A 272,970-nucleotide genomic window follows, 5' to 3' on the forward strand; every position below is an offset into this window, starting at 1 on the left:
TTCATATATAACGCCTATGTTGGGTAAGGATAAAACAGCTGAAGAAAGAAGGATTGCCATCTGTATTTTCGATGATCTTGCAGAACAATGTCAAGAGGCAGCTCTTAAATATTATGATACCTATCTACCATTTTTACTGGATGCTTGCAATGATGAGAGCCCTGATGTTCGACACGCTGCTGTTTATGGAATTGGAGTTTGTGCAGAGTTTGGCAGATCTGTGTTTAAACCTCTTGTGGGAGAGGCTCTTTCCAGGCTAAATTTTGTTATAAGGCAGCCTAATGCACTCCATTCTGATAATGTGATGGCATATGATAATGCCGTCTCAGCTCTGGCGAAAATTTGCCAATTCCATCGTGACAGTATAGATGCAGCTCAGGTTGTTCCTGCTTGGTTAAGCTGCTTGCCAATTAAAGGTGATCTGATTGAAGCTAAAGTTGTACACGACCAGCTTTGCTCAATGGTCGAAAGGTCTGATATGGAGCTTTTGGGTCCTAACAATCAATATCTTCCAAAGATTGTTGCTGTTTTTGCTGAGGTTATATGTGCAGGCAAAGATCTGGCTACTGAACAAACTGTGAGCTGCATGATTAATCTCCTGAGGCAGCTTCAGCAGACATTGCCACCTTCAGCCCTTGCATCGACCTGGTCTTCCTTGCAGCCCCAGCAGCAGCTTGCATTGCAATCCATCCTGTCATCCTAAGGATCTTGTCTTGAAACTGTCTGGTTGGTTTGTCTATTTTCTGTTCTTTGCCCATTCTTTATATATGCATCTCTTCCTTGCGTGGTCCTGCAATGTGGTTGTTGAGGCATGAAAGCTGTGCGAGGTGTAGATGTGGTTCCGGTGTAGAATGTGTATATTACATGCGATAAAAGCCTATTCGCTATCTCTGCCGCATCTGAGAGAAGAATTATTTTTATTTTTATTTAAAAGTGGCAGGTTTGGGTTTGAGATTCTTGGTCGTGGGGATGGAGAAAAACTTTTGAAGTTATGGAGGCCATTCTTGTAGCAGTTTTGGGGCTTGGGATTTTTTCTTTTTCCTTCGTTTTTGTGAAAGTGAGAAACATTTTGAGTCATGAACTTGCATATGTTTGCTTCCTATATCTTGCCCTCTGTTGTTTCATAGAGGATATCAAATGAGATGGTGTTCGGAGAAGTGAGGGCATTTCCTTATCTATCAAGTTGCTGCCCAAAAAGAGTTAATTTTCCAATTCCACTGTAGACAAACTTGCATTCGATGTTTGAAACTTTGTTGTTTAATGTAAGTAGCATTTATTCTTAGTGAATAGAGCTTAATAAAGCAACTTTACTTAAATATGTTGTATAATGCATTAAAGTGTGTTAGAAGAAATGTAGGATGGTTCTGATTTTGAAATCATATCCAGTGTTATGCAGCTTGGTATGCTCACGTTCCTGGGTTGAAAGTTCCAACTCCATACTCATCAGAAGACGCTCGGGGCCTTTTAAAAGCTGCTATTAGAGATCCTGATCCTGTAGTTTTTCTTTAAAACAAGTTGCTGTAAGTAGCTTTTCGAACGTGGAACTATTTTTGTCATGTGAAACTTGTAAGTATTTATCTGATTAGCATTGATTTTGGGATGCTCCAGATATGGAGTCTTTCCCTGTTTTAGCGAAAGTTATTGATTCCAGTTTTGCCTTCCAATAGGAAAAGCTAAGGTATGATTTTTTGGAGTGCATCATACGTTATCTGCAAATTTAATCATCTCATGCCCTCCATTAACAGATATAATGAGAAGGAAAAGATGTGACCATTACAGTATTCTCAAAGATGGGTGCGTGTCCTCTTTCTTTTAAGTTGTGGTGCCAATGACCAGTATGTGATCAATAGGTTTATTCACAAGTTGCTTATGTATGTTGCACTCTTTTTGGAATTTGGTTGGTGCTTATCCTCGTTGAACTATAATAAGCTTTAGCCAGGGCAAAACCAGGTTCTTTAGTAAGGGTTGCAAGCCGAGCCTGACACTTAAGAGCAAAGGCCTAACCCAAGCTTGGCATGGGCATAGCACAAGCTGGCCAAAGCCGAAGACTGAAAGCATTTTTTCTTTAGATCCAGGAGCTAGGTGATGAAGTCTTAATGGAGAATCGGAGTTAGAATGTGCTTGGTGTCACCATGTCAGAGTAAGGCTGTAGTGGTTATTCTTAGAGTTGTGTTCCGGCGAACCTGCTAGCAATTCTGGATGGTTTTGGGTCTGAACTTGCTCTGTTTGATCATCGTTCTCTGCTCGTATTATACTTACAACCGGTGATCTGTTGTATTTTGAAATTTGTTTATTTAGAAATGTGAATGTAGGATACATTGTGTGATTTGATTGCTATTTGTAATATGAATGCATCATTTTCTTTTCGGATTGAATTTCATGTACTATTCCTAGCAGCACTAATTGTATTAGCTTAGATGAGTTGATCAATCATAGTAGGTTCTTGCAATAGTAATGGACACTGCTGTTATAATTTTAAAGTAGCTACGGATATTAGTCGTAGCATTTCTTCTGAAAACCATAGCTATAAGTGCATTTGCTACAGAAAATATGGCTACGAATTATATCCGTAGCTGTTGCTATTTATTGCTACGGATTATATCCGTACTATATTTCTGACCTTTAGCGACAATGCCAATTGCTAATTCATGCTACGGACTATAACCATAGCAATATGTATTTAGCTACGGTTTTTATCCGTAGCTTTGCCCCTTTTTTCTGGTAGTTAGTTCACCACGAGTATCATCCTGCGATCAAGTCGACTATGAGTTCCACCAGTTGCTAGTGGCAAATCGTCGACAAGAACACAGAGCTGCCGTAGGGCCTCCGTTATGCGATTCGTCATGCGATCGATGGCAGTTTGCGTCCCTTGCATGACTTGCCGATTCTCTCGTTGTGTCGCTTCAAAAGCTGCCGCCGTTAAATGATAATTCCCTCTGATACTAAACTAATGCAGGGAAGGACGTGATGTCGAGCACTGTCTTCCTCAGGGGCATAATTGTTCTGAATCCACGGAACTTCTTTGGACTCATAGAGAAACCTTGAATCCACGAGGAGAAGAAAATAGAAATAATTCTAAGAAATTTGAAATAATTTTATTGATGATGAAAAACGAGATTACACCTCTTTAAATAGGGATACAAAGCCATGGAAGAAGTTTTGAAATTAAACTACAACTAAAACTCTTAGAATTCACGACTTTCTATAAATAGTAAACTTATTATTTATAGATGGTTATGATTCCCACTAGTGCACATGGTTTTCAGCTAAAAATAGTAAGTGTCATATTTGGCTTCACCACGTTGTTCTCCTAATTATTCTAAGAACTTTTCATGTTGGACACAACTCCTAAAGCCCAATAAATGAAGAGTTATACTCAAATTAAAACTCATTATAAATAGTAAAAAAGAAATTAAAATAGGGATTCGACCGTCAATCTGATGGTATTTCGGATATTCGGCATGGGCAACCCGGCTTAGTAGGTTGGGTGGCTAAAGTAACTTGCCTTACCCCAATATCGTATATGGTATGTCCGATAGCTCATTCTGGTTTGCGAGATACGTCCGTTTTAAGTTCTGATGGTCCGGATTACTTCTGTCGTCGACCGGGCCTTTTATGATCCATCTTGGTCGTGAAACTGTCCACGACCCGCTGTACATCAGTGTCACAAGAGTTCTACTTAACTTAGATATTAACAAAAAAACATCCTGTGTACAACTGAAAAAGAGAGAGAGAGAGAGAGAGAGAGAGAGAGAGAGAGAGAGATTAGATTTTGGAGAGTTCAGATCCTACAAGTTTATTGTCCTTCTTTTATTTTTATTTTTTTGTACATTTAATGTAATTTGAGTTGATATATGCAATGAATGATGTGAATCGAATACACGTTTATTGCATTGATCTGTAGGTAAATATGATGTAAAGATGATGAAAGTCTAAAATTTCATGCGAAGTTTCTTGTCGCAGAGATTGATTAATGTACATCTGGTCGAATCGGATTAGTTCTTTACAAATTATACGATACCTAAGGCCAAAGTTTACAAGGACCCTAACTTCTATATCAATCTAACCATCGGATGAGAATTGTTTAATAAGGAAAGCCTAGATTTTTGCACAAGTATTGGTATCACTCGGTGTAGAAGGTTGAGATGGGTCATCGGTGTGTGTGGTTAGATCCACACCATTCATCCAATGTGTAGAGGTAAAATATACAAACACCTAAAGAATCTAGATAATCCAATCATCCGGTGGTCCACCCCGATTATCATTTGCTATTTAATTTCAGAATCTTAAAAAGAAAACAAAACTAAAATTTGATAATTAAATTTAATGAACATGTTATTTTAATTATTTGGTCATTTAGGGTTTGGCCGCCTAGGATGATAATCAAAGGTGGGTCACATCGAGTAATATAACTAAATGAATAACAATGTTGTAGATATAATTGATACAATTTCTGAATTCAAACCAACTTGATTACCTTGTGGATTCTAAATTATTAAACTTAGATGAATAATATAATATGTCTCATGATTCGTTAGAATTAAAATAAATTGTTTCTGATGGTTTGATTGATTGATGTACTAATTGGAGTGTGTTGTTATATTGTTGTTGATTTAACTACTATGAATGTATGCTACGGTAAATCACATGCTAATTCGTGCCAAATTTCATAAATTATGATTATTGTACGTTAAATTCACATATAAATATTCTGATCAAGACAAGTAACTATGATAGTTATGGGAGCCCTCTTTAGAAGAAATGTTGATCCTGGTAGAGTGTTATTAGATGCGGGCCATGCCCAAGTATACCGAACAGTGGAAACCTACCCAACGAGTGGATATTTGGTTGACGATCTTCAATCCAAGTAGATGGACGATAATTCTATCTGATGTATTCATACATCATTTACATTCATATAATTATGCATACTTTGTTTTTATTATATCTTAATTTTAATAAGCATTAACCATGCTGAGTTTTCTCACTAAGCCTAACCAACTTATATTTTTATTGATAGAAAAACCATACAGATGAGCAATTAACTGATGACTTGGCACATGAACAAGAAGTTGTGGCTGAACTGAAGAACGACCCACATAAAATGTAGCCGTATCTATCAGAAGTGGAACTGACCACATTTAGACCGCTCGAAATTATTTAATTAGAATTTTACTTGTTAGGATGATATGATTTATATATAATAAATAATGGTATTAGTTGTAGGATTTTAAGTGTTTGATTGGTTTTATTTAATTGAATTATTCTTGGTATATGGCAAGCATTCATTGGTAAGTTGTATTGATTGATGAAGGATGTCTAATTTATGGTAATTGAATGTTAATTGATGTTAAGAATGGACGAATGTTGATGCTTAAATCATTTTGTGTAAATAATTGTGAAAGGACCTAGTTAGAATGTAAAATGAATATTACTCTTTCCTCTGATTAATCGTATAATGGAATGAATTAAGTACATTTTGTGTACAAGTTACGAACTAAAACTCAGGCCTGAGAGTGCACACTTTGTACTTAAATTTTAGGATGTGACAATTCAACCTGTCAAATAATATTTTGACCTGTCTAAATTGGCAGAAATAAGCCAGCAAGAAATCTAGAGTAGTATTTTAACCCATCGAACAATATTTTGACCCATCTAAACTGACAAAAATAAGCCAGCAAGCAATCTGGAATAGTATTTCAACTTGTCGAATAGTATTTCGACTTGTCTAAACTAGTAGAAATCAGCCAGCAAGCAATCTGAATTTTTTGGCGGAATTTTGACTCGCCAACCCCAAAGGTCGACCGGCCAAACTATGTTGAATCTTTGTCAATTTCTCCCTGGACTTCTTCCAGTCCATATGCATTAGAAACATGCTTGATTCTCATTGTACATCACAATAATTATACTTATAATCAGCTAGAGATAATTACCACAGTTTGTTCACCGCTTAGTGGGAGCCAAGCTTCAAGGAAAGGCGGTTGCAGGTGCGGATAGGGTGATTGTCTGTTCCAAAGCCGACCAAGGTTGAGCAGTGGCGAGACAGTCCATGGCGGGCAAATCTTTTCCCTTCTGTTTGAAGACCTGGCGAGGGGCATCAAATCCAAGTTCAATCCAAATTGCTAATCAGTGATGGGCCTCAAAAGAAAAGCTCTAACAAACCACTCTTGTAAATCGAATCTGGACCGTTGGCTATTTCTTCACCGTCCACATTTTCCACCGCTGAGCAGGCTGGTTTGATTTTTTGCCTCAGGCACATCAATGTCAAGGCATGCTTGATGAACAGTGAGAACTTGTACAAACAAAGATATTACATAAAAAGTCATTATTAATCATCTTAAACTTTACAGACCGTCTCATTAAAATCTAGATTCTCAACATTTCACTAGCATAAAGAGTTTAAATACCATCTAATCTGATGCACTAACGAGGATCTAATTCAGTAATTGACACCTCATTTACAGACCATGGCGATGCCATACCCGGAGATTGATTCACCTCACGTGTCTGTGTATGGGACTCTGTCATAGACATGTCTGGAGCCATTCTACTCGCAATAAAAAATGCTGGTTGTGAAGGTGCTGAGAGAGACATAGAGAAACTGTTGAGCATGAGCACAATTGATGACATGGTGGGCCTATCAATCACATCTTCTTGAACACATAGCAATGCAATGTGGATGCATCGCATCACTTCGCTGCTTGAGAAAGATTCACTTATAGTTGGATCAATCAGCTCTAAAACTGTGCTATCTTTCCAGTGCTTCCATACCTACAAAAAGTGCACCATTACAGAAAAAATGCTTTAGAATGGAAGTATTGATGTGATGGATTCATAACATGAGGAATGCTGTCCTACTCATTTGCAGGATTCATCCAAATTCTAATCTCCCCAAAGTGCAAGATCCAAGCCATTCATCAGGTGGGGCCACTGTGAACCTATGGTTAGAAAATTAATAACCAACGGTATATATTCAGTGAGCACACATGGGTCCTGATTTTTGGACGAGCATGTTCATGGTAGACCCTCACAATGGGTGGAACTCACCTTGCACATGTGTACCATGTCGACAAGTGTGCAGGGAACGAAACCCTGGCTTCTCATTCGAGAGTAGCCACAACATTCTCTCAACCATTTTACAAATTTCAATTCAAATTTTTGAGAAAAAATCACCAAGACATTCTACTTACGTAGCTGGGAAGATCCTCGGAGCGGTCTGACTGGTAGAAATCACGGTTCTTCTGACCGGTCACGATCTCCAGAAGTAAAACACCGAAGCTGAATACATCTGATTTAACAGAGAATTGTCCGTGCATGGCATATTCTGGGGCCATGTATCCACTTCAAAGGATAATCACAATATCACCAGATGTTTGACACATTAGTAGAGAATATTTGATTTTAAACTAACTAGATTTTAGTTATTAGATAGAGAGAAATTGGAAAACATTTACAATATCAGGAATGCTTATCTGGATGTCCCAACTGTCTGTGGGACATAGCCAAAAATCAGGCTGATCAGATGATCCGAATTGCTCAATCATTTAAAAAAAAAAAACCATTCCATTCATGTTTGCTTCTGCAATGTGTGCCTCTATGAATAAAAGGAGCAATGGGTTTAAGGTTCGAAGACTTACTATGTCCCTGCAATTCGATTTGTATTGCCCTGAGTTTGGTCCACTCCAACAATCCTAGCCATACCAAAATCTGCGATTTTTGGATTCATCTCCACATCTAATAAAACATTGCTAGCTTTGAGATCCCGATGTATAATCCTAAGTCGAGAATCTTCATGAAGATAAAGAAGGCCTCGAGCCACTCCTCCGATGATTTTATAGCGCCTTTGCCAATCCAGATTTGCTTTTTTATTTGGATCTATATATACAGCCATCCAACAGATGGAGATGAGTTCATCAAATAATTCAAGAGTTTAAAAAAAATCACTTCATATAGTTCAATTGTAAGAAAATTCTGACATAGGATGAGAGTGATAATTTCACAAAAGCATGGATAAACAGACTGGGAAAGGGTCCAAACCAAACAGAAACTTGTCGAGGCTGGCATTGGGCACATATTCATAGATGAGAAGCTTCTCTTCTCCTTCGATGCAGCAACCTAAGAGCCTAACAAGATTCCTGTGTTGAAGTTTAGCAATTAGCGCAACCTCATTCTTGAATTCTTCCAAACCTTGTCCAGAGTGGCGAGAGAGCCTCTTCACAGCTATTTCTTGTCCATCTGAAAGCCTACCCTGCAATGATAATGCACAGGCACATTTATATTTGGGCCATATCCCAAATGAAGACCATTTATCTTTGGGTTAGGGACCCTTGCTTGCCCCAGCGAAGCCCAATTTCAACTTTCCAATCAGTGTGACATTTGAAGTGGCCATCTACATAGTGATCCAAAATTTATGCAGCTTGGATTGATTTACAATGGATGCCAAGTTGATGGGTATAAACTACAAACAAAATGATGGTTTTTTTGATACCTTATAAACAGCACCAAATCCACCTTCTCCAAGCTTATTGTATTCAGAGAAGTTATCAGTTGCAGCTCTTATTGTACCCAAACCAAAATGCAGTGACTCCTCGTTTCCTTCAACACCATGACCTACACAAACAATTCCAATTTCAATAATTTGTGTGGGTTTGCTACAATTGAAGCTAGGCAGTCTTAACTGCAAAAATTAGAAAAAATGAAATGTTTGAACTAGTGCAAAGGATAACCCATGGCAATTTACCGATCAATGGTTTCTTCTTTTTCCTCCTAAGGAAACAAGCAGCTATGATGGAGATGAGAACAATTGCAACAACTATAGGAATGACAATGATGACAGTAGTTCGAGATGAGCTTCCCTTTTTTCCTGCAAAAACAAGAAATACAGTAGTTTTAAGGCTGGAAAGCAGGCCACATGGGTTCTGAGCCAATATAACTGGGCTCAGGCTTCTAATATGTAGGTCCATTGAGTGGGCACAGGTCAGATATTTTGGTCAGGGCTACATCACCCCATCCAACATGAAGTGACATTAAATTAACAATGAATTAGGTTAATTTACTAAAGCCACACACGTGTAAAAAATAACATTTTAAAAGAACTATTGGGATCCTCTATTTTCGTGCATTGTGATTGGGCCACATCAGCAGACGTCATTAGCGATGACGTGGACCATCAGAGGATCCGAACTCAGCCTCTAATGGCAATACATCACACATGAATAGTGCTCCTCACGGCCCTTTATGAGGATCGGATGCCTAGTCACAAGGAAAAACCTCATCCTCTCGACCTAACCAAGGGAGTAGATTAGGTGAGATCCAGACTCACCCAAGATGGTGCAGCCCTTACTGTGAGCCCAACTTGATGTATGTATACTGTATCCACTCAATCCATTCGCTTTTTCCGATCATTTAGGGGCATTATTCTAAAAATTAGGCAGATCCAATTATTAGGTGTACCATACAATAGGAAACAGTAGTGATTGACCATTAATGGGCCACGAAAGTTTTGGATCAAGTTGATATTTGTTTTCCCACTTCATCTAGGCTTATGTAACATTATCAACAGATTGGATGGCAAATAAACACTACTTAAACATTAAGATGCGCCCTAAAAAAATTTTAATGCTAGGGTAGTATGATCTACCTATCATTGGATCTGCTTCAATTTTGGAACAATAACCTAAATGATCTAAAAAAACAGATTGATAACATGGATCATACATACATCAAGGTGGGCCATGGTAAGGGTCGCACCTAATCGGCTCCCCTAAAATGAGCTCGAAAAATGGATGGATGGGTGAATTCCTCACCAACGTATCAGTGAGCCCCACTCAGCGTGCTTGCGACAGGAACTTCCTAAAAAAAAGCTTTCACAGGAAATCCGCGTCCCCCTTTGGCATGAAGTTCCCCAGTAAGGATGTTGTGTGGGCCTACTTATATGTTTGTGAGATATTCACCCTGTCCATCCAATTTTTGATCTCATTTCAGGACATGAAATCAAAAATGAGGTGGATCCAAAATCAAGTATACAAGAGGGGAAATTGGAAAAAAAATTCATGCGTTGAAACATTTCTGGGCTCCACCTTGAGTTTATTTGCCATCCAAACCCTTTATAAGGTCAATCCCATTGGGATGAAGTGAAAAAACAAAACAAAGAAAATAGCTTGATATAATACCTTTTATGGTCATAAGATTGTTTCAATGGTTCTCACTGAATTCCTACTGTTTCCTCTTGTGTGGCCCACTTGAGTTTTGCATCCACCTCGTTTTCGATCTCATGTCCTAAAATGAGCACGAAAAATGGATGGATGGGGGTGGATTTCTAACAAACATCTCAGTGGGCCTCACCCAGCATTCTTGCGCATGCAGCAAAAGGCTCTCCGAAATCCGCGTACCCCCTAATATCTACGTTCCATTTTTTATTTTTTATTTTTTTAGAAAGAAACAAAAATGAAGATGTTACTGTGATAAGGGATTAAGTGTTAACCGGCTAAAAGCTTAGTGGGTGTTACCCTCATCATGTGGGGCCCACCTCGTTGGCCTTGATATATATCCACTCTGCCCATCTGTTTTTCAATACCATTTTAGAAATCCAACCAGAAGAATAAGCAGTTAAAAATCTCCGGTAGACCACACCACCGGAAAAGTTGGAAAATAACTATAAAAGCTTTTTGTAGGCCACAAAAGTTTTTGATATGATATTTTTAATTTCCCTCCAACCAGCTCTGGTTGACCATATCAATGGGTTGGATGGGAAATAAATATTAGGTATCTTCTTACGGTGGGCCTTGAGAAGTTTTTAGTGGTGGGTGTTGTATAACCACTGTCTCTAGTGGTGTGGTCCACCTGAGATTTGGATTTTTCTTAGCTTTTGGTATCATATCCTAAAATGGTCTGCAAAAATGGATGGACGGCGTGGATATAAAACACATCATCCAACTGGGCTCCACGGGAAGGGAAACACCACTAAGGTGTTACCCGAGTAACACTTAACCCACTCCTGTTACTGTCCTTAGAAAAATTTAAAAAGCTAGCTCGTGTTTTTGCAAACTCAGTTCAACATCAAACATAGCAATATTGCACGGTCCATTTTAAAAACACGGAACAAACAGCCTGCACGCAAGCCATCGATCCATTAGGTAAGTCTAGTCTTAAATATGTTCGGACCCAGCAATAAGATCAAACCAACCATCTTTGCCTTTTGTTTCTGTCCTCGATCAACCAAAAAGACGAACAAAAATAAAGAAAAGAACATCTGAAAACTTACCCGCGGTAGTTGTGTTGGTTAATGGAGGAGCCGGTGCTGTGCCCAAGTCCTGGTAGAACTTGTACGTCTCATACCTCAAATTGCAACTCGACCCAATAACTCTCCCACCTTGTTTTCCATTACAGCACGTAGGAATCCGACCCACAGCATCTTCTAAACACGCACCGCAGTCTCTCCTCGTCAGATCGTTTGTGCACTGCATAAGCCCATATATCGATAGGAATTCGGTGAAATTCGTTTCATTCGTCGCATACATACGCGGGCTAGAAGCTGCCCTCGAAACAAGACCATTCATCATCTGGTCCACGATCTGATTAAAGCGATCTGGGTCCGATTGATTTTGTATATTCCACATGTAATATATTGGGGAATTCGAAGAAGATGATAAGATTCGTTCGGTGGAGTAGCGCAAGAGACATTCATCATACCAAGTAATTGCTGTCCTGTTAGGGCACTTTTCGAGGAGTTCTTGGGTTGCGGTGTTGAGGCAATCACGGCATGTGGTGGGTGGGGTGTCGCCTCTGCATTGTGCAAGGCCGTAGATTCGGTTTGCGTTTTCGCCAATCGTGTTGTTGGAGAAGCCGGTGAGTGAAGCATTGGAGGAAAGAGAAGAGAGGAGGAGATTGAGGTTAGTTCCAAACGTGCTATTAGCGGTGTAATTAGCTGCGCTTGGACAGGAGGTGAAGAGAAGATCTGCAGTGGTAGTTGGGAGGTGGAAGATGAAGAGTAGGAGGGATGAAAGGAGGAGAAATTCAAAAGGTTTTGAGAGGAGAGAAGGCATCATTTGGTTGTTGTAAAATCTAGCTGATTAATGGGGAAGATCACATTCTTTTCAAGGACGAAGATGGTTACTTTAATGGCCTGTTTGGATTAGCAACAAATGGGTTATGTTCTGGTAATCTGTAACCATTTGAAAGTATTCATTGACTCAGCTACCGTACGCGTGGCAATCATACGTGAAAAATGGGATTTTGACTTTATTGGCCTCGATGTATGGTCAAATTCCCTTAAGGGATTCAACCTTTCAAATATTTGGAGCGTGGCTTTCTAACAAGCTTTCAAAAAATTTTCAGACCAAAATGCCCCTGTCCTTGGCCCAGTAGTTGCATGGTTTAGAGTGCAGAAGAAGTTACATGTTATTTCAATCTCGAAAAAGTAACATGGAGGAAAACCTTTTTTAGCGTGAGCAAGTCCCGACTCGTGGGGCCCACATTGATATATGTGTATAATCCATGCCGCCTATCCTTTTTGGCGTGTCATTTTAGGGCTAGGTCTCAAATATTAGCCTGATCTAGAGCTCATGTGAGCCACATAATAGAAAATAATGGTGACAATGACACCCACTATTGAAACTTTTCATGCTTATTGTGATGTTTGTTAGAAGTGGACACTGCCTAAGTCATTACTTTTTGGGCCCACAGTGAGCTGGCCGACAAAGTGGACAGAACGGATTACCTCATCATGAGCTTCGACTCCTATTATTTAAAAATAAGCAAGTTATTAATTACATCAACCTGACAACCATGACCCTTACCACATTACAACCACGACCCAATGTTATATTGGTATGGGTCGTGGTTGTCATGTGGTAAGGGTCGATTTGTTATGCTATATGAGTCGGAGTCATCATGTTATATGGGTTGTGGTTGTCATGTTATATGGGTCGTGGTTGTCATGGGCGTGGGTAAGGTCTAACTTTTAGGGCCCACATTAATGTATGTGTATGATCCATGCCGTCCATCCTTTTTGTCGTGTCATTTTAGGGCTAGGGCGCAAATATCAGCTTAATCCAGTGCTTGTGTGAGCCACATAATAGAAAATAATGGTGATAATGACACTCGATGTTGACACTTTCTAGGCCCACTGTGATGTTGTTAAAAGTGGACATTGCCCATGTCAAGACTTTTTGGCTCGACGGTGAGTTGGCTGACAAGGTGGACGGAACGAATCACCCCATTGTGGGCCTCGACTCCCATTATTTAAAAATAAATAAGTTATTAATTGCATCAACCTACAACCATGACCCTCATGTTATATAGGGTCGTGGTTGTCATGTGACGTGCGGATTTCATAAGGGTTGAGGTTGTCATGTTACAAGGGTCCTGTCGTAATTTAGGTGTAGAATCTAATCCGTTCATTGGATTTAGAATTTAATTTAATGTCATGGGCCAAAAAATGAGTTACATCCAAAAATTTTATGGCCTCCAAAAGGTTTTCAATGATAGGTTTTCAATTTCACTGCTTTCTTTGGTGTGGTCCACATGAGCCTTTGAGATGCCTCATTTTTGGGCTCATTCATTAAAATGATATTTCAAAATGAATGGACGGCATGGATAAAATATATACATCACAGTGGGCCTAATAAGACCGTCCATCTCTACATAGGTCCCTTTACCCTACCCACGTACTGACTTACCATTGAAAACCTTTTAAAGGCCATAAAATTTTTGGATATAACTCATTTTTTTTTGCCCATGACGTTAAATTAAATTCTAAATCCAATGAATGGATCTAATTCGACACATAAATCACGACAGAACCTTATAACATGACACTATCGACTCTTATGAACTCCATAAGTCGCATGACAACTACGACCCATATAACATAATAACCACAACCCACATAACATGACAACCACAACCCATATAACATGACAACCTCGACCCATGATAACCACAACCCATATAACATGACAACCACAACCCTTACCACATTACAACCACGACCCCATATAACATGGTAAGGGTTGTGGTTATAATGTGGTAAAGGTCGTGGAGGGTTGTGGTTGTAGGTTGATGTAATTAATAACTTATTTATTTTAAAATAATAGGAGTCGGGGCCTACAAGGGGGTTATCCGTTCCGTTCACCTTGTTAGTCAGCTCGTCGTGGGGCTAAAACGTCTTGACTTGAGCATGTCCACTTCTAACAAACATTACAGTGGGCTTAAAAAGTTTTAATAGCAGGTGTCATTGTCACCATTATTATCTATTATGTGGCCCACACAAGCACTGGATTAGGCTGATATTTGGGCCTTAGCCCTAAAATGACACAACAAAAAAGATGGGCAGCATGGATTATACACGTACAACGATGTGAGCCCCATGAGTTAGGCCTTGCCCACGACCAAAAAAGGTTTTCGTATACATCACTTTGTCGGCATTAAATACAAAAATTGTACAACTACTGAACCAAGGACAAAGGCATTTTGGTCCAAAAAAATTTTGAAAGCTTGTTAGAAGGCCACCCTCGGAATATTTGAACGGTTGAATCCCTTTAGGGAATTTGACCATACATCGAGGCCAGTATGGTCAAAATCCCGTGAAAAATCAAACTAGCCTGGCCATCTTAACTAGGGCTGAAAGTCGGGGGGTTTGGGTCGGGTTGGTGCTCAACCTTAGCCCAACCCAAGGTTCTTATACCTCAATCCTAGCCCAACTCAACCCAATCTCAAGTTGGGAATTCTCAACCCAAGCCCAACTCAAGCAGGCTTAGTCGAGTTGGTCGGGTAGATATATGCTAATATTTTCATTATTACATTAGTCTATTGTATTTTCAATACACGTCTTATTTTTTCTACCTATAATTTTATTAATTATATATGTAGTTATTTATCATAAAGAAGTTCATTTTTTTTTTAAACAAACAAGCTAAAATATAGGACAACTACTCCTTTAAAAGCCGTATTGTGTATCAAGCAATCAATTTGGGAAAGAGAAATCCAGCATATCTTATTAGCTTGAGTCATCGGAAATGATGTGAACCAATGAAACTCGACAGCATTGGAATTTCTTGTGCCTTCAACACAAACGATCCGCACTCAATTATAATTAATTTATAGCGAACTTATACATTGATCGGGTTCGAGTTGGGTCGGGCAACCCAAGACCTCAACCCGAGCCCAACCCAAGTTTTATCGGGTTGGTGTTTGTATGGCCCAAGCCCGAGACCAAACCAGATACATCCTGCCCAAGCCCAACCCAATGTCGAGTCGGTCAAGTTGAACCCGCCCATCTTTCAACCCTAATCTTAACCATATTAGTGCACCAAGACCAAGGTATGGCTATTCCAAGAAAATAACTTCTTTCTTAATTCTTATTTTTTAAAGAATTAATGCGTGATACCTTTTAGTTATTTCTTAGATCAAGATGCACGTGCTTGCTTTTTCTCATGGGAGAAGCTTTCAAGTTCAACTTATGGTGGTGCATGAAGTGTCCATAATGTGACAATTGATTTTGATTTGAAGATAGATTCAATCCATTCATTGTCTTCATGACTCACTATTTCAATTCAAATATATCAACTTCAACTTGGTATACAAATTTTAGTCCAAACAAATTATAACGGTGGTCATTCATTCTCAATTATTTTCTTATGATGTGGTTCACCTAATTTATAAATGTGACTCATTCTATATTCAATGGATTTTTTTGAAATGCTAACTCTTGTAGATGGCGTATATCCGGTACACACTCGATGGTGGGCCTCATAGACAATGCCTTTATCATGTCTACTGTAAGGTATGTGTCGAATCCACTTCTTCCATTGAATTTAAAATTTAATTTAAAGTCATGAGCTAAAGAATGAGTCACATATGCAGATCAAGTGAACCACACCACAAGAAAATCATTAGAAGTGAATATTCATTGTTACCAGTTGTTATTGTGTATCACAAAGAGCTTGTCTCAGAATGAAATTGTTTATGCGCGCTGAAATAATAGGATACCAAGAAAATAAACTGATTGAATCTTCCTTTAAATGAGCTTAATTATCATGTGATATTACATCATGCATTGAAATTTGGGGCTACAAATTTGCCTGGGTATGGGAAAAAAAAGAAGCTAAAAACAGTTTGGTATTAAAAAAGTACAAAGATTCCGAGAGGTCAAAAAAACAGAAAAGAAAATCATTCTCTTAAACAACCCTACGTAGGCCATTTGCTAAAAAAAAAATAAAAAAATCTTTATCTACCTAACCAATTTGGACTTTACCTTCCGTGCGTGCGTACACTTTGAAAAATCTTCATCCATCTGACAATGGCTTTCCCCATCTTACTCCCGCTGCAGTGATGTCAACGTAACCCTTTTCCAATGGAGCATGTATAAGTGTGAGGCCGTACCTTGCTAGTAAAGGATAGGAGACCCAAAGGACCCATATGGGTTTTATCTAGAGCATTGATCACTTTTGTCGTATCATTTTAAGGTACAATGCCGAAAATGAGACATATCTTAAGGCCCATGTGGACCATAAAATGGGAATTAAACACCTAACGTTGAAAACTTTTTGGGGACCACAAGTTTTGGATTAACAGTTTAAAATATTTCTTCACCATTTATTGTTTATATATATATATGTGTGTGTGTGTGTGTGTGTGGAAATGGTTCTATGCGGTGAGCTCATGGAAACTTCCCAAGATGTCAAGCTGCGTGGGCCCCATCATGATGTGTGTCAAACATCAACACCTTGCATTTGATGGGTCCCCTTTAAATTATTGAATATCCCAAAAATCAGCCATATACGGAACTCAGGTAGGCCATATCATCTAAAATTATGGGAATACATGCCTAAAACATATAAAAGCACTTAATGGGGCCCACCGAAAATTTGGATGCATCTGAAACTTGGTCTCATGCCTCATCTAAGTGGGACACACATAATGGATGGGCTGCGTTTATGAACCACATCTCGTTGGGCCCAACAAATGATTACGAATGTTTTAATGGGAGAGTAACCCTACAAAAGTCGTTGATTGAATTGATTTTTAATCCAAGTCCAAGTGGTGCCAAATGGGTTTATTTTCACGCTGACTGAAAGACTTCATGGGCGCCCGCCTGTGTGCGTAATATATATGGCTACCGGACGGACAGGGATTGCGTCCTACTCCCGCCCCTCTCCAGTTGGGAACGGGCAGGAGCTTTTAGTGGCCACCGTGATGTATACGTCTTATCAACACTGTGCATCCATCTTTTTGTATCATTTTAGGGTTAAGTTAAAAAATAAGGCATATCTAAAGCTCAACTGGACCACACCACAAGAAGCAGCAGTGATAATGATTATCACCATTGAAACTTTTCTAGGGCCCACCATGATATTTATTTGCCATCCAACATATTCATAAAGTTACATATATCTGGATGAAGAGAAAAAAAAAATATCAGATTCATCGAAAACTTCCATGGCCCCCAAAAAGTTTTCAATGGTAAGTATGTAATCCCCATTGGGTAGTGCACTTGAGACTTCGATCTGCCTCATTTTTGGGCTTATACCTAAAATGATATGAAAAATTGGATGAACGGTATGGATAAGACGCATACACTACGGTGGCCACTCAAAGCTCCTGCCCGTTTCCAGCTGGAGACATGCGGGGTAGGACGCCGTGTCCCTATCGGACACGGATTGGGTGCCACCACCTACGTCAATGGTGGTGGGAATCTATAAGGCCCACTGTGATGCATGTGTTTTATCCATCCCGTCAATATATATTTTTCCATCTCATTTTAAGCTATGAGCTAACAATTAAAGCATATCCAAAGCTTAAGTAGACCACACTATATGAAACAGTGGAAATAATAACGCGTCCAAGCCTGAATCCTTACTAGGGCCCTTGTAATGTTTATTTCCCATCCAACCATATCATAAGTTCATACAGAGTGGGATGGAGGAAACACAAAAACCTTGTGGGCCAAATATTAAGTGTTTAATCCTACTATTTCCTCTTTCATGGTCCACTTGAGTTATTGATATTCTTCCATTTTTTACCAAATTCCTGAAATGAGCCGGCAACCCGAATGGAAATGGACGGCATTTTAAAACATACACATTACGGTGGGCTTCATACAGTGCTGCCACCACGGACGTTGGTAATGGCAAAGTCACTGCAATTCATGTCCCATGGCTACCGAATCCCACATGCATCCTCGTACACTGCAGTGCATGATGATGGGTCCAATTAGATGGCAACAAGTAAGATTCTCCTGCCTGTAGCAATGAGAATCCGAATTCATGGGGAAGTGGATTAGCTGGTATACCATTAGCGCTGGGCACCTAGACGAGTGGGATGGAGTTAGGATTGACCTGACTTGATCCGGTTTTGAAATATGCCCAACTCGTATTTGACCCGACTTGGTACCGAGTCCAGCATATTTGACCCGATCTGAGTCCAGTATGCCCTGGACTGATCCGGACCGAGTTTGAACTAGTTAAAAGTACCGAGTCAAGTCAAGTTGGCATTGAGTTGGAAGCAGCGGCATATAGGGTTAGATATACTTAAAAATTAGGGTTTTATATATATATATATATATATATATATATATATATATATATATATATATATATATATATATATATATATATATATATGGGAAAAGGTACTATACGGTCGACCGTATTATACCTTCCGTAAGGTCGAGTGCTGGCGGCACATTATTGGTCAGATGGTAAAAGTTTTAAACAACGTGGAGATTTTATAGGAAACCGAAGAAACACGGCGTATATTTTATAGGAAATCTGGAGAAACAAAATTGGTGCTATGTGGACCCTACCATGATGTATATTTTCTATCCATGCCATCCATCCATTTTGAAATATAATTTAAGGGATTTAAAAAAAATAAGTTATATCTGAATCCCAGATGGACCACACCATGGGAAAACAATTGTTATTGAATTTCTACCGTTACCAATTCCTAGGGCGCACTGTAACGGAAGTGTAGGGAAAAATAAGTTGTTATTGAATTTTTACCATCCAACCTGAAGTGAAAACACAAATATGAGCTTGATCCCAAACTTCTCTAGCTCGTAAGAAGTTTTTAATGGTGGAAGTTCAATCCCCACCTTGTGGTCCACTTAAGCCTTGGACCTGCCTAATTTTTTGGTTCATATATTAAAATGATCTGAGAAAATCGTTGAACGGCGTGGATATAAAACACTTACATCATGTTGGGCCCCACAGAGCCCTGCCCGGACGGATTATCGTCCGGGAGGTGGTAGGTCGCAATCCGCATTACGCTCCTCCAGCTCCGAGTTGTACGAACGGTTTAAAGGAGATCAAAGTTACATGGCCCACACTGATGTATTTATTATATCTATACGGTTCATCTATATTTAGAGATCATTTTAGAGCATTATTAAAAAAATGAATCATATCCAAAGATCATCTGGACCACACCACAAATAGCCGCGGAGAATGATTTTCACTATTGAAAAATTTGTAGGGCCTACCATAACGTTTATTTTCTATCCAATCTGTTCATAAGGTCAAAAGGACCTGGATGAAGAGGGGAAAAAAATAATCATACTAATCCAAAACTTCTGTGACCCAAAAAGGGTTTCAATGGTATACGTTCAATCTCACGCTGGTTTTTGCAGTGTGGTCCAATTGATAGTTAGATCTGTCTTATTTTTCGTCCAAAGCCTTAAAACGATCGAGCTCACCAAATGGATGGACGGTTTGGATATATATAACACATACCTCATGATTAGATCAAAAAAAAAACTTGCTAACGTCAATACAGGGTGAGGTACACCAGCCAATCTGCTTCCCCTTTTAATCTGGAAGTAGATGTACGCACAGTTGAGTAGTGAGTCAGCTACTTAAGCTACGTCACCAAGTTCTGTGAGCCCCACTGTGACGTATGTGTTGTATCCACACCGTCCATCTATTTTGAAATATTATTTTAGGGCATTAGTCAAAGAATGAGGCAGATAAAAATCTGTAGTTGACCCACCATGGAAAACAGTGGGGAGAGTGATTCCCACCATTGAAACTATCCCAAGGCCCACAATAATGTTTATTTGAAATCCAACCTGTTGAAAAGTTAAAAAAGACATGAAATAAGAGAAAACACAAATATCAGTTTAATCTAAAACTTTCATGGCCTTTAGAAGTTTTCAATGGTAGGCCTCACTATCCCCATTGTTTTCTATGTTGGGTCCACTGGAGCTGTGGATTTAACTCATTCTTTGCATGTTGCCCTAAAATAATCTTGGCAGGTGGATGGAAGGTGTGGATATAAAACATACATCATGGTGGGGCCCACGGAACTTGGTGACGTCACTTCAATAACGTTTCTAGCTATTTTACTATCTGATCTTGCCGTGTTTCTTTAGTTTCCTATAAAATCTCCATATTGTTTAAAACTTTTACCATCTGACTAATAATGTGCCACCAGCACTCGATCTTACAGAAGGTATAATACGGTCGACCGTATAGTACTTTTTTCCTACACACACACACACACACACACACACACACACCAAATTCGAGTCGGTTACGAATCGAGTCGGGTTGAGTTATAGTTGGATAAATCAGACTCGACTCAGATTTGAGTTCGGATTGGGCGAAGCCTACTTAGTTCAAACCGAGTCACCCATTCAGTTCGAATCTAGTCAGGTCTGAACGAGTTGGACGAGTCGAGTTAGTCAAGTTGAGTAGCCGTGTGTCCAACTCTATATACCATACTTGAACTGGTTGGTGTATGTACCTTGGGCATGCCGAAGAACCATTAAAGCTTTATGGGCTCCATCATAATGTATTTATTATATCTATATGGTTCATCCTTTTGGCAAGATCATTTTAGGACATGATGAGGAAAATGAGTCATATCTAAAGCTTAATGGACCGCATCACTAATATATAGCAGTGGGACAATGATTCCATTAAAATATTTCTAGGGCACACCATAATGTTTTTTCTCCATCCAATATGTTCATAATCTCACACAAACATGGATGAAGAGAAAAAATAAATATCAGATTGATCCAAAACTTCTGTGACCCCAAGAAGGTTTCAATGGTAGACATTCAATCTCCCACTATTTTCTACATTGTGGTCCACTTGATCGTTGGATCTGTCTTATTTTTGGGCTCAACCCTTAGATCGATCTTGCAAAATGGGCGTTCGGCTTGGATATAATACGTACCTGATGGTGGGGCGAACAGAACTTGGTGACGTCAACACATCAGCCAGGTTGGTGGTGTTCAGTAGACCAGCCATTCCGCTTCCGATTCGTGGTTACCGCATGCGTGTGCAGTTGGCAAACCTCTCGACCGATAATAGCTGGCGAGCTTTGCTAACCACTCACACACGTCAACATGCGCCTCTACTTGCAGACAAAATAAGGAAGTCTACTCGCAATATGTACAGGACATCCAAACCGTGTATCAGGTTGGGTCCACGAGTGTAAACCATGTAATCTTTTTCATGAATGTGTGGCCTACCTCATATTTAAATATCTTGTTCTATTAGCCCTGTGATCTGCATAGTCGGTCCCATCTGATACGTGACGCAGATGCTCGATGCATGCATGAGTTTGTGACGTGCGTCTGCAATTGCATCAAGAAAATACATAGCCGCCGGGTGTAGTAGTCAATGTAATGGCATTTCAGTCACGAAAGACATTAGGTCTTGGTCTAGACACGTGTCAAAAATCATTGTTTAAAATAAATAAGAGAGACCCACGCGTAGAAAATTGGAAATCAACGTGTGAGATAATCAGTCCGTTCATCTGACGGCCCTAGCTGTGAATCAATTAATTCTACTCTTACAATTAAGCCGACCCTCTCATTAGTTAGGCCACGCTACACGTTAAATACGAACCGTTGGTTATCTTTTTCTAACCGTATGTTTTTGTTTTCTGTATGGCCAACCAGATGAGTGGACTAGCCACATCTTTTAACGGAGGATATTCCACATAGGGCAAGTACGATGACCTGCCCGGATCTGAAATACGTGTGTCGAAAGTGTGTGCAGTCATGGCCGCGAATAGCATTCTGTTTATACAGAAATAAATGAGGGCCAGGTCATATGAATGGACCAACCTGTCGTGGGCCCATCTTTGGAGGGAGCGGATTAGGTGCGGCCCCGGCCTCACCATGACGGTGCAGCCCTTACCGTGGGCCCACCTTGATTTATGTAATGTGTTTCCATGCAGTCTGTCCATTTTGCCGGATAATTGTAGGGCATAAGGAGAAAAAAATAAAATGAGAGAAGAAGCAGAAGAGGAAATCCAGATCTCAGGTGGACCATATTATAAGAAATAAATGGTGGTGATTGAAGACCCTACCACTAAAAGCTTCCTAAGGCCTACAGTAATTTTTACTCGCCACCCTAACCGATTGATAAGGTCCCATAAACGGGGATCAACGAAAATAACAAATATCATCTTAATCCAAAACTTATGGTTAATCACCATTGTCTCTTATTGTATGGCCCATCTGCGACATATATCAGCTTCGTTTTTGGGTTCACGCCCTTAAAAAATGTACAAGTTACGGACGATGTGGATATAGAATGAGAATTTGACCATATTAGCCTCGATGTATGGTCAAATTCTCTAAAGAGATTTGCTCGTCTAAATATTCCGAAGGTGGCCTTCTGACAAGCTTTGAAAAATCTTTTGGACCAAAATGCCCTTATCCTTGGTTTAGTAATTGTATGGTTTTTGAGTGAATAAGAAGTTACATCATATTTAATGCCGAGAGAGTGATGTGGACGGAAACCTTTTTTGAGCGTGGGCAAGGCAACTTGTGGGGCCCACATTGATATATGTGTATAATCTATGCCACCCATCCTTTTTGCCGTGTCATTTTAGGGCTAGGGCCCAAATATCACCCTGATCCAGTGCTCGTGTGGGCCATATAATAGAAAATAATGGTACCCATTGTTGAAACTTTCTAGGCTCACTGTGATATTTGTTAGAAGTGGACACTGCCCAAGTCAGGACTTTTTGGCCCTACGGCAAGCTGGCCGACAAGGTGGACAGAACGGATCACCCTACTGTGGGTCATGACTCATATTATTTAAAAATAATCAAGTTATTGATTACATCAACCTGACAATCACGACCTTTACTACATTACAACCACAACCCTTACCACATTACAACTATGACCCTTACCATGTTATATGGGGTCGTGGATGTCCTGTTATATGGGTCGTAGTTGTTATGGTTTATGGTTCGTAGTCGTCATGTTATATGGATCCCAGTTGTTATGTTATATGGGTCGCAGTTGTCCTATTATATGGGTTTCAATTGTACGGATCACAGTTATCCTGTTACATGGGTCGCAGTTATCCTATTATATGGGTCGTGGTTATCATGTTATATTGGTCATGGTTATCATGTTATATAGGTCGTGGTTGTAATGTGACGTGTGAAGTTCATAAGGGTCGAGGTTGCCATGTGATGTGGACCCCAACTTGATGTATATGTTTAATCCACGTCGTCCACCACCTTCCCCATATTATTTTAGGTTATGAGCCAAAAAATGAGACAGATCCGAGTCTCGAGTGGACAGCACCGAGGGAAATAAAATTCCAATGTTGGAACTTTCTAAGGCTTATTGTTGTGTGTATATATAATGGAACTACCCAACATTGCACTCCTTTGGTCCATAAAGAGCTGGCCAACATAATAAACGGAAAGAATTATCTACTCGTGGACCCCACATAGCAGAAAATAAAAACACATACAAGAAGAAAGAAAAAGAAAAAGAAAAGAAAGTGTCATGTTATGTGGGTCGCAATTGTTATGTTAGATGGGTCATAGTTGTCCTGTTATATGTGTCACAGTTGTCTTGTTATATGGGTCGCAGTTGTCATGTTATATGGGTCACAATTATATGGGTCGCAGTTTTCATGTTATATGGGTCGCAGTTGTCCTGTTATATGGGTCGCAGTGTCATGTTATATGGGTCGCAATTGTCCAGTTATATGGTTCGCAGTTATATGGGTCGCGGTTGTCCTGTAATATGGGTTGCAATTGTCATATTATATGGATAGCAGTTATCTTGTTCTACAGGTCGTAGTTGTAAGGCCCGTATCTTAGTTCGTACCGTTCTATAGACTCCCGCGATCCTTCTTGTCGAATTCCGACAACCTGCGACCTGTAATCTGCATTTGCGCGTGGCCCTAAGTCGCATCCCATAGATCTGAGTCAGCTTGACTCGAAACTTGTACCATCGCAACCGCACCATCACTGTGGTTCGAACGCCACGTCTTGCGTACTGATGCGATACCTAAGCCAGGAGTTGTGGGCTCGCATATATTTCGAAGAAACGCCGCGCGTTGCGAATTCTGAGAGAATCTCTACAACCCATCACATCAATCAATCAAGTACTAGTCAAGTACACAACTCATGCCTCTTCCATCCTTTTCTTACCAACAAAGACAAACAACCCATAAACCATGCCACCTCACCCTCCATAAGTCAACCCTTATGTCATCTCTCCTTACACCACCATACCTCTCATCCCATCTCTCTCTCTTTACATCTCTCATCTTTCACTCATTCTCTACTATTTTTCCTAACAACTAAGAAAGAAAAAGACTAAGGAGAGAAGAGCTAAGTGTGGCCCACTTCCTAGCCCAAGATCTCCCATCCTAACCCTTTAATCCTCATCATCTTTCATCAAAGAGAGAGCCAAGGAGTTTGGTATTTCATCGAACCAAGAAGATCGAACGGTGGGTGTTTTTATAGGCTTAGATTTATATTTTGATGATGGGCTAAGTGGGGACTACCAATTGATGGTATGGATCTCACTTTAGACCTATGTGTGGCCGATGGCCCACCATGATTCACATGATCATTCCGTGATGGAGCCATTCTCCATGAACCCCATCATGATGTTTATTTTCCTAGCATGAAAAGATCATCTAGACCTTGCATTTTGGTGGAGATGGGATCTCCACCGTTGATTTTGATTGGTGGGCCTACATGTAATGGGACCCACTTGATGTATGTTATAATGCATGGAAGGGAGGGCCCATAGTGCCGGGATCCCTCCATCACACGCGTCTCTCTCTCTCTCTCTCTCTCTCTCTCTCTCTCTCTCTCTCTCTCTCTTTATTTTATGATTGATGGCCCACTTGATGAGTGTATGAGTTTCGTTCGCGCCGTCCATTTAAGCTGGCCAACCTGCTGTCCATATGCGTGGGTCCACCATGCTGCCCATTTTCGAGTAGGGCTGGATGAAGGAAAACCATAAATATTAGCTTATTTCGAAGCTTCTTGGGGGCCCACCATGAGGTGGCCAACTGATGGACGGATAGGATCACCCGGTGGACCCCACATGTATGTATATCATGGGTGGGCCACACCACGTGGACCCACATGATATATGCATTTCATCCCTACTGTCCATCCATCAACGGACGCCGCTGGACTGATGTCCAATAGTTGTGGGACTTAATGTATTTGTTTTATATTCCCACCGTCCATTTGTGGATGGTGGAATCCCACCTAGTGCGTGCTGTCTGTACGTGGGCACCCCATGAAGCATGTGCTTTAATCCACACCGTCCATCCCTGGGATAGTGGGACCCACTCTGCACGTGTGGGGTCACCACCGTCCAGGAACGTTAACCCCACCATGATGCATGTGTTATATCCCACCATCCATCATCTGGATAATGGAACAGTTACCCCACCAGCTATATAGCTATTGTATTAGTCAGTAAGTTTTGTGGGGCCCATGTGATGTATATGTGCATCCAAATCGTCCATATGCTTGGACGTTAGCAAGTTCTGATGGTCCGATCATGTAGGACTCACCTCGATGTATATGTTGTTACATCCAAACCGTCTATCAGGTGGACCACACTACCAAAAATCAGTGGAGAATTGAACGTCCACCATTAAAACCGTTGGGGTCACAGAAGCTTTGAATCAATATGAAAGTTGTTTTTCCTCTAAATTCAGGTCTTTGTGACCGTATGAACAGATTGGATGGAAAATGAATGTGATGGTGGGCCCTGTGAAGTTTTAACTGTGAAAATCATTATCTCCATTGTTATTTGTGGTATGGTCTAGATGATCTTCCGATGTGATTCATTTTTGGGTAATGCTCTAAAAAGATCCCTAAATAGATGAATGGTGCAGATGGTGCGGCCCATTGATGCGGCCCACTTGATGTATATGAGGCCCATTGGTGCGGCCCATGTGATGTGGCCCACTTGATGTATATGAGGCCCATTAGTGTGGCCCATGTGATGTGGCCCACTTGATGTATATGAGGCCCATTGGTGCAGCCCATTAATGCGGCCCACTTGATGTATATGAGGCCCATTGGTGTGGCCCATTGATGTGGCCTACTTGATGTATATATGGCCTATTGATGCGGCCCACTTGATGTATATGAGACCCATTGGTGAGGCCCATGTGATGTGGCCCACTTGATGTATATGAGGCCCATTATGATGTATTTGAGGCCCATGGGTTGAGGCCCAATGTGATGTATATAAGGACCATGAGTGAGGCCCAATGAGACGTATGTGAGGCCTTTGTGTGGGGCCGAATGTGATGTATGTGAGGTCTATTGCGATGTATAATTCCACCATGATGTATGTAATGATGTTTATGGCGGGTCATGCCTTAGGAGTATTGATGGTTTAACGTCTACATTGTAAGAGCAATGATGGTTAAATGTCTGCATTGTAACTCTCCCTAGGGCCCATTGTTAGGCCCATACTTGTTGTGTGTAGGCCGTCTAGGCCCATTTTCATTATGAAGATAGTTCATCACCATATAACATGCTTAGTATAACTCCATGATTCATGCCCATACGCATCATATGTATGCTTGATCTGAGTAGTGACTGATCATAGCATATGCCATTGGACAGATTGTTTATGGGACTAACTAATAGGATTTGCCCACATGAGCGCACGATACGCGCAACATTGTTGCATGACTGGACAGTGTGATTCATGCATCTTGCATTGGTGTGACATGATCACTATACGCCCTAGCGACATCAGGGTCGTGGCCTCCACAGGCACATCGTGGATAGCCAGATTGGATACTGAAAATATTGTCTCTAGCACTATGGGCACATAGGATATCCTTGGGTGAAAGTCCCAGAACTTTTTTGGTACCAGGAGATGCTCCAACTTCTAGACCGAGTGGATACATGAGCGCATGAGTGTCAAATACCAGTAGGTCATATCTCCCACTTTGTCGTGGTCGGTTGGAAGAGGGTATGGCTTTATCCGCCCGAGTGAGGGGGCTGTAAGCTAGGCTGAGTTTGACTGGCTTGCAAATGGGTCCACTATCGACGAGCCGGGTAGGTATTAGCAGACTACTGGTCAGGTAGATAGTGTGGTCTCTTCCACTGCAGTTAGGGAGGCGACAGTCAGTGCGGAGTGTACTAGACCCCAGTGATATCCCAAAGGGGAACTGTACTGATATATGTATTTGATGAGGACTGGCATGCTTACATTGCATTTTACATATGACATTTGGCTACGTAGGCCTCGCATCGCATGGCCTTGGTATGGTCGATAGCATTCATGTCTTGCATCACATAGCCTTGGTACGACTGATAGTATTCATGGACTTACCAGTATATTTCCGCATTACTTTGATATTACATACTTCGCACTTGCCTTGCGCACACACTTACACCACTCTCTAAGCTTTTCATAAGTTTATGCATGACCATTGTGTGCAGGTGATGTTGGATCGCAACAGCACAGAGGCAGGAGTGTGTAGTGTTCGCTCCCCAAGTATAGGGTTGTGACATAGTAATAAATTAACTCAGTGAGACCGAGGTCGAATATCAAGGGATTGGAACTTGTACATGATCTGAAATTAAATAGAACTAGAACTAGACTAAGATGAAATCTAAACCGAATGAAATTGAGGGAATAATGGTGAAATAATTATCTAAAACTTAGAGAAATCATAAGTGGGAAACTAGGGATTCAGATGATCCACTTGTAGAAATCAAGGAGATCTTATGCCTGCTTGAAGAACTCAACTGGACTTAGAGTCTTATCTTCATTCAGTAGAAGAGTGTAACCATGGAAATCAAGACTGAACTTCCTTTGATATAGTTTTCAAGAGATGAAATATATATGAGTTAGAATGGATTCCATCACCAAACCATACCCATGAGGCAAAGTAAACAACAGAATTAAACAAATTACCAATCAATCAACAATGTATGAAGGTTAGGAAGGGTACCGTCATCCAACCATGCCCAGGAGACAATGGTGAACAGCAGGGCTTCTTGACGCCATAAACATAAAAAGGAAAGGAATATGCTCAAAGCTATCGTAGACCCATTGTAATTTTAGTCACAACAAACCATTAAAAACTAAAAACATTAAATTAATTAAACTAAAATTAATATCAGTTCAGTCTAAACAAAAGACATAAGCAAAAAGTCTCCCATTACGCTACAACTTCACCTCTTAGCCCTAGCTAAGAGGTTTAGCCTGACCTAAACATGATTAGGCTAAAAAAAAAACATAAAACAAAAGGAAGGAAAAAACTCTATTAAGAAAGCTGCTCCACGTTCCCAGCAACTGATTGGCCCCTGGCTCTCTCTCTTCTCTCCTTTTATAAGGACTTGGGAGTTGGTTGGAGAGAGTCGGTTGGAGGTGTGCGTAGCTCTCCTTGCGTAAGTTAGTTTACGCAGTCAAGAAGCCGGCACACCCAACTCCCTATTTTCCTTGCCAATCAGCGAAATAACTGCCACTTCTTGATCACATTTTTCATCCCTACAATAAGGACAGTGCCGATTCTTCTTAAACATCAAAACAGAGGCCCACAGCAGGATTTCCAGACGCGCACTCCATGCGTAAAACAGGTTGCGGTGAGTGCTGTGGGGCCCATGATCAATCCTATGAAGCAAATCCACTCCGTCCATTGTCTTTAAAATGAAATTTAAGCTAGATATGGCAAGTTTTGGAATGTTATGGACGCGGCCAAAGGTAGTAATCACGCCGCAATCGGTGCAGGGCTGTCCGTTTGTGACCGTTGAAACCAGCACGTATGCGTGCATGAGTATACAAGATCAACATTTTTTGACCATATCGCGCCTCTATGCATGATTGATGGCTCAGATTGATCATTTTGTCCACGATGATGACCCACTGAGATCATCCGCAGCCTCTGTTTCGCAGACAGAAACAGAGGACGCAATGCTATTTGAGTTGGTGGTGTCTATGGGGCCCACTTACAGCTACTTCACGTCTCATCAGAGTCGTTAATTGGCTCTGTGATGTTGATTTAGTATTCCATTCACAATTTGAAGAGGATCTGAGCTTTTAGTGGGCCACGGAGTTTACAAACGTACAGAGAAAGATCTGAACTGTGCACTCCTTTTCTTATCCCTGGATCCATGGAAAGGATCAGAATGTGGTCTAGTTCTCCTTCTGAGTATGTTGGATGGCTCAGATCATTCATCCGGATGATGAAGGAGGGCCACACATCCTCCCAACGGACGACAGCGTAAAGGACAGAAGAAGGAAATTTCCTTCGTTCTTTTTCTGTCGGTCAGAGACAGTCAAACCGTCTCTGCGTTTGCCGTGCACGGCTAGTGCACTTGTGCTCTATGCACTTGCAGCTGCCAGTGAGGCCTATTGTGATATACGTGAGAAATCTGTGCCGTCCATCCATTTTTTCACCTCATTTAAGGCGTTGAGTCCAAAATTGAAGCGAATCCAAAAATCAGGTGGGCCCCACTTAAAGATTTAAGGGGCTGATCTATCCTTTGGGCCACTTATACAGGGATCCAACGGTTTAAATTTGACATGTATGGTTCATTTATAGTCCTCGGGCTATGTATGAAGTTTCAAGCTGAACAGATCGTGAAAACCCTCTGAGCTTTCATTCTGGCCGACTTTCAGGCCACTTGAGCTTCAGTTTCTCGATTTTCTCGAATTTCTGGCATGCAAATCTGTTGATCTTGGTCTCCTGGGGTCCGTCCCATGTTTGGTGAATTCTGAACATTAAATCTCAGCTTTTAATACCCTGTTTCGGTCTAAGCTCGCAAATGTACCTTGCATCACAAACATGATTAAATCAGACCGTTAAACAGTACCATGTTCGTAAATCTATGCAATAATTAGGTCTGATATGCAATATTTGACCCTCAGCATGTAGCTGAGCTTTTGGAGTTCCAATATCTATATTTGTATTTCCCTTTCTGCATTGTACTAAAAATTTCTAATATAGTGGATACGTGATGATGTTGTTTTGTGACTTGGTTATGCTCCATTACAAAAATAAAATAAAATAAAAATCATATTGAAAGTCCTTCTTATACGATCCCAAGATCGGAATCTGGCATATGGGTGCCAGGAGCCGAGAATGGGGCACTATGGAGGCTGTCAGCGTTAGATTCGACAATTAGAAATTTTGTGAGCCTGGTTTTCGAGTTTGGGGTGTAACAGTAGTTGTCTTATGATATGGGTCGTAGTTCTATGGGTCACAGTTGTCCTGTTATATGGGTCATAGCTGTCATGTTATATAAGTTGTAGTTGTCATGGGTCATAATTGTCCTGTTATATGGGTTGTAGTTGTCTATTATATGAGACGTAGTTGTCATGTTATATATTCACTTCCTTTACTACCAAATGAAAGACTAACCATTGATACCATACCCAAAGGCCCACAATGGGTTGATCTGTTCTGTTCACCTTTTCGGCCAGCTTGTCGTGGGCCCAAAAAGTTCTGACTTGGGCAATGTTCACTTCTAACATACATCACAATGAGCTTGGAAAGTTTTAGCAGTCAGTGCCACTGTCACCATTATTTTCTATTACATGGCCTTCACAAGCTTTGGATCAGGTTGATATTTGGGTCGTAGCCCTAAAATGACACAACAAAAAGGATGGGCAGCATGGATTATACACATACATCAATGTGGGCCTCACGAGTTGGGCCTTGACCACGCCAAAAAAAGGTTTCCGTCCATATCACTTTCTCAACATTAAATACAATGTAACTTCTTATTCACTCAAAAACTGTACAATTAATGAACCAAGGACTAGGGTATTTTGGTCCAAAAGATTTTCCAAAGCTTGTCAGAAGGCTACTTTCAGAATATTTGAAAGGTTAAATCTCTTTAGGGAATTTGGCCGTACATAGAGGCCAGTATGGTCAAATTCCCATATAGAATACATGCATGAAGGTTGACCCCACGGTAAAGACCGCATAGTCTTGGGTGAGATTATTTTAAATCATAAGCTAAAAAATGAGATATATTCAAATATTAAGTGGACCACAACAAAGAATGCAGTGGGGACAATGACTCCCACGATTGAAACCCTCATAGGGCTCACCATGATGTTTATTTATGATCTAAACATGTTTAAGGTGACACATGTATATGCGCCTCTAAGAAATTTCAATGTTAGATGTTCAACCACCACTACTTTCAGTGGTATGGTCCACTGCTTTTCACAGATCGCCCACATTCTTGATCTCCTTTCGCAACTAAGTCTTTTATCTGAGAATCCTTATAACTTGACTTCTTACTCATATCGTTGGAAACAAGCATCACAATGATTTTTCAAGCTTCATTATATTCTTCTAATATAGCAGAGTAGTGATGAGATAGTCATATTACGAAAGAAGCGATATTAGGAGTAGCACAACTTTGTCTTCTTCCTTAACCATCTCTCTGAGCTTTACCAACTCGCTACATAACTTTGTAAATATGGTCATGTGCTCTAGGAGATTTGATCTTCCTTTTTTTTTTTAACACACACACACTCGCCACCACACAGTCACACCATGGTGGATTTCACCACCTATGGGTACTCAAACCCTCAACTACGTGTTGAAACTCGTAAGAGTCTACCATCAGAGTAAGAGAAAGGACCCTGATCTTCCTTTAATTTCAATACAAAAAAGTTGTTTATTTACAAACAACTTATTTGTGAGGGACTTCGACATGTACATGTCTTTTGCCTTCATCCACATCTTAATGGGAGATTCTTTGTCTAGGACATTATACATAACCTTATCCCACAGACACAAATGGATGATGCTTATAGCTTTCTCCCTCAGATCGCTCTAGTCATCATCTAACATCTTCTCCGATTTTGTTTCCAACAACGCCTTGTTCGACCCTTGTGAAATTAAAATGTCATTGACCTTCCGCTGCTATAAACTGAAATTGTTCTTCCCATCAAGCTTCTGTATATTGAATTTTAATAATGACATCTTCGCTCAAACCCAAACTAACCTTAGGTGTTAGAAATTCATATTTAACACCACCATCAATCCTTGTACTTTGAGGAAGTACGATAAACGAAAATAGAACAATATAATAATGTAGGATAACCAGACCAAAGCAAATAATTCACAACACAAGATATTTTACATGAAAAAAATCCTCATGGGAAAACACCACAACACAAAGCGACAGAGATTCATTATAATCAAAATCTTAGAGTTGTAGATACTCACATTTTTTTTTATTACCAGTGTACCCGTTCTCTCTTTTCGATGTGCGCCTTTAGGAAACTCTTAGATCCCTTGAGAAATTCTTTTTAAACCCTTTACAAGTGTAAAAAAAACCCTCTCCCTTGACAAACCCTAGCCCCTTGAGAGAAAACATTCGTATTCCCTTAAGCCCTAATGAAAAATTGAGCTTAAATACATTATTTCATGCAAAATTGCATAATCCGATGGTCGCAATATCACAACGAGTCACAGTCAACCATGAGAATTCACGGTCGACCGTGCCTTGCAACATACAAGGCATCTGTAAAACAAATGGGTCCATTCCAAATTGGTCAAGATGTGGAAAGAGAAGGTACAAATAACTCAAAATCAATACAAAGAGAGAGTTAAGAGATAAATAATATTTACATCTCTAAGTTATTTGAACTACCTTAATCTGTACACTTTTACATGTTGATGTAGAGCAGGTCACAGACACATTCATAGAAAAGATGGACCAGAGAAGGCCCAATCGGAGGCATAAATGCTCCAAACAGTTAGGACCTTAAATCAGTTAGATCTCACAAACCGGAATTATTTATTTATTTATTTTTTTGACATATTACATATGATTTTGGGATAGGAGAACCTACTTAAGTCGACCAACCCTGTTATGCCAGGTTACCCACGCCAGATTTACGAGATTCCATTAGATTGATAATCAGTAGTCCTGTTTAATTTCATTTTTATTATAAATATTAAGTTTTAATTTGAGTATAACTTTTAATCCTTTAAGATATAGAAGTTGTGCCCAACATGAAAATGTCTTAGAAAAATTAGGAGAATAATGTGGTAAGGCCAAACTAGACATTTACTATTTTTGGCCAAAAACCATGAAATCTATTAGGAATAGAGGTCATCTATAAATAGTAAGTTTACTATTTATAGTAAGTCACGTTTTTAGGGTGTTTGAGTTGGAGTCTAACTTTAAAACCCCATCCTAGGTTTGAGTTCCTTATTTAAAGATTTGTAATTTCTTTCTTTCTTTCTTTTTAATCATCAATCAAGTTATTTCAATTTTATTAGAAAATATTTTCACATTTATCCCTTGTGGATTCGAGGAAGCTCTATGAGGAATCTAAAGAGCTGCCTGGATTCAAAGTAGATATCCCCTGAGGAAGATGGTAATCAACCTCAACACGTCCCTCCCTGCGTTAAGTGGTATCAGAGCGAGTACTCCCCATGAGCCAATGGGGCACTGAAGGTGAGGCGGGAGAAGAAGGCCTTGGATTTGATGAGGATAAACAAGTCGCTGAAGGAGTTGGTGACAAAGAATTGTTGGCAGGGGATCATGGAGAATCCTTGGTTATGATGCGGTTATTATACAATCCAAAGAGGTGCACCCACAACGGCATAATATATTCCGTACGCAGTGTACCGTCAACGGGAAAGTTTGTGATGTAATCATAGATAATTCTAGTAGTGAAAACATCGTCTCAAAGGTGATGTGGACAAGTTACGACTACTTACGACAAAGCATCAATCTCCTTGCTCGATTAGTTAGATAAAAAAAAAGGTGAACGAGGCTGAGGTAACTGAACAATGCATTGTCTCATTTTCAATTGGTATGATTTATAAAAATTAAGTACTTTGTGATGTGGTCGACATGCAAGCATATCATATGTTGCTCAGTCGACCATAGCAATCAGACCGTGATACGACCAACCGTGGATGAGACAGTATTTACGTTTTCGTCAAGGATGGTTGAAAGATGATCGTTGCCCCTATGACACCAGAGAACCACCGATAAAATTATAAAGTGGAGGAGAGCTCCTTCCTGACCATTTGAAATTTCATAGAAGAATTCAAGGAAACCTACGAGATATATGTCGTCGTTGTAAATGGCTAGGAATAAGAGCCCTTAGACATTCCTTCAAGTTTAATATTGTTGTTGAATAAATTCAAATAAATCTAGCTAGCCTGAAGAGTTACCCGATGGATTGTCCCCCATACAGGATATCCAATATCACATAAACCTCGTCCTCAGGGCTAGCTTACTGAATCGCCTTCACTATTGGAAGAGTCTGAAAGAATGTGAGATACTTCAGGAGAAGGTGGAAGAATTGATCCATAAGGGTATTTTGAGAGAGAGCATGAGCCCATGGACCATGTCAGCTTATTAACACTGAAGAAAGATAGGACACAGTGCATGTGTGTCGACAGTCGGGCAATTAACAAGATTGCCATTAAATATCTGTTCTCAATATCATGGTTGGACGACATGCTTGATATACTAGAAAGTGTCAAAATGTTCTCTAAACTAGATTTGACGAGTGGATACCATCAAATTCGTATATGACTTGATGATGAGTAGAAAATAACATTTAAGACTAAAGAAGGGTTGTATGAGTGGCTAGTCATGCTCTTTGGTCTATCGAACACACCGAACATGTTTTTTTACGTCTGATGAATCAAGTGTTGAAGTCGTTCTTTTGTCGGTTGGTGGTAGTATATTTTGATGATATCCTGATATATAACATGGGTGAGACAGAGCACATTAAACATCTCAGGCAGGTGCTATAGGTCCTGACAGTTAACAAATTATTCCTCAATTTGAAAACGTGTAATTTTTTCATTGAATAACTTATTATTCTTATGATTTCTTGTGACGTCCACAGGCATTCATGTGAATGGTAAAAATGTGTGAGCCATCAAAGAATGTCCAATTAATACACTCTCTCAATTAAATGCATTCTTTTATGTTAGGCCATGGGACCAAAATTCAGCTACAACGAAAATTGAGGCGGGTCACAGCAAAACTAACAATTGGGAGATGATGTCCAAACTATAAAACTTTCCCAATGTTTTTGGGGCCCACCATGTTGTTTGTTTGCCATCTTAATCCATTCATCAGATGCGACCTAATAGGATGAAGGAACACGCCAAAGATCAGGCCACTCAAAATCCCAAGTTGTTCACACCACATGAATTTACAGTTCCTAGGGTGATTTTACAGTGCTAACCTACGTTTTGTCGCACCCAAATTGTAAATCAGCCTGATTTTTTGTATCTAATGTGAGCACGAGGATTAGAAAGCGATGGACGATCTGATGGATAATTTATATGGGACCCACATAATCCCGATACCGTGGTGGTACCGGAAGCGGATTGGCCGGTGTACCTCACACCTGCTATATAGCTGCTGTATTGACGTCAGCCAGTTTTGTGGGTCTGATCATAAGGTATGTGTTATATCCAAACCGTCCATCTATTTGGTGAGCTAGTCTTAAGGCTTGGGATGAAAAATAAGACAGGTTTAACTATCAAGTGGACCACACTGCAAAAAGTAGTGGGGGATTGAACTTCTACCATTGAAACCCTTTTTGGGGTCACAGAAGTTTTGGATCAATAAGAAATATGTTTTTCCTCTTTATTCAGGTCTTTGTGATCTTATGAACAGATTGGATGGAAAAGAAACGTTATGGTGGGCCATATGAATCGTTTAACGGTGAAAATCATTATCTCCTCTGCTATTTGTGGTGTGGTCCAGATGATCTTTGGATATGATTTATTTATTGGGTAATGCCCTAAAATGATCTCTTAAAATAGATGAATGATGAAGATATAATAAATACATCACTGTGGAGCCCACGTAACTTTGATCTCTTTTGAACCGTACGTACAACACGGAGCCCGAAGAGCGTAGTGCTCGTCTTCGCACGACACGTACCTACAACAGCAATATAACTGGTGTGTGGTACACCAGCCAATCCGCTTCCGGTGGTACCAGTATCACATGGGCGCAACCCATTTTATAGGAGAAATTTACGACTGTCGATCCCACCTTTTATCCATTAGATATTCTTGAAGCAATACAAACTTAACATATGCACTTGGACCTCCTCGTACGGCCACCAAATTCCAGGACGAAAATACCCCTCCTTTTCACAGAAACGGACTGGGTACTCCGTTTGCCACCCGCTAATGGCAGATCGTCGGTGGTCTGTGGGCCCCACCCTAATGTATGCTTTTCATCCATGCCGTCCATATATTTTTCCGGATCATTTTATGGTATGAGAAAAAAAATGAGGTATATCCAAATCTTAAGTGTACCACATTACAGGAAACAGTGTTGAATGAGCATCAACCATTAGAAATCCTCCCCCGTCTAAGTTGGGGCCCACTGTGATGTTTGTGAGAAATCCTCCCCATATAAGTTCATTCATAGGGTCACAAAGACCTGGATGAAGAGGAAAAACAAATTTCATAATGATCCAAAACTTTTGTGACCCCTAAAAGGGTTTCAATGGTAGACGATCAATTCCCCATTGCCTTTTACAGTGTGGTCCACTTGATAGCTAGATCTGTCTTATTTTTCACCTCAAGCCTTAATACGAGTTCGCCAAATAGATGGATGGTTTGGATATAACACATACCTCATAATGGGACCCACAAAAATTGATGGGGATTACAATAGAAAAAGAAAAGAAAAGAAAAGAAAAAATGAAAACAAAACCAGCGAGTTGGGGTCGACCGGGTCAGAGAACAAAAAAAAAAAAAAAGAATGCAGCCAGCGAGTTGGGGTCGTCAGAGCTTGGCCTATCGCTATGGATTATAACCGTAGCCATAACTGTAGTGCTTTGCACTTTTTTCTCTTTTTTATTTTTATTTTTTAATTTTTTAATTTTTTACATGGAGAACATTTTCCCCCTTACATTTTTCTATAATACATAATTATGTAAATATGTATATATAAGTATATAAAAATATTTTTCTATCTTTTAATTCATTTCTTTATCTATTTATTTAACAAGCATATCTCCTAAACTAGAATGATTTACTTAACTTACCATATATGATTTTGGGGTAGGAGATGCTAATTTAGCTAACTAACCTAGTTATTTTCTAAGATTCCATCGGGTCCATGGTCGAAAATCTTATTTCATTCAGTTCGTGGTCAATTTCAATCACTTCGCGGTCGGGTTGGTTCGGGTTGAAAGTCGGGTGGGTTGGTTCGGGTTGGTGCTCAACCCTAACCCAACCCAAGTTTCCTATACCTAAACCTTGACCCAACCCAACCCAATCTTGGGTTGGGAATTCTCAACCCAAGCCCAACCCAAGAGGGCTCGACGGGTTGATTGGGTTGGTCGGGTGTATACGTGCTAATATTTTCGTTATTACATTAGTTTATTATATTTCAATATAGGACTTTTTTTTTGTATCTATGATTTTATTAATTATATACGTGATTATTCATCATAAAGAACTTCATTTTTTTCTTTTAAAAACCAAGCTAAAATATGGGACTACTCCTTTAAAAAGTCATGTAGCATAGCACGCAATCTATTTTGGAGAGAGAAATCCAGCATATCTTGTTAGCGTGAGTCATTGAAAATGACGTGGACAAATGAGACCCGACATCACTAGTGTACCTTCTACATAAACAATCCACACTCAATTATAATTTATAAGTAACTAATATATTGATCGGGTTCGAGTTGGGTTGGGCAACCTGAGACCTCAACCCAAGCCCAGCCTAAGTTTTTTCGGGTTGGTGTTTGTATAGCCCAAGCTTGAGATCGGACCCGATATATCCTGCCCGAGCCCAACCCAATGTCGGGTCGGTCACAGGTCGGTCGGGTTGAACCTGCCCAACTTTCAGCCGTACATGAAATTGAGCGAAGGAAATTAGAAAATTAGCGGGGCAAACTAGAAAATCAGTGGGGCAAATTAGGAAATCAGCGGGGCAAACTAAAAAATTAGCGGGGTAAACTAGAAAATCAACGAAGGAAACTAGAAAATCAGCGGGGCAAACTAGGAAATCAGCGGGGGAAACTAGAAAATCAGCGGGACAAACATGAATTTGAGTGGGGCAAACTAGAAAATCAGCGGGGCAAACTAAGAAATTAGCGAGGCAAACTAGAAAATCAGCTAGGCAAACTAGGAAATCGGCGGGGCAAACATGAAATTCAGCGGGGCAAACTGGACAATCAGTGGGGAAAACTTAACAGATAATTTTATGGCTTGAGCCGATAAATTTAAACGTATCCACTGTTCAAATGGACCACACTCATTTTCATGTTTGCCCCGTTCATTTTCATGTTTGCCCCGCTCTTTTTCATGCTTGCCCCGCTCTTTTTCATATTTGCCCCGCTTATTTTCATGCTTACCCTGCTCATTTTCATGTTTGTCCCGTTTATTTTCATGTTTGCCCCGCACTTTTTCATGTTTGCCCCGCACTTTTTCATGATTGTTCCGCTCTTTTTCATGTTTGCCCTGCTCATAATTCAGTTTGTCCCGCTTATTTTCCAAGATTCCATCGGGTCGATGGTCGAAAATCCATTTCATTCAGTTTGTGGTCAATTTCAATCACTTCGCGGTTAAACTGGAAATTTGGCGGGGCAAACATGAAATTGGCTTGCTTTTGCGGGAAAACCTGTTTTGAAAGTTGCATCCAAACAGGCCTCAAGTTGAAACCTTCGTGGTTAAATACTCAGTTTTCATCACAGTGAATTCCCTGTTCGTTGAGAATTTCCTGATTAAATCTTCAATACTTTCCTTATCTAGATGGTCATGATTTTTTGCATTGTTGATTAATTCCAGATAGATTGAATGGTAGGGATATTCCAATTTTTGTCCTTTATGATGAGATCAGAAACAGTCGTGGGATAACTTCTCAGTCTAATTGATAGATGAATATTTTCATCAATTTTCATTTGAACACGTATCTTAGTAATGCTCAATGCAGTTGCTTTATCAGTCTACATTACTCTATCAAGTTCCTTTCTGGTATTTAAAACCAATCTACCAGTTTAGCTCAACTCGAGACTTAATGAGGTGAGTCGACTCAGATAGTATCTAGTGTTCTATCAAGTTTTTGAACACCGGCATGAAGACGAGCTGATATAGTTGCATGTTGTGGAAGTATTCTAAGATGCCGGATGTTTCAAGATATGCCATGCAGGCTGCTAAGAGACCAACACTGAAGTCATGGATTCAATCCCGTCTTCTTTTGAGAATGAGAAAAACCAAATCGGTGTGTGTTTGAAATCAGTGTTTTTCATCAGGTAAGCCCCACCATATATGGTCTTGTGACCCAAAAATCAGGCCAGTATGATCCTCATGTAGGCTAGACATCTACTCGAAATGGACGATCCAGTGGTCCAAATTTGACATATGTGTGGTCCACCTGAGGACTGGTCTGGGCTGATCATTGGGCCATGAGATATGCATTGGGGCTTGTCTGATTAATGACGGTCTGGATTTCTTGCACGTGTTCCCCATTGTCATATTGCATGTGCTGAGTCCCAAGAAAATAGTAACTCCAACCCGATGGAATCTTGGAAAATAACTAGTTTGGTTGGCTCATTTGTTTTTTCAGATTTCGACCATTGCCCCACTTATTTTTTTAGATTTGTCTCATTTTTTGTCTTATATCATAATGAGAATAGTCAATTTATTTTTTTATATTTGTCTCATTTTTTGTCTTATATCATAATGGGGCAAACATGAAAATCAGCGGGGCAAACTAGAAAATCAGCGGGAGAAACATGAAAATCAGCGGGGCAAACTAGAATATCAGTGGGGGATACTAGAAAATCAGCGGGGCAAACTAGAATATCAGCGGGGGATACTAGAAAATCAGCGGGGTAAACTAGAAAATCAGCGGGGCAAGCATGAAAATCAACGGGGCAAACTAGAAAATCAGCGGGGGAAACATGAAAATCAGCGGGGCAAACTACAAAATCAGTGGGGGATTCTAGAAAATCAGTGGGGGAAATTGGAAAATCAGCGGGGCAAACTAGAAAATCAGCGGGGTAAACTAGAATATCAGCGGGTGATACTAGAAAATCAGCGGGGGATACTAGAAAATCAGCGGGGCAAACTATAAAATCAGCGGGGGAAACTGAAAAATCATCGAGGCAAATTAAAAAATAGCAAGGCAAACAGTGATTTTAATGGGGACATGTAACTAGGTATGAATCATACATATTTAGAGAATGTCATTGAAAATTCTTAATGTGTTATTTTCTTTCCAACTAAAGGGCCGCAATCATTGGCAGATGAGATGACAAATAGTGATTTTGATGGGGATATATGCTGGGTGTCAAGAAATCGAGGGGTTCGTTTGTGAGATGGCTACCACTATACTCGGTTTGAATTGTAAAAGTATAAATATAAAACAGTGGGACAAACTAGAAAATCAGCAGGCCAATCTTAAGCATTGAGTTCCATGTACATTGAATTTGATCGACGAGCATAGCGAGGCAAATAGAAAATATAGTGGGACAAAGTATAAAGTTCATTTCATCATCCACAAAAATTACAAAGTATGTTATACATCATAAATTACAATTCCGATGAATATGCAAACAATTTTCAAAGTATGCTATCCACCAAAATTACAAAGTATGTTATACATCAAACTAGAAAAACAGCGGGGCAAACTAGAGAAACAACGGGGCAAACTGAATTATGAGTGGGGCAAATTAGAAAAACAGCGGGACAAACTAGAAAAATAGCGGGCAAACTGAAATATGAGCGGGGTTTGTTAGGAATGCTATTGTAACAGCTTGTGCAAGTGCAAAGGTGGTGGATTTGAATAAGGAGTCTTTGGGATTTTGTGTTGAGAAGGTGAAATAAGCAATAGAGATGGTGACAGATGAGTATGTGAAATTAGTAGTGGATTGGTTAGAGGTTTATAGAGGGGTCCCTTCTATTTTAGATGAGAATTTTTATGTGTCAGCTTGGTGGAAGCTGCCCTTCCATGAGTTAGATTTTGGATATGGGAGGCCCACCTATGGTGGCCCAGTTGTGAGTGGAATGAATGAGTTTGTGTTGTTGCTCTCTGATGGTATTGGGGTGAGGAGAGGTGGAGGTGACAATGTATGGATGGCCTTAGAACAAGAGAAGATGGAGAAATTCATGATGCATGTGTTCACGATGTAGTCATTTCCTTATATATTAGATGTTGGTATACACGTGAAATAGGTAGTGTCCTTTTCATGTGTATGAGTTGTACTGTAGTGAAAAGAGTACAAACTATAGTGTTTGACTATCCACTTTGTTGGTGTCATTGTATAATGGTTTGATTATAGTGGTCCACATCTTTGTACAGAATGCATAGTTTTTAATTTTCACAACTGGGAGACATTTTTGGGTGATGTAGAACAATTCATTGGTCGGTTGACTTCCATTGAGGATGTATCAAGGAACAAAGCGATATATATTGACTATAAAAGAATAAAATTATAGGAGATAGAGATTACCCGATTCGAACTAGTCTTGAATCACCTAAGCTATAAGCTTGAAACCCTACGAACGAATTAGAAAGTTCTTGATACCTCATATTCTTGATTACACCCATATATATATGCATGACATCTAGGTGAATCACAATCGAAATAGGAAATAAATCCCGCACGATCGTTCGATGAAACATTCGATGACACTTCGATGGCATCGAACATCTTCGATGTTATCGAACTAACGAAAATGTTTTAGTGACTAAACATGTATTTTTCGAATTTTCTCGATGGGACTTTGATGTCATCGACGGTTCGTCGATGGCATTGAACCTCTTTTAATAGCTTTGAGCAGGACACCAAAAGTGTCCAGTAACAAATCGTGAGATTTCTGTATTTTAGTCAGTATTGCATTAAAAAAGAAAAGAAAATGGGCTTTATTGTTACACACTGTCAACATGATGATTCATATGTAGGTGTAACAATTATATATGACACAGGCAAATAGCAAAATTGTGTTTGTAAAAATGACGATTCATATGCTTGACCCACTCATTTTCATGTTTGCCCCGCTGATTTTCTAGTTTGCCCCTCTCATATTTCAGTTTGCCCCGCTGATTTTCTAGTTTGCCCCGCTCATTTTCATGCTTGCCCCACTCATTTTCATGTTTCCCCCGCTGATTTTCTAGTTTCCCCCGCTGATTTTCATGTTTCCCCCGCTGATTTTCTAGTTTGCCCCGCTCATATTTCAGTTTGCCCCGCTGTTTTTCTAGTTTGCCCCGCTCATATTTCAGTTTGCCCTACTATTTTTTTAGTTTGCCCCGCTCATATTTCAGTTTGCCCTGCTGTTTTTCTAGTTTGCCCCGCTCATACTTCAGTTTGCCCCGCTGTTTTTCTAGTTTGTCCCGCTGTTTTTCTAGTTTGCCCCGCTCATTTTCATGCTTGCCCCGTTAATTTTCATGGGTGATTTCGTCATGTATAAACCACATAGTTTCCTTGTTTGGATGAAACTTTTGTTTTGGAGTTTTTGGGGTCTGAATCTTTCTTTCTGCTCCCAATTGAAATAGGGTTTGAGAACATAAAAAATGACGCGTTCACAGCTTTTACTCATAATCTTCATATGGTTAACTCTACTTGATAATCTCATAATCACTTTCATGACAAACTACATAAATAATTGTGTTCTTTAATTTTCTTCATTGCTTTCACATTTTTAATTAACCGTATGATTGTGAGTTCATAATGGTTTCCTACCTATTCAAATAAACATAAAAATCAAAGCCAACAGTAAAACTTGGAGAGGAATGATATGATCGTTGACAAGATAATATGAATAGTACTCTCGGGTCTTGAGTTTATTCAACTGTGACGCATGGTTTAGTGATCCAGGCTAGTCGTCTAATGGGTCGCACCATGAACTAAATTTTTCCCAAAATTTTCCCTGTAAGTAAATCATTCTAGTTTAGGATTCTTACTCTTACTCAGGTGGTAGACTCTTATGAGTTTCAACACCCGGTCAAGCATTCGAGTATCCATAGAAATTCCACTAGTGCGAGTGCATGGGGGTGTGTGTGCATGTGTAAAAAAAAAAGAAAAAAAAAACTTTCTAGTTTAGGAAATATGCTTGTTAAATAAATAGACAAAGAAATGAATTAAAAGATAGAAAAATATTTTTATATACTTATATACACATATTTACATAATTATGTATTAGAGAAAAATGTAAGGGAGAAAAAGTTCTTCATGTAAAAAATAAAAAAAATAAAAAATAAATAAAAAAAGAGAAAAAGGTGCTTAGCATTACAGTTATGGCTACGGTTATAATCCGTAGCCATAGCCCAGCTCTGACCCGTTCAAACGGGTCCCAACCGAGTCGACCCCAACTCACTGGTTCCTTTTTTTGTTTTTTCTTTCTTCCCTGTTTTAATCCTACTGATTTTTGTGGGTCCCATTATGAGGTATGTGTTATATCCAAACCGTCCATCTATTTGGAGAACTCGTATTAATGCTTGAGATGAAAAATAAGACAAATCTAGCTATCAAGTGGACCACACTGTAAATGGCAGTGGGTAATTGAACGTCGACCATTGAAACCCATTTAGGGGTTACAGAAGTTTTGGATCATTATGAAATTTGTTTTTCCTCTTCATCCCGGTCTTTGTGACTATATGAATGAACTTAGACGGGAGGATTTCTCACAAACATCACAGTGGGCCCCACCTGAGTTCCCATCGCCCAGACCGTCCGTCAGCGCTCGTCTCTGCACGCCAGCCAGATGAAGGCAGGGGTATTTTCGTCCTCAAATTCGGTGGCCGTACGAGGAGGTCCAAGTGCGTATTCTAAGTTTGTATTGCTCCAAAAAAACCGCTGGATAAAAGGTGGGGTCCACAGTCGTAAATTTCTCATTTTATAGTTGGAAAATAACAGGGGAGGAGCGGTAGAACTGAACAAGGCATAGCCATCTTTCCGCAGTACATATGGTAAGGTGATGTATCAATCGGGTCCATCCATCTAATGGGACCTCTGATGGGTGGCCTATGTTTGAAAGATTATTTTTTGTAAACAATCCTATCCATCATTTTTCTTCCAAGTTCCCCTACTAAATAATTACCGTTAAGAGTTCTGTTTTTAACCATTGTTTTGAGTACCATCTATCAAATGGCTAGGATTACCTGATACGCTTATCCTGCGGTCACTAGATGGAAGGTCCCAAATAATAAATCACCCTTCCACCGTTATTTTTTTCATTTAGCTGATAAATCACCCATGGACGTTACCATCGAGTGAGTACTCTGCAATATTCCAGTGCTTCCGGCTCCACCATATGATATGTATCAAAACATCGTAAATGTCCCCACCAATCCAATTTGCACAAGCTGGGGGTCATGGTCCGTGATCCTGACCGTTTATATGATCGGACCAACCATATACAAGTGGGGCCATTTCCTTAGATATCACATGCAAGTGGGATCCATCTGCATTGCCCTTTCACACAATTTCTAGCAGCCCATCAATTCCAAATTGGTGATCAATGATGGGCCTCAAAGGAAAACTCTAACAAGCCAAACCCTGTAAATCGAATCTGTACTGTTGGCTGGTTTATTCAGTGTCCACATTAATCAGCGCTGAGTAGGCTGGTTTGAATTTTGACCCTTGGAACATCCATGCCTGGGCATGCCTGATAAACAGTGAGAGCTTGTACAAGCAAACATATTACATAAAAAGCTCTAATTAAACATTATAAACTTTAAATTCCAAGTCTCATTAGAATCTAGATTCTCAACACACAAACATACGCTTAAAAGAGTTTTTTTTTTTTTTTCATAACAGGCACTCATACTAGTGGATTTCACCACAATGGGTACTTGAACCCATACACTTTAGGAGTTTAAATACATTTTAATCCAATGCACTAACGAGGATCCAATTCGGTAATAGACACCTCATTTACGGACCATGGTAATACTATACCCGGAGAATGATTCACCTCATGTGTCTGAGCACGGGACGCTGTCATAGACATGTCCGGAGCCATTATACTCGCGATAAAAAATGCAGGCTGTGAAGGTTCTGGGAGAGTGACAGAGAAGCTGTTGAGCATGAGCACAATCGAAGACATGGTGGGCCTATCAATCACATTTTCTTGAACACATAGCAACGCAATGTGGACGCACCGTGTCACTTCACTGCTCGAGCAAGATATGCTTATAGTTGGATCAATCAGCTCTAAAACCGTACCGTCTCTCCAATGCTTCCATGCCCACAAAAATTGCACCATTGCGAAAAATCATGTTTTCAGAATGGAAGTATAGATGTGGTCGATTAATAACATGAGGAATGCTGTCGCTGCTCATTTGAAGGATCCATCCAAATTTTACTCTGCCAAGAGTGCAAGATCCAAGCCATTCATCAGATGGGGCTACTAAGAACCTAATGGCTAGAAAGTTAGTGACCAACAGCGTATATTCACACACGTGTGAGACCTACTTTTTGGACAAGAGCATGTTAATCGTCAATGCACCCAACAGATGGAACTCACTTCGCCCGTCTTTTCTTCAAAGTAATAGCACCGGTGGCACAATGACCCAGCTAATTAAGGCCAGGAGCGCATTGCCGATAGGAGCGACGAGACGACCGGTGCACACCCAGAGGCAGACCGGTCGGCCCATCCCAAAGTTCAACTATGAGCTTCTTAACCTCAGCAACTTAAATACATGCTATTGGGCCTGGAATTACCACCATTTGTGCCATGTCAACAAGTGCGATGGGAGTAAAACCCTCACTTCTCATTTGAGAGTAGCTGAGTAGCCACGACATTCTCTTAACGATTTTACTAATTTCATTTCAATTTGTTGAGGAAAATTCATCAACACAATAAATAAAATTTTAGGTGGTATGCTCCCACCATTATGTGGGGAAAAAAAAAAAAAATCATTAAAACATTCTACTTAGATTTCAAATTGTTGAGGAAAATTCATCAAGACATTCATTCTACTTACGTAGTTGAGAAGATACTCAGCACGGTCTGACTGGTAGAAATTACTGTTCTTCTCACCAGACACGATCTCCAGAAGCAAAACACCAAAGCTGAATACATCTGATTTAACGGAGAAATGACCGTGCAAGACATACTCTGGGGGCATGTATCCGCTTCAAGGGCCAGTATCACCAGATGTTTGATAGATTAATTAGTATAGAATATTTGATCTTAATCAAGCTGGATTTTAGTTATTAGATATATAGAGAGAAATCGAAAACATTTACAAGACCAAGAATGCTAATCCAGAGGTCCCAACCGTCTATGAGATATGACCAAAAATCAGGCTGATTGGTCAATCCCAACCACTCAATCATTTTTTTCACTCTTCTTTACCTCGTTTGGACGGTTGCTTCCAGCCAATATGTGGGCCACGTATATGAGAAATGGTTTTAAGGTTCAAAGACTTACTATGTTCCTGCAATTCGACTTGTGTTGCCCTGAGTTTGGTCCACTCCAAAAATCCTAGCCATACCAAAATCTGCAATTTTCGGATTCATCTCCTCATCTAATAAAACATTGCTAGCTTTGAGGTCTCGATGTATAATCCTAAGTCGAGAATCTTCATGAAGATAAAGAAGGCCTCGAGCTACCCCACCAATGATTTTGTAGCGCCTTTCCCAATTCAGATATGCCTTTTTATTTGCATCTATACAGTCAGCCAACAGATGCACATTAGTTCTTCAAATAATTTGCTGAACTAAATAAAAAGAAAATAATTTCATTTAGTTTATTGCGAGGAAAATTCTTATATAGGATGAGTGTTATAATTTCGCGAAAGCATGGATAAACAAATTATATGTGGAAAAAGGTCCAAACCAAACAGAAACTTGTCAAGACTGCCGTTGGGCACATATTCATAGATGAGAAGCTTCTCTTCTCCTTCAACACAGCAACCTAAGACCCTAACAAGATTCCTGTGTTGAAGTTTAGCAATTAATGCAACCTCGTTCTTGAATTCTTCTAAACCTTGTCCAGAGTAGCGAGAGAGCCTCTTCACGGCTATTTCCTGTCCATCTGAATGCCTACCCTGCAATGATAGCAGGACTGTCAAGATCATCACTGATCAATAGGTTTGCAGAATGCACAGGACCATTTATACTTAGGCCACATTCCAAATGAAACCCATCTATCTTTGGGTTAGGGACCCTTCGTTAGACCAGGCGAAACCCGATTTCAACCTACCAATCAGTGCAATATTTGAAGTGGGCCCCATCTACATAGTGGTCCAAAATTTAGACAGTTTGGATTGATTTACTATGCATATATGCCGGGGTTGATGGGTACAAAGTACAAACGAAATGATGGATTTCTGATACCTTATAAACAGCACCAAATCCACCTTCTCCAAGCTTATTGTCTTCAAAGAAGTTGTCAGTTGCAGCTCTTATTGTACCCAAATCAAATTTCAGCGACTCCTGATCATTTCCTTCAATCCCTTTATCTACATAAACAATGCCAATTTCAATCATTTGTGTGGGTTTGCTAGACTTCAGAGTAGGCAGTGTTAACTGCAAAATTTAAAACGAATGAAACTAGCAGTACTAGTGCAAAGGGTAACCCATGGTGATTTACCAATCACAGGTTTGCTCTTTTTCCTCCTCAGGAGACAAGCAACGATGGTGGAGATGAGCATGACTGCAACAACTATGGGAACAATGATGATGACGGTAGTTCGAGATGAGCTTCGCTTTCTTTCTGAAAACAAACAGAAATGCACTAGTTTTAGAAAGTTGCCACATGAGTTCCCAGCCAATATAACTGGGTTCAGGAATGCACAATTTATTTTAATAAAACATGAATCCATTGTTTATTTTAAAAATATAGAACAAATAGCTTGCACCCAAGCCATCCGCTAAGTCTAGCCTTAAATATGTTCTAACCTAGAAATAAGGCCATTTGACTCATCGTATTTGTATTGATAGAAATAGAGAAATTTCCCTAGGTATATTTCACTTTTAACTGAGCAGCCTCTCTAAACCTTCAACACTTTACTTTGCATTTCTAAACTTAAAAGGTTTTTTCTGACAAGAATATCGTTGCTATACCACAAATCTATGATAGACCATGAACTAGGTGAATTTGACTGAGTATTGGGTGAATTTCACTAAGTAGGATGTCTAGAGAGTCACAGTCAGCCGTGTAAGCCTAGTGCGGAACCAGAACGTGAAGTCCACGGTCAATGGTGAAGTAGGTGAATTTGACCGAGTACTAGGTGACTTTTCATCGGACAATTTCACTGTGCAAAAACATATTTGTTCTCATTTTAAGTGAATTTGACTGAGTACTAATTGAATTTGACTGAGTACTTGGTAAATTTCACTGAGTACTAGGTGATTTTTCACCGGTCGATTTCACTATGAAAAAACACATTCATTTTTCATTATTACCTCCCATGACCACCGTTCCAGTGAAACATGAGTTCAAGAAGAAGAAAAGGAGTGTGGTGAAGTGAAACATGATTTTAAAATAGAATCGTGAGAAATATTGTAAAAAACTTTATAGACAAAACCTGAAAGAAAGTTTATCAATGCGACCGGTTTGAAGCAATGAACAGAACCTTTAGAAAAATTGCAGATGTAAAATGATAATAAAATATAAATTTTTGAGTATAATTGAAAGAATGGAAATTCAATCCAAACAACATAGGTTTAGAAATGAAAAGTAAAGTCTTGGAGGTTTAGAAAGACTACTTAGTTAAAAGTGAAATTTACAAAGGAAAATTTCTCATAGAAATAGTTGGGGGCTGCAAAAACTTTCAGCTAGTTTTTTGTTCAGCAGTTCATTTGTTTTGCGACTATGGCCCAGCTGGTCAGTAAACCAACATGACTCTGGAGCCAGGGCACCAACACCTCTGTTGGAACACCATGGTTGCGTGCACACATACAATACATAGGCTGCCTTGTATATTTGCGTGGGCCTGGCAAAGCTCAATCCAAGGAATATCATGAAGAGGCCTAAATGAGTGAGGTTTGACATTCAACAGCCAAATCTTCCCATCATACAGGGAAGATCCTCCAATTATTTTGATTTTTAATTGTAGATCCTTCCCAATCAAGGAATGATGACTATCCTTCCCAATCAAGGAATGATGACTCGCCAAGTAAGATGATAATTATCTGAGTTGACTCGGGCTTTATTAAGCTTGTTCTGGTGCATTTTCTGTGGTGAAGAATCCACAGGCTTCCAACCAAAAAAGACTTCCGGTTTGGGTGGCCATCGATAAATTGTTTAACGATCATTACTGGTCATTTCTTAGATGATATTGGATATGGGCAGCAATCCAAAATTCAAGCCAAGCAGATGAACCTAACCTCCGAATATGTGTTTGTTGAATTTAGACTGCTTAAATTAAAATTTTCAATAATTAACATTGAACTGCTTAAATCAATGACGAAGATCATCTTTTCAATGTGGAAATTGGACTACAGCCTACGGCCATAACACCTAACTGATGGATGGTTTTTATCATTTTAAAATACGACTTGAATTCTGCTGGGATGATTGCATGTCCACTCAAAAAAGTTTCACATAAAAATCTAAAGGTGTGGTAGGGCTTAGCAGTGCTGCACCTCATCAAATTTCAATCCATACAGGTCCACCACCCAAGGATATGGACAGAACAATCGGGTTTTCTGTTTGTACAAGACCACAGCTCAATCATTAAGACCGTCGGTCTGATTCAATCCACAGTCACTGGACCATTTAAAAAATCTCCAAGATTAGAATATCATATCCACCAATCTTGGCCTTTTCTTTGTATTTCTCTTCTGAACCGTCTATTTACATACAATAATTTGAAAGGTTCAGATTTATTGTGGAGGTGATTTTTCGGTTATAGCCCCATCTACTGTGGAGACGAAAGGACCAATGGTCTTGTTCACTAAAACAAAATGGGCCCTAGTTGTACAAACCGAAAATCCGATGGGACAAGAATCATACAATTTCTACCCATCCAAAAAACACAACTATTCAATGAGCGGCTGTGATTAACCAGAAAGACGAACAAAAATCAAGAAAAGAACCAAAAAAAAATTACCTGCGGTAGTTGTGTTAGTTAATGGATTGGGCAAAGGAGGAGAAGGAGCCTGTGATTTAGCTAAGTTGTCGTAGAACTTGTAAGTCTCATACCTCAAATTGCAACTCGGCCCAATAACTCTCCCACCTTGTTTATCATAACAGCACGTCGGAATCTGAACGATTGCATCTTGTAAGCACAGATTGCAATCACTCCTTGACAGATCGTTCGTGCATTGCACAAGCCCATATATCGTTGGGAAGTTGGTGGAATTCGTTTCATTCGTAGCATACATCAGCTTGGATGGGCCAAAAGCCGCCCTGGAGGCAAGACCCTTCATCATCTGCTCCAAACTCAGTTTATAATCATCTGATGCATTTATCGCATTCCATTTGCAAAACATTGGTCTATTATCAGACGATGAAAAGATTTGTTGGTCGGAGTAGCGCAAGAGACAACTATCAAACCATGCAATTGCAGTCTTACTGAGGCAATTTTTGACAATTTCTTGGCTTGCGGTGGTGAGGCAATCACGGCATGCATCGGGTGTGGTGTCGCCTCCGCATTGTGCAAGGCCGTAGATGATGTTTGGGTTTTCGACAATCGTAAGGTTGGAGAAGCCAGTGAATGAAGTATTGAAGGATAGAGAAGAGAAAAGGAGATTGAGGTTAGTCTCATATGTGCTATTAGCAGCGTAGTTAGCTGTGTTTGGACAATCGGAGCCGATAGAAATTTGTGTGTATGGAGAGATTGGGAGGGGGAAGATGAAGAGTAGGAGGGATGAAAGGAGGAGAAATTCAAAGGGTTTTAAGAGGAGAGAAGGTATCATCTGGTTGTTGGAAATCTAGCGGAGAGTAATGGGAAGATCGCATGCTTCTGTACATTCTCTAATTGGTGAAAAAAAAATAAAAAATCATTTATCTTTCATTGTTGTTTGCAATTCAACTTTGGATGATGTAGTTTTGGTATCCAAGAGCGTTTTTTCCCTTGATTATTGTACTTTAATTATCTCTAACATAGTGGATTTGCACTAGACTATAGCTCTCATAATTTTTTCTTCACATCAGATGATTTTCCACCTAAAAAATTTGTCTCTCGCACTTTACATGTTAGATTATTTGTCTGCTTGTGTTAGAAGTAATTATCATTTATTAAATCTCATATATTGTTAATTTCATTGGTTTGCACACAAAAGGGACAAGTGTGTGGTTTCCCAACAAGTGCTACCAAATCTCCAGGTTGGTTCTAATTATTTCTTATGTAAATCATAGAAGGAAGCATAAGTTGAATGGAAACAACTAGATTATTTGGAAGGCCAAGATGAAAGATGTATTATATTACAAGGATTTGTATGCACCCATGGAACGTGACGGGGTCAAACCGAAAGATATGACTGATGAAAAGTGGTAGAAACTAGACTAGAAAGTCGTTTGGTTTATTCAACAATAGCTAGATGGTAGTGTTTTCCATCATGTATATATACAAACCTTGATACACTCACTTTGAAAGAAACTGAAAGAATTGTATGGAAAAAAAAAATTCCGGCAACAAAGCTTCTAAATTTGAGATATAAAGATGGAAACTCAATTGTGGAACATTTGAATGAAATTCAAAATATTGTGAACCAGGTTTTTTTTTTTTTTTTTGAAGGTGATGCTAGATGGTAAGTTTCATGCTTTATTCTGCTCCTGCTCTGCAGAGATAGCAATAGCTTGGAGGTTGTCCAGGATTTGGGGCTCTCTCCAAGCCTAGCCAATAGGCCATCCCTGTCAATAGTCAAATAAAGGAGGCCGATGGAGGGTTGGCTAAAATTGTATATAGACAAGTCCTCACGTGGAAACCCAGGCCCTTCCAGCAGTGGGAGAGTTTAAAGAGATGAACAAGGTGAGTTTATAGGGATGGGAAAAATGTTTTCTACTGCTGAAATTTTCTTAATGCCCACAGTGAGATTTATTTGTCATCCAACCTGTTTATAAAATCACATAGACTGGATGAAGGAAAAACACAAATATGAACTTGATCTAGAAATTTTGTGGCTCCCAAGAATTTTCCAACCATAGATGTTCAATTCACACTATTTCATGTGGTGTGGTCCACTTGAGCTTTGGATATGCTTCATTTTTAGGTTAAAGCCCTAAAATTATCTATTAAAATATATGGATGGGGAGGATAAAATAAATAAATCATGGTGGACCCAACAGAGTTTACTAGCATACTAAGTTATTTCATTATGCAATGTACATGATGGCTAGTGACCCTATCACTCGATGCTTTATGGGCTCTAATATGATGCATTTGTTTCATCCATACCGTCCATCCAATTTTGAATATCATTTTATGGTATGAGATAAAAAATGATTTAAATCCAAATATCAGATGGACCACATTGAAGGAAAAAGTGTTGATAAAACGGTTACCATTAAAAACTTCATAAGGTGATGATATTTGTTTCTTCAATGGTGTGTTCCCCTTTAGATTTTAATCGGCTTATGTGTTGATATAACACATTTAAATGGTCTAATGAAACAAATGGGCATGCAGATATACAACACGTTCAAGGTGCGCTTGACTAGTCGAGGGTCCCCTCGATAGGTCGAAGCCGTCCTTCAACTAGTCGAGGGTCCCCTCGACAGGTCGAAGTCGTCCTTCGACTAGTCGAGGGTTCGCAGATTCTGCGCGGATTGCGTAAATATAAGGAGGATTCTAAGAGGTGACAAAGTCGAGTTTCCTAAACTATAAATAGGGGTCCTTAGGGCCTTTCTAAATAATTCTAAGGCTTCCTAAAGGTATTCCAAGGGTTTCTAAAAGTGTTCTAGAGTTATCAAAGGGTGTAGCAAGGGTGAGATTCGAGGTTGTTCGAATCGGGTAAGTCCTTTCTTTGTAATTTCTATTTTCATAGTGAAGATATGTCGCTTTGTGCCGTGTTTTTTTTTCCAAAAGGGTTTTCCAAGTTAAATCTTTGTGTTCTCTGATGATTGCTTGGTGCTCTTGGATTGCTATCGTAGTTCTAGATCTGTGTGATTCTGTAGCAAAAATCCCAACAGAAACTGCAGAAACTCAACCTGCAATATGTTAATTGCTTTCTCCTTGGTTTATGGTGTCGGGACAAATAACAGGGCTGAACTCTGTACAATTCACGATGGGATGATGTTATGTGTCTCTCGTGGATTCATGCAGGTGATCTTAGAATCTGATTCTAAATTTGTGATGGATGCATTTAGGGGCATTTCTAGCCCCACGTGGAAGTGGAAATATTGGTTGGCCAAGATAGAGGGGCTCAGTAGAAGATGCAACTTTTCCATCTCCTTGATTCCTAGGGAGGGGAATGGACCGGCTGATGGGCTGGCTAGGGAAGGGCCGTCGACTCAGAGGAACATTCTAATCAAGGATGTAACTATTTTACCTCGCTTTATTAGAGGAATGCTCATGTTGGACAAGGTTGGTTTGGGCGCTATTAAAGAGGCTAACACATAAATAGGCTCGGGTCAAGGAGGTGCTTTTTTGTATATGGATATGATAGGCAGCCCTGGAGGTTTTTTCATTTGATCCTAGGGCTGCACGAAATATTGTAATGTTTCCTCTAATACATACATACATACATACATACATACATACATACATACATATATATATATATATAGGGAAAAGGTACTATGCGCTCGACCTCCTGATAAGCTCCCATGAGGCCGAGCTATGTGGCCCCATCGTGATGCGTGTCGACCATCAACACCGTGCATTTGATGGGTCCCCTTTAAATAATGGGATATCCCAAAAATCAGCCGTATACGGAACTCAGGGGGGCCATACCATCTAAATTCATGTGAAGACATGCCAAAAACATATAAAAGCACTTGGTAGGGCCCACCTGAGTTTTGAATGCTGTTGAAACTTGGTCTGAACCCTCATCCAAGTGGGACACACATAATGGATGGGTTGGATTTGCAAACCACATCTTGGTGGGCCCAAAAAATGATTATGAATGTTTTAATGGTGCACGGCCCCTCCCCACTTCTGTATGTGGTGTGGCCCACACAAGTCACGGATTGACTTGATTTTTGAGACCTAGGCCCACGATGGAATGGTACATCTGACTGATGGGGTAGATGTTCGAAACGCATCACGGTGGGGCCCACACAACTCGACCTCATGGGACGGTCCCATCAGCTCGAGCACTTAGTACCTTTTCCCATATATATATATATATACCCTTTTTTTTTAATGCACCATTGCGAAAATCATGTTTTAGAATGGAAGTATTAATGTGGTGGATTAATAACATGAGCGATGCTGTCAATACACATTTGAAGGATCCATCCAAATTCTACTCAACCAGAGTGCAAGATCCAAACCATTCATCAGGTAGGGCCACTGCAAACATGGGATCTGATTTTTGGACAAAAGCATGTTCATGGTCGACCCACCTAATGGATGGAACTCACCTCAAACATGTGTACCATGTCGACCAGTGCGCCGTAAATAAAACCTTCGCTTCTCATTTGAGATCAGCCACAACATTCGCTCAATGATTTATTAATTTCATTTCAAATATTTGTTGAGAAAAATTCATCAAGAGATTCTACTGACATAGCTAATAAGATCCTCGGCATGGTCTGACTGGTAGAAACTACTGCGCTTCTCACCAGTCATAATCTCCAGTAGTAAAACTCTGAAGCTGAATACATCTGATTTGATGGAGAATTGCCCGTAAATGGCATACTCTGGGCCATGTATCCACTTCAAGGGAAAGTCACCAACATCAACAGATGTTTGATAGATTAGTAGAGACTGTTTGATTTTACTAAAGCTAGATTTTAGTTATTAGATAGATAGGGAGAGATTGGAAAACATTTGTAAGACCAGAGATGCTTATGGGGACGTCCCAACCGTCTATGTGAATCGATACTCAGATATGACTTCGCACTAATATTATTGATACTCAGAATAATGATACCTTATAAATAGCACCAAATCCACCTTCTCCAAGCTTATTGTCTTCAGAGAAGTCGTCTGTTGCAGCTCTTATTGTACCCAAATCAAATAGCAGTGACTCCTCGTTTCTTTCAATCCTATGATCTACACAAACAATGCTCATTGAGATAGGCTCGCTTCTCCATGATATTGACTACCCTACATGGCAAGACCTAGTCCTCAGAGGCTCTCGAGCGATTCCATTGGCCCCCTAGATATGTAAGGGAGAAGGAACCTTTGAAGAGGAAAAAGCCTCAATGTTAGGGGGAGTGAGGGCACGGGAGAGCCGGTGCTGTTGAAGGGGGAGTGAGGGCGCGGGAGCTCGAGAGAGGGAGAGGGAGACGGCGAGGGTGCGGGAGCTCGAGTGAGGGAGAGGGAGATTGAGAGTGCTAACGGTGGGAACGGAGAGAGAGAGAGAGAGAGAGAGAGAGAGAGAGAGAGAGAGGAATGGGGAACGGAGAGAGAGTGAGAGGATAAGTGAATGGAGAGAGGGAGGGAGGAAGATGAGAAAATGGGTTAGGGAACGGAGTGAGAGAGAGAGAGCCAAATTTGGGCGCGGCTCTGTTTTGAGTGCGCGCCCATTTTTGGGCATAGGAACCCATAGACGGTCCTATCAGCGGCTCCTTGAGGCCTACCCTGATGTATTTACTTAATCCATTCCGTCCATTAATTGTACTAAAAAATTTTAGTTTATTATCCCAAAAACAAAGAGTATTGAAGGCCCAAGTGGACCACAACATAGGAAGCACATGTGATTTAATCTCCATGTTTCCTACCATGTGGTCCACTTTAGCCTTCGATCAAGCTGATTTTTGGTTTCATACCTATAATAATATTTCAAAATAGATGGACGGCTTAGATAGAACACATATATTTTTTTAGGCCCTATAGAACCCTTACACCACTGTTAATTATTAATGGTGTGGTACCTTTTTAGCTACCAATTAAATCCACAGTAAGTGTATCCTTTGCCCCTTTTTTGGTAGTTTCTGATCATCTTTATCTCAGGCTATCAGATCTTCCCCATCTTATTAGAGGCAACCTCATCTTGGACAAAGCTAGCATGGACCGGGTTAGACATGGCAAGATCAAAAAAGGAGTTGGGTAATTGCCCCTTCTAGTCCACCCAGCCCCTCTCAGGCCCCTTATCATCTATACCTGCTGCCGAGACTGCTTTCATTTAGTCTCCTTCTCCCTGCTGCGGCTCTTTTCCCTTTTTAATTTTGTTTTTATTTTGCTATATGATAGTCGGGCCGGTTGTGATTTCCTATCTTTCGTGGCCTCGTCCGAATGGATGTACATTGTCTCATCTATACAATATAAAAAGAGGTTTTTTTTTTTAGAAATAAAAAATAAAAAATCATTTGTGTAGGTTTGCCAGGCTTCAAGGTAGGGCAGTGTTAACCACAACTACAAAATTTAAAAAGGATGAAACTGTTTGCACTGATGCAAAGGGGAACCCACAGCGACTTACCGATCAATGGTTTCTTCTTTTTCCTCCTTTTTTTATTTTTTTATATAATAATGAAAACATTTAATGCTATCTTAATTTAAGATTCAACTGAGTAGTAGAGTCATCCCGACCTGGCTGGACATCGAGTCGAATCGAGTTTTCAGGCTTTCAAACTATGACATATATACATACTGTGTGATAAGATACATTCAACATCCAAATAAAAGATATGAACAAGGATTCATAGAAGTGAGAGGATAACTTGAAGAAATGCATGCACAGCTTAGAAAAGTCCATCAGCCTTCTCTTTCAACACTGATCTCTTGCAAAAATGGCCCAGTGGGCAGAGGCAAGCGTTCCGCAGGAGTGGACCAGCTCGACTTGTTCGACGTGTCACGTGGGCCATCCGTTGTTATTCCCATAGACCCTCTTGACATACAGTCGCTCAGGGAGTTGGTTAAGTCATTGAATTGCCACAAAGTTAAGTAGCTGGGCCGCGATGTGACACTGCTTACTTCGACGTCGCCTAATAGCATGGCCACCACACGCGACATGGGCGGGCGTAGCACTGGAGATGTTTGAGTGCACAAAAGAGCTACTCCAATCATTCTTAGGGCTTCTCCTTTGTCAAATTCGGACAGTGTCGGATCGATCAGTTCCAATGGACGGTTAGCTTCGTGTAGAGTCCAAGCCCATTCGAGGAGATATATCTTATCTTGATCCAAGCTTGTATCTGTATTTGGCCTTCCGCTAAGAATTTCAAGTGCGACCACCCCAAATCCAAACACGTCAGCCTTTTCTGTTAGATGCCCACGCAAGGCATACTCCGGTGCAAGATACCAAATTGTCCCTGCAACCCGTGTGCTGATGTGTGTCTTCTTATCATCATATAGTTTGGCCAAACCAAAATCTGAAATCTTGGGATTGAGATCAGCATCAAGCAAAATATTACTGGCCTTGACATCTCTATGTACGATTCGGAGCCTTGACTCTTCGTGGAGATAAGTGAGGCCTCGTGCGGTACCCAAGCATATTCTGTAGCGGGTGGGCCAATTTAGATGCAAGTTACTGTCTCCGAAGAGTGCATGATCAAGACTCCTGTTTTCAAGATACTCATAAACCAAAAGGCGCTTATCTCCCTCGACGCAGCATCCGTACAACTTCACAAGGTTCCGGTGCTGCACCGCTGATATTGTAACAATCTCTGCTACAAACTGACGCTTTCCATCATGAGATGCCACTGAGAGTTGCTTCGCAGCTACTATCCTTCCATCTGGAAGTGTGCCCTTATAAACAGCCCCAAATCCTCCCATTCCCAACTTATTTTCCAGACTGAAATCTCCGGTCGCAGTCCTCAGTTCGGAATAACTGAAAGTGTTTGGTTTGGTACCCATTTTTAGAAGCTCTTTATCTTCATCCATGTGCCTCCTCCTTAAGAAACAAGTAGCGATGGCAAAGATGAGCACGACTACAACAACTATAGGAACGACCATGATGATGGCAGTTCGAGATGAGCGTCGCTTTCTTCCTGGAAAAACAAGAAATACATTAGTTTTTAGGCTGGAAAGCAGGCCACATCGGTTCCCAGCCAATATAACTGGCCTCAGGCCTATAGTACAGCCCCATGAAGTTGGCACAGGTTAAATCTTTGGAGCTTTTGTTAAATAAGTTGGGCATGGCGCCGTTCCTTTCCTTACATCGGTTCCCACCATGTAGTTTTTCCCTTTGTTTTGCAGCCCTGCCCCCTGGGGTATGGCGCCGTCCCTTTCCTTCACGATAGGTTTCCCCATGTTCTTTTCATTATGGGCAACCCAAAAAATTGTAAATTTTGATCATTATATATGAAGATTGTCCTTTTTCTTGGAAAAAAAAAAAAAAAAGTTGGGCAGGGAGCACCATGACTGTTAATGTTCATTAAAAAAAAAAAAGGGTTAGTGCTGCTAATTAAAGCCTCACACATGTGCAAGGGATACCATCTACAAGCCATCACATTTGTCAGCACAAAAGAACATTTTAAAAGAAACGCACAGAAACGGAAAGAAAATAAAAATAGGTGTGTAACAAGCAGAAATCTTACAATATTGTTATCTTTGAAGTAATATTTACCGTCTAGCAATATTGAAATACCTTTGTAAGAGAGTTAATAGCAAATCCTCCTCCACGATTAACCTAAGCCTTCTCCACTAGTGAAATGTGTGTTTCGAACCCGTACAATCCAAGAAACACCCAATGTACACACATGGCACACTTTTCTTTTCTTTTTCTTTTTTTTAAATTCCTATCTTGCACTCGACAATGTACACACATGGCACACTTATTTTACCCAGACCAATCCAAAAATTAAATATGTTGAACTACACATGGCACACTTATTTAGCCAAACTAATCCAAATGCTAAATTTGTAAAAATACAAATTTTTTTATTTTTTTTTAAATAGCACTTTCTTTGGGGGGAGGGGAGGGGTTCTAATTTGAAGAGTAAGCAACAAGGGTTTTAAAGGAAAAAGAGAGCTTTAATAGGTTAAGTATGGCAATTCAGTAAACTCTATTTGCAAATTAAAGAAGATTGTCAAGTGCAAGATAGGAATTTAAATAACTGAAATAAAATTCATACCTGATTGAGACAACATTGTTATAACTCGATTGTCGTACTATTCCACACTTTACACCTCAAGAGAAGCACCGGGATGGGATGAGAGACTTCAACATATGTAGGCTTGGTGACCTAAGCTTGTTTATATAGTTATGGAGGATGAGGAGTTTGTAACCATCGAAACTCCCCCTTAGGCTCTACACAAATTTAAGATTCGTATTTCAACCGAAACACTATGCATGCAATACAGTCCTAGCACGTCACCCTATACATTCTAGATCAATCACAACTTCAGTGGGGGTCCACTAGTATGCCTAATCATGTTATCCAACCTTTACGGTAATCAAGACCATTGATCAATAAGGCACACCTTATAGAATTCTTACATTCTCCCACCTGAGCCACATTGATCAATGTTAAGGATTAATTTTTAAAAACATATTTTTGTATTAAATAAACACTTGAATGATCAACCAATGCAATTATTGGATAGTACGGGCAATGCTTTTACAATCCGGTCTATCAAGACCACTAGTATCAAATCACGATAGCTATCAAAATATTTAATCTAAGCAAAGTGAGATTAAATATGTCACACATACTGCTGGACTTAATGACATATATCAAGAACTAAAATGTCTGATATAAAGATTACACACGTAGTGTGATGATATGTGTCTATCATTAAGAGATCCACGAGCTTTCAGATATCTTTAATGAGACAAAATTGCTTACTTAAAATAAATTATGCATATATAAAGAGACTAGGAATTAACTTTATATCAGAATCATCAAAATTTTATAAATGAAATGCCTTCAATATCTATGAAAATAAAATATGCTCAACTCCCATTAATTGAATACATTTGTGGGGTTAATGACTCTCATATGTGTTATGTGATCTTGAAATGGCGTGATAGGGAACCCTTTAGTGAGAGTATCCATAATCATCTGCTTAGAGCAAATGAACTCCATAGAAATTAGACGATTCTGAACTCTTCCTTCACAATAAGATAATTGATGTCAATATGCTTCGACCTTGATGAATATTTGTTGTTGTTAAATAATGAAACCGTAGCTGAGTTATCACAAAAGATACTCAATGGTTTCAAGATATACTCCAATACTTGCAAATTTGAGAAGAATGGTATAACAATAATACCTTATATGATGCTTCATAACAAGCAATGAACTCAGCTTCCATGGTGGATGAAGTTGTTGTTGACTGTTTCACACTTTTCCAAGACAGCCCAACCAACCATCATGAAGATGTAGCATAAGGTAGACTTTTTTGTATCAACATAGCCAGCATAGTTTGCGTTTGAGTATTTAACTGACTCTAAATGATCATGCCTTCTGTATGTAAGTATGAAGTTTTTAATTCGTTCTTTGTAGGTAGCGCAACACCTTCTTTACAGTTATCCAATGCTGCATTCTTAGATTAGATAAATAGTTATCCAACATTCCAACTACAAAGGCAGTATCCAGTCGTGTGTAGACTTGAGCATACATGATGCTCCCTACTACTGATGAATACGAAAAATTCTTCATTCAATTCTTTTCCAAATCATTCTTAGGGCATTAGAACTGTCCGAATTTATCATCTTTTACAATGGGAGGTTGTCTAAGAGCATAGTTTTGCATCCTATTCTTTTTAAGTACCCTATCAATATAGGCCATCTGTGATAGGCCTACATGATTTGTCACGACCAATCTCAATGTCGATAACATAAGAGGTATCACCAAGATCCTTTATCTTAAAGCTTTGAGATAGGAATTTCTTAGTATTGCTCCATATCCTAATGTCACTTCTACCTAGCAAAATATTATCAACATACAAAACTAATATAAAGAACTTGCTCCCACTAATTTTGCCATATATATACACATTTGTGGTGTTTTTTACAAAATCGTATGAGGAAATCACTTTTTTTTTATGAAACCGTATGAGGAAATCACTTTATGAAACTTCAGTTACCACTATTGTGATGCTTGTTTCAACCCATATATGAATTTCTTTAGTTAAAATCATATGTTCTAAGCCATCAGATGCAAAACCTTCTAGTTGCAACATGTATACATTCCCACCTACATCTCCATTAAGAAACACAGTTTTTATGTCCATTTGATATAACTCTAAATCTATATGAGCCAGAAGAGACATTATGATCCTGAATGAGTCTTTTTTTATATACTGGTGAGAAAGTATATTTAAAATCAATACCTTCACATTGGGTAAAATCATTAGCAACGAGTCTGTTTTTATATTTTTCGACATTACGCTTGGGTAAAATCATTTGTCCCATTTAGTTTTAAATACTTATTTACAACTAATCGGCTTTATTCCTTAGGGTAACTTAACAAAATTTCAAACCTTATTATCCTTCATAGATTTCAACTCATCCTTTGTGGCATCCACAAGGGGTTAACACTTTGTTTGACTTGTGTAAAGGATTTAGAATCATTTTTCACTCCTACGTCAAACTCATGTTCCTATCGATATACGATATAATCATTTGGAATCACAAGCATCCTCTCTCCTTCGGATCTTCTTAATGGATCGCCATCTTTTAGTGTGACTTTGATTTCCTTCCTCAGTGAGTTGTATAGGAGGTTCATTATGGTGATTTGGAGTGATTAAAAGCTCAACTGAAGGATTTGTCCCCACGTGACCCAAAGTAACTGTGACGGGAGTTACAACCCGCACTTCCTCAAATATAAAATTTATAATATTCATGGCCACACTATTTTGAGTATCCTCAATGAATCTGGCATTCCTTTTTTTCTTTTAAACACTGAAGAGTGATTTCATTGATAAAAGGCTACAAAACAGATTTCAGGGATCCCAGGGAGAAAAAGGACATGGGGAAGCATATCATATCAAAAAATTGAAAAAACATGACCAAAGATCGACAACCGACTGGCTACGTACGTAATTGCTCTCCAATCGCCCCCAGCCCCAACTTGTCTAGGAACAAGAGACCACAGGTCCTGGGCGAGAGATCCGTTAAGTGCTCAAAGACGGAGGAGCACTGGACATCACTACCTTGCCTAGCCAAGTCGTCCGCTGGAGCATTTCCTTCCTTGAAGATATGAGGGAATTTGATCCGGCCTTTGCTCTTCAACCTGTTGATCCTATTTATCTAATAGCTCCATCTCCAACTCGGCTTGGATAGCCCATTGAGCACTTTCACAACATGCAGAGAATCTGATTCAAGAATGATCTGATTGAGGCCTCTAGATAGACAGAGATTCAGCCCGTCATACACCGCACGGAGCTCAGAGTAGGTGTTAGAACCGACAGCGTACCCTAAGGAGAAGGTGAACAGGAATTAGCGCCTGTCACCTCTACAAATACCGTCGCCTCTCGCTGCACCCGGGTTTGATCTGGAGGAGCCATCTACATTAACTTTAACCCAATTGTAGCAAGGCCTTACCCATTTCACCACCTCAACAAAACTAGCAGGAGACAGCCTGACAAAAGAGATCAGCGGACTACCCCTACCTCTAGTTGGCGGCCTCCCTTATTGATCATAAAACACATCGCGAGGCAGCCGCTGGAGAGTATTTTGAGGAGGGTCAGCGCTGATGGAGAGCCACCATTGAACACAGAGCATAACTGAACCTGTGATGGGGGGTTTACCTTTAAACTGGGCAGCATTCCTCACCTTCCATAGTTCCCATAGCAGGAAGGCTGGAGCGAGATTACAGATGTAATTTGAATTTCGCCACCCTTGCCCTGCTCCCCACCACTGCAACAACCTCACCTCAACAGAAGAAGCCGGGCAGATATTGATGCTGAATTGGACACCAAGGCATGTCCACGTCTAATTCGCTACTACACTATCCAGCAGAAGGTGAGGAAGAGACTCTGCAACAGGAACGTCGACTGTACTGGACCTATAGCATTTGCATTTTAAAGCAGGGTGAACACCACGGTGTTGGACCGCCACATCCACTGGTATTGTCGAATTTAAGGCCTTCCAAAGGAAAATCAAAATCCTGGGAGGCAATTTAACATGCCACACCCACTGCGCCCACCCTATATGATCGCGAGAAATTTTGCTCGTCGCCCAGGCTGATTTAACCAAAAAAGACCCCGACGGGGTAAAAGGCCATATCGACACATCCGGACCCTCTGAAGTACAAAATCACTGCTAAAACAAGTGATCAATAATATCTTGCGGAAGAAACTGGAACACCGCGAAGGGAGGCAAGGGGCCAGTCCCGTCCAGGAAGTGATTCACCTGGAGTGATGTAAGGGAGGCCGGGATCGGGGCGGAGATCAGACTCTGGAGAGGGCCAAGGCCCGTCCAATTCGTAGTCCACAAATTGCAGTCTCCTAGGCCAAGATTCCACTGAACGTTAGCTTCAAGAAATGGGAGCGTTGCATGGATCACCTTCCAAAAAGGTGAAGCCATAGAGGCAGATTGCCGGGAGGGGTTATTTACCAGATTCGCCGCGTACTTTGCGGCCATAAACGAACCCTAGAGGCTCTTCCTATCGCTGAACCAGAAGATCCAAGCCATCTTGATATGGAATGCCCTCAAAGTTTCTGATAATTTCCAAATACCCAATCCTCCCTTTGGCTTGGAAAGGGCCATAACATTCCAGCTGCGCCAATGAAGTTTCTTCTTACCGTTAGTCCAACCCCAAAAAAAATCAGCAAATTGTTTTTCTAGAGAGGATATAACATGCGTCGGGATGTGCATGGCTACCAGATTGTGGACCGGGATACTCCCCAGCACGTGCTTCAAAAGAACCAATCTACCAGCTTGAGATAAACATCTAGCTTGCCACCCGCTTATGCGGCCTTCTATCTTATGTAGGAGGGGTTGAAAAGATGACGTTTTAACTTTTCTATCTGCCATCAGAACCCCCAGGTACACTAACTGCGCAGATAACTCAGAGATACCTAGCAAATCTTCAATCATTCTCACTCTGGTAGTTGAAAGATTTCTGGGTGCGAAGAAGGAATTCTTTCTAAGATTGATGGTTTGGCCTGAATTAGACTGATATGCACCAAGGAAAGCCTTCACCTTCCAAAGAGACACTTTACCGCCATTTAGAAATAGCAGGGTGTCATCAGCATAAAGGAGATGTCTGATATGGGGACAGCCACGTGGCAGCTTGTACGGATGGCAAAGGCCTTGATCTACCAAGTTCAAGAGACCCCTACTGAGGACCTCCATGGCGATGATGAACAAACTGGGTGAGAGCGGATCACCTTGCCGAAGACCCCTAGAAAACTTGAAGAAACCGGTTAGAGAACCGTTAATGAGAACCGAGAACCAAACGTTTCCCCAGCAATCTTCAACCATCTGGATCCACTTAGAACTGAATCCGAAGTGAGTTAGAACTTGCTTGAGGAAAGCCCATTCCACTCTATCATACGCTTTCTCCATATCAAGCTTTAGAACAATGTTTTCGCCCCGAACTTTCTGTTAATGTCCCTAAAGAGCTCCTGAGCTAGCGTTATACTTTCGGAGATCGATCCGCCTTGGATGAAGGCTCCCTGCTCAGGCGAGATAATGGAAGGGAGCACCTTACTGAGCCTTGTCGTAATCACGCTTGCCATGATCTTATAGAAGCAATTAGATAAGCTTATCGGCCAGAAGTCAGAGAATCTAGCCGGGGAGCCTGATTTAGGGATGAGGCATATCAGAGATGCAGAAACCGCCCTTGAGAGCTTCCCACCTTGAAAGAGATACCTTGTTGCCTTGAGTAGGTCGGGCCCCACAACAAAATGTGAAAAACGCGCCAGAGAAACCGTCTGGCCTGGGGGCTCTGTCTATAGGAATAGCTTTGACCGCTGTCTAGACTTCCAACATGGAGGGAGGAGATAATAAATTGTTATTTATCTCCTGAGAAATCAAAGGGGGAATGTTATCCAAAAGTGGGGAACTGCTGTCACAAGCCCCTGACGAGAAGAGGTTAGAGGATAACAGCGTCCCTAATCTGTGTCTGCTATGTCAGTACCTGGCCAGATTCCAAAGTAATTTTGTGAATTTCAGCTCTTCTATGTCTCGCCGCAGTTACCGCGTGGAAAAAGGATGTGTTTCTGTCGCCCTCATTAAGCCAACTGACTCGAGATTTCTTCTTCCAGAAAATCTCTAGACAGTCCTCCAAGATGCATAAATTTTCCGCTGCCTCTGCATGTCTGGACTGCAGATTCGTGACACTAGCATCATCGTTAGCCACCAGCTGTTGTAGCTCAAAATCCAAAGCAGCTAGTGCTTCTTCTGCCTGCTTTACCTGAATAAAAATGTTTCCAAAGCTTTCTTTGTTCCAAACAATCAACGCTAGTTTAACTGATTTTAGTTTAACTAAAACATTGAGAATGGGGTGGCTAGAATCAACCTGGGCCCACGCGGCTTTGATCAGAGGCAAGGAGTCATCTTGAGTCCACATTCGCTGGAATTTAAATGACTTTGGGCCGCTATACGGCTATAGCGTGTTTTGTAGGAGCAAAGGAGCGTGGTCAAAGGAGATTCTAGGAAGATGGAGGACCTAGAAGCAGGGGAAGGAGGTAATCCATTGGGAGTTCAGCAATACTCTGTCCAAACGGGCCCATACTCTGGCCGCCCCAACCTGGCTATTGCTCCACGTGAAACGGCTACGCACGTAGCCTACGTCGACAAGACCTGCTGCATTTATCGCTGCCGAGAACTCTGCTGCACTTGCTCTATCCAGATCCCTACGACTGCGTCTTTCTGTGGCATTTACAACAGCATTGAAGTCGCCACAAATAGCCCACGGACCCTGAATGATCGAGGATGTAACTGCTAGCTCGTCCCCAACTCCCTTCTGACAGACCTAACACAACTGGCATAAACAAAGGACATGTGAATGTCCGCCTGATTGTTCTGCGTTGGAATCTTAACTGTTGTCATCTGGTTCATTGCATTCACCACTGAAACAGCCAATTGGTCTCTAAAAAAAACCCAGATCTTTCCACCTACATCATTATTGGAACACGAATAATGGAAGCCAAGAGAAAGGCCTACCCCTACTCGCCTTTCATCTCTGAGCATCGGCTCCAAAATTGCCACGATCCAAGGATTATGCTCTCTGATTAGTCTCCTACACAACCTTCTCGTTTGACAATTACCTATGCCACGGATGTTCCACACCAAGGTCTTATCCATCAGTTACACAACCTGAATTGACAGCCCTTCGCTTTAGCCTACGTAGTCTGGATTCCTAATCACCCCTAGAGTAGTGGATTCTCGGTCTTCTTAGGATAGTTGTCGCTGTTTTCTCATGAGGATGGCTAGAGATTGTCTGCCTGACTTTTCCTATCTCTGGAAGAGTATGGTTTTCCTTGTTAGGTCTGCTCTCTAGCATCTACTGATTGTTGTCATTTTCTTGAGTTGAATGGGGACGGACAACATTACTAGTCTGATCTTCCTGGCAATCTAGAAATGGAAGGTGCTTCTGTATAAGGGTTCTACAATTATGGGTTGGGCTAGATATGGATGTGAAGAATGGTGAGAGATCAACTTCTAAATTGGATCTGATGGGGTTTGGGGGCTGATGGTGCCGAAAGATAAGTTGCCGAGGGGGAGCCTCTTGCAACCATGACGGAGTTGTGTGTTGATCACTGTCTGGTACTCTGATGGAGCGAGTTTCTGCAGATCTTGCTCTGGTTCTTAGATGCTTATCTATAACCTTACCCTATCCATTACCCTCAGTTGTGGTTCTTTGAATTGAGCATTGATGAGCGTAACCTTCTGCGTCAGCAGAAAACAATTGTATTTGAATGTTACAACGCTCCAAAGACTGATGTGGCCTTGTTTAACGTTGAGATGGGCTCTGATCAATTGGCCTTGCCTGCGAGTCGAGATTCTCACCATTTGCTCTACATGTGGCCTGATCTGATTCCGGTTGTATATCTGGAGGCCTTGGTTGGATATTCTTTGCATCTACATTGCCTATTTTCGGTGAGAGGTACTTCTGGTTCATTACGTCATTTTCACAAACATCTACCAGGCATAGTTGGCTATTGATTTCCTACTGATGACCCAGTAATATTTTACCTCTTCCACTTTTCTGATTCCCGAATCTCCTTTCTACCCATTGTCTAGTACCTTCCTGATGTGGATCTGACCTGAGGATTTCGGGTCCTTCCTCATGTAAGTTCCCAATTTCTGTCTCTTCCAGGACGGCATGAATGGGATATATCTTATCCAAAACCTAAAGCTTCAGAATCTGTTGCAAGTTTGACCCTAGTCGGAGTAACACTTTGATGAGAGCAAACACCTGGAATACGCCGTAACTACTAATGGAGTCAATCCGTATTGTGGTCCCAAAGTAATTGGCTAAATCCAGTATCACCGATTCCATCTAGGTGTGAGCAGGAATCCCGTATATTCTGATCCATCTCCCTTCTCCTCCCATCACTTCCCCTGTTGACCACTTGGTCACTGAAGATAGACCCATTCGGCTATGCAGTTCAGAGTCCGCTAGAAAATCGACGAGTTCTTCCTTGGATTTTAGAGTAATCAGAAATTTCACCGGAGAGATTCTCGTTATGTCTATGGAGGATCTTACTAATCTGGAGTCTCTTATGCCTTCGAGTAGTTTCAAAATGGAAATGTGCGGCCCCTCTACTCTCCCTACCAGCCCAAGTTGCAGCTCTTGTAGCCATGTAGCCACTGCGTTATGGTCCACAATGGTTTTGTGTTCTGGTCATTCCTTTGTTCTGCCCGGAGGGAGATTGGCGTCCTTCGACAATGCCGCAACGTAGGTTTGATTTGAATGGTCGTTTATCAGCTGTCGATGTGGGGTTGTTTGCTGAGTTCTGGAGGGTTGATGAGATCTTGATTTCACCCATCTCATAGAGACGACTCTCCTATCTATGCGCCGGTCGTTTAGAACGTCCATGGTCGCTTTAGGGTCTTGTTTGTATCAAAATCTAACGAAAGCATATCCGCGAGGTTTTTGCAAACCTGGAAGAGTGGGAATGTAGACATCTAAAATCCGTCTCAAAAATCCCCTGAATATCAGCAGCCGAACAATCAAAGGGAATGTTCCCCACGAACAGACTAAACCCTAGATTTCGCGGATACAGGGTTGAAGGCTGTTCCTTGGAAGGGGAATGAGGGGTTTGCAACGCATCGGCTTGAGATTGAAAGCTTGTTGTGAAAGGGGGAAATGATCTACCCTCATCTTTGAGCGTAACTCTTGAGATCTGCCTCTCTCCGCTTGCCTGGATCTGCCCCGCATCGCGCACCCAACCTGATTTTGCTATCCTTGCTGCTGGCATTAACTTAATCCCATGAATCTGGCATTCCTAATCTCAATAATCCTGATGGAGTGGGAAGGATAGTAGAATCAATGACCTTTTAACATTTCTAGACATCTTATAAAGAAACAACTTATGGTTATGGGATTGAGCTTTATTTTATGGGGGTTATAAACTTTGGCCTCAGCAGGGCATCCCCAAACGTGGAGATATCGAGGGCTTGGTTTTCCCCATTTCACAACTTAAAAGGAGTTTTATTTAGAGTCTTCTTAGGGACCCTGTTAAGGACATGAACTGTATTTTGATCGCATCACCTCAGAGAGATTTTGAAAATATTGAATTGCATGCTATCCACCATGTCCATAAGAGTGCAATTACGCCTTTCAATCACACCATTCTTCTTTGGAGTCCCAGGCATGATGTATAGGGCGACAATGCTAAAATCTTGCAGGTATCTAACGAATGGTCTCGGATTGCAACTTGATCTGTTATATCTGTCATAGTATTCACCACCACGGTCAAACCCGATGAAGGTGCTCTTCCTATCGAGTTGATTTTTAACTTCATGAGCCTTATAGATTTTAAAAGCATCTAATACATCTAATTTTTAATTTATAAAATAAAGGTACCTAAAACAAGAGTAATCATCTATAAATGTAATAAAATATTTATACTCAGTCCAAGATGTTGTAGGGAATGGCACACAAATGTCGGTATGTATCACTTGTAAGAGTCCTACACACCTAGGTGCACATTTCTTTTTTATTCTGGTTTGTTTACCCTTATACAATCAACACGTGTTTTATAGTTGAAGAAGTATATAAAATGAAGAATTTCTTCCCGCACTATTCTTTCCAGTCTCTTATGAGAGATGTGGCCCAATTGCAATTTTCATATATAGTCAAGTCTTCACTTAAATCCTAGTTTATATGTAAAAGTAAATAAAAATAAAAATTATATATATAAAAAAATAAATAAAACTTAAATCCTACCCAACATATCTGTCCTTCTCTTACCTTTTCCATTCCTTACCTGTAATACCCCGAACTTTTCAATACGCAAGCATTGAAAGTTCTCGAGTGTTACTATGAAATTCAACGTAATATGTGCACATATACAATACCAATTTAGTTATCCTAACCTTACATCTATTAATTATCATGAATCTAACCATAGGGAATGATCTTCATTCATAGATGAAGCAATTTAACTGTTGATTTTGAGACAAGACCATCCATCATATAATATGACGTGTGCACCTTCTCTTAAATAAATTGGAAAATAACTACTTAACCATAATGATTTAGATGTAAGTCCTTTTGCAATAATTGTTTAGAAAGGTGCCTATAACATGTAGAACCATTAGATTTCACAAAACTCTTAAATAAACAATAATTACAAAAATGCCACTAACGTAGACCCCTAAATCTTAGATCACATGGTTCCCACTATTCGTTTAATGTGAAAATTTATACCATGCCTGTGTATTATAAATTAACCATACATGTCAATTTTCAATCCTTAAATCATTGTAAAAGTGACCCAATTGACAAATCAGCTTGTAACTGTTGATTTTGTTATCCATCGAGTGAAGAAACCTCGTGGGTAGTCGTTGTATGATATTTTCCTTCATATGAATGACTTGGATTGCCCATTATATAGACCAAGGGTGTAGTATAAAGACCTCACTTTGGTAGGCTTTTCCTTAGGCGTGAAGCTATCTTTCGAGGTTTATCAACTCCTTACGAATCTAGATCTTCAGATCTAGCCACTTCCTGCCGTCCATCAAAACTCAAACATGGACCACACCTTGGCCTCACATGACTAAAAGATCATACAAAATTTGGACCCCGATCTATGATCCTACACCATTGAACGCGGAAGCCAACTCCTTCCTTTTGACGCAAAAGACGAGATTTCAGATCTAGCTCATTTCCACCATTGATCAACCATCAAATTTTGTCCAAACGCTTTCCTCTCTTAACTACATATTTTCTCCAAATTTGGGCTATGATCATTAAGTGTGGACCGTTAATTTAGATCAAATCCATTTTGGCACCCATTGGGAGACTTTTCAAGATGAAACAATCTAGGACTTTGATATACTTCATATTTAGGCTATGGGTAAACACGTCATGCCGGTACCAATGGAGGGCATGGATCTCCTAAAAAGTCATCACAGTGGATCCCACTTGGCCACTGCAATCGAACCAGAAGCGAGTGGCTTCGCAAGTTGTAACAACACCTCGAATTAAGGAGTTTACAAACCGAAAACTTCCTGTTTCCACTCCCGCCCGAGAAACGCAAGTTCGAGGGGGACTTCTCCACCAAGAACGGTCAGTTTTGGGATCTTCTATCGAATCTAAGTCATCCAATCCTCCTTAAAGGAATTTTTGATCTTTCCTAACAAGGAGAGGAGATGAGAGAAATGAGAAAATCCATGTGTCTTTCCGTTTTTTCCAAAGCTAAGACGCACCTCATGGAGCTTTCTTTCGCAAAAACCATGGACTAAACCTATTGGACATTAGATTTTCAATGACCACAAGTCTTCGTGCATCCATCTGAACCATCCACAACTACCATCTTGAAGGAAGATGGGCCGAAATGAAACCTGCCATTAAAATAACGGTTGTCTTTCTTATTTGAGTGCTGACCGTCAATCGCTAAAGATACTCCATTCCAAGATCAATTCCATTCATCAGATGGCCCATCTGAATGTCCCCATTTCCCTAGAGTACTAAGCTAAACCGATCAACCAAGTACACCATGATTGAGTGGTGTTTCTCTTCACGCATGACGAGTGTGAGATACTTCTGCACGCTGCGTAATTAGAGTCGGAAACGCCCTCCAATACAGAAACCTTATCCAAAAATTATATAAATCCCTACCTTCGCAGACATTCTAGCAAGAGGAAAAATGTGAGAGGAAGAGAGGAAAGAAAGAAGGAAAGGAAAACGAAAAGAAAATGAAGAAAAGGAAAGGAAAGGAAAAGAGAAAGAAAAAGGAAGAGAAAGAGAAAGAGAAAGAGAGAAGGGTGTGTCGACCTTAAGGTGAGGGTTTTATCCTTTAGGTTTATATTAATTTAAGTTATTATATTTAACTTGCCTTTACATGGCTTCGTGTTATTTCTATCTTGCCTTTAACATGCCTTCGAATTACTTTGAATTCTTTCTGCAATTATATGTTTTACCATCAATTATTTGCCCTTTGAGATTATAGCATAATGTTGTTTACAAGTGGTCTTCATGAATTTATGTGAGGTGATGGATACAAGCCTTGCCCTTGCCTTTGTCAATTTATTGAGTTAGCTCTTGCCACTCTCCTCTCTGTTGTGTTAGTCATTACTACTCTCCTTATTATTGAGTTGGCCATTGCCACTCATCTATCTGTTGAGTTAGCCATTGCTACTTATATTTTATTGAGTTGACCAATGCCACCCTTCTCTTTATTATATTGACCTTGTGCTATTTATCTTTAATGCTTGGGAATGTGTCTTGATATTTCAGAACTCTCATAATTCAATCTATTTCTCTATAAGTGCAAGTGAAGTGTAAGATGTATCACAACTAGTGATTCAAATATTCTATCATGGACGTAATGCGCTCTGGGTAGAGACCCTATTGGTCATCACCTAATTTCATGGACGTAATGCGATGTGCGTAATTCGCAAATGCAGTGTCACATCACTTCCGGGATTGGATATCGCAAATAGTCACTCCGTGATCAAGTCGTGTCACGTAATTCACATATCTCATGTGTTGTGTACCATGAGGAATTCACATAAATCTACGGTAACGTTGGTCATGCCGACGAATATCCATAGTTATGGGATGCGGGTCGAGCCGGGATTTCTATCAATCGTATTCCACATTATGATGATCATTATGTATGATGAGCCCCATACACTTTATGTTGGGGGTCAAATATTACATATTAGACCCCAGTTATTACCTAAATTTATGAACATAATACTATTTAATGGCCCATTTTAATCGTGTTTGTGATGCAAGGTGTATTTAAGGGCCTGGACTGAAAAAGGGTACTAAAAGCTTGGTTTAACGCGTAGACGTCACCAAAGCAAGGGACAAACCCCAAGGAATCGAGATTGAAGAATTTACACGCTAGAGATCCGAGAAAATCAAGCCACTCACGTTAGGCCCGAAAATCGTCCAGAATGCAAGATCACAGGGTTCCCACCATCCGTTCGGCTCGAAACTTTATATATGGCCTAATGACCATAAATTAACCGTACATGTGAAATTTCAGTCATTGGATCCTTGTGGAAGCGGCCCAATGGACAGATCAACCCATATATCTCTGATTTGGGGCCCACCTGATATCTGGATACACTTCAATTTTGGTTTTAACCTCTTAAATGAGGTGGTAAAATGGATGGACGGAGCGGATTTCTCACGAACAACACGATGGACTACACATGTACATTGCGTGTACATAAGGTACACGTGCATGAGAGGTGCACCGAATAGAGAATCCGGTCAACAGAGGGTTGACCCAACCTTCTTCCTCAAGCACAATCGACCGTTTTTGGGTAGTGGGGCCCACCCATTATCCAAATGGATGATCTGGACCGTCCATACTATCCAGAGGGGGGCACAACCCTCGCCTAGCTTTCCTTTTGGGCCCATGCATACATACACACGTGGATCGTCGAAAAATGCAGGATGGATGGTGAATTGATTTTATAAAGTAGACTACACCAAAACTCGACTAAAACTACTTATTTTTAATTGAAATTTCTCCATGAATCTAATGAACGGGGTGTACCGTCCATACTCTCCAGAGGGGGGAGGCTAGCTTTCCTTTTGGGCCCATGCATACATACACACGTGGATCGTCGAAAAACGCAGGATGGACGGTGAATTGATTTTATACAGTGGACTGCACCAAAACTCAACTAAAACTACTCCTTTCTAACTGAAATTTCATCAGGAATCTAATGAACGGGGTGAATTTTCTAGAAAACATTAATCTGGGGCCCACCGAGCATCTCAGTGCAGGAAATTTCGCACCGTACGCACGTCTGGTTTTTTTGCACGTTGCGGGGTGTTGTGGGCCACCGTTTGTGGTTAGTTGGATGATCTGAACCGTCCAAAATCTTCAGAGGGGGTCTTTACCCCAACCATGGAGAAAAATCCGGTTCTTTGATGATCCTTTTGCCAAAAACAAGATCCCAACACAACTCGACTTGCGTTTTCATGGCTGCGCACGCTGCTGTGTGTAAGCAGCCACTCCACTGACCACCTTAGTCTATAAAAGGAGGAGAGAGAGGGTGGATAAGGGCATCAAATCATTCAGGCGGCCGTGGAGGCGAGGACATGAGGAGCAGAGAGAGAGAGAGTTGAGGAGTGGGCCGGTTTCACAGAGTTCTTCTTTCTTCTTCTTTAGTTTTTCTTCCTTTATTATTTTTAAGAGTTTTTAGTTTGATCATGCCTATGATGGGCTAAGCCTCTTAGCTAGGGCTAAGAGGTGAAGCTTGTAGTGTGATGGGATCGTGTCTATTGCTTTGATTCATGTTAAAACTGAACTTACTTTGATTTTGGTTTGATTATAAAAAATGCCTTTAGTTTTTAATGGTTTGTTGTGACTTAAATTATAATAGATCTACGATAGCTTTGAGTAGTTTCTTTTCTTTATTATGATTATGAATTTAGGAGGCCCTGTTGTTCGTCATCGCCCCTTGGACATGGTTGGATGATGGAATCCTTCCTAATATTCATACATCTCTTAGATAGGTTGTGGATTGGCTAAATTTTGTTGTTTGCTTCGTCTCATGGGCATGGTTTTGTGATGGAATCAATTCTAATTATTATATCTCTCATCTCTTGAAAACTAAATCAAAGGAAGTTCAGATTTGGATTTTAATGAATTATCTTCCAATTGGACGAAGATGGGACTCTAATTCCAGTTGCGTTCATGAATCAAGCATAGATTTTCTTGATCTCTACAAGTAGATACTTAGCACCCTAGTTTCCCACCTTTGAATTTTACACGTTTTAGTTTAACATTTCACCATTATTTTCCTAAACTTTCCTGATTTAGATTTCGTCTTCTTCTAGTTCTAGTTTTAGTTGTTTTCAGATGACGTACAAAGTTCAGTCCCTGTGGATTCGACCTCGGTCTTACCGAGATTATTACTACATCGCAACCCTACACTTGGGGTATGAACACTTTGCTAGGCATGCATCTCATGTAGGTTATTTGCACATTCTGATATCCTCGTAATAGTGGACTACGGGACATATTGGAACTCTTACATTGCTTTTATGAATCTCTTGAATTATTGTTAATCTTAAAGGATAACCATCACTATGAGTAGAGCATTAACCCTCTCCCAATTGTATAGATGATGCAGGTGATGTACAGATTAAAGACTTAGAGGGGCATCTCCCTATAGAAGACTATAATGAAAGAATCCAAAGACAATTTTACTATTTAGTTTTATACTTTCGATGATTCCCGCGGTTGATTCATGGATAATCCAGTTGCGTTTGCCTCTCCTCTGTAGAAGAGGATTCATGCGATGATTCCCACGGTTGATTTGTTGGTGCAGTGGACCCTGGGAGACGGTAAATGCAATTTCTAGCTCGATAACTGGACGGGTCTTGGCCCGCTCCACCATTTAGCCACCCCTCAAGTGCCCTCGTCGTTTCTTCAGGTGAAAGCTGAGCGGGTGTTGGGCATGGCTGGCCCGCTTCCGCCATCGGCAGCCTGGATCTACCTCCCTCAACAGGTAGTTGACTTCATCTTTCACCGTGGTTTCTGCCTCTCGGAAGGTGCGGATAACCCTATTTGGCCTCCCTCGGCCTCTGGAGAGTTCTTTATCTCTTCAGCTTGGGAAAAATGTAGATCTCCTCTCCCTTGTAAGACCTGGGCAAGAGGGGTTTGGCACGAAAAGCTGCTTCCAAGGATCTCCCTGTTCACATGGAGAGTTTTAATGATGGCGACAGAGGTGGATGAAGCAGTACAGTCCCATAATATTAGCTTGGCCTCTAGGTGTGTTTGTTGCAGAGCTATTGGGGGGTACGGCCATTCAACGAAGTCTAGCACTCACCTGTTTCTGAAAAGCCAATTAGCGGTGGCTGCTTGGACCTATTTCGGGAACCTTTTCGGCATCCACATTTTGGAGACTTCCTCAATTGAAACCAGGCTGGCCCAATGGTGGGGTGCCTCCGCTATTAGCTTGACAGTATCTATCTTGCATAAGGTGGGTCCAAGCGTCATTCTCTGGTGTATTTGGAAATGTAGGAATGCGGCGTTGTTTGACAGCAAAGTTATATCTACAACTGACGTTATTGTTAGAGCTAAATAGTGGCTCTCCATTGTGAACGGTGGGAGGTGGGAGAATGCAGTGTCGACCTTCCAAGGAGATAGGCCCAGTTTTTCTGATCGGCGCAGCGGCTTGGCCAATTCTCTGCTGCTGGTAGAGGGCGGTCCCCTCCTATGTGTTCCCAGAAGGTTGTGACATGGCTTAGACCTCCTCCTGGTTGGGTGAAAATTAACGTGGATGGATCGGTGCTTGGAAACCCGGGTAGCTCAGGTGGAGTGGGTATTTCCAGAGACGATAGGGGCATTTTTAGGTTTGCATTTGCCTTGGGCTATGACGAGGGGTCAAACGTAAGTGCAGAGTTGAGGGCCATTCACAAAGGTATGGAGATGTGTCTGGAAAGAGATTTTCATATGGTTATAGTGGAATCGGACTCCTAACTAGTGGTAAACTTCCTTAGTGGATCCTCTAGCCCTTGTTGGAAATGGGGGTACCAGATAAGGAGGATCAAGCGGTTGATGCGCGGAGGGCAGTTTCAGTTCCTTCATATTTTCAAAGAGGGCAATGGGGCGGCTGATGCGATGCCCGGTTAGGAAGTAGGGAGCAGGCATCCTTTATGTCGGCTACTTAGGCGGACCACCCGGCCTAGGTCAGAGGTCTACTTTTCCTTGACAAGGTGGGGCTAGGATCAGTTAGGGAAGTGGCTAGGGAGGATAGGAGATGAGTGGTTTAGGTGTTCCTTGTGCATATTTGGCTTTTTTCCTTTTTCTTCCTTTCTTTTGTGAGATGTGCATAATTAGGCTGTCGTGTGATGATCGGTCTCCCCTAGGTTCTTTTATTCCTAAGGGATCCCCGAATTGTATCGATTTCTGTTGATATATGGCAAGCCCGAAGGCAGTTTTTTTTTTTTTTAAATTTTTTTAACACTTCCACTGCGAACTCAATAAATGTAATAAGCTTCCATTAAGAGGGCATTTAATTATTCTTTTACTCTAATGAAATAATCAATACAGTTAATTTTATTCTTGTGAATGTTACCTTCATAAATGTATCTGAATGTGATCCAAATGAAAAAATAATAATGATAATAATAAGGTGCAAGTTCTAGAGCATCCAATTTATACATTATTAACACCTAGTTTTCTCGGGCATGAGTATAAACTCTAGCCGTGAAAATTCGGGATGTTACAGTTAGTATTAAAGAATGAGAATAAGATTAATTGGGCCTAAGGGAGTGGACCACCATAAGCTTTACATGATTAGGAACATATGATGAGTTAGATATATACACTGAGAATTCCCCATGAAACTAGGAAGATAAGGAATTAAAAACCCATATTTGGGTTCCCCATTGGAAATATTAAAGTAGATGAGAAACCATGAACCCAGGTAACCTCATATAAATCCTCAAAATTCTAGATAAGCTCGTTTTAAACTAAAAAGGCCATCTTTAAACAGAGTCACAAACAAGAATAACAAACTCCCTTCTGAGAATAAAGATTTTCTATTTTTTTTTTCCAAAAAGTTTGACTACTTCATCAAAATTGTGAACTGGTTGCAAATAGAAGGCATATCAGGAAATTTTGAAAAATTTTCAATAGATCACTTAGGTCCCCATCAACATTCCCATAAAATTTCATCTCCATTATCGTCTAGTCCGGTTAGGATACTCGACTTTCACCTAGGCGACCATAATTAGGTAAGCATAAGCAAGTTAATCCAATTACCAAATCTCGGGGTCGAGATTTTGTTTAAGGGGGTAGGCTGTAGCGTCCTAATTCATGTTGCCAATTATACACACCGAGACAAATACATATCTACCTTACGAGTAATACGTTGAAAACCTAAGCTTAACGAATCAGTGAGAATGATAAAAGTAATTTCAGTTAGTACATTTGATAATCAGAGTACGCAGTGAAAGCTTAATAGGCCACATAGAATTACCCCTACAAGAATAAAATATTTTGGGGTATTTCCCATAAGTTTAGAATAACCTAGGTTACGAACTGATGGAACCATACTTGTGCGAAATTTACGCGGTTTGACTCAAATTCTAAGTCTTATCTAATCTCAAATGCCCTCAATGCCTTGATCAAGTAAAAGATTAAGATTTTACAGGATTATGAATTGATACCGGTAAATCCTCTGTACTACGCAAACAAAGGATTTGTGTATCGAGCGCAAACTCACTACAACTATCTATTTGTATTACCTCGAACACATGATGTAGGGAATCCTTTGAGGCATGGAAATATCCTTGTATGATAGAAGTAATAAATTTTGGGTGCAAAATTATGTTTAAGGGGGGTAGATTGTAACATCCCGAACTTTTCAATTCCTGAGTTTTGAAAGTTCTCGAGTGTTACCATGAAATTCAACATAATCTGTGCACGTGTATTATACCAATTTAGTTATCCTAACTTTACATCTATTACCTAGCATGAATCTAACCATAGGGAATGATCTTCATCCATAAATCAAGCAATCTGACCATTGATTTTGAGACAAGACCATCCATCATGTGATTTGACGTGTGTACCTTCCCATAAATAAATTGAAAAATAACTCCTTAATTGTAATAATTTAAATGTAAGTCCTTTTGCAAGAATTGTTTAGAAAGGTACCTATAATTATGTAAAACCATTAGATTTCACAAAACTCTTAGATCAATAATAATTACAAAAATGCCACTAACCTAGACCCTTGAATCCTAGATCACATGGTCCCCACTATCTATTTAGTGTAAAACTTTATACCAAGCTTATGTATCATAAATTAACCATACATATCAAATTTTAGCCCTTAAATCATTATAAAAGTGGCCTAATTGATAAATCAATCTATAATCGTTAATTTTGTTGTTCATCGAGTGAAGAAACCTTGTGGGTAGTTATTGTAAGATATTTTCCTTCATATGAATGACTTGGATTGCCCATCACATAAACCAAGGGTTTAGTATGAAGACTCCACTTTGGTAGGCCTTTCCTTAAGCGCGAAGTTATCTTTCGAGGTTTATTAACTCCTTATGAATCTAGATATTCAGATCTATCCACTTCATGCCATCCATCAAAACTTAAACTTGGACCACACCTTAGCCTCACATGACTATGACATCATACAAAATCTATGATCCTACACCGTTGAACACGGAAGCCAACTCCTTCCTTTTGACACAAAAGGTGAGATTTCAGATCTAGATCTTTTCCACCATCGATCAATTATCAAATTTTGTCCAAACGCTTTCCTATCTTGACTACACGTTTCCTCTAAATTTGGGTCATGATCATTAAGTATGGACCGCTAATTTAGATCAAGTCCATTTTGACACCCGCTAGGAGACTTTTCAAGATAAAACAACCTAGGGCTCTGATATACTTCATATTTAGGTTTACGGGTCAACGCGTCATGCCGGTACCGATGGAGGGCACGGATCTTCTAAAAATTCTATCACAGTGGACCCCACTTGGCCACTGCAATCGAACCAGAAGCGAGTGGCTTCCGCTCGAGAAACTCCCTCCAATACGAGAACCTTATCTAGAAATTATATAAATCCCTACGACCTTCGCAGATGTTCTAACAAGAGGAAAAATGTGAGAGGAAGAGAGGAAAGAAAGTGGGAAAGGAAAAAAGAAAAGAAAAGAAAGGAAAGGAAAAGAGAAAGAAAAAGAAAAAGAAAAAGAGAAAGAGAAAGAAAGAAAGAAAGAAAAGAAAGAAAGAGAAAGTAAGAAAGGAAAAGGAAAGGGAAAGAGAGAGAGAGAGAGAGAAGGGTGTGTCGACCTTACGGTGAGGGTTTTATCCTTTAGGCTTACATTAATTTAAGTTATTATATTTACTTTACATTAATTTAAGTTATTATATTTACTTTACCTTTACATGTCTTCATGTTATTTCTTACCTTTAACATGCCTTCGAGTTACATTGAATTCTTCCTACAATTATATGTTTTACCATCAATTATTTGTCATTTGAGATTATGTGATCTTTATGAATTTATGTAAGGTGATGGATATAAGCCTTGCCCTTGCCTTTATCAATTATTGAGTTAGCCCTTGCTACTCTCCTCTTTATTGAGTTGGTCATTACCACTCTCCTTATTATTAAGTTGGCCATTGTCGCTCATCTATCTGTTAAATTAGCCATTGGTACTTATCTTTTATTGAGTTGACCAATGTCACTCTTCTCTTTATTATATTGACCTTATGTTATTTATCTTTAAGACTTATCTTGATATTCTAGAACTCCCATAATTTAATCCAGCTCTCTATAAGTGCAAGTGATGTGCAAGATGTATCACAATTAGTGATTCAAATATTCTATCCTGGACGTAATGCGCTCTGGGTAGAAACCCACTTGGTCGTCACATAATTCCATGGGCCTTTGGGTAGTGGTACACAAATCAATGTGTAATTCGTAAATGCAGTGTCACATCACTTCCGAGATTGGTTGTCGCAAATAGTCACTACATGATCAAGTTGTGTCACTTAATTCACCTAGCTCATGTATTATACGCCTTAAGGAGTTCACGTAAATCTACGGTAGCGTTGGCCATGCCGACGAATATCAGTAGTTATGGGATGTGGGTCGAGCCGGGATTTCTATAAATCGTATTTCACATTGTGATGATCACTACGTATGATGAGCCCCACACACTTTGCTGGCATACATCTTATGTTGGTTGTTTGCGAATTCTGATATCCTCGTAATAATGGACTACGGGACATATCAGAACTCTTACATTACTTTTATGAATCTCTTGAATTATTGTTAATCTTAAAGGATAATCATAACTATGAGTAGGGTATTGACCCTCTTCCAATCGTACAAATGATGTAGGTGACGTACAGATTAAAGATTAGGAGACCATCTCCCTATAGAAGACTATAATGAAAGAATCCGAAAACTGTTTTACTATTTAGTTTTATACTTCCGCTGCGAACTCGATAAAAGTAATAAGCTTCCATTGAGAGGGCATTTGATTATTCTTTTACTCCAATGAAATAATCAATATAGTTGATTTTATTCTTGTGAATGTTACCTTCATGAATGTATCTGGATATGATTTGAATGAAGAAAAAAATAAGGTGCGATTTCTAGAGCATCCGATTTATACATTATTAACACCCGGTTTTCTCAGGCACGAGTATAAAATCTGGCCGTGAAAATTCAGGATGTTATATTACCTAATCCATCGCGCACCTGAGCTTCTCTCTCTCTCACTCACTCTTTCTCTCTCTCTCAGAGCACCAACAACAAGGTACCTATATGGCTCTATCTAATATTATATATAATGTTAATTGAATATTTAATTTGGAAGTTGCGTCGGGTGCGAATTGGGTTAGTTAGGTCGGGTGGATGGGTTGGGTTGGTGGTTGCGTTGAGTTTGGTGTGGGTTGGGTCGAGCTGCTGAGTTGAGCTACATGCGGGTTGGGTCGAGTGTAGGTTAGGTGTTAGGTTGAGGTGGGAGCATGGTCGACTCAGATTTAAGGTAAACTCTCCTCGACTTGATCCACTAGCTTGCCTCAAGCTCGACTCAAAAGATTTCCAATGGTAAACTCGAGGCAGAGCTCGAGCTCGAAGAGAGCATGGACAAGTCAAGCCAAGCTTAGCCCTCGACTCACTCGACTCAATGTACAACCCTAGCTAGATGAGAGATAGGGCGAGAATTATAATAGCAAGGCTCTTCCTAAAGAGTCCTTGCTCTTCACTTCTATCACCACTATGTATTGATCCACACCACTCATCCACAAACAGTGACCATAAATGGTTCATTTGGAAAAATCTCACCAATCAAAGATCTCATTATCCATACCATGTGACCTAAAGACAGCGGTCCACAAAACATTTTCTAACTCAACTTTCACAAGAACGGTGGCGATCTCCAATCAAAGAGAATATTTACACGTTGACCGTGTACTGTTATAGATTTGTGTTGATGCAGTTTTCCAGCAGACCCTCTAAGGTTAACCTTCTTGCACTTGCACATGTGTGAAAGAGAAACAAGGGAGACCCTGGCTAGTGCAGGGGACTCTCCAATGCCTAAGTCAGGAACGAAGTCTTTTTTTTAGGGTAGAATCTCCAGAAAAGAAATTGAATGACCAATTCTAAGTCAAGCCTGGGTTCTTGAATATCCTATATATATATATATATATATATATATATATATATATATATATATATATATATATATATATATATATATATATATATATATATAAGAGAATCTCATCGTATGAGGACTCGTCCCGATATTTTAGAGATCCATCTGAATCTGAGATCTTTACGAGATTATCGGACCCTGACATTATCAGGATTTGATCTTATCTCAAAACCCTTCAACACTATAAGACCCAAATTCCTAGCCTGACTTTGGCATCGGAGGATCCCCTGCTCTAGCCAGAGTTTCCTTTGCCTTCTTCATATATAGGTACTTGAAGGTCGAAAGAGAGTGGACCAGATTTTTACATCAATAATTTTAATGAAATTACAAACGGCTATATCATTACTTGGGTAGGGTAGAAGAGCCGAACAGATTGGGCACGATTCTAGGTGGAGAACCTTGCTAGCAAACCTAATCGACCTAGGTGGTGGGCAGCAACCAGGCCCATTTCCTGTGGTGAAGAGTCCACAGGCGTGCATTACATCTTAAAGGACTTCCAGATTGGGTGGACATCGATGTAGAAATTGTTGAATGATCAGAACCGTCCATCATTTAGAAGCTGACTCTCCAAAATTCAGGCCAAGCAGATGAACCTGATCGCTGAATATATGTTTATTATATTTGAACTGCTGAAAATTAAATTTTAGTGGTTAATATTTAAATACATATATCAATAACGTAGATCATCTTTTCAATGCAGAAATTGGATTATGGCCCACCGAATATAAATCTTGAAAGATGGACGGTTTTAATTATTTTTAAAATAAGAATAGGTGGAATGCATGATTGCCTGTCCACTTTGAATGCGTGCACGCAGCGCACTCAAAATTTTTTCACGTGAAAATCTAAACGTGAGGTTGTGCTTTGCAGGGGGTGCGGATTAGGTACTAACCCCGCTTGTTCAGAGCTCGGTACAGGCGGAGGCTCCGAGGGCCGCTGAGGGGAAAAACGTGATGTATCAATTTTATCCGCACCGTCCATACATTTTTTCCATATCGTTTTAGAGTACTGAACCAAAATTGAAACAGATCCACTTCTTAAATGGACCATACTATGGGAAGAAGCGGTGCTAAGGATGCCCACCATTGAGTGATTTTTAGGGTCCACTGTGTTGTTTGTTTGCCATCTAACCTGTTGATATGGTCATATACACCTGGATGAAGTCAAAAAAACAAATATCATGTTGATCCAAAACTTCTGTAGTGCTCAAGAATTTTTCAACGGTAGTATTTCTAATTCCCACTTTGTGGTCCGTTTAAGCCTTTGATCTTTCCTATTTTTGTTCTAGTAATCTAAAATAATATGTAAAAATGGATGAACAGTGTGGATAAAATTAATACATCACGTTGGCCGCTCAGTGGCCCTCGGAGCCCACGCCCGTCCCGAGCTCGAAAAGCAGGGGTAGTACCTAAACAGCGCCCGCTTTGCAGTACCGCACGGTCCTCAGTTCCATCCATCACAGGTCCTCCTCCCTAGGTTACAAGTGAGACCAATAGCTTAATAATCAAGACCGCCGGTCTGATTCAATTCATGATCTCTGGATCATTCTAAAAAATCTCGCAGACTAGGAGACCACAGTCACCACTCTTTGCCTTTTCTCTGTGGGTCTCCTCTGAACCGTCTATTTACATACCATATATTGAAAGGTGAAGGCCATACTGTGAGGTGATTTTTTGTAGTAGTCCATCTACTGTAGGGACAAAAGCACCAATGGTCTTGATCACTTAAAAATGAGACTCATATATACAAACCTAAAATCCAAGGGGAAGGGGATCATATAATTTTACCCCATCTAAAAACCATACAATTCAAATGGCGGTTGTGATTAACCAGAAAGATGAACACAAATCAAGAGAAGAAGACCCGAAAACTTACCTGTGGTTGTTGTGTTTGGTGATGGAGGAACCGGAGCTGAAGTAGGAGTAGGAGGAGGAGTCGGTGCTGTGGCTAAGTCGTCATAGAACTTGTAAATCTCAAACCTCAAATTGCAACTCGGCCCAAGAACTCTCCCGCCTTGTCTTCGATTACAACATGTCGGAATTCGATCGAGTGCATTTTGTAAGCACGCATTGCAATCACTCATTGACAGATCTTTTGTGCATTGCGCAAGCCCATATATCGTTTGGGAGTTCGAGACATTCCTTGAACTTGTAGCATACCTGTCTGGGTCAGAAGCCCCCGTCGAAACAACACCATTCATCAGCGCTCCCAAAAGCAGATTAAACCGATCTGGGTTTGATATATTTTGCGTATTCATCATGTAAACCATTGGGCTGTTAGCAGACGATGACAAGATCGGTTCATTGGAGTAGCGCAAGAGACAATTATCATACCATGTAATTGCAGTCCTATTAGGGCAACTTTCGACGATTTCTTGCCTTGCAGTGTTGAGGCAATCACCGCATGATTGGGGTGTAGTGTCACCTCTGCATTGTGCAAGTGCATAGATTCGGTTTGGGTTTTCGCCGATGGTGAGGTTGGAGAAGCCGGTGAGTGAAGCATTGGAGGAAAGAGAAGAGAGGAGGCGATTGAGGTTAGTTCCAAACGTGCTATTAGGAGTGTAATTAACTGTGCTTGGACAATAGGTCCAGAGAGGATCTGCAGTGTTAGTTGGGAGAGGGAGGATGAAGAGTAGGAGGGATGAAAGGAGGAGAAATTCAAAGGGTTTTGAGAAGAGAGAAGGCATCATCTGGTTGTTGGAAAGTATAGCTGACTAATGGGAAGATCAGACGCTTTTTACGAAAGAGATGTTGGGCTGGTTAACAACGATTTGAAAAGGGAGACGGATTGCCTGTGCCTGGGTACAGGAAGTTCCTTTAGTCAGAAACTGTCCGAGCCCACAGAGATGCCCGTCACAAATCCACTCCCTCCATCGGTTTGCGAGACCACAATAGGACATGCACTTAAAAATCAGGTAGATCCAATACTCATGTGTGCCACACCTCGCGAAACCGTTGGGACGGAAATATCTACCTTGAGAAAAATTGCAAATAGTTAAAAAGTGAGACTAAATTGTAAAAATAAAAAGGTTAGGGGTGTATGCTGTAGAAGTATGTATGGGGTGCGGTTGTTCAGTTTTGTATGCCAAAACTTACATTCCTCTGGCTCAAAATACAAGGCTTATTGTATTTTGAATGCGGAATGACTATGTCCCTTTTGTAAAGTAGTTTAAACATCAGAAGGGTGCAAACATCACCTTAAAGTTAACGAGGTTGTAACATACCTAAAGCATATCTTTCTTTGCATTTTCTTTCTTTCCACTTCTCTTCTGTCATCATTAAATAATCATTACAATTTCAATATGTATCTATATAATTTTTGTTGCTTGTAAAATTGTTAAAGGATGATTTTTCTTTCCGAGAAAAATACGTGAAACATCCGCAAGAAGTAAAAGAGTGCTCATAAAGAAATATATCGTGCATGAATTAGAGCTTAGGGGCGGTTTTGATGAAAGTAAATGGAGGTACATGGGAGGATAAACATTTGAGGTCTTAGATAGGAGTAAATACATGTAAACAAAATGTAATGATAGTAAATAAGCATATAAATGAAATCTTCTTTTCTAGAGAGGATTTGAAAGTAAATCCGGCAGTACACAAGTAAACAAAAATGGCACACATGCCCACTATACATGGCATGTTGATGATACTATGAAACAATTCAATTATTATTTCTAAATGTTATCCAAGCAATAAAGTTTAAAGCTTCTACCTAAAAAATCAGGCAATTTCTCCATTCAAGTGGGGTATAATTAATTTGCAATGTAAATTGATGGTAAAATATCATTTCTAACCATTATTATTGTTATTAATATTTAGTATCAAGTGTTAATGCCTTAATTTTCATGCCAAAAGTCCTAAATATGGTACATGGAAAGATATCCAAGCATAAAAGATTCCATATGCGCCCGCATATGAGTATCTGGCTACCTGAACCGTGTATCAGGTTGGACCAACCAGTGTAAAATGGTTGGACGACTTTTCAACAAGCAGGTCATTCCAGCAGAGATGTTGGACAGCTAAGTTAATGCAACCGCATCTCAGTCATGATGACTCTGTCCGAAGTCATGGATTATAAGACTCGTGTAAACACGTCATTGGCCACAAAAAAGGAAGAGGGACCACACGTAGATAGGGGAAATGGACGCGTCTCCCTCGGCGGCTCGGCCTATTGCAATCCCGAATGGTGTTTTCGTGATGTGCGACATACGCAACCGTGTGGTGCTTTCGTGACATGCGTTAGTTTTGTGGGAGCGGATTAGGTGCGGCCCTTACAGTGGGTCCTACCTTAATGCATGTATTATATATCCACGCTGTCCATCCGTTTTTGCAGAGATCATTTTAGGGTATGAACCCTAAAATGAAGAGGGTCCAAATCTCAGGCACCATGGAAGGAATTGTGATTGACTGTTAACAACTTATAATTAGAGGTGGGCATCGCGTCGAGTCAGACCGAGTTAGGTCCAACTCCAGTTAACCCGATTTTGAAAAGCCCTGACTCGAACTCGATCCGACTTGGTATCGAGTCCAGCATGCCTGACTCAATCCGATCAGGGTATGGGTTGGGTTGATTCGATCCGAGTCTGACCCGATCAAAAATACTGAGTCGGATTGAGTTGGCACCTATTCGGATCAAGTCATTGAGCTAGCTATCCAGTTATACGATAAAATGATGAAATGATTTACCTCCCGAGTCACGGAGCTCCGTACAGGCCTATTTGTTTTTCAATTTCCGTCTTTTTGTTTTTCAATATCCCGCCAAAACCGCATCGCAGATGCGTTGTTATCAGGAGCGTGGATTGGCCAGTGTACCTCACACCAACTATATAAAGCTTCTGTATTGACGTCAGCAAGTTTTGTGGGCCCCATCATGAGGTATGTATTATATTTGAACCGTCCATCCACTTGGTGAGCTTGTCTTAAGGCGTGAGACTAAAAATAAGAAAGATATAAAGATCAAGTGGACCACGCTGAAAAAAGGCAACGAGATACTGAACGTCTACCATTGAAACTCTTTTGGGGATCACACAAGTTTTGGATCAATATAATATTTTTTCCCTGTTCATCTAGATATTTTTGACCTTATGAATAGATTGGATGAGAAATAAACATTATTGTAGGCCCTACTAATATTTTAACGGTGAAAATCACCATTCCAATACTATTTATGGTGTGGTCCATTTTAGCTTAGTATATAATTCATTTTTTGACTCATGTTCTAAAATGGTCTTGAAAATTAGATAAACAGTGTGGGTATAATAAATACATCATTTTGGGGACCATTTAACATTGTTCTCCTTTAGACCATTCGTACAACTCGAAGCTCGAGGAGATTTTTGCAAATCTTCCGTGCCCTTAAAAAAGAAATAAAAGATATGCTTTTATTGCCACTGTTTGATGTGGTGTGGTCTAGCTGAGAGCTGGATCTGACTCATTTTTTGGGTTCACCTCTAAAATTAGAGGAAAAAGCAAATGGACGGTAGGATCAAGAACATGCATCATAATGGGCCTCAAAAGTTTTAGTAGTAAAAAACCCATCTTTCCTCTGTTTAAATGCACAGTCAATAACAAATCACTGTCAAAGTGACTTCCGAGCGTAGATATGGAAGCCAATTGTGTCCTACCTTACCTGGATGTTAATCCAATGTGAAAAAGGTCATGTGGGGTCCACTATGATATAAAGATTTTATCCATGCTGTCCATCCATATTTATAGATAAATCTAGGATATTAACCCAAAAAACAAGGAGGAACCAAAGCTTAAGTGGACTACAAAGTGGGGATTAAACATCCACCGTTAAAAACTTCCTAGGAGCTGAAGAAGTTCCGGATCAAGCTGATATTTGTATTTTCACTTCATCCAGGTATGCATTACCTTATGAATAGGTTGGATGGTGAAAAAACATCACGGTAGCCCTTGGAAAGGTTTCAACAATGGATGTAATTCTCACTGCATCTTTGTTTGGTATGGACCAGTGTGGTCAACTGGAGATGTGGATCTATCTTATTTTTTAAATATATTATGTAAAATGATATGATAAAAGCGATGGACGATGTAGATAAAATACTTACATCACAGTGGGCCCCACATAGCCGTGTCGGACGTATTACCATCCGGGCGGAGGTAGGATGCAATCTACTTCGGTAAATGAGATAAAAATAGACCGACGTACCCATTACGCAACTAGCTTACATCTCCACCATTCATATGTGTGGTCTTTTAACATTTAAAAAAAAAAAAAAAAAACTAAAAATATATTAATCAGAAAGACACACCTGATGTGCCGCTAGGCACTACTTGCCCTTGCCTGATGGGAGAGGAGAGGAGAGGAGAGAGAGAGAGATGAGGAGGAGGAGGAAGGTCGAGGGTTCTTAACACCTGCCGACCGATGGGTGCCGGGAAGGGGTTGGTATTTTTCGAAACGAGGCGTGGGACAGGTGTGTGTGTGTATATATGGAAAAAGTACTATGCGTTTGACCTCACGATAAGCTCCCGTGAGGTCGAGCTGTGTGGGCCCCACCATGATGCGTGTCGACCATCAACACCGTGCATTTGATGGGTCCCCTCTAAATTATGGGATATCCCAAAAATCAACCGTATACGAAACTCAGGTGGGCCATACCATCTAAAATCATGTGAAGACATGCCAAAAACATATAAAAGCACTTGGTAGGGCCCACCTGAGTTTTGAATGCTATTGAAACTTGGTCTGAACCCTCATCCAAGTGGGACACACATAATGGATGGGTTGGATTTGCAAACCACATCTCGGTGGGCCCAAAAAATGATTATGAATGTTTTAATGGTGCACGCCCCCTCCCCACTTCTGTATGTGGTGTGGCCCACACAAGTCACGAATTGACTTGATTTTTGAGATCTAGGCCCACGATGGAATGGTGCATCTGACTGATGGGGTAGATGTTCGAAACCCATCACGGTGGGGCCCACATAACTCAACCTCATGGGCCGGTCTTGTGAGGTCGAGCGCATAATTCCTTTTCCCATATATATATATATATATATATATATGTGTGTGTGTAGAGATTGAGAAATCAAAAAATGGGCTTTTGGAGAATAGTTTTCTGCAGGGATCGATGGTGTGGGATATCAAAAGATGGGATTTTGGAAGGTAGGGAGGGAGGGAAGGGTAAAAAATTTAAAACGATATTTATACTACCCGCTCCGGGTCAGGTTTGGTTGGTTCGGGCCGGATCCTTTCGGTTCAGGTATTCGGGTCAGATCGGTTCGGATGAACCTCTATCTAGACCTGACCCGAAAAACGATCGGATCTGGATTTATATACTCGATCCTGCCCGATCTAAGCCGTCAGATCGGTTCGGAACGGGTCGGCTCGGGTCGGATCTACCGGATCGGGTTAGAAATGCCCACCTCTACTTATAATGGAAAACAAAACAATTGGATGGATCTGATGTTTATTTTCCCCATTCATCCATGTTTATATGATCTAATCAACAAGTTGGATGGAAAATAAACTTTACAGTGGGCCCTTAAGAAGGTTTTAATGGTGGGACATTCAATTAACCACTATTTCTTATAGCATGGTCCACGTGAGATTTGGATCGGGCTTCATTGTTTGGATCATGCCCTAGATCAATCTGAAAAATGCATGGACGGTGTGGATATTGAACACACACATCAAGGTGGCCCCACGGTAAGGTATGCACTGTCTTGGGTGAGGCCGGGTCGCACCTAATCCGATAACCTTTTTTACAGGGAATGTTATTCGCATTCACATGCGCACAAATTAACGCACATCACGGGAGGACCACACGGCTGCATATATCTCACATATGTAAGATATCCAGACGGTTCATCAGATATTTCCAACGGAAAATTTATCCTACGTTTATAATTCAATCGAACTGTTAATCGGTCGGCCCACATAATACGTTAAATACGGACCATTGGTTATCATTTTTCTTATGTTTTCACTATGTGTAGCCAACTAGATGAGTGGACCAGCCCATCTTTTAACATTCCACGTGTGGTAAGCATGATGAACTGTCCAGATCTTCGATACGTGTGTCAAAAGTTCGTGTAGATTCGTGGCCGCGAATGGCATTCTGCTCTGCTAGAAATAATTGAGTCATGCCGTGTTTGGCGGGTCACAGACAGGTTGAGTGGCGAGACTGCTACTGAAGTGACGTCACCAAGTTCTGTGGGCCCACCATGATGTATGTTTTGTATCCACTCCGTCCATCCATCTTGAGAGATCATTTTAGGTAATATCTAAAGAATGAGTCACATTCAAAGCTTCAGTGGACCCCACTGCAGAAAACAGTGTGGAGAGTGACACCACCGTTAAAAACTTCTAAAGCCCACAAAAGTTTTAGATCAAGCTGATATTTGTGTTTTCCCATCTTTAATGTCTTTGTTAACATTTTGAACAGGTTGGATTTCAAAAAAAAACATCATCGTGGGCCTTAGGAAGGTTTCAACGGTGCACGTCAATCTTTCCGCTGTTTTCTTTGGTGGGCTCCACTAAAGCTTTGGATCTGCCTAGTTCTCCGGTTATGCGTTAAAATAATATCTCCAGGTGAATGGACGTTGTGGATACAATACATACATCATAGTCGGGTCCACATAACTTGGTGGCGTCACTTCAGTAGCAAGTCTTGCTACTCAACATGTCAGTGTCTAATCCGCGTCCGGTCACATGAGTACGCCCATACCAAAAATTATATCAACTGCACGACCCCAATTTCAGTCAGTATCCATCCAATACCAATTGATCGGGTGTGGTTACAGCCGAGCTGCAGAATTTTTAAGAAGTCCTCTTTTTCTTTTTCTTTTTTTTCTTTTTTTTTTTCTTTTTTTTTTTTAAATTTTATTTTAGTTTAGTTCAATTATATTTATGATTAGATTTTTTTTCGTCAGTAATAAGAGGCGAAGCTTACAATTCTTTTTAATATTTAAATTTACTATGATTCAAGTTATTTAGTTTGAATGTTAAACAATTCATTAATATTGGTGTAAATAAAATTCAAGTTTTAGTTTACTTTGATTCATTATCGACTTAAGATTGATTGCTTATCTCTTTTACAATGAATTGATCTTAAAAATTAATTAATTTATCATAGACTACGGGCACGATAAATTCTTTGAATTCCCTACGATCAATACTTTTATGCTTAATGTGAGAATTGAATTAATCAAAGTTCAAATCTATTTTAGTGTAATGTCCTGTAAAATTTCAAGCGAGGACACTTTTATGTCCATGAGCGAGACCATTAGGAAGCTTTACTAACCTAACTAAATACCCTAATTAGGGTAAATTTGGTGAACTTAGGGTAATTTAAGCCTAGCATTATTTTTGCTAAGCGCGAATGAGTAGCACTGTAAACTTAGGTAGTCCCAATAGTAACCAGGACCTACGAGAAATTCTGAGGGATAACTTATCCCAAAAATTCCCCGATTAGCCGAATTAGGTCTAGACCGTGCGTTAGTGATCCACTAGAATTGAAATTATAGAACAATGTCCGTTTTGCCGAGCTTGATGTCCCTCACGGATATTGAGTCAAGATAGTGCCTAAGAATGCTCAACATAGGCCCGTAAGCCAGGTGCATGCAATGTGTGAATGCCTTGGGTGATAACTTGGAATTTATGTGAAATCAACGCCATTCATTTTTTTCATGAAGTTCTAGCTTCCGGACCGTTGGATGGTGACCAAATTTGCTGCACCAATCGAGATTATTACCCTGCTTGTATCTGTATAGTTAAGGACTCGATCGACGCTCAGTGATCATCAATCTTAGTTAGGGCCCTCGCAGTTGATTAGCACACCTGATCATCAGATGTTTGTGTTAAAATATAGATCACTTAGTAGGACACCTACTCCATGGCATAAATTGCCTCGTATACCTCCTATGGGGCCCTATTGGTGTGAAACCTCCCTTAGGGTTAGTATGATGAACAAATAGTTATTGGGGCCATTCATTCCTCCTACATAAATTTTGGTGCCTTAGCCTTGAAATTAAGAGGGAAAGAGGAGAAAGAAGAAAAGAAATGGGTGTGAGAGAAGGATAGATCAGAAGAGATTATTCTTTCCTCCTTCAATTATCGTCCGTGCCGCAATCGGAACCCTCATCGAGCCGAGCTTCAAGCCATTTGGGAAGGTCTGTTGAGATGTGCTGATTTGGGTTTTTCTAGGATCGAGGTGTAGAGTGACTCCAAATCAACTATTCAGATGTTGTCAGCCAACTCTAGTCCAGTGTGGTACCTGTGGTATTGGTGTGCGAGGGTGAGAGCTTTATGTGGCCACTTACACATTTCCTTTTTGCATACTCTTAGGAAGGCGAATGCGGTAGCCGACCATCTGGCTAAGAGAGGTAGTGCCTTGCAAGCCACCTCCACATTTTTAGCCGAGTCTGATCTCTCGGATATTGCTAGAAGCCTTCTCTTTTTGGATAAAGTTGGCTTAGGATACTTGAGAGGAATTTAGCTCATGCTCCCTATATGATAGGTGACAAATTGTCCTTTTTGTGATGCCCGCCCGAAGGCCCTATTAATTTCTCTTTTACGAAATACAATCATCTCTCCAAAAAAAAAAAAAAAACACCCTCATCGGAGCCTCCCAGTAATGATAAGGTGAGATCCAACTCTTACTCCCAAACCTTAGAGCAAGTAGAATGATTTCCCCAAAATCCTCATATGCCCTTTGTAATTGCTTAGGCCTCGGTGACTTCCCTTGAAACCCTAACCATAAAAGTGTTAAATTGGATGAATTGTCACAATGGTGCGAACCATTAATCATAGGTTGTCATTTATCAAATCTTGAGAGTTTCGATTAATAATTCTTAGTTGTGAACGAGTTGATACATGCTAACTTATGTACATTTCAATTTTAATCACATATAGTACTAATTTCGACTAATTGATGCTTACATATTTGATGAAATGCATGAATGAGTGAATTGCTAGATTTAGGGTTCATGCTATATTTCGTTGTTATTGCCTGACGGATAGTTAGTCTTTATCGATATTTAGAATTGCTTAAGAGTTTGGGTTACTTGGCAAATCGTCGAATACAGGGTTGGCCCGAGTTAGGGAGCACACCCTAGGCTTATTTTATTAACCATATATGACTATGACTAATTGAATCTAGGATACCCCATGCCCATTGAATGATTCCACTAATAACCATTAGTGATATGATCCACAAGACTCATGGACCGAACATGGTGGTATGGGACACCGTGTTTGTGATGTCGGCTTACGCTGGGGTGACGAGCCTTCCCATAATGACTGTGAGCAATGGTATTATTTACAATTTTTCTATCATATGTGTTTAATTGGGAGTAACGAACCCAAATGGATTAAGGGACACAAGCAAGGAACTGTTAGACGAATAGGACTTAATAAATACTCAACTAAACATACACATCCACCTCATTGCATTACCTTATGTTGTAGAGATTTGGCATTGTAATCATGTGATGAGTGAGTGTTGGCCTTCTCGAAATAGGCATCGACGTCGCTTGCGAGGGAGTGTTGGATTGTAAGAGGATGCATCATTTCATTATCCCATTTATGTATATTAACAAGAGTACTTAGAAAATGAGTGTTTATATTATTTTATCATTACATATATTGATTGGATTGATAATGTGTGTAACATAGAACTAATGGAACCACTGATTTGATCACTCACTCTTACTTTGAAACGGTATTTTAAAACACCAATCAGATGATGTTGTGGATGCAGGTGTTATCGAGGCTGACGCATTATAGGTGTACATGGACCCGAAGGAGTTCTTGTACTTTCAGTTGTCGGACAGACCAATTTAGCCGGCGTGCTGCTCTATTAGGAGTGTCGGATGTTTTGGTGTTAGATGGACTTTACATTAACACATTTTACTTACTTTTGGGACTATATATTGGGCCCTAGCTATGGACCCATACTTTGCATTAATGTGTATTATATATTTTTAATTGATTTAATTACTTCCGATGCATTTATCTTAGAGTATTACATTGTCTAGCTTAGTTCTATGCTAGTTCGGATATCAAGTTAAAATATATCGAAAGATCACATTTCTGCAGAGCATAAGTGACACCCGAAATATTGGGGATTGAGTATATGCTCGACCCCTGAAATTTGGCGCATTACAAGTTGGTACCAGAGCATGAGTTTAGAGTTAAATAGGAATATGAGCTGGAGACATACCATAATGAATACTTTGACACAGTTAGGAATTTAAAAAATCAGAAACTTAAACCTAGGATCCAATCGCCCGTGTGATATGTCGTGGAAATTGAAACCTAGAAACTAGTACCATAGGATCAGACCTGGAAACTTGTATACTGGAACGCTAACATAGCAGTGATAGAACTTGCATTGGTAAATGTAATCAAGTCTATAAGGTTGTAGGCCGTTCATAAGAGTATGAGGATCCACTTAGGTGGTACATTAAAGCGTTAGAAGGAAGGCATTGGCCTTAAGCCTTTGAAAAATATCGAAAAGGGAAGAAAATTTAGAGTATGGCGTAAAAAGAGGGGTGAGGATAGACCCTCAAAATCGAGAGTTGACCCCAAAAAGTGGATAGAGACCCAAGGTTGACCCTCAAATTGAGGGTCGACTGTCGCTAGCTGGACCAAAATAAGTCCAAAGTTTGAGGGTCGATCCTCAAAATCGAGGGTCGACCCCTGATTGTCCAAAGATCAAGGGTTGGCCCTCAAGTGCAGTTTATGTGTGCGTGTGGGGTATATAAAACATGAGTGGGGCTTCATTCACCCCACTTCCTTCACTTCTAAATACCTATCTCTCTGCCCTCCAACTAAAACCCTAGCCTCCCAAGCTGGTTAAACCTTCCAAAACTCCTCATTTCCACATCGATTCCTTCATTCCCTTTCGGAATCAAAGCTCCTGCGTTGGCAAAGATGGCTCTTCTCTCTTCTCTTTCATCATGGTTTTTAGTTCCTTTGATTTTCAAGCTAATGACGAAGAAAAGGAGCGCCAAAGCGGATGAGAGCCCACTCTGCGAACGTTGCACAAAGCAAAAGGAAGACATGGGTGCTTCCTCTTCCAATCCCACTACGGTTCAGTTCAAGAAAACTATGGGTCGCGATTGTGGCAGTCCATTGCTATCCACGCATTGCCGGTGGGTGAACAAGCCACCCCACCATGTGCCACGAACCAAGAAAAGTTTGTCCACCACCCCATTTGCTTTGAACGCCATATAGACGATGAATTAATTATCATTGACAACGCAACGCTTGACTAGCTATTGATAGTCAAATGGGACCCCATCGTAGTGCCCAAGGAGGAAGCAGATGAAGATTTGGTGTGCATATTCTATGCCACCATTAGGAATGCGAAACAAGAACCCTTGCGCTTCAACGCAGTGCGTGGTGGGCAGTTGTACCACTTTGATGTGAAATTCGTTTCAAAAGTTATGGGGGTACCACATGGGAATGTAATTGTGTCGAAGAAGGATACGAAGAGGGAAAGGCACAAGGACACTAGGATCACTTTCATATGTGGGAAGCGTAAGAGTTGGGAGTCCAAGACCTTCCTTAACGCTTCCAAGTGCTCCCAGTGTTTTGGATGTTGCATCTCATTTTCATGTATAATTTGTAGCCTTGGGCGAGAAACTACACCAAGGTAACACAATATATGTTAGAAGTGTTGTATTTGGTAGGCAAAGGAAAGCACGTTTGCCTCCCAACCATAGCACTTCGTCATATCATGACCTCCGCCACTACCTCTCGGAAGAAAGCCTTGCCATTCTCTTGGTCTACAAGATGGCCAGGCAATGTGGGTTTGCAAGCCCCGCCGATTCGAGACCGGTGCCAATGCATACCATTGATTCTACCACCCTTGCTTGGATGGGCCTCTCCGAGTAACAAGAGGAGGGAGACCACCCCAAGAAGAGGATGAAGAAGAAAAAAAAAGAGGAAGAGCATACTGAGGGCGAGAGCCGAGACGAAGAGTTTTGGGTGTCACTGGACATCGAGGCGCACTAGGATCGCATGCAGCTGGGGCTGACTGAGGTGAGGGCTGACCTAGCTAAGGTCAAGGCCAAGATGCCTGAGATGGAGGAGAAACAAAATGGCTAGAACAAGAAGATTTTTAGAATCCTAAAGAGGGTCATGTGTTGTGTGTAGGGTGAGGGAGCACCACCCCCTGATTCCACTACCCATTAGCTCCTAGCGATAGTCTAGGTCTGTATTAGTTAGGAGTGAAAGCTAGTTTCACCAAACATCCTTGTTTCTCTCATTGTTTTGTTTATATTAGTTGTTGTTGTTCCCTTTGCCATCTCATTTGAATTAGTATGGTGTATGGGAAACGATGTAATTGTTTAGTGTAGCTTATTAATGAAACTATTCCTAAATTCTTGTTTGCTTGCATACTTGCTTACTATGTATAAAATTGAAAACGTAACATGTTCAACGGAAATGTGTAACCCAATTCCATGTGTGACGCTTACCATGTAATTAAATATAGGTAATGTTGCCCAAAGGGCAATTGACATTTAGTTCGACTCCCGTATGGTGGGTTAGTCGACAAGGGTCTCCCCTCCTCTAGTGGTTAGCAGGGCACCAACTCGGGTATAGGATCCAAGATGATATATGAGTAGTCACAGCTCATGCAAGGGTTGCAACACTCGTCAACATCCGATTTGCATCAGGTTACCGGTGCTGCTCATGGGGCAGTACTGGATTTACCGTCGGCCTTTAACTAGCTAGAATCACGCGTCATCCTCTACCCCACCTACGCCTTAGGCGACCTCGACCTTGGATTTGATGAGGCAAATGTTTTTACTAATGCAATAATAGCAACAGCAGCACCGGGCAGCAATGAAGCAGCAATAACAATAGCAATAATAATAGACCATGACTACGCTCATGGGTGCTATTGCTCAAAATCTAAATGCCACCCCACCAGCACAGCCAATGATGGCTCCAGCGTCAACAATGACAGGTGGCTTATTTAAGCGATTTCAGAGGCTTAGATCACCCACCTTCGCAAGTAGCCACCGACCCAAGGACGTTGAATATTGGTTGAATCAGGTCTCTAAGATGATTAAACTACTCCATTGCTCCAAGGCTGAGCAATTCAAGCTCGTACATACGGGTTCGAGAAGGAGGCAGACCTGTGGTAGGATAACATACTAAGGGTCGTCCCGATCGAATTTGCTTAGACTTGGGGTGAGTTTGAAAGTCGTTTCTTCAAGAAGTATTACCCACTCACCTACAACAACGAGAAATGGAGCGAGTTTCTTCGCCTCCAACAACGGAGGATGTTGGTGGCAGAGTATGGGAACTACTTCACGGAGTTGTTGAGGTACGTTCCGAGAATCACGGTCGATGAGCCAACGAAGATGCGGCTTTCTCAAAGGGACTATGGGTGGGCATCCGCACGAAGATGTGATGTACTAACATCCACACCTACACCGACCTTGTGGATATGTCCTTGTGGTTTGAGCAAGACAAAGTGTAGGTTTCCTGGGCTCACATACAAATGGATTTGAGGCCTATATTTGAGGTGCAATCTTTGTAACTTCTTGGTACAAGGTCATGAGCAAACTCATCGCCGAGACTTATGGCTATTCCAGCCCCTCAGTGGAGGCCTGACTGCATCTGTACGTATTGTAAGAAGATAGGTCACACCACTCCATTTTGCTTCACCAAGATAAGGGACAATGACTATGTGTCACCTCAGCAGAACAACCGATGCCCCAACACGTTATTATGACCCCTCCCTTGCAAACAATGCGCCCTGCGCAACAATTTAGCCACTCCCTTATTTACCAAAACTGGCTGCTTCAATGGTCGGTGACCGTAGCACCAAATGTGTTCCCACCACGAATACTAGTTGCCTTAAAAATAATCAGTCTATGTGCCATATTAGTGGTAGATTATGGATCAATAGATAATATTATGAATGGTAGTTTCAACCATAGTTCAAAACCCCAAAAAATTTTTTAGACTGATGTTCAGCCAGGTGAATTGATTCAAAGCCGACCCAACATTACTTGTTATTTAGCTATTACAAAATTTAAAGATTATGAGTGTTAATAAATATTTCAAATAGTTAGATCTTGCATAAATTATATAGGTTGTAACTAAAATTATCAAAATCATTGATCCCTCACTGATTAATGTCCCTGCCTCTTCGGTTAAGGCCGGGTTGAATCCCTCTCCCATTATATTTGGATTTTAATTAAATCCCACCACTTAAATTGAGTAACTTAGCTCAAGTCATATACCGAGTTGAGTTGATTTAACCAAACCATAGTCAAGTCAACGAGTCTCTACAAGTCCAGGCCTATTCAAGCCTAGTACCAAGTTTACTAGAGACTCGGCTCGAAGTCTTGCCCAATCGAGTTGACTTGGCTGAGTTTCAAGTCGTTTCAACAAGTTTTAGAACTATGGTTTCAACAGCCCATAACCAACTTCAAGTGTAAAATGCATGTTTCACATGTGACTATGTGGCCTTAGAACAGGCTATTAGAGCCATGATAGGATGGTCCTCATGGTTATTACTATTATACCTTATTTTTGGCAATTTTGAGGGCAATTTTGAGAAAGCTAGTAGGAGAGTGGCATGTAGTATTGTATGAGAGATATGATGTGGATAAAAAGATTTTCAGAGATTTGGAGAGTTTTACACGGGCTTATAACTGACGTAAGTCTAATTTTACAAATCAATGTATGGTTGACAGAATGTTACGGTTGATATATAAGAAGCGCGGTCGAGTTGTTTGAAATATTAAAGGCGACCAAGGGCAATTAAAAGAAAACCTTGGCCAACGAAATTGAATCAAGTGGCCGAGAAGCGTTCAGAACAAGAATGGTTGCAAAAGAGAAACGTAATAAGAGAGTGGTATAGAGAGAAGGCTTTCTGACTACCATAGCCATTGTAGTAATAGAAGAAGGATATGGAAGAATAAGCTACAACAAAATTTTATAAATAGTAGAGGAATTCAACCAAATAATATGGACAACCAACCCAATCAAATCAAACAAATTTATCTATCAATTTATTTTATCTTAGTTTATCTTAAGAGTAGCAACAATCAAGTAGCGGTTATAATCCTTAATTATAATCTTTAGTTGTAATCCAAGTCTACGCTCATATATATGTTGGATTTATTCTTTATCCAATATCAAGCAGTTCTTTCAAGAAATACATTCTGCACTAGTTCGAGTGACTGATTGTAAGTTTTTCCTTTTGTTTGATTTTCATTGGTATTCTGAAAGTCATTTCTTGTGGAAGGTACAAAGTAACCCAATTTTGAAGAACCCCACCTTCTGATTATCGCCCAATTGTTATAAACTTCCGCAAGTGGTTAAGTAAGCGACCGATTTTCTCATAATCCAGTCATATTCATTCATATTGAGCATATCTACTTATTTTGGCGCTTGAGGTCAAAGTTGATCCGTTGGAATCAAGTCGCTGTATCAATTTTGGTACACCCGCGTAATTAAAAAAACAAACTGAGCAGCCAACAATAAAGTTAGATAGAATCTTACCCGATTCGATCCAAACCAAAGGCCATGATAAGGTCGGATCGAGTAGGCCCACTCAGATCTGACCGTACATCGGATCGAGTTTGGATCAGTGGCTAATCCGGACCGATCCGATTCGGGATCCAATCCGATTTAGACCAATCTGATCCAATCCGGTCAGGTCGTAATGAAGTTAAAATAGAGCCATTGGATGTTTGCGTCTTTAATCATTGAGAAATAAAGGGCTGAGGTTAAATCATTTCCCAAAAAAGGTTATGTGAGGGCACTGCCAGTGGGTGGCACATTGATGAGGCCTGCGTTGGGCACGTGTAGTCTTATGGGAGCGGATTATCTATTTCCCAAATAACACTTTAGTGGTGTTACCCTTACCATGTAGGGCCTACCTTGATATATTTTTTCTATATCCACATCATCCATTTCTTTTTCATCTCATTTTAGGATGTGTTACCAAATTTTTAGAGGATCCAAATCTCAGGTGGACCACAATACTAGAAACAATAATGAATGACCATTAAAAAGTTTTCGTGGGCCACCAAGATTTGGACCAATCTGATCTTTGGATTTCCTGTTCATCCAGGTCATATTGACACCATCAAGAGATTTGATGGAAAATAAACATCACTAGAACCTTACAATGGGGCCTTTGGAATTTTTTTATGTTAAGGCACTCAACAAAACTGTTTCCTGTGGTGTGGTCCACCTGAGATTTGGATCTACTTTTTTTTTGGTTCCGCATCCTTAAAATGGGCTGGTGAAACAGATGGACGACGTGGATATACAACACATCATCGAAGTGGGCCCCACGGTAAGGGTAACACATAATCCACTTCGTCTTCATATACAAGGAATCCGTATGGAGAACGCGTGCATAGGCGCGCATCCTGCTTTCGGAAAAGTCAATCCTTGAAACCTTGTTCGGAAGGGGTGGGCTGGAGTACCACGGAAGCGGGCATACTGAGTAAACTCTGTGCGCCCAACTGTCATTCATGAAATTTATCCACTCCGTCCGTCACTTTTAACTAATAATTTTCGGGCTTTATTTTAAAAATGGAGTGTATCCAATCCTCAAGTAGAGCACACCACGAAATAATGTGAATTGAACATCTATCCTTACAAAAATATAGGGGGCCAAAGAAGTTTTAAATCACGCTTATATTTGCTTTTTCCCTTCATCCATGAGTTTCTAATCTTATAAACAGTTAGTTTTTTTCTAAAGCTTGTTAGTACACCCCACCGTCAGTTGACACTTCACTGTTAGCCACCCCCACTATAAACAGGTTGGATGACAAATAAACATTGCTAGGGTGTTATAAAGTTTTCAATGGTGGAAATCAATATTTTTACTTTTTTCTCGTGGTATGGTTTATTTGAGCTTTGGATATGCATCAATTTTTGGTTCAACCCCTGAAATGATCTGAAAAAATGAACGGACGGTGTGGATAAACCTCATGCATTCACGGTGGTTCAACCCCTGAAATGATCTGGAAAAATGAACAGACGGTGTGGATAAACCACATGCATTCACGGTGGGCCCAACAGAGTTTACTCAGTACGATGAGAGCATATTGAGTAACTCAGTACGCAATCTGACATTTTCGTTTAGAGCACACCTGCCGTGCAGTTGGTGCAGATACGTGACGTGTGAAGACGAGTGGAAACACGCCTCGAGCTCCAAGCATATGGTCCACTTGAGCTTAGGATATGCTTCAATCTTGGGTTCATATATCAAAATGATCCAGACAAAATGGATGGAAGGCGTAATAAGACTCAAGCATCCATAGGATCCTTTCTCATGCCTCAGTGATAGATTCACAAGAGTTTCAACTGGAGGTCAAAAGTTCGAGTAAGCATTGTGGTTCCACCGTGTGGTGTGAGTGTCTAGGTTTATGCGGGTGTAAGTTTGTGTGTTAAAAAAAGACTCATGCATCTACAGTGGGCCCTACAAACTCATTAAGCAATCGGTTCCATTCAATACCAATAGATGATCCAATCCATTTCATGGATGATAGTGCAAAACCACATTGATCTGATGATCCGACCCATCCATTATTTGGCCTTATTTTCTATGGCCATTCCCATTCTAGTTCATTGATGGGATGGTTGTGATTGTGTTAAAAAGTAATTCTTTAGAATTATAAGCCGTCCACGATGGGCCCTAACAATTAGGTATTTAAATTATTTCTCCATTTAAAATAGATTCCATTAATGGTTTGGCCCATCTCACCAATATGCTTTGACTAGGGAACTAAAGCCACACATATGGAAATTGAAAGTATTAATATACAGTGCATATCCTTGGAATGAGTATCTTCTACTTGCTGCCTTACACAATCAATTCACATGATTATATGTAGCAAACATAAAAGATGAAAAACATTCATATACTTAGCTTTATTTGTTGGGAAATGTATTAAAATATTATTGGAATGGTCATGGTTGTGGCAATACTACCTCAAAGTTAAGGGCATTGTAACATGCCTTAAGCGTATCTTTAGGTGCGATTTCTTTCTACTTTTCTTTTACCATGGAGTCCATGTGAGTACATCATTTAAATAATCATTACAAATTAGATCTGTCTTCATTAGATAATTTTTTTAATCATCATCATTTGATAAACAATTCAATTTTGAAAAGATGCTTCTTTGTAATATTTACCTAAAACGCCTATTAGAGCTACACAGTGCTGATTAAGAATTCTATCATGCATGAATCAGGGCTAACTAACAGTTAACCAAGCAATAAATGTAACACCCATTTATTTTTTATTTTTTAAAAATAAAATATATATATTTTTTAATTTGAGTGGGGATTGAACGCCTACCCTAAAAAACTTCTTCGGAGCCATGGAAGTTTTCAATCAAGCTGATATATGTGTTTTCTCTTCTTACATGTCTGTATGAACTTCTGAACAGGTTGGATCTCAAATAAACATCATGGCCGCCCCTGGGAAGGTTTCAACAATGAGTGTTACGGTCTCCACTATTTTCTGTGGTGGGATCCACTTGAGCATTGGATCTGCATCATTCTTTGGCTCATGCCCTAAAATGATCTCTTCTAATGGATGAACGATGTGGATAAAACACGTACATCATGGTGGGGTCCACAGAATTTGGTGATCTTACTTCACAGCTAAATGGCTACTGAATCCGTCAGTAGCTAACCTGCGGTCGAGATCCTGGACTTTCCAACCAGAAGTAGATCGTACAAAAACAGCAATAATCCAAGTTATACAAGAGCCATGTGTGGCCAAAATCTCATATTTCAATGTCGGTTAATGGTGAGCGTTCAATCATCACTGTTTCTTATGGTGTAGGCTACCTGAGATCTGAATCCACCTCTTTTTTTGGCTCATGATTTAAAGCAATGACCCGAAATGAATGGACGGCTTGAATAAAACACATATATCATTGTGGGCCCACATACAACAGTCGAGCCAATAAGAGTCCAGCGACATGGTGGGCTCAATTCTATGTTGACGTCACCACCAACATGGTGACGTCACCTAACTCCTCCAGCCAATACCACCAACATGGTGGTGTGTTGACGTCACCAAATTCTGTGGGCTTAATTATGATGTATTTATTATATCCACACTGTGCATCCATTTGGCTATTAATGCCAGAGCATCAGTTCAAAAATAAGTCATATCCAGAGCTCATGTAGACGACACCACAAAAAGTGTAGAGAATGATTTCTACCGATCACACATTCCCAAGGCCTGCCATGATGTTTATTTTCCATCCAACCTTCATGAGATCACACAGATGTAGATGAAGTGAAAAGAAAAAAGAAAAAATCAGATTGATTCTAAACTTCTGCGAGCCCAAGAAGTTTTCAATGGTGGATGTTCAATCCCCACTGAATTCTGCAGTGTGGTCCACTTGACATATTTATGTGTCTAATTTTTGGGATCAAGCCCTAACACTTTCTCTCAAAATGTATGGACGGTTTCGATATAACATATACATCATGGTGGGCCCCACAGAACTTGGTAACGTCAACGCACCAACTGCAGTTTTTGCCTCAACAAGCTTCCTAACACGGTAACCGGCTATAATAAACGTCAGTTGCGTTTTTATCTTTTAACCAAAACTTTGATAGCAGGTATTCTTTGTTCTTTTTCTTTTTTTTTTTCAAAATCACAAAAATGTCCATTTCATTAGTAATGAGTGGTGGTGCTGTTTTTCCCTGTGGCATGGCCTACTTGAAATTTGGATTGGATTATTTTTATTCATTGAGGTCAACCTCAGAATACAAACATGATGGAGGGATTGGATTTCACGTAAGCACGAAGACGAGTACAATAAATGGCTTTGTAGGTTTCGCTTAACCTACGAGTGCGTGTAGTGGATCCGGCCTCCGGGAAGATTTAGCAGAAGTATACTGCGAACCGTTGTACAATCGCAAGGGTTCGTCACCAATGTAACGTATGATCAGTTTCACATTTGGATAAATCAGAACGTCCACTGAGCTGGTCCCGATATGGACAATATTTCCTTGAAAGATGTGTGAAAAATATAGAAATGTCACTTCTCTTTATTGTAATTAGGTTAGTTTACAGTTGGCTGGGATTTACCAATCAGTGTGCTTTCTTTTATTATGTATCGTGGCTAAAGAAACACACCAGATGGAAAGTCCGGATTTACCATCTGTACAATCTCACGGATCTAGGAGTGGCAACAAACCAACAATGGTTCGCCGCACAACAAAACTAACAGACTGTCACTTTTTTTTCTTCAATAGTTTCTTGTGGAAAAGTAAGTGCACGCTCTGGGTTCCATCATTAATTTAGACTTTAAGCGCAAGTGAGGAAAGGATGGGACCTAAATTCCACCGCCATCGTTATTGAATTCGTCAATTCCAAAGTGGTGTAGGAGTCCGGATGGTTATCAGGTCAACAGAGAATTCCTGATACCCTAATTCTCATTGGTCCACGTTACCACTCACTAAAAAAAGTTAAAAAATTAAAAACAACTTCGGACGCCAAACCATTAGGGTAACAGGAATTCTCTATTGACCTAATAACAGGGGATCCCGACTCGTGGTGTAGATACCGATTACCTGGAGTCGGTACAAAGAGAAGGTACAGATAACCTGGAGTCAATACAAAGAGAGAATCAAGAGAAACAACGTTTATAATATGCAAGTTATTTGAACTACCTTAATCGGTACACTTTTACATGTACAGCTGTGTACATCTCTACCCTCTAACATCCCAAGTTGGAGCAGTCACGTAAAGTCAAGTAGGCAACTGCTGACCAGCCGTATTAATTGATTGATAAAAATGAATTTAGAACCCACCAAACCTTGGAAGAAGTTTCATAATCAAACTCCACATCAAACTCCCTACATTCGTAAATTACTATAAATAGTAAATTTACTATTTATAGTAAGTGTCCTATGTGGCTTAACCACATTATTTTTCTAATTTTTCTAAGAATTTTTTATGTTGGACAGGACCTCCTAAAGCTCAAAGGATGAAGAGTTATAATCCTACTAAAACTTACTATAAATAGTCAAAGCAGAAATAAAATGGATTTTCTACCGTTGATATGATGGAATCTTGCAAATTCGATGTGGTGAACCTGGTATATCTGGGTTGGTTGACTAAAATAGTTTCTCCTACTCTAAAATCATGTATGATACGTTAAGTAACTCATTCTGGTTTGCAAGATACACCTATTGTAAGGTTTTGACGGTTTGGATCACATTCACCTCCGATCGGGCCTTCTCTGGTCCATCTAACATGAAAGTGTCCGCGACTTGCTCTACATCACCAAAGTGCACAACAGTTTAGGTGTGCAAGCACAATTATTTGAGTTTGTAGATATAACATGACATTTTTTTTCTTCAAAAAATGTGGGAGTATATCTCCCTTAACTTTGTTGAAAAGAAATTATTTAAATAAAAATTACTTATAAGTTAAAAATAATTCAGTTTATACTTTATTCAATTTTAAAAAAATTATTTAGTAAATTATGTAATAAATATATTTTAAATATTTTATTTTCAGTGAAATTTTCCTAATAATATTATGAGTAAAATGTCAATTTATCAGGGGGAGAAAGTTTCAGAAAAGAGATTTGTCACTACGCTTGCGAGATTACATTGATAACACGATATTACAGGAGGTAATATACATCATTGCTCAACCCAAGAACGCTCAAGATCTGTACAAGTGGCGCCCATGGTTAAGTCATCCAAAAATGTTAATATGATGGGTTTGATCATCATCTTTGATGTTTGCAGTTCATCGTTGATGATTAATCATTATCAGCATTGATCATCTCCATTTACGATCGTCCCATTCACTTACAGATCCATGATCAATATTCATTAACTAGTCATCAGTAGGGAAACTTACATACATGCAGGCATGCAATTTTATTATGAAAGGACATGTAGGATCGCACATTTCTTCTACTTTCTAGTTTCTTGGCGTGTGTTGAACATAGGTAATCTCTCTCCTATTTCTTTTTTGAGTCAACTTCCTAACATTGGACACATTCAAAGGGATATGGATATGGATAGCTTACCACAAATTTACATCTTGGGAAAGTTATTTGCTACTCTGGAGACGCATGACACGCTTTCTTTAGGTCACAATCTAAAATTCAGGTTGATGGAACAATCTTAGCCTCTAAATTGTCAACACTTGTTTATTTAACATCATTGCATATTTTTAACCGTCCAATAAATATCAAACATTCTAACAGATAAATCAGAGCTAGTAACGTTTTATTCATTGGATATTTATGCTACTTCTCATTAATTTCTAGCTGCCTGTATATATATTATCAGTTAAACTCTACGAGAGTATCACAACAACACCCATAGTTTGGATCCTATTTTAATGGGGCATTTTTTTTAATATAATTTAATCGTACATGATCGTATACAGCTGTTTGATGCAGAGTTTCTTTCCCCACCAACACGTCACAGATTCAGAATATCCCATCCATACCAACGGTGTGCCGCAAATGAGGATAATCACCTCTCAGAAAATTCAGGGAAATCCATTTCATTGGGTGGGCCACAACAGTACATTAAGTCATACTATAAGCCGTCTACTTATCTTGGCATCTCGTCCTACTCTATGACGATTGCCCTAATTTTTATACCAAGCGATTGTCATAGCATGGCCAACCCTTTTCTATGGATATGATATTTTACAAATTAACGTGCTATATTGGCAGATTGTACGTAACTTATGATACAGCCTAAGTTTCTTATTTTTTTATTTTCTTTAGTTTAAAACTTGAACAACTTAGATGGGGCTCGATGACTTAGTTCGGTAAAAATATATACATAAATAAACAAGGAGTTAAGTACTAAAAGTTTAAAAAGTTTATTGGCTAAAACAAATAAAAGAGCAACAACAAAGCGTTTGGCTCAAATTGGGACGTGCCAGAGCTGGATGCCGTTCAATTCAAGCGGAACGTCAATTATCCTGATCGAGCACTGAGCTAGACTAAGAGACTGAGTTCCATACATATCAACTGTCTATCTAGCTACCGATTGAGAGATTACGTGATATGCGAAAGGGGGGGGGGGGGGATCATCCTTCAGATGAGTTCTTTTTACCTAATCATCTAAAAGTCTTTCAATTAATCTCATGATAGTGATCAAAGTTCAACTACGAAACAACATGGAGAGAAGATAGGGCCGAACAAAAGATGAAAGTATTTTATTAATGATCTTACAATAATATTACACTGACAATCAGCTGGAGATAACTACAACAGTCCGTTCGCAGCTCAGAGGGACCTAAGCTTTGTGGCCAGCAGTCGCAGGTGTGAGAAAGGTGATTATCTGTTCCGAAGCTGACAAAGGTCTAGCCGTGGAGAGACAGTCTATGGTGGGAAGATCTTCGACCTTCTTATCGAAGACCCTGCAATAGGCGTAAAATCCAAGTTCAATCCAAATTTCTGATCAATGATGGGCCTCAAAGGAAAACTCTAAGAAGCAACACTTCTAAATCGAATCCGGCCTGTTGGCTAGTTTATTCACTATCAGCATTTTCCACTGATGAGGAGGCTGGCTCGATTTTTTGCCCCAGGTACATCCATGTCAAGGCATGCCTAATGAATTCAATGAAAACTTGCACAAACAAAGATATTACATAAAGTCCTTATTAACATCTTAAGCTTTCCAGACTACGGCTCGTTCAAATCTAGATTCTCAACAGTTCACTAACATACCCTAAAGAGTTTAAATAGCTTTTAATCCGATGCATTAACGAGGATCTAATTCAGTAATCGACACCTCATTTACAGACCATGGCGATGCAATACCCAGAGATTGATTCACCTCATCTGTCTGCCTATGGGACCCTGTCATAGACATGTCCAGAGCCGTTCTACTCATAATAAAAAATGCAGGCTGTGAAGGTGCTGAGAGAGTGATAGAGAAGCTGTTGAGCATCAGCAGAATTGACGACATGGTGGGCCTACTGATCACATCTTCTTGAACACATAGCAATGCAATGTGGATGCATCGCATCACTTCGCTGCTCGAGCAAGATTCGCTTATAGTTGGATCAATCAGATCTAGAACTGTGCCATCATTCCAATGCTTCCATGCCTACAAAAATTGCACCATTACCAAAAATAAAAAAACATGTTTTTAGAGTGGAAGTGTTGATGGGATGGATTAATAACATAAGGAATGCTGTCACTACTCATTTAAAGGTTCCATCCATTTTTATTTTTGAAAAAGTGGGATCACACCACCTGTAACTGTGTTGAAATGATAACCATGTGTATATGGGTGGGCTCCACAAAAATAGGGGCCTCACCTATCATATGAAACCTACAACCCACGGCTACAGACTATACAGAAAAAGGGCCAAGAACAGAGAGCATGTCCATCAGGTGGGGCCACTGTCCAAATTCTAACTCTCCCCAGAGTGCAAGATCCAAGCCATTCATCTGGTTAGGCCATTGTTAATCCAATGGTTAGAAAATTAATGACCAACAGTTTAGATTCGGTGTGCACACGTGGGACCTGATTTGTGGACAAGAGCATTTTCATGGTGGACCCACCCAACGGATGGAGCTCACATGTGTGACATTTCAACAAGTGTGCAGCGAATACAACCCGATCAGTCCAAATCCTTCTACCTTTTTTTTTTTGAGGGTATGATAGGCTGTCCTCATTCCCTTTTTGTAGTGAAGGGCAGCCCAAATTTGTAATGGTGTTGTACAGTTCCCTCAATCCAATATACTGATTTTGAAAAAAAAAAAAAAACCCCTCGCTTCTCATTTAAGAGTAGCCACATCATTCCTTGAACGATTTCATTTCAAATTGGTGAGAACAAGTCAATGACATTCTACTTACATAGCTGAGAAGATCTTTGGCGAGGGCTGACTGGTAGAAATTACTGTTCTTCTGGCCGGTCACGATCTCCAGAAGTAAAACACCGAAGCTGAATACATCCGACTTAAGGGAGAATTGCCCGTTCATGGCATACTCCGGGGCCATGTATCCACTTCAAGCCATAATCACCAATATCACCAGATGTTTGATAGATTAGTAAAGAAGGTTTGATTTTACTTGAGCTAAATTTACTTATTAAAGATAGAAACAGAGATTTGAAAACATTTACAAGGCCAGGATTGCTCATCCAGAGGGCCCAACCCAACCGTATATGGGACCTAACAAAAAATCAGGCTGATCACATGATCATCCCAACTGTTCAGTCAGTTTTTTACCCTTCCGTTCCTCATTTGGGCAGTTACTTCCGGCCAATATTTGATGTAGAGCAGGTCACGGACAATTTCATGGCCAAGATGGACCAGAAAAGGCCTGATCAGAAGCGGAAGTGATCCGGATTATCAGAACCTTAAAACAGGCATATCTCGCAAACTAGAATGAATTATTCCATGCACCATTTATGATTTTGGGGTAGGAGAAGCTACTTTAGCCAACCAACCCCACTATGTTGGGTTGCCCATGCCGAATTTCCGAGATTCCATCAGATCAACGGTTGAAAATTCATTTTATTTCCATTTTTACTATTTATAGTAAGTTTTAGTTTCATCATAACTTTTGATCCATTGAATTTTAGGAGTCCGCTTAGAAAAATCAGGGGAATAATGTGGTTAGGCTAAATAGGACACTTACTATTTTTAGCATAAAACCATGAAGTTTACTATTTTTAGTAAATCATGATTTTAGGGAGTTGGAGTTGTAGTTTAATTCTGAAACTTTGTCCTTAGTTTCATATATATATATATATATATATATCACTATTTAAGGGTTTGTAAATTCTTTTTTATTATCAATCAATTTGTTTCCGATTTTATTAGAATTTATTTCTATTTTCTCTCTCCTCATGGATTCGACAAATCTCTGTGAGGAGTCCAAAGAAGCTCTGTGGATTCAGAATAATTATCCCTTGAGGAAGATGGTGCTCCACATCATAACATCCATCCCTGCATCAATATTTGGGCCACATGTGACCCACCGAATGGAAATTCCATATCTTGTTTGCTTATCCAATGTGTACCTCTACAAAATGAGCAATGGTTTTAAGGTTCAAAGACTTACTATGTCCCTGCAATTCGATTTGTATTGCCCTGAGTTTGGTCCACTCCAACAATCCTAGCCATACCAAAATCTGCAATTTTTGGATTCATTGCTTCATCTAATAAAACATTGCTAGCTTTGATATCCCGATGTATAATCCTAAGTCGAGAATCTTCATGAAGATAAAGAAGGCCTCGAGCCACCCCTCCAATGATATTGTAGCGCCTTTGCCAATTCAGAATTGCCTTTTTATTTGGATCTGTACAGCCAGCCAACAGATGCACACGAGTTTATGAAATAATTCAGAGTAAATAACAAAAAATCACTTCATAGAGTTAAATTGTAAAGAAAATTCTTATATATATATATATATATATATATATATATATATATATATATATATATATATATATATATATATATATATATATATATAGGATGAGAGTAATAATTTTGCAGAAGCATGGATAAACAGACTATCTAGACAGATTTTGTTTTTTGATTTTGATTTTGATTTTGATTTTTGATTTTATTTTTGAAATTTTTTTTTTTTAATGGACGAATGGACTATATGTGTGGAAAAGGATCCAAACCAAACAAAAACTTGTCGAGGCTGGCGTTGGGCAGGAATTCATAAATCAGAAGCTTCTCTTCTCTTCCGGCACAGCAACCTAACAGCCTAACAAGATTCCTGTGTTGTAGTTTAGCAATTAATGCAACCTCGTTCTTGAATTCTTCCAAACCTTGTCCAGAGTTGCGAGAGAGCCTCTTCACAGCTATTTCTTGTCCATCTGAAAGCCAACCCTGCAATGATAGCATGATTGTTAAGATCAACACCGATCAACAGGGTTGCAGAATGTACAGGCCTTGTATATTAGCGCCACATTCCAAATTAAGACCATCTATCTTGTGGTTAGAGACCCTCGTTGACACAGGGATGAACTTGATGAGGTCGATCACTGTCTTCCTCAAGGATAACTACTCCGAATCCATGGAGCTTCTCTAGACTCCTCATAGAGACTTCTCGAATCCACGAGGAAAAAGCAACGAAAATTGAAAATAATTCTATAAAATTAGTAATTTGATTGATTAATGAAATAAACAAGTTCACAACCCTTTAAATAGTGATATTAAGCCATGAGAGAAGTTTTGGAATCAAACTACAACTAAAACTCCTAGAAATCGCGACTTACTATAAATAGTAAACTTACTATTTATAAACGGTCGTGATGTCTACTAGTGCGCAAGGTTTTCAGCCAAAAATAGTAAGTATCCTATTTGGCCGAACCAAGATGTTCTCCTAATTATTCTAAGCACTTTTCATGTTGGGCACAACTCCTAAAGCCCAATGGATGAAGACTTATACTGAAATTAAAAATTACTAAAAATAGTAAAAACGAAAATAAAACAAGATTTCGACCATTGATCTGATGGTATTTCGCAAATTCAGCATGGGCAACCCGACATAACAGGTTGAGTAGCTAAAGTAGCTCGTCCTACCCCCAAAATCATATATGGTACATCCGATAGCTATTCTGGTTTGCGAGATATGTCTGTTTTGAGTTATGACAATCCGGATCACTTCTGCTTACGATGGGGCCTCTTCTGATCCATCTTGGCCATGAAACTGTCCGCAACCTGCTCTACATCACTCGGCCCCAGCGTAGCCCAATATCAACATACCGATCAGTTCAACGTATTTGACATGTCCCCATCTACATAGTGGTCCATAATTTGGACAGTTTTGGGTTGATTTACAATGGATGCCAATTTGATGGGGGACAAAATATGATGTAGAGTGGGTCGTGGACACTTTCATGGCCAAGATGGACCAGAGAGGACCCGATTGGCGGTGGAAGTGATCTGGATCGTCAGAACTATAAAACATGCCTATCTCACAACCAAGAATGAGTTTTTCGATGTATCATATATGACACTTTAGCCAGCCAACCCTGCTATGATGGGTTGCCCATGCTGGATTTGCGAGATTACATCAGATCGATGGTCGACACTTACTATTTTTGGCCGAAAACCATCAAGTCTAGTAGGAATCATGACCATACAGAAATAGTAAGTTTACTATTTATAGTAAGTCACGTTTTTAGGGAGTTTGAGTTGGAGTTTGATTCTAAAACTCCCATCCTAGGTTTGGGATCATTATTTATGGGATTGTAATTTTGTTTTTATTCATCAATTTATGTTTGATTTATTTAGAATTTATTTCTATTTTTATCCCTCATGGCTTCAAGCAACCTCTTTGAGGAATTCAGAGAACTCCGTGGATTCCAGAGAAGTTATTCCCAAGGAAGACGGTGATCAACCTCATCACGTCCTTCCTTGCATCAAAATACAAACATAATGATTGGTTTCTGATACCTTATAAACAGAACCAAATCCACCTTCTCCAAGCTTATTGTCTGCAGAAAAGTTATCAGTTGCAGCTCTAATTGTACCCAAACCAAATTGCAGTGACTCCTCATTTCCTTCAATCCCGTCTTCTACACAAACAACGCCAATTTCAGTAATTTGTGTGGGTTTGCTATACTTCAAAGTAGACAGTGTTAACTTCAAAATTTAAAAAGAATTGAAACCATTTGCACTAGTGCAAAGGGCAATCCATGGTGATTTACCAATCGCTGGTTTCTTCTTTTTCCTCAGGAAACAAGCTACAATGACGGAGATGAGCACGACTGCAACAACTATAGGAAGGACAACGATGACAGTAGTTCGAGATGAGCTTTGCTTTTTTCCTGCAAAAACAAGAAATACAATAGTTTTAAGGATGGAAAGCAGGCCACATGGGTTCGCAGCCAATATTGTAACTGGGTTCATGCTTCTATTATAGGTCCAGTGAGTGTGCACACGTCAGATGTTCGGCGCTTTTGTTAAATAAATTCGGCAAGGCTACATCACCCCATAGAACATGAAGTGATGGTTAATGTTCGTTAAAAAAAATAAGTTAGGTCTGCTAAACCTCACACATGTTCAAGAAAGAAAACTTAAAAAACGCCCCAAAACAGAAAATTTTAAAAAGCTGCTTCATGGTTTTGGAAACTAACTCCAACATTAAACATATCAATGCACGGTTTATTTTAAAAACACAATAAACAGCTTGCACACAACCCACCCATTAGGTGAGTCTAGCCTTGAATATGTCCGGCCGACCAGTAGTTGTTTTGTGACTATGACGCTGCTGGTTAGCAAACCAACATGAATCTTGAAACCGCTCATGAGTCAGATGTTACTTACTTGAGTTGTCTCAGGCTCGATTAAGTTCATTCCGGCTCAACGCCACAAGTCAGCAATGAGTCACCTCATGAGTCAGCCGGACTAGACCGAGCCAGGACTTGAAACCATGTTCCCAATGGATCATTCCTAATCAACAGCTCTTGTTCATTAAGGGAGATCCCACCGTAACTATATTTCTGATAGCAAGGCTTATCCCATAGTTGGTGGGTGGGCAGCAGCCAGGCACATTTCCTTTGGAGGAGAGTCCACAGGCGTGCAGTAGATCCAAAAAGAATTCCAGTGTGGGTGGCCATCGATGCTGAAATTGTTGAATGATCTTAACCATCCATCTCTTAATTGCTACTACAAATGGCTGACTGTCCAGAATTAAAGCCAAGCATATATTTGGACTGCTGAAAAATAAAATCTTCAACAGTTAACATTGAACTACATAAATCAATGATGAAGATCATTTTTTCAATGCTAGAAATTGGATTGTGGCCTATTGACTATAAATCCTGAAGGATAGACCGTTTCAATCATTTTGAAACAAGAAATGGCATTCTGGAGGGATGATTGCTTGTGCACTCAGAATGTTTTCACGTAAAAAATTTAAGCGTGAGGTTGAGCCTTATCATCGAGACCGTCGGTCAGTTTCAATCCACGGTGAGTGGCCCATTTAAAAAATTCTCCCAGATTAGAAGATAACATCGTACAATCTTTGCGTTCTCTCTCTGTCTGTGATTAAACAAAAATCAAGAGAAGAAAATCCGAAAACTTACCCGTGATAGTTGTGTTAGTTAATGGAGGAGTCGGTGATATGGCTAACTCGTTATAGAACTTGTACGTCTCAAACCTCACATTGCAACTCGGCCCAACAGCTCTCCCGCCTTTTTTTCCATCACAGCACGTCGGAATCCGTGCCACAGCATTTTCTAAGCACGCACCGCAATCTCTCCATGACAGATCGCTTGTACATTGCATAAGCCCATATATCGTTTGGAAGTCGGTGAATTTCGTTTCATTCGTAGCATACATTGCCGGACCAGAAGCCGCCCTCGAAACAAGACCATCCATCATCTGGTCCACAATCTGATTAAACCGAACTTGGTCCGATGCATTTTCCGGATTCCGCATGTAGTTCATTGGGGAATTCGAAGAAGATGATGAGATTCTTTGGGTGGAGTAGCGCAAGAGACATTCATCATACCATATAATTGCTGTCCTGTTGGGGCATTTTTCACGGATTTCTTGGCTTGCGGTGTTGAGGCAAGCACGGCATGTGGTGGGTGTGGTGTCGCCTCTGCATTGTGCAAGGCCGTAGATTCGGTTTGAGTTTTCGCCAATGGCGCTGCTAGAGAAGCCGGTGAGTGAAACATTAGAAGAAAGAGAAGATAAGAGGCGATTGAGGTTAGCTCCAAATGTGCTATTAGCAGTGTAATCAGCTGTGTGTGAACATCGGGTCCAAAGAGGTTCTGCAGTGCTAGCAGGAAGGTGGAAGATGAAGAGCGAAAGGGATGAAAGGAAGAGAAATTCAAAGGATTTTGAGAGGGGAGAAGGCATCATCTGGTTGTTGTAAAATCTAGCTGAGTGATGGGGAATATCTCATTCTTTTTATAAGGAGGAAGATGGCTACTTTGAAGGCCTGTTTGATTTAGCAACGAAGGCGTAATGTGTACCACACACCAGCTATATAGCTGCTGTATTGACGTCAGCAAGTTCTGTAGGTCCCATCATGAGGTATGTGTTATATCCAAACCGTCCATACATTTGGAGATCTCGTCTTAAGGCTTGAACCGAAAAATAATACAGAACAAAACATCAAGTGGACCACACTGCAAAAAGAAGTGGTATATTGAACGTCTATCATTGAAACCCTTTTGGGGGTCACAGAAGTTTCGGATCGATATCAAAATATTTTTATCCTCTTCATCCAAGTATTTGTGACCTTATTAACAGATTGGATGGAAAATAAACATTATGGTGGGCTCTACGAATTTGTTAACGGTGGAAATCATTATCCTCGCTGCTATTTTTGGTGTGGTCCATTTGAGCGTTGGGTATGATTCAGTTTTCTTTTTATGCTTAAAATGATCTCGAAAAGTGGACGAACGGTGTGGATATAATAAATACATCATTGTGGGGCCCATGAAACTTTGATCTCGTTTGAACCGTTCGTACGACACGGAGCTCGAGGAGCGTCGGCGCTCGTCTTCGCGCGACACGTATCTACATCCGCTATATAGCTGGTGTGTGGTACACCAGCCAATCCGCTTCCGCGTCACGTGCTGTTATTCTGGAACGATTTGAAAAGTATTCATTGACTCATACACCGTACGCGTGGCAAGTATGTATCTTGGACGGAGAATCTTTGAATAATCAAACTGGTCGAACGATCTCAACCATCTGATTTCACCGAATGAATTTGGACTTTGACTGCCGGCGCATGCGTGGACTAAAGACGACCCAGAAACATAAAATATAAAAACAGAAATATCGACGAAGCCTTTCACCTTATTACTCCCGTAGCAATCACGACTCGTTACACTTTATCTTGACCTCTATCTCTCTGGGTCACCATTTCCTCGAAAATGAGAGTTTCATCTACCATTCAAATACATTCCCAGAAAAGAATCCTCAGGAATCCATCGTTAGATAATTTTTGCAATTTTTTAAAATACGTTGACGTAGTTTTTGTTGCTTGCAAATAGAAATGTTTTAATTCTTCTCTCTAAGAAATTAAATAATCCTACGTGAAAGGTGGGCTATAATTTCTATTGTAAATTGATAATTTAAAATTTTATTCGTAATCGTTTATTTATTTATTTGACATTAGGTGTAAAATGTCTTGATTTTCATCTGAAAAGTGTCACAACCTGAGATTCAGGTATTGAGCGTGCATCCCAGTCGTGAGATAAATATAATGTGTCTACATATAGGCATTAATTTGGTTTTATTAATATGAATTCTAAGTTCCAATCATCATCATTCACACACCATGTCACAACTAACTTCTATTCAAATCCAACATCAATAAAGCATTCAATGATTCACCCATTTGGGGTCATAATTGATGGGGATTTTCTTCTCAGGCTCGATCGGTCGAGGGTGGTGCTCGACCAATTGAGTGGCGCTCGACTCAAAATCCAGCGACCAACTGTCTTAAATCTTCCATGCTGCTCGACCGGTCGAGGACTCTGCTCGACCAGTCGAGGTTATGCAGATTTATGTCCGAATTTTGTGCGGAATACGAAAATTTGAGGCGGTTTTCACCAAGGTGCGGAAGGGAGTTGCTTAAACTATAAATAGGAGTTCTTAGGGCTTTTCTAGGTAATGCAAGAGGGTTTCCTAAAACTTTACAAGGGTTTGCTAAAGGGTTTAGGGCTAACAAAGGTGTGAGAGAGAGAGAGAAAGAAAGAGAGAGAGGAAGCTTGTGGAAGGGAGGTTATGCTCATATAGGTGATCTATTGTGCACTCGATATCTCAACACTTTTACGTCCTCGTAATTAGTTAGATCTCTCCATTTTTCTTTATTATCTTATCGTTTATTCACTCTTACGTGAGTGAAGAAGGTTTGATTCAAGTGGTGTGTGCTTGTGATCGGTTGTAACGTTTTACTTCATAGTAAATTGTTGATCTTGACAAGGTCCCGTGATTTTTATCTCTTTGAGAGTTTTTCATGTAAAAATCTCTTGTGTCGTGTGGTTTATCCTTTGATTTATTTCATTGCTTTATTATCATATAATTCTGGTGTTTTTGAGAGGCTAGATCCTAAGGTTTTGTGCAAGGCCCCCAACAAAATGGTATCAGAGCTAAGTTCATTGAACGGAGTGAGATTGGTTCTGGATTATGAAAGGTGGCTCATCAAGGATGATTAGTTTCAATGGTTCTAACTGGACCATATAAAAGGCTAAGATGGAGTACTTGCTTTATTATAAGGACTTGTATTCTCTAATTTAAGGCATATCAGCAAAGTCAAAGAATATGTTAGATGATGATTGGAAGAAATTAGACCAGAAGGCAGTGAGATTTATTAGACAATGGTTGGACGATTCTGTATTCCACCATCTGTCTACGAAGACATCAGCCGCTAACCTATAGTTAAAACTGCATGGGCTATATGAGAATAAGACAGCCAGCAATAAGATTTTTCTGATACGATGACTTGTGAATCTCAAGTTCAAAGATGGTGGTTGTATGGCTAAGCACATGAATGAGGTCAGCGATATTTTGAACTAACACTCTGCTATGAAGATGGTCTTGGATGATGAATTACAGGCTTTACTATTGCTTAACTCATTGCCTGATAGTTGGGAGACATTGGTGGTGTCTTTAAGTAATTTCACGCCAGATGGAAAGGTATCTATGAAACAGGTAACTAGATGTCTCTTCAATGAAGAGACAAGGAGGAAGTCTCAGGGGTCTACTCAGTAAGAGACTCTTGTGACACAAGAACGAAGGAAAGGAAAGAATAAAAAGGGTGGGAAGACCTTCGATAAATCAAGAGGCAAGTCGAGCACCAAGAATGATGTTGAATGCTGGAATTGTGGCAAGAAGGGCCACTATAAGCATGAAGGTCATAAGAATAAGAACGACAAGAAAAGAAAAGGAAAGGAGAAGGAAGATGAATCAGATTTTACTGCGATCGCTTTAGATGGCAACGTTGTAGTTATTTTTCTGTAGATCATGATATTTGTCTCACGGCTATGAGTCAGGACATCGATTGGGTGATAGACACGGGATCCTCGTTTTATGTGACTTCACGCAGGGACTTATTCACAAGCTATAAGTCAGGTGACTTTGGGATCGTGAATATGAGAAATTCTGGTGCATCAAAGATCGTAGGGGTTAGTGATAATTATGTGAAGACTGATGTGGGTTGCACATTAGTTCTCAGGGATGTGAGACACATTCTAGACCTTCGCCTCAACTTGATGTCGACAGAAAGGTTGGATGATGATGACTATGAAAGCCGATTTATTGGTGGGCACTGGAAGCTCATCAAAGGTTCATTGATCGCGGACAGAGGAAAGAAGTGTTGTACCATTTACAAAGCAAGTGTCAATGTGTGCAAGGGTAGATTGAACGCAACGGAAGATTCAGTTATTAACATGTGGCATAGGCGTCTAGGCCACATGAGTGAAAAAGAGCTTCAGGTACAAACGAGGAAGCGGATCCTTCCAGACGTGACAGGTATACCTCTCAAAACATGTATTGATTATTTATCAGGAAAATAGCATAGAGTTTCATTTGTTAAAACTGCTTCTCATGTTAATAAAGTGCATGCATTAGATTTGATTTATTCTGATGTTTGTGGTCCTATGAGGACAAAAACCTTGGGTGGAGCATTGTATTTTGTCACTTTTATAGATGATGCATGTAGGAGGGTTTGAGTTTATACTTTGAAATCCAAGGACGAGGTCTTTAGTGTGTTTAAATTGTTTCATGCTATGGTTGAGAGAGAGACAGTTAGATCATTGAAGTACATCCGCATTGACAATGGTAGTGAATACATCGATGACTTTCATGAGTATTGTAAGTCCTTAGGTATATGACATGAACAGACGGTTCTCAAGACCCCCCAACATAATGGTGTGGCTGAGCGAATGAATCGCACCATTGTAGAGAGAATCAAATACATGTTATCCCATGTGAAGTTGCCCAAGACGTTCCGGGGGGAAGCAATGCACACGGCAGTGTATTTGATAAACAGGTCTCCATCAGCCCCGTTGAATGGAGAAGTACCCGAGAAGGTGTGAACTAGACAGGATCCATCGTATAGTCATCTTAGGGTGTTTAGATGCAGGGCATCCATTCACGTACCAAAGGACGAGAGGTCCAAGCTCGATATGAAGATCATGCAATGTGTGTTCTTGTGGTACGGTGATGAAAAGTTCGGTTACAGATTGTGGAATCCGATCGAGAAGAAGCTCATCAGGAGCAGAGATGTGGTTTTCTTTGAAGATCAGTGTATAGAAGAAATTGGTAAGCCAAAGTAGAACCAGCCTACTTCAGGTGAGCTAGAGGACATGGATCTAGTTATTCCTCCCGTGGTGCCTGATGATGGGGGAGTACAGCAAGGTGCATAGAACGAGGGAGTTCCTACAGAAGATGGACTGGGGGAGCAGCCCCCACTTGATCCACCTGTTGAGCCACAGGTGAGGAGGTCATCTAAGGACAGACAGTCATCCAAGAGGTACTCGCCACACGAGTATATTATGCTCACTGATGTGGGAGAGCCAGAAGATTATTCTAAGGCCTTAGCCGACGAGCATAAGGGGGAGTGGTTGAAAGCTATGCAAGAGGAGATGAAATCCTTACATAAGAACCACACCTATGATATGGTGAAATTGCCTAAGGGCAAGAAAGCTCTGAGCAACGAGTGGGTGTTCAGAAAGAAGATTGAGCAGAAGAATTCACAGACGAGGTTCAAGGCGAGGCTTGTAGTGAAAGGGTTCGGTCAGTGGAAAAGTATAGACTTCGAGGAGATATTCTCACCAGTAGTTAAGATGACATCCATACGGGTGTTGCTTAGGTTGGCGACTAGCATGGATCTAGATATAGAGCAGTTAAATGTTAAAACTATCTTTATCCATGGTAATCTGGAATAAGATATCTACATGCACCAACCAAAGGGGTTCGAAGTCAAGGGCAAAGAGCATATGGTATGTAGGCTGAGGAAGAGCTTGTATGGGCTGAAACAAGTTCTATGGCAATGGTACAAGAAGTTCGACTCGTTCATGTTAAAGCATAGATATGACAGAACGGAGTCGGACCACTGTGTGTTCAACGTAAGTTCTCAGATGGTGATTTTTTAGTTCTGTTGTTATATGTTGATGACATGCTCATCATAGGAAAAGACATAAAGAGGATTGACAGGCTGAAACAAGAGTTGGGCAAGTCATCGCGATGAAAGACTTGGGCCCAGCTAAGCAGATCCTATGAATGAAGATAACCCGTGACAGAAACAGCAGGAAGCTTTGGCTATCACAAGAGCGGTATATTGAAAAAATCCTACAACAGTTCAATATAAATGCAGCGAAGCCGGTCAGTACTCTACTGGATGGTCACTTCAGATTGAGCGACAGGCAGCGTCCTAAGACGAAGGCAGAGGTGGATGAGATGAAGAAGATACCCTATGCGTCAGCAGTAGGAAGTTTGATGTATGTTATGGTGTGTACACGCGCGGATATAGCATATGTGGTTGGTGTTGTTAGCTGGTATCTTGTCAATCCTGGCGAAGAGCATTGGGCAGCGGTGAAGTGGATACTGCGGTACTAAGAGGCTCATCTAAGTCGAGCCTATGCTATGGTGACGGAAAACCTGTGTTAGAAGGCTACACAGATGTAGATATGGCAGGTGACATAGACTCCAGGAAGTCTACATCGGGGTTTATGTTCACGTTTGTAGGGGGAGCAGTCTCTTGGTAGAGCAAGCTATAAAAGGTCATAGTATTGTCGACGACAGAGGCCGAGTACATTACAGTCATGTAAAGAGATGCTTTGGATGAAGAGGTTTCTACAAGAACTTAGCCTGAAGTAGGAGCAGCATGTGGTCTATTGCTATAGTTAAAGTGCTATTCACTTGAGCAAGAATCCAAGTCAGCACTCCAAGTCGAAGCACATAGAGATTCGGTATCACTGGATTAGGGATACTTTGGAACAGAAGGTGTTATAGCTTGAGAGGGTCCACACAGATGATAGTGGATCAGACATGATGACCAAGGCTTTGCTCGAGGGTAAGTTTGAGGTTTGTAGAAACCGGGCTGGCTTGAAGAAGGTGGACTACTCATGAGTCAAAAAAGGAGAGATTTGATAGGAATTTTTCTCCTCATGCTCGACCGGTCGAGTGCCCTGCTCGACAGGTCGAGGGTGGCGCTCGACCAGTCGAGTGGGGCTCGACTCAAAGTCCAGCGACCAATTGTTTTTATTTGTCCGGGCTGCTCGACCAGTTGAGGAGTCTGCTCAACCGGTTGAGGCTCCGCTCTACCAGTCGAGGACTCTGCTTAACTAGTCAAGGTTACGCAGATTCTAGTCCGATTTTGTGCGTGATTCAGAAATTTGAGGTGGTTTTCACACCCATGCAAAAGGGAGTTTCCTAAACTATAAATAGGAGGTACCTGAGGCTTTCTAGGTAATGCAAGAGGGTTTTCTAAAGCTTTGCAAGGGTTTGCTAAAGGGTTTAGGGCTATCAAATGTGTGAGAGATAAAGAGAGAGAGAAAGCTTGTAGAGGGGAGTTTATGGTCGTAGAGGTGATGTACTGTGCAATCAACATCTCAGCGCTTCTACGTCCTCGTGATCGGTGAGATCTCTCTGTTTTTCTTTATTCTCTTATTGTTTATCCGCTTCTGTGTGAGTGAAAAAGGTTTGATCCAAGCGGTGTGTGCTTGTGATCGGTTGTAACATTCTACTTTATAGTGAATTGTTGATCTGGACGAGGTCCTGTGGTTTTTACCTCTTTGAGGGTTTTTCATGTAAAAATCTCTTGTTTCGTGTGGTTTATGCTTTGATTTATTTCATTTCTTTATTATCCCATAATTCTGATATTTTTAGGAGCTGAGATTCTAAGATTTTTGTGTAACGCCCCTAACACCTAGAATAAATGTTGATCCTGATAGAGTGTTACCAGATGCGGGCCATGCCCAAGGATACCGAAAAGTGAAAACCTACCCAATGAGTGGATGCTGGTTGACGATCTCCAACCCAACTAGATGGACGATCATCCTATCTAATGCATTCATACATCACTTACATTCATATAATTATGCATACTTTGTTTCTATTATATCTTAATTTCAATAAGTATTAACCATGCTGGGTTTTCTCACTAAACCTAACCAGCTTATATTTTTATTGATGGAAAAATCATACAGATGAGCAATTAACTGATGAGTTGGCACATGAACAAGAAGTTGTGGCTGAACTGAATAAATGTTGATCCTGGTAGAGAGTTACTAGATGCGGGCCATGCCCAAGCATACCGAAAAGAGGAAACCTACCCAACAAGTGGATGCTGGTTGACGATCTCCAACCTAAGTAAATGGACGATCATCCTATCTGATGCATTCATATATCATTTACATCCATATAATTATGTATACTCTGTTTCTATTATATCTTAATTTCAATAAGCATTAACCATGCTGGGTTTTCTCACTAAACCTGACTAGCTTATATTTTTATTGATGGAAAAATCATACAGATGAGCAATTAACTGATGAGTTGGCAATTGAACAAGAAGTTGTAGCTGAACTGAATAATGACCTACATAAAATGTAGCCGCATCTATCAGAAGAGGAACTGACCGCATTTAGACCGTTCATAATTATTTAATTAGAATTTTACTTGTTAGGATGGTATGATTCATATATAATGAATAATGATATTAGTTGTAGGATTTTAAGCATTTGATTGGTTTTATTTAATTGAATTATTTTAGGTCGGTAACAAGCATTCATTGGTTAGTTATATTGACTGATGAAGGATGCCTAATTTATGTTAATTGAATGTTAATAGATGTTGAGAATGGACGGATGTTGGTGCTTAAATCATTTTGTGTGAATGATTGTGAAAGGACCTAATTAAAATGTAAAATAAATATTACTCTTGCCTTTGATTAATCGTATAATAGAATGAATTAAGTACATTTTGTGTACAAGTTACGAACCGAAACTCAGGTCTGAGGGTGCACAATCTATACTCAAATTTCAGGGCGTGACAATTTCAACCTGTCAAACAATATTTTGACCTGTCTAAACTGACAGAAATAAGCCAGCGAGCAGTCTAGAGTAGTATTTTAACATGTCAAATAATATTTTAACCTGTCTAAACTGGCAGAAATAAGTCAACAAGCAAATTGGAATAGTATTTCGACTTGTTGAATAGTATTTTGACTTGTCTAAACTGGTAGAAATCAGCCGGCAAGCAATCTGAATTTTTTGGCGGAATTTTGACTTGCCAAACCCAGACGTCGACCGATCGGGCTATGTTGAATCTTTGTCAATTTCTCCTTGGACTTCTTCCGGTCCATGTGCATTAGAAACATGCTTGATTCTCATCCTACATCATAATTTCTCCTTGGGGCTAGCGTCTTTGTCTGCTCCTTCTGCAGGTTTTGCTGTTGTTAAGTGGATCAGGCCCTCCGAGGGCAGGCTAAAGCTCAACGTTGATGGCTCTGCTCTTTCCAACCCTGGGCCTACTGGAGGAGAGGGCATCTGTCGAGACAACCACGGGGACTTAAACTTTGCCTTCTCCAGGGGATATGGGAATGCTTCCAACAATTTAACTGATCTTCGGGCTGTTCATGATGGGAGCTGTGTGTGTTTTCCAGATTTGACAGAGCGCTAATCGAAACAGACCCAAATTGGGTGGTGGGCTGTTTATCTCTGGGCACTATACTGTAGCTTGGAAATGGAAATTATGGGTGAGCCAGATTTTGAGGTTATGTGGTAGGGGCATATTTCATATCTCTCTCATTCCTAGGGAAGGAAATGGGCCGGCTGACGGATTGGCTAGAGAGGGTAGTTCGTCGCAATTGGGCAAGGATTTTCCGAGTGCCCATCTCCTCCCCCGGGTGGTTACGGGGTGTTTTCTTTTGGACAATGCCGGGCTAGGTTCTATTAGGGATCTCAAAATCTTAAAATGTATAGCATATGATAGGTGTGGGGCCTCAATTGGTGTTCGCCCAGCCCGAAATCAGCCTAGGTTGAATCATTTCTTTATAAATGAAGCGGGAGGGCCTTCATTTTGCTGGGCGCTCTCTCTCTCTCTCTCTCTCTCTCTCTCTCTCTCTTGTTTAAAAAAAAAAAAAGCTAGAGATAATTACGACAGTTTGTTCACCGCTTAGTGGGAGCTAAGCTTCAAGGAAAGGCGGTTGCAGGTGCGGATAGAGTGATTGTCTGTTCCAAAGCCGACCAAGGTTGAGCAGTGGCGAGACAGTCTATGGCGGGCAAATCTTCGACCTTCTGTTTGAAGACCTGGTGAGGGGCATCAAATCCAAGTTCAATCCAAATTGCTAATCAGTGATGGGCCTCAAAGGAAAAGCTCTAACAAACCACACTTGTAAATCGAATCTGGACTGTTGGCTATTTCTTCACCGTCCACATTTTCCACCGCCGAGCAGGCTGGTTTGATTTTTTGCCTCAGGCACATCAATGTCGAGGCATGCTTGATGAACAGTGAGAACTTGTACAAACAAAGATATTACATAAAAAGTCATTATTAATCATCTTAAACTTTACAGACCGTCTCATTAAAATCTAGATTCTCAACATTTCACTAACATAAAGAGTTTAAATACCATTTAATCTGATGCACTAACGAGGATCTAATTCAGTAATTGACACCTCATTTACAGACCATGGCGATGCCATACCCGGAGATTGATTCACCTCACATGTCTGTGTATGGGACTCTGTCATAGACATGTCCGGAGCCATTCTACTCGCGATAAAAAATGCTGGTTGTGAAGGTGCTGAGAGAGACATAGAGAAACTGTTGAGCATGAACACAATTGATGACATGGTGGGCCTATTGATGACATCTTCTTGAACACATAGCAATGCAATGTGGATGCATCGCATCACTTCGCTGCTTGAGGAAGATTCACTTATAGTTGGATCAATCAGCTCTAAAACTGTGCTATCTTTCCAGTGCTTCCATACCTACAAAAAGTGCACCATTACAGAAAAAATGCTTTTAGAATGGAAGTGTTGATGTGATGGATTCATAACATGAGGAATGCTGTCCTACTCATTTGCAGGATCCATCCAAATTCCAATCTCCCCAAAGTGCACGATCCAACCCATTCATCAGGTGGGGCCACTGTTAACCTATGTTTAGAAAATTAATAACCAACGGTATATATTCAGTGAGCACACATGGGACCTGATTTTTGGACGAGCATGTTCATGGTAGACACTCACAATGGGTGGAACTCACCTTGCACATGTGTGCCATGTTGACAAGTGTGCAGGGAACGAAACCCTGGCTTCACATTCGAGAGTAGCCACAACATTCTCTCAACCATTTTACAAATTTCAATTCAAATTGTTGATAAAAAATTATCAAGACATTCTACTTACATAGCTGGGAAGATCCTCAGAGCGGTCTGACTGGTAGAAATCATGATCTCCAGAAGTAAAACACCGAAGCTGAATACATCTGATTTAACAGAGAATTGTCCGTGCATGGCATATTCTGGGGCCATGTATCCACTTCAAAGGATAATCACAATATCACCAGATGTTTCATACATTAGTAGAGAATATTTGATTTTAAACTAACTAGATTTTAGTTATTAGATAGAGAGAAACTGGAAAACATTTACAATATCAGGAATGCTTATCTGGAAGTCCCAACTGTCTGTGGGACATAGCCAAAAATCAGGCTGATCAGATGATCCCAATTGCTCAATCATTTTATTTTTAAAAGAAACCATTCCATTCATGTTTGCTTCTGCAATGTGTGCCTCTATGAATAAAAGGAGCAATGGTTTTAAGGTTCAAAGACTTACTATGTCCCTGTAATTCGATTTGTATTGCCCTGAGTTTGGTCCACTCCAACAATCCTAGCCATACCAAAATCTGCGATTTTTGGATTCATCTCCACATCTAATAAAACATTGCTAGCTTTGAGATCCCGATGTATAATCCTAAGTCGAGAATCTTCATGAAGATAAAGAAGGCCTCGAGCCACTCCTCCGATGATTTTATAGCGCCTTTGCCAATCCAGATTTGCTTTTTTATTTGGATCTATATATACAGCCATCCAACAGATGCAGATGAGTTCATCAAATAATTCAAGAGTTTTAAAAAAAATCACTTCATATAGTTCAATTGTAAAGAAAATTCTGATATAGGATAAGAGTGATAATTTCGCAAATGCATGGATAAACAGACTGTGGGAAAGGGTCCAAACCAAACAGAAACTTGTCGAGGCTGGCATTGGGCACATATTCATAGATGAGAAGCTTCTCTTCTCCTTCGATGCAGCAACCTAAGAGCTTAACAAGATTCCTGTGTTGAAGTTTAGCAATTAACACAACCTCATTCTTGAATTCTTCCAAACCTTGTCCAGAGTGGCGAGAGAGCCTCTTCACAGCTATTTCTTGTCCATCTGAAAGCCTACCCTGCAATGATAATGCGCAGGCACATTTATATTTGGGCCATATCCCAAATGAAGACCATTTATCTTTGGGTTAGGGACCCTTGCTTGCCCCGGCGAAGCCCAATTTCAACTTTCCAATCAGTGTGACATTTGAAGTGGCCATCTACATAGTGGTCCAAAATTTATGCAGTTTGGACTGATTTACAATGGATACCAAGTTGATGGGTATAAACTACAAACAAAATGATGGTTTTTTTGATACCTTATAAACAGCACCAAATCCACCTTCTCCAAGCTTATTGTATTCAGAGAAGTTATCAGTTGCAGCTCTTATTGTACCCAAACCAAAATGCAGTGACTCCTCCTTTCCTTCAACACCATGCATGACCTCCACAAACAATTCCAATTTCAATAATTTGTGTGGGTTTGCTACAATTGAAGCTAGGCAGTGTTAACTGCAAAATTTAGAAAGAATGAAACTGTTTGAACTAGTGCAAAGGATAACCCATGGCAATTTAACGATCAATGGTTTCTTCTTTTTCCTCCTTAGGAAACAAGCAGCTATGGTGGAGATGAGAACAATTGCAACAACTATAGGAATGACAATGATGACAGTAGTTCGAGATGAGCTTCCCTTTTTTCCTGCAAAAACAAGAAATACAGTAGTTTTAAGGCTGGAAAGCAGGCCACATGGGTTCTGAGCCATTATAACTGGGCTCAGGCTTCTAATATATAGGTCCATTGAGTGGGCACAGGTCAGATATTTTGGTCAGGGCTACATCACCCCATCCAACATGAAGTGACTATTAATGTTCGTTAAAAATGAATTAGGTTAATTTACTAAAGCCACACACGTGTAAAAAAGAACATTTCAAAAGAAGTATTGGGATCCTCTGTTTTCGTGCATTGTGATTGGGCCACATTTGCTGACGTCATTAGTGATGACGTGGACCATCAGAGGATCCGAACTCAGCCTCTAATGGCAATACATCACACATGAGTAGTGCTCCTCACAGCCCTTTATGAGGGTTGGATGCCTAGTCACAAGGAAAAACCTCATCCTCTCGACCTAACCAAGGGAGTGGATTAGGTGAGATCCAGACTCACCCAAGATGGTGCAGCCCTTACTGTGAGCCCAACTTGATGTATACATACTGTATCCACTCAATCCATCCGCTTTTTCAGATCATTTAAGGGCATTATTCTAAAAATTATGCAGATCCAATTATTAGGTGTACCATACAATAGGAAACAGTAGTGATTGACCATTAATGGGCCACGAAAGTTTTGGATCGAGTTGATATTTGTTTTCCCACTTCATCTAGGCTTATGTAACATTATCAACAGATTGGATGGCAAATAAACACTACTAAAACATTAAGATGCGCCCTAAAATTTTTTTAATAGTAGGGTAGTATGATCTACCTATCATTGGATCTACTTCATTTTTGGAACAATAACCTAAATGATCTAAAAAACGGATTGATAACATGGATCATACATAGATCAAGGTGGGCCCATGGTAAGGGTCGCACCTAATCAGCTCCCCTAAAATGAGCTTGAAAAATGGATGGCGGGGTGAATGATGTTTTATTTAAACCAACACGATTTAAATGATATTTAAACTCGCAAGTATACGAATCAGATGCAGATACGGTACGTATTACGAGATCGTTCCCACGAGGACTGGTCGTCACAATTCAAATCTACGATTCTCCTTAACTAATCCAACAAATAATGGAATGAATTACTAAGCACAATTTCAGAGGAAAAAAAAAAAAAACAATTAAGAACAGAGAAGAAAATTCAATCAGAGAGAAAGCACTAGGACTTTCGAATCCACCCCTAATTATCCTAACCCTTGTTTTGACTGTTGATTCACCTTGATCTAGATTGATACCACTTAAATAGAGAAAGCACAATCTGTGTCCTTAATCGGGCATACAAACTGTCTAATTCCTTTAAGCAATGCCATGAATGACATATCCCATGTCCTTTAGTCGGGCACATGGAATGTACATTCATTAAGGCACCCTGTTTCTTCCTCTATAGGAAACTTGTTCTTGATCAGACACAAGCACCTATAATAAGCATCCAAACAACATCCATATATATACTTTAATCAAATTCATAGATGGAGAAGTATAGAATTTAAACCCATAAAGCCCACTTAGAGAAAGAAACAAATTAATTGAAATTCAAAGTAAATCAATCAACACAAGAGCTGATCAAATTAAGGGCTTCATCTCAGCCCTAGCTGAGAGATTAGTGACCCATAAAATCCATAAAAAATATTAAATAAAATTCATAAAGAAAAAACAAACCAAACAATCTCTCTCTCTCTTCTTTCTTCTCTTTCTTCTCTTTCTTCTCTTCCTTGCTCCAGATCTCGAATCCCCTGGTTCTGAATGCCTCTCCCACGTCCAAAACTCCCCTTTTATAGCTGCTGGATGGCTGGGGTCGGTGGCAGAGTCGTAGAAGGACTCGAAGTGCAATTTTTCGCAGCCGTGATCGGTGGGCCCCACAGAGGCATTTTCTGGAAAATCTAACCCGTCCATTGGATTTAGGACGAAATTTCAGTCAAGAATAGGTAGTTTTGAAGGTCCATTAGTGCGGCCCAGAGAAGAAAATACAAAAAGATCAGTTTTGAACGTCCCGGGGCAGTCTACTTTTGGCCTCTGCACCGCACACATGTGTACGCATGGGCGAGGAATGTCAACATGGTTTTGAAGCTTTCGAAGCCTTCTACACGATGGACGGATCAGATCTTCCATCTGATCGAAGATGGTGGGCCACAACCGCCCGGAAGTCAGCTCTTCGCGGACGTGCGTAAGCCTTCGCACGTCCGGCGCTGTGATGCTCGGTGGGCCCCACATAAGCATTTTTGGGGAAATCCACCCCGTCCATTGGATAGAGGACGAGATTTCGTTCAAAGATGGATAGTTTTGAACGTCCATTGACACGGCCTAGAGAAGAAATCAGAACAAAATCAGTTTTGAACGTCACAAGATGGCCTGTTTGTGGCCTTTGTATCACGCACGTGTGCACGCATGAGCATAAACGGAAAACATGGTTTTGTAGATATTGAGCCCTTCTACACGATGAACGGTTTAGATTAACCGTACGTGCTACCGGTGGGGCCCACAGCGGTCCGTAAAAAACGGATTTCCGTCCGTTACGCGCGCTGAAACGGAAATCTCCGTTTTTGAAATAAGAAAGTCGGGTCAGCGCTGCTGACCGACTTTAGTCCGTTCGGTGCTCAAGCAGTGCACATGTGCACTGTGTACACACGCTATAGATATAGGTCCATTGTGATGATTTCAAGAAATCCGCACCGTCCATCCTTTTTCTCATATTATTTCCACCGTCAGGACCAAAATTGATGTATATCCAGATATCCAGCGGGCCCCACTTAATGAATTAAAGGGCTGATCTGGCCGTTAGACCACTTCCCGAGCTCTTCAATGGCTGAAATTTAATATGTACGGTTAATTTACGGCCCTCATCCCATGTATGAAGTTTCGAACTGATCGGATAGCGGGAACCATGTGATCTTGCATTCTGGACCCTTTTCGGGCCCCTTTGGCTTGCTTTCCTCAGATCTCAGGCGTGTAAAATCTTCATTATTGATTCCCTGGAGTCCATCCCGTGCTCTGGAGACTTTGGATCATGAAATCCATGCCTTTAACATCAATTTTCAATTAACGCTCCTGACTTCATTCTGTAACAAAAATACAATTAAAATACTCTATTAAGCATTTTCATATACGTAAAATCTGGTAATTACTGGGGTCTGATATGCAATATTTGACCCTGATCACAACCCCCAACCAGCATTTTGCTAGTCCCGAGCAAAGTATGCGAAAAATAATTTTAGAAATAAAAGATGATTCCTGTAACTCAAGTAACTTGTGAACAGACAGCTGAGATGTGAAAATTCTAAGATTCATGAATGGTAAGTAGAATTTTCTCCTGAAATCAAGCTCACAGTAAACTTCATAATCGAGTTCAACATATTAATCCATTAATTAGAACATTTCTGAACATCGAGCTCCATGAATGTAAAGTGTAATCTCGACTTACAAACATTAAGAGATCCAATTGTCAATCTCATGATATCATTGGTAATTCGTGACAACCAAGCTTGAAACCAACACTTATCTCACATATTTATTTTTAATTTTACCAACCTTTGATTTTCTTTATGAGCAGTAACGTAAATGAGAGGAATCAAATTCTTACCTATAGGGAGCAAACCTATGGCGAAAACTCGTCGCCTCATTTTTTATAAGTCAACTATGGAGAATCAAATCTATACCTATAGGGAGCAAACCTATGGCGAAGATTATGTGACTTAGCCTTTTAATTCTTCTTTTTACCAAGTTAATCATTCAGTTATCGAACCAAAACTTAATGTGCAAGCGAGATGTGATATGTAAAATCATGACTCAATCAATGTTCACAACGTCTAATCATGGATTAACAATTCAAAATTGACTGTGAAATCAAGCAGATGGCCGAATCTAAGAGTCATTAGTTACCAACATCAGGTATCTTATAATGTTAAAATCACAACTATCCTTCAAAGTCATTTTGAATTCAATAGAAATTTTGTAAAAATTTTAAAATTTTCACAAATTTTCCTCAGGACTAAGAAAATACTGATTAGGTACCCTAATCTCCCACCCCCAACCGAAAATCTACATTGTCCTCAATGTATTAGAAATAAACAAGTAATGCACATGAGACAACGAGAATAAAAGAGGAGTGATGAAAAGACAATACCTGGATGGAGAATCAAGAAGCTTTCTCAAAATTTGTGAAAATTTTCAACGTAAAAGCGAGTTAGCACAAGAGAGAAATCAACATAAGCAAAAATAACAAAAAAGAAAAACAAAAGAAGATCCTACTTATACCACTTTCGCAGGTGCTCTCGATTGCATTTAGCGCATGCAACAAGCCTTTAAACCCCTAGGTTACCCCTAGTGGACGAGTTGTAGTCTCGTGAGGGTTTGCAGTAATGTTACCCACAAACATTGAAGTAACTAACTCAGAAAAATGAAAATGAATGAAATAAAAAGCAATACAATAAAGCAAAAGGCTGGGTTGCCTCCCATGAGCGCTAAGTTTAACGTCTTCAGAAAAGAACGGACCATGAATGAAATAATCTTTATAACCAGGGTCCGCCAAAGAAATTACCTCAACACTTTCATTAACCGATCCCAGACAAGTGATGTGAGTTCCCATGAACTGTGCTATCTGAAATAAGGCAACTGACACTGTCGTCAAATAATTTAAGGACTTCTGCTCGAACGACTTCTTCTATGTTAGGATCACGCTTCCTTTGCATGTTATACGACATTTCCACAGCATGATCCATACATATCGTGGGGCATACTCCCTGTATTTCCACTATCTTCCGTTCAATTGCTGCCTTATATGCTCTAAGAACATTAAGCAGCCTGCTCGCCTTTGTCTTCTCAGAGTTGGAAGCTATGCTGTCAAGAAGAGTCTCAGAGGGATGGAGAGGTTCCACTTTCGCTCTCCATTTTTCAGTCTCCAATATAGGAGTAGAGTCGAACAATGCATTGACTTCATGGATGGGACTATCAATGTCAAAATCCATGCCTGATTGTGCTAAGCAGGTCTCAAGAGGATCTTCAAAAGATGTACGGAAGGAGTCCTGCACAAGGCTCTCGATCATGTCCACTTCAAATATGTCATCCAAATCTGAGGGTTGTTGTCCTGCATTAAAAACATTGAGTTTAATATTCATGTTACCAAAGGACAATTTCATAACTCCATTCCTGCAATTGATAATAGCATTAGATGTGGCCAAAAATGGACGACCCAAAATGACTGGAATCTAACTATGAAGATTCTGGACAGGCTGAGTATCTATAACTATGAAATCCACTGGAAAATAAAATTTATCAACCTGGATTAACACATCTTCAATAATACCCCAGGGCACCTTGACAGATCTATCGGCTAGTTGTAATGTTACCTTAGTCGGTTTCAACTCACCAAGTCCTAGCTGCTCATAAACCGAATAAGGTAACAAATTGACACTTGCCCCTAAATCTAGTAATGCCTTCCCGATCTTATGATCTCCTATGCCGCAAGAAATGGTGGGAGCTCCTGGATCCCTAAATTTAGGAGGGGTGTTATGTTGAATCATGGAGCTGAGCGCTCTGCAAGGAAGACTTTCTTATGAACATTCTGCTTACGCTTTTGAGTGCATAAATCTTTAAGAAACTTAGCATAAGCAAGGACTTGCTTGATAGCGTCAAGCAACGGGATGTTGACTTGCACTTTTTGAAACACATCCAAGATTTCATCAAAGTTATTTCTTTTCTTTATTGGTGCGACGTTGAGGAAAGGGTGCTTTGGGCACATAAGGCGGCACATTAGTGGCTCTTGGAGAGTCAGAGAGCTTTTGGACTTTGGATGCATTGGTATGGCTCTCTGCTTCATCTTGATCTTCTGTTTTAGAATTTGATTCATCCCCAGGCATCCCTATTCTGTTATCAATCTGCTTGCCTGACCTAAGGGTAGTGATCGATTTGGCTTGTTCATGATATTGCCCTTGGTTGGAATTAGAGCCAATCTCATACTGTCCCTTTGGATTAGCCTCAGGTTGGCTAGGGAACTTGCCCTTCTCTCTCTCACTCAATGTGGCAGCTAGTTGACCCATTTGTACTTCCAGCTTGGCAATGGATTGTGCATTTGTATGTAAGCTTTACTGGTTGGCCAATAAGGTTTGTTGGGTGTCTTTTTGGAATTGGAGAGAACTCTGCATGAAAAGATGGAGTGTATCCTCAAGAGATGGTTTCCTTGATTGTGTAGGCAGTTGTTGATATTGTGGAAACCGTTGAGGTTGTTGACTGCCAACTTGGAGGTGCGGTTGCATGGGAGGATTTCCAGATGGTCCTCCTTGTTGTGGTCCTTTTGCCCAAGAAAAATTTGGATGTCTAGCCCACCCCGGGTTGTATGTGTTCGAGTAAGGATCATTCCCAGTTTTTGAAAAGTGTTCATAGCATGAACTTGTTCAGAGAGAAGTTCTGGAATGCTGCACCTGATGGACAAGACTGCATAGGATGGGCAGGATCGAACATGTGGCATATGCCTCGACTTGAGTTGTTTGTGGTGGTCCATTATTTAATACCGAGCATCAACTTTCTTTGTCAAGTTATCAAGCTTGGCACTCAGCTCTGCGTGACTTCTATCTCATATATACCACCTCTCTTTTGTGGTTGGGGACTTTTGTCACCTCTATTTGAATAATCCCATTTCTGGGAATTTTCGCACAAGGTTTCAAAGAAGTTCCACGCCTCGACATCACTTTTGGTCATGAATGACCCTCCACTGGTGGCATCAACCATGCGACGGTTATGTGGTGTCAGACCGTCATAGAAGTATTGAACTTGTTGCCACTTCTCAAAACCATGGTGAGGACATTTAAGAAGCAAGTCCTTCCATCTTTCCCAACATTCATGAAAGTGCTCGCCCTCTTTTTGTGTGAAGTTAGTAATTTCTCTACGGAGGGCATTGGTTTTGTGAACGGGGAAGAAAATGTTAAAGAACTTCTTATACACATGGTCCAATGAATTTATAGATACAACTACTAGGGAATTCAACAAATCTTTCGCCTTATCCTTCAAGGAAAAAGGAAACAGGCGTAGGCGGATAGAAACGTCGGAGAAGTTTTGGAACTTAAAGGTGGAGCAAATGTTTAAGAATTCCTTCACATGATGATATGGGTCCTCCTTGTCCAATCCATAAAAGGATGGCAACAATTGTATGACTCCGGGTTTAAGTTAAAGTGTGTTGCCGTAGTGGTTGGCAACACTATGCATGAAGGCGCATTAAATTGGACAGAAGCTGAATAATCTTTGAGAGCTTTAACTTCAGTCTCATTTGCAATTTCAACAGGATTATTTCTCAATCGTTCACGAATTGTTCTTTCAATCTCAGGATCAAACGGTGCTAGTTCTAAATTCAGAGACCTACGTCCTAGCATAAACTATGTTATTGCAATGTAAGAAAGAAAATTAAACAAAGAAGCAACCTAAGAGAAATAAAACTAGACCTAGAAACTATGAGATTCTAAAACAAGTTAAAACTATGTAAATAAGAATGGGAAGAAAGAACCCGGGAAAGGAGATGATTGATGTCTGAAGAATAGAGAGCTCCTCCTTTTGAAGACAATGTTAGCAGCTTCCTTCCTTAATTCCTGTAAACAAAAAGAAAACAAAAATAAATTAAATTCACTAAAATAATGCTAGAAAAAAAATCCTAAGCAATGGTTAATTTCTAAAAAAGAAAGTTTGTAATCTTAGAAATAAAAGCTAAGTTAGTTTCTAAAAAGGGAAAATTTCTAAAAAAATAGGAAATTAGAAAATAAGAGAGAAACTTTCTAAAAAAAATAAAACCTAAAGACTCTTCTAATAATAAAACCTAAACTAGAAAATAGAAAGTTACTTGAAAGAAGAATCAGAATCTAGAATTAGAAAATAGGAAATTTCTAAAAATAAAAAAATAAAATAGCCTAGAAATAGAAACTTCCTAAAAAAATAAAAAATAAAACCTTAATTTTAAAAATAGATATTAGAAGAAAATAGAAAATTTGGAAAGAGATTACCAAATTAGTAGTTTATGTCAGGTCCCTACAAAACAGGAAATAGGTTAGTTTCAAAAAAAAAATTTAACCTAGAGTTAGTAAAAAAACCTAAGACTATGAATTATGATAAGAGAGAATCTTAAATCCAATTGGAACAAAACAGTCCCCGGCAACGGCGCCAAAAACTTGATGTTTTATTTAAACCAACACGATTTAAATGATATTTAAACTCGCAAGTATACGAATCAGATGCAGATACGGTACGTATTACGAGATCGTTCCCACGAGGACTGGTCGTCACAATTCAAATCTACGATTCTCCTTAACTAATCCAACAAATAATGGAATGAATTACTAAGCACAATTTCAGAGGAAAAAAAAAACAATTAAGAACAGGGAAGAAAATTCAATCAGAGAGAAAGCACTAGGACTTTCGAATCCACCCCTAATTATCCTAACCCTTGTTTTGACTGTTGATTCACCTTGATCTAGATTGATACCACTTAAATAGAGAAAGCACAATCTGTGTCCTTAATCGGGCATACAAACTGTCTAATTCCTTTAAGCAATGCCATGAATGACATATCCCATGTCCTTTAGTCGGGCACATGGAATGTACATTCATTAAGGCACCCTGTTTCTTCCTCTATAGGAAACTTGTTCTTGATCAGACACAAGCACCTATAATAAGCATCCAAACAACATCCATATATATACTTTAATCAAATTCATAGATGGAGAAGTATAGAATTTAAACCCATAAAGCCCACTTAGAGAAAGAAACAAATTAATTGAAATTCAAAGTAAATCAATCAACACAAGAGCTGATCAAATTAAGGGCTTCATCTCAGCCCTAGCTGAGAGATTAGTGACCCATAAAATCCATAAAAAATATTAAATAAAATTCATAAAGAAAAAACAAACCAAACAATCTCTCTCTCTCTTCTTTCTTCTCTTTCTTCTCTTTCTTCTCTTCCTTGCTCCAGATCTCGAATCCCCTGGTTCTGAATGCCTCTCCCACGTCCAAAACTCCCCTTTTATAGCTGCTGGATGGGATCGGTGGCAGAGTCGTAGAAGGACTCGAAGTGCAATTTTTCGCAGCCGTGATCGGTGGGCCCCACAGAGGCATTTTCTGGAAAATCTAACCCGTCCATTGGATTTAGGACGAAATTTCAGTCAAGAATAGGTAGTTTTGAAGGTCCATTAGTGCGGCCCAGAGAAGAAAATACAAAAAGATCAGTTTTGAACGTCCCGGGGCAGTCTACTTTTGGCCTCTGCACCGCACACATGTGTACGCATGGGCGAGGAATGTCAACATGGTTTTGAAGCTTTCGAAGCCTTCTACACGATGGACGGATCAGATCTTCCATCTGATCGAAGATGGTGGGCCACAACCGCCCGGAAGTCGGCTCTTCGCGGACGTGCGTAAGCCTTCGCACGTCCGTCGCTGTGCTGCTCGGTGGGCCCCACATAAGCATTTTTGGGGAAATCCACCCCGTCCATTGGATAGAGGACGAGATTTCGTTCAAAGATGGATAGTTTTGAACGTCCATTGACACGGCCTAGAGAAGAAATCAGAACAAAATCAGTTTTGAACGTCACAAGACGGCCTGTTTGTGGCCTTTGTATCACGCACGTGTGCACGCATGAGCATAAACGGAAAACATGGTTTTGTAGATATTGAGCCCTTCTACACGATGAACGGTTTAGATTAACCGTACGTGCTACGGTGGGGCCCACAGCGGTCCGTAAAAAACGGATTTCCGTCCGTTACGCGCGCTGAAACGGAAATCTCCGTTTTTGAAATAAGAAAGTCGGGTCAGCGCTGCTGACCGACTTTAGTCCGTTCGGTGCTCAAGCAGTGCACATGTGCACTGTGTACACACGCTATAGATATAGGTCCACTGTGATGATTTCAAGAAATCCGCACCGTCCATCCTTTTTCTCATATTATTTCCACCGTCAGGACCAAAATTGATGTATATCCAGATATCCAGCGGGCCCCACTTAATGAATTAAAGGGCTGATCTGGCCGTTAGACCACTTCCCGAGCTCTTCAATGGCTGAAATTTAATATGTACGGTTAATTTACGGCCCTCATCCCATGTATGAAGTTTCGAACTGATCGGATAGCGGGAACCATGTGATCTTGCATTCTGGACCCTTTTCGGGCCCCTTTGGCTTGCTTTCCTCAGATCTCAGGCGTGTAAAATCTTCATTATTGATTCCCTGGAGTCCATCCCGTGCTCTGGAGACTTTGGATCATGAAATCCATGCCTTTAACATCAATTTTCAATTAACGCTCCTGACTTCATTCTGTAACAAAAATACAATTAAAATACTCTATTAAGCATTTTCATATACGTAAAATCTGGTAATTACTGGGGTCTGATATGCAATATTTGACCCTGATCAGTGAATTCCTCACCAACGTATCAGTGACCCCCACCCAGCGTGCTTGCGACAGGAACTTCCTAAAAAAATGAGATCACTGTTTCCTCTTGTGTGGCCCACTTGAGTTTTGCATCCACCTCGTTTTCGATCTCATGTCCTAAAATGAGCACGAAGAATGGATGGATGGGGTGGATTTCTAACAAACATCTCAGTGGGCCTCACCCAGCATTCTTGCGCATGCAGCAACTTTGCGCAAAAGGCTCTCCGAAATCCGCGTACCCCCTAATATCTACGTTCCATTTTATTTATTTATTTATTTTTATTTTTTTAGAAAGAAACAAAAATGAAGATGTTACTGTGGTAGCGGATTAAGTGTTAACCGGCTAAAAGCTTAGTGGGTGTTACCCTCATCATGTGGGGCACACCTTGTTGAACTTGATATATATCCACTCTGCCCATCTGTTTTTCCAGACCATTTTAGAAGTCCATCCAGAAGACTAAGCAGTTAAAAATCTCCGGTAGACCACACCACTGGAAAAGTTGGAAAATAACCATAAAAGCTTTCCGTAGGCCACAAAAGTTTTTGATATGATATTTTTAATTTCCCTCCAACTAGCTCTGGTTGACCTTATCAATGGGTTGGATGGGAAATAAACATTAGGTATCTTCTTACGGTGGGCCTTGAGAAGTTTTTAGTTGTGGGCGTTAAATAACCACCGTTTGGCCTGGTGTGGTCCACCTGAGATTTGGATTTGATTATACTTTGGTATCATATCCTTAAATGGTCTGGAAAAATAAATGGACGGCGTGGATATACAAAACATCATCAAAGTGGGCTCCACGGTAAGGGTAACACCACTGCTGATTTACGGTCACGCCCAAAATTCAAGCACAAGAAGAAGCGTTTATGGCGATTTCTCAAACGGAAACCTTTTCGTCGCAAGAACACTGATCGGTGTTACATCTGTAACCAAAAAGGGCACTTTTCTAAGCAGTGTCCTAAGCGCCATCGCCCAAAATATGCCAAGATGATTGAAAAGGCATTTGCTCTTCTTTCTCATCAAGATGATGACCTTGAGTCTCTCTACTCTTTGTGTGATAATGGTGACCCCTCTACCGTTCTGATGATTCGTCACTCCTCTGATGATGCAGATCCTCTCTCTGGATCTAGTGACACCTCTTCTGATCAACATCAAAAACCTTTTGATTGAGCAATGTTGTGCCACCACCCATTCTGAATTTGTCAAAAAATATCCTTCTCTTCTTTGGATCAGACCAGAATTCTTTATGAACCTTCCATTCAAACAACAAGTTGAAGTCACTCCCACCAAAGCAAGTCACCCAGGAATGAACCCAGAATATTTGAAACTTGCCAATGAAGAACTTGCTAGCCTTCTGGCTGAAGGTCTGATTGAACCCACAGATTCACCGTGGGCTTGTGAAGCTTTTTACGTGAACAAGCATGCCGAGCAAGTTCGCGGAAAACTTCGCCTTGTCATAAACTATAATCAAAGTCTTTCTAAAAATGCTAAAAATTTTCAAAAACCTAAAAACAATTATGTTAACTATAAAACTCAAAACCAAAACCCCTTTAACTGAAAAAATAGTTGATTTGCTTAAGGAACTCTTAAAATCTAACTCAGTGGGTCATTCCTACAACAATTACAAATACAAGAAGACCAACTATACTCCAAAACTCAAAACAGTTATGAAATGGGTTCCTAAGGTTACTTGCTTGGTTGCCTACACTGCTTTCAAAGCTACAAGCCATTCAAAGTGGTACCTTGATAGTGGTTGCTCCAGGCATATGACAGGCGATAAAGCTTTATTCACCGATCTTAAAAATACGACTGATGGGTCAGTCACATTTGGTGATGGTAGAAACTGTAAGATTATTGGCCAAGGTACGGTTCAACTCTATAACCTTCCCTTATTTAAGAATGTTTTATATGTTGAAGGACTAAAACACAACCTGTTAAGCATATCTCAAATATGTGATAACAATCATAGCGTGAAATTTTCTAATAAAGGTTGTGAAATCTTAAACAAAAAGGGTTCTGTAATATTAACTGGTTGCAGGACTTCTGAAAACTGTTATATTGTAAGTGATGTTAACTCGTCTAATCAATTGTGTTACATGGTCCATACCGATGAGACTGAATTATGGCATAAACGTCTTTGACATGTACACTACTGTAATCTATATAGATTGAGTAAAAGAGAACTAATAAGAGGTCTACCTAAAATACAGAAAGTAGACAAAATATGTGGCGAATGCCAGATTGGCAAACAAACAAGGAGCCCTCACAAGAAGGTGAAATCCAATGCCACATCAAGACCACTCGAGCTTCTCCATATTGATCTTATAGGACCAACCAAGACGGAGAGTCGAGGTAGCAAAAAATACATTCTGGTGATCGTGGATGATTATACCAGATTCATATGGGTAGCCTTCTTAAGGGATAAATCAGAAACCCTAGATGAAGTAAAAAAGAGTGCTCAAGCGGATTCAAACTGAAAAAGGTTCTCAAGTCAGTAAAATCCGTGGTGATCATGGATCTGAATTTGAGAATAACAATTTTGAGAAATTCTGTAGCGATCAGGGAATATCACATGAATTCTCTGCTCCCAAAACACCACAACAAAATGGAATTATGGAAAAGAAAAATAGAGTGCTTCAAGAAATAGGAAATGTAATGTTGAATAGTATGAAGCTCCCTAGAAATCTTTGGGCTGAAGCCGTAAATACTCCATGCTATATTATTAACCAAGTTTATACAAGCAAATCTAATAATAAAACTGCTTATGAACTTTGGTTTGATAAGAAGCCTACTGTTAAATATTTTCGAGTTTTTAGCAGCAAGTACTATATTTTACGTGACCGTGAAAATCTAAGAAAGTTTGACACTAAAAGTGATGAAGGGATATTTTTAGGATATTCTTTAAACAGTCGTGCATATCGCATACAGAGCAAAAGGACTGATGTGATTTAAGAATCTATAAATGTGGTCATAGACAATCACTTGAATACACCTGCCCCAAGTTCAGATAATGATGAAGTTCTTTTAATTGACAAACTAGATACTTCATCAAATCAAACTAATACTGAACAGAGGACTGTTAAAGATCATCCAACTACTCAGATTCTTGGAAACCCTCTCACTGGTGTGCGCACTCGTAAACAACTAGAAGACATGTAATTACGTGTGCTTCACATCCCAGATTAAATCGGTAAATGTAAAAGAAGCTCTTTCTGACGAAAACTGGATAGTAGCTATGCAGGAAGAACTTAATCAGTTTGTTTGAAATGATGTTTGATATCTAGTTCCTAGACCTAAAGATAATCACATTATAGGAACTAAGTGGATTTTTAAAAATAAGTCTGATGAACTTGGTAATATTATTCGAAACAAGGCAAGACTGGTTGTACAAGGTACACTCAAATAGAAGGCATTGATTATGATGAAACCTTTGCCCCAGTTGCTTGTCTTGAATCAATCAAACTTTTTATATCTATTGCATATTTTAGAAAGTTTAAAATTTATCAAATGGATGTAAAGAGTGTCTTCTTAAATGGTGATTTACATGAAGAAGTATATGTTGAACAACCTGCAGGGTTTGAAGACCCTAAATTAACTGATCATATATACTGTCTTTAAAAAGCTCTATATGGTCTAAAACAAGCTCCCAGGGCATGGTACAAAAAATTGACTAAGTTTTTACTAAGTCATAATTTTAAAATGGGTAGTGTTGATAAGACGCTCTTTGTTAAGAAATATAACGATGATATCTTAATGGTTCAAATCTACGTTGATGATATTAATTATGGATCAACATGTACTAACATGGCTGTTGAGTTTGCAGATTTAATGAAATCTAAGTTCGAAATGAGCATGGTTGGGGAATTAAATTATTTCCTAGGGTTGCAAGTAAAACAATAACCTGATGGTATTTTTATTTTTCAAACCAAGTATGATTTGAACTTAATCAAAAAGTTCGGATTTGAGAATGGTAAGAATTTTAATAATCCAATGAGTATAACTTTAAGACTCTCAAAGGACTCTACGGGTAAGGACATGGATCCTAGACTGTATTGAAGTATGATTGGTAGTCTACTTTATTTAACTGCTAGTAGACCTGATATTGCTTTAAGTATTGGTATTTGCGCTCGATATCAGTCTAACCCTAAAGAGTCACATCTAACTGCGGTTAAGCGGATTATGATATATGTCGCAAGTATTGCTAAATTGGGTCTCTAGTATCCATATGATACTAGTGTTCAATTGGCTGGGTACTCTGATGCTGATTGGGGTGATAATATCGATGATAGGAAATCAACCAGTGGTGGTTGTTTTTATATTGAAAATTGTTTAGTTTCTTGGTTTAGTAAGAAATAAAGTTCTATATCACTCTCAATTGCTGAGGCTGAATACATCGCAGTAGGAAATGCATGTACTTAGCTTGTATTGATGAAACGTATGTTAAGCGATTATGGAATTGCACAGGAATCAATGATATTATATTGTGATAATTTCAGTGTGATAAATATTTTAAAAAATCCAATCCAACATTCACGTACCAAGTACATTGACATTAGGTATCATTATATTCATGAATTAGTGGAAGAAAAAATAATATCTTTGGAATACAATCCGACCGAAACTCAACTTGCTGACATTTTCACTAAACCGCTCGACAAAAGCAGGGTTTAATAAATTAAAATTTGATCTTGGTATGTGCATTCAAAATTGATTATTCATGCATGTATGTATATTTGATACTTTGTGTTTAAATTACAAAGTTTTATGAAAAATACATATTTTTTTCCTGTACATGACCAGTCATGGTTGTACTCGACCGGGACAGCTCAAGACTAGTCATGGAGCACATTGGGTCTTTTATAATTGGGGGAAAATTCTCATCTTCCTCATTTCCTATTCCCTTTTTAACGAGCCGACGCCCGACCAGTCGAAGCCACCAACCTAGATCTTCAAGGTTAGTGCGTTATTTGCGTTGTTCTTGTAGATTCTAGTCTATATTACTTCAATTTCACTCTTGGAGTAATCTATTTGATCTTTCATTGCAATTTTGGGGTTTTCTTTTTGAAAAATTTGATCTAGCAAAATCCCACTCTACATCCTTTGCATCTTCTTGTTTCCTTGAGTTTTTTGTTGCAAATGGACTCTAAAGGGAAAAAGAAAACAACAAGTGGTGCTTCCTCTTCAAGGTTAAATTTTACTCGTCGACATCTTCGGTCTCCCGAAGATGATCCCTCATATGTGTGGGATTTGCGTATGTGCAATGTCATTATCGAATGTCCAGTTGATCTTAATCATATTGCTCAGTTTGATATCTTACCTCTACTCCAAGCTGTAGGATGGGATAACATGTTACATTGGGGTGGGCCTGCATTCCAATCTATTGCACAAGCCATGTTTGCATGTCTTTCTGACTTTTCTTCTGAAAATTTATCTTTTAAGATTGATGCTAGAGAAGGGCCATTAGATGTAGATCATCATTTGATATCTGGCCTTATGGATATTCCTGTTAATGATGAGGGTATCCCTATTCATACTTTAATTGAAAAACCCTCTGAATCAGAGAAACGTATGCTAACTAGAGATCTATACAATATGACTGTGCAATGGACTCATAAAGGGAATGCGCTCCCCACAAGGTATTTGTTACCCAGATACAGGGTGCTCTATAGAATATTTATTTCAAATCTGTATCCACGTTCTGATAATAAAACTTAGTTAACTTCTTTTATGGCTCGGGTCTTGCATTCTGTCATTTTTGGTACTAAAGTTTGTCTTCCTTCCTTGATATGTCATTCAATTATTCATTTCGTTTCCATCCAGGTCATATTGATATTCCGTTTGTATATCTTATGACTGTATTAGCTAATCATATGCTAGTGGCCATACCTGTTGGAGAGGCTCCTATCCATCATCTCATTTTTAACAATTCTAATATAAATAAGATGAAATTGGAATTGGCTCCTGGCCAAGTGGATGTTGGTGAAAGTGGGGCTGAATCTGGGAATGAAGAAGATGCTGATGATCTTCCTCCTGATGACATTAACATGAATGACATTTTTTATGAGATAGAATCTGACTCTGGAATTGATCCTAATTATGAGCTATGCGTTTACGTGCTTTAGAAGAGAAGGTAGAAAATATGAATGTTGCCCACGATTTAAGGTTTAAATATATGCGCAAGTATCTCAAGCGTATAAACAAGGGCCTTCATCAACTTGATCCTTCTATTCCTGCTTCTTCTTCAGGATCTGATTAAGTGATTATATTGGTCTGTATTAACATTATTACTTTTTACTTTTGTTGGTGTGTGAACCTTAAGTAGCTGTCTTTTTGTTTGAACTAGCTTATGGTGTGTGGACTTTTTAACTTGCTTATATCTTGACTAGTTCATCCATTACTTACTCTCTTGCTAATTATCCTTTTGATTTCTTCCTTTGTCATATTGTGACAAAAGGGGGGAGAATTTATTGGGTGTTTTGTATATAGATTGATATTTGTGGTACTAGTAGCATAAGCATTTCTTTTGGATTTATATGTGCTACTCAGGGGGAGTAATATTTGTGCTTGTTGCATGATTCGTTAACCAAGCTGTAATATTTGTGCCTGTTAACAACTGGTGCATGATTCTTTAACCAGGCTGTAATATTTGTGCTTGTTAACAACTGGTGCATGATTCTTTAATCAGGCTGTAAATGGTTCTTTTATATATGAGTTGTGCTTCTCTTCTTTGAAGTGCTTGTTAACAACTGGTGCATGATTCTTTAATCAGGCTGTAAATGGTTCTTTTATATATGAGTTGTGCTTCTCTTCTTTGAAGTGTTTTTTGTCACAAATTTGACAAAAGGGGAGATTGTAAGTGCTATGGTATCATGCTCCTTTGGTTGTCAAATTTTGTGGTGCCAAAACCTTTATATGTGTCTTGTGTAGTTTGTTATTATATGGATGTTCAAAACACTGCATCAATGCTTCAAGTCAAGTACAGTGATCTACTTCAAGAAATGCAAGGTCATGTACTTCTGTAAGCTTCGATATTTAGAACTACGTCGATCAGAAGAGCACTTGTTCAAGTTTAAAGATGATGTTAAAAAATGAAGTACAATTTAAGAAGACAAATCCAAGCTTTAGAAGATCTCAAGATCAAGCTACATCAAGTAAAGATCTCAAGCTTCATAAGGTCAACCATCTTCTGATTGAAGGAAGTTTCAATGTTCATACTTCATGTCTCAGGTATGATGGACCTTAGATCAACCTTAGGGTAGGTCATTTTGAATACATAATTCAAATTGAATCACTGTATAAGTATTTGGTCTGTTCTAAGACTAGTCCTGGACTTTGCTCGACCAGTCCTAAAAAATTCAGGACAAGTCTCAAGTTTGTTACAATTGTTCAGAATTTTCTATTCATCTACGACCAGTCCTGGATTCTGTTCGACCGGTCGTGTGAACAGTGTCGAGTAGTCACTCGACCAGTCCTAGTTCTTCGACTCAAACTACCGCAACGAATTCTTGAGTCCTACGACTAGTCGTAGGTATTCTACGACCATTCGTAGACACCCTACGACCGGTCGTGCAACCGTCTATATCAATCCCGCTTGAAAATTCAAAAATTTGTTTCATCTACGACCAGTCGTGGAGTACTCAGGACCAGTCATAGACGTGATTTTTTAATCTATAAATAGACGACGAATTTCAGAGTTTTGCATTCACTTCAATTGAAATTAAAGTAAAATCAAGGCATCACTCTGAGATAAGTTTGTGTTCATTTTTAAGCTACATTATTCTTATTTAATATTCTCTTTTTTTAGCTTATTTAATTTAATTTTGTTTCTATATTCCAATCTAAATTAAAAAGAGGAATTGTTGTATTCATTCTTCTTGGAATCAAAATCAAATATAGCTAGCCCAACTAGTTTAATTTACAATCAATTAGAACTTAGAATCATATCAAAGTGAGTATTGGACATTGAACTTCACATTCGAACTTCTACTCCGATTGGTTCTTCTGGGCTACAACAAAAGGAGAAATCCAGGTATTTTACATTTATTGTAAATTCTATTATTTTGGTTTTGTTTGAGGTTAAGCCATAAAAATCTCATTGTATTGGTTATCTGAGGAGAGCCAGAAAACTCAGAAAGTGTGGGTTTTTGAATTGTGTAAGCCCATTCAAAAGACGCAATTATTAAGGTTTTAGTTGAACCCATAAAACCTATTTTGATAGTGAACGCTGATATCCTCTGTGTGAGGATATTAGAGTGGAGTAGTTGTGTGGCTGTTGTTTAACAGTTGGTGTACACACAGGCGAACCACTATAATTTCTTATGTCTTGTGGTTTGAATGTTCATTTAATTTTTTCCTATCTTTTATCATTCAAAAGTGTGAAATGTATATGTGGATGTGAATGTTGTAATATTTACATTTCAAGCACAGTGGGGAATGTTGTAATAATTTAGATTTAAATTCTTACATTTTATTTCAATTCATTGCTATTTATTCTTTCCTTTTCAACTTGAGTTCTTGATACAAAGAATGTTCTAGAAATAAGGTTGTCCTGCCATAAACCCTTAGTTTTTATGGTGTAAGGTTGTCCTTAGAACAACATTTGTATTAATCTCTCAATTCTTGATTATTGAGGTTGCTTTTCATTTTCAGCATTGTGAATTGATTTCTTTTAATTGGCTATCATATTCTTTTATTCCATTGTTAAAGTTTAAATTTAGCATAGTCCTATTCACCCCGCCTCTAGGACATATAGCTTGGCCTTTTTAGAATTTACCGTGAAATGCGTGGAAATGACCGTGAAGTGAAGGGAATTGACCGTGAAATACTTGGAAATGACCGTGAATCAACACGGAATCGCCGGGAATGACCATGAAATGCATGAAAATGACAGTGAAGTGAAGCGAATTGACCGTGAAATGCGTAAAATTGACCGTGAAATGAAGGGAATTGACCCTGAAATGCATGGAAATGACCGTGAATCAACACGGAATCGACAGGAATGATCGTGAAATGCATGGAAATGACGGTGAAGTTAAGTGAATTGACCGCGAAGTGTGTGGAAATGGCCATGAAGTGAAGTGAATTGACTGTGAAGTGCATTGAATTGACCGTGAATGAACACGGAATCGCTGGGAATGACCGTGAAAGGCATGGAAATGACGATGAAGTTTAGTGAATTGACCGCGAAGTGCGTGGAAATGGCCGTGAAGTGAAGTGAATTGACCGTGAAGTGCGTTGAATTGTTCGTGAATGAACACGGAATCACCAGGAATGACCGTGAAATGCATGGAAATGTCGGTGAAGTGAAGTGAATTGACAGTGAAGTGCGTGGAAATGGCCGTGAAGTGAACTGAATTGACCGTGAAGTGCGTCGAATTGACCGTGAATGAACACGGAATCGCCGAGAATGAACGTGAAATGTATGGAAATGACGATGAAGTTAAGTGAATTGACCGCGAAGTGCGTGGAAATGGCCGTGAAGTGAAGTGAAGTGAATTGACTGTGAAGTGCATCGAATTGACCGTGAATGAACACAGAATCGCCAGGAATGAATGTGAAATGCATGGAAATGATGGTGAAGTGAAGTGAATTGACCCCGAAGTGCATGGAAATGGCCGTAAAGTGAAGTGAATTGACCGTGAAGTGCCTTGAATTGACCGTGAATGAACACGGAATCGCCAGGAATGACCGTGAAATGCATGGAAATGACGGTGAAGTGAAGTGAATTGACCGTGAAATGAAGTGAATTGACCGTGAAGTGCGTCGAATTAACCGTGAATGAACACGGAATCGCCGGGAATGACCGTGAAATGCATGGAATGACAGTGAAGTGAAGTGAATTGACCGCGAAGTGCATGGAAATGACCGTGAAGTGAAGTGAATTGACCATGAAGTGCATCAAATTGATCGTGAATGAACACGGAATTGCCAGGAATGAATGTGAAATGCATGGAAATGACGGTGAAGTGAAGTGAATTGACCGCAAAGTGCATGGAAATGGCCATAAAGTGAAGTGAATTGACTATGAAGTGCATCAAATTGACCATGAATGAACACGGAATCACCGGGAATGACCGTGAAATGCATGAAAATGACCGTGAAGTGAAGCGAATTGACCGTGAAGTGCGTCGAAGTGACCGTGAATGATCACGGAATCGCCGAGAATGACCGTGAAATGTATGGAAATGACAATGAAGTGAAGTGAATTGATCGCGAAATGCATGGAAATGGTCGTGAAGTGAAGTGAATTGACCGTGAAGTGCATCGAATTGACAATGAATGAACAAGGAATCGCTGGGAATGAACGTGAAATGCATGGAAATGACAGTGAAGTGAAGTGAATTGACCGCGAAGTGCGTGGAAATGGCCGTGAAGTGAAGTGAATTGACCTTGAAGTGCGTCGAATTGACCGTGAATGAACACGGAATTGCCAGGAATGAACGTGAAATGCATGGAAATGACGGTGAAGTGAAGTGAATTGACCGTGAATGAACACGGAATCGCCGGGAATGACCGTGAAATGCATGGAAATGACAGTGAAGTGAAGCGTATTAACCGTGAAGTGCGTGGAAATGGCCGTGAAATGAAGGAAATTGAACGTGAAATGCATGGAAATGACCGTGAATCTAAACAGAATCGCCGGGAATGACCGTGAAATGCATGGAAATGATGGTGAAGTTAAGTGAATTGACCGCGAAGTGCATGGAAATGGCCATGAAGTGAAGTTAATTGACCGTGAAGTGCGTCGAATTAACTGTGAATGAACACGGAATTGCCGGGAATGACCGTGAAATGCTTCGAAATGACGGTGAAGTGAAGTGAATTGACTGTGAAGTGCGTGAAAATGGTCGTGAAGTGAAGTGAATTGACTGTGAAGTGCATCGAATTGACCGTGAATGAACACAGAATCGCCGAGAATGAACGTGAAATGCATGGAAATGACGATGAAGTGAAGTTAATTGACCGTGAAGTGCGTGGAAATGGCCGTGAAGTGAAGTGAATTGACCGTGAAGTGCGTCGAATTGACCATGAATGAATACGGAATCGCCGGGAATGACTGTGAAATGCTTGGAAATGACCATGAAGTGAAGCGAATTGACCGTGAAATGCATGGAAATGACCGTGAAATGAAGGAAATTGGCCATGAAATGCGTGGAAATGACTGTGAATCTAAACGGAATCGCCGGAAATGACCATGAAATGCATGGAAATGACCGTGAAGGGAAGAGAATTGACCGCGAAGTGAATAAAATGAATGAAATTGACCGCGAGGTGAATGAAATGGATTTTTGACCATCGACCCGATGGAATCTTGGAAAATTACTATGTTGGTTGGCTAAATTTGCTTCTCCTACCCCAAAATCATACATGGTACGTTAAGTAACTCATTCTAGTTTAGGAGATGTGCTTGTTAAATAAATAGACAAAGAAATGAATTAAGAGATAGAAAACTATTTTTATATACTTATATATACATATTTACATAATTATGTATTAGAGAAAAATGTAAGGGAGAAAAAATTCTCCCTGTAAATTAAAAAAAATAGAATCTGATAGACTGCCGCGACAGTATGTGTTTTTTTTTTCCTTTTACTGTATTGTTTTTGTGGGTCCCATCATGAGGTCTGTGTTATATCCAAACCATCCATCTATTTGGTGAGCTCGTATTAAGGCTTGAGATGAAAAATAAGATATATCTAACTATCAAGTGGACCACACTGTAAAAGGCAATGGGGAATTGAACGTCTACCATTGAAATCCTTTTAGGGTTTACAGAAGTTTTAGATCATTATGAAATTTGTTTTTCCTCTTCATCTAGGTCTTTGTGACCTTATGAATAGATTGGATGGAAAATAAATGTATGGTGGGCCCTACAAAATTTTTAACGGTGAAAATCAATTTCCCCGCTGCTCTTTGTGGTGTGGTCCAGCTGATCTTTGGGTATGATTTTTTTTTGGATAATGCTCCAAAATGATCTCGAAATATGGATGAACGTTGTGGATATAATAAATACATAACGGTGGGGCCCATGTAACTTTGATATCTTTTGAACCGTTCGTACAACTCGGAGTTCGAGGAGAGTCAGCGCTCGTCTTCAAGCACCAGGCGATCTGCCTCCGGAAGGGAAGCTGGGGCATTTTCGACCTAAGAATTGGGGCCGTATAGCTGGGGCTAATTCTTGCGAGGTAAAAAAGCAAGTGGGCTTAAAAAGGTTGGTGGGCCATATATGGGTCGTACAGTTGGAAATTTCTCTTAGAAAATTTTAAAAAGCTAGTTCATGTTTTTGCAAACTCAGTTCAACATCAAACATATCAATATTGCACAGTCCATTTTAAAAACACAGAACAAATAGCTTGCATGCAAGCCATCCATTAGGTGAGTCTAGTCTTAAATATGTTCTGACCCAGCAATAAGATCAAACCTACAATCTTTGCCTTTTGTCTCTGTCTTTGATTAACCAAAAAGACGAACAAAAATCAAGAAAAGAAGATCTGAAAACTTACCTGTGGTAGTTGTGTTAGTTAATAGAGGAGCCGATGCTGTGCCTAAGTCCTCATAGAACTTAGTACGTCTCATACCTCAAATTGCAACTCGGCCCAACAACTCTCCCACCTTGTTTTTCGTTACAGCATGTAGGAATCCGACCCACATCATCTTCTAAACATGCACCGCAATCTCTCCTCGGCAGATCGTTTGTGCACTGCATAAGCCCATATACCGATTGGAAGTCAGTGAAAATCATTTCATTCGTAGCATACATACGTGGGCCAGAAGATGCCCTCGAAACAAGACCATTCATCATCTGGTCCACAATCTAATTAAAGCGATCTAGGTCCGATTGATTTTGTGTATTCCACATGTAATATATCGGGGAATTCAAAGAAGATGATAAGATTCGTTCGGTGGAGTAGCGCAAGAGACATTCATCATACCAAGTAATTGTTGTCCTGTTAGGGCACTTTTGGAGGAGTTCTTGGCTTGCGGTGTTGAGGCAACCGCGACATGTGTTGGAAGTAGTGTCGCCTCTGCATTGTGGAAGGCCATAGATTCGATTTGGGTTTTTGCCAATCGTGATGTTGGAGAAGCCGATGAGTGAAGCATTGGAGGAAAGAGAAGAGAGGAGGAGATTGAGGTTAGTTCCAAACGTGCTATTAGCAGTGTTAGCTGCACTTGTGATGAGGATTTTCTCCTCATTGCTGGGTTCGATGAAATCGAACCAATTTCGATATCATTAATAATTGTTGAGATTTTTCACCGCTAGACGCTGGACAGTTTTGGTCCTATTTCGATATCATCGAAGGACTTTCGATGATATCAAAGGCTGTCATCGAGAGACCTTCGATGACATCAATAATTGTCGAAAATTTTCACCCCTGGTCACTAGACAGTTTGGTCTTGTTTCGATATCATCGAAGGACCTTAGATGATATCGAAAGTTGTCATCGAGAGACCTTCGATATCATTGAAGAGTTACGCAGATGCAATTGCGGAAACACAGATTCTACGGAAATTGTTTCTATTTTGATTATATCTCTTTTTATTCTTATATAAAGGGGTGTATGCAGGATTGGGGTGGATTCCAGGGTTTTCTAAGGTTTTCTAAAGGTTTTCTAGGAGGGTTTAGGGCTATCAAAGGTGAGAGAGAGAGAGAAAGAAAGAGAGAGATGAAGCTTATGGAAGGGATATTCTGCTCGTAGAGGTGATCTACTTCGAAGTCCACGTCTCAGCGCTTCTACGTCCTCGTGATCGGTGAGATCCCTCAGTTTTTCTTTTGTTCTTTTAATGTTTATCCACTCCTACGTAAGTGAAGAAGGTTTGATCCAAGTGGTGTGTGCTTGTGGTCGATTGTAACGTTTTGCTTTATAGTGGATTGTTGATCTGGACGAGGTCCTGTGGTTTTTACCTCTTTGAGGGTTTTCCACGTAAAATTCTCTGGTGTCGTGTGGTTTATGTTTTGATTTATTTCATTGCTTTATTATCCCATAATTCTGGTTTGTTTTGGGAGGCTAGATCCCAAGGTTTTGTGCAAGGCCCCCAACAAAGTGGTATCAAAGCTAAGTTCAATGAACGGGTAAGATCGGCTTTGAATTATGGAAGGTGACTTATCAAGGATGATCAGCCTCAATGGTTCTAACTGGACCATATGGAAGGCTAAGATGGAGGACTTGCTTTATTGCAAGGACCTATATTCTCCAATTTTAGGCATATTAATAAAATCCAAGGATATGTCTGATAATGATTGGAAGAAGATGGACCAGAAGGCGGTGGGGTTTATTAGACAATGGTTGGACGATTTTGTATTCCACCATATATCTACGGAGACCTCAGCCGCTAGCCTATGACTGAAATTGGAAGGGCTGTACGAGAGGAAGGTGACTTGTGAATCTCAAGTTCAAAGATGGTGGTTCTATGACCGAGCATATGAATGAGGTCAGCAATATAGTGAACCAGCTCTCCGCTATGAAGATGGACCTGGATGATGAATTGCAGGCTTTGTTATTGCTTAGTTCATTGTCTAACAATTAGGAGCATTGGTGGTATCTCTGAGTAACTTCGCACCAGACGGAAAGATATCCATGGAACAAGTTATTAGTTGTCTCTTCAATGAGGAGACAAGAAGGAAGTCTCAAGGGTCTACTCAGCAAGAGGCCCTTGTGACACAGGAACGAGGGAGAGAAAAGAATAGGAAGGGCGGGAAGGCCCGAGATAAATCAAGAGGAAAGTCGAGTAACAGAAAGGATGTTGATTGCTGGAATTGTGGCAAGAAAGGCCACTACAAGCATGAATGTCGTGGTAAGAAGAACGACAAGAAAGGAAAAGGAAAGGAGAAGGAAGATGAATCAAATTTCATTGCGGTCGCTTCAGATGGCGACGTTGTAGTTATTCTTTCAGCGGATCACGATATATGTCTTACGGTTACGAGTCAGGACACCGACTGGGTGATTGACTAGGGAGCCTCTTTTCATGCGACTCCACATAGGAACTTCTTCACAAGGTACAAGTCAGGTGACTTTGGGACCGTAGAGATGGAAAATTCTGGCGTATCGAAGATCGTAGAGGTCGATGATATTTGTGTAAAGACCGATATGGGCTGCACATTAGTTCTCAGGAATGCGAGACATATCCCAGACCTTCGCCTCAACTTGATGTCGACGGGAAGGTTGGATGATAATGGCTATGAAAGCCGGTTTGCTAGTGGGTGATTAAAGCTCATCAAAGGTTCATTGATCGCAACTAGAGGAAAGAAGTGTTGTACCCTTTACAAGGCAAGTGTCAGTGTGTGCAAGGGTGGGTTGAACGCAGCGGAAGATTCAGCTATTAACATGTGGCACAGGCGTCTAGGCTACATAAGTGAAAAAGGGCTTCAACTACTAGCGAAGAAGTGGCTCCTTCTAGATGTGACAGGTACACCTCTCAAAATCTATCTTGATTGTTTATCAGGGAAACAGCATAGAGTTTCATTCGTTAAAACTGTTTCTCATGTTAATAAAGTGCATGCATTATATTTGGTTTATTTTGATGTTTGTGGTCCTATGAGGACAAAAATCTTGGGTGGGGCATTGTATTTTATCACTTTTATAAATGATAGATTTAGGAGGGTTTGGGTTTATGCTTTAAAATCTAAGGACGAGGTCTTTGTTGTGTTTAAATTGTTTCATGCTATGGTCAAGAGAGAGATAGGTAGATCATTGAAGTGCATCCGCACTGATAATGGTAGTGAATACATTGATGACTTTCATAAGTACTGCAAGTCCCTGGGTATACGGCATGAACAGATGGTTCCCAAGACCCCCTAGCATAATGCTGTAGCTGAGCAAATGAATCGCACCATTGTTGAGAGAATCAGATGCATGTTATCCCATGCGAAATTGCCCAAGACATTTTGGGGAAAAGCAATGCAAACAGCAGTGTATCTAATAAACAGGTCTCCATCAGCCCCGTTAAATGGAGAAGTGCCTGAGAAGGTCTGGACTAGACAGGATCCATCGTACAATCATCTCAGGGTGTTTGGATGCAGGGCATCCGTCCACGTACCAAAGGACGAGAGGTCCAAGCTCGATATGAAGATCAGGCAGTGTGTATTCTTAAGGTACGGTGATGAAAAGTTCAATTACAGATTATGGGATCCGACCAAGAAGAAGCTCGTCAGGAGTAGAGATGTGGTTTTCTTTGAAGATCAGTGTATAAAAGACATTGGTAAGCCAGAGAAGAACCAGCCTAGTTCAGGTGAGCTAGAGGACATGGATCCAATTATTCTTCTCGTGGTGCCTGATGACGGGAGAGTACAACAAGGTGCAGAGGACGAGGGAGTTCCTTAAAAAGATGAACCAGGGGAGCAACCCCCACTTGATCCACCTATTGAACCATAAGTGAGGAGGTCATTTAGGGACAGACAGCCGTCCAAGAGGTACTTGCCGCATGAGTACATTATGTTCACTGGTGGGGGAGAGCCAGAAGAGTATTCTGAGGCTTTAGCCGATGACCATAAAAGGGAGTGGTTGAAAGCTATGCAAGAGGAGATGAAATCCTTGCATAAGAACCACACCTATGATATAGTAAAATTGCCTAAGGGTAAGAAAGCTTTGAGCAACAAGTGGGTATTTAGAAAGAAGGTTGAGTAGAAGAATTCCCAGACGAGGTTTAAGGCTAGACTTGTGGTGAAAGGATTTAGTCAGAGGAAAGGTATAGACTTCGAGGAGATATTCTCACCAGTGGTGAAGATGTCATCCATACGGGTGTTGCTTGGGTTGGCGGCTAGCATAGATCTGGAGATAGAGTAGTTAAATGTTAAAACTGTCTTCCTTCACGGTGACCTGAAAAAAAAGATCTACATGCACCAACCAGATGGGTTCGAAGTCAAGGGCAAAGAGCATATAGTGTGTAGGCTGAGGAAGAGCTTGTATGGGCTGAAACAAGCTCCACGACAATGGTAAAAGAAGTTCGACTCGTTTATGTTGAAGTATGGGTATGACAGAAGGGAGTCGGACCACTGTGTGTTCACGCGTAAGTTCTCAGATGGTGATTTCTTAGTTCTGATGTTATACGTTGATGACATGCTCATCATGAGAAAAGACATCAAGAAGATCGACAGACTGAAACAGGAGTTGGGTAAGTCGTTTGCGATGAAAGACTTGGGCCAGCTAAACAGATCCTAGGAATGGAGATAACCCGTGACAGAAGCAGCAGGAAGCTTTAGCTGTCACAAGAGCGGTATATTAAGAAAGTCCTAGAGCAGTTCAATATGAATGCAGTGAAACCGGTCAGTACTCCACTAAATAGTCACTTCAGATTGAGTGACAAGTAGTGTCCCAAGACGAATACAGAGGTGGAAGAGATACAAAAAATACCCTACGCGTTAGCTGTAGGAAGTTTGATGTATATGTTATGGTGTGTACACGCCTAGACATAGCATATGCAATTGGTGTTGTCAGTCAATATCTTACCAATCCTGGTAAAGAGCATTGGGTAGTGGTGAAATGGATACTGCGGTATCTAAGAGGCTCATTCAGGTTGAGCATATGCTATGGTGATGGAAAACCTATGTTAGAGGACTATACAGATGTAAATATGGTGGGTGACATAGAATCCAGGAAGTCTACATCGGGGTTCATGTTCACGTTTACAGGGGGAGCAGTCTCCTGGCAGAGCAAGCTACAGAAGGTCATAGCATTGTCGATGACAGAGGCCAAGTACATTGTGGTCACAGAGGCATGTAAAAGAGATGCTTTGGAGGAAGAGGTTCCTACAGGAACTTAGCCTGAAGTAGAAGCAGCACGTGGTCTATTGCGATAGCCAAAGTGCTACACACTTGAGCAAGAATCCAAGTCAGCACTCCAAGTTAAAGCACATAGAGATTCGGTATCACTGGTTCAGGGATACTTTGGAACAAAAAGTGTTACAGCTTGAGAAGATCCACACGGACGATAATGGGTCAGATATGATGACCAAGGCTTTGATCAAGGGCAAGTTTGAGGTTTGTAGAAACCAAGCTAGCTTGAAGAAGGTAAATTCCTCCTGAGTCAAAAATGGAGAGATTTGATGGGGATTTTCCCCTCATTGCTGGGTTCGATGAAATCGAACCAGTTTTGATATCATCGATAATTGTCAGAATTTTTCACCACTGGATGCTGGACAGTTTTGGTCTTGTTTTGATATCATCGAAGTACCTTTGATGATATCAAAGGCTGTCATCGAGAGACCTTCAATGATATCGATAATTGTCAAAATTTTTCACCCCTGGTCGCTGCATAGTTTGGTCCTGTTTCGATATCATCGAAGGACCTTAGATGATATCGAAGGCTGTTATTGAGAGACCTTCGATATCATCGAAGAGTTACGTAGATGTGATTGTGGAAACACAGATTCTACGAAAATTGTTTCCTATTTTGATTATACCTCTTTCTATTCTTATATAAAGGGGTGTATGCGAGATTGGGGTGGATTCCAGGGTTTTCTAAGGTTTTTTAAAGGTTTTTTAGGAGGGCTTAGGGCTATCAAAGGTGAGAGAGAGAGAAAGTGAGAGAGGAAGCTTGTGGAAGGGAGATTCTGCTCGTAGAGGTGATCTACTTCACAGTCCACGTCTCAGCGCTTCTACGTCCTTGTGATCGGTGAGATCCCTCTGTTTTTCTTTTGTTCTCTTATTGTTTATCCACTCCTGTGTGAGTGAAGAAGGTTTGATCCAAGCGGTATGTGCTTATGAACGGTTGTAACGTTCTACTTTATATTAGATTCTTGATCTGGACGAGGTCCCATGGTTTTTACCTCTTTGAGGGTTTTCCACGTAAAATTCTCTGGTGTCGTGTGATTTATGCTTTGATTTATTTCATTGCTTTATTATCCCATACTTCTGGTTTATTTTGGGAGGCTAGATCCTAAGGTTTTGTGCAAGGCGCCCAACAGCTTGGACAGGAGGTGAAGAGATGATCTGCAGTGGTAGTTGGGAGGTGGAAGATGAAGATCAGTAGGAGGGATGAAAGGCGGAGAAATTCAAAAGGTTTTGAGAGGAGAGAAGGCATCATTTGGTTGTTGTAAAATCTAGCTGATTAATGGGGAAGATTACATTCTTTTCAAGGACGAAGATGGTTACTTTAATGGCCTGTTTTGATTAGCAACAAAGGCATTATGTGCTGTTAATATGTAACCATTTGAAAAGTATTCATGGACTCAGCTACCGTACACATGGCAATCATCCATGAAAAATCGAACTAGTCAAAGGATCTCAACCATATTTATGGACCGAGATTTTTACCAAAATGGCTTCAGGGTATGGCCATTTCAAGAAAAATTACTTCTCCTTTTATTTCCTATTTTTCATAGATCAAGAATAGGGAAGTTGCCCCATGCTTGCTTCTCCTCATGGGAGAAGTTTTCAAGCCCACATGGACAATCCAATCTGTCCATCATGAAGATGAGCTCGAGTGGGTCAAACTTAAGTCACCCGTGTGCATCCGTGCACACGCACACTCCCGCTACAGTAGTCACAAGAAGGCCATTCTGCCGCGTTCAAAGCAGTACAGTAGATGTGATTCTTTGGGCCACACCAATTTCGAATCAAAAACTTGATTTTTCAGGCCATGATTCCATGAGGCAGCTAATGGACAGAGTGAATTTCTCCGTCGACATTGATCATGTGCCCCACCACTCATCAGCGTAAGAGGAATTGTGCAGATTGCGCGCGTTCGAGAAAACCAGGCTAGTCGGTGCGTTGCACATCGAAACCAGATGTCTGGAACTTGATCCCGACCGTCTAAGATCACAGAACGAGACTCCTGACCCCGTCCAAGATGTCAAATCGAGAAAGCAGGAAAATCCATTGGCCTAAATTTACGTCAAATGCAACAGGTTGCGCATTGTGCATGTTTGTGCTGCGTAAAACAAAGTTACGCAAATCCGATTTTTGTGCGCAATTTGGACTGCGTAAGGAGGGTCGGTGACCGACCTAGCTCTCTCCTTGCTGGTTATAAAAGGACAAGAAAAGGAGAAGAGAGGGAGCTACGTGAACGGAGCAGAGAGAGAAGTTTAAACAAAGAAGTGTAGATTTTCTATTTTCTTTTGATAAATAGTCCAATCATGTTGGGCTAAACCTCTTAGCTAGGGCTAAGAGGTGAAGCTTGTAGCGTGATGGGAGACTTTTTGCTTATGCCTTTTGTTTAGACTGAACTGATGTTGATTTTGGTTTAATTAAGAGAATGTTTTTAGTTTTTAATGGTCTGTTGTGATTAAAATTACAATGGGTCTGTGATAGCTTTGAGCATGTTCTTTTCCTTTTTATGATTATGACGTTAGGAAGCCCTGTTGTTCACCATCGTCTCCTAGACATGGTTGGATAACGGAACCCTTCCTAAACTTCATATCATGTTGATTGGTTGTTAATTAGTTTAATTCTATTCTTTACTTTGTCTCCTGGGCATGGTTTGGTAATGGAATCCATTCTAATTCTTATATCTTTTATCTCTTGAAAACTATATCAAAGGAAGCTCAGTTTTATTTTCATGGTTATACCCTTCAACTGGATGAAGATGGGACTCTAAGTCTAGTTGAATTCTTGAAGTAGGCACAAGATCTCCCTGATCTCTGTAAGTGGATCCTTTGAATCCCTAGTTTCCTAGCTCTGAATTCTTTAAGTTTTAGATTAATATTTCATCATTATTCCCTCAAATTCATTCGATTTAGATTTCATCTTAGTCTAGTTCTAGTTCTACTTAGTTTCAGATTACGTATAGGTTTTAGTCCCTTGGGATTCGACCTCAGTCTCATCGAGTTTATTACTACATCACAACCTTATACTTAGGGAGTGAACAACCAGCCAATCTGGTTCCGATTCATGGCTACCTCATGCATATGCAGTTGGCAAACTTCTCGACCGATAATAGCTGACGAGCTTTATTGGCCACTCACACACGTCAACATGCGCCTTCACTCACAGACAGAATAAGGAAGTCCACTCGCACTGCTGTACGAGGCCACATGTGCTAACGGGGTCATGTACAGGACATCCAAACCGTGCATCAGGTTGGGTCCACCAGTGTAAACCGTATATTCCTTTTTAGGCATGTGTTGCCTACCTCATATTTAAATATCTTATGCTATTAGGTAGCTCTATGATCTGCATAGTCTGTCCCATCTGATACGTGATGCAGGAACGCTGATTTCCTGCACAAGGAATCTGGGTGGGCCCGCTGTGATGCTTATGAGAAAGCCACTCCGTCCATCCGTTTTTTAGACCATTTTAAGACATGCAGCCAAAAATAAAGTGTATTCAAAACTCGAATGGGCCGCACGAGAGGAAGCAATGGGGATTTAGTGACCACCGTTGAAACGTTTATATCACCACAAAGGCTTTGTATCGGTGTAATTTTTGGTATTTTCACTTCATCCCAGTGAAAATGACCTTGTAAACGGTTTGGATGGAATATGAACATCAACATGGAGCCACTACAACAAAACAGAGCTTGGCCGACCGATGGGGTAACCCTTTGCCCACAGCCAGTTTTAACGGCCGCAGGCAAAGGGTCCTATAAATTCAAAAAAAAAAAGCCCTAACCTATTACGCCGTCTCTCTCTCTCTCTCTCTCTCTCTCTCTCTCTCTCTCTCTCTCCCCCTTCCCTCTCGTGAATCGGTGAACGTAGCAAGGAAGATCGCGTTCGCGATCGAGTGCGAGATGCAGGGATCACCGTTCACGCTCGAGTTGGGCGAGCCAAACTTCGCTGGGAAACCGAACCTTGAGTACGATCTCGTCTGTTAGCCGTCCAATCTCCACGCCCTGAAAAAGCCCCTCAGAAGCCTCGAAAATTTTGAAAACGGGATCCTCTTCACCATCCACCAGATCCTAGAGTCCTGGATCTTCACCGCGTGAGAGCTACTGCAGCGGATTGGGGATCGGGTGGAAGAAAAGGAATATGAGAAGGCTGCAAGCGATTATTGGTTGCTCGAGCAGATCTGGAACCTTCTAACAGAGATCGAAGATCTACACCTCTTGATGGACCCGGACGATTTCCTCCACCTCAAAAACCAGCTCTCGATCAAAGCGACGAATGAATCTGAAGCCTTCCGCTTCAGATCAATGGCTCTGATCGAACTGACACGGTCATCGAAGGATCTGAAGCAGAGAGTGCCGGATATCTTGGGCGTGGAGGTGGACCCGAAGGGTGGGCCCTGGATCCAAGAAGCAGCAATGGCACTTTTCCATAGGAAGGGCGATGTAGCAAAGATCCATCTGTCGCAGGCGTTCCAGGTGATTGAAGGGGCAGTGAAGAGGTTCTATTTCGCATATCGGCAATTGATTGGGGCAACGATTCTCATGTATGATGTAAGGCTTTTCCCTTCTTACTGTTGATTTCTGCAATTTAAAATATCTAATTAGGAATACGCATGGTCGAATGCCTAATTAGGGATTTGCATTGTCAAATCACTTTTTAAGGATTTGCATTGTCGAAACCTTTATTAGAGTTAGCATGCACTTTTTTTTCCCATTACCAATGCTTCTTTTGTATATGAGAATCATCTACAGCTTGTCTTGTGTTTATGGCCCCACCGTGGTGTGTATGGCATCCAACCTGTCTAGTAGAGACAGCCCACCATGAAAGTGGGGTGCATAAAAAGTCAGGCTGACCCAATCATCAGGTGGGCCACATCATAGAAAAATAATGGACAGCCACCCAAAGCCCTCCAAATGGATCAGCCTGATTATTGGTGCCTCCCAATTTCATGGTGGTACGGCCCTCCTGGACAAGGTTGGATGCCCATGAACACACAAATGGGCCCCAGAAGCAACTGGTTGTGAATGATTTTCATCAACAATAACTCTAGAGGAAACCTTTTGTACCTGTATTTTTGAGAAATGTTTACAATGAAACTAACAAATCCATGTGCTTGAAATTCTGTTAGATCCAATCTCAAGGCTAGCCTCGGAAGGTTTCAACGGTAGGAATTCCTTTTCTCATTGTTTCATCTCGTGTGGCCCACTTGAGTTTGGATCCTCCTCGTTTTTTGTCTCAAATCCTAAAATAAGCTCGAAATACGGATGGACGCATTAGATTTCTCATAAACATCACTGTCGACCCCAACTTGCATCCCAGCGCAGGAACTTCCTGCAAAGTCTTTCGCAGGAAATCCGCGTCCCATGATGCAGATGCCAGATACCTGCATTAGTTTGTCACGTGTCTGCCGCTAGATGTATACGCGAGGAAGCAACTCTCATCTATTAAATACGTAGCCGCCGTACGTAGTCTATGCAATTGCATCAGCCGTCGGATGTAATCAATGCAATTGCACCTCAGTCACCAAAGACCTTAGGTCATGGACTAGACTCGTCTCAAAACGCCATTGGTCAACTTAAAGAAGTGGGACCCACGCGTAAGAAATTGGAAATGAACGGATCGTCCTGCCCCGCCCGTATCCAGCTGGGAACGGGCAGGAGCTTTGAGTGGACACCGTAATGTACGGGTCTTATCCACACTGTCCATTCACTTTTTTTTTAAAAAATAAAAAATAAATAAAATCATTTTAGGACATAAGCCCATAAATTAGGCAGTTCTAAAGAATCGAGTGCACTGCACAATGGGAATTAAACTCTTATAGTAAAAATTACCGGAGGCACAGAAGTTTTGAATGGAGCTGATATTTGTGTTTTCTCTACAATCAGGTCCATGTAACTTTAGCTTTATAAATAAGTTGGATGGCAAATAAATATTACAGTGGACCTAGAAAAGTTTCAAAGGTGTCAGAATCATTATCACCGCTGCTTCCTATGGTGTGGTTCACTTGAGACTTGGATCTGTCTTGTTTTTTGGTTGATCCTCTAAAATGATAGTAAAAAATGGATGGACGGTGTGGATAAGACCCATGAATCATGGTGGCCACTCAAAGTTCCTGCCCGTTTCCCAGCTGGGTATTTTTGTTTTCCGTATGACCAACCAGATGAGCGGACTAGCCACATCTTTTAATGGAGGATATTCCACATGGGGCAAGCACGATGACCTGCCCGGATCTGAGATACGTGTGTCGAAAATGTGTGTAGAGTCACGGCCGCGGATAACATTTTGTTTGTACAGAAATAAATTAGGGCTAGGACATATGAATGGACCTGTCGCGGGCCCATCTTCAGAGGGAGCGGATTAGGTGCGCCCCAGCCTCAACCATGACGGTGCAGTCTTTACCATGAGGCCCACCTTGTTTTATGTAATTTCCATCCATGCTGTCTGTCTATTTTGCCGGATCATTTTACTGCATAAGCCACACACACACACACACACACACACACACATATATATATATATATATATATATATATATAGAAAGAGAGAGAGTACTTGGACATGCCTTAGAGTCTAAGTTGACTCTAAATGAACAAAAGAATGGCCATACACAATGAGGAGGCCGTGGCACTAGCAATCGTGCAAAAGGCAGAGGGCGTGGATATCATCCAAGCCATCAACAAAATCAACAAAAGTCTACCAGTTTCTGTGGAAGAGGAAATGGTAGAGGTCGGTTCATACGTGGTCATGGAAACACAAAAAACGTTCAGTGCCATAATTGCAAGAAATTTGACCATTATGCCTCTGAGTGTTGGAGCAAAGTGGATCAAGATGAATGATCCAACTATACTCAAGCATTGCACCATGAACAAGAAGACTCCACACTCCTCCTCGCACAAGAAAAGGCATGCGAACGAACAGATGTGTGGTATCTCGACACTGGTGCAAGCAACCACATGAGTGGTAACAAAGAACTGTTCGTGGAACTCACAGAAGGAATTCGTGGCGATGTGAGTTTTTGTGACTCATCAAAGGTACTCGTGATAGGTAAAAGAAAAGTTAAAATCTATCAGAAGAATGGTGAGCCAAATTACATCTCTAATGTTTATTACATACCAAACATGAAAAATAACATCCTCAGTATCGGCCAACTCCTTGAGAATGGGTATGTCATACACATGGAGAACTGTTCTCTCTCTATAAGATATGCTCACAGGAGACTTGTGACTCAAGTCCAAATGGCGAAGAATCGCATGTTTCTGCTCCATATTAACACAAAGGCTGAGAAGTGTTTCTATGGACTCATAAAGAATGATTCATAAAGATGGCATCTTCGCTTTGGGTATCTCCACTTCAGTGGCCTCAAACTCTTATCCTCATCAAGCATGGTGGCTTACCGGCTATTGAAGCTTCAGAACATGTGTATGAGACGTGCACACTCGGCAAGCAACAAAGGAACCCCTTTCCAAGTGGAGTGTCTAGAAGAGCAAAGGAACCACTTCAGTTAGTTCACACTGATATTTGTGGACCACTTGAAACACCCTCTCTTGGAGATAATAAATAATTTATTACCTTCATTGATGATTTCAGCAGAAAAATCTTCTGCTTTCACTATCTTTAAAATTTTCAAAGCTCGTGTTGAAGCTGAAAGTGGTCACAAAATTAAAGTACTCAGATCTGACAGAGGTGGAGAGTATAACTCAAATGTATTTCGAGAATTTTGCAGGGAACAAGGCATCAAGCAACAATACACTTCAGCCTACACGCCACAACAGAATGACATTGCGGAACAGAAGAACCGCACCATCCTTGACATGACGAGGACCATTCTAAAGGAGAAAGGCCTGCCAAAGAGCTTCTGGGCAGAGGCAGTTGCATGTACTGCTTACCTGCTCAATCAGTGTCCAACCAAGAACGTAAGAAACATGAAACCACAGGAGGCATGGAGTTACTACAAACCGAGCGTGGCGCACCTAAGGATCTTTGGGTGTGTCGCCTACGCTCAAGTTCCAATAGCAAGAAGAAGGAAGCTTGATGATCGGGGTGAAAAATGCATCTTCATCGCACTACAAGAAAGTAGGCCTTTAGCCTCAATTTTTTAGCCTCGATTGAAAAAATGGAGGCTAAATGTGTTTTTTAGTCTCAGTTGTTATGGAATTGAGGCTAAAAGTTCATTTTTCGCCTCAGTTGCTATGAAACTGAGGCTAAAAGTCTACTTTTTAGCCTCAGTTGTACAGTAACCGAAGCGAAAAGTCTACTTTTTAACCTCAATTGCATAGGAACCGAGGCGAAAGGTTTACTTTTTAGCCTCAGTTGCATAGGAACCGAGGCGAAAGGTCTACATTTTAGCCTTAGTTGCATAGGAACCGAGGCGAAAGGTCTACTTTTTAGCCTTAGTTGCATAGGAACCGAGGTGAAAGGTCTAATTGTTAGCCTCAGTTGCATAGGAACCGAGGTGAAAAGTTTACTTTTTAGCCTCAGTTGCATATGAACCGAGGTGAAAGGTCTAATTTGTAGCCTCAGTTGCATAGGAACCGAGGTGAAAAATCTACTTTTTGGCCTCAGTTGCATAGGAACCAAGGCGAAAGGTCTAATTTATAGCCTCATTTGCATAGGTACCGAGGTGAAAAATCTACTTTTTAGCCTCAGTTGCATAGGAACCGAGGCGAAATGTCTAATTTGTAGCCTCAGTTGCATAGGAACCGAGGTAAAAAATCTACTTTTTAGCCTCGCGAAAGGTCTAATTTGTTACCTCAGTTGCATAGGAACCGAGGTGAAAGGTCTAATTTATTACCTCAGTTGCATAGGAACCGAGGTAAAAAATCTACTCTTTAACCTCAGTTGCATAGGAACCGAGGCGAAAAGTCTACTTTTTAGCCTCAGTTGCATAGGAACCGAGGCAAAAGGTCTACTTTTTAACCTTAGTTCCATCGGAACTGAGGCGAAAGGTCTAATTTTTAGCCTCAGTTGCATAGGAACCAAGGTGAAAGGTCTACCTTTTAGCCTCAGTTGCATAGGAACCGAGGCGAAAGGTCTACTTTTTAACCTCAATTGCATAGGAACCGAGGCGAAAAGTCTATTTTTTAACCTCGGTTACACAGGAACCGAGGCGAAAAGTCTACCTTTTAGCCTCAGTTGCATAAGAACTGAGGCGAAAAGTCTACATTTTAGCCTCAGTTGCATAGTAGCCGAGGCCAAAAGTCTACATTTAAGAATATTAAAAAAAAATTAGGAATATTGAAAGAATTAATAATTTTTAAAATTTTTGACAATTGTGAAAAAATTGAGAATTTGGAAAAAATCGAGACAATTGGAAAAAAAATGAGAGTTTTGAAAAAGATTTGAATTTTGAATTTTTTAAGAACTAAGAATTTTTTAAAATTTTGAGAACTTTTTAAAAATTAAGAATTTTTTTTGAAAAATTAAGAATAAAAAAATGATAATTATGAAAAAGTATGATTTTTTTAAAAAAAAAATTGAGAATTTTAAAAAAATTAAGAATTTTAAAAATTTTTGAAATTTTTGAAAAAAAAAATAAGAATTTTGAACTTGAGAATCTTGAAAAAAATTGAAATTTTTTTTTAAAATTGAGAAATTTCAAATAATTGAAAATTTAAAAAAAAAATTTAAAAAAGATGAAATGAAATCGGACTTTTTAACCTCAGTTGCATAGGAACCAAGGCCAAACGTCTACTTTTAGCCTCGGTAGCATAGGAACCGAGGCCAAAAGTCTAAATCCGAAATATAAATTCGCAGGCGCGCCGCTTTTTCCCCCGACTTCTTTTCTCACTCACTGTGCGAATGAGTGAGAGAGATCTTCGTTCTCTTTCTAGGGTTTTCCCCTGGGATTTTCACACCTCGATCGTCCCTCCTTTTTTTTACATAGAGAACCCTAGCTCCGGCTCCTCTGCCTATACTGAGATTCTCCAACGCCGCCGCCTGGCGCAGTTTTCGCCGAAGCAGCTAAAGCAGAACCCTTCCATGGCAGCGGAATCCGTTGCTTCAACTGCAAGAGACCTCCCACCAGAGGTCTTTGGGACGAACACTCCGCCGGAAAAGCCTCAGGGTCGGGTTCTCCCAACCAGATGTTCAGCAGATGGCGATGCTGGAGCTCGGACCCTCTCGAGCATAATGCAGAAACTATCCAAGGGGGACGAACTTGAAAGTTCGCATGATCAGTATGAATTTTCATTTCTTTAGTCGGTGATAGGGTTTCTGCTTTGAGATGATTGTAGATTTAGCATTTCTGAAGGTTTGTGATTGTTTATGGGGGTTCATACATGCTATTGAATTCGAATTTGAGTGCGGATTACAGAAATAGGAATTCATTTTAAATCTAGATTGTTAATATTGTTAGTTTGTTCACGTCAATTTGATAGCACCGATTTGGGATACGTCTGTTCTCACTGAAAACATGGAGGGCAAAATCGACTGGCCTCTAGAACGGTCCAAGGCCTATTTCTTATTATAAAATAAATAGGCCAATATAGAGTGAGCTTTGTTCAGTCCAAATCAGATAGTTAGGTTTTTTTTTAATAACCGTTTTCTTAGAGATCCTCTGCTTGGAGTGAATTTGGAGAAAAATATGGCTTTAAAGCAGGATGCAGCGAAAGGTAGCATTTCAAATCCCATCTGTATATTTGGAGTGGATCCACGTCAAGCCTCATTTGTTTTAGAGAAGAAAAAACCCATGTTTCTTTCTAAGAAATGAAGAAATCTTCTTTGCAGGTGTAATGCTTGCACAGAATTCTATGTCCAAAAGGGCATTGGCTATCTAATTGATGAGGACTCAATTGAGGAATATGAAAAGGTGGCAAAGGAAAAGAGGAAGGAGAAATTGGAGCAACAGGAAGGAGTGGAGTTAAATTTTCTCAGCAAACTTGGTCATGTCCAAAAGATTGAGATTCTGAATGGCATTGCTGACATGAAGAATGAGCTCAGGTCCTTCATGCTATGGGTTCTATGTTCCGAATTTCCTGTTTTTATATGTGATTCTGTCTGTAATTCTGAATTCTTATTTTAAAGGGGCTACTATAGGGAAGGGCCAAAAATTTCATTTTCTTTCATCTGAAATTTCTTTTTTTATCGGTTTATGGTTTAGAGTGCATTTGGTTGCATCAAATGTCATGAAATTTCATGATTAGGTGCAATCAAATGCACAGCTAGTGAGAAAAGGGAAGTGCCATTTTTAGGTCTTCCATTTAATTAGTATTGAGAGTTTGCAGAGTTTTAGGTCTACTACTGATGATGCAATCATATTGGTGCATGTCATAATCTCAATGAAGGGCTTCTTCTGTGCCAGAAACAATGTTTATACCCATCCTGTATGTAGATGATTATGCTTGAAGGTGCAAAGGCAACAACAGAAATTGTAGATGCTCTGAGGACAGGAGCATCAGCAATGAAGTCTATCCAGATCTCTTTGTAAGTTAAATCCTCACCATCAAAATTTTCAACACCCATATCACAAGTAGTAACTGGCTATGGCATCTGATCTGAATTCTCTTTATTATTTGTTCTTATCACACCAAATTAACCAAAAGCAGGACCAATCTTCTTACCTCAATATCTCGAAATATTCATGTATGCACCGTAGTTTTGTTGTTGCGTATTGTTAAACATAGCTGGAGCAGTCTATAGCCAAAAGAGCCATATGAGCTTGCTTTCAACATTACTTTCTCAGAAAGTAGTGTTGTTAGAAGGCAGAGCATCTTCTTTTATTAGGTAACTCATGCATTTTGAGTCTTCCCTTTAATATACTGACAGCTCGTGTTGTGTGTGTGTTTTTTTTTTGTCACAGTTATAATTGTTACAAACAAACCCTCTTGTGTGCCTTCAAGTCTTGTATCCTCCATCTCATGTTTTAGAACTTTTTAAATTGATATCTTCTTAGCTTATAGATGTTAGTAAAATATTCTTGGCATGCATAACTATGGTAAACAGTGAAACAATGAAAGAGATGAAACCCAAGCACTTGAAGATCCTTCTGCCTATGTGCACTAAAAAAAAAATGTTCTCCAGTAGTGTGCTGGAACTGGAAATAGCATGAACCATGGTGCATCAATCAAATCATATAATAGTCACCTTTAAACCCAATTTGAATATTAAAGAAATAAGTTTTTTGAAGAATTGTCTATTGCAAGGATGAAATAACATGAAACTATGCAAATATGGGGTAAAATGATTTCTCTGCTCATGTAATTGTCTATGGGCTCAACTTGTAGCCTGATAGTTTTGTTATTCTGTCAAAACATTGTTATAAAACCTTTGAATTTCTTCTCTTAATACTTTAACTTGAATGTCGACTTAGGAAATATCCATGAGCATTTTGCAGCCTGTCTTTACCTCTTGCATGCTCCATGATTTTCCTTGTTCAACTTTCCTATTCATTTATAAAGGAATGCTTCAGTCTAAAATAGATGAGCTAGGACTCAAATCATTCACTTCTTCTTCTTATCCTACTTATTTTATCTTTGGATAGGTATCAAGACCCAGTATGCATGATGATTGTTTTCTTGAAGGAGCTATGGCCAGATGTAAAGGACTCAAATTTATTTCAGGTTTGCAGCATTCCCTCTAAAAATTTTCTGTGTATCAAGCATTCATTTAAATGATCATTATGTGCTCCATTGCATTTTGAATTTGAACTTCATTGCATTTTGATGTGCTTCATTACATTCAAGAAGTCCAGATACTAAGTGGTCTTCCCATTCGCTTTGTGCAATTTTCATGATAATGTTTTTGTAAAGTGATCATCAGTCAAGTTTACATCAAGTGTCAATTGATCTATCATCGTTGAACATACTTGTAAAAAACAGTCCTCTTGTAATGATGTTGGGTTTTCACAATAATGGTACAATGAAATGCCTCCAATATACAACATTGTTTAGTATTAGCGTTTGCTTATGTGGGCCTGCTTTACTTTTCATATAGAATATATTGCCATCTTGTCTTTAAAATTTCATCAGTATGCTTTTACTTATGCCTTTGCAAGGGACCAAATTGGCGCATGATTAGCTTTTTGATTCCATGTTCTTCACTGTCTTCGTCTTCTAGAAACAGATTCATTTCCAACAGCTGATAAGCTATTCCAAAATAAAATTTGGGTTGGAATAGTCGAAGGTCAGCGATAGTTCCTCATTAATTCTTAGCTTCCATTTGTAAATGATGTTATGATTCATGTTGATTAAAATTGTTAACAGGTCTTTCTGTCTATTTCATTGAGCCTCATCATCTAGCTAAATTCTTCTGGAGAGGACAGTTTAATGGAGAGAATGATGATTTCAAGCGTTTTTCATTCTTTAGTCGTGCAGCACTTGAATTGCTTCTTCGAGCTGGCAAGAAACCAGATATAATCCATCGCCATGACCGGCAGACAGCGTTTGTTGTATGCACTGGATGTGAGCCTCTGTTGGTTTCTATCTTAACGGTGCATTTTCAAGACATTTTTTCAGGCGGTTGAGATTGTTTAATCAGTTCTAATTTTGAACGGCGATCCACTAACAGATGCTTCCTCATAGACCTATTTTCGGTGATCCAGTGGGCCACCTTCCTTTTCCCACATGGGTTTTATCGGTGGATATTAACTAGTGAGGAATCAGCGAATCCTCAACTAGGGTTGATAATCTAGGCCGTTGATCCGATTGGCCCCTACTAGATCGAGGATTGCTTAGCACCATGTAGATTGAAGGAGTCCAATCTTTGCTCTTTGGAGGTAGACCCATCACAATCTGGTCCATCAATATTATTTCCACTCTTTAAGTTCTGAACATAAAGAACATCATTGTTGTTATTTGCTGCAAATTTATTTATTTATTTATTATATATTTGTGGATCTTTTTTTGACTGGATTAAGTGGGCCTAGGTTGTATTATTAGAGTGGTTCTTTCACCTGCAACATTATAAATAAAGTGGTGTAGAGGGATCTTTCTACACTTTTTCTTTTGCTTTAACACACTAGGTTCTAGCAGTTCATATGATGAAAAATAAGGATTGCTTGCAACTATTCTATACAAAAAAAAAGATTTTGAATTAAGTTCTTGTGTGCTTTATACATTTATATTTGTACGCATTACTGATTCACCTGCAATCGTTTTTTTCCCCAATGGTGAAAGTGGGAAGAAAAAACATTTTATGTGTTACCAACTCATTTGTTTTTACATGGAAAAAGAGTGCAAAGAATCTTGGTGGAGAGTCTCCTGATCGGGCAACGTTGTTCATAACGACCCATCGGAAGAAAGATGGGAGTGTTGTGAACGAGGAGTCGGCTCATGTTATTGTATGTAGAAATTTATCAATCATTGACATCTCAGTTCTTTGCCGAACTCACCTTGTTCCTACATTGTTCTCATTTTTGTTCTGTAGTGCATTATATATATATATATATATATATATATATATATATATATATATATATATATATATATATATATATATATATATATATATATATATATATATATTGGTTATGTAATCCATTTACTTTGATGGACATTTTTTGAGCTGAATGAATTTAGTTAGTCAAATATAATGAATTTATTGTATGTTTGTTGTGAAAACTCGATTTGTAGGTGTCAGGCCCTTGATACTTCAACACTTAAAATTGCATGTGGACTGGGTTGTTTTTTTGACTTTGGATGACACCTGTAATGTGTATGGCACAAGCATGGATATATCAGTTCAAAGTGCTTCATTAGAATGCCTGTTTTTGTGTTTCAACAAGAAGTATATTTATTCATTTTGAAATACTTATTCTGCATTTTTATCTACCTAATTTATGTTGATCTGTATGGCTGCATAGTTGGATAGTCTGCTGTGGTAGAGCCCTCTCTTTTACACATGCTGCTCTAGGCTTTGATGAATGTTTTTTGGAGTTTTTTTAACTATTGGGAGGGTTATTGTGGTGGTCTGAGCTGCCTTATCAATGTTTGTTTTGTTGCATTCTTGCAGGAAGAACACAGAGCTAGGGATCTATTTTATGCCCTTTGGGTTCCTGACCTTTTCATGAAAAGGGTGAACAGCAATGGGGAGTGGTCATTGTTTTGCCCAAATGAGGCTCCAGGTTTATCTGATTGTTGGGGTGAGGAATTTGAAGAACTGTACACTAGATATGAAAGAGAGGTAAGCTTGACTAGAGCTTGAAGTTTGAAATTTTTGGTACTTTTATTCAATGAAAATGTTACAAATTGTCTTTGTATTTTTTGGACTCAGGGCAAGGCAAAAAAAGTTGTTCAGGCACAGACCCTATGGTTTGAAATTCTGAAATCACAGATAGAAACTGGAACACCGTATATGCTTTTCAAGGTGTTTTACTAAGTGAACAAAAGATCCTCCATAATCATTTAAACCCCATGGTTGTGTGGTTTTGATGTTGATTTGTTTATTTAGGACACTTGCAATAGTTCACAAACTGTTGTGCCTACTATTGCTCCTGTAGTAGTTGGAGAGCGGAGGATATTTTTAGGTCCTGGAGCAGGTTGTGCCGGCCTTGCTGCATAGCTAGAACTAGGATATCACCAAGCAAGGGATGCCGTGCGTGCCAATAATGGTATAAAGGTTCTTTTGCATCTTCTCCATCCTAGGATATTTACACCTCCAGCTTCTCTCGACTGCCTACACGCTCTAGCATGCTGAGTCCTGATTGGTTTAGCCAGAGACAATACAATTGCACACATATTAACAAAGCTTCAGGTGATCGACCATTGTATCTTTTGATGATCTTAGTTAATGCAACTTACTCAGTCACGACTTAAAGTTTTTATGTATAGTTTTTCTAACAGTATGTTGCTGTTTTTGCATTGTTTACTTTGTGTAGTGTGACTTGCATCCTAATATGGGCCACGTATAATCAGAATCCTTCCTATCCTCAGTGCAAGCATCTGTTTCAGTTTCTCAGTGTTCATCGATCAGCAGATGGAAGTTATATGATGGCCCTGTTTGTAAATATCTTTCAATATTTACCAACTCCTAAACTCAATACTAATTACAAACCCCTGTTGATTGAGAAGGTGCTCCTATCAATTTTAGAGAAGTTCTTCTCCAAGTTTCTGAACTTGCCTGATGTAAATAGGAGGTTGAGGAAGATCATCTCCATCCTCTCAAGCGACCAGCCTGCTCTTATCATGAAGAAACCCCAAACTGAAACTAATACAAAATTGGATTAGTCCCATCTTGTAGGTAAGTGGTTGGTCAATCATTTGTTGTCTTGCTCAGGCCTTGACAAATGAATGGGCTAGGTTGCAGGGCCTGCTATGCATCCATACACATCCATCTGCATTTCCTTTCTTGTTTGAAAGTTTTATTTCATGTCTTGCAGCCAGCAGGCTAGAGCTACCTGTTGAGGTTGCAGGGGCCTGCTATGCACAATTCAAATGGAGAATGCTGGTAGAGGCAATGATGACGTTGGCCTGGAAGCAACAGAAGATGGACGGGCAGTGTTATCTCAGGGTCCACCAAGCACGACGGCACTGGTGATGACGGGCGCGACCATGACTTTGTATTTTTTTGTGGAACCTAATGTTGTGTAACAGTTTGATTAATTTAAAATAGTTAAACTTTAAATAGACAGTTGTTAACTGTTTTGTTGGTATTATGGCTTTCATGATTGATTGTTTCATGAGTGGATTGAATAAATATTTTTTAAAAAAAAAAACATTTTTAGCCTCAATTTGTAACTAAGGCTTGAATTTAGCCTCGGTTGTTGATAACCAAGGCTGAAATTCCCGTGGCTAAAGACTTTAGCCTCGGTTGTTGAGAACCGAGGTTAAAAATAGATTTAGCTTTGGTTGGAGGAAATTGAGGCTAAAATTTTGATTTAGCCTCATTTCGAGAAAATTGAAGCTAAAAAGGTTTTTGGCCTCACTTGAAGAACCGAGGCTATAAAAGTCATTTTAGCCTCGGTTACTAAAACTGAGGCTAAAGCCTTTAGCCACAGGGGTTTCAATCTTGGTTTGGATAACTGAGGCAAAACTGAGGCTAAAGGCTTTAGCCTCAGTTTTTAACCTTTTTAGCCACAGTTTTGAACCGAGGCTAAAACCCCCTTTTCTTGTAGTGTCGGCTACAGTGAAGGATCTAAAGCCAACAAGCTCTACAATCCACTAACCAATAAAGTAGTGGAGAGTAAAGATGTGGTCTTTAGTTAGGAAGAAGCTTGGAAATGGAACAATGAAAAATCGACCAAAGATATTCTAGTCGAAACAGAAGAACATGAAGAAAGGCATGACCGTCAAGTGCAAATGCCCGTAACACCTTCTTTGGCCGCATCATCAGTACACAGAAGTCCAGGAGTACATTTCATCACTCCTGAAAGTACTCCATCAAGTCAAAATTCGACCAGCTCGTCCTCACCCATGACATGTATAAAAATGAAAAGCTTAAGTGACATCTATGAGCAAACTGAAGTGGTCAATATTTTCTACCAGTATGCAGATCCTCTGACATTGTAGGAGGCCATAAAAGAAGAATGTTGAAGAATCGATATGAAAGAAGAAATTCATGCCGTTGAGAGAAATGACACATGGGAGCTGACTATGCTTCCTAATGGACAAAACTATTAGCGTCAAATGGGTGTACAAGATCAACAGAAATGTTGATGGTGAGATCGATCGCTACAAGGCAAGGCTCATAGAAAAGGGCTACAAACAGAAGTACGGGGGAGACTATGAAGAAGTTGTTACTCGCCTTGACACTGTGAGGATGATTATCTCCCTTGCAACCCATCACAGTTGGATAATCTACCAACTAGATATGAAATCTGCATTCCTGAATGGAATACAGGAAGAAGAGGTCTATGTTGACCAGCCTGAAAGCTTTGTTATGCAAGGGGAGGAACACAAGGTGTATCGATTGAAGAAAGCCCTCTATCGGTTGAAGCAAGCTCCACGTGCTTGGAATGCACGCATCGACAACTATCTTTAAGAGAACGGCTTCGCCCAATGTCCATATGAGCATGCAGTTTACATTAAGAAGAATGCTCATGGCAATATGCTTATAACATGCCTATATCTTGATGATTTGTTGTTTACAGGAAACAGCCGACCGATGTTTGATGAATTCAAGAAGGCCATGTTTAAGGAGTTCGAGATGACCGGCGGAGGTCTCATTTCCTTTTTTTTCTGGGCATTGAAGTGAAGCAACAACATGGTGGCATCTATATATCTCAGAAGAAGTATGCCAAGAAATTGCTTGAAAAGTTTAAGATGGCCGATTGCAATGTCGTAAACATGCTTGTAGCAACGGGCTTAAAACTGACAAAGGACGGAGAAGGAAGAAGCGTTGACTCGACTATGTTCAAGAGTCTGATTGGAAGCCTAAGGTACCTCACAATCATAAGGTTGGATATCGTCTATAGTGTTGGGCTTCTAAGTAGGTACATGGAAGCACCAAAAGAATCACACTGGCTAACTGCAAAAAGAATCCTCAGGTATGTCAAAGGAACAATGGAATTCGGTCTTTTCTATCCATACGATGATGAAGTAATACTGTATGAATACTCAGACAGTGATTGGGGAGGTGACCAAGATGAAAGAAAGAGCAGCACTGGCTATGTATTTTATCTTGGAACGACTGCTTTCACTTGAAATTCGAAAAAGCAGAGTGTGGTCGCCATCCACATGTGAAGCAGAGTACGTGGCAGCATCGTCCACTGTCTCTGAGGGAATTTGGTTGAGAAACCTGCTAAAGGAGCTGAAGCATCCGCAGGAAGGATCCACAGACATATATGTGGATAATAAGTTGGCAATCAAGCTAGCCAAAAATCCAGTGCAGCATGGAAGAAGCAAACACATTGATACCCGATACCATTTTCTGAGAGATCATGTGAAGCAGAAAATGATGAAATTAGAGTATTATCATACTACGGAACAGGTGGCGGATATTTTCACAAAGGCATTGCCTATAGATGCATTCAAACGACTAAGAACGATGCTCGGAATAAAGCCGATTTTGGTTTGAAGGGGAGTGTTAGAATTGCAAACCAAAACCCACCAATTAACTGTGACTGTTCATCTTCCAAAGCACAACAACGTTTCCCATGGAGATGCTTTTGGAAGATGAAAAGTTTGGATAGTTTTTAAGAATATTTAATGTTGGAAGCTCCTAGCGGGGGTAGTTTAGTCTTTTCACATTACATTCAAATTCCTATAAATGGGCATCTTGTGTATCCGATTGTAGTAAGAGAGAAAAACAATCAAGTCAGTAAGCTTGTAAGCAACAGTCAATTAAGTCAGTAAGCTTGTAAGCAACAATCAAATAGCAAAGTCTCTTCTCATTTTTTTACATGTCTAGTGAGTTCATATCCATGGCATAGATAAAGCCAAAGTGTAAGCCCCCCCCCCCCCCCTACCAACAGTTTTTTGTTCAGCGGTTCATTTGTTTTGCAACTATGGCCCAGCTGGTCGGTAAACCAACCTGACTCTTCAGCCAGGGCACCAACACCATGGTTGTGTGCACATACAATACATAGGCTGCCTTGTATACTTGCGTGGGCCTGGCAAAGCTCTATCCAAAGAATATAATGAAGAGGCCTAAATGAGTGAGGTTTGACATTCAACAGCCAAATCTTCCCATCATACAGGGAAGATCCTCCAATTATTTTGATTTTTAATTATAAATCCTTCCCAATCAAGGAATGATGACTCGCCAAGTAAGATGACAATTATTTGAGTTGACTCGGGCTTGATTAGGCACGTTCTGGTGCATTTTCTGTGGTGAAGAATCCACAGGCTTGCATCCAAAAAAGACTTCCAGTTTGGGTGGCCATCGATGCAGAAATTGTTTAATGATCATCACTGTTCATTTCTTACATGATATTGAACATGGGCAGCAATCCAAAATTCAAGCCAAGCAGGTAAGCTCGCCGAGTCGAGTCTAAGTCAAGCCTATTCCCAACCCGACCCAACCTAGTACCCAACCTGCACCCGACTCAACTAAGCAAACCGACCCAACCCACACCCGATTCAATCCAGCCACTCAACCCAACTACTGTGGGGACGAAAGGACCAATGGTCTTGTTGACTAAAACAAAATGGGCCCCAGTTCTACAAACCGAAAATCCGAGGGGACAAGGATCATACAATTACTCCCCATCTTAAAAAAAAAAAAAAAAAAACATAACTATTCAGTGAGCGGCTATGATTAACCAAAAAGACGGACAAAAATCAAGAAAAGAACCAAAAAAAATTACCTATGGTAGTTGTGTTAGTTAATGGAGTAAGCAAAGGAGGAGAAGAGCTGTAGGAGTAGGCAAAGGAGGAGAAGGAGCCTGTGATGTGGCTAAGTTGTCATAAAACTTGTATGTCTCATACCTCAAATTGTAACTTGGCCTAATAACTCTCCCACCTTGTTTATCATAACAGCATGTCGGAATCTGAACGATTGCATCTTGTAAGCACAGATTGCAATCACTCCTTAACAGATCGTTCGTGCATTGCACAAGCCCATATATCGTTGGGAAGTTGGTGGAATTCGTTTCATTCGTAGCATACATCAGCTTGGATGGGCCAAAAGCCGCCCTGGAGGCAAGACCCTTCATCATCTGCTCCAAACTCAGTTTATAATCATCTGATGCATTTATTGCATTCCATTTGCAAAACATTGGTCTATTATCAGACGATGAAAAGATTTGTTGGTTGGAGCAGTGCAAGAGACAACTATCAAACCATGCAATTGCAGTCTTACTAAGGCAATTTTTGACAATTTCTTGGCTTGCGGTGGTGAGGCAATCACGGCATGCATCGGGTGTGGTGTCGCCTCTGCATTGTGCAAGGCCGTACATGATGTTTGGGTTTTCGCCAATCGTAAGGTTGGAGAAGCCAATGAGTGAAGTATTGAAGGATAGAGAAGAGAAAAGGAGACTGAGGTTAGTCTCATATGTGCTAGTAGCAGCGTAGTTAGTTGTGTTTGGACAATCAGAGCCGATAGAAATTTGTGTTTATGGAGAGATTGGGAGGGGGAAGATGAAGAGTAGGAGGGATGAAAGGAGGAGAAATTCAAAGGGTTTTAAGAGGAGAGAAGGTATCATCTGGTTGTTGGAAAATCTAGTGGAGAGTAATGGGAAGATCGCATGCTTCTTACGGAGGAAGAAAGTTACTTAAGGAGAGTTGTTGGGCTAGACCACAGGTCATATTTCATTGACTAACGTGCCTACACGCGGAGCTGATTAGGTGTGGCATCGGCCACACACAAGACGATGCGGGCCTTACTGTGGGGCCCACCTTAATGTATGTATTTTAAATCCATGCCAACCATCCGGTTTGCCAGATCATTTTAGGGCACGAGCCCAAAATGAAGTAGATCCAAATTTCGTAAAACATATTTTATGAAATAGGTCAAAAAATTGAAGCCTATCCAAATCTCAAGTTGACCACCCTACAAGAATAGGTCAAAAAATTGGTGCAATTTGGCACAACAGATTTAAGGTTTTCAAAGGTAAAATGTTTCCAAAAATTATTTGTTGGAGAAAAAATTCTCAAATTTGAATGCATTAATGACAATTTGAATGCATTTAAAATGGAAGGAGAACCAGTTTGCTATTGTAGATGCTTGCTATACTCAGTTAGTATGTTACCATTGCACTCACTCACTTTGAGTGTTTCAAAGTTTTGTTATTTTCATAATTAAAGATAATGGTGAAGCATCCACTTTTTTTTTCTTTAGTTGTATTCAAGATATTGATATAGAGGATTTGTTTTTATTTATTTATTCGAGACCATATTTAATTTTTTGTAATAAATATTATATAATTTTTTTATTGTGAAGTACTATAAATTTTGTTTAATATTCAGTTTTAATTGTATTGCATCATTTTTTATGTTTCAAATATTAAAAAAATATAGGTTTTTCAATTGAATTATATATAATAATAAAATATTATTGGCCTAGTGCGACCTTTCAAATCTATACAAAGAATTCTACTGGCGCTTGTGTAGACTTCTATCGGCGCTTTTCCGTAAAAGAACTGTTTGAAAGAGTTTAGCGGCGCTTGAATAGGATTTTGGCGGCGTTTTTTGGTCTTTTAGCGGCGCTTCTGTCAGAAATACCAACCCACAAAAGCGTCGGTCAGTCAGAATGAGCGCCGCCGAAGGTTAAAACTTTTAGGTTGGCTAGCGCCGCGAAGATAAACGCCGGCGCTTAGAAGCGCCACTAAAAATTACTTTAAGGATCGTACCTGTCTGCGTACACGGGGAGCTGATCAGGTTTGACATCGGCCACACACAAGGTGGTGCGGGCCTTACTATGGGGCCCACCTTGATATATGTATTATAAATCCACGCCATCCATCTGGTTTGCTAGTTCATTTTAGGGCACTGGCCCAAAAGCATATCCAAATTTCGTAAAACATATTTTACGGTATGGGTAAAAAAATTGAAGCCTATCCAAATCTCAAGTTGACCACACTACAGGAAACGGTGGTCATTGATCATTAAAAACTTTTTTGTGGGCCACAAAGGTTTTGGATCAAGCTGATATTCTTCTTTTTCGTTCCTCTGGTCTGTGTGACCTATCAACAACAGATTAGATGGCAAATAAACATTGCAGTGGACATTATGAAGTTTTCAATGGTCGGCATTCAATGAGATGTGGCTCACTTGAGATTTTTGTCTGTTTCATTTTTTGTACAATGCTCTAAAATAATCTGAGAATAAAGATGGATGGGGCAGATATATACAAAGATCAAAGTGGGCCCACGGATCCCACTGGCATCACCGATCCTGGGTGCTGCTAAGACGCGGTATTGAAAAATATTGAAAAAGGCAGTGGAATATAATATTCCTAATAATCAGGAAGATTTTATAAATATTTTTTTATGTTATAAAATTACTGTAAAATGACGCGGCCAATTCAATTCCGGAAATATGAAATTGCCGTGCGCTGGAAGCAGACGACCTGCACTCATATCATTGACTCACCTGCATTCACGGGGAGCGGATTAGGTGCGGTATCAGCCGCACCAAAGACAGTGCGGCCCTTACTATGGGGCCCACCTTCATGTATGTATTCTAAATCCAGGCCATCCATCCGGTTTTCCAAATCATTTTAGGCAGGATCCGAAAATGAAGCGGATCCAAATTTCGGGTAGACATACTATAGGAATCGGTGGTGATTATTGATAAAAACTTCTTATGAGCCACAAAAGTTTTGAATCAAGCTGATATTTATTTTTTCCGTTCATCCAGGATTGTGCAACCTTATAAACAAGTTGGGTCAGAAATAAACGTTACTGAAACATTACGGTGGGCCCTAAGAACTTTTTAATTGTGGGGCGTTCAAATTTCAATCACCGATTTCTCCTTTAGTACTGTCCACCTAAGATTTGGATGGATGGGATGGAGTTAGAATATAAACATCAAGGTAAACCCCACTTAAGAACCGCACCCTGTTGGATGAGGTTGGGGCTGCACCCAACAACTCCCTTATACATGCGTGACACGTGTGTCTGATGGGATGCTGCACTTATGCCTGGTACTGGCCCGCGGAGCAGGTTTTTTTTTTTAAATTTATTTTTTATTATTATTACGTTTCACACGTGAAAGTCCGCAATGTCATTGACCATTGGAATATCATTTGAAGAGGAGAATTTCGTGGAACTTGCTAGCTACGTGTTGGGCCCACCTTAGTGTTTGTATGGAATCCAACCCATCCATCAGGGTTGACCACTTTGAAAATGGGCCGCCTCATACATCAGGCCAATCCAATCATCAGGTGTGCTATGAAGTGAATTTGGAGGATCTTTATCTACCGTTTAATTTGTTATGGAGAGGCCCACCTGATTATTGGGTCAGTCTGAATACTTTGGAGACAGTCTTCGACGGTTTAGATACCATACTGAAACCACAGCGAGCCGAAAAACAGTTGCACGAAATTCTCTTCTACAACCGTTGTAGATGAAATAGCCTCTGTTTTCTGTTCTCTTCCCCGAACTCTCTCCACGTATATGACGAGCTTATCTCATGTGATAAAGAATACACTTGTGGTACACGTGACAGGAGGTGATGAATAAGTTTGGACCGTCCATCCAGTGGTCCTTACTATGGATGGCAGCTGATTCAAATGAGGTACATTTAAATTTTACAAGTGGCATAATTTAAAGCAGCGGTAGAAAAACAGAAATGGTTAACAGTCAACCTATTCATCATTGCACCTCTTCCAGCTATACCTGATTCTCCCGCGTATGACGATTGTGCTTCATGAGAAGGCTCGTGTACGTGGAATTTGATGGTCCTCGAGTCCAATATAGAGCGTGTCCTTTCAGTGAACCCTAGGGGGCGTTTGGCGCACGGGTTCAAAGGGAATTAAGGTGGGAGTGGGTTTTAAGATCCATGGATCATTACAATATGTTCTGTCTGGGACGAACATCTGGTAAGGGTTTTGAAGCCGCTTCTTGGAATCTGCGGCTGGGCAAGGAATTACTACAATCCTGCTTTGAGTTTGGGTCCATTGATTTCTGCTATGTGGACCCCACCATGATGTATGTATTTTATCCACGCCATCCATCTATTTCAAAATATAATTTTAGGGCTTGATCCCAAAAATGAGGTAGATAAAAATTTTAGGTGGACCACACCGTGGGAAAACAGTAGTAATTCAATTCCACCATTAAAAACCTCCTAGGGCCAACTGTAATGGTTATTTGAAGGGAAAAAATATATATCAGCTTGTTCCAAAACTTTTGTAGCCCTTAAGAAGTTTTTAATGGTGGGCGTTCAATCAACACTATGCGGTCCACTTGAGATTTGGATCAAAATCATTTTTGGGTTCATACCATAAAATGATCCAGAAGAATGGGTGGACGGCATGGATGAAACGTATATATCATGGTGGGGCCCACTGCACCGATTGGCAGTGGTAGGGAAACAGATTCGTTTGGTTTGCTTCTTCCAAACATGAAGCCGGATGGCCTCCAAGCCATAAGATTACATGACAATCACATGCACCAGGGAAATACTCTGTTAAACTTTTAGCTACGAAAATGTTCGTCGCTAAAAAGATATAGAGGAAAATTTTCAAACTTTTAGCTACGAAAATTTACGTTGCTAAAAAATAAAGTTAAACTAACTTTTCGCTACGAAAATTTTCGTCGGTAAACATATTTTGCAAAATTTTTAGCTACGAAAATTTTCGTTGCTAAATAGTATTTGCATAACTTTTAGCTACGAAAATTTTCGTCACTAAAAATATTTTGCAAAACTTTTAGCTACGAAACTTTTCGTCGTTAAAAATATTTTTGGTTTTTAGCAATGAAAAGTTTTAATCGTCGCTAAATGGAAGCTTTTTAGTGACGAAAATTTTCGTCGCAAAAAGTGTTTTTAGCGACAAAAATTTTCGTCGTAAAAAAACTTTTGCAAAACTTTTAGGGACGAATATTTTCGTTGCTAAAAAATGAATGTTAAACTTTTAGCGATGAAAATTTTCATCGCTAAAAATATTTTGCAAAACTTTTAGCTATGAAAATTTTCTTCACTAAATAGTATTTGCATAACTTTTAGCTACGAAAATTTTCGTCACTAAAAATATTTTGCAAAACTTTTAGCTACGAAACGTTTCGTCGTTAAAAGTCTCTTTTTTTAAAAAAAAATATTCCAACACAAAATTTCTGGTATACACCTGTTACGATATATTTCATCATATACATCCTGATATATAACTGTTATATATTTCATCATATTCACATTCACATCCATCTAAACTCAAACTAGTAAATCCATCCAAACATAAACTACATTCATCCAAAAACAAACAATATTAGTCATCCAAACATACTACATTCATCCAAAATGAGGTAGATATAAATTTTAGTGGACCACACTATGGGAAAACAGTAGTGATTGAATTCCACCATTAAAAACCTCTCAAGACCAACTGTAATGGTTATTCGAACAGAAAAAATATATATCAGCTTGATCCAAAACTTTTGTGGCCCTTAAGAAGTTTTTAATGGTGGGCGTTCAATCAACACTATGCGGTCCACTTGAGATTTGGATCAAACTCATTTTTGGGTTCATACCATAAAATGATCCGGAAGAATAGGTGGACGGCATGGATGAAACGCATATATCATGGTGGGGCCCACAGCAACGACTAGTGGTGGTAGGGAAAACACATTCATTTGGTTGGTTCTTCCAAACATGAAGTGGGATGGCCTCCAAGCCATGAAATTACATGGCAATCCCTTGCACCATGTAATTATTATGTTTTGTTAATTCCATCCCACTTAAACCCATCTAATCTCAATTACCAAACACCCCTATGGTTCAATTATTCATACCATTATTACAACAACGCATGATATAGTTATGCAAACGTAGAGCTTTGCACGTGTTCTTAGTTGAGAGTGGACCTGTTTACCGTTCTTTTCTTGACTATCTGTAGTAGGCAAGCTCATCAAAGGGTTTTTTATTGTCCCATAAAGTAAGTCATATTGCATGGACCATCTTTGTTGGGCTCCCTACTTATGTGGAGGTGGGACCCACATGTATGTGCTTAATTAATCTTTTTTTAAATTTAATTTAATTTAATTTAATTATTATACCACATTAACAACTACGTAAGGGGACACAAGTTTTGGATCAAGTTAATATTTGTTTTTTTTCAATGGTGTGGTCCACCGGAGCTTTTGATTGGCTTATGTGTTGATATAACACATTCAAATGTCCTAATGAAACAAATGGGCACACGGATATACAACACGTTCATGAAGGTGCACTTCGTCCAACACATGTTGACCTGTCCTACATTGCAATTCGTTTGAACGCACGTGGAACTCCTCCACCAAATTCAGAATGGGTAGATATTCACTTGAAAAGACTACATTAGAGTACGAAGACTCTAAACACACTCAATCCCCACTCTGACCCATATTGACCCCCTACGACCAACACCGACCAACTCCAACCTTCAATACAACCCTTTCAAACACAACTCCTTCACCGAATTACAAATAGATGTATATCCACTTGAAAAGATGTTATGATTGGTTACGAAGACTTAACACGCTCCAACCCCACTCTGACCTACACTAACCCAGATTGACTTGACCTGAACTGTAGCCCCATGGAATGCACATCAAACTCCTTCATCAGATTTAGAATGGATCGACATCCATTTGAAAATACATTACATTAGGGTACATAGACTTCGGACCCACTCAAACCCCACACTGTCCCACATTAACCCACTATGACCCATCTGACTGCATTGTAGTCCCTTTGAATGTACATCAAATTGCTTCACTGAACTACAAATGAGTGTTTATCTACTTAAAAAGATATTGGGTTAGGTTATGAAACTCCAAACACACTTGAACCCCACTCTGATCCACACCGACCTGCATCAACCCCCTCATTCTAACAATGACCAACTCCAACTTGCATTGTAGGCCCCTTTGAATGCACATCGAATGACTTTATGGAATTACGAATGGATGCATATTCACTTGAAACAATGTTAGGTTATGAAGATTTTGGACACACTCGAACCCTTCTTTGACTCACACTAACCCCTCTGACTAATACTGACTAACTTCGACCTGCACTGCAACCCTTCGAACAAATAAGGAACTCTCTCACTGAACTATAAATTAGTGTGTATCCAATTGAATTTTTTTTTACATTAGGGTATAAAGATTCCAAATACACTTGAACCCCACTTCGACCCACATTGATTCCCTCTAATTAACATTGACTAACTCTAACCTGCACTACAAACCCTTCAAACATATGTCGAATTCCTTCATCGAATTATGAATGGGTGTGTATCCACTTGAAAAGATGATACATTAGGTTATGGACACTCCAGACACACTCAAACCCCACTCCAACCCACACCAACCCATGCTTACCTCCATTGACCTGACCGCACGTCAAACTCCTTCACTGAGTTGAAAATGAGTTGATATCCACTTGAGAAGATGTTACATCAGGGTACGATGACTCCGGATCCACTCAGACCCCACACTGACCCACTACGATCACTTTGACCTGCACTATGCCCATTCAAATGCATATCTAACACCTTCACCAAATAATGAATGGGTTTGTATCTACTTGAAAAGATGTTACATTACATTATGGTGACTTTAGATACACTCAAACCCCACACTGGCCTCCTCAAACCAATATCAACCAACTCTGACCCTCAATGTAGCTCCTAATGCACAACAAACTCCTCCACCTAACAATGAATGGGTGCATATGCACTTGAAAAGATGTTACGTTAGTTTGTGAAAACATGGATACACTCAAACCCCACTCCAACCAGCACCAACCCCCTCAGACCAATTCAACCAACACCAACCTGCATAGTACCTTTTAATGCATGTCGAACTCCTTCTCTGAGCTATGAATTGATGTATATTCACTTCAAAAGATGTTATATTAGGTTATGAAGACTTTGAACACACTCGAACCCCACATCGACATACATCGACCGAGCAACTCTGACCTGCACTGCAGCCTCTTCGAATGTACATCAACTCCTTCATCAAACTACGAATGTGTGTGTATCCATTTCAAAAGATGTTACACTAGGTTAGAAGTCTCCTGACACACTCGAACCCCAATCCAGCCCATTCCAACCTACACTGACCCATATTCATTGACATTGACCCGCCCTACATTACAACCTCGTCGAATGCACATTGAATTCCTTCACTGGATTGAGAATGGATCGATATCCACTTAAAGAGCTGATACAACAATGTACGATGAGTATAAACCCACTTAGACCCTACATCAACCCATTAGGGAGCAGTAGAAAAGTTGTGTTCAGGCTCCGCGTGGTATATGATGGGCTATTCCACTGCCTCTCCATGGGATTTTCCAATGTGATAATAGAATTTGACTCTCAGCTAGTAGTGAAAGTCATGAACGGGAGCGCCCTCCGAGGTTGTAAATGAAGATATTGGATCACCAAGATAAACAGACTCCGGTCAACTGGCCAAGTAGAATTCCGGCACATCTTCAGGGAAAGTAACACTCCAACAGACTTTTTGGCGCGCTTGGGGAGTAATTGCCAATCCCACTTTTTTTGTCCCAGGTGCACTGATCCCCCCTCTCTTCTCAAAAGGATGCTTTTTCTAGACAAGGTAGGGCTGGGGGCGATTAGGGAGCAGTAGAAAAGTCGTGTTCAGGCTCCCGATTTAAATTTTTTTTTTTTTTGTGCTTTTTGCTGCATTTTGTTTTCTCCCTTTCCTTGAGCTTCTCTCCCCAAGTCCCTTTTTTTCCTGGGGAAGTCCAAATGTAAATTAGTCTCACATTTTGAATAGAAAAGCTAGTTTATTTTTTAAAATAAATAATAATAAATAAAAATAAAAATAAAAACCTATTATAACCGCTGTGACCTACAATGTAGCTCATTTGAAGTCATGTCAAAATCCTTCGCGGAATTGTGAATGGGTAAGTATCCACTTTTAAAAGATGTTATGTTAGTTAAGGAGACTTCGGATACACTCCAACCCACACTAACCCCCTCAAACCAACTCTATCCTACACCACAGCTCCTTTAAATGCATATCGATCTCCTTAATGAAATTATGAGAGGGTGTATATCCATTTGAAAAGATGTTATATATATTAGGTTACAAAGATTCCAGATACACAAGAACCCTACTCTGACCCACACCAATCCCCTCTGACTAATATTGACTAACTCTAACTTGCACTGTAACTCCTTTAAACAAACATCAAACTTCTCCACTAAACTATGAATGTGTGTATCTATTTGAAAAGAAGTTATGTTAAGTTTTTTTTAAAATTTTTTTTAAAGGATATATATATATATATATATATTAAAGGAAACATTTGTTGGGATTTGTTATACGGAATCACACAGATATGGATCTAAGATAGCAATCCAATAGCACCAAGCAAACACAAGAGAACATAAAGATTTAACATGGAAAACCCTTTCAGGAAAAAACCACAGCAAAAAGCGATAGAAATCTACTATGAAAGCATAAATTACAAAGAGAAAAGATTACCCGATTCGAATAACCTCAAATCTTACCCTTGATACACCCCTTTGAAACCCTAAAACCTCTTATAAAAACCCTTTGAATACCTTTAGAAAGCCTTAGCCTCTTTTAAAATGGCCCTAAGAACTCCTATTTATATATTAGGAAATCTTACTTTCGCACCGACTTGGAATAGTTTGGAAACTGCCCCAAATTTACGCAGTCCGTGCACAAATTGCATAACCTTCGGCTAGCCTAAGTAGAGCTTGGGTTAGCCGACCGACACTTCGATTAGCCGAACTTGACCTTAGGCTGGCCGAACTTCCCGCAAATTTCAAAAGAATATGCTGTTGGATTTTCAACCAAACTATCTTGGGCTGATCGAATTTCCTTGATGACATTGAGCATGTTTGACAGATTTAAGATATCTATCAACAACAATCTCTACCATATCTTCAATCTCTAAACAAGTAGTTTCTTTTCCTCTTCTCTTATCTCTGCCCTGCATCATAGCTCCATCAACGCTTCTTATGCACATTCTATCTTCCTTTTACGCCATTGTCAAGCCCAGAGAAGTTGCACAGAACTTAAACTTTTCTGAAGGAACGATCTTAGTAAGCATGTCTGTTGGATCTGAATCCACATGCCCAACCACTTATGCTCTTGTCTTCTCAAAAAGTAAGACATAGTCCTTCGTACCTCGAATGTATCGAAGTAACCATCTCATCGCATCCCAATGTTGCTAGCTGGGGTATCTGCTCACAACACCGATTACTTGTGAAATAACTGGTCTAATACAGACTATTACATACACTACCAACCGTATTCGAATAAGGCTTATGAGATATATCCTGCTTTTCTTTATCTGTTTTGAGACATGTCCTGAGGAAAACTTGAGGAGAGACGTGTTGGGAACGCTCACCGGCTTTGCCTGGTTCATCACATACTTGATCAATACCTACCGAAGGTATTCTACCTGAGATAACCAAAGCCTACTCCTCTTCCACTCTCAATGCTGAGAGCCATCTTTGCAGCCCCCTGATCCTCCATCTTGAATGTCTCACTTAACCGAGTCTGTAGTACGTTGGTTTCAGACATGTCATGATTGATGATCTTCATGTCATCAACATATAATTCCTGACTTACCATGAAGGAATCAAATTTTATACCACTACCTAGGCGACAGGTTGTACCACGACCTCTTGCAAACTCTTTTCTTAGCTTGTCCCTTTAAAACTTCGAACCGCTCCGGTTGCTTCATGTAGATCTGCTCTTTCAATTTTCCATACAAGTATAGACTCCACATCCATCCTTCCAACTTGAGATCGCATTGGCCAACCGGCGCCAATCACGGATCTAATAAACACCTGTTATATTGTCGGCGTGAATATCTCCGAGAAGTCTATCCCTTCTCTCTAAGCATAATCCTTCGCTACCAACCCCACTCTGTATTTATGTTGTATCCTCCTAAAGATTCACCTACATCCAACCGCTATGTGGCGCACTGGAAGCTTCACTAGCTCCCATGTGTCGCCGGTACAACGAGTCCATCATATTATCCATAGTCACCTTCCACTTCTTAGCACCATGCTCACTTGGAGCCATCTGGAATAGAAGATGGATCCCCCTCATCTGCAACGAGGACATATGCGATATTAGAGTCATTCATGTACCTCGTCGATATCCTGCGATCATGCCGTGTAATTCTTCTCACAAGTGGCTGCTCCACCTGCTCTGTATTCTTGTCTGTGCGTCTCAGCCTTCATGCACTGCCCACTCATGTGGCCATGCCCGGCATGCCACACATGTACAGTGGTAGAATACGCAACAACCACTGCAGTTCCACCTTTTGAAGTGCTCCCGATCAACCTATAAACATTATTGAGTCGTTGCGCTTTCATGATCACCCGTGCCCCCATAGATACTTTAATAGCACCATCAATACATGTGTTCTTGCAGCCCATTACTCAAGTACACCAAGAGAAATCAGATTCTTCTTCAAATCAGGAATGTGCCTCACATCAGTCAGGGTATACACTGTCCCATTAAATATCTTGATGCGCACCGTACTAATAGCCATAACATTACAGGCAATCCCATTGCCCATAAATAGTTGTCCACATCATGCTCTCTATAGTTGGTGAACCAATTTTGATGAGGAGTCATGTGAAAATATACACTTGTGCCTAGAATCCATTCGTCCTTACGATCATCATATGGGCCTCTGATCGTCGACACAAGCAAGACATTACCATCACATCCACTCGATCCATCTAACGTGGCAGCATTGGCCTCCCTGTATGAAGCCTCAGATTCTTCTCTCTTCGATTTAGGATTTCACAATCATTCTTCATGTGTCCTTCCATCCCATAATTTCAGCACTTTAACTTTCCTTTGCATTTACCCTTGGATTTGGTTTTATAACTTGAAGATCATGTACCTTGTTCAAAATTTTTGCCCCTCGTAAACAGTACATCAGAAGATGTCCTCATGTCGACGTTTAGCTTTCTTATGGCCTTCCCTTGAAAGGCTAAGATAACGGTGTCGATACTCAGGATTTTATTCATTGTGCATATTGTGTCCTTGAATGACTCATACGACGCCGGAAGGGAATTCAGCAACATACATGCTCGTTCCTCATCTTTCATCACTTCCTCTATATCCAGCAATTTACAAACCAATTTATTAAAGTTATTGTTGTGAGCCTCTAGATCTCCACTCTCTGTCATCTTGAAGTTATACCACTGACGCTTCAAGTGTAAGCGATTCTCAGAGGATTTTTTTACATAGACGTCCTCTAACTTCGCCCACAACTTAACCGCAGTTTTCTCCCGCATGACATTGTAGAGAACCTCATCCGTGAGACAAACAGATCAATGATAAAGTCTTCTTATCAAGAGTATTCCAATCATCATCAGTCATAGTAGACTTTCACTCATCAAGAGCACCATCTTCGCCTTACTTGATTAAGGAACCGATCATCTTGATCTTTCATAACTCAAAATTATTTTTTCCTAAGTACTTCTCAATATCATACTAAGTGCTTACAATTATTGTTTATCCCTCAGATTCAGATCTGTGCCCCAACGATTGCTCTGATACCACTTGTTGGGATTTGTGTTGCGGAATCACACAGATCTAGATCTAGGATAGCAATCAAATGGCACCAAGCAATCACAAGAGAACACAAAGATTTAACGTGGAAAACCCTGCAGGAAAAAACCACGACACAAAGCAACAGAATTCCACTATGAAATCATAAATTTCAAAGAGAGAAGACTTACCCGATTCGAAACAACCTCAATTCTCACCCTTGCTGCACCCTTTGAAACCCTATAACCCCTTATAAAAACCTTTTAAATACCTTTACAAAGCCTTAGCCTCTTTTAGAATAGCCATAGAAACTCCTATTTATATATTAGGAAACCCTACTTTCGCAATGACTTGGAATAGTTCGAAAACTGCCTTAAATTTATGTAGTCCGTGCACAAACTACGTAACCTTCGGCTGTCCTAAGCAGAGCTTGGGCTAGCCAACTGACACTTCGGCTAGCCAAACTTGACCTTAGGCTGACCGAACTTCCCGCAAATTCCAAAAGAATATGGTGCTGGATTTTTAGCCGAGCTATCTTGGGCTAGCCGAATTTCCTTGATGACATTAAGCCTATTTGACAGATCTAAGACATTTATCAACAATAATATTATAATATTTTAGGCAGCCCCAGGATTAAATAATAAAACTCCAGGGCTGCCTATCAAATCTATATACAAAAACAACACACCTCCCCGTGACCCGAGCCTTTTTATACGCTAGCCTCTCTAATCGTGCCCAAAGCAACCTTATCCAACACGAGCATACCTCTAATACAGCGAGGTAAATCAATTACATCCCTGATTAGAACGTTCCTTTGAGTCGTCACCCCTTCCCTAGCTAGCCCGTCAGCTGGCCCGTTTCCAAATGGGAGATGCGCCAAAAGGCGAGGAGGTACCTGGAGTCTTGGGGCGTAATGGCCCATACTTGGATGTGACGTAATCAGCCCAGATACTACTTCCTATTCTGAAGCTGGCCGATCAGACCATCTTAAGCTGAAGAGCACGCATGACGTCTTTCAGCTTCCTTATGCCAAGGCCACCTTCCTCTTTAGGCATGGATATTTTGTACCAATTCAGCCAATGATATTTTTTCTTACCTTCATGCCAACCCCAAAAAAAGTTGGCAAAGCTTGCTTCCATTTTAACCATAGTTTCCGTCGGGATTATGGCAATAGCCATAGCGTGGATTGGGATACCACATAGAACGTGATTGATTAAGGTACTTCTGCCGGCCAAGGAAAGATGGCTTGCCTTCCATCCTTGAATTTTTACCTCTATCTTGTCAATCAATGGTTGAAATGCAACTCTTCTAACCTTACCTTTTATTAAAGGAACACCCAAATAATTGAAGGATGATGTTGCACTGGGAATCCCACATAACTTCTCGATCTGACACACCCTTTCAGCCAGAAGTTTGGAGCAGAAATGGAAACAACTTTTCCTATGATTAAGTTATGTTAAGTTACAGAGACTCAGTGAGGTTCGAGTGTGTCTGGAGTCTCTGTTATGTTAAGTTACAGAGACTCCGGACACACTCGAACCTCACTCCGATCCACACTAACTCACGTTGGCACACACTAACCTGCATTAACTCAACCTACACTGTAACCTCGTTAAACACATGTCAAACTCATTCATTGAATTAAGAATGGGTTGATATCCATTTGAAAAGATGTTATATTAATTAGGATACGAAGACTTTATATCCACTCAAATCCCACTATGACCCCACTCCAACCCACACCGACACCCTCCAACCAACATTACCTTGTAATACAACTCCTTTAATTAATCATGTTTGTGATGCAGGGCGTATTCACGAGCACGGACTGGAAAGGATGCTAAAAGCATGGATTTAAAGCTCAGGCATCACCAAGACATTGGACGGGGCCCCATGGGACCACGATCGAGGATTTACACGTCAGAGATCAGAGAAAGTCCAGCCACTCATCTTAAACAGGCCTAAAAGACGTCCAGAATACAAGATCATAGGGTTCCCACCATCTGATCAAGTCGAAACTTCATACGTGGCCTGAGGACCATGAATTAACCGTACACATCAAATTTCAACCCTCAAATCCCAATAAAAGTGGCTCAACGGACAGATCAGCCACCAAAACAGTGATATGGGGCCCACCTGCTATTAGGATACGCTTTAAATTTGGTCCCCGCGATTAAAATGAGATGGCAAAACGGATGGATGGATTGGATTTTGCATAAAACATCAAGGTGGGGCCCACTTTACATGGCCTGTGCACACAGCAGGCGTACGCCCGCTGTGCACTGGACCGGAGTCTCCCAGTCAGCGACGGAGACCCGTCTCCCTCTCCTTCTCGAGCACGGACAAACAGCGGACGGACAGTGTTCGTCCGTTTTTCATTGTGGGTCCCACTCATCAGCGATTTCGAAGATCGGAACCATCCATTGCATCCAGAGGGTGGGTGTAACCCACGTCTAGGTGACCTTCTTCCCCCATGCGAGCGTATGCGCGTTTCCAGCCGTTAAACGCAGGATGGACGGTAGAAACGAAGATTCAGTGGGCCTCATCAACAGAAGGAAAAAATGCACCTTCCTGACTGAAATTTCGAGGGGAAACCAGTGGATGACATGGATTTCTCAAAACAAAAGTGACGTGGGCCCCACCATCAGTACAGCGTAAGTATATTACGCACCCTGTTTTCGCGTCCGGGAAATCTGGAACTTTCGGCCGATTGTGGGCCTCTGCCTGTGATCGGATTGGTGATCCAAACTGTCCAGATGATGCCCAAGCCAGGATTGACCCTAGCCATGAAGATATTTGCAAAATCTAGGACGGTCAGCGTCCCAATCATTCATCCAAACGCAAGTCGATTTGCATTTCTGCGAACGCGGTTTGAGTAGTTGGCTGCGTAAACTTTCCAGGGATTCCAGCCACGAATAGGACTCTCTTCACAACCTCGAGAATAAAAAGAGAATGCGGAGGAGGGCTGTGGGTTGTTGGTTTTGGTTTTTAAGAGAGCATTGAAGGAGGGACGGGAAGACAGAGGGCAGCCGTGGGAGGAGGGGAGGGATCGGCTTGGCTTGGTTTGGAGGAGCTTTTGAGGAAAAAAAGGTGGTGGAGCTTGGCTTGGCTGGTTTGGTTGCTGGAACATGAGGTTGGAAGAAGATTGAGAGCTGGTTCTTTCTTCTTTCCTTCTTGTTCTTTTCTGTCTCCTTTTATTTTTATTTGCTTTGTTTAGCCCATTCATGTGTGGCTAAACCTCTTAGCTAGGGCTAAGAGGTGAAGCCTGTAGCGAGATGAGAGATTCTACTTTGTGCCTTTAAAATTCATAAACTGAATTTGATTTATTTGATTATTAAAGGAATATTTTTCTTAGACTTTAATGGTCTGTTGTGACTGAAATTACAATGGGTTTGCAATGGCTTTGAATATTTCTTTTCCCTTTTTATGTTTATGAAGTCAGGAAGCCCTGTTGTTCATCATTATTCCATGGGCATGGTAGGATGACAGTACCCTTCCTGATCTTCATACATTGTTGATTGGTTGGTAATTAGTTTAATCCTGTTGTTTGCTTTATCTCCTGGGCATGGTTAGATGATGGAATCCATTCTAATTCATATACCTTTCATCTTGTGAAGACTAGATCAAGTAGGTTCAGTTTGATTTCCATGATTCTTGATGCAGGCATAAGATCTCCCCTGATCCCTACAAGTGGATCCTCTGAATCCCTAGTTTCTTTCCTCTGAATTCCTTAAGTTTTTACATTAATCTCTCACCATTATTCATCAATTTATATTTGATTTAGATTGTATCTTAGGCTAGTTTTATTTTTACCTAGTTTCAGGAAACGTACAAGTTTCAGTCCCTGTGGATTCAACCTCGGTCTCACCGAGTTTATTACTACATCACAACCCTATACTTGGGGAGTGAACATGTTTTTGGCGTCGTTGCCGGGGATTGACGGTTACGTTGAAATTAATTAGGTTTAGGATTAGTTTAATAACTTTAGTTTTAGGTTTTTAATTGATTTCTAGAAACTAACTTGTTTCCATATTTTGTAGGATCCTGACATAAGTTCCTAAATTGGTAATTTCTTCCTAATTTCTGTACTTTTTCCACTTTTAAAGTTAGGGTTTAAATTTTTCTAATTCTAATATTTTCCTATTTGTAGGAAATAGTTTATTTTTAGAAATTTTCCTCTTTTGTTTTTAGAAACTTGGTTAATTGTTCGCCTTTTCAGAATCTAACTTTGTTCCCTAAATTCACTTTTAGAAATTTTCTACTTATAGAATTTTTGTGTAGAAATTAACCTTCCTATTTTGTAGGCCTTTAAGATAGAAATTTCTAATTCGGTAAGCTCCTTCCTTACTTTCTATTTTTCAATTCTCTTTTAGTAATTTACTTTCTAGTTTAGGACTTTCCTAATTTATTTTAGAAATTTCCACTTTCTTTTAGGAATTCCTTCTTTTAGAAATCAGTTCACTGCTATCTTTCTTTTAAAGGATTGTTCTTCTCCTTTTTAGAATCTAACTTATTTTGTTTTATTTTGCGGGTCTTCAACTTAGGGCCTCCAATTTGGTAACTCCTTTCCAACCCTCTCTTTCTTTTTAGATTTTCTTTCTTAGGATTAGGTTTCAAATTTAAATTGAGGGCTGCGAGTGTTTCATGCCCAAGTGGGCCCGTGACGACACTCGACGTCTCTTGACTGAAGGAGGATTGGTTGAGGGGTTGACTATCCATCGCAGGACTAGACACCGCTCGAAATCCCCTGAGTTAACTGAAGTTATGGCTGAAGACCAACCTCCTCTACTTCCACCTAGGGTGGAGGATACCCAAGATGAAAATGAGGTGCAACAGGCACCCCCGCCTCGTACTTTACGAGATTATCTACAACCGGCGGGAGTGAGTACGCCCTCATGCATGATTTTTCCTGAAAACACAGGACAAATGGACATCAAGCCAGGAGTTATCCAACTCCTTCCCAAATTCCATGGACTTGAATCAGAAAGTCCATATTTACATTTGAAAGAGTTCGATGAGATTATAGCTACATTATATTTTCCTAATGTATCCGAGGATACAATTAGTGAAACTCTTTCCTTTTTCCTTAAAAGAGAAAGCTATGACGTGGTTACATTCATGCGTCCTAGATCCATTGGCACATGGAACGACATGCGGAGGGATTCATAAAAAATTCTTCCCACATCATAAAACGATTACCCTCGAAAGCGATCATGAACTTTGCCCAAAGGAAGATGAAACATTCTTCCAATGTTGGGAAAGGTTCAAAGATTTGGTCGATTCATGCCCACAACACGGATTTGAAACGTGGCGCATTACAATTTTTTTCTACGAGTGACATCTTCCATGCGCCAAATGGTCGAGACAATGTGTAATGGAGAGTTCATTAATAAAGATGTCGACGAGGTATGGGACTACCTCGATAGTCTTAAAAAAACACAATCTTGGGACTATTACCCAAAGTCGAACACCACGTCTAGGCCGACTCAATTAAAGGAGAAAGGTAGATCATATCTCTTGAAAGAAGAGGATGATCTCAAGTGTAAGGTGACTACGCTCATAAGGAAAGTTGAGGCCATGGAAGGAAAGAAGGATAAAGTTAATGAAATTGTTTGCGGCATCTGTGATTGCAACATTCACACAACTAAAAACTGTCCTACAATACCTGCCTTTCGAGGAGTGTTGAATGAACAAGCCAATGCCGTAAACAACTATCAAAGACCTTTTACTGGACCTAACTCCAATACATACAATCCTGGTTGGAAAAATCATCTAAACTTTAGTTGGAGGAATGGACAAACGGCTACTCCTCAAGGTTTCTTCAATCAAAATCTAAATCAAGTGAAACCTCAAAAGGAACCGGTTCAAAATTTCATACAAGTGCTGGCTCAGGTAATGCACGGAATTACAGATTTTATGCAAAAGATAGATTCTCGTATGACGGTTATAGAAAAGGGGATGCTTCCTGCAAAACCTCTCCCCAATCCTAAACCGCAGTACGAGATTAATGATCCCAGCTCTTCAAATCAGATGGGGTACGCTAAATCCATCACCACTCTTAGGAGTGGAAAGATCATTGATAAAACTCTTCCGGTTAGGCCAGAAAAGCCTCAAGAACCAGAAGAGGACAACAATGATGGATCCAGTGATGCCCCACAAAAATTAGAATCGGAACTTCTAGAGAAGCCAGTTGCTCCGTTCCCCCAACGATTGGTTTCATCAAAACCTCTCTCTAACTCTTAGGATATTCTAGAGGTGTTGAAACAAGTGAAAGTCAACATTCCTCTAGTTGATGTCATGAAACAGATTCCTTCATATGCCAAATTTCTGAAAGACTTATGCACGACCAAAAGACGGCAAAGTATTCAAAAGAAAATTTTCTTGACTGAGAAAGTGAGTGCTATCCTAAAGCAAGACGTGCCGCAGAAATTCAAGGATCTCGGTAGCCCAACCATATCATGTGTAATCAGGGATCATCGAATTGATCATGCACTTCTTGACTTAGGAGCGAGCGTTAATCTGATTCCCTACGCGGTATACAAACAGTTAGGTTTGGGCGAATTAAAACCCACCCTAACCACACTACAACTTGCTGATCGCTTTGTTCGTGTACCAAGAGGGATAATCGAGGATGTGTTGGTCCAAGTTGATAGATTTTACTACCCTGTAGATTTTATCATCCTGGACACCGAACCCATCAATAACATAAGCACTCAGATCCCCGTCATTCTTGGCCGCCCATTCCTTGCCACTTCAAATGCAATTATCAATTGCAGGAATGGTGTCATGACTATGTCTTTTGGGAATATGACATTAGAGTCAAACATCTTTTTCAATAACGGCAGAAACTTAGAGGAGGATGACGATTTCTACGACATTAACATGATTGACTCTTTCGTGGAAGATACGAAACCTCTAGCCTTATCCTCTGACTCTCTAGAGACGTGCCTGGCCCACTCCCATGATTTTGATGATGACATGATTAGGGAGACGTGCGCCTTGCCTGCACCGGTACTTGAAGTTAACCGGTGGAGGCCACAATTTGAAGAATTGCCACAAACCAATGTAGTGCCTCTACCGTCTAACCTCAAGCCGCCGAAGCTTGACTTAAAACCTTTGCCCTCTGATTTGAAATATGCCTATTTAGGTCAAGATGAGACATACCCGGTGGTGATTCTCTGCCACCTGGAGAAAGAACAAGAGAGTATGCTCATATCTACTCTCATTGAGCATAAAGGAGCCCTGGGATGGATGATAGCGGACCTCAAGGGAATCGATCCCGCGATTTGTACTCACCGCATATATCTTGAGGATAATGCAAAAACCGCTCGGCAACCACTACGTAGACTAAATTCAAACATGAAGGAAGTGGTTAAGGCCGAGGTTCTTTAACTATTGGACGTGGGTATCATATACCCTATTTCTGAGAGTCAATGGGTGAGTCCAACTCAAGTTGTCCCTAAGAAGTCCTGGAATCACCATCGTAGCCAATGCCAATAATAAACTCGTGCCAACTAGAGTCACTACTTGGTTGGAGAATGTGCATTGACTACGGAAGTTGAATACCGTCACGAGGAAAGACCACTTTCCTTACCATTCATTGATCGGATCCTGGAAAGGTTAGCCTGGTCATTCCTATTACAGCTTTCTTGACGGGTATTCAAGCTACAACCAGATAGAGATAGCCCTCAAGGACAAGAAAAGACTACATTTACATGTCCCTACGGCACCTTTGCTATCGAAGGATGCCATTCGGACTATGTAATGCCCCCGCCACCTTTCGGCGATGTATGCTTAGTATCTTTTCGATATGGTGGGGCAATATCTAGAGGTCTTCATGGACGATTTCTCAGTTTTCGGTCATCTTTCAGAAGTGCTTGGAAAGTCTTAAATGTGTGCTGTTGAAAAGATGTGAAGAAAAGAACTTGGTACTTAATTGGGAGAAGTGTCATTTCATGGTTCAAGGGAATTGTCCTTGGGCATATCATCTCGTCCAAAGGAATCGAGGTAGATAAGGCAAAAATCAATCTTATCTCTAACCTACCTCCACCCAAGAACATCAGAGACGTGTGATCCTTCTTAGGACCACAGGATTTTACAAGCGATTCATAAAGAACTTTAGTCTCCTCTCTCGTCCTTTATGTAATCTTCTTCAAAAGGATGCTCCGTACAAGTGGACTAAGCAATGCTAGGAAGCTTTCATTAAGCTTAAGGGCACGTTAACCACCGCACCTATCATATAGCCACCCGACCGGAGCCTTCCTTTTGAGCTTATGTGCGACGCTTCGATTATGCTCTTGGGGCGGTCTTAGTCCGAGAAAAGATAAGAGGCCCTACGTCATTCATTACGCAAGTAGAACTTTAAATTCCGCTCAGTGAACTACTCGATTATGGAAAATGAACTCTTAGCCGTAGTGTTCGCCTTGGACAAATTTAGGTCCTACTTGATCGGATCCAAGATCATTATCTACACAGATCATGCGGCACTTAAGTATCTTCTTTCTAAGAATGATTCTAAGCCCCGTTTGATACGATGGATTCTTCTACTCCAAGAATTTGATTTGAAAATTAAAGATAAAAAGGGAGTAGAGAACGTAGTAGCCGATCACCTTTCTCGCCTTAATACCTCTGATTCCCTTGAGGCGACCCATATCAACGACATGTTCCCTAATGAACAACTGTTCCAAGTCTCCCATTCACCTTGGTTCACTGATATTGCTAATTATCTTGCTACAGGTGCCATACCGACACAGTGGACTGCGCAAGATAAGAAGAAATTCTTCACCGAGGTGCGCAACTTTTTCTGGGATGATCCTTATTTATTTAAATATTGCCCAGACCAAATTCTAAGGAGATGTGTACCAGACGATGAGCATCAGAGCGTCATCTCCTTCTGTCACTCACAGGCCTGTGGTGGTCACTTTTCTGCTAAAAAGACCACGGCCAAGATTCTGCAGTGTGGCTTTTACTGGCCCACTATGTTTAGGGACACTCATGAGTTTTGCAAAGCTTGTGAGCGTTGTCAGAAATTGGGAGCATTGTCCCGTCGAAATATGATGCCTTTGAATCTCATCCTTATCATTGAAGCATTTGATTGGGGCATCGATTTCATGGGACCATTCCCCCAATCGTTTGGAAATCTGTACATTTTGCTCGCCGTGGATTATGTCACTAAATGGGTCGAAGCGATTCCGTGTCAAACTAATGACCATCGCACGGTCATTAAATTCCTAAAAGAAAACATCCTTTCTCGATTCGGAACGCCTCGAGCCATCATTAGTGATGGGGGCTCACACTTTTGTAATAAACCATTTGAGAGCTTAATGAAGAAATACGGTATCTCTCATAGGGTGAGCACCCCGTACCACCCACAGACAAGTGGGCAAGCTGAGATTTCTAATAGAAAAATTAAACACATTTTGGAGAAAACGGTTAACCCTGATCGTAAGGATTGGTCAATCCGATTGACCGATGCCTTATGGGCATACCGTACTGCCTTTAAAACCCCTATTGGAATGTCTCCCTTTAGACTTGTCTATGGGAAAGCTTGTCACTTGCCTGTGGAGCTGGAACATAAAGCGTACTGGGCGATCAAAAATCTTAATTTCAATCTGGACAACGCTGGCTCGCTACGCAAACTTCAATTGAATGAACTTGAGGAAATTCGGAATGATGCGTACGATAATTCGAGAATTTACAAGGACAAGATGAAAGCATTTCATGACCAACACATTTTGTGAAAATCGTTCACGCCTGGTCAGAAGGTCCTTTTGTACAATTCTCGATTACATCTCTTTCCGGGTAAACTTCGATCTCGTTGGACCGGCCCTTACATTGTTGTTACTGTTTTTTCCCCTGGGGCCGTTGAAATAAGAGATCCCGACAATGGCAAGGAGTTTAAAGTCAATGGACATCGATTGAAACCATTTGTCGAGAAATTTGTTTCAGAGGACATGTCCATGCCCCTGACTGCTCCTATTTACCAAGATTGATCTCCTAGTCTGATGGAGGTATAGGTAGGTTTATCACTTTCATAGGACTAGGGTAGTTACTTTATTTGTCTGGCTGAAGACGGTAAACTTAGCGCTCCTGGGAGGCAACCCAACTCTTCACTTCATTTCGTTTTTATCATTAGTTAGTTCAATGTTTGTGGGTAACATTACTGCAAACCCTCACGAGACTACAACTTGTCCACTAGGGGCAACCTAGGGGTTTAAAGGCTTGTTGCATACGCTAAATGCAATGGAGAGTACCTGCGAAAGTGGTGTAGGTAGGATTTCATTTTTATTTTTCTTCTGTTGGTTTCTCTCTTGTGCTGACCTGCTCTTACGTAGATATCTTTGGAAAGCCTCTTGATTCCTTCGTCCAGGTACTATCTTTTCATCACTCCTCTTATATTTCCGTTGTCTCATGTGCATTGCATGCTTATTTCTTTTACATTGAGGACAATATAGATTTTCGGTTGGGGGTGGGAGATTAGGTTTCCTAATCAGCATTTTCTTGGTCTTGAGCAAAAATTGTGAAAATTTTAAAATTTTTCTGACTTTCTTGTGAATTCGAAGTGATTTTGACGGCCATCTAGGGCACTTAGAATTTCAAGATGCGTGATGTTGGTACTTTTTGACTCTTGGATTCAGTTATCTATTAAATTTCACAGCTAAGTTTGAATCGTTAATCCATTACTAGAATTTGTAAACATTGATTGAGACATGAATTCGCAGGACACATCTCGCGTGCATATTAAGGTTTCAGTTTTATATTGAAGGATTAACTTGGTAATCACTAAACACGAAAGAAACCAACTTGGAAAATTGAATGGATTGGGTGAACAGTCTTTGCCATAGGTTTGCTCCCTATAAGTGAGGATTCGATTCCCCATGGATGATATTTGAAAACGAGTTGGGTGTACAGTCCTTACCTTAGGTTTGCTCCCTATAGGTAAGGATTTGATCCCTCTTCTTGGCGTCACTTTTAATGAAAAAGTCAAAAATTAAAGAATAAAAAGATAATGTGTGAGGCAAGTTCTACTTATCGTGAATTCTCTTATTGGTTACCAATGATATCCTTAAATAGAGAAGTGAATTTTAATGTTGACAAGTCAAGATTAAACTATACATCCATGGAATTCAATATTTAGAATTGTTCTAATTAATGGACTAATATTTTGAACTTAATTATGAAATTACAGTGTGCTTAAGTCTAGGAGAGAAAGTAATGCCAACATTCATGAATCTTAGAATTCGAGTATCTGAATTGTTTTTCATAAATCTCTTGAGTTTGTAGAAATTGTCCTGTAATTCTCAATTTATTTTTCGCATACCTTGCTCGGGACTAGCAAGATGCTGGTTGGGGGTTGTGTTGAGGGTCGAATATTGCATATCAGACCCCAGTTATTGCCAGGATTTACAAACATAGTATTGTTTAACGGCCTGATTTAATCATGTTTGTGATGCAGGGCGTATTCACGAGCACGGACTGGAAAGGATGCTAAAAGCATGGATTTAAAGCTCAGGCATCACCAAGACATTGGACGGGGCCCCATGGGACCACGATCGAGGATTTACACGTCAGAGATCAGAGAAAGTCCAGCCACTCATCTTAAACAGGCCTAAAAGACGTCCAGAATACAAGATCATAGGGTTCCCACCATCTGATCAAGTCGAAACTTCATACGTGGCCTGAGGACCATGAATTAACCGTACACATCAAATTTCAACCCTCAGATCCCAATAAAAGTGGCTCAACGGACAGATCAGCCACCAAAACAGTGATATGGGGCCCACCTGCTATCAGGATACGCTTTAAATTTGGTCCCCGCGATTAAAATGAGATGGAAAAATGGATGGATGGATTGGATTTTGCATAAAACATCAAGATGGGGCCCACTTTACATGGCCTGTGCACACAGCAAGCGTACACCCACTGTGCACTGGACCGGAGTCTCCCAGTCAGCGACGGAGACCCGTCTCCCTCTCCTTCTCGAGCACAGACAAACAGCGGACGCACCAGCATCCGCTGATCTCACTTAGTGGGGTCCACCTTTCATCCAGATCATCCATCTGAATCCAGAGGGTGGGTGTAACCCACGTCTAGGTGACCTTCTTCCCCCATGCGAGCGTATGCGCGTTTCCAGCCGTTAAACGCAGGATGGACGGTAGAAACGAAGATTCAGTGGGCCTCATCAACAGAAGGAAAAAATGCACCTTCCTGACTGAAATTTCGAGGGGAAACCAGTGGATGACATGGATTTCTCAAAACAAAAGTGACGTGGGCCCCACCATCAGTACAACGTAAGTACATTATGCACCCTGTTTTCGCGTTTGGGAAATCCGGAACTTCCGGCCGATTGTGGGCCACTGCCTGTGATCGGATTGGTGATCCAAACCGTCCAGATGATGCCCAAGCCAGGATTGACCCTAGCCATGAAGATATTTGCAAAATCTGGGGCGGTCAGCGTCCCGATCATTCATCCAAACGCAAGTCGGTTTGCGTTTCTGCGAACGCGGTTTAAGTAGCTGGCTGCATAAACTTTCCAGGGATTCCAGCCACGAATGGGACTCTCTTCACAACCTCGAGAATAAAAAGAGAATGCGGAGGAGGGCTGTGGGTCATCGTTGGTTTTGGTTTTTAAGAGAGCATTGAAGGAGGGACGGGAAGACAGGAGGCAGGGGAGGAGAGCAGGATCGGCTTGGCTTGGTTTGGAGGAGCTTTTGAGGAAAAAAGGTGGTGGAGCTTGGCTTGGCTGGTTTGGATACTGGAACATGAGGCTGGAAGAAGATTGAGAGCTGGTTCTTTCTTCTTTCCTTCTTGTTCTTTTGTCTCCTTTTATTTTTATTTGCTTTGTTTAGCCCATTCATGTGTGGCTAAACCTCTTAGCTAGGGCTAAGAGGTGAAGCCTGTAGCGAGATGGGAGATTCTACTTTGTGCCTTTAAAATTCATAAACTGAATTTGATTTAGTTGATTATTAAAGGAATATTTTTCTTAGTCTTTAATGGTCTGTTGTGACTGAAATTACAATGGGTTTGCAATGGCTTTGAATATTTCTTTCCCCTTTTTATGTTTATGAAGTCAGGAAGCCCTGTTGTTCATCATTGTTCCATGGGCATGGTAGGATGACAGTACCCTTCCTGATCTTCATACATTGTTGATTGGTTGGTAATTAGTTTAATCCTGTTGTTTGCTTTGTCTCCTGGGCATGGTTAGATGATGGAATCCATTCTAATTCATATACCTTTCATCTTGTGAAGACTAGATCAAGTAGGTTCAGTTTGATTTCCGTGATTCTTGATGCAGGCAAAAGATCTCCCTGATCCCTACAAGTGGATCCTCTGAATCCCTAGTTTCTTTCCTCTGAATTCCTTAAGTTTTACATTAATCTCTCACCATTATTCATCAATTTATATTTGATTTAGATTGCATCTTAAATCTACTTCTAGTTCTACTTGGTTTCAGATAACGTACAGGTATCAGTCCCTGTGGATTCGACCTCGGTCTTACCGAGTTTATTACTACATCACAACCCTATACTTGGGGAGTGAACAAAATCCCACTATGACCCCACTCCAACCCACACCGACACCCTCCAACCAACATTACCTTGTAATACAACTCCTTTAAATGTACATCAAATACCTTCACCAAACTAAGAATGGATATATATATCCATTTGAAAAGATATATATTATGTTAGGATACGAAGACTACAGATACACTTGAACCCCACTCCAACCCACATCGACCTCGCACAGACCAACTCTAACTTGCACTACAGCCCCTTTGAATTAATGCACATTAAACTCCTTCACCAAAGTACAAATTGGTGCATATCCACTTGACAAGATGTTACATTAGGTTACCAGTACTCTTGACAAACTCAAACCCTACACCGACCCACTTCAACCTGCACTGCAACCTCTTTGAACACACGTTAAACTCCTTCATTGACCCACTAAGATTATATGTGATTTGTCCACACCATCCATCCATTTTAAGCTCATTTTAGGGGTTCAGCCCAAAATTGAAGCATATTCAAAGCTCAAATGGACCACACCAGATAAAACTATTAGAATAATGGTTTTCGCAATAGATGTTCAATGCACTCTTTCTCGTGGTGTGGACCACTTAAGCTTTGGATATGCTCCATTTTTTAAGTTAAAGCCCTAAAATTATTTGCTAAAATGAATTGAAGAAGTGAATAAAATACATAAATCATAGTGGGCCCCACAATCTATTCAGTATGTAGAGCTACTCGTACCCAATCCGCTTCCTCTATGCACTCAGCAAAGAAGGTGCAACCGTAGACTCGCCATAGATGGGGCAGCCCTTGTATTTATTCTGTATCCACACTGTCATTTGTTTTTCTACCATATTTATCCATAAATGAAGCAGATACGATTTTATAGAGGACCTTTTTTAAAAAAAAGGAAAGTGGAACGATGCCACTAGAATTTCATAAATCTGAAACATGTATAAGCTTCAGGAGGGTCCGAACAAAAAGACTACGAACCACTCCTATCATGTCACCCTAGAAAAGACAAGACACAAAAGGAGGCACCAGGCATCCTCAAAATAACTAAAAACAAACCATATAAAACCAGATTAAGGCCTTCTCATGGAACCTAGACCTGAGTTGTTCAGGACAAGGATCCCTCTGATAGGCCTAGGGAGATTGGAGGAGAGCGTAAATATCCTGTCGGGGCAGCCTTCACTGGCCAACTTGGCTAACACATCCGCCATCGCATTGCCTTCATGAAAGATGTGGACGAAGGAGAGATTAAGGGAGAGCCTTTTGGAGTGGATTTCGCCTATAGTATACCAAATACTCCAAGGGCAGGTAGCAGAATCTAATTCAATAATGATCTTGGATAGGCCTAGGTTGGAGCAAATGGATAAACCGTCCAGCAAGGCCTGAGCTTCTGCAACTGTGTTAGAGGCCACCCTATATTGCCAACTGAAAGCAAAAATCATTCTACCAGAGTGGTCTTTACAGACTCCTCTACCTCCAGTGACACCCGGGTTATTTCTGGACGATCCACCTGTTTTTAACTTTAGTCATCCCAAAGGAGGCTTGGACCATTTGATAATGAGGGGAATAGCACTGGGGTGGGGGTGGGGGGGTGGCTATTAATTTTTAGGATCTGAAGGATGATGTTAGATGTCATGGGAAGCTTGTCTTCTGCTTGGACGGACAAACCAATCTCTCTTAGCCAACTTAACACTCTGGAAATGATGGTTTTATCTAACATGAGGTGGCCCTCGAACCGAGCAGCATTTCTGCTAAGCCAGATCTCCCAAATGACAAAACTTGGGAGGAGACCAATGAGAGTGGAGATACAAGAGTGATTGCTGTCGCTAAGATCCACTACCAGATGCGGGGGAGAATGGGTTGGCCAGGGATGAAAGGATTGTCAAATAAGTTGTGAAAATGGTCTCATACCTTCATAGCTATCAAACCCTAGCTGAAAAGGTGGTCGATGGACTCCTCTGCTCCTCCTGATTGGGCAATGGCTTAGGCGATGGGCTGAGGGGGGGCCGAGATCGTGGGGGCATTGCGAAGGAGATGTGGCACACTGCGGTGAAAAAATAAGAGAGGGAGGAGAATACGGAAGGCTGGGAGGTGAGGACCTGCAACATTCACAACGCGAAGCAATGGAGATGCCGAACCTTTGCACCGCTAAGTCAACTGGAATAGCTCTTTAAAAAACTTTCTAAGTTCCGTAGAACCCCATTTTCGGATCCCGGCACCCATTCGCCAGGTTCCAATCCTGGGATACTACAAGGAGGATTTCAAATCATCGGTTTGATTCATAATGAGCATAACAAAAGCATAACCCACAAACAATAACCACAAGAACACCACCACAAAATCCACTATGATAAAAAACTTTTGAGTACAATACGTCTGAAAGGGAAAATACAATATAACGAAAGAAACAAAACTCCAGAAGCTCGGCTGCACGCTCCAACTATGGCGAGACTAGGCTGCGACTGCGTCCTGACGTCACCTGCACACATCAATCGTGCATAAGCTTATAGAAAGCTTAGAGGGTGGTGTAAGTATGTGCACAATATAAGCGTGCTCAAAATGTAAGGTCAGAGTAATGCGGAATCATGGTGATGAGCACATGAATGCAATCAGCCATACCAAGGCTATGCGGTGTAAGGCATGAATGCTATCGGCCATAACACGGCCATGCGATGCGAGATGCAACTTAAGCATGCCAATCTTTATCATATATCTAGTACAGTTCTCATTCGGATAATCACCGGGTTTAGTACACTCCAAGAGGCACCGCCGCTCTCCCGCACAGCCCAAATGAGCGTAAGAAACCTCACTATCCGCCTGGCTAATAGTCCGTCAATATCTACCAAGCACATCGATAGCGGACCCATTCACGAGCTGGTCAAACTCAGCCTAGTATTGCCCCCTACCCTCAGGCGAGTAAGGCCATACCCCTTTCCAACCGACCATGACACGGTAGGAAACGCGGCCTCCTGGTATTTGGCCATCATGCGCTCATATATCCACTTGGTCTCTATGTTGGAGTCATCCTCTGGTACCATCGGGTTTAGGGATTTTCACCCAGGGACATCTATGGCGCCCGTATGCTAGAACCAAATATTTTCGGTATCCAATCCTGCCATCCATGATGTGTCTGTGGAGGCTATGGCCCTGATGTCGCTAGGGCATACAGTAACTACAATCACACAAATGCAAGTGCATGAGCCACACTATCAGTCATGCAACAATCCTGTGTGTACCATGCACTTATATGAGGCAACTCTGCCTATCAGGGAGCCCATAAGCAGTCCGCCGAAGGCATATGATATGATTGGTCACTCCTCACATCAGGCATACATATGATGCGGATGATCATGAATCATGGATCTATACTAAACATGTATAAAGAGATGAGCTCTGTGTATAACGGAGATGGGCCTAGACGGCCTACTTACCACAAGTATGGGCCTATCAGTGGGCCTTAGGGAGAGTTATAATGCGGACATTTAACCAACATTATCAATGTGGACGTCAAACTAGCATTGCTCCCAAGGCGTGGCCTGTTATGAATGCCAATACATATGCTATGGTGGAGTCACGCTACAAGGGACATTATGTACGTCTTATTGGGCCTCGACCCATGGGCCTCTAATACATCAAATGGCCTCAAACATGGGTCTCACATATATCAAGGTGGGCTTTCAATGACGGGCCACAAATGCATCAACATGGGCCTAGTCACATAGGCTTTACATATATCACAATGGGCCTCATAATATGGGCCTTACACAAATCAAGGTTGGCCTTCTATGTTTCAAGGTGGGCCTCAACGGACGGCCCACAAACACACCAAGATGGGCTTTTTCACATGGCCTCAAAATATTTTTCCAAAATGATTGGACGGTTTGGATGAAACACATGCATCATGGTGGGGCCCACACTAATAGAGGGTGTGGACTACAATACATACTTAAGTAGGTCCCAAGTAGGGCCTACCAAAATGTTTATTTTCCATCCATTCCATTGACAAAGTCACTCAGACCTTAAGCCCACAGTAATATTTATTTTCCACCCAACCTGAGCCCAATGTAATATTTAATTGCCATCCAACCATTCATAAGGTCACTTGGACCAGGTAGGGTCCACTGTAATATTTATTTGCCACACTACCTGTCCAAAGGGTCACGTGGACCTAGGGTAGGGCCCACTGGACTGGGGCCCACTGGAATGTTTACTTTCCACCCAAGCTGTTTGTAAGGTCACACGGCCAGGGGGCCCACGGTGATGTTTATTTGCATCCAACCTATTTAAAAGGTCACGTGGACCTGGGAAAAATGGGCCCACCAAATGTGGTTCCCAAATCCAGCCCACCCATTATGTGTGTCCCACTTGGCTGAAGGTTCAGACCAAGTTTCAGCGGCATCCAAATTTCAGGTGGGCCCCACCAAGTGTTTTTATATGTTTAGGTATGTCTTCACATAATTTTAGATGGTATGGCCCGCCTAAGTTCCGTGTAAGACTGATTTTTGGGATGGACGGTTGGTCCGTGGGGACCCATCAAATGCACGGTGTTGATGGCTGAAACGCATCAAGGTGGGGCCCATAGCTGGGGCCGTGACCCCCAGCCCGTCCGTCCGTCAGCGGCCAGCGTAGCCGCAGGTGCTGCCTGCATCTTCTGACAGCAGCAGCGCTGTTGCTGCTCACAGGTGGGGCCCACATCGAGGAAATCTGCCCCGCCCATTGCATTCCCCGGCTCGATATAGTCGAACAGAGTCCAATATGCGGCCTGTTTCTGGCGAATAAAAAGATCCAGGTAGTTTTCAACGGTAAACACTACTGTTTCCTATGGTATGGCCCACCAAGGAAAGGGATCGGTTTCATTTTTCGGCTCAACGCCTAAAATGATCTGGGGAATGAAATGGACAGCTTGGATTATGTATGTGCATCAAGGTGGGGCCTGCATGAGTGGCCCACCTCTCCCTTCTCTTTGGCTAGCTTGGTAGTACATTCCCATGTCAGTTAACCCTTCACTGTTTGCCAACGTCCAGCATCCAGGGACGCTGGACGGCATATATAGACACATAATTGTGGTCGGTCCCACGTAGATGTGGCCCACCAACATATATGCATATAATATATATATATTATATTATATATATAATACATATTATATTATATATATTGTATAAAATATAACATATATATATATATATAAATTGCATTAGGCCCATCCAAACAATGGATGGTGTGGATCATCACCTGCAATAGAGTGGGCCACACCGTCTGATGTAGATGGACGGGGTAGATATAACACGTATTGGTGGGATCCACACCATCACAAAGAAAGAGAGAGAGAGAGAGAGAGAGAGAGAGAGAGAGAGAGAGAGAGAAATATACGGTGAGATAGAGAGGAGGGACCCCGCCACTATGGGCCCTCCATTGATACAACACATACATCAAAATGGGTCCCACAACAAGTGGGCCCTAAAGACCAAGATTTCAACGGTGGATCACCCACCTCTAAGCCTCCTCCTTGCTCCCTTAGCCTTCTATACTCATTACCTTTCCTTTTGATGGAGGTTAATGGAAGATTGATGGTGTGGATGAGAGATGAGAGGGTGGGCCACACTTGTGGTTTGGGAGAGAGGAAGCTTGGACGTGGGGTGCTTGAGTTGCTTGGGAGATTTTGAGAAAATGAGAGAGAAAATGAGATGATGGGAGTGATATGAGGTGATGGAGTGATGGGTGTAATTAATGAAGCATGGGTTGGTTTGAAAAATGGGTAGAGGGATGGGTGAAGAGAGAGAGAGTTGACTTTGTGGAGAAAGAGGGATGGGTTATTGTACTTGGGTAAGGTGTGACTTGACTTGTACTTGACATTGATTAATTGATTGATTGATTGGACATATCATAGAGATTCCCTCGAGATTTGCAACACGCGGTGTTTCTTCGGAATAAACGCAGATTGACATCTTCTAGCCTGGGTATCGGTTCGGTGCGCAAGTCACAGCGTTGGAACCGCGGCGACGACGCGGTCGCTATGATACAACTTTCGGATCGAGCCGACGTCGGTGCGCGGGACCTGGCTTAGGATCATGCGCAAACGCAGGATACGGTGCGAAGGTTGCCGGAATTTGACCGGAAGGACCGCGGAAGCCAACGGAACAGTACGAACTAGGAGATGCCGAACCTTTGCACCGCTAAGTCAACTGGAATAGCTCTTTAAAAAACTTTCTAAGTAAAGATCAAAATTTTCAGAGGAACGAGCTTATGCCAGACACATTTGTACCATGGAACTTCAACGCGGTGGGACCTGACGGCGTCCCATGCTGACTTCAGGGAGAAGCGACCTGACAATGAAAGGTCCCAAATGAGGTGGTCTGGACGGTTTGACAGAGCTACCCGAGAGCCTAAAATAGATCGCGAAGCCGACGGAGAGATGAAGTCATGGATGTCCGATAATCTCCATCTGCCAGAACAGGGATTGAAGTCGCTGATGGTGGTTGAAAGAAGGGGAGGAGGGACCAATCTCACTATCGCACCTGCGAGCAGGCCACATCCCAACCAGTTGTGGATCCAAACACTGATTTTTCCTTCCCCAATGAGCCATCTGGAATGAATAAGAGCGAAAGGAAGAGCTTTGAGAAAGTCATTCCAGGCTGGAGAGGAAATCAAACCAACCACTCCTCTTTTGAAGATAATTAAGCTTCCAGAAATACTTTGCTAAGATGAAAGCATCCTAGAGGGATTTGCTCTTCAAAAGGTTCCAACACATCTTGATTCTAAAGGTGAACATTAGGTCCTCAATGAGCCTGATACCCAGCCTACCTTCTCGGGTAGGGGAGCATAACTTCGACCATTTAGACCAGTGCCTTTTGTTTCCCTCTTTGGAGTTGCCCTAAAAGAAATTGGCAAAAGCTCGGTTAAGGGAATTGTTGTTTGACTTTGGAATGTTGATAGCATAGAGCAGGTGGACAGGGATGCTGGTTAAAACATGCTTGATGAGCGTCAGTGTAGCAGCTGGGTTCAGAAGTTTCACCTTCCAGCCCTCAATTCTATCGGTAATCTTCTGGATGATCGGCTGCAACATGGAGCTCTTGACTTTCCCTTTAGATGATGGGACGCCCAGGTAAGTAATAGGGAGGAAAGCCTAATGGAAACCTGTGAGGATTGCTAGCTGATTAGCCTTGCGGCTGGAAGTTTTCTTCAAAGCTATGAAAACCGTCTTGGAAGCATTGACCTTTTAGCCCGAAGCAGCTTCATAGTCTTGCAAAAAGTCGAGGATTTTGTGAACATTGGATAACCTACCATCGAGAAAAAGGATTGCATCATCAGTGAAGAAAATATGGGTAATGGTTGGGCAATGTTGGGGGAGGCTATACGGTTGGCAGGCCCCAGAAGTGAAGAGGTTGGAGATGAGGATGAAGATAAACAGAGATAGAGGGTCGCCCTATCTTATCCCTCTACTAGCTTTGAAAAACTGAAACTTCTACTGTTAATAAGAATGGAGAACCAAACCTCTTTCCAACAACGCTCTAGCTGAGAGTTCCATTACGGATGGAAACCGAAGTTTAGCAGGACCTGAGTGATGAAATCCCATTCCAATCGGTCATAAGCCTTTTCCATATCTAGCTTAATGATGAAGTTTCCCCCAAATACTTTCCGATCAATCTCCTGGACCATCTCACGGGCTATTGAGATGTTTTCTGATATCAGCTGCCCTTTGACAAAGGCCCCTTGCTCTTGGTAAATAAGATTTGGGAGGGTGTGAGACAGCCTGGAAGCCATGGTTTTAGAGAAAATCTTCATGATGTAGTTGCATAAGGTGATAGGCTGGAAGTCTGTGATGTAATCTGGATTCTTCTTCTTAGGAATGAGGCAAATTTGAGTACATTGGAAGGCTTTAGGGATAGGGCCTCCATTCAAGAAGTGCTTAGCAGTTTCATAAAGGTCTGGGCTTATAACGTCCCAGCAAGAAGAAAAGAAGGCACGACCAAAACCATCAGGCTCCAAGGCGCTATCAATCGGGATCGACGAAATTGCTTGCTTAACCTCCTCCAATCTAAGAGGTCTTAAAAGAAAGAAGTTCATCTGGTCATTAACCAATCTCACAATGGAGCTAAGGATCTATTGATTGGAGGAATTTCCTTGAGTAGAGAAGAGTTGCTTGAAGTATTTTTCTGTTTCCTCTCCAATCTCTTTCATAGTCTCAATGTTCTCGCCCGTGCTCGTCTTCAGCTTGGAAATGGCTAGGTTTCTAATGTTTTTTAGGAGGGAATTATAGAAGAACTTCATGTTTCTATCACACTCCTTAAGCCACTTGTTCCTAGATTTTTGCTTCCAATAAATTTCCTCTTGCAACTAGGCTTTTTTCAGGTTAGCCCGGGCCTTGTGGAGTTTAATCTGATTAGAATCTGTCTGAGAGGAGAGGAAGTTGCTCTCAACCCTGTTAACTTCATCCTATGCCTCCTGGACCTTTTTATTAACGTCTCCAAACACTACTAAGTTCCAAGCTTTCAGCTTTGAATTAAGGCTCTTCATCTTGATATAGAATCTGTACATAGGGGTGGTGGTTACTTCATTGCTCCAGCAATCTGAGACAACTTGGATAAAGTCTTCATGAATGGTTGACATTCGTTGGAACCTGAAGGGGTGGGGGAACTGCACTGGGTCTTGATGGAGAGTAAGGAGCAAAGGGGAATGGTCGGAATGGGTGCAAGTGAGATGGCTGACTATTGAAACTGGGAAGGCCCACTGCCAGTCTGCATTGGAGAACATTTTGTTTAACATGGCCCAACGATGGCTTCTACTTACTCTATTGTTACACCAAGTGAATTGAGAACCTGAAAAGCCCATATCTATCAAACTTGTATCATTAACCATGTCTAGAAACTTGCTCATACCACCAGTCACATGTGACGGACCGCCTAATCTATCTTCAGGGGATAGGGTGACGTTGAAGTCCCCACTTATCAGCCAGGGGCCCTGAATAAGCGCATAAATGGCTCTAAGTTCGTTTCAAAGATCCAATCTCAGGGTTCTCAAGCAGCTAGCATGGATAATGGAGACGGTGATAAGCTGAGAAAGGCCATCAGAGGAAAATCTGACTGTAAAGCATTGGCTGGTTGCCCGCACAGTTTGAACAAGGATGTTATCATTGGCCAAAATCCAAATTTTGTTGCTTGCAGCATCGTCTGAAACATGCTTGGAGAACCCCAGCTTGGCTGCTACTGCTGCTTTCTTAGATTCCCTGATCATTGGCTCTTGAAGCAAGAGAATAGTCGCGGCTTATGTTTCCTAATTAGACTTTTCAGATGACGGGTGCTTGGGGTGTTTCTGACCCCTCTCACATGCCAAGAGAGAATGCTAATCATCAGTAAACCATCCTCTTTTCTCAGCCCTTTTCTGCTTACTTTTCAACCTTTGGCTTTTCCTCTTAATTAAGCTTAGTTTCTGTTTGAGTTTGCTCCCTGACTTGCCAACTTTGCTGCCTGAGAGGCCCCCTTCGGTATCACTGCTTGTATCCGATTTGGAGAAGTTCCTGGAGTTGGGGCCGCCTTGTATGTCCACCCATAGGGTCAGTGCTTCCTTGGTCTTTTTCTTCGGGTGATTCTGCAATTTCTGATTGTGTTGGATTTCGGTCTCCATGAGCGCTTTACCATCATTACCATCCCCATGTGACTGAGTGTAGGGCTGGGCTGCTACATTACCCATTGTATCGTGATCTTGGTTAAATGAGGGGGATAGATTCTGAATTGTCTATGCATCTTCAACCTGATTACATCTCCCAGCAGGCGAGATGTTACTGAATTGTCTTGCCGAATTCTCCCAGAATTGATCTTTGACTCCTGATAACCATTTTTCCCAAGCCACCATAACATCAGGGGTTGGGTGAGGCCATGGGCTGGGGGTAAGCTGTTGGACCGGGTGGGTGGAAGGAGGTCCGGGAATCTGAAGGATACCAGAGTTACCCTCAGGGGCTTGGGTGAGGCCTGTTGTAGTAGACTGTGGTGATTGACCTTTAATGTCCCACAAAAGTTTTGGATGAAGCTGAATATTTAGTTTCTCCCAGCATTGAGGCTTATGTGGTCTTATCAACATATTTCATAGGAAATAATCAATACAAAAACATTTAGGTACACATTAAGAGCTTTGTAACGACAGGGCATTTAATAACCACTGTTTCCTATAGTATAGTATGGTACAATTTCATTCAATCCACACTTGTTCACGCCTTGTAACAGAGTTTCATATGATCTACATTAATTGTTTATCTTTCAAGTGTTCAACATTACAATTTCTCATAACATTTAAATTTTTAGACAAGATGGGTTGTTAACACAACCCTTGCAGGTGCCACTGTTGGTTCATTCACTGGGGGAGCGTTAGCTGATAAATTCAATTGAACAAGGACTCTTCAACTAGATGCAATCCCACTTGCTTGGATTTCTCTAGTCTGTGACATATCCTTTGACTGTAAGTTTGTAAAATTGGATTTAGTAGTAGCAAGGTATTTTGTGTAATGTGCTTAGCAAATTTTTGCAGTGCTACGGCCCAGAGTGTACAAACAATGATAATTGGTCGTTTACTTGCCGGGATTGGGATAGGCATCTCGTCTGCCATTGTGCCACTTTACATATCTGAGGTAGTGGACTTTGGAAGTTAAAATGGTTCATATGTAATCTTTAGTGTTCAAATTTTTTATGTCCATCAAATGTTTGGTGGCTTTAGATATCACCCACCGAGATTTGAGGTGCACTTGGATCAATCAACCAGCTTTTCATTTGCATAGGAATTCTTACAGCTTTGGTGGTCAGATTGCCTTTAGCCGAAAATCCACTATGGTATTTCTCTCACTTATTCTATTAACATTTCTAAATCAACAGAATGAAGTGTATAATGTGATATTCACAGTGACAAGTTGAGTTCCAGAAGCCTTCTAAAAAAATACTACTGCAAACTAACTTTGTGTATATATACACATATATAGATTTGATTTCCCAGTTATGAAAAAAGTGATGTAACTGTATAGTTCAGATGGTCACACTTGATTGCTATTAACAGGAAATCCTTTATATTTTTCTTCCTCTCATACTTCTGTTACCATCTCTGAAACACCAGATAGGCATGTGGTGTTTCAGATCAGATTTAGAGAGAGCTCATTTCACTACTGCTTATGGTTTTGGATACAGCTGCCAAATTTAAGGTAAGTATACAAGGTTTGGCATCTTGTATTAAAAATAAAAATAACTTAATCTATGGTTTGCATAAAGTGAATCTTGGCATTGTGGAGTTTTTTTGGGTAGTGTTTATTTACTGTGTGAAATCAAATCCGGGACTTACCTAGGTGCAAGGAAACATTGTCAACCCTTAAAGCCATGCAGGGGCAAGGAGCCTATCCACAACTAGAGCTGGACATAGCTCACCTTGAAAAGGAACTTGAGTTATATTAAGTGGAGAAGCTGTGTTATGAAGCTCAAATGATGGTAGGATCTTTACTCTTGCTCAAGTGGTAGACTCTTGGGAGTTTCAACACCTGGTCAAGGGTTCGAGTATCCGTAGGTGGTGAAATTCCACCAGCATGAGTGTGTGGGGTGTGTGTGCGTGTGTTTAAAAAAAAAAAAAAAGGCTCAAATGATGGTATGGTAAATGAGAAGTCTCCATCTCCTTTTCAAATAGGTATTCTCTGTCTGTATATTTGATCACTTTAATGTTAATGTATTAATCTGTTTATCTTATTCAGAAAGTGGTTCTGAACTGTGGACTGTGGTAAATGAGAAGTCTCCATCTCCTCCTTTTTTGTGTTGTTGTGAACTATGGACTTGCATTTGATCACTTTAATGTTAATGCATTAACCTTGAAAAGGTGCTTTTTTTTAAATTCCGTCCTTTACTTCTTTCAGAGTAGATTTGGAGCTGGTTCCTTTTTTTGCAAAGGCTGGAAGTTGGGTTCCTTTCTTTAATGGAAAGATTGGATTTTTGTAGCTCCTTTTAATCAGCTTGAGTTCAAGGAACTTAAATAATTTCCTTTTCAATCCTAACCAAAAATATATATATATATATATTGTGTTTTTTTTTTTTTTTCCTTTTACAATTTTTATTTATTATTATTATTTTTTAATTTTTGTAGCTGCTTCTTGAATTCCTAATGCTTTGTGTGAGTGTTTAGGGTATCCTAATCTAGAGTTTTCTAGGTCCCATACCCTCCATAACAATTTGTGCATGAAAGCGGCATTTTTATGCTTAGTCACAATTTTAGAAGTTTTCTAAAAAGAAAATAGTTCAAAATTGTGATTATTTAAAAGAAAATGCTGCTTTTGTTATGGAAGTTTGATGTGGAGGATATCAGAGATGGGAAGTATTTTACTTGATTGATATGGAATCAGTTGGATGCTGTGAAAATTGTATGGAGGCAAATTGTAAATCTTTTGGGTTTGTGTATCTTCTGTCAATATGTTTCAGTCCAGTTGATCAATTTTGATGACATAAATATACCAATGCAGAGAAAATCTTCTTTTCTTTTTTGGTAAATTGAAAATCATTACATACCCACTTTATCATTTATAATATCTAGACTGCAACATTTCGGGATGCAAGGGGAACTTGGTGTCGATTGCTGCTTGTCAAATGCTATATCCAAAACTCATGTGGGCATTACACCACATGAAACAATGTGGATTGAACGCCTAGCAGTGACAAAAGTTTTGTATCAGGATAATATTTGTTCCTACGATTTTTTTTTGAGTGATAATAATTCTATAAAAGGTGGGCCCCATGGTTAGGGACTTACCCACTAAGCTGAGTTTAGTGCCATTTCTCAGCTTTGAAAGTACAATTGGGAATAGAATTTGTTCAGGCAGAAATCATATGAGAGAGGAACGAGCCAACAATGAAGCTAGAACTGAACTTGAGAGTCATTTGAGAGAAGTTGGGGAGCGAGAAGCTACCCTTGGTCAAGCACTTGAAGAACCGAGGCAGACACTTAGTAGAACAGAGTAGTAGGTATTTATTTGATCCTGATTCTTAGCCTGTAATTTCACAAAGTAACAAAAAATGATTCATTTGTTGGTTTGCTGTTGTAGGCAGTTTTTAGAGAGGACATGGTTCGAAGAAACATTGATGATCTTCAAAGATTGGGTGGTATGCATGCAACATAAACTCAGGTTAATGGATTGATTGATCCTATCCAACTGTTATTGCAACAGAAAACCAGGTTGCATGAACAAATGTTGATGAAGAAAACAAAATCCAAACAGGTCAAATTGTAATTTCATTCCTTTGAAGTTCGACTTGAGCAATAACTACAATTTTGAGTACTACTTCCTCATTATGAATAATATGAGACATCATCGACTGTTCTCTATTCCTCTTGATTAAGAAGAATGTTTCCAATTTGATTCACCTGTGCATCCATTTGCAGCTTAAACATCCTACCATTTTGAAGATTACTTAGCTAGTGTATTTTGACCACATGAAAGTTGCATCTATTTGATATGGATTTCACATTATATTATTTCTTTTCTAGGTGACAGCCACTTCTGCCCATACTGGTCTTGAGTCTTCCAATCTCATCATGGGTATTGATTTCACTATGAGCAATGAATGGACTAGTAAGCTCCTGAATCTTGCCTATGTGGTTCATTTTTCTATTGTTCTCTCTCAAATCCATGCAACACCTTCCTTTTAACTAAGATATTAATGAACTTAGTAATAAGGATATCAAATCTTACTCTTACTACATCTTACCAAGAATATTTGAAATTTCTAGGACTAAGGGATTGTCTTTATCTTTATCTTGTAGCATCACTGCATGACCAAGAAGTTTTTGGTTTCTTCCCAAATGGATGACCATGTAATGGCTTTCTTTTCATAGTTGTCATAACTCTAGTGTTTTCTTGCTCAATACTGATGCTCTTGATGCACGCTTAATGCAAGAGACCTGAAGTGTGGACATGGATCCTGGCCATTTAAGTCCACAAGAACAGGATACCATTAGTGCCTTTGTCAAGGCTAGGTTTTTTTATTTTTTATTTTTAAAGAAGATTTCATTTCCATTTCAATTCCGAAAAGGGACTGTACAAATACCCCGGACTTTGGGCCACCCCTGGTACAAAAAGGAAACAGGGGCGCCTATCGTAAAACATGATGAAAGGAAAAGACTGAGAAAAGAAAACTCTACACTTTACGGTGGGCCATTCGAACATAGCCAAGTTCGAGCTTGTCGAGGAAGATAAGGTCGCGGACCTGGGTTGGCATATCCCTCAGGTGAGCATACACTACCTCTCTTTGGTTCATGCTACCCTCTTTGGCCAAGACGTCAGCCAGGCCATTTCCTTCTCGCTGAATATGCTGGATCTAGAAGGGCAGTACCTGATTTAGCGATTGGATCCTCCTAAGCCATGCCTGCCACCTCCAGTGAGGATCAGCTTCTCCCACAAGAACGTCAGCCACTAATTTCGAGTCAGTTTCTATCTCAACTCTAGAGAGTCCTCTTTCAAGGAACTGCATCAGGCCATCATAAATAACTCGTAGTTCAGCCATATTGTTTGTCCCCAAGCCATAGCCTTTTGAGAAGGCGAAGGCTACGCTCCCATCCTCTCTCCTACAGATACCACCCCCACCCGACAAGCCAGGATTGCCTCTAGCTGAACCATCCACATTCAATTTTACCTATTCCCGAGCTGGCTTCTCCCACTTGATAATGCTCGAGGGGCGATCCCACCCGAACGAGGGCTGGGGGCCTAGCCCTTCACCTGACTGATGGATGTCCCCATGGAGGAGGCGACTAGCCCACCAAAAGATCCGAGCAAAAGAGGTGTTCAGGCGCATGGGGATCCCGTCATGCCTAGCACTATTTCTAGCTTTCTAGAGTTCCGGCACTATGAGGATGGGGATGATACATCTAGTCTCAGTTGGAGCAGCTCTCGCTGCCAAGGCCTGCTTCCACTGCAAGAAACGACTCTCCAGCGATGAATGAGGGATGAGAGAGACCCCGCACTTTGAAGAGAAATGGCTCCAAATCAGCCCAGCCATGTGACCCAAGAGAAAGAGGTGCTCGATAGATTCATTGGCCGGTCTGATGAGAGGGGACTGGCCACAACAAGCACAACATGAAGCCAACTGAATTCCTTTACTCTGGATTTTGTCGTCTAAGGGGACAACATTCTGAAATAGCCTCCAAACAAGAACTGACATCTTCAGCAAAATTTTCCTGCTCCATAACCAGCTGTGCCACCACCTGGAAACTGCGTTCGTCCTGCACAACTGCCAAGCTGATTTGACGGTAAAGGATCCGGACGAGTCGTGAGGCCAGAAGCTTTCTCGCCTTTCCTCTGATATGGCGAAACCCCCTTGCATGATATAATCTAGGCAGTCTTACGGTAGCAACGTACAGGCCATCGAGGGAGGGAAAGACCCTGCCGGCCCTAGAAAATCACGCACCTGTAGCTAAAGGATGGCCGGTGGCAGCGGGGAGGGAAGGAGCTGATGTAGGGGGCCCCAGTCCTGACCAGTTTTGGGTCCACAAGTTCAGATGACCAGTCCCAGTGTGCCACTATAAGTTCCTGTCCAGGACGAGCATACAAGATTTAATCTCCTTCCAGAAAGGAGACCGATTGCAGGAGGCATTTCGGGTTTCATCATCTTGCAAATCCACCCCATACGAAGCTCGCATAAGGCTGACCTAAGGACCCTGTTTGTCGCTGTATTTGACGTTTCATGCCAACTTTAGGCGTAGAGTCGTAAGCACGTCCTTCAGCCTACGGATTCCCAGGCCCCCTTCTTCAATCGGGCGCAACACTTTCTTCCAGGCTAGATTCTTTTTTCCTTCAGTCCACTCCCAAAAGAATTGAACAAATCTCCTCTCGAGCGCCAGTAGGGGCTAGCTCGGGATTTTCATGGCTGCCATTATGTGTAGCGGCATGCTCCCCAAAACACTTTTGATCATCGTCAATCTGCCTACCTGGGATATGTGGCGGGATTTCCACCCACCGATTTTGTTAGACACCTTTGCCAGCAGGCTATGGAACGCTAATGCCCCAATTCTCCCTGCTCTGAGTGGGGCACCAAGGTATTGAGCCTCCGCCAAGGCCCTAGCAAAGCCCAAGAGATGCTCGCAAGTACGAATCCTGGCTGTCGACCGGGCTGTGGGGCAAACGAAGCTACATTTACTCAGGTTGATTAACTGGCCTATAACTTCCTGGTAGGCTGAAAGAAACTTCTTCACTATCTTGTGGGATTCTTGGCTACCGTTGGCAAATATCAAAGTATCGTCGGCAAGGAGGAGATGAGAAATAGTCGGGCTACCTCGTTGGATCTTAAAAGGCTGACACCAACCCCTACTAACCAACTGCTTGAAGCTCCTGGGGAATGCTTTCGCTGCTATAATGAATAGAGCCGGGGATAGCGGATCTCCTTGGTGCAAACCCCTTGAAGATCTGAGGAAACTCGTTGCTTCGCCGTTGATGAGTACCGAAAACTAGTTATTACCCCAGCATGTTTCCATAAGAGCAACCCATTTGTCGCTAAATCCAAACTGCAGCATAATCTGTTTGAGAACCTACCAGTTAACTTTGTCATAGGCCTTCTCTAGGTCCAGCTTTAGGATGACGTTTCCCCCACGGACTTTCCTATCAATATTCCTCATCGCTTCTTGGGCCATCACGATGTTTTCCGTGATCGATCTCCCTTGCACAAACGCCCCTTGCTCCTCAAAAATTAATTTAGGGAGGACTTTGCCCAACCTTGAAGCTAAGATCTTAGCTAGGATTTTGTAGACCACATCGCAAAGGCTAATCGGCCTATAGTCTTTAAAAGTAGTCGCCGCTGGAGTTTTAGGAATCAAACAAATTAACAACATGGAAAAGGCTCTAGGCAACAAGTTCCCCTTGAGCAGCATGCATGCCGCCCTATGGAGATCATACCTCATGAGAGGCCAGCTTAAGATGAAAAAAGCCGAGGAAAACCCGGCCAGTCCGGGTGCCCCATCTTTGGGGATGCCACTGACTGCTGCCCATACTTCTTCCAGTGATGGAGGGGCGAGAAGATCCTTATTGTCCTGCGCAGAAAGGACGAAGGGGATCCCTGCAGTGAAATCCTCCACTAGAGAGAGAGGGGCATCTTTGAACAAAATTTCGAAGAATTTCACCGTCGCTGTTTTAATGAGGCTCCGGTCCGTGATCACGTTACCATCCCCATCTTTGATAGAGAAGATCGCTGCTCGCCTGCATCTCTCAGAAGCTACTGCATGGAAAAATTTGATGTTACGATCCCCTTCCTCCAACCAGGAGTTCCACGCTTTCTACTTCCAAAAAACCTCCTCCATTAAATGAAGTTTTGCCAGCTTACGTCTAATGGCAAGGCTCTCTTGCAATGCCAACTCCTCAGAGGATGACTGAAGATGAGATTCAGAATGGGCAAGTTCCTCTTCCACCGTCTTGACTTGCGGGAAGATGTCCCCGAATACCTCTCTATTCTAGACCTTAAGGATTTGCTTAACTTTCTTCATTTTTAGCTGCAAGTTGATCATGGGCTGAGGATCGCACTCTCCTTCCCAGGTTTTCTGAACCACTTGCTGGAAATTTTCGTGCATAGTCCACACACGCAGGAATTTGAAAGGCCTGATTCTAGGCTGATTCTGAGGTGGAAAGGACAGAAGGAGCGACGCGTGGTCCGAGTTAATCCTGGGCAAGTGTTCAACTTTGAAGGTTGGGAACCGAGCTACCCAGCTGTCATTCATGAGAACACGGTCCAGTCTGGCCCGTACTCTAGAAATTTGCAGCTCTATTGTTAAGGCTAGGTAATTACTAGAAGCCATGTATGGAATTTTTGCGGTTTGGATATTCTGAATATTTCTGATTTTTGCAACAAGGAGATCATTGACAATAACCAAGGTGTGTTAGCTACATAGACTCATTAAAAATTAAAAAAATAATAATAATAAGATACATGAGGGTCACCTTTTCTTTTCTTTTCTTTTTTTTTATTGATGAGAAAGATTTTCTCTATGGCTACAGATTTGGGGTAGCTATGAGTTATAGCTACGAATTTAATCCGTCGCTATAAATTCAAAGGCTCTTGCTACGGCAATTGTAGTTACCGATTTTATCCGTAGCTTTTGACCTGCAGACCGCCGGCAAAACCTTTACCGACACCCGCTTTACCGGCAGTTACCTGACCACCGGTAAAGATTTTACCAGCACTTCCAGTTTTATTGTAGCGGGTTCACCCCAAGATCTGCTTCATTTTTTGGATAATACCCCAAAATGATCTTTTTAAAAAAAAGTTAAGAACATTATATATATAGCATACATACAGCAATGTGGGCCCCACGTTAAGGGCTAGCTGCACAGTCTTTGGTGAAGTGGCTCAGAGTCTCAACAAGGATTACTCACACTTCAGGGTGGGCCCACAGTAACGGCCTACCATTTGTTTTCTTGATGATCCATGCCTTCCATTTGAATGTAAAGATTGTGTCTCAAAAAATGAGGCAGATGATCAAATAATCAACTACACCATATGGCTAGATTTCATTTAATGGTCAATAATTTACCAACTGTTGAGACTTCCTCTGGCCCCACCTACCACTCAAATCTGCCTCATTTTTTGTCCAATAATTTAAAAGGAAATTTAAAAACCGATGGATGGTGTCAATCACCAAAGTTATTAATGAAGGTAGGCCCATTTTAACCTTCTAAAGGCCCTGTGAATTTCAGGGGTAAATCTGTAATAAAGAACAATTGCCCATAGAGCCTCAATGTGACTCAAATTCACGTTGCGTGTAACTCGTGTAAGTTTATTTATTTATTTTGTGTCTTTGTGAAAAGACTAGAATAACCACTTTGTAGGTTAGCTTAACCTATATGTGCATGTAGTGGATCCCGCCTCTTTTATATATATATATTTGCAAGCAAATGCATGAATTGCACAGTACGAAAAGAGTAATATATATACAAAAATCCACCTTAAAATACTAACAAAAAGAAACATGAATTACACCACACAAAAGGAGCTAGTACCGTGCAACGATGGTACTCCCAAGAACGCTCAAAAGTGGTGCCCAAGATTCAGTCATCGAAAAATGTTGATATGGTGGGCCTACTGAGGATGGCTCGTGCACAAAAAATCCACTAGATTGGACTGGTTAAATGTGATAGATCACTGCTGTATTTCCTCTCTTAACTGATTATTTTCTGGAGATGATTTTTAACTTGGAAACCTTATGTTGTGTCTTCTGCAAAAGAGGGCCCCGTATACATGTCATTCCCATTTAATACCATGTTTCATTAATTAGAGAGCAGAGCCTGAAACATAAGCAATACAAAGATTTCAAAATAGATAGGCATAGCGATGGGTGGATTTCTCGCAAGCATCACGATCGACCCGACCTAGCTTCCCAGGAAGTTCCTGGGAATAACGGCAATCCGCGTCCGCTATACTATGTGTGCATCATTATCCAAGCTATCCATCGGCGTGGTCTACCTGATGATTGGATAAGGCTCTTTCTTTATTATATGGAGTTAGTAAATGTCAACGTACACATGGCCACGTGAAGATGCTGTTGATGTGGGACTCTGATTGGTAAGAGTTGAACACAGCACCAGGGGAGGTCGCTACTGTGTGATGTTGGAAAAAGCTGTAGGCCCCACCATTAAAAAAATAAATTAAATTAAATTAATCCATGCCGTTCATCAAAATTTCCTGCTGATTTTAAGGCATGAGTCAAAAAACAAGACAGATATAAATCTCAGGTGAACCATACCATAGGAAACAGTGGGGATTGAACACCCACCTTTAAAAACTTCCTAAAGACCACTGTAATGTTGATATGCCATCTAACCTATTGATTAGGTCACAGAAACCTAGAGGAAGGGAAAACACAAATATCAGCTTTATTCATATGTATAATCTTGATGGGAATGGTGACAAGATTCACCCATAGCTAACTTTTGCTATGAGCGTCTTACTTCGATTCAGATTCAGATTGTATACTCGTTTACAAAAATAAAAAATTAATTGCGATTCCATTCATTTACATAAAATACGCAGTTCCATTCATTTAAATTTATATGAAAAGTTTACATGCAAATGCATGTAATACACAATGCAAAACGAGTAATATCCAACAATCCACTCGAAAATAGTAACAAGAACATACATGAATTATGCCATACAAAAGGAAGTAGATACAACAATACCACGATCCACCCAAGAGGGCCCACCATATCAACGGTTTCGATCCATCACTAAAACACGGCCCCTTTTACAAACTAAAGACCCAAGATATCCATAAATGTCACTTCCATCATTTAATACCAAATTTCATTAATTAGTTAGCAAAGCCAAAGACATAAGCAACATAAAGACTTCAAAATAAATAGGCTTAGCAGTAACAGTGGATGATGAAGGAGCTGGTCGTCCACCTGAGGATGCATCTGATGAATCACGCACCTCATACTGTAGGTTACAACTATTGCGAAAGATACTGACCATTCGACTAAAAGAGCAGCATTTTAGAGTATCTTCTACAATATCTTGTAGGCATTCATTGCAGTCATTTGCTGATAGATCACGCGTACATTTCACCACAGCATGCACTTTCTCAGTACTCTTGAATGTTGCATCTCCAGATGCAAACATGTTGCTCGATGGATCGAAGGCTGCCTGCTTGGAAAGCTTACTCAGCATCTCGTTAAGGAATGGAGTAAATCGAACTGGGTCAGATACATTCTTCCCATCAAATCCATAGGCATCTGTTGAATTGTCTAATATGGAGAAAAAATTTTCACCTGAGTAACGTAGGATACACCCATCCACAAACGTAATTCCACGGATCCCACCGGGGCAATCTTGATGGATGTGTTGGATGGCCATGTTGATGCAATTGACACAGGCTGTTCGATTCACGGGGCCCACACACTGGGCCAGGCCGTAGACACGGTTGGGATTTTCACCGGTGCTGGTGTTGTAGAAGCCGGTACGGGCCACGTTAGAAGATAGAAAAGTGAGGAGGAGATTGAGATTATTTTGGAAAGTGGTATTTGTGGTGTTAGCAGATATACAAACTGAGTTGATGAGCAGGGCATTGGTTTGGGTGTGGAGGATGGAAATCATGCAAGAAAGGAGGAGGAATTGAATGGTTTTTGAGAAGAGAAATGCCATGGAGATTTGGCTTTTTTAGAGAAATACACCGTAGATTGGGTGTATGTATATTGATAGCTGACCAACGATAGAAATATGTGATGCGTCTAAAGATCTGATCCTTCTGTATAGATCTCTTCAACTTTCTTGGGTGTGTTGCACGACATTTTAATTAAGGGAAGTTGACCGTAGTAGCCTCGATGTATTGCTAAATTCCCTAAAAAAATTTAAACCTTTCAAATATTTCGAGGGGTAGCCTTCTCACAAGCTTCTGAAAATTACAAGTACCAAAATGCCCTTTGTCCTTAGTTCGGTGGTTGTATGGGTTTTTTAGTGAATAAGAAGTAATGTTGTATTTATGACGCATACGGGATCTTTTTTTGGGCATGGCGAGGCCCAACTCTTGGGACCTACACTGATGTATGTGTACAATCCATGCCACCCATCTTTCTTGCCATGTTATTTTAGGGCTAGGGCCCAAATATTAGCTTGATCCAAAGCTAGTGTAGGCCACATAATAGAAAATAATGGTGATAGTGTCACCCACTATTGATACTTTCTAGGCTCACAGCGATGTTTGTTAGAAGTAGACACCGCACAAGCCGGGACTTTTTGGGCCCTCAGCGAGCTGTCCGACAAGGTGGATGGAACGGATCACCCCATTGTGGGCCTTAGGCTATGGTACCAATGGCTAGCATTTTATTTGGTAGTAAAGGACGTGAACATGTAACAACAATGACCCATATAACATGACAATCATGACCCATATAACATGACAATTACGACCCATGCAAACCATGACCCATATGGGCCAATATTAATGTATATGTATAATCCATGTTGCCCATCCTTTTTGTCATATCATTTTAGGGTTAGGGCCCAAATATTGGCCTCATTCGGTGCTCGTGTGGGCTATATAATAGAAAATAATGGTGACTGTTGAAACCTTCCAGGCTCATTGTGATGTTTGTTAAAAGTGGACACAGCTTAAATCAAGACGTTTTGGGCCCACAACGAGCTGGCCGATAAGGTGAATAGATCAGATCACCCCATTGTGGGCTTTAAACTATGGTACCAGTTGCTAAATAGTAAAGGAAGTAAACACATGAAAACTACAATCCATATAACATTACAACAAGGGTCCATATAACATGACAACTATGACCCATGCAAGCCACGACACAAATGGGCCCATACTGATGTATGTGTGTAATCCATGCCACCCATCCTTTTTACCTTGTCATTTTAGGACTAGGGCCCAAGTATCAGCCTGATCCAGTGCTCGTGTGGGCCACATAACAGAAAATAATGGTGATTGTTGAAACTTTCCAAGCTCACTGTGATGTTTGTTAGAAGTGAAAACTACACAATTCAAGACTTTTTGAAAAGTATCAACAATGGGTGACACCATCACCATTATTTTCTATTATGTTGCCACACTAGGTTTGGATTAGGCTAATATTTGAGCTCTGGCCCTAAAATGAAATGGTAAGAAGGATGGGTGGCATGGATTGTACACATACATCAGTGTGGGCCCCAAGAGTTGGGCCTTGCCACGCCCAAAATAAGGGTCTCGTACACATCATTAAATACGACGTAACTTCCTATTCACGTAAAAACCATACAACCACTAAACCAAGGACAAAGAGCATTTTGGTCCAAGTAATTTTCGGAAGCTGGTCAGAATGTCACCCTCAGAATATTTGAACGGTTTAATCTTTTTAGGGAATTTAACCATACATTGAGGCTAGTACAGTTAATTTCCCTTTAATTAAACTCTCCAACATTGTACCGGCTCAAAAGCCAACACTTGAAGCAAAAGAAGACCCCAAGCTTTTCTAACAAGTGGGACCCACGATCCAGGCCTAGTAATTTAGACCTTGGTTTTTAACGTGAGACGCTAGGTTCGGCTCCTTCAGATGCGTCACCAAATATCAGTCCAATCCAAAATTCATATGGGCCACGGCGTGGGAAACAGTTTGAGAGTGGTCTACCACCTTTAATTTACATGGGACCCAACGTGCTATGTGCATGGAGTCTGGTCCACTCGTTCCCTTCATCTGGATTGAATGAAGAGCCAGGCCAAAATTCAGAAGGTTTTGCAGCTCAAGTAGGTCCTCGTGAAAATAAAGGACGAGAATCCCTCCAACCTTTTTCCTATTTTTGTGGCGCACTTGAGTTTTGGATCAATCTGAATTTTGGTATACGATCAATTACTTGCGGTGAGGAATCTTTTGTATGGGTTTGATGGTGTTCCCACCTCATGGTATTCGCCATTTCTAAAGGGTCATTACTCATACACTCGACCAAATAAAATGTAAATCAATCCAAACCATCTGAATATTTGTGGGCCCAATTGAGAATGTGGGCCAGGCCAAAAATCATATTGAGTAAACAATCGTAACGGTGTGATAGAATTTGTTAAATTTTGGACTACTGACCACTTTCTTCTTAACCATTACACCAATTTGATGGTTCGTGTTATCTGATCAAGATGATATTTTGGGTGTTTTCCATCTTATATGAGGTCCAGGATATGAGCAGTCTGGATCATGTCCACGTGCCATGAAAATGATGAAAAATGAACATAGTATATTTCTTGCGGATGATCAAGATCGATGACATCTAGGACAAGAAAATAAGATAAAGAATAGATATTCGAGTTTTTATGGTTACTGTAGCACCAAAACTTGCAGGGGTACCGAGCTATTGTGGGTCCCACATCAATTGGGATCAGATCCATTCTTTCAATCTGATTCGCCCTTCTATGTTAGGCCATGAGATCAAAAGTCAGCCCTAACAAAAACCGAGGTGGGTCACACCAAATGTAAAAGTCGGGAGGGGATATCCAACTTATAAATCTTTCCCACTGCTTTTTTGGGCTCGCCATGAAGGTACATGACAAAGATCAGGCCACTCAAAAAACCAAGTGGTTCTCCCAAGTGATTACATGTTCCTAATTAAGAATGATTTCAGATGGCTCCCTATATTTTTGGCCCACCTAACTTTTGGATCAGTCTGATTTTATTTTATTTTCAAATTGCTCCCCGTATTTTTTGGCGCACCAAACTTCTAAATCAGTCTGATTTTTTTTTTTTTTGGTTTCTGTGGTGAGCACTAGGGGTGCACATCAGTCGGTTCGGTCCGATTTTAGGGTGAAATCGGAACCGAACCGTTCTCAATGGTTCTACGATATTCGGAACCTGAACCAGACCCTTAGCACCCTAGAACGGAACCGGACCGTTAAAACCGGTTCAATTCCGGATTGGTTCCACGGTTCTGGGATTTTTATAATCCAGCCCAATTTCATGTTTTATTTAATAATCTTGCCTATGTTCATTCGTGTTGTGATCCATTCGATAAATGGTTTAGATATTGTATAAGGTGTGCTAAAATATATTTATGGAAACAATCAAACGGTGCATTGTAAACCATAAATCATAAATCAAATATGGAAACAATCAAAGGATTCCTGATTTGGTTCCAAGTTCGGTTTCAAGTTTGGTTCTGCGGTTCAGATCCACGGTTCAGTTCTACGAATCGGTTGGTTCTACATACCTCCAAACCGAGAACCGAATTGATGTAATCAGTTCTTTGATTTTTGAAACCGGAACCGAAATCGGTGCACTCTAGAACTGGACCAAACCGGACCGTTTAGTCAATTCCGGTCCGGTTCCACGGTTCTACCCGTTCGATGTGCACCCCTAGCGAGCATGAGGTTTAGAAAACGATGGGTGGATGCACATTGATGTGGGACCCACAAAAGCCCGGTACTGTGGTGGTTCCGGTACCATATGGGCGCACCTCATTTTCTGATAGGAAAATGATACGGGAGAGGCTGGAAGAAGCTGAATAAGCGTAAATACAGTTATCCAAACGTAGAGCTTAGCACATGTTTTCAGTTGAAAGTGGACCAGTTTACTATTCTTTTCTAGACTATCTATAGTAGGCAAGCTGATCAAAGGGTTTTGATTGTCTCATAAAGTAAGTCATGTTGCATGGACCATCTTTGTTGGGGTCCTTCTCATGTGGAGGTGGGACCCACGTGTGTGTGCTTAATTGATTGTTTTTTTACTACATGCTTGTGAGGGGGGCATTTTGGTCTTTTGGTTGAGCAAAACAAAAGGAGAAAAAAAGACTTTTCATCATGGAGACTTTTTACAACACAACTTTTGGGGCTTTTTCTTTCTTAGAGGAAAAAGAAGAGTAAAAAAAATTGTAAAAGAAAAAAAAATCATTCTACTGCCAAAATCTTCATATCTGAGTTTGTGATGCTTCATCGACAACATCGGTTTCTTCGATTACCTTCTCCAAAAATTGTGTTGGGGGGTTTTGTACATTCTCTAATTGGTGAAAAAAATCATTTCTTTCACTGTTGTTTGCAATTCAACTTTGGATGATGTAGTTTTGGTATCCAAGAGAGCTTTTTCCCTTGATTATTGTACTTTAATTATCTCTAACATAGTGGATTTGCACTAGACTATAGCTCTCATAATTTTTTCTTCACATGAGAGGATTTTTCACCCAAAAAATTTGTCTTTTGCACTTTACATGTTAGATTATTTATCTGCTTGTGTTAGAAGTGATTATCATTTATTAAATCTCATATATTGTTAATTTCATTGGTTTGCACACAAAAGGGACAAGTGTGTGGTTTCCCAACAAATGCTACCAAATCTCCAGGTTGTTTCTAATTATTTCGTATGTAAATCATAGAGGGCAGCATAAGTTGAAAAGAAACAACTAGGTTATTTGGAAGGCCAAGATGAAAGATGTATTGTATTACAAGGATTTGTATGCACCCATGGAAGGTGGTAGGCCCAAACCGAAAGATATGACTAATGAAGAGTAGTAGAAACTAGACTGGAAAGTCATTTGGTTTATTCAACAATAGCTAGATGGCAGTGTTTTCCATCATGTATATATAAAAACCTTGACACACTCACTTTGAAAGAGGTTGAAAGAATTGTATGAGAAAAAAAAAAAATTGGCAACAAAGCTTCTAAATTTGAGGTATAAAGATGGAAACTCAATTGTGGAACATTTGAATGAAATTCAAAATATTGTGAACCGGGCGTTTTTTTTTATGAAGGTGATCCTAGATGATAAGTTTCATGCTTTAGTCTGCTCCCACTCTGCAGAGATAGCAATAGCTTGGAGGTTGTCCAGGACTTGGGACTCTCTCCAAGCCTAGCCAATAGGCCATCCCTGTCAATAGTAAAATAAAGGAGGCCGATGGAGGGTTGGGTGAAATTGAATATAGATAAGTCCTCACGTGGAAACCTGGGCGCTTCGGATAGCGGGGGAGTTTAAAGAGATGAAAGAGGTGAGTTTGTAGAGATGGAATAATGTTTTCTACTATTGAAATTTTCTTAATGCCTACAGTGAGATTTATTTGTCATACAACCTGTTTATAAAATCACATAGACATGGATGAAGGAAAAACACAAATATGAACTTGATGTAAAACTTTTGTGGCCCCCAAGAATTTTCCAACCGTAGATGTTCAATTCACACTATTTCATGTGGTGTGGTCCACTTGAGCTTTGGATATGCTTCATTTTTAGGTTAAACCCCTATAATTATCTATTAAATTATATGGATGGGGAGGATAAAATAAATAAATCATGTTGGGAGCGTACTAAGCTATTTCATTGGCTAGTGACCCTATCACTCGATACTTTATGGGCTCTAATATGATGCATCTGTTTCATCCATACCGTCCATCCAATTTTGAATATCATTTTATGGTATGAGATAAAAAATTATTTAAATCCAAATATTAGATGGACCACATTAAAGGAAAAAGTATTGATTAAATGGTTACCATTAAAAACTTCATAAGTTGATGATATTTGTTTCTTCCATGGTGTGTTCTCCTTGAGATTTTAATTGGCTTATGTGTTGATATAACACATTTAAATGGTCTAATGAAACAAATGGGCATGCAGATATACAACACTTTCAAGGTGCGCCCCGTTGAACACACGTTGATTTGGCCTGCACTATAGTCCATTCGAACGCATGTCAAACTCTTTTAATAGATTGAGAATGGGTAGATATCCACTTGAGAAGACGATACATTAGAGTACGAAGACTCTTGATACACTCGCTCTGACCTACATTAACCCACACTGACCCCTTACGACCAACACCGACCAACTCCAACCTTCACTGTAGTCCCTTCAAATGCACATCAAACTTCTTTACCGAACTATAAATGGATGTGTATCCACTTGAAAAGATATTAGGTTTAGTTACGAAGATTCCTGACATGCTCGAACCCCACTCCAACCGACACCGACCCATATTAACCTAACCTGAACTGCAACCCCATCTAATGCACGTCGAACTCCTTCATTGGATTTAGAATAGATTGATATCCATTTGAGAAGACATTATATCAGGGTATGATAACTTTGGACCCACTCAGACCCCACATTAACCCAAACTAATCCACTATGACCACTTTGACATGCACTATAACCCCTTTGAACGCACGCCAAACTCCTTTACCGAACTACAAATGAGTGTGTATCTACTTAAAAAGATGTTAGGTTAGGTTATGGAACTCCAAACACACTCAAACCCCACTTTGACCCACACCAACCTACATCAACCCCCTAGACCAACAACGACCAACTCTAACCTGCATTGTAGCCCCTTCAAATTCACATCGAACACTTTTATGGAATTACAAATTGGTGCTTATTCACTTGAAAATATATTACGTTAGGTCATGAAGATTATTGACACACTCGAACCCCACTCTGACCCCATGCCAATCCCCTCCGACTAACACCGACCAACTTTGACCTGCATTACAGCCCTTCGAACGAACAAGGAACTCCCTCACCGAACTACAAATGGGTGTGTATTCACTCGAAAAGATTTTAGGTTAGGTTATAAAGATTCCAGACATACTCAAACCCCACTTCGACCTGCATTGACTTTCTCCGATTAACACCAACTAACTTTGACTTACACTACAACCCCTTTGAACATACATCAAATTCCTTCATCGAACTATGAATGAGTGCGTATCCACTTAAAAAGATGATACATTAGGTTATGGACACTTCGAACACACTTAAGCCCACACTAACCTCCATTGACCATACTTAGACTGTAGCCTCGTCGTATGCACATCAAACTCCTTCACCGAGTTAAGAATGGGTCGATATCCACTTGAGAAGATGTTACATTAGGGTGCGATGACTCCAAACCCATTTAGACCCCACACTGACCCACTCCAACTACTTTGACCTACACAACACCCTTTCGAATGCACATCTAACACCTTCATCGAACTATAAATGGGTGTGTATCCATTTGAAAAGATATTACGTTAGGTAACAGAGACTCCAGACACAATCATACCTCACATCGACCCACACTAGCCTCCTCTAACCAACATCAACCAAATCTGACTTACAATGTAGCTCCTAACGCACAACAAACTCCTCCACCAAACAACAAATTGGTGTGTATGCATTTGAAAAGATGTTACGTTATTTTGTGAAAACTCTGGACACACTCGAAACCCACTCTGATCCGCACCGACCCCCTTAGACCAATTCAACCAATACCAACCTACATTGTATTCCCTTTGAACACATGTTGAACTCCTTCGAACTATGAATGGATGTGTATCCACTTCAAAAGATGTTACATTACATTACGAAGACTCTAGACACACTCAAACCCCACTCCGACACACATTGACCTGCATCGATCCCTTCTAACAAATTCTAACCTGCCCTGTAACCCCTTCAAATGCACGTCAAACTCCTTCATTGAATTACGGATGGATGTGTATTCATTTCAAGAGATTTGACATTATGTTATGAAGGCTCTTGACACACTCGAACCCCACTCTAGCCTACTCCAACCTACACCGACCTATATTCACCTACATTGACTCGACCTACATTGCAACCTTGTTAAATGCACATTGAACTCCTTCACTAGATTGAGAATGGGTCGATATCCACTTAAAAGGATGGTACAATAAGGTACGTGAGTCTAAACCCACTTAGACCCCACACTGACCCACTACAATCACTCTGAGCTGCACTGTAACTCCTTTAAACTCACATCGAACTCTTTCACCGAATTACGTTAGGTTAAGGAGACTCTAAATACACTCAAACCCAACTCTGACCCACACCAACTCCCTTCGACCAACTCCATCACGTACTACAACCCCTTCAAATGCACATCGAACTCCTTAATAGAATGATGAATGGGTGCATATCCATTTGAAAAGATGTAATGTTGAGTTATTAAGATTTTAGACACATTCGAACCCTACTCCGACCCATACCAACCACCTCCGACTAACAGTGACTGACTTCATCTTGTACTGCAGCCCCTTCGAATGAACATGAATCTCCTTCACTAAACTACGAATGCATGTGTATCCATTTGAAAAGTTATGTTAGGTTACAGAGAATCCAGACACACTCGAACCTCACTCCAATCTACATCGACCCACACTGGCACGCACTGACCCACATTGACTTGAGCTACACTGCAACCTCATCAAACGCATGTCAAAATTATTTGCTGAATTAAGAATGGATTGATTTCCACTTGAGAAGATGTTATATCAGGGTGCAAAGACTTCAGATCCACTCATATCCCAATGACCCCACTCTAACCACACCGACCCCCTCGAACCAACACCGACATGCACTCCAACCCCTTTGAACGCACATTGCATGCTTTCACTGAATTACGAATGGGTGTATATCCATTTGAAAAGATTTTACGTTAAGTTATGAAGACAATTGACATACTCAAACCCCACTCCAACCTGTCGTCGACCCACACAGACCAACTCTGACTTGCACTACAACCCCTTCAAAGGCACATTGAACTCATTCACCAAAGTATGAATTGGTGTGTATTCACTTGACAAGATGTTACATTAGGTTACCACCACTCCAGACACACTCAACTCCCACACTGACCTACTTCGACCTACACTGCAACCCCTTTGAATGCACGTTAAACTCATTCACTGGCCCACCGTAATTGTATGTGGTTTATCCACACCATCCATCTATTTTTTAAGCTCCATTTAGAGGTTTAGCTCAAAATCGAATCATATCCAAAGCTCAAATGGACTACCACGGAGAAAACTATCGGAATAATGATTTCCGTGATAGATGTTCAATGCACTATTTCCCATGGTGTGGACCACTTTAGCTTTGGATATGCTTCATTTTTTTCTGTTGAAGCCCTAAGATTATCTGCCAAAACGGATTGATGAAGTGGATAAAATAAATAAATCACAGTGTGCCCCACATAGTCTATTCAGTACGTAGAGCTACTGGTGCCTAATCCTAATCCGCTTCCTCCATAGACCCACCAAACACAGTGCAGCCCTAGACTCACCAAAGACAGTGCAACCCTTACCATGGGCCCACCCTGATGTATTTATTCTGCATCCACACCATCCATCTGTTTTTCTGGCACATTTTATGGCATTATCCAAAAGCGGATCCAATTTTAAAGAGGGCCTGTTGTCGGAAACTGTGGTGATTGACCATTAACGTGCCTCAAAAGTTTTTGGATGAAGCTGAATATTTGGTTTCTACCAACATCGAGGCTTACGTGACCTTATCAACATATTGCATGGGAAATAAACAATATGAAAACATTTAGGTGCGCATTAAGAGCTTTTTAATGGTAGGGCATTCAATAACTACTGTTTCTTATAGTATGGTCCACCCGATAATTAGATCTGGGTCATTTTTTTTTGGATAATACCATAGAATGATCTGAAAAAAAGACATGAACGTTGTAGATATAGCATACATATAGCTATGCGGGCCCCACGGAAAGGCCTGCAGTCTTTGGTGAAGCGGCTCAGAGTCTCCGTTAAGGATTACCCACGTTTCTGGGTGGGCCCACAGTAACGGCCTATCGTTTCTTTTCTTGATGATCCATGCCTTCCATTCAAATGTAAAGATGATATTGTGAGTTTCTCAAAATATGAGGCAGATCAAATAATCAACTAGACCATATGACCAGATTCCATTTAATGGTCAATAATTTACCAACTGTTGAGATTTCCTGTGGCCCCACCTACCACTCAAAACTGCCTCATTTTTTGGACAATGATATAAAAGGAAATAAAAAACTGATGGACTGTGTCGATCACCGAAGTTTATGCAAGTGGACCCATTTCAACCTTCTGGCCCTGCCAATTTCAGGGGTACATCTTTGGTAAAAGAATAAGGCATGGCAAATTTAGAACCTCAATGAGACTCAAATTCATACTGCGTGTTAAGTCGTGTAAGTTTTTTTCTTCTTCTTCTTTTTCTTTTTCTTTTTTTTTTTTTTTTTTTTGTGAAAAGATAGAATAACCTCTTTGCAGGTTTAGCTTAAACTACAGGTGAATGCAGTGGATCCGGCCTCTTTTTAATATCTAAATAAAAAATAAAAAATTTGCAAGCAAATGCTTGAATTATACAATACGAAAAGAGAAATATACAACAACCACCCTAAAATACTAACAAAAAGATACATGAATTACACAACACAAAAGGAGATACCGTGCAACGATGGTCCACTCAAGAACGCTCCGGTTCTTTAGCCTGTACAAGTGGAGCCCATGGTTCGGTCATCCAAAACGTTGATATGGTGGGCCCACTCCGGATGCCTCGTGCACAAATCCACTAGATTGGACTAGTTAAATGTGATGGATCAGTGCTGTATTTCCTCTCTTAACTGTTTATTCTCTGGTGATGATTTTAAACTTGGAAACCTTCTGTTGTGTTTTCTGCTAAAGAGGCCCACCGTATCAACAGTTTCGATCGCCAAACCACGGCATCGCAATAGCATAGCGATAGGTGGATATCTCACAACAATCACGATGGCCCCACCTAGCTTTCCAATGAAGGAAGTTCCTGCGAAAGACTTTCAGGCAATCCGCGTCCGCTATACTCGGTTTGCATCATTATCCATGAGCTATTCATTGGCGTGGTCCACCTGATGATTGTATAAGGCTCTTTCTTTATCAGATGAAGTTAGTCAATGTCAAATTACACATGGCCACGTGAAGATGCTGTTGACGCGGGACTCTGATGGATGAGAGTAGAACACAGCGCGAAGGGAGGCAGCTAATGTGTGATGCTGTAAAAATCTGTAGGCCCCATTATAATATATTATTTTTAAATCCATTCGGTTCATCAAAATTTTCCACTCATTTTAAGGCAAGTCAAAAAATGAGGTAGATTCAAATCTCAGTGAACCACACCACAGGAAACAGTGCCGATTGAACACCCACATTTGAAAACTTCCCAAGAACCAATGTAATGTTGATATCGTATCCAACATGTTGATTAGGTCCCAGAGACCTAGATGAAGGGAAAACACAAATATCAGCTTGATTCATATAATCTTGATGGGAATGGTGACAAGATACACTCGTAGGTAGCTTTTGCTATGAGCGTCTTACATCGAGTCAGATTGTATAGTCTTTTACAAAAATAAAAATAAAAAGTATGCAATTCCATTCATTTAAATAAAATAAGCAGTTCCATTCATTTAAATGTCTATGAAAAGTTTACATGCAAATGCATATATTACACGATGCAAAAAGAGTAATATCCAACAATCCACTCGAAAATTCCAACAAAAATATACATGAATTACACCATACAAAATGAAGTAGATACAACAACGACGATCCACCCAAGAAGACCTGCCATATCAACAGGTTTCGATCACTAAAACACAGCTAGCCCATTCTACAAACTAAAGACCCAAGATATCCATGCATGTCACTTCCATTTAATACAAATTTTCATTAATTAGCAACCAAAGCCAAAGAGACATAAGCAACATGAAGACTTCAAAATAGATAGGCTTAGCAGTAATTGTGGATGATAAAGGAGCTGGTCGTCCACCTGAGGATGCATCTGAATCAAGTACCTCGTACCGTAGGTTACAACTATTGCTAAAGAAACTGACCGTTCGACTAGAAGAGCAGCATTTTAAAGTATCTTCTATAATATCTTGTAAGCATTCATTGCAGTCATTTGCCGATAGATCACGCGTACATACCACCACAGCATGCACTTTCTCAGTACTCGTGAACGTTGCATCTCCAGCTGCGAACATACTGCTCGAGGGATCGAAGGCTGCCTGGCTTGAAAACTTACTCAGCATCTCCTCAAGGAATGGAGTAAATCGAACTGGGTCCGATACATTCTTCCCATCAAATTCATAGCCATCTGGTGAATTGTCTAATATGGAGAAAAAACTTTCATTTGAGTAGCGTAGGATACACTCATTCTCAAAGGTAATTCCATCCGTCGCACCGGGGCAATATAGATGGATGTGTTGGATGGCCATGTTGATGCAATTGACACAGGCTGTTGGATTCACGTGGGGCACGCACTGGGCCAGGCCGTAGACACGGTTGGGATTTTCACCGGTGCTGGTGTTGTAGAAGCTGGTATGGGCCAGGTTAGAAGATAGAGAAGTGAGGAGGAGGTTGAGATTATTTTGGAAAGTGGTATTTGTGGTGTTAGCAGGCGTACAAACTGAGAAGAGCTGGGCATTAGTGTGGGTGTGGAAGATGGGAACCATGCAGGAAAGGAGGAGGAAATGAATGGTTTTTGAGAAGAGAAAAGCCATGGAGGTTTGGCTTTCTGAGAGAAATACACCGTAGATTGAGTGTATGTGACCTTGAGATGATCACCAATGATAGAAATGCATGCGTTAGGCGTCTAAAGATGAGATGCTTTTATATAAATATCTTCTACTTTCTTGGCCGTTTTGTACGTCATTTTAATTAAACTTTCGAACATTGAACTAATTCAAAAGTCAACATCGCGCATTTGAACCAAAGAAGACCCCCAGCTATTCTAACAAGTGGGACCCACGATCCAGGCCCACTAATTTAGACCTTGGTTTAAAACTTGAGACGCTAGGTTCGGCTCCTTCAGATGCGTTACCTTTGCCCCTAGGAACCAAATATCAGTCCGATCCAAAACAGCAAGTTGAGAGTGGTCCGCCACCTTTAATTTGCATGGGACCCACCATGCTGTATGCATGGAATCTGGTCCACTCGTATCCTTCATCTGGACTGGATGAAGAGCCTGGACAAAATATTCAGAAGGTTTTGTAGCTCAAGTGGGTCCCGGTGAAAATAAAGGACAAGCATCCCTCCAACCTTTTTCTTTTTTGTGTGGCGCACGTGAGTTTTGGATCCATCTGAATTTTGACATACAAGTAACTATTGCGGTGAGGAATCTTATGTATGGGTTTGATAGTGTTCATACATCACATGGTGTTCGTAATTTCTAAGGGGTCATTACTCATCCACTCCACCAAATAAAATGTACGTAATTCAATCCAAACCATCTGAATATTTGTGGGCCCATATGAGACTATGGACCAGGCCAAAAATCACATTGAGTAAACAATCGTAATGGTGTAATAGACTTTGTTGAATTTTGGACTACTGACCACTTTCTTCTTAACCATTACACTAATTTGATGGTTTGTGTTATCCGATCAAGATGATCTTTTGGGTGTTTTCCATCTTATATGAGGAGCAGGATATGAGCAGTCTGGATCATTTCCACGTGCCATGAATTCATTGAATGATTCACCAACGTTTTAGAATATGATGAAAAACGAACATAGTACTATATTTCTTGCCGACATCTAGGACAAGAAAACAAGAGGAATGGATATCCGAGTTTTTATGGTTACTGTAGCACCAAAACTTGCAGGGGTACCGAGCTATTGTGGGTCCCACATCAATTGGGATCAGATCCATTCTTTCAATCTGATTCGCCGTTCTATGTTTGGGATCAAAAGTCAGCCCCAACAAAAACCGAGGTGGATCACACCAAATGTAAAAGTCGAGAGGGGATATCTAACTTATAAATCTTTCCCACTGTTTTTTTGGGCTCGCCATGAAGGTACATGACAAAGATCAGGCCACTCAAAAAACTAAGTGGTTCTCCCAAGTGATTACATGTTCCTAATTAAGAATGATTTCAGATGGCTCCCTATATTTTTGGCCCACCTAACTTTTAAATCAGTCTGGTTTTATTTTATTTTTTAATTTTTTTTTTTTTTTTTTTGGTTTATGTGGTGAGCATTGGGGGTGCACAAGGCTCCGGTCGGTCTGGTTCTAGGGTGAAACCAGAACCGAACCGTTCTCAACGATTCTACGATATTCGGAACTAGAATCAGACCGTTAGCACCTTAGAACCGAATCGTTAAAACCGGTTCAATTCTGGATCGGTTCCACAATTTTGGACTTTTTATAATCCAACCCAATTTCATGTTTTATTTTATAATCTTGTCCGTGTTCATTTGTGTTGTGATCCATTTGATGAATTGTTTAGATATTCTATAGGGTGTACTAAAATACATTTATAGAAATAATCAAACGGTGCATTGTAAACCATAAATCATGAATCAAATATGGAAACAATCAAAGGGTTCCTGGTTCGGTTCCAAGTTTGGTTCCGTGGTTCGGTTCTACGGTTCAGATCCACGGTTCGATTCTACGGATCGATTGGTTCTATATACCTCCAAACTGAGAACCGAATCGATGTAATCGGTTCTATGATTTTTAGAACCGGAACTGAAACTAGTGCACTCTAGAACCGGATCAAACCGGACCGTTTAGTCAGTTGGGGTCCGATTCCACGGTTCTACCCGTTGGATGTGCACCCCTAGTGAGCATGAGGTTTAGAAAACCATGGGCGGATGCACAGTTGACGTGGGTCCCAAATAAGCCGGGTACTGTGGTGGTACCGGTTCCATATGGGCGCACCTCATTTTCTGATAGGAAAATGATACGGGAGAGGCGGAAGAAACTGAAAAAGGAAGAGCCATCTTTCAGCAGTATATATGCCGGTGATGTATAAATCTGGTCCATCCACCTAATGGGACCTCTCATGGATGGCCTATGTTTTGAAAATTGTATCTTTTAAAAAATCATATTCATCACTGTTGTTCAATTTCCCCCTACTAAATAATTACCGTTAAAAGTTTTTATTTTTACCATTGTTTGGAGAACCATCGATTATATGGCTAGGATTACCTGATACATGTATATTTTTAAAGCGTTTTCTATCCAGCGGTGACTAGATGGACGGTCCCAAATGTTAAATCACCCTCCACGTCACTATTGAGAGATTACAGTGCTTCCCGGTCTACCGTATTATCATGTACTATCAAAACGTGATAAGTGTCCTGATGCTTCCAATTTGTAAAAGTGAGGGCCATGGTCCGTGATTCGGACCGTTTATATGATGGTAACAACCCCGTGAGTATTTTGCAAAATTTTCCACAATGGATGATTACCCATCTTATCTGTGACTTTTATTTCAGACCGTTGCTTTCTCTTTTCCCTAACGGATCTGTAACTGTTTACATAAAAGGCTGATCCAACTGTTGCAATCTTTCAATATTTGAGGTATTTTAGGGATTGGCCATTCAATGTAGGGTTCCATCTAAATTAACGGCCATGATCAGCTGAAAGCCCTACATAGGACATGTAGAGGGTGATGTACACAATAGAAGCATTGCATGTGGCCTAAGGCCTTTTGACCAGTCCAATCATATCCACGGCATAGATCACTTTACGTACAAGACATTTGAAGACTTAGAATGCAAACAGTATGCCTTGTTGTGGAAGGAGATAGCCGAAAGTCATATTGACCAAACGATCTTGACCATTTATTTTAATGGGGTGCGCTCCGTGGCACCGATGCTACCATCAGCTACCGTACCAGGCAGATGTGGGTCCAAGGTGAATCGATCTGACCCGTCACCTCACATTACCATGGGGAGCAAAAATCTCAAATATAGACGTACAAAATATTAATTTAATATTGGAGGAAATTCCAATGCTGTGGCAGCTCATTGGTTCACGGAATTCCAGATGATCCCAGCTAGCAAGATACGTTTCCCTCTAACCACACAACACAACTTTTAACTAATGAAACTTTTCTGTCCCATTATAATTTTTGTGTTATATATATAATGTTCATAAAATTTTTAAAATTATTGTCAAGCATAAGTTAGTTTACAATTGCGTACTTCTAAAACTCAAGTGGATCACATCAATCAACTACTAATCACACATGAATATTTATGAATTGAAGAAGACCGAGGGCTACAATAGACCATCGGTCCGGCCCCATCCCAGCGAGTCGGCCTTTCGTTTTCAGTCCCTGTCTAGCCATCAGTGGCAGCCTCTCCTACTTCCATCCGTGGCTGTCCAGCCTTTTTTTTTTTTCCCTTTATAAATAAACTGCTTGAGAGATCAGATGGTAGTGCATGTTGAATAATTAATCATCCAATAGCAGAATGTGTCCAGCCTTCTTAGTTGGCTACTTCAGCAGGCCTTGGCAGAGCCTTTATTTCTCTTTTAGGCTGATTCTGCCTTGTTTGAGGCTTGGCATTTCTTACTTCAGTGGTTGGAAAAGCGTTTCGTGCTCCCCTGTTTTACCCAGGGCCATTATGACCTCCCAGCCTTTTCTTTAGCCTTCTGTTGATTCGATACGATAGGTGAGACCTGATTTTTGTGTGGAGGTCACCTGAAAGCCCTCTCTCTGTACATTTTAACTCATCAACAAATATTGAGGAGCGTAGTCCTTTCTATTTGTTTCAAATAAAAAAAAAAAAATTTAAAAATAATAATAATAATAAAATAAAATAAAATTGTGTGGACCTGACGCAGGGATGAACGTGATGAGGACGATCACCGTCTTCCTCAAGGATAAGTACTCCGAATCCACGGAGCTTCTCTGGACTCCTCACAGAGACTTCTCGAATCCACGAGGAAAGAAAGCAAGAAAATAGAAATAAATTCGAAATTGATTAATTGATGAATAAAAATGAGTTCACAACCCTTTAAATAGGGGTACCAAGCAATAAGAAAGAAATCAGAAGCAAACTAAAATTAAAACTCCTATAAATTCGCAACTTACTATAAATAGTAAATTTACTTTTTATAGTAAGTTTCATATGTGGCTTAACCACGTTATTCTCTTAATTATTCTAAGAACTTTTCATGTTGGACACAACTCCTAAAACCCAACGAATGAAGAGTTATAATCAAACTAAAACTTACTATTTATAGGAAAAACGGAACTAAACATGGAATTTCACCGTCAATAGGATGGAATTTCACAAATTTCGGCATGGGCAACCTGGCTTAGCCAGGTTGGTTGGCTAAATTAGCTCGTTCTACCCCAAAATCATAAATGGTACATCGATTAACTCATTCCGGTTTGCGAGATATGCCTATTTTATGGTTCGATGGTCTGGATCACTTCTGTCGTCGACCGGGCCTTTTCTGATCCATCTTGGCCATGTAACTGTCCGCGACCCGCTCTACATCAGTCTCCTCCACTTCAAAAGAACTCGTCCTCGAGTTCTCGTCATGCTCTGGTTCATGATACTCGGTCAGGTCCGCGACATTGAAAGTCTGTGAGATTTGCCATGTCATCTGGAAGATCAACAATATAAGCGTTGTCATTGATCTTTTGGATGATTGGGACGGGTCCAATCTTCTTATTTTTCAACTTATTGTACGTCCCGGTCGGAAATCTCTCTTTGCGCAGATGGACCATAACGCGGTCGCCCACCTCGAACACTTTTTGTCGCCGATGTTTGTCCGCTTGTTCCTTGTACTTCTCGTTCGAGACATATAACTTGGTCTGCACTTTTGCATGGATGCCCATGATCTTGTCTGCCATATGTTCTACTGCAATGCTCGTGCCTGGGTGCTTGGGTAGAGGGACCAAGTCAAGTGTGTGGCGAGGCACTCGTCCGTAGATAATCTGGAACGGTGATCTCCCTGTCGAGCGGTTCACCATGTTGTTGAATGCAAACTCTGCTTGGGACAAGGACAAGTCCCACTGCTTCGGTTTTTCTCCTGAAATACAGCGAAGGAGGTTTCCTAATGTGCGATTCACAACTTCAGTCTGCCCATCAATCTGTGGGTGGTAAGCACTGCTAAATTGAAGTCGTGTATCGAATCAATTCCATAAAGTCCGCCAAAAGTGGCTAATGAACTTCGTGTCACAATCAGAAGTAATGGTCTTGGGGACCCCGTGTAGCCGAACGACCTCTCTGAAAAATAAATTCGCCACGTGTGTTGCATCGAGGGTTTTCTTGCATGGGATAAAGTGCGCCATCTTTGAGAAACAATCTACCACCACGAACACCGAATCCATACCGCGTTGTATTCGTGGGAGACCAAGCACGAAGTCCATTGATAAATCCTCCCAAGGACCGTCAGGCACAGGTAGCGGGGTGTAGAGGCCCGTATTCTGAGATTGCCTCTTGGAGGTCTGACAAACATGACAACGTTGTACGGCTTTTCCCACATCACGTACTAACTACGGCCAGTAATACCGCTCTTCCATAAGAGCTCGCGTCTTGTCTCGCCCCAGGTGTCCACCAAGGCCACCTCCATTTAGCTCCTGAATAATCTGCTCCCTCAGAGAACTTTAGAGAATGCACAATCGATTCCCTTTGAAGAGAAAATCATCATGTATATGAAGGTCACTTGGGTGACCCTCTTGACACTTCATCCAAAAATCTTTAAAGTCCTCATCCTCGGCATACAACTCCTTGAGACAGTCGAAGCCGACTACCTCGTTGCTTATTATAACTAGTAGTGATGCACGACGGCTAAGTGCATCAGCCACCTTGTTCTACTATCCTGACTTGTGCTTCAGAACGAACGTGAATTCCTGTAAAAACGTAACCCATCTAGCATGCACACGATTCACGTTAGTCTGACTATTAATAAACTTTAATGCTTGATGGTCAGTGTATAAAACAAATTCTCTTTGAATCAGATAATGCCGCCAATGTCGCAGTGCCTGAACAACTGCGTACAACTCAAGTTCATAAGTCGACCACTTCTTTCGGGCTTCGCTGAGCTTCTCGCTGTAGAAGGCTACCGACCTGCCTTCCTGTGATAATACTCCTCCAATTCCGACGTATGAAGCGTCACACTTAACCTCAAACAATTTGTCGAAATTAGGAAGCACCAAGACCGGTGTTGTAGACAAACAATGCTTGATCTCATGAAAGCTCTTATCAGCTTTATCGGTCCACTGGAACGGTCCTTTTTTCATGCAATCTGTTATAGGCGCAACTATGGTGCTAAAATCTCGCACAAATCGACGATAGAAAGTCACCAACCCGTGAAAACTCCTCACCTCATGAATGTTTGTCGGGATCGGTCATTCCCTAATAGCTCGCACATTTTCATCGTCCACACGAATGCCTGTGGACGTTACAACAAATCATAGAAACAATAGGCTGTCAGTTAAAAAACTACACTTCTTCAAGTTGAGGTATAACTTGTTAAGTTGTAGGACCTGTAGCACCTGCCTAAGATGTTTCCTGTGCTCCGCCTCATCCTGGCTATATATCAATATGTCATCAAAATATACTACCACAAATCGGCCAGTGAACGGTTTTAGAACTTGATTCATTAAACGCATAAAAGTACTTGGTGCGTTCGATAGGCCGAAGGGCATGACCAGCCACTCATACAACCCTTCCTTGGTCTTGAATGTCATTTTCCACTCATCACCGGATCGAATACGAATCTGATGGTACCCACTCCTTAGATCTAGTTTAGAGAACACCTTGGCCCCTTCTAACATATCGAGTATGTCGTCCAACCGTGATATTGGAAACCGATATTTGATGGTAATTTTGTTGATTGATCGGCTGTCGACACACATGCGCCAGCTTCCATCTTTTTTTGGCGTTAATAATGCTGGTACGGCATATGGGCTCATGTTCTCTCTCAAGAGACCTTTACGGATCAATTCCTCCACTTGCCCCTGAAGTATCTCACACTCCTTCGGACTCATCCGATAATGAGGGCGATTGGGCAGGCTAGCCCCAGGGACGAGGTCTATGTGATGTTGGATGTCCCTCATGGGGGGCAATCCATCAGGTAAATCCTCAGGCCAGACTTCTTTAAATTCGTTTAGCAACAATTTTAAACTTGGAGGGATGTTTGAGGGTTCCTCTTCCTCCCCCTTCACCATTACAGCGTATACCTCACCGGTTTCCTTGGATTCACCGGTTTCCTTGGATTCTTTCATAAAATTCTGAATGGTCAAGAGAGAACTCCCCTCTACTTTAGAAGCTTCAGGGTGGTTCTCTGGTGCCATAGGGGCAAGGATTATTTTTCGACTATCCTTGATGAATATGTAAACATTATCTCGTCCCCAATGGGTCGCATCACAGTCCGACTGTTAGGGTCAACCGAGTAACATATGACAAGCTTCCATATTGACCACGTCACAAAGTATTTGATCCTTATAATTTTTGTTAATTGAAAATGAGATAGTGCATTGTTGAGTTACCTTGGTCTCATTCACCTTTTTTATCCAGCCAATTGAGCATGGGAAAGGATGTTTCATCGTTGGTAGCCGCAACTTGTCCACCATTACTCTCGAGACGATGTTTTCGCTACTGCCACTGTCTATGATCACATCACCGACCTTTCCGTTGACGGTGCACCGAGTACGAAATATATTATGTCGCTGTGGATGTAATTCCTTTCGTGGGGCATACAGTAATCGCCTCACAACTAGAAATTCGCCACGATCCTCGTCCGTCACTTCATCGCCATCTGTTATTTCTTCAGTGGTTTGTTCATGTTCATCAAAGCGGTGGTCTTCTTCTGCGGCCTCATCTTCAGTGCCCCCTTCGTTTATAGTCAAGTGCGCTGCGAAACGTTGAGGACAAGTGTTTGATAAGTGGCCTGGTTGGCCACAGCGATAACAATTGTTCGACCTTGGCCGAGTATAAGGATTTGGAATCCTACTCGGACCTGCTGTTGTGGGTGCTGCACGTTGAGGTCTGGATGAGCCACTCTGACCCATATTGACCCCCTACGACCAACACCGACCAACTCCAACCTTCAATACAACCCTTTCAAACACAACTCCTTCACCGAATTACAAATAGATGTATATCCACTTGAAAAGATGTTATGATTGGTTACGAAGACTTAACACGCTCCAACCCCACTCTGACCTACACTAACCCAGATTGACTTGACCTGAACTGTAGCCCCATGGAATGCACATCAAACTCCTTCATCAGATTTAGAATGGATCGACATCCATTTGAAAATACATTACATTAGGGTACATAGACTTCGGACCCACTCAAACCCCACACTGTCCCACATTAACCCACTATGACCCATCTAACTGCATTGTAGTCCCTTTGAATGTACATCAAATTGCTTCACTGAACTACAAATGAGTGTTTATCTACTTAAAAAGATATTGGGTTAGGTTATGAAACTCCAAACACACTTTGCTTCACTGAACTACAAATGAGTGTTTATCTACTTAAAAAGATATTGGGTTAGGTTATGAAATTCCAAACACACTTGAACCCCACTCTGATCCACACCGACCTGCATCAACCCCCTCATTCTAACAATGACCAACTCCAACTTGCATTGTAGGCCCCTTTGAATGCACATCGAATGACTTTATGGAATTACGAATGGATGCATATTCACTTGAAACAATGTTAGGTTATGAAGATTTTGGACACACTCGAACCCTTCTTTGACTCACACTAACCCCTCTGACTAATACTGACTAACTTCGACCTGCACTGCAACCCTTCGAACAAATAAGGAACTCTCTCACTGAACTATAAATTAGTGTGTATCCAATTGAATTTTTTTTTACATTAGGGTATAAAGATTCCAAATACACTTGAACCCCACTTCGACCCACATTGATTCCCTCTAATTAACATTGACTAACTCTAACCTGCACTACAAACCCTTCAAACATATGTCGAATTCCTTCATCGAATTATGAATGGGTGTGTATCCACTTGAAAAGATGATACATTAGGTTATGGACACTCCAGACACACTCAAACCCCACTCCAACCCATGCTTACCTCCATTGACCTGACCGCACGTCAAACTCCTTCACTGAGTTGAAAATGAGTTGATATCCACTTGAGAAGATGTTACATCAGGGTACGATGACTCCGGATCCACTCAGACCCCACACTGACCCACTACGATCACTTTGACCTGCACTATGCCCATTCAAATGCATATCTAACACCTTCACCAAATAATGAATGGGTTTGTATCTACTTGAAAAGATGTTACATTACATTATGGCGACTTTAGATACACTCAAACCCCACACTGGCCTCCTCAAACCAATATCAACCAACTCTGACCCTCAATGTAGCTCCTAATGCACAACAAACTCCTCCACCTAACAATGAATGGGTGCATATGCACTTGAAAAGATGTTACGTTAGTTTGTGAAAACATGGATACACTCAAACCCCACTCCAACCAGCACCAACCCCCTCAGACCAATTCAACCAACACCAACCTGCATAGTACCTTTTAATGCATGTCGAACTCCTTCTCTGAGCTATGAATTGATGTATATTCACTTCAAAAGATGTTATATTAGGTTATGAAGACTTTGAACACACTCGAACCCCACATCGACATACATCGACCGAGCAACTCTGACCTGCACTGCAGCCTCTTCGAATGTACATCAACTCCTTCATCAAACTACGAATGTATGTGTATCCATTTCAAAAGATGTTACACTAGGTTAGAAGTCTCCTGACACACTCGAACCCCAATCCAGCCCATTCCAACCTACACTGACCCATATTCATTGACATTGACCCGCCCTACATTACAACCTCGTCGAATGCACATTGAATTCCTTCACTGGATTGAGAATGGATCGATATCCACTTAAAGAGCTGATACAACAATGTACGATGAGTATAAACCCACTTAGACCCTACATCAACCCATTAGGGAGCAGTAGAAAAGTTGTGTTCAGGCTCCGCGTGGTATATGATGGGCTATTCCACTGCCTCTCCATGGGATTTTCCAATGCGATAATAGAATTTGACTCTCAGCTAGTAGTGAAAGTCATGAACGGGAGCGCCCTCCGAGGTTGTAAATGAAGATATTGGATCACCAAGATAAACATACTCCGGTCAATTGGCCAGGTAGAATTCCGGCACATCTTCAGGGAAAGTAACACTCCAACAGACTTTTTGGCGCACTTGGGGAGTAATTGCCAATCCCACTTTTTTTGTCCCAGGTGCACTGATCCCCCCTCTCTTCTCAAAAGGATGCTTTTTCTAGACAAGGTAGGGCTGGGGGCGATTAGGGAGCAGTAGAAAAGTCGTGTTCAGGCTCCGATTTAATTTTTTTTTTTTTTTTTTGTGCTTTTTGCTACATTTTGTTTTCTCCCTTTCCTTGAGCTTCTCTCCCCAAGTCCCTTTTTTTCCTGGGGAAGTCCAAATGTAAATTAGTCTCACATTTTGAATAGAAAAGCTAGTTTATTTTTTAAAATAAATAATAATAAATAAAAATAAAAATAAAAACCTATTATAACCGCTGTGACCTACAATGTAGCTCATTTGAAGTCATGTCAAAATCCTTCACTGAATTGTGAATGGGTATGTCTCCACTTTTAAAAGATGTTATGTTAGGTAAGGAGACTTCGGATACACTCCAACCCACACTAACCCCCTCAAACCAACTCTATCCTACACCACAGCTCCTTTAAATGCATATCGATCTCCTTAATGAAATTATGAGAGGGTGTATATCCATTTGAAAAGATGTTATATATATTAGGTTACAAAGATTCCAGATACACAAGAACCCTACTCTGACCCACACCAATCCCCTCTGACTAATATTGACTAACTCTAACTTGCACTGTAACTCCTTTAAACAAACATCAAACTTCTCCACTAAACTATGACTGTGTATCTATTTGAAAAGAAGTTATGTTAAGTTTTTTTTAAATATTTTTTTTTAAGGATATATATATATATATATATATATATATATATATTAAAGGAAACATTTGTTGGGATTTGTTATGCGGAATCACACAGATATGGATCTAAGATAGCAATCCAATAGCACCAAGCAAACACAAGAGAACATAAAGATTTAACATGGAAAACCCTTTCAGGAAAAAACCACAGCAAAAAGCGATAGAAATCTACTATGAAAGCATAAATTACAAAGAGAAAAGATTACCCGATTCGAATAACCTCAAATCTTACCCTTGATACACCCCTTTGAAACCCTAAAACCTCTTATAAAAACCCTTTGAATACCTTTAGAAAGCCTTAGCCTCTTTTAAAATGGCCCTAAGAACTCCTATTTATAGATTAGGAAACCCTACTTTCGCACTGACTTGAAATAGTCCGAAAAGCACCTCAAATTTACGCAGTCCGCGCACAAACTACATAACCTTCAGCTGGCCTAAGCAGAGCTCGGGCTAGCTGACCGACACTTCGGCTAGTCGAACTTGACCTTAGGCTAGCCGAACTTCCCGCAAATTCCAAAAGAATATGCTGCTAGATTTTTAACTGAACTATCTTGGGCTAGCTGAATTTCCTTGATGACATTGAGATTGTTTGACAGATTTAAGACATCTATCAACAACAATCTCCATGATGTCTTCAATCTTCAAACGTGTAGCTTCTTGACCTCTTCTCTTATCTCTGCCTTGTATCATGGCTCTATCAATGCTTCTCATGCACACTCTGTCTTCCTTTTACCCCCTTGTTAAGCCTAAAGAAGTTGCACAGAACTTGCACTTCTCTGAAGGAATGATCTTTTTAAGCATGTCTGTTGGATCTAAATCCACATACCCAACCACCTTTGTTCCTGTCTTCTTAAAAGTAAGAGGTAGTCCTTCATACCTCGAATGTATTAAACTAACCATCTCACTGCATCCCAACGTTACTAGCCGAGGTATCTGCTCACAACACCGATTGCCTGTAAAATAACTGGTCTAATACAGACCATGGCATACACTACCAACTCCATTCGAATAAGGCTCATGAGACATATCTTATTTTTCCTCATTTGTTTTGGGACATGTCCTGAGGAAAACTTAAGGAGAGACGCGTAGGGAATACTCACCGAATTTGCTTGGTCTATCACATACTTAATCAATACCTACCCTAGGTATTCTATCTGAGATAACTAAAGTCTACTCTTCTTTTAGTCTCTATCAATGTCAATACCAAGAACCATCTTTGTAGCCCCCAATCCTTCATCTCGAATATCTCACTTAACCGAGTCTTTAGTACATTGGTTTCAGACATGTCATGATTGGTGATATATATGTCATCAACAAACAATTCCCGATTGATCACCATGAAGGAATCAAATTATAAACCACTGCCTAGGCGACAGTTCATATAACGACCTCTTGTAAACTTTTTTTCTTAGCCCCTTTAAAACTTCGAACCATTCTGGTTGCTTCATGTAGATCTGCTCTTCCAAATTTCCGTACAGAAGTGTAGAATCCACATCCATCCTTCCAGCTCAAGATCGCATTGGCCAACCAGCGCTAATCATGGATCTAATAAATACCTGTTATATTGTTGGCGTGAATATCTCTGAGAAGTCTATCCCTTCTCTCTAAGCATAACCCTTCGCTACCAACCCTACTCTATATTTATGTTGTATCCTCCTAAAGATCCACCTACATCCAACCGCTATGTGGCGCACTGGAAGCTTCACTAACTCCCATGTGTCAGCCTGGTACAACGAGTCCATCATATTGTCCATAGTCACCTTTCACTTCTTAGCACCATGCTCACTTGGAGCCATCTGAATAGAAGACGGATCCCCCTCGTCTGCAACGAGGACATATGCGATATTAGAGTCGTCCATGTACCTCGTCAATATCTTGCGAACATGCTGTGTGATTATTCTCACAAGTGGCTGCTCCACTTGATCCATATCTCTGTCCACACATCTCAACCTTCATGCTCTGCCAGCTCATGTGGCCATGCCCAGCATGCTACACACCTGCAGAGGTGGAATCCGTTACAGCCACTGTAGTTCTACCTTTGGAAGTGCTCTCGATCAAGTTGTACATGTTACCAAGTCGTTGTGCTTTCATGATCACTCGTGCCCTCCTTAGATACTTTAAGGGTACCATTAATACCTGTGAACTTGCAGCTCATTGCCTCAAGTACACCAAGAGAAATTAGATTCTTCTTCAAATCAGGAACGTGCCTCACATTAGTCAGGGTATACACTGTCCCATTAAACATCTTGATGCGCACCGTACTAATAGCCATAACATTACAGGCAATCCCATTGCCCATAAATAGTTGTCCACATTGTGCTCTCTATAGTTGGTGAACCAATTTTGATGAGGAGTCATGTGAAAATATACACTTGTGCCTAGAATCCATTCGTCCTTACGATCATCATATGGGCCTCTGATCGTCGACACAAGCAAGACATTACCATCACATCCACTCGATCCATCTAACGTGGCAGCATTGGCCTCCCTGTATGAAGCCTCAGATTCTTCTCTCTTCGATTTAGGATTTCACAATCATTCTTCATGTGTCCTTCCATCCCATAATTTCAGCACTTTAACTTTCCTTTGCATTTACCCTTGGATTTGGTTTTATAACTTGAAGATCATGTACCTTGTTCAAAATTTTTGCCCCTCGTAAACAGTACATCAGAAGATATCCCCATGTCGCCATTTATCTTTCTCATGACCTTCCCTTGAAGGGCTAAGATAACGGTGTCGACACTCAGGGTTTTATTTGTGGTGCACATAGTATCCTTGAATGACTCATACGATGCCAAAAGAGAATTCAACAACATATATGCTTGTTCCTCGCCTTTCATCACTTCCTCCATATCCAGCAATTTACAAACAAATTTATTAAAGTTGCTGATGTGAGCCTCCAGATCTCCACCCTCTGCCATCTTTAAGTTATACCACTGACGCTTCAAGTGTAGGCGATTTTCAGAGGATTTTTTCTCATGGACATCCTCTAACTTTGCTCATAACTTATCCACAATTTTTTCCTCATGATATTGTAAAGAACCTTATCTACGAGACAAACGGATCGAGGATAAGGCCTTCTTATCAACAGTATTCCAATCATCATCAGTCAAATTAGATCGACTTTCGCTCCTCAAGAGCACAATCTTCACCTTACTTGATTAAGGAACTGATCATCTTGATATTTCATAACTCAAAGTTATTTTTTTCTGAATACTTCTCAATATCATACCTAGTACTTACCATTATTTCTTATCCCTCAGATTCAGATCTGTGCCCCAACGATTGCTTTAATACCACTTGTTTGGGATTTGTTATGCGGAATCACACAGATATTGATCTACAATAAGAATCCAATAGAACCAAGTAAACATAAAAGAACATAAAGATTTAACGTGGAAAACCCTTTCAGGAAAAAACCACGACACAAAGCGACAGAAATCCACTATGAAATCATAAATTTCAAAGAGAGAAGACTTACCCGATTCGAAACAACCTCAATTCTCACCCTTGCTGCACCCTTTGAAACCCTATAACCCCTTATAAAAACCTTTTAAATACCTTTACAAAGCCTTAGCCTCTTTTAGAATAGCCATAGAAACTCCTATTTATATATTAGGAAACCCTACTTTCGCAATGACTTGGAATAGTTCGGAAACTACCTTAAATTTATGTAGTCCGTGCACAAACTACGTAACCTTCGGCTGTCCTAAGCAGAGCTTAGGCTAGCCAACTGACACTTCGGCTAGCCGAACTTGACCTTAGGCTGACCAAACTTCCCGCAAATTCCAAAAGAATATGCTGCTGGATTTTTAGCCGAACTATCTTGGGCTAGCCGAATTTCCTTGATGACATTAAGCCTATTTGACAGATCTAAGACATTTATCAACAATAATATTATAATATTTTAGGCAGCCCCAGGATTAAATAATAAAACTCCAGGGCTGCCTATCAAATCTATATACAAAAACAACACACCTCCCCGTGACCCGAGCCTTTTTATATGCTAGCCTCTCTAATCGTGCCCAAAGCAACCTTATCCAACACGAGCATACCTCTAATACAACGAGGTAAATCAATTACATCCCTGATTAGAACGTTCCTTTGAGTCGTCACCCCTTCCCTAGCTAGCCCGTCAACCGGCCCGTTTCCAAATGGGAGATGCGCCAAAAGGCGAGGAGGTACCTGGAGTCTTGGGGCGTAATGGCCCATACTTGGATGTGACGTAATCAGCCCAGATACTACTTCCTATTCCGAAGCTGGCCGATCAGACCATCTTAAGCTGAAGAGCACGCATGACGTCTTTCAGCTTCCTTATGCCAAGGCCACCTTCCTCTTTAGGCATGGATATTTTGTACCAATTCAGCCAATGATATTTTTTCTTACCTTCATGCCAACCCCAAAAAAAGTTGGCAAAGCTTGCTTCCATTTTAACCATAGTTTCCGTTGGGATTATGGCAGTAGCCATAGCGTGGATTGGGATACCACATAGAACGTGATTGATTAAGGTACTTCTGCCGGCCTAGGAAAGATGGCTTGCCTTCCATCCTTGAATTTTTACCTCTATCTTGTTAATCAATGGTTGAAATGCAACTCTTCTAACCTTACCTTTTATTAAAGGAACACCCAAATAATTGAAGGATGATGTTGCACTGGGAATCCCACATAACTTCTCGATCTGACACACCCTTTCAGCCAGAAGTTTGGAGCAGAAATGGAAACAACTTTTCCTATGATTAAGTTATGTTAAGTTACAGAGACTCAGTGAGGTTCGAGTGTGTCTGGAGTCTCTGTTATGTTAAGTTACAGAGACTCCGGACACACTCGAACCTCACTCCGATCCACACTGACTCACGTTGGCACACACTAACCTGCATTAACTCAACCTACACTGTAACCTCGTCAAACACATGTCAAACTCATTCATTGAATTAAGAATGGGTTGATATCCATTTGAAAAGATGTTATATTAATTAGGATACGAAGACTTTATATCCACTCAAATCCCACTATGACCCCACTCCAACCCACACCGACACCCTCCAACCAACATTACCTTGTAATACAACTCCTTTAAATGTACATCAAATACCTTCACCAAACTAAGAATGGATATATATATCCATTTGAAAAGATATATATTATGTTAGGATACGAAGACTACAGATACACTTGAACCCCACTCCAACCCACGTCGACCTCGCACAGACCAACTCTAACTTGCACTACAGCCCCTTTGAATTAATGCACATTAAACTCCTTCACCAAAGTACAAATTGGTGCATATCCACTTGACAAGATGTTACATTAGGTTACCAGTACTCTTGACAAACTCAAACCCTACACCGACCCACTTCAACCTGCACTGCAACCTCTTTGAACACACGTTAAACTCCTTCATTGACCCACTATGATTATATGTGATTTGTCCACACCATCCATCCATTTTAAGCTCATTTTAGGGGTTCAGCCCAAAATTGAAGCATATTCAAAGCTCAAATGGACCACACCAGATAAAACTATTAGAATAATGGTTTTCGCAATAGATGTTCAATGCACTCTTTCTCGTGGTGTGGACCACTTAAGCTTTGGATATGCTCCATTTTTTAAGTTTAAGCCCTAAAATTATTTGCTAAAATGAATTGAAGAAGTGAATAAAATACATAAATCATAGTGGGCCCCACAATCTATTCAGTTTGTAGAGCTACTCGTACCCAATCCGCTTCCTCTATGCACTCACCAAAGAAGGTGCAACCGTAGACTCGCCATAGATGGGGCAGCCCTTGTATTTATTCTGTATCCACACTGTCATTTGTTTTTCTACCATATTTATCCATAAATGAAGCAGATATGATTTTATAGAGGACCTTTTTTAAAAAAAAAAGGAAAGTGGAACGATGCCACTAGAATTTCATAAATCTGAAACATGTATAAGCTTCAGGAGGGTCCGAACAAAAAGACTACGAACCACTCCTATCATGTCACCCTAGAAAAGACAAGACACAAAAGGAGGCACCAGGCATCCTCAAAATAACTAAAAACAAACCATATAAAACCAGATTAAGGCCTTCTCATGGAGCCTAGACCTGAGTTGTTCAGGACAAGGATCCCTCTGATAAGCCTAGGGAGATTGGAGGAGAGCATAAATATCCTATCGGGGCAGCCTTCACTGGCCAACTTGGCTAACACATCCGCCATCGCGTTGCCTTCATGAAAGATGTGGACGAAGGAGAGATTAAGGGAGAGCCTTTTGGAGTGGATTTCGCCTATAGTATACCAGATACTCCAAGGGCAGGTAGCAGAATCTAATTCAATAATGATCTTGGATAGGCCTAGGTTGGAGCAAATGGATAAACCATCCAGCAAGGCCTGAGCTTCTGCAACTGTGTTAGAGGCCACCCTATATTGCCAACTGAAAGCAAAAATCATTCTACCAGAGTGGTCTTTACAGACTCCTCTACCTCCAGTGACACCCGGGTTATTTCTGGACAATCCACCTGTTTTTAACTTTAGTCATCCCAAAGGAGGCTTGGACCATTTGATAATGAGGGGAATAGCACTTGGGGGGGAGGGGTATTAATTTTTAGGATCTGAAGGATGATGTTAGATGTCATGGGAAGCTTGTCTTCTGCTTGGACGGACAAACCAATCTCTCTTAGCCAACTTAACACTCTGGAAATGATGGTTTTATCTAACATGAGGTGGCCCTCGAACCGAGCAGCATTTCTGCTAAGCCAGATCTCCCAAATGACAAAACTTGGGAGGAGACCAATGAGAGTGGAGATACAAGAGTGATTGCTGTCGCTAAGATCCACTACCAGATGCGGGGGAGAATGGGTTGGCCAGGGATGAAAGGATTGTCAAATAAGTTGTGAAAATGGTCTCATACCTTCATAGCTATCAAACCCTGGCTGAAAAGGTGGTCGATGGACTCCTCTGCTCCTCCTGATTGGGCAATGGCTTAGGCGATGGGCTGAGGGGGGGCCGAGATCGTGGGGGCATTGCGAAGGAGATGTGGCACACTGCGGCGAAAAAATAAGAGAGGGAGGAGAATACGGAAGGCTGGGAGGTGAGGACCTGCAACATTCGCAACGCGAAGCAATGGAGATGCCGAACCTTTGCACCGCTAAGTCAACTGGAATAGCTCTTTAAAAAACTTTCTAAGTAAAGATCAAAATTTTCAGAGGAACGAGCTTATGCCAAACACATTTGTACCATGGAACTTCAACGCGGTGGGACCTGACGGCGTCCCATGCTGACTTCAGGGAGAAGCGACCTGACAATGAAAGGTCCCAAATGAGGTGGTCTGGACGGTTTGACAGAGCTACCCGAGAGCCTAAAATAGATCGCGAAGCCGACGGAGAGATGAATTCATGGATGTCCGATAATCTCCATCTGCCAGAACAGGGATTGAAGTCGCTGATGGTGGTTGAAAGAAGGGGAGGAGGGACCAATCTCACTATCGCACCTGCGAGCAGGCCACATCCCAACCAGTTGTGGATCCAAACACTGATTTTTCCTTCCCCAATGAGCCATCTGAAATGAATAAGAGTGAAAGGAAGAGCTTTGAGAAAGTCATTCCAGGCTGGAGAGGAAATCGAACCAACCACTCCTCTTTTGAAAATAATTAAGCTTCCAGAAATACTTTGCTAAGATGAAAGCATCCTAGAGGGATTTGCTCTTCAAAAGGTTCCAACACATCTTGATTCTAAAGGTGAACATTAGGTCCTCAATGAGCCTGATACCCAGCCTACCTTCTCGGGTAGGGGAGCATAACTTCGACCATTTAGACCAGTGCCTTTTGTTTCCCTCTTTGGAGTTGCCCTAAAAGAAATTGGCAAAAGCTCGGTTAAGGGAATTGTTGTTTGACTTTGGAATGTTGATAGCATAGAGCAGGTGGACAGGGATGCTGGTTAAAACATGCTTGATGAGCGTCAGTGTAGCAGCTGGGTTCAGAAGTTTCACCTTCCAGCCCTCAATTCTATCGGTAATCTTCTGGATGATCGGCTGCAACATGGAGCTCTTGACTTTCCCTTTAGATGATGGGACGCCCAGGTAAGTAATAGGGAGGAAAGCCTAATGGAAACCTGTGAGGATTGCTAGCTGATTAGCCTTGCGGCTGGAAGTTTTCTTCAAAGCTATGAAAACCGTCTTGGAAGCATTGACCTTTTAGCCCGAAGCAGCTTCATAGTCTTGCAAAAAGTCGAGGATTTTGTGAACGTTGGATAACCTACCATTGAGAAAAAGGATTGCATCATCAGTGAAGAAAATATGGGTAATGGTTGGGCAATGTTGGGGGAGGCTATACGGTTGGCAGGCCCCAGAAGTGAAGAGGTTGGAGATGAGGATGAAGATAAACAGAGATAGAGGGTCGCCCTATCTTATCCCTCTACTAGCTTTGAAAAACTGAAACTTCTACTATTAATAAGAATGGAGAACCAAACCTCTTTCCAACAACGCTCTAGCTGAGAGTTCCATTACGGATGGAAACCGAAGTTTAGCAGGACCTGAGTGATGAAATCCCATTCCAATCGGTCATAAGCCTTTTCCATATCTAGCTTAATGATGAAGTTTCCCCCAAATACTTTCCGATCAATCTCCTAGACCATCTCACGGGCTATTGAGATGTTTTCTGATATCAGCCGCCCTTTGACAAAGGCCCCTTGCTCTTGGTAAATAAGATTTGGGAGGGTGTGAGACAGCCTGGAAGCCATGGTTTTAGAGAAAATCTTCATGATGTAGTTGCATAAGGTGATAGGCTGGAAGTCTGTGATGTGATCTGGATTATTCTTCTTAGGAATGAGGCAAACTTGAGTACATTGGAAGGCTTTAGGGATAGGGCCTCCATTCAAGAAGTCCTTAGCAGTTTCATAAAGGTCTGGGCTTATAACGTCCCAGCAAGAAGAAAAGAAGGCACGACCAAAACCATCAGGCTCCAAGGCGCTATCAATCGGGATCGACGAAATTGCTTGCTTAACCTCCTCCAATGTAAGAGGTCTTAAAAGAAAGAAGTTCATCTGGTCATTAACCAATCTCACAATGGAGCTAAGGATCTATTGATTGGAGGAATTTCCTTGAGTAGAGAAGAGTTGCTTGAAGTATTTTTCTGTTTCCTCTCCAATCTCTTTCATAGTCTCAATGTTCTCGCCCGTGCTCGTCTTCAGCTTGGAAATGGCTAGGTTTCTATGCTTTTTTAGGAGGGAATTATAGAAGAACTTCATGTTTCTATCGCACTCCTTAAGCCACTTGTTCCTAGATTTTTGCTTCCAATAAATTTCCTCTTGCAACTAGGCTTTTTTCAGGTTAGCCCAGGCCTTGTGGAGTTTAATCTGATTAGAATATGTCTGAGAGGAGAGGAAGTCACTCTCAACCCTGTTAACTTCATCCTATGCCTCCTGGACCTTTTTATTAACGTCTCCAAACACTACTAAGTTCCAAGCTTTCAGCTTTGAATTAAGGCTCTTCATCTTGATATAGAATCTGTACATAGGGGTGGTGGTTACTTCATTGCTCTAGCAATCTGAGACAACTTGGATAAAGTCTTCATGAATGGTTGACATTCGTTGGAACCTGAAGGGGTGGGGGAACTGCACTGGGTCTTGATGGAGAGTAAGGAGCAAAGGGGAATGGTCGGAATGGGTGCAAGTGAGATGGCTGACTATTGAAACTGGGAAGGCCCACTGCCAATCTACATTGGAGAACATTTCGTTTAACATGGCCCAACGATGGCTTCTACTGACTCTATTGTTACACCAAGTGAATTGAGAACCTGAAAAGCCCATATCTATCAAACTTGTATCATTAACCATGTCCAGAAACTTGCTCATACCACCAGTCACATGTGACGGACCGCCTAATCTATCTTCAGGGGATAGGGTGACGTTGAAGTCCCCACTTATCAGCCAGGGGCCCTGAATAAGCGCATAAATGGCTCTAAGTTCGTTTCAAAGATCCAATCTCAGGGTTCTCAAGCAGCTAGCATGGATAATGGAGACGGTGATAAGCTGAGAAAGGCCATCAGAGGAAAATCTGACTGTAAAGCATTGGCTGGTTGCCCGCACAGTTTGAACAAGGATGTTATCATTGGCCAAAATCCAAATTTTGTTGCTTGCAGCATCGTCTGAAACATGCTCGGAGAACCCCAGCTTGGCTGCTACTGCTGCTTTCTTAGATTCCCTGATCATTGGCTCTTGAAGCAAGAGAATAGTCGCGGCTTATGTTTCCTAATTAGACTTTTCAGATGACGGGTGCTTGGGTTGTTTCTGACCCCTCTCACATGCCAAGAGAGAATGCTAATCATCAGTAAACCATCCTCTTTTCTCAGCCCTTTTCTGCTTACTTTTCAACCTTTGGCTTTTCCTCTTAATTAAGGTTAGTTTCTGTTTGAGTTTGCTCCCTGACTTGCCAACTTTGCTGCCTGAGAGGCCCCCTTCAGTATCACTGCTTGTATCCGATTTGGAGAAGTTCCTGGAGTTGGGGCCGCCTTGTATGTCCACCCATAGGGTCAGTGCTTCCTTGGTCTTTTTCTTCGGGTGATTCTGCAATTTCTGATTGTGTTGGATTTCGGTCTCCATGAGCGCTTTACCATCATTACCATCCCCATGTGACTGAGTGTAGGGCTGGGCTGCTACATTACCCATTGTATCGTGATCTTGGTTAAATGAGGGGGATAGATTCTGAATTGTCTATGCATCTTCAACCTGATTACATCTCCCAGCAGGCGAGATGTTACTGAATTGTCTTGCCGAATTCTCCCAGAATTGATCTTTGACTCCTGATAACCATTTTTCCCAAGCCACCATAACATCAGGGGTTGGGTGAGGCCATGGGCTAGGGGTAAGCTGTTGGACCGGGTGGGTGGAAGGAGGTCCGGGAATCTGAAGGATACCAGAGTTACCCTCAGGGGGTTGGGTGAGGCCTGTTGTAGTAGACTGTGGTGATTGACCTTTAATGTCCCACGAAAGTTTTGGATGAAGCTGAATATTTAGTTTCTCCCAGCATTGAGGCTTATGTGGTCTTATCAACATATTGCATAGGAAATAATCAATACAAAAACATTTAGGTACACATTAAGAGCTTTGTAACGACAGGGCATTTAATAACCACTGTTTCCTATAGTATAGTATGGTACAATTTCATTCAATCCACACTTGTTCACGCCTTGTAACAGAGTTTCATATGATCTACATTAATTGTTTATCTTTCAAGTGTTCAACATTACAATTTCTCATAACATTTAAATTTTTAGACAAGATGGGTTGTTAACACAACCCTTGCAGGTGCCACTGTTGGTTCATTCACTGGGGGAGCGTTAGCTGATAAATTCAATTGAACAAGGACTTTTCAACTAGATGCAATCCCACTTGCTTGGATTTCTCTAGTCTGTGACATATCCTTTGACTGTAAGTTTGTAAAATTGGATTTAGTAGTAGCAAGGTATTTTGTGTAATGTGCTTAGCAAATTTTTGCAGTGCTACGGCCCAGAGTGTACAAACAATGATAATTGGCCGTTTACTTGCTGGGATTGGGATAGGCATCTCATCTGCTATTGTGCTACTTTACATATCTGAGGTAGTGGACTTTGGAAGTTAAAATGGTTCATATGTAATCTTTAGTGTTCAAATTTTTTATGTCCGTCAAATGTTTGGTGGCTTTAGATATCTCCCACCGAGATTCGAGGTGCGCTTGGATCAGTCAACCAGCTTTTCATTTGCATAGGAATTCTTACAGCTTTGGTGGTCAGATTGCCTTTAGCCGAAAATCCACTATGGTATTTCTCTCACTTATTCTATTAACATTTCTAAATCAACAGAATGAAGTGTATAATGTGATATTCACAGTGACAAGTTGAGTTCCAGAAGCCTTCTAAAAAAATACTACTGCAAACTAACTTTGTGTATATATACACATATATAGATTTGATTTCCCAGTTATGAAAAAAGTGATGTAACTGTATAGTTCAGATGGTCACACTTGATTGCTATTAACAGGAAATCCTTTATATTTTTCTTCCTCTCATACTTCTGTTACTATCTCTGAAACACCAGATAGGCATGTGGTGTTTCAGATCAGATTTAGAGAGAGCTCATTTCACTACTGCTTATGGTTTTGGATACAGCTGCCAAATTTAAGGTAAGTATACAAGGTTTGGCATCTTGTATTAAAAATAAAAATAACTTAATCTATGGTTTGCATAAAGTGAATCTTGGCATTGTGGAGTTTTTTTGGGTAGTGTTTATTTACTGTGTGAAATCAAATCCGGGACTTACCTAGGTGCAAGGAAACATTGTCAACCCTTAAAGCCATGCAGGGGCAAGGAGCCTATCCACAACTAGAGCTGGACATAGCTCACCTTGAAAAGGAACTTGAGTTATATTAAGTGGAGAAGCTGTGTTATGAAGCTCAAATGATGGTAGGATCTTTACTCTTGCTCAAGTGGTAGACTCTTGGGAGTTTCAACACCTGGTCAAGGGTTCGAGTATCCATAGGTGGTGAAATTCCACCAGCATGAGTGTGTGGGGTGTGTGTGCGTGTGTTTAAAAAAAAAAAAAAGGCTCAAATGATGGTATGGTAAATGAGAAGTCTCCATCTCCTTTTCAAATAGGTATTCTCTGTCTGTATATTTGATCACTTTAATGTTAATGTATTAATCTGTTTATCTTATTCAGAAAGTGGTTCTGAACTGTGGACTGTGGTAAATGAGAAGTCTCCATCTCCTCCTTTTTTGTGTTGTTGTGAACTATGGACTTGCATTTGATCACTTTAATGTTAATGCATTAACCTTGAAAAGGTGCTTTTTTTTAAATTCCGTCCTTTACTTCTTTCAGAGTAGATTTGGAGCTGGTTCCTTTTTTTGCAAAGGCTGGAAGTTGGGTTCCTTTCTTTAATGGAAAGATTGGATTTTTGTAGCTCCTTTTAATCAGCTTGAGTTCAAGGAACTTAAATAATTTCCTTTTCAATCCTAACCAAAAAAAATAAATATTGTGTTTTTTTTTTTTTTTCCTTTTACAATTTTTATTTATTATTATTATTTTTTAATTTTTGTAGCTGCTTCTTGAATTCCTAATGCTTTGTGTGAGTGTTTAGGGTATCCTAATCTAGAGTTTTCTAGGTCCCATACCCTCCACAACAATTTGTGCATGAAAGCGGCATTTTTATGCTTAGTCACAATTTTAGAAGTTTTCTAAAAAGAAAATAGTTCAAAATTGTGATTATTTAAAAGAAAATGCTGCTTTTGTTATGGAAGTTTGATGTGGAGGATATCAGAGATGGGAAGTATTTTACTTGATTGATATGGAATCAGTTGGATGCTGTGAAAATTGTATGGAGGCAAATTGTAAATCTTTTGGGTTTGTGTATCTTCTTTCAATATGTTTCAGTCCAGTTGATCAATTTTGATGACATAAATATACCAATGCAGAGAAAATCTTCTTTTCTTTTTTGGTAAATTGAAAATCATTACATACCCACTTTATCATTTATAATATCTAGACTGCAACATTTCGGGATGCAAGGGGAACTTGGTGTCGATTGCTGCTTGTCAAATGCTATATCCAAAACTCATGTGGGCATTACACCACATGAAACAATGTGGATTGAACGCCTAGCAGTGACAAAAGTTTTGTATCAGGATAATATTTGTTCCTACGATTTTTTTTTGAGTGATAATAATTCTATAAAAGGTGGGCCCCATGGTTAGGGACTTACCCACTAAGCTGAGTTTAGTGCCATTTCTCAGCTTTGAAAGTACAATTGGGAATAGAATTTGTTCAGGCAGAAATCATATGAGAGAGGAACGAACCAACAATGAAGCTAGAACTGAACTTGAGAGTCATTTGAGAGAAGTTGGGGAGCGAGAAGCTACCCTTGGTCAAGCACTTGAAGAACCGAGGCAGACACTTAGTAGAACAGAGTAGTAGGTATTTATTTGATCCTGATTCTTAGCCTGTAATTTCACAAAGTAACAAAAAATGATTCATTTGTTGGTTTGCTGTTGTAGGCAGTTTTTAGAGAGGACATGGTTCGAAGAAACATTGATGATCTTCAAAGATTGGGTGGTATGCATGCAACATAAACTCAGGTTAATGGATTGATTGATCCTATCCAACTGTTATTGCAACAGAAAACCAGGTTGCATGAACAAATGTTGATGAAGAAAACAAAATCCAAACAGGTCAAATTGTAATTTCATTCCTTTGAAGTTCGACTTGAGCAATAACTGCAATTTTGAGTACTACTTCCTCATTATGAATAATATGAGACATCATCGACTGTTCTCTATTCCTCTTGATTAAGAAGAATGTTTCCAATTTGATTCACCTGTGCATCCATTTGCAGCTTAAACATCCTACCATTTTGAAGATTACTTAGCTAGTGTATTTTGACCACATGAAAGTTGCATCTATTTGATATGGATTTCACATTATATTATTTCTTTTCTAGGTGACAGCCACTTCTGCCCATACTGGTCTTGAGTCTTCCAATCTCATCATGGGTATTGATTTCACTATGAGCAATGAATGGACTAGTAAGCTCCTGAATCTTGCCTATGTGGTTCATTTTTCTATTGTTCTCTCTCAAATCCATGCAACACCTTCCTTTTAACTAAGATATTAATGAACTTAGTAATAAGGATATCAAATCTTACTCTTACTACATCTTACCAAGAATATTTGAAATTTCTAGGACTAAGGGATTGTCTTTATCTTTATCTTGTAGCATCACTGCATGACCAAGAAGTTTTTGGTTTCTTCCCAAATGGATGACCATGTAATGGCTTTCTTTTCATAGTTGTCATAACTCTAGTGTTTTCTTGCTCAATACTGATGCTCTTGATGCACGCTTAATGCAAGAGACCTGAAGTGTGGACATGGATCCTGGCCATTTAAGTCCACAAGAACAGGATACCATTAGTGCCTTTGTCAAGGCTAGGTTTTTTTAATTTTTTTTTTTAAAGAAGATTTCATTTCCATTTCAATTCCGAAAAGGGACTGTACAAATACCCCGGACTTTGGGCCACCCCTGGTACAAAAAGGAAATAGGGGCGCCTATCGTAAAACATGATGAAAGGAAAAGACTGAGAAAAGAAAACTCTACACTTTACGGTGGGCCATTCGAACATAGCCAAGTTCGAGCTTGTCGAGGAAGATAAGGTCGCGGACCTGGGTTGGCATATCCCTCAGGTGAGCATACACTACCTCTCTTTGGTTCATGCTACCCTCTTTGGCCAAGACGTCAGCCAGGCCATTTCCTTCTCGCTGAATATGCTGGATCTAGAAGGGCAGTACCTGATTTAGCGATTGGATCCTCCTAAGCCACGCCTGCCACCTCCAGTGAGGATCAGCTTCTCCCACAAGAACGTCAGCCACTAATTTCGAGTCAGTTTCTATCTCAACTCTAGAGAGTCCTCTTTCAAGGAACTGCATCAGGCCATCATAAATAACTCGTAGTTCAGCCATATTGTTTGTCCCCAAGCCATAGCCTTTTAAGAAGGCGAAGGCTACGCTCCCATCCTCTCTCCTACAGATACCACCCCCACCCGACAAGCCAGGATTGCCTCTAGCTGAACCATCCACATTCAATTTTACCCATTCCCGAGCTAGCTTCTCCCACTTGATAATGCTCGAGGGGCGATCCCACCCGAACGAGGGCTGGGGGCCTAGCCCTTCACCTGACTGATGGATGTCCCCATGGAGGAGGCGACTAGCCCACCAAAAGATCCGAGCAAAAGAGGTGTTCAGGCGCATGGGGATCCCGTCATGCCTAGCACTATTTCTAGCTTTCTAGAGTTCCGGCACTATAAGGATGGGGATGATACATCTAGTCTCAGTTGGAGCAGCTCTCGCTGCCAAGGCCTGCTTCCACTGCAAGAAACGACTCTCCAGCGATGAATGAGGGATGAGAGAGACCCCGCACTTTGAAGAGAAATGGCTCCAAATCAGCCCAGCCATGTGACCCAAGAGAAAGAGGTGCTCGATAGATTCATTGGCCGGTCTGATGAGAGGGGACTGGCCACAACAAGCACAACATGAAGCCAATTGAATTCCTTTACTCTGGATTTTGTCGTCTAAGGGGACAACATTCTGAAATAGCCTCCAAACAAGAACTGACATCTTCAGCAAAATTTTCCTGCTCCATAACCAGCTGTGCCACCACCTGGAAACTGCGTTCGTCCTGCACAACTGCCAAGCTGATTTGACGGTAAAGGATCCGGACGAGTCGTGAGGCCAGAAGCTTTCCCGCCTTTCCTCTGATATGGCGAAACCCCCTTGCATGATATAATCTAGGCAGTCTTACGGTAACAACGTACAGGCCATCGAGGGAGGGAAAGGCCCTGCCGGCCCTAGAAAATCACGCACCTGTAGCTGAAGGATGGCCGGGGGCAGCGGGGAGGGAAGGAGCTGATGTAGGGGGCCCCAGTCCTGACCAGTTTTGGGTCCACAGGTTCAGATGACCAGTCCCAGTGTGCCACTATAAGTTCCTGTCCAGGACGAGCATACAAGATTTAATCTCCTTCCAGAAAGGAGACCGATTGCAGGAGGCATTTCGGGCTTCATCATCTTGCAAATCCACCCCATACGAAGCTCGCATAAGGCTGACCCAAGGACCCTGTTTGTCGCTGTATTTGAGGTTTCATGCCAACTTTAGGCGTAGAGTCGTAAGCACGTCCTTCAGCCTACGGATTCCCAGGCCCCCTTCTTCAATCGGGTGCAACACTTTCTTCCAGGCTAGATTCTTTTTTCCTTCAGTCCACTCCCAAAAGAATTGAACAAATCTCCTCTCGAGCGCCAGTAGGGGCTAGCTCGGGATTTTCATGGCTGCCATTATGTGTAGCGGCATGCTCCCCAAAACACTTTTGATCATCGTCAATCTGCCTACCTGGGATATGTGGCGGGATTTCCACCCACCGATTTTGTTGGACACCTTTGCCAGCAGGCTATGGAACGCTAATGCCCCAATTCTCCCTGCTCTGAGTGGGGCACCAAGGTATTGAGCCTCCGCCAAGGCCCTAGCAAAGCCCAAGAGATGCTCGCAAGTACGAATCCTGGCTGTCGACCGGGCTGTGGGGCAAACGAAGCTACATTTACTCAGGTTGATTAACCGGCCTATAACTTCCTGGTAGGCTGAAAGAAACTTCTTCACTATCTTGTGGGATTCTTGGCTACCGTTGGCAAATATCAAAGTATCATCGGCAAAGAGGAGATGAGAAATAGTCGGGCTACCTCGTTGGATCTTAAAAGGCTGACACCAACCCCTAGTAACCAACTGCTTGAAGCTCCTGGAGAATGCTTTCGCTGCTATAATGAATAGAGCCGGGGATAGCGGATCTCCTTGGTGCAAACCCCTTGAAGATCTGAAGAAACTCGTTGCTTCGCCGTTGATGAGTACCGAAAACTAGTTATTACCCCAGCATGTTTCCATAAGAGCAACCCATTTGTCGCTAAATCCAAACCGCAGCATAATCTGTTTGAGAACCTACCAGTTAACTCTGTCGTAGGCCTTCTCTAGGTCCAGCTTTAGGATGAAGTTTCCCCCACGGACTTTCCTATCAATATTCCTCATCGCTTCTTGGGCCATCACGATGTTTTCTGTGATCGATCTCCCTTGCACAAATGCCCCTTGCTCCTCGAAAATTAATTTAGGGAGGACTTTGCCCAACCTTGAAGCTAAGATCTTAGCTAGGATTTTGTAGACCACATCGCAAAGGCTAGTCGGCCTATAGTCTTTAAAAGTAGCCGCCGCTAGAGTTTTAGGAATCAAACAAATTAACAACATGGAAAAGGCTCTAGGCAACAAGTTCCCCTTGAGCAGCATGCATGCCGCCCTATGGAGATCATACCTCACGAGAGGCCAGCTTGAGATGAAAAAAGCCGAGGAAAACCCGTCCAGTCCGGGTACCCCATCTTTGGGGATGCCACTGACTGCTGCCCATACTTCTTCCAATGATGGAGGGGCGAGAAGATCCTTATTGTCCTGCGCAGAAAGGACGAAGGGGATCCCTGCAGTGAAATCCTCCATTAGAGAGAGAGGGGCATCTTTGAACAAAATTTCGAAGAATTTCACCGTCGCTGTTTTAATGAGGCTCCGGTCCGTGATCACGTTACCATCCCCATCTTTGATAGAGAAGATCGTTGCTCGCCTGCATCTCTCAGAAGCTACTGCATGGAAAAATTTGATGTTACGATCCCCTTCCTCCAACCAGGAGTTCCACGCTTTCTGCTTCCAAAAAACCTCCTCCATTAAATGAAGTTTTGCCGGCTTACATCTAATGGCAAGGCACTCTTGCAATGCCAACTCCTCAGAGGATGATTGAAGATGAGATTCAGAATGGGCAAGTTCCTCTTCCACCGTCTTGACTTGCGGGAAGATGTCCCAGAATACCTCTCTATTCTAGACCTTAAGGATTTGCTTAACTTTCTTCATTTTTAGCTGCAAGTTGATCATGGGTTGAGGATCGCACTCTCCTTCCCAGGTTTTCTGAACCACTTGCTGGAAATTTTCGTGCATAGTCCACATACGCAGGAATTTGAAAGGCCTGATTCTAGGCTGATTCTGAGGTGGAAAGGACAGAAGGATCGGCGCGTGGTCCGAGTTAATCCTGGGCAAGTGTTCAACTTTGAAGGTTGGGAACCGAGCTACCCAGCTGTCATTCATGAGAACACGGTCCAGTCTGGCCCGTACTCTAGAAATTTGCAGCTCTATTGTTAAGGCTAGGTAGTTACTAGAAGCCATGTATGGAATTTTTGCGGTGGATATTCTGAATATTTCTGATTTTTGCAACAAGGAGATCATTGACAATAACCAAGGTGTGTTAGCTACATAGACTCATTAAAAATTAAAAAAATAATAATAATAAGATACATGAGGGTCACCTTTTCTTTTCTTTTCTTTTTTTAATTGATGAGAAAGATTTTCTCTATGGCTACAGATTTGGGGTAGCTATGAGTTATAGCTACGGATTAATCCGTCGCTATAAATACAAAGGCTATTGCTACGGTAATTGTAGTTATGGATTTTATCTGTAGCTTTTGACCTGAAAACCGCCGGCAAAACCTTTACCGACACCCGCTTTACCGGCAGTTACCTGACCACCGGTAAAGATTTTACCAGCACTTCCAGTTTTATTGTAGCGGGTTCACCCCAAGATCTGCTTCATTTTTTGGATAATAACCCAAAATGATCTTTTTAAAAAAAAGTTAAGAACATTATATATATAGCATACATACAGCAATGTGGGCCCCCCCACGTTAAGGGCTAGCTGCACAGTCTTTGGTGAAGTGGCTCAGAGTCTCAACAAGGATTACTCACACTTCAGGGTGGGCCCACAGTAACGGCCTACCATTTGTTTTCTTGATGATCCATGCCTTCCATTTGAATGTAAAGATTGTGTCTCAAAAAATGAGGCAGATGATCAAATAATCAACTACACCATATGGCTAGATTTCATTTAATGGTCAATAATTTACCAACTGTTGAGACTTCCTCTGGCCCCACCTACCACTCAAATCTGCCTCATTTTTTGTCCAATAATTTAAAAGGAAATTTAAAAACCGATGGATGGTGTCAATCACCAAAGTTATTAATGAAGGTAGGCCCATTTTAACCTTCTAAAGGCCCTGTGAATTTCAGGGGTAAATCTGTAATAAAGAACAATTGCCCATAGAGCCTCAATGTGACTCAAATTCATGTTGCGTGTAACTCGTGTAAGCTTATTTATTTATTTTTGTGTCTTTGTGAAAAGACTAGAATAACCACTTTGTAGGTTAGCTTAACCTATATGTGCATGTAGTGGATCCCGCCTATATATATATATATATATATATATATATATATATATATATATATATATATATATATATATATATTTGCAAGCAAATGCATGAATTGCACAGTACGAAAAGAGTAATATATATACAAAAATCCACCTTAAAATACTAATAAACAGAAACATGCATTACACCACACAAAAAGGAGGTACCGTGCAACGACGGTACTCCCAAGAACGCTCAAAAGTGGTGCCCAAGATTCAGTCATCCAAAAATGTTGATATGGTGGGCCTACTGAGGATGGCTCGTGCACAAAAAATCCACTAGATTGGACTGGTTAAATGTGATGGATCACTGCTGTTTTTCCTCTCTTAACTGATTATTTTCTGGAGATGATTTTTAACTTGGAAACCATATGTTGTGTCTTCTGCAAAAGAGGGCCCCGTATACATGTCATTCCCATTTAATACCATGTTTCATTAATTAGAAAGCAGAGCCTGAAACATAAGCAATACAAAGATTTCAAAATAGATAGGCATAGCGATGGGTGGATTTCTCGCAAGCATCACGATCGACCCGACCTAGCTTCCCAGGAAGTTCCTGGGAATGACGGCAATCCGCGTCCGCTATACTATGTGTGCATCATTATCCAAGCTATCCATCGGCGTGGTCTACTTGATGATTGGATAAGGCTCTTTCTTTATTATATGGAGTTAGTAAATGTCAACGTACACATGGCCACGTGAAGATGCTGTTGATGTGGAACTCTGATTGGTAAGAGTTGAACACAGCACCAGGGGAGGTCGCTACTGTGTGATGTTGGAAAAAGCTGTAGGCCCCACCATTAAAAAAATAAATTAAATTAAATTAATCCATGCCGTTCATCAAAATTTCCTGCTGATTTTAAGGCATGAGTCAAAAAATAAGACAGATATAAATCTCAGGTGAACCATACCATAGGAAACAGTGGGGATTGAACACCCACCTTTAAAAATTTTCTAAAGACCACTGTAATGTTGATATGCCATCTAACCTATTGATTAGGTCACAGAAACCTAGATGAAGGGAAAACACAAACATCAGCTTTATTCATATGTATAATCTTGATGGGAATGGTGACAAGATTCACCCATAGCTAACTTTTGCTATGAGCGTCTTACTTCGATTCAGATTGTATGCTCGTTTACAAAAATAAAAAATTAATTGCGATTCCATTCATTTACATAAAATACGCAGTTCCATTCATTTAAATTTATATGAAAAGTTTACATGCAAATGCATGTAATACACAATGCAAAACGAGTAATATCCAACAATCCACTCGAAAATACTAACAAGAACATACATGAATTACACCATACAAAAGGAAGTAGATACAACAATACCACGATCCACCCAAGAGGGCCCACCATATCAACGGTTTCGATCCATCACTAAAACACGGCCCCTTTTACAAACTAAAGACCCAAGATATCCATACATGTCACTTCCATCATTTAATACAAAATTTCATTAATTAGCTAGCAAAGCCAAAGACATAAGCAACATAAAGACTTCAAAATAAATAGGCTTAGCAGTAACAGCGGATGATGAAGGAGCTGGTCGTCCACCTGAGGATGCATCTGATGAATCACGCACCTCATACTGTAGGTTACAACTATTGCGAAAGATACTGACCATTCGACTAAAATAGCAGCATTTTAGAGTATCTTCTACAATATCTTGTAGGCATTCATTGCAGTCATTTGCTGATAGATCACGCGTACATATCACCACAGCATGCACTTTCTCAGTACTCTTGAATGTTGCATCTCCAGATGCGAACATGTTGCTCGATGGATCGAAGGCTGCCTGCTTGGAAAGCTTACTCAGCATCTCGTTAAGGAATGGAGTAAATCGAACTGGGTCAGAAACATTCTTCCCATCAAATCCATAGCCATCTGTTGAATTGTCTAATATGGAGAAAAAAATTTCATCTGAGTAACGTAAGATACACCCATCCACAAACGTAATTCCACGGATCCCACCGGAGCAATCTTGATGGATGTGTTGGATGGCCATGTTGATGCAATTGACACAGGCTGTTCGATTCACGGGGCCCGCACACTGGGCCAGGCCGTAGACACGGTTGGGATTTTCACCGGTGCGGGTGTTGTAGAAGCCGGTACGGGCCACGTTAGAAGATAGAGAAGTGAGGAGGAGATTGAGATTATTTTGGAAAGTGGTATTTGTGGTGTCAGTAGATATACAAACTGAGTTGATGGGCAGGGCATTGGTTTGGGTGTGGAGGATGGAAATCATGCAAGAAAGGAGGAGGAATTGAATGGTTTTTGAGAAGAGAAATGCCATGGAGATTTGGCTTTTTTAGAGAAATACACCGTAGATTGGGTGTATGTATATTGATAGCTGACCAACGATAGAAATATGTGATGCGTCTAAAGATCTGATCCTTCTGTATAGATCTCTTCAACTTTCTTGGGTGTGTTGCACGACATTTTAATCAAGGGAAGTTGACCGTAGTAGCCTCGATGTATTGCTAAATTCCCTAAAAAAATCTAGACCTTTCAAATATTTGAGGGGTAGCCTTCTCACAAGCTTCTAAAAATTACAAGTACCAAAATGCCCTTTGTTCTTAGTTCGGTAGTTGTATGGGTTTTTCAGTGAATAAGAAGTAATGTCGTATTTATGACGCATATGGGACCCTTTTTTTGGGCATGGCGAGGCCCAACTCTTGGGACCCACACTGATGTATGTGTACAATCCATGCCACCCATCTTTCTTGCCATGTTATTTTAGGGCTAGGGCCCAAATATTAGCTTGATCCAAAGCTAGTGTAGGCCACATAATAGAAAATAATGGTGATAGTGTCACCCACTATTGATACTTTCTAGGCTCACAGCGATGTTTGTTAGAAGTAGACACCGCACAAGCCGAGACTTTTTGGGCCCACAGCGAGCTGTCCGACAAGGTGGATGGAACGGATCACCCCATTGTGGGCCTTAGGCTATGGTACTAATGGCTAGCATTTTATTTGGTAGTAAAGGACGTGAACATGTAACAACAATGACCCATATAACATGACAATCATGACCCATATAATATGATAATTACGACCCATGCAAACCATGACCCATATGGATCAACATTAATGTATATGTATAATCCATGCTGCCCATCCTTTTTGTCATATCATTTTAGGGTTAGGGCCCAAATATTGGCCTCATCTGGTGATCGTGTGGACTATATAATAGAAAATAATGGTAATTGTTGAAACCTTCCAGGCTCATTGTGATGTTTGTTAAAAGTGGACACAGCTTAAATCAGGACGTTTTGGGCCCACAACGAGCTGGCCGACAAGGTGAATGGATCAGATCACCCCATTGTGGGCTTTAAACTATGGTACCAGTTGCTAAATAGTAAAGGAAGTAAACACATGAAAACTACGATCCATATAACATTACAACAAGGATCCATATAACATAACAACTACGACCCATGCAAGCCACGACACAAATGGGCCCATACTGATGTATGTGTGTAATCCATGCCACCCATCCTTTTTATCTTGTCATTTTAGGGTTAAGGCCCAAGTATCAGCCTGATCCAGTGCTCGTGTGGGCCATATAATAGAAAATAATGGTGATTGTTGAAACTTTCCAATCACTGTAATGTTTGTTAGAAGTGAAAACTACACAATTCAAGACTTTTTGAAAAGTATCAACAATGGGTGACACCATCACCATTATTTTCTATCATGTTGCCCACACTAGGTCTGGATTAGGCTGATATTTGAGCTCTGGCCCTAAAATGAAATGGTAAGAAGGATAGGTGGCATGGATTGTACACATACATCAGTGTGGGCCCCAAGAGTTGGGCCTTGCCACGCCCAAAATAAGGGTCTCGTACACATCATTAAATACGACGTAACTTCCTGTTCACGTAAAAACCATACAACCACTGAACCAAGGACAAAGAGCATTTTGATCCAAGTAATTTTCAGAAGCTTGTTAGAAGGTCACCCTCGGAATATTTAAAAGGTTTAATATTTTTAGGAAATTTGACCATACATCGCATAGTTAACTTCCCTTTAATTAAACTCTCCAACACTGTACCAGTTCAAAAGCCAACACCACCCACTTGAAGCAAAAGAAGACCCCAAGCTTTTCTAACAAGTGGGACCCACGATCCAGGCCTAGTAATTTAGACCTTGGTTTTTAACGTGAGACGCTAGGTTCGGCTCCTTCAAATATCAGTCCAATCGAAAATTCATATGGGCCACAGCATGGGAAACAGCTTGAGAGTGGTCTACCACCTTTAATTTGCATGGGACCCAACGTGCTATGTGCATGGAATCTGGTCCACTCGTTCCCTTCATCTGGATTGAATGAAGAGCCAGGCCAAAATTCAGAAGGTTTTGCAGCTCAAGTAGGTCCCGGTGAAATTAAAGGACGAGAATCCCTCCAACCTTTTTCCTATTTTTGTGGCGCATTTGAGTTTTGGATCAATCTGAATTTTGGGTTACAATCAATTACTTGCGGTGAGGAATCTTTTGTATGGGTTTGATGGTGTTCCCACCTCATGGTATTCGCCATTTCTAAAGGATCATTACTCATACACTCGACCAAATAAAATGTAAATCAATCCAAACCATCTGAATATTTGTGGGCCCAATTGAGAATGTGGGCCAGGACAAAAATCACATTGAGTAAACAATTGTAACGGTGTGATAGAATTTGTTAAATTTTGGACTACTGACTACTTTCTTCTTAACCATTACACCAATTTGATGGTTCGTGTTATCTGATCAAGATGATATTTTGGGTGTTTTCCATCTTATATGAGGTCCAGGATATGAGCAGTCTGGATCATGTCCACGTGCCATGAAAATGATGAAAAATGAACATAGTATATTTCTTGCGGATGATCAAGATCGATGACATCTAGGACAAGAAAATAAGAAGAATAGATATTCGAGTTTTTATGGTTACTGTAGCACCAAAACTTGCAGGGGTACCGAGCTATTGTGGGTCCCACATCAATTGGGATCAGATCCATTCTTTCAATCTGATTCGCCGTTCTATGTTTGGGATCAAAAGTCAGCCCCAACAAAAACCGAGGTGGATCACACCAAATGTAAAAGTCGAGAGGGGATATCTAACTTATAAATCTTTCCCACTGTTTTTTTGGGCTCGCCATGAAGGTACATGACAAAGATCAGGCCACTCAAAAAACTAAGTGGTTCTCCCAAGTGATTACATGTTCCTAATTAAGAATGATTTCAGTTGGCTCCCTATATTTTTGGTCCACCTAACTTTTAAATCAGTCTGTTTTATTTTTTTTTAATTTTTTGGTTTATGTGGTGAGCATTAGGGGTGCACACGGGTCGGTTCGGTTCAGTCCTGTTCTAGGGTGAAATTAGAACTGAACCGTTCTCAACGGTTACGATATTCAGAACTGAAACCAGACCCTTAGCACCCTAGAACCGAACCGGAACCGGACCGTTAAAACTGGTTCGATTCCGGATCGGTTCCACGGTTCTGAGCTTTTTATAATCCAGCCCAATTTCATGTTTTATTTTATAATCTTGCCCATGTTCATTCGTGTTGTGATCCATTTGATGAATGGTTTAGATATTGTATAGGGTGTACTAAAATACATTTATAGAAATAATCAAACGGTGCATTGTAAACCATAAATCATGAATCAAATATGGAAACAATCAAAGGGTTCCTGGTTCGGTTCCAAGTTTGGTTCCATGGTTCGGTTCTACGGTTCAGATCCACGGTTCGGTTCTACGGATCGATTGGTTCTATATACCTCCAAACTGAGAACCGAATCGATGTAATCGGTTCTATGATTTTTAGAACCGGAACTGAAACCAGTGCACTCTAGAACCGGATCAAACCGGACCGTTTAGTCAGTTCGAGTCCGGTTCCATGGTTCTACCCGTTGGATGTGCACCCTTAGTGAGCATGAGGTTTAGAAAACAATGGGCGGATGCACAGTTGATGTGGGACCCACAGAAGCCTGGTACAGTGGTGGTTCCGGTACCATATGGGTGCACCTCAATTTCTGATAGGAAAATAATCCGGGAGAGGCCGGAAGAAGCTGAATAAGCATAAATACATCTTTCAGCAGTATATATATACATAGGTGATGGATAAATCTGGTCCATCCACCTAATGGGAACTCTCATGGATGGCCTATATTTCGAAAATTGTACCTTTTAAAAAATCCGATTCATCACTGTTGTTCAAATTCACCTACTAAATAATTACCGTTAAAAGTTTTTGTTTTTACCATTGTTTGGAGAACCATCAATTAAATGGCTAGGATTACCTGATACATGTATATTTTTAAAGCATTCTCTATCCAGGGGTGACTAGATGGACGATCCCAAAATATTAAATCACCCTCCACGTAACTATAGCGAGATTACAGTGTTTCCTGCTCTACCGTATGATCATGTATCAAAACGTGATGAATGTCCTGATGC

General features: G+C 40.7%; 6 protein-coding genes, 1 non-coding gene and 1 pseudogene across 15 annotated transcripts; 4 read left to right on the plus strand and 4 right to left on the minus strand.

The window, feature by feature from the left end:
- Positions 1-5,937: 5,937 nt before the first annotated feature.
- On the minus strand, positions 5,938-84,903 carry LOC131238445 (cysteine-rich receptor-like protein kinase 44). Of its 8 annotated transcripts, none has more exons than XM_058236202.1 (9): positions 83,820-84,903; positions 58,089-58,190; positions 56,684-56,704; positions 55,216-55,314; positions 47,543-47,565; positions 8,038-8,248; positions 7,638-7,875; positions 7,191-7,341; positions 6,314-6,771 (listed from the first exon to the last, which is right to left on the minus strand). In XM_058236202.1, the coding sequence occupies exons 1-9, from the start codon at positions 84,631-84,633 to the stop codon at positions 6,424-6,426; spliced, it is 2,007 nt and encodes a 668-aa protein (XP_058092185.1). In that variant the 5' UTR covers positions 84,634-84,903; the 3' UTR covers positions 6,314-6,423. The 8 variants fall into 8 exon arrangements, with proteins under 8 accessions (XP_058092192.1, XP_058092189.1, XP_058092186.1 ...); XM_058236200.1 differs by lacking the exon at positions 47,543-47,565 and adding an exon at positions 8,489-8,511 and having other exon boundaries at positions 6,315-6,771; XM_058236199.1 differs by lacking the exons at positions 7,191-7,341; positions 7,638-7,875; positions 8,038-8,248 and adding exons at positions 46,186-46,336; positions 46,635-46,872; positions 47,043-47,253 and having other exon boundaries at positions 6,323-6,771; positions 83,820-84,900.
- A 22,281-nt stretch (positions 84,904-107,184) lies between these two features.
- LOC131238515 (cysteine-rich receptor-like protein kinase 44) lies at positions 107,185-114,782 on the minus strand. Its single transcript, XM_058236225.1, has 7 exons — positions 113,981-114,782; positions 112,601-112,720; positions 112,347-112,465; positions 110,564-110,774; positions 109,992-110,229; positions 108,780-108,930; positions 107,185-108,023 (listed from the first exon to the last, which is right to left on the minus strand). The coding sequence occupies exons 1-7, from the start codon at positions 114,762-114,764 to the stop codon at positions 107,676-107,678; spliced, it is 1,971 nt and encodes a 656-aa protein (XP_058092208.1). The 5' UTR covers positions 114,765-114,782; the 3' UTR covers positions 107,185-107,675.
- A 9,300-nt stretch (positions 114,783-124,082) lies between these two features.
- On the minus strand, positions 124,083-154,869 carry LOC131226454 (cysteine-rich receptor-like protein kinase 44; annotated as a pseudogene).
- LOC131221910 (small nucleolar RNA R71) lies at positions 133,749-133,855 on the plus strand. The gene has a single exon (XR_009159661.1). It is a non-coding gene; the product is annotated as a small nucleolar RNA R71 (small nucleolar RNA).
- Positions 154,870-159,025: 4,156 nt separating the features above from the next.
- LOC131226602 (nematode resistance protein-like HSPRO1) lies at positions 159,026-159,700 on the plus strand. The gene is made up of 2 exons (XM_058222212.1): positions 159,026-159,100; positions 159,233-159,700. Exons 1-2 carry the CDS (start codon positions 159,026-159,028, stop codon positions 159,698-159,700), a joined length of 543 nt encoding a protein of 180 aa, XP_058078195.1.
- Positions 159,701-164,824: 5,124 nt separating this feature from the next.
- On the plus strand, positions 164,825-166,350 carry LOC131238527 (uncharacterized). 2 transcript variants are annotated; one of them, XM_058236231.1, is made up of 3 exons: positions 164,825-165,298; positions 165,849-166,061; positions 166,265-166,350. In XM_058236231.1, exons 1-3 carry the CDS (start codon positions 164,922-164,924, stop codon positions 166,284-166,286), a joined length of 612 nt encoding a protein of 203 aa, XP_058092214.1. In that variant the 5' UTR covers positions 164,825-164,921; the 3' UTR covers positions 166,287-166,350. The 2 variants fall into 2 exon arrangements, with proteins under 2 accessions (XP_058092214.1, XP_058092213.1); XM_058236230.1 differs by lacking the exon at positions 166,265-166,350 and having other exon boundaries at positions 165,849-166,202.
- A 1,601-nt stretch (positions 166,351-167,951) lies between these two features.
- On the plus strand, positions 167,952-171,040 carry LOC131226669 (uncharacterized). Its single transcript, XM_058222325.1, has 7 exons — positions 167,952-167,973; positions 168,323-168,549; positions 169,291-169,398; positions 169,971-170,240; positions 170,331-170,423; positions 170,508-170,595; positions 170,935-171,040. Exons 1-7 carry the CDS (start codon positions 167,952-167,954, stop codon positions 170,937-170,939), a joined length of 813 nt encoding a protein of 270 aa, XP_058078308.1. The 3' UTR covers positions 170,940-171,040.
- Positions 171,041-210,122: 39,082 nt separating this feature from the next.
- Positions 210,123-210,920, minus strand: LOC131226729 (uncharacterized). The gene is made up of 3 exons (XM_058222447.1): positions 210,771-210,920; positions 210,506-210,647; positions 210,123-210,424 (listed from the first exon to the last, which is right to left on the minus strand). Exons 1-3 carry the CDS (start codon positions 210,918-210,920, stop codon positions 210,123-210,125), a joined length of 594 nt encoding a protein of 197 aa, XP_058078430.1.
- Positions 210,921-272,970: the final 62,050 nt, after the last annotated feature.

The sequence above is a fragment of the Magnolia sinica genome, chromosome 1 (genome assembly GCF_029962835.1).
Source record: "Magnolia sinica isolate HGM2019 chromosome 1, MsV1, whole genome shotgun sequence".
NCBI classification, from domain to species: Eukaryota; Viridiplantae; Streptophyta; class Magnoliopsida; order Magnoliales; family Magnoliaceae; genus Magnolia; species Magnolia sinica.

Excerpts from the sequence above, each read along its gene's own strand:
- LOC131238515 (XM_058236225.1), bottom strand. The coding sequence starts at position 114,764 with ATGATGCCTTCTCCCCTCTCAAAATCCTTTGAATTTCTCTTCCTTTCA. Across the intron at positions 110,230-110,563 it reads CCTCGACAAGTTTTTGTTTG|ATCCAAATAAAAAGGCAATT; the intron begins GTTTGGATCCTT and ends CTGGCTGTACAG. Across the intron at positions 108,931-109,991 it reads AATCGAATTGCAGGGACATA|TGGATACATGGCCCCGGAGT; the intron begins GTAAGTCTTTGA and ends TATGGCTTGAAG.
- LOC131226669 (XM_058222325.1), top strand. The coding sequence starts at position 167,952 with ATGTTGGGTTTTCACAATAATG. Across the intron at positions 167,974-168,322 it reads GTTGGGTTTTCACAATAATG|GTCTTTCTGTCTATTTCATT; the intron begins GTACAATGAAAT and ends AATTGTTAACAG. Across the intron at positions 170,241-170,330 it reads ACACTAGATATGAAAGAGAG|GGCAAGGCAAAAAAAGTTGT; the intron begins GTAAGCTTGACT and ends TTTTGGACTCAG.
- LOC131226602 (XM_058222212.1), top strand. The coding sequence starts at position 159,026 with ATGCAGGGATCACCGTTCACGCTCGAGTTGGGCGAGCCAAACTTCGCT. Across the intron at positions 159,101-159,232 it reads CGAACCTTGAGTACGATCTC|CGGATTGGGGATCGGGTGGA; the intron begins GTCTGTTAGCCG and ends GAGCTACTGCAG.
- LOC131238445 (XM_058236198.1), bottom strand. The coding sequence starts at position 84,633 with ATGATGCCTTCTCTCTTCTCAAAACCCTTTGAATTTCTCCTCCTTTCA. Across the intron at positions 58,191-83,819 it reads ACCAAACACAACAACCACAG|GAAGAAAGCGACGCTCATCT; the intron begins GTAAGTTTTCGG and ends TTGTTTTTCCAG.
- LOC131238527 (XM_058236230.1), top strand. The coding sequence starts at position 164,922 with ATGAGTGAGAGAGATCTTCGTTCTCTTTCTAGGGTTTTCCCCTGGGAT. Across the intron at positions 165,299-165,848 it reads CTTGAAAGTTCGCATGATCA|GTGTAATGCTTGCACAGAAT; the intron begins GTATGAATTTTC and ends TCTTCTTTGCAG.
- LOC131226729 (XM_058222447.1), bottom strand. The coding sequence starts at position 210,920 with ATGATCAGGGAATCTAAGAAAGCAGCAGTAGCAGCCAAGCTGGGGTTC. Across the intron at positions 210,648-210,770 it reads CAACCAGCCAATGCTTTACA|GGCCCCTGGCTGATAAGTGG; the intron begins GTCAGATTTTCC and ends GCGCTTATTCAG. Across the intron at positions 210,425-210,505 it reads GATAGATATGGGCTTTTCAG|ACTGGCAGTGGGCCTTCCCA; the intron begins GTTCTCAATTCA and ends TCTCCAATGCAG.